This window comes from Maylandia zebra, linkage group LG10, assembly GCF_041146795.1.
Source record: "Maylandia zebra isolate NMK-2024a linkage group LG10, Mzebra_GT3a, whole genome shotgun sequence".
In the NCBI taxonomy this organism is placed as follows: domain Eukaryota; kingdom Metazoa; phylum Chordata; class Actinopteri; order Cichliformes; family Cichlidae; genus Maylandia; species Maylandia zebra.
The window spans coordinates 24,219,773-24,484,785 of NC_135176.1; the positions used below are offsets into that span (position 1 = coordinate 24,219,773).

The window sequence follows — 265,013 nt, forward strand, 5'->3', positions numbered from 1 at the left end:
GTAAAATATTGTTAAGCAATAGCTAGCTATCAGCAAAACTATATAACATTATTAAAAATATTAGCCTAGCTTTAGCGTTTAGCAATTCAATTAGCATTACGTCCCATTACTGATCTTCTACACAAATGATTGTTTGTTTGATTGCTTTTTATTCTTGCGTTTTTGTTACTGGTTGTTTATTTTTGCATGTATTTATTTTTATACCTTTCCTTTTGTTAATTGTTGATAACTCTGAACAATTTCTCTAGTTGGTAAAGCAAATTTTTAAGAAATCTTCTGTCATGAACGGGCTGCGTTCAGGCAGGAATTGGACTCAAATGCAAACTCACTAAAGCAAAATGTGAACTCAAAATACAGTTTTGTTGCTGGGAACACAGGGAGCAATACAAAACTAAACTGGGAAAATCTACGAATATGAACTCCTGGGGAAACACAGGGAGAGACACGCAGCCATGAGGGAGGACGCAACAGAGAACTGAGGGAGACGCTGACCTAAATTCACAGAGGAATAACAAGGAAGTGAGAACACACTAGGAACACAGCTGACACTAATAACCATAACGTGACAGGGGAGACTGGACTGAACAGAATGAACACGAAAACGTGGGACCTTCACAATAAAACAGGAAACATGATGTGGGAGTGGAGGAGAGGCAGACGAGGGAGCGAGGGAACACGCTGGGGAAACATGGAAAAAATAGAAAAAAACATGAAGGGAACCACGGCACAAGAACTCACACCACAATATAAACACAGACACATAGAGAGACACAGAGGGCAGAGACACAAGGGCGAATCCAATAAACTAAACTGAACAACCTAGGAACCGCAGAATAAATAATGAACTAACAAAATACAAAAACACAAGAAAACTAAGAACGCTGGGTAAAAATGACCAGGACCATGACATCTTCTTCTGTTTTTTCATATATACACTTAATGGCCACTTCATTAGACACACCTAGTCTATTGCTTGTTAATGCAAAAATCTAGTGAGCCAATCACATGGCAGCAACTCAGTCTGCAGAAGTTCAAAATGAGCATCAAAATGCAAAGAAAGGTGATTTAAGTGACTTGGTAAAAAGTCCCATGGTTGCTGATGGTACGCAGGTCTAAGTAATTCAATACCTGCACAGTCATTTTTAGGGCTTACTTAAAATGGGATGGCCAGACTGCTTCAGGCTGAATAGGAAAGCAACAGTAACTGAAATGACTGCTTGTTACAACCAACATATGCAGAAGAGCATATCTAGAAGTGCAACACATAAAACCTTGAAGCAGATGTGCTCCATACAGCAGACCACACCTGGCACCACTCCTGTCAAGAACAGGAAACTGAAGCTACAGTTTTCACAGGTTCACCAATACAGGACTTCTTGGTCTGATGAGTCTCGATTTCTGCTGCAACATTCAGATAGCAGAGTCAGAATTTATTGTAAACAAAATGAAAGAAAAATCTTCTGGTGTAAGGGTGTGGGAAATATTTTCTTGGTACATTTTGGCATCATTGAAACCCCACAGCTTACCCGAATATTGTTGTTGACCTGGCGACAGTGTACACATCTTCTGATTGTTGCTTCAGCATGATAAGGTACCAACAAAGTTCAAATAATCTCAAACTGGTTTCTTCAATATGACAGTGAGCACTGATTTGTACTCAAATGACCTCCAGAGTCACATGATCTGAATCCAATATAGCACTTTTGAGATTTGGTAGAATGGGAGATTCATATCATGGATGTATAGCTGACAAATCTGCAGCAGCTGTGTGATGCTGTCATGTCAGTGTGGTCCAAAATAACTGAGAAATTCTTCCAACTTGTTGTTGAATCTGTGCCACATAGAATTTTAGCAGCTCTGAAGGCAAAAGTGAGTCGAATGCAGTATTAGCAAGATGTAATATAGTGGCTAGTGAATGTATATAATGTGCGTAGTTGAGGTTTTGTGGTACCTTCGCTGTACTTAAATGTTATATAATATAGTATGAGATACTTGGAGTCAACTACATTTCCAAATGTAATCTACCTTTTTATCCACCTGCTTGCATTTGACAGCGATAACATTTCCTTTTTCAGCTTTTTATTCTGCTATTGCTGCTCTTACTTAAGCAAAATAAGCACTTAAATTATCAATAACTTAATAAAGCTTCACATAAGCAGTCCAAGGATAGGTTTAATATTGCTCTTATGCTTGACTTCTACATCACCTGTCTCTCTCTCCTGGAAATGTTTAATTAATTCACAGTTTAATTCATCGCACCGAAACTCCAGTGCAGAAAAAACAAGACAAATAGGACGTCTGAGTTATCCCCTTACAAAAAAACACTTTTTATGTCTCAGGTATGTAGATACGATATAAAGCACTGTGCAAATGTTATGGATCTTATAAGGATGCCATGTATGATTGATCATTCTACAGACAGAAGAAAACAATAAAACGCATAAGCTGTATTCGAATTCTTTACATCTAAAAGCGTTCCCCACCCAGCCAGCAGGCAGGTTCTTTCAAATGCTTGAGGAACTTTGCACAATTGTGTGAATTTAAGCTGTCTCAAGTGCTTCTGTCACTTTTGTAATCCCACACTGATTCCATCTCGGTCTGTGGGGGCCATACCATCTGGTGTAGGACGCCTTGTTCTTTTTGTAGCTGAAGATAAATCTTAATTGACTCTGGCTGTATGTTTGAGGTCATTGTTGTGTGCTACGGACTGCATTTGAGCCCGATCAGATGCCGCTACGATGGTGTTGCTTGATGGGCAAAAGTTTCAACATCATTTGTAATAGTTTAAAAAAAGGAATACATTTTGTAATTTGATGTAATCAAAATTGTGTTAGCCTGATGATTCCTAATAGCTACCTCTTAAAAACTAAAAACCCCATCCAAAAAGTGCAGCCGGCAGATTAAATAAAAAAACTACAACTACCATTTGACCTAGATCTGCTTCCTAAATAAACAACGTGTGCATCTCATCGGCCAGGAAATTGCATTAGTGCACATTAAAGCGACCGTGGAGGGGGGTCACAAGCTGTTTCCTCGGGAGACGCTACCTGCCTGTATTATGTGCAGGAGAGTGAGAGAGGGGAGGAAGGAAAAAAAAAACCTGGGATGCTGCTGTTGCATTTGAATGTGTGCCAGAGAGATCCCTCCTCTGTGTCCTTCACTGCCTCATTTCACTTTGTGCAAAACAGCATCACACCCTCTATTCCTCTGCCCCTTTCTCTCTCCCCGCTGTCTGAGTGACACCTGATATAGCTAGGATGAGCACTGTGCATGTTTTTGTGTGTGTTTGTGTGAGTGTGTACTGCCGGTTGTAGGTCTGCATGTTTCATAAAAGTCAAATTGTCCCATTTGTTCATCCGAATGACCTTAATTTCAGCATGCCTCCTGGCTCTGCGTCTGTGTGTATTGACCAGACATTTTAGATTCGGAGCCAAGATGAGTTACAGCAGTGGAGATGATGCACTGTCACTGCAGAGGTGCAGAGTTAAAAGCTACAAATACTGAATGAAAAGGAGACCTTTTCTTTCACTGGGAAATGAAGACAGATTAGCTTGTGAGCACCTCAAATGACTTTGAAAAAGACTGTAAGAGAGGGGCAAAAATAAATAAATAATCCTGCTTGATAACAGCTGAGGAGGACAGTGATTTAGAGACAGTAGATGGGAGTAGACTGCATATTGATCAAACACCCTCTTCCCCTTTAAATATAGATTTTAGAGAAAATGTGAAGGAAAGTAATTTACTTGCCAGCTATTTCCTATGGATCACTGTGTGCAAATCAATCACTTGTGGAGAGATATTATCACTTAGAGTTAAAGAGTTTCTCACTTTGAAGTAAAACGCCAGATGTCAGTAACTTTGAAAGCAGTTAATGGTGATGGCAAGAATTCGGTATTACCTCTTCTTTGGACGTTAGCTGTTGGCTAATCCCAAACTGTTTTAACAATGTTGAGGTCTGGGCTGTGGGGAGGCCAATCCATGACCGATAGTGTTCAAGTTATGCTTTTGTATCCATGAATGCTTTTACTGCATTGACCGTGGGTTTGGGATCATTGTCATATTGACAAATGAAACCGTTAGCAGAGGGTTTAGAACTTGGATCAAAGTCTGATGGTACATTTCAGATTTCATAATTACATCAATTTTGACAAGATCCCCAGCACCACTACCTGACATCCAGCTCTAAAACCATCACAGAGCCTTCATTGTGTTTTACAGTAATCACTCACTAATGATTCAAATCAAAAGTTTCCCATCTGGATTCACCACTCCATCAGACCTGTTGCCACTGATTTTCAGACCAGGGCTTGTGTGGAGATACTTTAGTGTTTTCTCTCTGTTTCCTTTCCTTAAGAAAGACTTCTTGACTGCCACCTTTTTAACTGACATCATCTCTGAGGAGGCTTCAGTGATCAGCTAAAAATGCAGGATCTACCAGTGTACCACTGTGTCAGATCTCTGAATAAAATAAAATAAAATAAAATAAAATAAAAGGAACTGCTATAAGTAGTTTTCAGGCCTGCCATTAATTGACACTGCACACCGTGCTTGGATATGTTTTCAGCTAAAACCTCTTTAAGAATCACCTTGTTGCTGCCTAAATGCTATTTTATGCCTTTATAACCACATTAGCGTTGGAATTTTACAAGTATTAGATAAAAGAAATGGGAAAAAATATATGCTTTGTCACAGTTAGTAAAAAAGTGCCTAAAGATAAAATGTAAAATTGGTTCTTTGCTGAGTTCTCTGTTCTGTGTAGACACAACACTGGTTCATCCCATTAGTTAGGAGCCTTTTTATGATTTTAATGATTCATATGTCAGTGTTAAGTAGCTTCTGAAAATCGTAAGGAACAAGGACTGGACTGGAAATGAGTAAAAAAGCAGCCAGTGTCCAAGGAAAACCATCCAGAGAACTATTGATCAAGCGCACTTTATTCAGGCTCTAAACTCTCTTCTAAACCCAGTTATTGCAGTCACATGTCAGCCATTGTTGTTGTTGATGTTTGGTTATCTTTTCATATACAGAGAAGGTTTCAGTCGGCAGCACTTTGTCAGATATTTTTTTAACAGTTTTATTTTTCTTCCTATGAATGAAGAAGCTACTTTTTTTTTAGGGATATGATAATAACTTAGACACAGCTCAAAAAACTATTCATCTCTCTGAGCTCATATAGCCAAATGTGCATTGATGGATGAGTGATCTATTAATTCTTAAGGATAATATTCATAATTTAAAATAGCTGAGATGTGTTTTGTGTGTGTGTGTGTGTGTGTGTGTGTGCGCGCGCGCGCGTGTATGTGATTGCATTACATAACTTTCTTCCATACAGTAATGCTGTATCACTGTGACAGAACTGGCAGGTGAAGGAAGGTTCAATCCCCACGATCTCCTCTCCGAGGCGCAGTAATCTAGCGTTTGTCAGAGTAGGAAGTGCAGTTTGCGGTAACAGTGAATTGAAAGTACGCCATAAATATGGCGCCAAAAGAGTTTTCAAGCTGATGATAAGAGCTGATTTTTCTCTCATTCTGTGTTGTCTTTTTTATTTTTTTCTTTCCCGGGGGGTGGGAGGGAGAGGGCTAGCAAGAGAAGACCCGCCTGTGCATTTGTGCAGAGCGGTGTGCACGTACACAGCACCGGGCAGAGGAGTGGAAGCGAGGCAAGGCACCGGAGCAAGTGAAGAAGACGAGGAGGAGAGAGCGCTGTGTTTTATTTTTGAAGGAAGGGGACGTTGCGAAACTGGCTTGCAATATTTACTGACTCATCGCTTGGAAATAAAGCAGACCCTTTTTTCTTTTTCTTTATTTCGTTTTCTTTTTAAATCCTCGCTTCTCCTCCTGCTCCTCCTCCCGTGCGGCTGGCACCGGAGAGGAAAACAGTCGGATTTTGACACCACGTTTGGGGTTGCTTTTTGCAAAATGCGACACGCTTTCCTGTGAGCGCTATGTTGTGCGCACCTCGCAGCCCGTTACGCCGTGAACGGTAGCAGGACCGGCCGCTGCACCCGCTCCGTTTGTTATTGACTTGTGGAGGCTGTATCTCATCCTGGCTGCCACTTTTTTTGGCTGGGGGGGGATTTTTATTTCGGATTTGGACTCGGTCGTAGGTCTTTGCAGAGCTGACGCGCTGTCAACACACCGAGAGGTGAGGTGAGGTGAGGGGAGGGGAAGGGACAGTCCTGTCACCTAGCGTGGACCAGGAGCCAGCTTTTTTAGCTGCACTGCTAACAGCCTGCCAGGGCACCGAGTGGGCACGCTGAATTAGTCCTAAACCGCCTCCGCTGTTGAACTACATGTGCCTGGCTCCCAATGATCTCCTAATCTCTGGGAATCGCCCGCCGTCCAGGACTGAGGACGTCTCTGTACCCGAAGCAGACAGCGATCAAGGTAAAATAAGAAATAACGCTGATTTAGTAAAAAAATAAATAAATAAAAGTAGAAGAAAATAAACATCCGAAGTCCACTTTGCTGCTGCTGCTAGTGCTATATCAGAGCTAGGCTAGCAGCTGTGTACGGACTTTCTCGCAGCGGACTTGTGAGTTACAGTCGCGGCTGTGGCGCTCCGCCAGTGAGCGGGGCAAACGGGTCCAGGAGAGGTGGCGATGTTGTGGGTGAGGCGTGGGGATATGCGCTTTACGTGTTGCAGTGAAGAAAAGACAAACAGCGCCTTTGAAAGCAGAGCCGGTGCACTCACTGCAGGGACATGAAATTAACCGGGGAAACTCGGGCCATGTTGTTGTGCTTGAAAAATGTGACGTAAACGAGCCAGCTCCCCCCGTGGGAATCAAAAGAGTGCGAGCTGGTTAGTTGGAGCGTATCCAAGAGTGTGGTTATTGTTGTTATTATGCATTTATATTTTTTCGGGGCGTAATTGTTCGCGGCAGTGGGGTGAGTCGTGTGGGATATTTTAAATATAAACAATGAAAAAAAGAAAACTTGCGGGGGTGTTGAGGGTCGCACACATGGAGAGGCGCATGAGGTGAAGTTGTGAAGAGAGGAGGAGGTCTGGGATGGGGTGGGGTTGGGGTGTTGGTGGCACCAAACAATTTGCAGGCCCTGGGGATTTGCAGGTTTCTTCACTGCTCGGTAAATGGAGGGAGGGGGGTTCGGGCAAAAGGGACCAGCGGAAGCTGTACTGCTTTTAGGAAGGCTGGGCACGCAAGCATACACACATCAAGGAATTAGAGCAACTTCTCTCTGCCCCCTTCACCCCATCCCCCTTCCTCCTGCTTCGTGCTGTGCTGATCTAGCTGGCGTCAGAAAAGGGGGGGGCTGTTGTTTACCTCTAAGTCAGAGCTCTCTCTGAGTGTGGCAGATGCATTCATACCTGGAGGGGGGGGGGAAACAACAACACCACCAGGACATGACACGTGGATGCAGATGGTGATGCTGCAAGTCAGATGTCTGCAGGATTAATGTGTTATAACTGGGGCATTTGCCTCCTGTGTGATTTTTTTTTTTTTGTGGCCACCTACTCTTCAACATTTGCCTGGAGCACCTCCAAAGAACACAAGTATATCTGCCTATTAGTGCTAATTATTAATGGATGGAGCAATTTATCAATTTTTTTTTTTTAGTTCAGAAAGGCTGAAGTGGCTCTAGCGTTGAATCAATTGAATTGTCTGGAGATTTGTTAGATGTTCCCAGTAGTGACAGCCTTCCCTCCCACCTACCCTTCCTCACACACGCATACACATGTGCATCATTATCATCATCATCACGATCGCCACTTGCAAGCAAGACCTGTGCACATATGCCAACAACTCCACGTGCTTCATGCCTACTCTGATCCTCAAGTATGGATGCAGGTAGCGATTACACAGATGCGCACAAATACATACCTTCACCTCAGATTGTCTTCCTCACACAAACACAAACACAGACACACAACCGTCCTCCTCCCGCTGGGTATGAAACCGGAGATGAGTCACGGTGTGTGGGGGTATAACAGCTCTCTCTCTATCCCTCTAGCCCCTTCTTAATTTTTTTTTCATATCTTTTTCTGATGCAGTGCTATCTTGTTCTCACTCATGCTCATTTCTCTCCCGCTCCCCACCTTCCCTCCCTCGGGTCTCTCTTCGCTCGCCTAGAGACAGTGGTTGTTTACAAAATCAGCGAATGGGGATGAGTGCTGTTGTTATTTTGCTTCCACATTTTTGATGACAGCCCTCCAGCCAGTCGTCTGTATTTCAGTTGCTTCTTCATCTTCCATTGCTCCATCTCATTCAACTCTCCCTCTCTTTCTGTACTCCATCCACTCTTTTGTGCTTTTCTCCACCAACTTCTCCATCATCCATCCATCGATCCATCCATCGTACCGCCACTCCCTTCACACCATGTCATTTGCAGACCTTTTAAGCCTCACATGTGCCCGTACTCACACGTGTGTCTAGGCGTGGGTGTAGTGTTGCGTGTGTGTCTGTGAGTATTAGTGTCTGCTGCGTTAAGCGCTCAGCTCTGATTGGCTGGAAAAGGGGGTAAGGTCCCCCACGTGGTGTGTTGTATCGCATTAGCTGTCTACGTAGGTGATGATGAGGAGGAGGAGGAGAGATGCTGTTCATGAATGGACGGCTGACGTCACTTAAACCGTACCCTCAATCCGTCACACACACACACAAATGGATGTTTTTACGCACATCGCTGATGAAGGCTGCGAAAGCGTGTATAGTTTTTGTTGTTGTTGTTGTTGTTGTTGTTGTTGTTTTGTTTTTTAAGAGTTAGATTTGGAGATTTGTCGTATAGGAAGGATGGGAACCAGCTGAGCGTGTGTGTGTGTATGGCCGCCTTCAGGCGTGTTGGCTAGCTGTCATGTTCATAGCTCTCTGCTCTGATCTGCTTAGTAACCAACTAACTAACCCAGCAGCATGTGGGCTACTAGCTGAGGAGGATTTGTGTATCTGTGTCACAATACTGTAACTGTTCAGCTGAAATTTCTTGTAGTTTGAGACGATTAAACATTCTTAATTTTTTTCATTATTATTGTTACTTTGTGTTTCCTACATGCTTTTTCACAGCACTATTTATATATTTGCCCCCTCCCTGATTTCTTCGATTTTGCATACTTGTCACATTCAAACGTTTATCATTAGACAAAGATCAGAGTAAATGCAAAATGCAGTTTTTCAATGGTGATTTAATTTATTAAGGGATAAAAAAGATCATTCAAAACCTACCCTCTGTAAAAATTGCCCCCTAAACCTAATAACTGGTTGTGCCACCGCCACCCTTGGCAGCATAAATTGCAATCATGCGTTTGAGATACTCACCAATGATAGTCTTTTACATCACTGCGGAGGAATTTTGGCACACTCTTCTTTCCAGAGTTATTCGAGGCTATTTCGGCATGAACAGCCTGTCTAGGGTCGTGCCGAAGCATCTCAATTAGATTTAAGTCCAGACTTTGACTGGGCCACTCCAAAACATTCATTTTGTTTCTTTTGTTTTTTGAGATATTCAGAGGTGAACTTGCTGGTGTGATCATCAGTTACAGCAAAGTGTCCAGGTCCTGAAACAGCAAAGCAGCCCCACATCATCTCACTACCGCCACCATGTTTGACTGTTGATATGACCTGACCTTAACTGAGGCAAATAAGACCAGCAGTCCTTTAGATGTTGTTTGGGTTCTTTTATGACAACCTGGATGAGTCGTTGATGAGCTCATTTGGTAGGTGGACCATTACTGGGAAGGTAATACCACTGTTGACTGTCGCTGTGGTTTATTGAAGTAATAAAGTCTTAGAAATGCTCAACAGGTCTGGCACTAAGACTGGCAGCTGCTTGTAAAGTTGAACTCAGCTTTCCAAAAAAATATGGTTAATCAGTTTTTTTCATGATTTAATATGAGGAGTGGCACAATTAATTTTGGATAACTCAGGTTTGGATAACTCTTAATAAATGAAATCAGCATTTAAAAGCTGTATTTTGTATTTAACTGGAATATTAAAATGTGTCTGATGATGACAAATTTAAGACAAATATGCTAAAAAAAATCAGGAAAGTAGAAAATACTTTTAACAACAAAAACTTTAATGTTTTATTCAGAATAAATTCATATGTGGAGTTGCCATTAGTTCACTTACAGTTTAGCTTAGTTCAGATTGTGTTAATTAGTTTGTCCTGCACAGATTTTTGTCGTGTCTTAGAGGTTTTGCAGCACGAAACAAACCATGTGTTGGCTTAAATGCCGCAGGCATGTTTTTATGCATTACCCTGATGTGTTCTGTCAGTGTTTGCTCGAAGCAGATGACCCCGCTGTGGCCTAGAACCTCATTAGCGGCTTCTTGTGCGTGTGCATGCGTGCACATGCTAACCTGCTGTTCTGTGAGCAGGAGATGACGTCAGACTTCAAGGGGAGAGGGGGTGTTTTCATTTTTATATATTTTTTTCTCGTGTCACTGTGAGTCAGCCTTGTTATTAAGGGATAATTGCAAAATCTGCACACCTGCACAGAACACTGGCGAGGAGGAAAATGTGGAACATATTTCAAGAGAAGACTTTTGCAGGAGTAATTGGAATGTGCTTCCTAACTGTTTGGTCTGCAAAACCTGTCCCTTGTTGACTGAATGAGAGCAGTGGATGCTGCGGTGCACCAGATGTTTTTTCAGAAAAATTAATGATGCTTTTTTTTTGTTTTGTTTGTTTTTTTGTTACATTTTACAGGAAAGCCTTTTTGAACAAAAACTGTGTCGGGAAAAAAAACTTGTTATTATAATTTTTTCATATCAGTGTAATGACTATTTCTGTCAAACTTAAATGTAGAGCATTATAAAATTATATTTTAAATAAAAAAAACATAGGTATATATAGAACCTGCTATTGTTTTTTGTTTTTTGTTGTTTTTTTTTACCCTGGATGTCCTTTCCGATGCAGCTCCAAAAGGATTTGTGACAGACTGAACGTGGGGTCTTTGCTTGTTTGGAAATTTTGTGTGAAACCACAGATGTAGGTCTGACCGGTCGAAAGCTTCAAGTCTTACGGGAGAACACAAACAAAATGGAAAAATAAATTATGTGATTAGTTTAAAATAAGCAAAGTGGGTAAATTCAAGAAAAATTCACATGTAAACAAAGGAGAAAATAAGCAAAAATGAGCTATTCATTCAGCTCTGGTCCTCTTATGGCAGGACTGTCTCAACGAAGTGGGCAGTCAGGATTATATATGGACTAGATGTGTGACCGGATCACAGATCTGATGTTGGAGTGTCGCTCGCACTCCTGACATACTTGTATACTGTGTACAGCTGCAGTGGCTGCTGGATGCATTAGTCTAACCTGTTATGGCTCTAACTCTATACCCATCACATCAATGGTTCAGCACTGTGCTGCTCTCGTTGTCATTGGCCTTTCGTGTTGTCTGTCAAAACATGGTTTGAATGACTTCTGTCGACTTTATATTGGCCGTCTCATGTTGTAATTGAGTAAAGCTAGTTCACTATTAGAGCAGGGCGATATGACCAAAAATATTTATCACGATATAGATTTGAAAATTGGCGATAACGATATAACTGACGATATAATTGACACTAGACAAAATACTTTACAACTCCACAACTTTATTAGTGAAAAAAACCCCCATCAATGTATTTTCACTTAAACAAGCAGCTGTTTTTTACATTAAAGTTGTATAAAAACGTAACAGTGCAAATGCAAATTCCTTGCTGACAGTTTAACCAAAAGGCATTTCCAGTGGAAACTGGCCGACATATCCTCAGCATAACCATGTATAATATCCACAAAACTTAAAAAGAGGTTATACACACACAATACGGTAATATTATGTTGAAGCACAGTACGTATCACTCCGCGAGGTGCCTGCCTACGATAGCCGTAATGCTCCGACAATCCATCAAGCGCTGCGGGTTCGTAGCTTAGCAAAGTCGTACTAAAACATTTGACAGATTTTCGAGTGCCGTGTACCACATAAAATCGTTTCGAGGTCAGTAAACACAACCAGAATTCATACATAAAGCACACGGGATTATAATCTGTCGACTTTCAGAAAAATCAAAGGATTGATTTTAAGTGTGCCGTATTTTCCAAAAAACACGGTAATAACGACGGCCCGCTAGCATGCTCTACCAAAAATAGTGCTTTGTTGTGTGTCTGACGGACGAAAGCCAAACCAGTTCCACACCACTGAAGTTGCAGCATTTTTACAAACCTAGTTCATCCGTTTCATTCAACGATCCGCTTTCGCCCTTGTCATTCTGCGTCGCCGCCATGTGCGTATGTAAACAAAGGCACTGCGCATGCGCGTTTTACCCATATTCTATCGTGATATTTCATTTTCTTGTCGTTGCCCAACATTATACCGGTATTACCGTGAACGGTATGATATGGCCCAGCCCTATTCACTAGAATTATTTTTATAGTGGTATTGCACAGGAATTAGCACATATTGCTTTATCCTTTTTTTCTGATACTGTAAACCAGCCCAAAGTTTCAAATAATGAGGGATTATGCTTGTGTTGCCCACAGAACTGCTGCAGTAGCAAAGCAGGGCATGCACGCTTGTGTATGCACACGAAAGAAAGCTCACCCACCCTTTATTAACTGAAGTAATATGTAATCCCATATATGCTTTTTCAGAATAAATAGCAGAGAACAAAAAGAATCTGTTGCAATAAGTTCCTCATCCTACAGACAGACTTCAGTGCTATCGTCTTGGACTGCAGCTGGTGGAGGTAGTCCTTGTTCTACTCTGTAGCCTCAGAGGACTACAGAGTAGCAGCACTAGCTGTCAGCCTGCTGCAGGCTCTGGTTAGGGTGACCCTCCTGCTCACAGTGGATCTCCAGAGGAGTATATCATGACCAGCTGTGGTCCAAGAAGGTAGAATTAGAGTTTGTCTGAGGGGCCACTGCTGTATGCAGCGACTGAACTGTCAAAATAAGAGCAAGGGTATTTGGCAAAACCTATTCGAGTGGCCCTGAATTTACACAGGCAGCAGATATCCGTAAGATATCTTCAGGCACAAAACTTTGACTATGAGAAGCCTCATCTATTTAATGTTCAGACTTTTTGTTTAGATGGGGCAGCCAATTAGCTTAAAGGGAGGGTTACATGCTGCACCAAGGCCTAATTTAATGAGGATTATTTTGATCTGTAAATTATGCAAACTAACTCGAGGCAAGTGAAAATGGGGATAATAGGACCCTTTTAACTACATCAGCCGTACTAAGAGATGCATATTATATGTACATGTGTTTAAGTAATATAGTATATCTGTGAAAATCTGTGAAATATTTAAGTTAGTTTTAAGCACACAAGATGTAGGGTCATTTCTGAAAATAGAGGTGAAGCCCACAGTTGTAGAGTCTCAGGTGACTCGTGCACAAAGTTAAAAAGCAGAAACATTTAAAATGTGTTATTATGCTCAGACACATTTTCCCCTTTCTTCCTGGTTTGCTGGGTTATTCTCTTCTCTCTCTCTACCTCCTACTCTTATTTCCAGGGGAAGAAAATAAAAATAAAAGTCTAGTTGTAAGCACATTGATGGACAGGCTGACAGATGCCGCCTGAGCTCCTGATGGGAAGAGTTTCAGGAGTAGGTATGTGTATGTTTTTGTGCTGAGCGAGGGGAGTAAACAACAGATAGAAACAGTATGTCCGGCCTTCCTTTGCTGTAGGAACGCACGGTGATTCGAGAGGAAAATAAGCCTTTACTGCGCTTATTTGTATTTAATGTACATGTGTCGAGATGCTACATGTGTGTTTTGAACTGCCAGAAATTAGGATAAACTTAAAAGAGAGGCAGAACAAAGGCGATGAGTTGTTGAGGAGGTAGTCGAAGACAGCGACAGAGGGAGGTGAAAGGTAGTAATAGAAGATGAAAGACAAGATGTAGGGTAAAGGATGGGAGGTGCAGGTAGTCGGGGTTACTAGAGGGTGAAGGGCAGAGTGCTCATCCTCAATCTCTGTCCTTGTCGTCCTTCCTTCCAAAGGCTAATGAACTCCCGATGGCAGTGGAGACGGGAGCTCTGGATCAGCCTTCCATCTCTCTGTGTTTCTCCCTCCCTCCCACCTTCCCTCCTCCCACCTGTCGTCCCCTTTTGCTCTTTCTCCTCCCGGGTTTTTGGCAGAGCCCGAGGCTCCCTGGCTCCGATTCACCTTCTTTATTGTTTGTCAGCAGATTTTAGGAGATGGAGCGGGAGGCTTAGTTAGAAAATGATTTGGACCTCAGCCTTGTTCCCGCTTTTTTTTTTTTTTTTTTTTTTTTAATTCCCTTTCATTCTCTCTCCTATCTTTCTGTTTTTCGCTCACTCATCCCTGCTCCCATAATGCAGCGGCAGCAGCAGGAGCAGTGGCAGCATCAATAAATATTGTGTTAATGTTCTGGTGGCTGGAGCCAGCAAGGTGCTAAAGGAAATCTATTTGATTTCTGTGGCTCTTTTGTTTGGCCTCTCAGGTTTGTGTGCATATATGTGCGTGCACATTTGGTGTAGCAGCATTAAGTGTGTGTAAAGGTTTTTGTCTTTTGCTCCATTTATTCCCTCTTCATAACGCAAGCGCACTTCCTCTCTTCTGCTGCCGTCCTCAGAGTTTCCTTATTTTCTTCCCGAGTTTAACACTGTTTTACTGAGACGGAGTCCCTTAAGGATTTAACTGCTTCTTTATAGCTAGCATGAGCATTGTACTTAGAAACAGACACTGTCGAGGGAAGCTGCTTGAGGTATTGATATGCATAAAGTAAACTAGTTTGTATGTGCGTAATGCTACAAGGTATATGTGAGATCAAAGGGTTCAGGTATGGTCTATCTGTCAGGCAGCTATTTTTAGACTGAGCTATTGTGTAAGGTATTCCTAGAAAGCATTTTATAACCCTACCTACTTTGTCTACACTGCAATGCTGGGCAATTATTGAATTACGTGGGTGTGATTGTCTGATTTTGATTCTGATATGTTCATTTGTACAAGCCCATTTTGCTATTTTTGGTTGTAATCCTAAGGATGTAAACAAAGCAGTTTGTAACTCATTTACACATCTCCCTCCATGAGCCCTGTCCCATCTGGGAATGCCTGTACTTCCACATATGTGTCTTATAATTGCTTCTACGGCCGAATTTGATCGCACAGTCTTTCCTCGAGCTTGTCCATTTTGAAAATAGCTGTGATGGCAATGGCAAATGCACAAGGTTATCAATAATGAGAGTTGTACAAGCTGCCAAAAGAGCAGCAAAGCACAGCTTGCGTGGATGTGATGTCATTTTTGGGAGAGATTGCTTTCCCTTTGGTGTGTTTTAAGTGATGTGTATTTTTATATTTGATTAGGCAAGCACTGCTCTTCTTGGTTACCCTGCTTTCCCCGATGTAGTGCCACTGCACCCACCACAGTTTTCTTGTCATGAAGGTCAGCGGTCCCCAACCCCCAGGCCACGGCCCGGTACCGGTCCGTCAGTTGTTTGGTATCGGGCCACAAGAGTTGAAATTTATGGTTTTCAGGGTTTTTATCAATAACTCGGTTTCACTGGGTCTTTTCCCGTGTTGTAGTTTCGTATCTTATTTTGAAAGAAACATTTAAGCGTTACCATAGAGACCAGAGAGCATTAAGGAGCAGAGAGGAGGATGTTAATTTTAATGTTACTGGCTCATTTCCGGAGGACGCTGCTAATAAAGTTACACAATTACACAGTGCATTCGCGTTTTTTTTATTATATTTACAAACTACCGCAGCTTTTGTCTTGGTCGTATCGTTTATTTAGTTGTATTTATCTGCGTCAGCTTATATTGTCTGACATCTATTCAGCGTGCAATAGACATCAATTGTCAAAAGCTGATATATTGATCAAGTCGCCTGAGTCTATAAAATACTGAAGCTGCTTTTCTTATGGTTGCCAAAGTACATTCAACCAGTGGATTGGTACGTGTCAGTGGAGGAAAAAGGGAAAGGAAAAAATCCTAATAACAAAAAATAAAGTTACTAATAAAGCACCTAAATCGTAATCGTGAAATGGAAACAATATTCCTTTAGAAGCCTTTACAAACTGTCGTTTCTAGCATCGTTAACGTTCTTCATTTAAACCATGCTACTGCTGGCAGGGGGTCTTTGTCTTTTGCTTCTCTCTTATGTTACGCTTCACTTAGGGAAGCTTTGCTCCCCTGAGAGCAATACCAGAAAACTAATTCACTTTACGGAGACAACAGTCTTCTGTATTTGACATGAGTAGCAAGTTTCCGTCCATTCGGCGGATCCCCACGGAGCGTTCAGCGGGAGGGGGGGACCACAGGGGAGAGGGCTGATGGGAATGGTGATGGTGATATCAGCATCAGAGAGTGACTCATGACTGCTCTTAAGTGGCTCTGAGCCTAACAGTCAGTTAGATGTGAAGGGGTGGAGGTGTGTATTACCGAGTGAGGTCGTGAGCGCATGGAGTTTCCGGCTGAGATGTTGAGTACTGCTGTGTGCTGCGGTTTGTTTTCTTTTTCACTTTAGGTTTATTGGTGGTTTCTACCTTTGTGATGGAGCTCTCACTGTATCAGTGGGTTGCACTATACAGCAGCCTGTGTTTAAAAAATGTATTGAATAGCTGATCCACAACTTATTCCTTTTTTTGTTGAAATGCTGAAGGCTAGTTTCTTAGATATCCTAAACCCAGAATATACGTCTATCTCCAAGAGCTGAAAGTTAGCAGCACCATTTTAGCAGAGTTAAACCATAATATTGAAGCAGCTTTTAGATGTTGCCTTCACATGACCTTCTCACCACCATAAAACCCTGGAAAGGGTACAGACTGCACAAACACAAGGAGTCCAACTCAACTCCTAGAGCAGCAGTCCCCAACCTTTTTTGCGCCACGGACCGGTTTATGCCCGACAATATTTTCACGGACCGGCCTTTAAGGTGTCGCGGATAAATACAACAAAATAAAACTAGTACCGGTACCGAAAAAAAGGAAATTTATTCATAACACACGTGAAAAGACCCAGGAAAACCGAGTAAACGATAAAAACAATAACAAAATAACGCTGAAAACCGATAAAAACCCTGAAAACCATACATTTCACACCTGAGCCTCAACTCTCACGGCCCGGTACCAAACGACTCACGGACCGGTACCGGTCCGAGGCCCGGGGGTTGGGGACCGCTGTCCTAGAGGATGGAGGAGGAAATTCTAGTTCCCTGTCACTGTCTATGCAGGATGCTTTTGGTCACATTATTGAGTTTGAGCCACCAAAGAAAGTGAAGCACGAGCCTGTGCACAGTCTGCGCGGACAGCTGTATTGATTACAGCAGAAGTTGTACGTATCTGTTCCTTCTGACGTGTGAGGATGGACAAATGAAAAACTTGCTTTAAATACCTCATGTGTTGCCATGATGGTCTGCAGCCATGATAGCAGCTATTTGAGGCTTTGCTTACACATACACGCACAAGGCAGTACTTTAAGTTTAATGCTTGCCATTTGTAATATCCCAAAGTACTGGATGTTTTGAACTGACAGTGATACTAGTTAAAAAGTTAGTGCGTAAATGGCCTGTATTTGTATAGCGCTTTACTTAGTCCCTATGGCGCTTAGTCCCCTTAGTCCCCAAAGCGCTTTACACTACATTCAGTCATCCACCCATTCACACACGCATTCACACACTGGTGATGGCAACCTACATTGTAGCCACAGCTGCCCTGGGGCGCACTGACAGAGGCGAGGCTGCCGGACACTGGCGCCACCGGGCCCTCTGACCACCACCAGTAGGCAATAGGTGAGGTGTCTTGCCCAAGGACACAACGACCGAGACTGTCGGAGCCGGGGCTCGAACCGGCAACCTTCCAATTACAAGACGAACTGCCAACTCTTGAGCCACGATCACCCTAGACAAAGGGCTTGCATGAAGATTTGTTGAAATATTACTGAGATACACTCAATTGGCAAATTTCTAATTAGCCAATCACATGCTAGCAACAAAAATGACTTAAGCGATGGCATGGTTGTTGGTGCCAGAATTTGCTGGTCTTGGCATTTCAGAAACCGCTCATCTACTGTTACTTTCCCCATAACCGTCCCTAGGGTTTCCAGAGAATGGTCTGAAAAATAGAAAAAGTCCAGTGAGTCGCACCTCTCTGGGCGATGTTGATGCCAGAAGTCAGAGGGGAATAGCTAGATTGTTTGAAGGTGATAAGAAGGCAACGGTAACTCAGTAACTGCTCGTTACAACCAAGGCACACAGAAGAGATCGAACTTTGAAGCAGATGTGCCACAGCAGCAGGAGACCACACCAGGTGCCACTCCTGTAAGCTCAAAAGAGGAAAAGGAGGCTATAATTTACATTGGCTTACCAAAAGTAGACAAGAGAAGTCTGGAAAAAGGTTGCCTGGTCTGATGAGTGTTAATTTCTGCTGCAGCATTCAGATAGTAGGGCTAGAATTTAGTGTAACCACAGTGTAACCATGTTTTGATGGCTGCTTCCAGCTGGATACACACCATGTCACAAAGCTTAAATCATCTCAAACTTGAAAAGGACAAAGAGTTCACTGTACTCATACGGCCCCCACAGTCATGAGCTCTCAATCCAGTGGAGCACTTTTAGGATGTGGAGGAACAGGACCAGAATTTCTGAGGAATGTTTCCAGCACCTTGTTGAATCGGTGCCACGCAGAATAAACTACTACCAAAAACCGTAGGCGCACCATCCTTCCAGAATCATGAGTGCCTACACCAAATTTCGTGGCAGCTTTTCTCAGGACCAAAATTGAAATGTTCCCTCTGAATGTTTACTTGATAAATTAAATTTTTGATCAATCATCAATCATTTGCGACAAATTTACCGTATGCGCCAGAACAAAATCGCTGCATTACACATCCTTGATAGTCTAAACTAGAATAGCTTCCAGTTATATTTTTTCACACAGTGATGCCATCGAGTCCCCATGTTTGCCAAGATTATTAACATCTTAATGCCAGATAAATCACAGATGGGAGTGACACGTCCAAATAAACGAACTACACACAAAACTTGTTCTAACCCGTCGCACTTCATCTAAACAGAACACCAAAAAAAACTTCTTCCTCTTGAAGTGTCAGTGTTGAAAGCTGGATCGCAGCCTAATACACTTAGCACCTTTCATGTTGCGATGTGTGAGTTAGTCGCCGCCTCCTTTCTTGCACACCTGTTAGCATGAACCTGATGAAGATGTTTGATGTGTGTGTGTGTGTTTTCTCTTCTCCCCCTTTTTTTTCATCGAGCACATACGTCTCTGTGTGCATGCACATACGTTTGATGTTGAGGTAAATACTTGATACCCAACATCACACACAAGTAGACACCCACTCTGACATTTCGATTCTTTCAGCTCATTCACAACAGTTGCCCTATTTCTCCATCTCTGTCTCTCTCCCTGGTCTCCCCGCCTCACTTTATGAATCTTTGTGATTCCTTTCTTTGGTGCTCTTTCTCTCTGTACCTGTCAAACTCTCTTTTTCCTACCTTGTCTCCAGTGACTGTCCAAAAATAGCTGTGTGTGTGTGTGTGTGTGTGTGTGTGTGTGTGTGTGTGTGTGTGTGTGTGTGTGTGTGTGTGTGTGTGTGTGTGTGGGTGGATGAGAGACGGGTTGGGGAGAGTGAAAATAGACTTGGATGTGTGCGAGTGTAAGCGTCGCAGTCTTCCCTGCGTGCCCTCTAGCAGTTGTTGTCTTGCTTGTGCACGCAGCATTAGGTCTGCACAGGAACACACACTTCATTAATTGATTCCTGTCCATCGCATCTCATTTTTTCACCCCCCCCCACACACACACACACACACCGCCATGAAGGAAAGGAAAGAGTCAGTATTGATGAGGTGATCAGTAAACTGGGTTTGAACAGAGGATTGAAAGTGAGAAAACGTCAGGCAAAGAGTGACTGAGCGAGAGGTGGAATTTACCAAAAAAATAAATAAAATTCAAGGACTTGAGGATACAGAGAGCAGTAGCGAAGGAGATTGGATACTGTGATGGAAAGAAATGATAAGGTTAGAGGTGGAAAAGTGAGTGATGGAAAGGAAGCGAGTAAAAGAAAAAAGAAGGAAGAGAAGAAAGTCGTAAGTGGGCGGGGGGGCGCAGCTCGGCGTCCTCCAGGTTTGGATGTTGCCAAAGGCTTTTAAGATTTTTTTTTATTTTTTTTTTAGGCTCTTTATTCCCCAGGCAGGCAGGTCTTTACTCTGTTCAATCAAGCTACACACAACATTAGGATCATAGCGAAAGAGACACACAAATAAACACACACATTAAATGCACAAATACACAAATCTTCTCCCGCACGCACACGGAGCACTGCCTCAGAGAGATGGCTTGTTATGAAGCAATTTATATGCAAGGATTCTTTATCAAACCGACTGACCTCTGGCAAGTCGAGGAGTGCTGAGCACTGGCCAACTGTTTGTGTTTGTGTGTCTGTGTGTTCGTGTGCGCTGAATGACAGGAAGCTTTACTTCCCGGGTTTTGTTGTTGTTGGTGCTTGCGTCATTTCGGCGCGTGTACGTGCGTGCAGCTGCAGAGCACCTTTGCTCATTTGCACTGTTTAACTATTCATTTTTATATGCTTGTTTCTCTTTATGAATAATAAACCAGCATGTATCCCAGCCTCTCTTAGGTCGTGCATACGTGCCCAGATGTTCCAGCAGTCACTTAATGTGTTTTTATTGTTGATGGATCTGTTTTCTTCTGACAGCCAGACTGCATGCTCATCTCAAGAGAGGGCTGCACGTGTGTGTGTGTGTGTGTGCGCTCACTGGGCTTCTACAGCTACAGTCTCTTAATAATAGATCGCCATCATGGTAACCGTTGTTGTGCTGACCTTAAGTGCTGCACAGTGCTAAAACAGACACCGGCCACAGACTAGTGTTTTCCTGCTGAAGTAAGTGCACCGTCATCCACAGTCTGTCTCTCTCTGACTGGGGACAGACAGACAGCCAAGCAGAGGAGCGACATACTTGCAGACAGTTAAACAGATGGCAGGCAAATGGGTAGACGGGCAGAGAAGCAAAGAGTCAAGCAGTCAGACAGACAGAAAGACAGATGGCAAGCTTATAGGCAGACAGACGGATGGACAGGATGACAAATGGGATGCAGCCAATCATAGATCTGGAAGCTGGGGGACGGAGAAGAAAGACTCTTTTTTTTTTTTTAAGTCAGACTAGGCCAAATAAAAACTCGAAATAATCTTTTACGATGCAAATGTGCGTTGAGCTGCACACGATCACACGTGGGTTAACTAGCCGTGATTAATCTCAGACCCTCAATCAATCGCTCAGTTGAGAGGAAGTGAAATGCTGTGGACTTAGAGTATTGATAAGGTATTTAAAGCAAAGCGAGCACATTTTTTATTTCAACGCTCCTTAATGTATTTTCTGCTTTTCCCTGGTTTATTTCCTTGTTTTTAGAATTGTATTTTTTTAGTTTTAGTTTTATAGATGAAAGAATTCATTCAGTTATCAGAAAGAAATCACCCGTCAGCTGCTCTACAGGAAAAATCTTTGTTGTTATAGCATCCCTTGTTATTTTAAATGATGTGAAAGTTTTAGTCTTGCTTTTGTTTAGAGGAAACTTACTTCCAAAGGAAGTGACAAAACTGACGGAAAATTTGAAGCGTGGAAAGGTGGCACAGTCCCACTCACGGTGTGATTGACAGATCGGATTTGACTATCTGAGTGCAATACCTTTACTCTTGCCCGAGGTGGGCCGTATGCTGCTGTCAAGATGTTCTAAAGCAAACAGTGCTTTTTTTATGACACCTTATTTCCCGTTTTCAGCTGTAGTAGCATCTGCTCACTTAATAACGGTGCTGATGAAGTTTTACTGGCTGCAGCGACACACAGTGATCCCTATAAAATGATCACAAGAGTGGACTGTGAAACTCTGCAGGATGCCATACATGCTGTCAGTATTAGCTTTACTTTTGGGAACTTCTTTAAGTGTTAACATGGTTTTAGAATTAAGGTACTAAATAAAACTTGCAGCTTTGGGGCTTTGAATTTTCTCCTAAACGTTCTTAGGGATAAAGAGTTTAAAGCCTGTGCTAGCATACACAGAATTAGGTCTGATTACTTTTAAATGTATCCTATTACTTTAGGATTTTATTCATGTGACTTTATGAGGTCTGCTGTGCTATTACTGGGTTCAACCCTCTTTTTTCTTGAGAACTGTGTTAATTGTTTGTGACTGGAAACATTTCTCAGAGATTTTGGTCCATATTAATATGACAGTAAACTTTTTTCATGCTTCTTCTATTGCCCAATTTTGGTGATCGTCTGAAAACTACAGCCTCAATTTCCTGTTCTTATCTGACACCAGTCCCATCTGGTGAGGTCTTCTGCTGCGTTCAGAGATGGTCTTCTGCATAACTTGGTTGTAACGAACAGTTATTTGAATTACTGTTGCCTGTATCAGCTCAAAGCAGTCTCGCCGCGCTCTTTCCGTGAGTTATGGTCAGAGGGCCCGGTGGCGCCAGTGTCCGGCAGCCTCGCCTCTGCCAGTGCGCCCCAGGGTGGCTGTGGCTACAATGTAGCTCGCCATCACCAGTGTGTGAATGTGTGTGGATGGGTGGATGACTGGATGTGTAAAGCGCTTTGGGGTCCTTAGGGACTAGTAAAGCGCTGTACAAATACAGACCATTTATCAGCTTTGGAGATCATAAGAGTTTCATGACTTCAAAAATCGGTGTTTCTTATAGTATTATTTGGAATGACGACTGTATTCACTGCCCAAACGTTGTAGCATATGTTTTAGGAAGGCATCAGACCTCCTTGCCTTAACGGGTTACCAATTTACATCATATATTTATCTGTGCCTTATTTTGTCTGGTGACTAAACCCTGGTCTTTTAATTCAAGAAATTTTAATTTGGTGTGTGAAAATTCCCAAGCTTTGTTTACTTTAGTTTTGCCATTTTAGATTCTCAGCGGCTTCTTGTGAGAAACGTCACAAACAAATTTAAACAAGTGAAGCGAACTCCCAAAAACACCTAAGGGACATTCGCTTTTTATGACTAACTGTGGTAATTTCACCAAGGAGTACTTTCTCCTTCATTTTGATGTGAGCTGACAGGCTGCACCTCCTTTGCTTGCTGCTTTCACAGTGCAGTTAGATTGGTGAGTGCATGCACTGGAGCATTTTTAATAAATGTGATTTAATTGTACAGACTCGATGGTACACCTTTCAAAGTGAATAAAGTTTCTGAAATCTTGCTTCTAACATGCACGAATGTGAATTCATCCTTCGTCTTTGAGGAGCATGCGTACTTGGTGTCTGTGCTGTAGCTCACTCTACTCTATATGAACTGCTAAAACCAGCTGAGTCATGAATTTCTTTCCCACCTGCTGTTCGCTGCCCGCGTACGGCCTTTTTCTCAAGCCTTATATGTTGCACATTTCAGAGGACAGTCCCCTTTAAACATTCAGTCAGACACAGTGCTCTCAGCAGTGTCATAGTCAGCCAATTAATTAGCTCCCCAGGCAACTTGGCTTTTCCCAGCATGCATTAGTCAACCTTCTCACTGTAAATGGTTTGGGCTGACAGAAAAACCATGAACAGAAAATGTGGCTTATACCAGCTAATACCTAAGGTGTCTTTCTAAGCCCGGTAAAACTCACCGACACGTGCGCGTGCACACATACGCGCAACATACGTGTGTGTGCGTATACATATTTGTATCCAGAGCATTACGCAGCAAAGCTCCACCTAGTTTTAATCTCAGCAGAAGTGTAATCAGCCAGAGTAACTGGGGAAAAAATAAGTCACACCAGTGGATTCTGCTAGAGTAATATGGACTAGATTGCACATGACAGCTAATCTGAATTAATCTGAGCTGAAGGAGACCGGACTGGTTTTTGAAGGCAGACTTTAAAGGCTGATAGTAACATCTTAACGTTAAGCAAAGGGATGATTACCACTGGATCAATCACACCATTCCTGCATATTAATTGGGACACGCGGTTTGATGTGGAAAAATTTTGGATGTTTTTTGTAGTTTTCCTGCGTATGGAACAATCAAGATGCAATTAAGGTGCAGACGCTCAGCCTTAATTCATTGAAGCTAAGTTAATTAACCACTGAGAAATAACATCCATTTTTATACACACTACCCTATTTTCAGGGGCTTAAATATAATTGGAAAAATTAAACTGATTATTTTTAACACTTTGTTAAGACTGCCTGATGTCTGGAAACCACAGACATCACAATTTGTAATGCATTGCTAGGCCTTTATTGTAGCTGTCTTCATTTGTAGTTTGCTTTTCTGCCTTCAGTTTTGTTCTCTGGTTGTAAAATACATAGTTAATAAGGTTGAGATCATGTGATCAGCTCAGCCACTGAAGAAGATTCTGCTTCCTTACCTTTAAAAACTTCTGGGTTTACATTAACAGTATGTTTTGGGTAATTTTCCATCACTACTGTCACATGCCTGAAAGAATAGCTCTATATACCGCAGAGAGCTTCTGTCTGCTTCTGCTTTCTGTCACGCCATCAATAATTATAGTAACCCAATGTGACTGGAAGCCACACATCCATGCATCCCCGTGACACCGGTATGTTTTGCAGATACTGCGTTATGCATAGGCTTGTAGCCCATTCCAAGTTCCCACCATTCGGGTACAGGTTGATCTTAGTTTCTTCTGTCCACTCTGGTGATCATCAGTATGAGCCTTGTGTGCCTTATGATGGGCTTGGAGAATAATATACCTCCTTCCTGGAGCAAAACTGCTCATTTACGTCTGTAGTCCCGGGCAGATCACATAAAAATGTAAATCATTGAAAGGATCCTGCGCTCATCTACCTTTGTGGGAGTCTGTGGACATCTATGGTTGGTCATGATGTCGAGCTCAGCGGCCACTGATTTGGTCATTCCTAATAATCCTGCATTTTGTCTGAGTTATTATTATTATTATTGTTGTTAATTAAGTTAATTATTTGCCTGTTTCACATGCATTTGGTCCTCCTGTGACTGGATGTTGTGGTTCCCAGAAACAGCTTCCAATAGCAAATACCACATTTGGAATTAACTCCAGACTTTTAACAAGCTTTATTTATGGGAAAAAATGAAGAAAAAAAAATCACATCTGGCTCATGAAACAGGGAATTGTCCAATTTCATTCAAGCCTTAAGTCCTCACTGTGTAATACAATAATTTTGGGCAACCCTTTGAATTACAGCCGAGAGTCTGCACCTCAGTTGCGCTCTGATTGTTTCCTCTGATATCTGTTGTGGTGTAAAGAGGCAAAATGGTGAAAATTAGAGAAAAAGAGAAACCATAACTCTTTTGGCTCTTTTTTTGTTACATACTTGGGCCACAGGGCAGCGGATAGCATGTCAACACCTACAGTGTGTATGAGTGAGTATTTGAATGTGGTCTCCGTCTCTTTACCTGTACGCTTGGTTTTTTTTTTGGTTACTGAATTTAACTAATTCTGAATTAGATGAAATGGAGACCAGGTTGTGATGCATTTTTTTTAAATGAACCAGATCAATAGGAATTGTGGTTTTGTTTAATGTACTTTAAAGTTCTTTTATGGTTTAAGTGTTTGTTCATACTTCTAATTTGTTGTCATTACACTCAGATTTCTGTTGTGCGAGGCTAACAGACTGCTGTTTGCCTCTGCAGCTCCTCTGTCTTCCTCTGAATTTTTTTTTAATAGTCTCCCGGTCGGTTTAACCTCCGAGCTCTGTGAACTCTCTGCTGTATTGATCTGGAATTCCCGATACCTCAGTCCTTCTCTCTGCTCTTTCCTAAACTTAATTCCTTCCTTTTCTTTAGACCTGTTTAGCCACACCAAATCACATCAGTTCGTGACATAGTTAAATATTTCATTCTGTTTGATGGTCTTCTCCTCTTTGTACAACAGGGTTTCATTGATTCTGACAGCTGGCTGCCTCCAGCTATTGTCCTGCTTCAACTCTGACGGAGTGCAGAGCTATTATAGTACGGGAACATAATGCAACACAAACCAACAGCATTGTGATGGAGTGAAATACATGAATGCAACAATGTGCTCTGATAGAGCACTATTTAAGTCATCTATAATTTTTGGGCTACAGAGTAATAGAAAGTACTTCCCAGTATTTTTCCCAGTGCTTCAGATTGTTTGGATTTTGGATTTTTGACTGTTGCTTTTTAATAAAGAATCTTAAATCCAAACATATCATAAAAGACTGTCTCACATTTATTTCTTAAAAATATAATATGTTTTTTAACAGATATGGAAAGTTGTTGGGTAATTGACTACTTGGCTCTATATTATCATGTATTACATTATATCTAAAATGATGCATTGATGCAGTATAATTCGGTACAATACATCCAAATGTGCTGCAGCTGTCGACTGATACGCATAGCACTGCATCATAAAACATGGGGCTGTTTGATGCACTCAAATAAAACAGTCTCATAGGACTGATAATAAATGACATCAGGAAACAAAGTCCTGTAATCTGCTTTTTGAAGGTTCCTGCAACATAATGCCTCGGCCTTTGCCGTTGTAAATATGATATGAGGATGTTTCTCTTTGCTGGGATTTCCCTCAGTGGCTGGCAGCCAAATATCACACATTGTATGTCATCCCCATCCCTGCCAATGCTGTGCCAATCTGCAGGCCACTCTCCTGCTCCTCTGCTCTCTTATTCCTGAACCTAACCCTGAGATAATGTTCTCCAATTGGGGCAGCAGCTCATCCAGGAGTGGGCAATCCAACCTTTTCCAGCTGGGAACCATAATCTCAGACTTGGAGGCGCTAATTCTCAATCCTGCTTGGCTGTAGATCGTCCCAGTGTGATCAGGAGGTCAGTGTCTGATGAAACCAAAAGAACCACATCATCTGCAAAAAACAGAGGGTTGGTCTTGAAATTCTGTCCATTAATAGTTTGGTAAGTCCAGGTGGAGTCCTTCCACTGGGAACAGGCCCGACTGATATCAGATGTTTTACACTGATATATTGGCAAATAGCTAATGTTGAGCTCTACTTTCAGTGTGTTTGTACAGGGTCCTCATGTGTCAGGCAAAATAGATACAGATGAATACATTACGTTTATGTACGGTGAAAAAAATACATCTTAATTCGGAGAAAAGACTTGTGAGTATAAACGTTTCAACCATTAGTTATAGGTGACCATGATGCGTAAGCATTAAATGTAGGATGCTTGTTTTTTCTGCTCCTAGAAATGTGAAAGTCACAGTGTCCTTTACAATCAAGTACTTCATTCAGAGGAGCTCACCAAAAAATAATATAAAAGATTTCATAAACTGCTTTCGTGGTTAGCTGCCGTTTTAGTCAGCACTATGGGTAAGCAGCAAAAGGAAAGTCAAAAGTCAAATTAAAAATAGATTCAATTATATAAAAAAGTGATTTAAACCATTCTGGCTCCAGAGATAAAAGCATGCCGTACCATCTGTTGTAGCCTTTTGGCAAGAAGGCAGACCATCACATACTCCCTCTTGTTTCTCTCCTTTTGTCTCTTTCTTTTTGGTTTTCGATTCAGGACGTAACCCAGTGCAGACCTGGTGTTTGCTTCGCTGCACTGATAGATATAAAGTTGTACATTTGCGAGTCGTTTCCCTCTCCTTTTCTCCCTCACCCACCCCGTCTCTCTGTAGAACACAAAATATCTCAATCTGCAGGCTAAGCTGGGATTCACCGAACTGATTGAAGACACGGTTGTGCATACTGCATGAGAGGAAGGAGGACGGAGAGACATACAGTAGAAAATAGGAAGTAAGGTCGGGCGACTGAGTGAAAGGAAAGGAAGGGTATCAGGTGCAGATATAGAAAAAGTGAGCCAGAGCTGGAGAGAAAAATTGAGAAAATGAACTTAGTGGCTGTTCTTGGCAGTTGTTGAGCCGTTGGTCTGCTTTCTGCCTTAGGTGATTCTGCTCCCCCCCAAAAAAACAGGAGGGGAGGGGGATTTTTAAGGCGATACAGTGACATTTCCAATTACTGTCAAGTCTTTCACTTAAACAGGCCAGCAATTCCCCCTTTACGCATGCATTGAGAAATGCTGGGTTACCACAGGACAGGAGGTTAAAGAGACTGTCCGCTAAGCTTACAATCACAGCTTCAGCCCTCATGATAGCTTTATGTCTGGTTAACTAAAGATACCAGCAGCATCTTAAATAACAGGTGAGATTTTAATGGGCAAAATAGAACAATTAATCCTTTATTTTTTGTATTTTGAAAATGGTTGGTAGGTTAAATAACTTGAGCGGCCAAAATTTGCCAGATTGGCTGACAACGCTTTGTCGTTCTGGTCAGTTCAGTGAAAAAAATTGAAAAAGAAAGGGAAATGGTGCAGCCTTAAGAGGAAAACTCTTTATAATTCAGTCCAAAACATATGAGCGCCTGGCTACTGCTTAAATGTACTGCTTGCCTACCAGTTGCAGGACTAAAAAAACACCACAATTGGAACCAAAAGTGGGCTGTGATTAAGTAAAATGAACCCAGCTCTCCAACTGCTACTCTAACATTATACAGAAATCGCTTTGGACTGTCTTCACACAACGGGGAATAAGTTTCGGGATTTTGTACTTCACTAAGTAACAGCTTGTTAGCATTAACAGCAAACCAAATGAAATCCAAGTGTCAGAAGCTAGCTCACAGTGCCAGGGTGCAAACATTCCCTTCCTCTGTAAAGACAAGAGTCTGGTTGAATGGCTCTGTAATCAACCATCTGTTAAATGCAAAACCTCCTGTGCAATAATTGTCGCATTATTTACGCCTATGCTGTTTTGCAACCAGCAGCCGCTACCTCGAGGCCTTGGTCAACACAAAAGACAAGCTGAAAGAGTCGCTTTAGGTAATAGTTTTTTTCCCTACATCTTTATTTATTTTAAAACTAAACAAGCCGTTGACCTTTGCCATTCAAAATTTTAAAGTAAACTATATTAACGACTCTACAGCGTTCCGACTGTGTTGCATGCAGGTTTTTTTTCCTGGAAATATCTTTTTAACCTGTTATAGAAATATTAGAAGGTTTGCCATGACAAGATTTTGAGTTGTGACGGTACCAAAAGCACACTTTCTATGCATTACATCAAACACGGGTCGCGACTGTGAGCCAGGATAAGCAATCCCAGAATCCCTAATTTTAATATTTCCGGCTTTCTCTACAACCCCAATTCCAAAAAAAGGATACCGGTTAAATATGAATAAAAACAGAATGCAGTTATTTGCAAATCTCATAAACCCTTATTTTATTTACAGCGGAACAGAAGAAAAATGGCATGGCAACACATCTGAAAAAAGTTGGGACAAAGCCATGTTTACCACTGTGTAACATCGCCTGTTCTTTTAACAACAGCCTGTAGATGTGTGGGAGCTGAGGAGAGCAGCTGCTGGACTTTAGAGAGGAATGTCGTCCCATTCTAGTCTGATAGAGGATTCTAGCTGCTCAACAGTCCTCTGTCTTCTTTGTCTTTTTTTCTTTTCATATTATGATGTGTCAAATATTTTCAATTGGTGAGTCCAAGTCCAGCATTTGGACTCTTCTGCTGTGAAGCCATGCTGTTCTAATAGATGTGTCATGCGGTGTGGTAGGACTCAGGCGCAGAGCAGAGTTCAGGGGAAAACAACGTTTATTTACACAGTCACCAGGTGCAGATATATACAGTGAGGGGAGCGGGGGTCCTGGGTCCGAAAGGGAAGTCCGGGATAGGAGTCACATACATGCTAGCTCTTCTTCTTTACAACGGTTCAAACAACAGGTTGGTCATGGGTCCGGGGAAACTGTGCACAGGAGAAAAGAGGGTTACACAGAGATCACAGCAGGTCCACAACGCTTAAGGATACCAGGCTAAGGTTTACTGACGTGTCCAGCACAATCATCCAGCGGTGAGGCTGTCTGCGTCCCGGCCTCAAGAGTCCAACCCATAATTAGAGCCTGACGAGATGCAGGTGTGTGTGCCAAAGGCGGGAGCTTTCAGTGAGCTCCGCCCTGGCGGGGAGGAGAGAGGAGAATGTACACAAAACACATGTGGCCTTGTGGAGCCGGCCGGGCAGACACGGGGACCATGACAAGATGAAGGATGCTGTTGATCGTATTGCTGAAATATGCAAAAAAGACATTATGGGAGCATATGTTGCTCTAACACCTGTATATATGTTTTAGTATTGATGGTGCATTTCCAAATGTGCCAGTTCAGTAGGCACTGTTGCACACCGATACCATCAGAGGTTAAAGTTTTTGAGCTGAGTGCTAACAAAAGCCTGATAGTCCCGCTCCTCTTTAGCTGGGAAGATGCTGCGTCTGTGTTTTACAGAAAGAACTTCACTGTTCGTCTTCTTTAAACAACATTTTTCCACTTTTCCACAGTCCATTTTAAATGAGCCCGAGAGAAGACGGCGGTGTTTCCAGACCGTGTTCACATGTTGGCTCTTCTTTGCATGATAGCGAAGTGAACTGTTTTTAGTGATTTCTGGCAGTTTTTCTGAGCTCATGTTGTGATTTCCACGACAGAATCACGTCTGTTTTTGATGCAGTGCCACCCGAGGACACAGACATTATTATTATCAGCCTTTTCTCCATATTTCCTGAATCTGTGCACGGCAGATGATGAGATATTCAAAGTCAGTTCTACTTCAGGGAACATTATTCGGAAATTGTTCCAGAACTGCAGGTTTTTTCTTTCTTTCTTTTTTTTTTCAGAGTGAGGGACTGCTGCTCATCTTTACTTCAGAGAAGCTCTCCCTCTCTAAGATGCTCTTTTTATACCCAATCATGCTGTAAATTAATCCAGTTAGTTTCTTTTCAGTGCACTGGTAGAGCTGTAGTATGAGATGTCCTTGTAGACATTTTAAAATGCCAGGACATTTTGCATACCTTGATTGATGCTCTTTAAACTCTCGTGGGATCCAGTGAATAATCCTTTTGTGTCTCTCGACTTTTTTTTTTTTTTTGTGATCGAGCACCTGCAAAAGGTTTCCTGACGTACGCTCTGCACCTTCTTCTTGGTGTGTTTTCATTCAGTTTGGGTTTACCACCTCGTTCTTGTCATCACCAGCTCCTGCTGTTGATCTTTGGTCAGGCTGTTGAGCGACATCACTGTGTGTGTTATTAGGCAGCTGGAAAAGGAGATGCTAATGCGCACACGCTGTGGTTTGCTCAACTCGCACAGAAAAATAAATAAATCGAATAAAAATCAGCGTTTTACAAGAGAGACACCTGGTTGTTTTTAGTGCTCAAACCGCAAACCAGGTCGTCTGAAGCTCAAGCTCTGAATCTTTGTGCTTATTCGAGCCCGTGCCTCAAAATGTCTCTGTTGCAGTTGCTTTAAAACACTCCCAAAATGACTCATTTAGCAGGTTGGTGTAAAACATAGACCCTCAAACTTATTTTATGTCTTATTTTCTCAGCGTTGACATTTTCCTGTAAGCGGTCAGGAGAGAAATGACTGAGCTGCACATGGAAAGAAAGAAAAAAACCAAAACGCATTGGTAGCCCGAGCGTGGTTTAAGTGGGTCGTCTGCGAGTTTAATAGGCGAGGGGAAACCCTGAGATGGATCCAAGCGTGCAGACTCGAAGTCAGACAGTCGTAGCCGGAGGAAGTCGGTGATGTACTTAACAACTCCCCTCAAAGGCAGGAAGACGAGGTAAAGCTAGACAGATGGGAAGAGGTGGAAAGACGGCGAGAGAGAGAAAGGCAACAGAGGTTGAGGAAGTCAATAATGTACTTAACCTTACTCCACAGACTCCGTGTCCCTGTTATTGTAAGGCAAGTAAAGACGGGAAGGGGGGAGGAAGAGGGGAAGAGTGAAATGGCAGGACTCTGGAGTGGAAATGGTCACAGGCAGCAAAGAAGCGCGGCGTTTTTTTGTTTTTTTTGTTTTCGTCAGCATAAATGTCAGAGTACTTAAGTGTGTGCAGGACAGGCGGGGAGGCCAGGCTACAGGAAGAGCCCCATTTAAGAGGGAATAGCCCAGTTTTACTGGCACATAAATCTCTCCTCCCCACTCTGAAGGTTGTAAGACAGCTCCTCTTTTAGGCTTCCTCCTTCAGTTTGGAAATACGCTAAAACCCCTTTTTTCTGGACTTTATCTTTTCCTTTTTCTTTAGCTCAGTCTCTGTCTCCTTCAGACTCTCTTGACCTATACCCTCTTTTTTCCCCTTTGACCCTCAAGCTAACAGCAGGCAATAGATTAACAACATTTTATTGGGCTGTTTGTCCCCACCCCCTTTTTCTCTTCACTATTCTTTCTATTCGATTCTAGCCAGAGATGGATTTTAAATTAAACTCAGTTTGTGAAAGTAAGCTTTATTTTTAGTCTCTCATTATAGTATACCATCGTTAACATTTATGTGTCTGACTTTGCATTTATTTGTGTGCTGATCTGACAGCATTTTGACTTTCATGCCTGTGGGTTCCTTCTGATCTTTGCCCACATTTTACAATTAAGAAATGCTCAAATTCAGGGTGGCAAAAGATGCCGAAGCTTAAGTGATTTTTGACACGACACAGACTGTCAATCTCTTTGCTTGAGTGAAGAATGCAATTTCCTCTAGAGCGTTCACAAATATTATAAACACATAGTTTATTTCATTACGAAAAGAGGGTCTCCAGATATTTTTAAATGGAGTGTTTATTGAACCTTTTGACTAAAATAAAAAAAGTAATTTGTTGAATATGTTATTTTTTAATTTGTTTTCAATCTTTTTTTTGCATAAAATGTGCCATTTATTTAGCTCCTTTTACATCTCATGGTGTAGAAGTCGCAAAACCTCATGTATCAAATATACATTTGGCTTCAAAGGGATACGTTTATTTACAAAGTTGCTTAACAGCTTTTGGGGAAACTTTTGTTGGCAAATCAAAACCAATTTTTGGCTAAATATTTGAAATCGACAAAAAAGTTATTTAACAGTATTTTGAATTTGAATTGAAATAAATATTTCAATTTCAATATTAGAATCATTAATAAAGCCTGAGGGGGCTTTATTATGTATGTATATTACAGCAAGGCAGATGCTTGCTGTAATATACATAAGAAGCTAAATTACATAATTGGAAGGCTACTGTGGATATGGGTACCCGGTGGCTTTTAAATTTGCACTGCATGTATCTGTTCTAATTAAAAAATAAAACCAGCTTGAAATGGTTACATCTGAAATTAACGGTTGTTAGATAATAAAGTTGAGTATCTCCCTGATACACTAAATGCATCTGCTGTGTTATGTACAGTAAGCTGATCTCTTGGCAGGGGCCTATTCATGTTGAGCGATATCCTTTATGACTCAAGTGTTTTGCAGTCTTTTTGCGGAGGAGGCAAACTTTCTGTATTCTTGGTTCTCATAAGATGAAGGAGTCCTTTGGAGTTTTCTCGCTTATATCGAGTGTTTGCAGTCTTTTACGTCATATAAGCACATCGAAGGCGTTTCCGATCTTCAAAAAACAACACAAAGCGGAGAATTTCTATAGAAATATGCTTTTACTTCCAGTCTGTTTACGTTACCTTGCTCCCTTTAGTTTCTGTTTGTTGGTCTTTTAGACCTAAAGACCACCGCATGATTTTTTTGTTAACCTCCCGCCGCTACTTGTTGAGCGGTAGTGAAGCTGTGAAAATTAGAAACACTTTCATTGTACAAGTTGTTCCTTAGTATTGCAAACATGTTTCGAAAGCTTTACTTTGAAGGCAGATGTTTCTGTCGCACTTTTCACATTTTGATTACTGTTGATGACTGTTTGCAGGCAAATCACTGCCTCATATACAAACATCTGCAAAGCAGTAGCGAGGAGGTTTCGGTAGAGCACCGTATACCTCTTTGTCAACTCTTCTTCTTTTTCCTTCAACTTCATCTTCTTCTGATTCCCCCCTGGCATCCTCTTCTGTCTCAACCACCCTCTGCACATCCTTCTTCACTATATCCGTGAACCTCTGCTGTGAACTTCCTTTTTTCCTCCCGCCTGACAACTCAAAATTTAATATCCTTTGTTGAATATATCCACTACACCTCCTCTGTGCACATCCAAGCCATCTCAGCCTTGCCTCACCAGCGTTGTCTCCAAATGGTTCAACCTGAGCTGTCCCTCTCACGTACTCTGATGCTCATCCTGGTCTTTTAAACTCGTAAGCATTTTGTAGACCTTCCCTTTAACTCTTGCTGTCAAACATCCCCCCCCCCTCCCCCACTACACTCGTGTCCACCCTCACCAACCTGCCTGCGCTCTCTTCTTTACCTCTCTTGTTGCTTTGGATGGTTGACCCCAGGTAATCTTCATCATTACACCTCCCTCTATTTCGCACACATGTATTCTGTCTTGTTTCTACTGACTTTCACTCCTTTCACTCTCAGTCATCCAGGTCATCGTAGTCAAAGGAGCTTGGAAAGAAAAGCGTCTGGACTTCTTTAAGTTACTTGAAGACGTTTCACCTCTCATCCGAGAAGCTTCTTCAGTTCTAAGGTCAAATGGTGGAGAGTCCCAGATATAAACCTAGTGGGAGTATCCCCCCACAGAGGGACAAAAGGACCCCCTGATGATCCTCTAATCGCCTGAGCCAAGGTGTGAAACTGGGCGTGGGTCCCAATCAGCCAGAGTTTCGGGTGTGTTCATTGTGAAACCTGGCCCCACCTTATCATGCGACTCTCCACCATTTGACCTTAGAACTGAAGAAGCTTCTCGGATGAGAGGTGAAACGTCTTCAAGCAACTTAAAGAAGTCCAGACGCTTTTCTTTCCAAGCTCCTTTAACCCCACAATCAGTAAAACTGAAAATGTGCAGGAATCGGCACTGAGTTGCTTTGCTCTTGTGCGCCTTTGCGTCTCTTAGTACAGAAGGCTCCCAGTGGATTTGAAGGAAATTGAAAAATGTTGCAGGACAAAGCGAAAGGTGGTCAAAAATCTCATAATCTTCTATGCCTTTACAGCTTGCTTCCCCACTTCTTTAAAAAAACATCACTGAGTGAAAGCAGGTTTTAATCCCATCACTAAAACACTGCTGTGACTTTGCAGTAGAACAAATTCCTTCTGGATCAAACTGAATAGCGGCCCAAAGCTCAATTTTAGTTTTCAGTGCTTATCTTAGAATTAGAAAGATAAGGTGACAAATGAACATAATGCTGTTATTAGAAAGAGATGTCCAGATGATAGAGGTTGCTTTTTAGTGCGCTTTATCACAAAGAAACACAGCTGCTTAGAGCTTTAGAAAGCGTCCTAGATTTTATCTGGATGAGAGAAGCCTGTGTTTTTTTTTTTTTTTTTTTGCTCTCACTTGATTTGGTTTCACTCCATTATAATGAAGAAAGGAGTACCTTCAGTATTGAAACAGATGCATAAGAAAGGGTCTTGTGCCAAAGCTGGCAGTGAATACAAGGCTAATAAAAGGATGGATTCATTGTCGACTAGTACAAGGATTCCCTCTGTATGTGTGGTGGTGGTGGTTGTGGGGTGGTGGGAGGAAAAATGGAACAACTGTATCCCAGGGAGTCCAAAGTGCTAATGTGTAACGGTGATCAAGTCAGTTTATTCTGGCAGGCTGCCTGCTGGAGGCTCTGACAGATTGGTGCCATCAGCACATTATTTCATTAACACTTGTGTTTTCATGGTGAACATCTTCTCACTCGTCATTTTTCTCTCTCTCTCTTGCCCCCCTCCCTCCCTCCCTCCCTGCCCGCCTGCCTGCCTGCCTGCCTGCCACCCCCCTAACAGATGGAGAGCGAAAAGAAGAGGAGAAAATACTCCACGAGCAGCAACGACTCTGACACCACTGACAGTAAGTTGGGATTCAGGGAAAGGGTGTGTGTGTGTGTGTGTGTGTGTGTGTGTGTGTGTGTGTGTGTGTGTGTGACGATGGAATCCTGAAAGTGTGAGAAAAGCGAGTTCCTCTGCTGCTTTTATACGGTGAGCTGCCTGGTCTTCGTCAATTCCCAATTCTCGTATTCACTCTCCATATAGACTTTCCTCCTGTCTCATGGTTGTCCTCCCTCTGCTCATTAAGACTTGCCATTTTAAAACCGAGCTACACTGGAAACATGAGCGCGATTTAACCAGTTAGCATAACAGAAATCACCGGTGGGAATAAGAACTTAAGGTTTGAAGAATAAAGTCTTTATTTTTAGAATAAGTGCGAATTTGTCGGAAAATGTCGTTCTTTGAGAGAGATGTTGCTACGAAAACAGATTGTGGTGCATCATTACTGGACGAGCAGATTGCAAAATTTGAGGCATTTTGAAACGGAGCCTGCAAATACAGGTGGTTTACTTGGGCAATACCACAAGGAAAGCCATCTTTTTCAGTTTATGCAACACAAAACAGCCATCTGTGTAGTAAGTACGACTTGGGGGTCTCGGAGGCTCGTCTTGTCCCTTTTAACAGAAAAACCTTCTTGTAGGTGTTTTGTATAATTGCATGTTGATCCAGTGGTTATCACCGTTCCCTCACACTGGTTTAAATCCTTCAGTCGGCTAGGACCCCTCTGCGTGGGGCATGTTGTCCGTGTGCTTGCGTGGATTCTCTCTGGGTATTCTCCCAAAGTCCAAAGCCTTGTGTTTTAGCTTAACTGGAGATTGCTTTGACCGTATGACTTGTTATCTGTCTCTCTGGCTGGGCCATAAAGGGGCACTGGATTACCCCTCCAGGGTGTATCTGACCTTTCGCCTCATGACAGCTAGGATAGTCTCCAGCCCCCACGACCTTGAATCGGATAAGAAGTTAGGAAGATAGATGGATGTCCCCCTGCGTGTGACATTTTAACCATTCTTCCCATGCAAAGTTCCATTATTTGCAAAACCTTGAGGGTTTTCTTGCACGTATCATCAGTTTCAGGTCCACCCACAACATTTCAGTGGAGCTAAGATCTGTACTTGACTGTATATTGTACAGTCCCTTGTGTCTTTTCCAATTTCTGTGTATTTAAGTCTTGTAATACTTTGTTAAAGTAAAGAGAAGATGTGCAGATCCAGATAAACCCTGATCTCTCCGGGGAAATCAAGTTGATGCTGTTTATTACGATACGAATTATTAAAAACAAAGTTGGAAGTTGCGTTTGAGTGCAGTTGAACTTGATGAACTATGTCAGTAAACACACCACAAACTGCAACCACGCTCTTTTTTTTTTCTTTTCAGAAGCTGCATTATCGCGTCAATTCTCACGCCTTCGCCAACCTCTGCTGAGGTTGGCATCTCTTTATCACCACCGAAAAAGTAGATTCAGCTCACAATGTTTTGGCGTGCATCAGGTTTGGTTCTTTATTAATATCTGGACTTAGATATCTCAGACAAAGCCGTCTTTTGCTTGCAGGGCATGTCTGGATGTCAGTTCTGGATGTGTTTGAGCTCCCCACTTTACTAAATAAGGTGCTTAATACACGCAGACTCAAAGTCAATAAAGCGGACATGTCACATTTGCATTTTGCAGTTATGTCTGGCCTTGTGTGCTTTACATTTAATGTTGAGCACATAGTTAATTAGCTGAGTGACAAATTGATATTATAGGGTGGGATGCATGGTTTGACGGAGTGGCAGATATGTTTTCCTCCCAGAGTTAATGACACAAACTCAAACAACTTCTAAGACGAGCAGACAGGCAATCCTCTAAGACGAGAGGATAGGAACATCTGGCCAGACTACCGCATGTCTGACACTGGCAGCTTCTGTAGAGAAATTAATCTTTTAACAGTCTTCGAATGAAATACGTTGTTATACAAGCACAAATGGCCACAACAGCTGATGACTGTCTTTAAAATACGAGGGTTTATTCACTGAAGACAGCCAGCGATTTCAATTTCATTTTAAATGTCATTCTTCTCGGCTTTTGTCAGTTCAGTGTGACTAATTCTTGGCATTTTCGCGGCACGCATTTTTGCAGTAAGCAAATATATTTGTTTGGCTATTCCCTTGGCAATATTAGAGAACAGATCAAAATTAGACACATCAGAAAGCGAGCTGTACAATTAAAAAAAAACAACAGAACCTGGCATTTGTTTTGGTGTCGCTAAACCCGGCTGCGCTAATGAGGTTTTCAGATATTATTTTAATGCTTGTCTAAATGAGTATAAATAAAAGAGTTATCCTTTCACAGCGTGGTGCCTTGAAAACTATAATGATAAAAGTATTCTCACCCATCTTGTGGTACATTTGTGTGTACGCCAGAGCAAAATATTTTCATTTGTGACAATCTTTTTCTGGAATTAAATCCAGTTTGGTATTTCAGCTTAATATAAATGGAACTGTAGTGATAGAAGAGATTAGATAAAGAGAAGCACTGACATTACTCTAGAAGCTTAAACAGGGATCTGATCAGGAAGAATTGTCAGTACTTTTAATACCTTCTCATTGAGCTCCAGTGTGCTGAGAAATCTTGGACTGTGGAATTCATGCAAATGTTCTTTCACACATACCGCCAATTTAAATACTGCCGCTGACCAAACATTGCAGTGGAACTCCTCGATGACAGGGGCCTTCGCCACAGCAAGACAGCGGGCGTCAGGAATGTCTTGAGGAACACAACAAAGAGCCTGGTTGCAGCCTTTAAATTCCAAATTCTGAACATCTGCCAGATGCACCGGAACAGGCCCGATCCCTGGATGCCCCACCCACAACCCACAGGACCCAAAGAAACTGCTGCCAACTTCACAGCGGTAGACGCCACAGGACACCCAAGATGTGTTATGCCCATGCATCGAGGCGTCCAGGATGTTTTGGCAGCACGAGGCGTAGCCGTACACAATATTAGACAGGTAGTATAGTCGTGGCTGATCAGTGGGGATCTGCAGCCGGATTAAATCTGGGAAATGTAGTCATTCAAACTGTTTACACTACAGGCTAAAATGACCTCTGAAGGGCTTAACTGTTGTGTGGTCACAGCCCCGCGTGTATAATGCATTTTACAACAGGTTTAACAGGCTGTTTTGCAGACGTGACCGAGCCACCCCGCGTTGGAGGCCATGCACTTTGCTTTATAATCAGCCTTTAGCTGTTAGCTTCCCCTGCTCACTGCAGTGTGGGCTCCAGCTGCATCTGCTCACTGGAGGTTATCAGGTTTCTAATTGAAGGATGCCCATGATAATTTTGGCTGCTGTGCATCCAGCGTGGCTTTTAATTAACACGCGGCCACGATGGTAACTTCCAACTGCGCCGCGGCCTGTTTTGGTTATCTGGCCACAGTGATTGAGCTCTGCAGCTGCACTATGTTGGGCACGTGTAGATGTAACCTGCCTGGACACACACATTCTTGAGGAGTGCAGATTCATGAGTAAATGTAAAAAATCCTTAACAGATTAGTGTGCAGTCTGTTTTTATACCCTCGACGCTTACACACATGGAACACAGTACTAAACAGAGAATGGTGGACAAGAAAATCAGCGGTGTCTGAGTGAGGTGTCATTCATCATCGGACTTCTGGAAGCTGTTTGGCTTTTTTGATGCTTGCGGTGGAGGCTGCTGCTGTGTAGGTGTCAAACGATGTTGCGACTGAGATGTATGATTAAAAAACTAATAACAGATTCTTGGCCGTTCTAGGATCTAACTGCCCAGTTTAACTTTGAAGAATGAAGGCTGGTTCTGTCTGACACAGATACTGTATATACATACAGCACCACACACTGTGTCCTATATCAGCCTGTAAGGTAAGCACACTGTGAATCTACGCCAGCGGTCCCCAACCCCTGCCGTTTGGTACCGGGCCGTGAGAGTTGAGGCTCGGGTGTAAAATTTATGGTTTTCAGGGTTTTTATTGTAATTTTTTAAATTGTTTTTATTGTTAACTCAGTTTCCCCAGGTATTTTCCCTTGTGTTATGAATAAATCTCCTCTTTTTTTGGTATCGGTACTGGTGTTATTTTGTTGTATTTATCCGCAACACCTTAAAGGCCAGTCCGTGGAAATATTGTCGGACATAAACCGGTCCGTGGTGCAAAAAAGGTTGGGGACTGCTGGCCTACACCTTAGAAAAGAAACAGAAGGATTCATATTTGAAGGTGCAGTCAAGAAGTTCTGGCAGTCACTCTAGCTCGTTTGACCAGCAAGCACCCAAATACCTTATTGCTGAAATCCAAAGGGCCCGACTGTCCCTTTACTACCTACCCTGGTCTTTCCCCCTCTTTCTTGTCTATTCCTTAAGCAAAACAAATAAAGCCGGAAAGGCCAAAAATAAAGACGTTCTGGGACTGCGTTATGTCTAAATCAAGTTTGTATGAGCTGATTTTGAATATTGTGTTGACATTCCCTTGAAGCGCTCTGTATCTTGCATCTCTGGACCACTTTCAGTGCAACTTCTGTTTGCACTTTTTCCTCTGAGATGCCCTCACTCCAACCGGTCACGGCCGATGCCCCTCCCTGCCTGAGGTTGGTTCTGCTGAAGGTTTCTTCCTGTTAAAAAAGGGTTTTTTCCTTCCCACTGTCGCCAAAGTGCTTGTTTGGGGGAGGTCATATAATTATTGGGGTTTTCTCTGTTTTCTTTGTATTATTGTAGTGTGTCAATCTGTAAGTAGAGCGGACCGTTAAAGAGGAAAAGATCACACACAAATATGTCTGTGTGTGTGCTGTAATGACTGACAATGTAGGCAAACTGTGTATGGTGAAAAAATGTAGGAACATTGATGTGTTAGTGGCTTCCAATACAGTATGTCTTTTTGTGTGTGTGTGTGTGTGTGTGTGTGTGTGTGTGTGTGTGTGTGTGTGTGTGTGTGTGTGTGTGTGTGTGTGTGTGTGTGTGTGGTGTTGGTGATTTTTGAAGAGAGGCTCTCAGCGCAGTTTGCTCCTCAGACGTCATGAGCAACATTAGCGGGGTGGCAGCACTGCTGTTGTGGAAAGGGAAATATGTTGAGTGGGAGGCAGCGCACGCATGCACACTCGCATAAAGTCACGGTCGCAGATGTTAAATCGCAGAATGTTGTGTCGATTTTATGTTTTATCCATTATGCGTGTGATATAATTTAATTGCAGATTCGATCCAATTTTTAGTGAGTTTCTTATGGTCACACGAGAAAAGTGTCGCAGGAGGATTTGGGGTTTATTTATTTTAAATTTAGGAAACAGCATAAGGGGCATCTTTTCCTCAATCGGTTTGGCCTCCATTCACAAACATGTACAGGCACACTTGGAAAGAGGTGTGCGCACACACACACAGCTGTTGATTGAAGCGGTGGGTGGGATATTGGCTCCGGTGTCTGGTTAATTGCAATTAGGTTGTGTATTAATAAGGTTGTAAAGGACCACAGTGGACTAACCGCTTAACAAGATGCTATTTATGCGGCCATTACTTATTAAAGCTTTTAATAGATCATCATCAGTCTGCTTCAATTAAAGGTCTGACTCATAGTGGTAGTGCTGCCACGGGCGTTCAAAGTCACAAAGAAGGTTTTTGTTTGGCTGCTTTCTTTAAATGCTTCTCTGCTGCGTTTGAATCACCTCCACTGGTGTGAATTACAAAAGTATTGAACCCCATCGCATGCTCATTTTAAGAACCTTTGATGAGCAGCTTCTTGCTCTCTAATAAGTAACCGATTCCCCGCCGGTTGGTGCTGGCTAACAGTGTTTAAAGAAACAACAAAAAAGTATTATCGTTTTATTGTAAACCCTCTCTGCAAAACAAATTTCTCCATAAAATTTCTTTGGCGTGAATTTCAGCACACGCTGTGCGCTCGAAGTCCAATCTACAGCCAGAGACCTGTTCCTCATTTTCCCCACTTTAAATCAACATTCACACTCATTAAACATTCTTGACAAATCAAACGCAGATTAAGTTGGCTTTGTGTTCTGATCCAGATGAATGAAGACTTGAAACACTCCCTTCTTTCCAGCTGTGAGTCAGAAAAGGAAGGTCAGAAAAGGCTAATTTGTCTGCCAGAAAAAAAAAATATTGATGTTTTCTCCTCTGGTCCTCAGCAGAAAACTTCACTGAGTAGCGAAAAAGATGTTTGCAGCTCTTCGGTAGGTTGTCTCCTTTGTGGCATCCAGGAGGGCAGATTTCAAAGATACATTTACGAATGTCATTCTCTCTGTTTTGAATAGATTAACACTTGTTAGAATGTTTTTATTGCAATAAATGCAATTAATAGCAAACAACTTTCTGTGCAGTCCTTTCAAGACATCTTTTGAATCCTTAATTGAAATCTACTGGTGAATTCTGCTACAGCAAGAATGGTTGTAGGAGTTTAAAAGGTTTTTAAAAAGTTAAAACCTTATTTGGGTGCAAAGATAAATGAAGAAAATCAGAGAGAGAGCAAAAGAGAGGAGGAAAGATGGAGGAACGTTAATAAATGGGCAAGTGCAGTAAAGAAGAAGTGAGTGCACCTATGAAGAGGACAAAGAGTGGATAGACGGTCCTAGTGACGTAACTGATGACATACATGGAGGTCTAGGTGAGAGGTTGGTACTAGTACCGATTGTAAAGGACAAGAGTGATGTGCAGAGCTGTGACTGCAGTGGGATAAAGCTGATGAATCATAGCATGAAGATATGGGAAAGAGCTGTTGAAGGTAGGTTAAGGAGAGAGGTGATCAGTGAACAGTATGACTTCGTGCTGAGAAAGAGAATTACAGATATGATGTTTGGTCAAAGAATGTTGATTGAGAAGATCAGAAGGAGCTGCACTGTTTTTGTGGATCTAGAAAAGGCATATGATGGAGTGCCAAGAGATACTGTGGTACTGCATGAGGAAGTCAGGAGTAGCAGAGAAGTATGTGAGGGTGGTCCAGGACATGTATGAGGACAGTGAGACAGTGTGCTGTTGGAATGATTAGGTGGGTATGGGATTACATCAGGGATTGGCTCTGAGCACTCTGTTGTTTCTAGTGGTGATGGACGGGTTAACACATCTCCATGGACTGTGATGTTTGTACATGACATTGTGATCTGTAGTGAGAGTAGAGAGCAGAATACACGTGTGAAAAAGAGGTAGACAGGTGTGTCAGTGAAGAAGGAGTAGATGCAGTGGATGAGGGTTGAGCTGGGGTAAACCATCCAAAGCAATGGACAGTGCACGAGAAAGATGAAGAAGAGAGTACAGGCAGCAGTGAGTTGGTGGATGTGAGAGTCAGGAGGGATTTGTGACAGAAGGAGGAAGAAGAGCAAGAGTGAAAGGGAGGGTTTACAAGATGGTAGTGAGACCTGCTATGATGTGTGGTTCAGAGACGGTGACACAAAAAGACAGGCGGTGGAGCCGAAGACCGTTAAAGTGAGCCGTCGAAAGAAGAAGACAGTGATTTTAGAGAAAGATTAGATAAGATTCAGTATTGATACATTTTGCACTAAAGGATAAAGAAACTTGATGAAATATCAAATGATGCAGTGGCTCGAAATATCACTGTGCTACACCTGTTGTATCCTGTTCGATGGTGACGATTATGGTTTTATTGATCATATTCATGGAGGAAGTACTTCTGTTGATTGACAATAACATTGAGAAGGTGTGATTGGGGCTTTCGAAGAAAACGTCTTTCTGTGCATCACACATTACAACAACCTGGGAATTATGATGGGTTGTGAGCTGGATGAGCTCACGCTCTCGTTTTGATGACATTTCACTGCTGATTATATAGATGCAAGTGGAAACTAAAGTCTGTTTAGATAATGCTTCAAGATAAACGCCCAAAAAGGTGCCCAAATGTGTTTCAAGAGTGTTTGCCAAGTGTGCTATTTTTTCATTCCTTTGAAAGGGACTTAAACTCCTCCATTATAACCAGTTCTGGTAATTTCAGGTTCTAAAATAGTATGGCAACTTTGTTTTTTGTTTGTTTTTTTCCCAAATTAACTTCGTTCGGCTCTGGAGTAGAGCACATGGTGAGATAAGGTGTTAAACTGAGAGCAGAGGAGAAGAGCAAAACTAGAAACTCTAAAAAGAATTCACATACTTACACTGACTGTGGTATCATTGCTGTCTTTGTTATTCCTGCAGGTCAAGTGACGTCGTGGTCCAGGTCATCCAAGAATACGGGCACCAGCAGCACATGGGTCCGCCACCAGCACAAGAAACCATCAGAGGTAAGTTAGTTTGGCAGCTGGGTTTAGTGACTCAGACCCATAGAGTACACCAGCATGTGTTTAATGAAACCCAGTCTCTGTTTGACCGTGACAAGCTCACAATTTTGCTCCACTTCAATGAAAGAAATTTGTTTTTGGTTTGCAAAATTGGCAGAAATGGTCACATTCAAACATTTTTGGTCAGCTTGTCCATGTTTTTGAACAGTAGAATGATATTCAAATACCCAGTCACATCCTTTGTTTGCTTGGTTGCATGTAATGTGGGCATTGTTGCTACCGTCTCATGTTTCAGAGCTAGTTGCCACTGCAGATCTGTAAGAGACCACAGAGTATTTGATAAAAACATATGTCAAAACATGCTTATTCCACTGTCCAAGCGTACACAATCAGTGGAAATCAAATAAATTCACACAAAAGGCATTTGAGAGTCAGTGAATCAGTGAAACGGTCGCTTCTGTCCAATGTAAATACAGCCATCTCCGTCACCGCAGCAAAATCAACCAGGCGCACTGATGGCATAAATTGGTTGGCTAAAATACCAGGTTGTAACATCCATATGGTCATGATGAATGAGCCACGGGCTCTCAAATGACCACCCTGAGCAAGAAACTGGCATAATCCAGTTGGAAAATGGTGCACTCTACCAGTTGTGGCAATGTGTTGCCTGCCACAATCACACATTGCTCCCACTCTCAGTGAAGTGGGCTCTGATCTGTTTAAGGAGAACTCGTCTCTTGCTTTTTGAAGAGTTTCACTTCAAAAATAAATCTGCCATTTGGAAGAAATTGCATTTACTCTTAAAAAATTAGCAGGGGGGGAATTTTTAAATAACGCAGAGGAGGTAACTGCCTCTGACGGCAGATCTGGGCTTCTAAGGATGTTCAATGACAAAGTTCTTTAACAAAATGAATTCATATACTTTAAGTTAATTTGCTCCCACCTTATCTGTATCTCTGCATCGTGGCTCAAAAGAAATGTCAAAAACTAGCAAAAGTGAAGAAGCTCAAATATTCTGTTTTTCAGTGACTTTTAAAAGAAGAATGAATAAAGCAAAATGGCATGCATGCCCCGAACCACCCTGAAGTACGAGTCATCAGCAGAGCATCTGTCAGGCCTGTGCATTTGATGCTTCCTCCCCCTCAGCTCCATCCAGTTAACCACAGGCTGTTGGAAGGTCCTGTCAGCAATCAGTCTCTCAGTAATTACTACTTTAGCTCTCTGCTCTGACCCGGGCCTCAGCTGAAGAGCCAGGGGCCATGTTCCCTTTCATAATGCTGCCTCCTCGCTCCGGGGCACGCTGCTCTTTCATAAAGGATGGTGTTTTGAAGTAATGTTTCTGCTTTTTCCGAAGCAGTGAGTGACAAGAAAGGTTGAACAAACAAAAAAAAAGCGGGTGGCAGCTGACAAAGGTTCAGTGCAAAGTTTTCAAAAAGAGTTGTGAGTGCATTTGAACTGGTGTCAAGACAGCTTAACTCATTTAATGTAAAAAATCTGGTGCTTTTTGCTCTCTTGGTGCTGATAGAAATATCACGGCTGTTTTTCCACTTTAGTTTGTTTGGGTCTTTGAGCCTTTCTGTTTCCACTTTGGCGTAGTGTCCATCGCATTGACAAGGTAATGTTACAATTTTGTGATATCATTTCGCAAACATGCGAAAGGAAGGGATTTGTGGGATTGGTTACTTACTGTAACCCTAGGTTCTATGATTACAGGTGCAAAAGCTGGTTGCTAGATCTCTGTTTGTTTTACTTAAACGGTGAATCTTTACATTATTTGTAACGTTTTGAGTTTACCTGTTAATATTGCAAACATTCAAAGTGATGTTGCTTTGCTAACTGACAATGTCCACCTACTGCAACCATCAGAAGGCTAGGTTCTTTAAGCTTTTGATTGTTAACCCTCTAGAAATATCCATAATTGAGTTTAGTGTAGATAAGTAGAGACCATTTAAATCAGCCATGCGATTTAAACAGTGAAGAAAATGGATGGATGGTTTCAATCAGGAATTGTATAATTCAACAACATTATTGCTGGTATAAAAGTGCTCACTTGTAAATCACTTATAACTCACTTATATCTGTTACAGTCATTTTTTAAAATTCTCTTCCGGAAAGGCTGGAGGACAACTTCAGATTCGTTATTTCACGTTTAAATCAAGAGGTTGATTATCAGTGTCTGACCTACTTTTTCAACTTTAGAGGACTTTGTTTGTATCTGATTGTTTTCTGACAGCCAATCCAAAAATCAGGATCTCTTTGCACGGTAATTTACCAGGTGTAAAAGTTGGATCTAATTCTCAAAGTCTCTTTAATTTTTGACCTAGTTTTTTTTATTATAAGCAATTACCCTGCAAAATCAAGGGAAGACTGTTCTTCTGAAATTGCTCAGTGTCATCTTCAGAATTCATACAAAGCTAATGAGGAGGCAGTGGGTTGCAATGAAAAATGGCATTGATGAATACGGAAAACCCACACATGACTCAAAAAACTCCTTGATTACATGTGTAGTTATTCCTTCTAGCCTGTTAATTGGGCTCATGACTAAATGTTTCAAAGGGAAGTCATCCTTTGACAGCATTTTGAGGAGCTAACAAAGACACTGTCCTTAAGCCAGAATACAGGACTAACCCATCTTTGAGTACTAACTGGTTGCCTGTCAGCACTTCAACCAGAGGTGGCTGCAACTGCTGTCAGAGTGTGAATCGTCCTGAGGCGATAGCAACACCTTGCTGTGTGTTTTATAGTTCAAACGTCACATGCCTAAGAAAAAAGGCCTTCCTCCCTTGCTGATAATGCTAACATTAGTTCCTTGTTTTTACTTGATAGGCAGTTAACTACTCTCCAGGGTCAGGAGTGAGGTTTCCTTTGCTTGCCAAGTGTGGTGAGCACCAGCCTGGACACAAACCGAAAACAGACGCTCTGCAAAGCTGTAGACTCAGCAGCTTTTAAATGAGAGTTTGTAGTTTCCTTCTGGATTGTTGTTACGAGTGAGCATGACTATTTCACTTTTTTCACCTAGCTAATGACAAAGGATGAAAGGAAGTATGTAAGTGGTAGATAAATGTGGCTAATATAGACGAGCGAAACAACAAATGTCACATTTCCATGTGGTTTTTGTTCTCGAAATGGTTCACTGGGTGAAATAGACTTCTAGGCTATGATGCTTAAGTGTGCTCTATCAAAGATTTCTTCTAGTTTTTAACCTCCCTCCCCTTCATCCTTCCATGAAAAGCCTGGTTCTGTCAACTACTGTACATGGCGTGTTTTGTAGTTAGTCCAGTGGTTGGAACTACATGCTTTTTTTAAAAACATGTCAACAAAAACATTATTTTTAGGTAGTGAAGAATCCTCACGATTTGCATCCCCACTGGTGAGAAAATTGAACAGTAGCTCCAAATGTGGGTTTCTGGGTTTAAAAGTTTATGGGTTGATGCATACTCTTGGTCGGAGGGAGGTGTGGCAAATGTTAAACACTATGGACTTTGTAATGACAACGTAGTGCTTTTCTAAAAATGAGCCATCTTTATTTGCGCCTTTGCGAGTCGTACTCCAGCTTTGCCTTTTCTTAGAAGTGGTTTAGATGTTTTTTTCTCGGCGGAAGGAGGACACAGTCAAATGCTTCCTTTTTTTCCCTATATTTTTTTTTTTTATCTTGTTTTAGATGAGGGTGGAGATGGAGAATTTCAATGGTTGCTAGATGCATAAACATAGAAAACATGAGATTGGCATTGTTGGGAATAGTTCAAGGCTGCAGGTGTGAAGAGATGAAAACTGTCTGCTACTGCTTACATGCAGCTTACACAGAAAAAGAAGCTTAGTTTACAAAAATCTTTTTTGAGGGAAAAATCAATCCATTCGTCATGGTCTCTATTGGGAGATGCGAGCAGACACAGCAAGGGTTTATGTTTATGATGTCTGTTGGTGTTTTTTCCTTTATGCATAGTGTATGCATAGGGAGAGCAAAGCTGCAGAATATTAAATATGCATAGTTAACATTAGAGAATAAAATGAATAGCAACTGGTCTCTGTGACCTTGATATTTTGATAACTTACTCTGTGAGTTGCACACAATTTAACGAGGATGATCTGTTATTGAGCAGATTGCTGCCTTTGAAATGAGGACTTTTGTACCGCATTTAATTAGGCATGTAAAATTCATCAAAAGTATATTTAATGCTGTAATACAAAAAAATAAAGCTATTTGGGACAGGAGTGACCCAGATGGTATTTTAGGGTTTAACAAATCTCAACAAACAAAATGAGGTTTATATTGTATAAACAGAACAGAAATAAGCTGTATACAGTCTGCAGCTGGGCATTTAGCAAAAGCTGTGACCTGCAATCAGTGATGCAGTTAATCAGCTATTTACAACTGGGAAGGGGAACAGTTAAATATTGTGTACCCACCAAAGGCATGAAGTTAAAAGCGATTAATTTAAAATTTTTTTTAATGCTATATCATGTGGGTAGTCTTGATTAAAACAAATAGAATACCTACACTCAGTCAAAGTACTGTAATCTGCTTATTAATCCAGATTAATGCATCTTAAGCCGTCATCATCATCAAAACAATATGGCAATATATAATATGTAGTCGCAAATTATGATTGCTTTATTTTCTGGGCCTACCAAAGCGGGATGGCATGATCGGAAGCACTAGTTTCACACCTTTCAACTTGTCACAGTATTTTCAATAACAAATATCCAGCAGCCCCGTGGAGGCGAGAAGGGTAAGATAAATGTTACCTGAGTAGGCTTTACAGGCAATTTACAGCAAGAAGGCTTTGAACTAGAAATGATAATATCAGCCACTTCTGGTGCAACATGGGAGGAAGGAAGTGGTATCAGCGGGGGGATTGCCGAAAAAGATGATGAGCAGGTGTGAAGCACTTTCGATAGCATTGTTGTTTAACTGTGTGTGTGTGTGTGTGTGTGTGTGTGTGTGTGTGTGTGTGTGTGTGTGTGTGTGTGTGTGTGTGGAGACAGAAGTCAGCTGTAGATGCTGTATATGGATTTTACATCAGCAGGGGTGGTATACAATATATCAGCACTTGTTCAGTGAAAGTAAACCAAAGTAAAATGAGATTAATATAGATTGTTTTATTGTTTAAGGTGTTTGATATGTAATACTTCCAAGATTTTAATTAATACTGCCTCGATTTTCCTTTTAGTGAGCATGATTTAATGTTAGTAACCTAAAGACAGCTTTATAGGATGAGAAGTTTATTTTGCTTATATGTAATTTATTCATTTTTTGAAATCATATATTGAGTGATGATATGATTACAAAGCAAAAATGAGTGGGTTTTGCAGTGGAAAGTGTTTGGGGTTTGACTAACATGTCTATTCATGTTAGTCATAGACTGTGTGTATGAAACATAGACATAACCACTTTGACATTACCCATTAGTCTGTGAAGCCATTTTTTATAGTCTCAAGTTAGCATTTTGACCACAGTCATGTTGCTGTGAGGTCTACAGGTGTCTGTATTTGGAGGAGAATGTGGAGTGCTAAGTTATCGGCTAATGCTAATGCTAGCATGTTAGCAAGCTTTATCTATACGTTAGACACAGGCACATGCTAATTAGTGCTAAGTAATAGATAAATGGATAAGAGTTTTATTTACAAAAATGTAAGGGAAATTAGGACAGTTAACTGCACAGAAAACTTGTAGTATTAATTAGATAATTGCATTTCTACCACAAATACACTTGACATGGCAGCGATTGGAATTAGCGCAGACAGTGAATGGCTAACGGTGCTTTGACCAATACGCACCTTTAATTGTAAGCCTTAACAAAACAAAAATGCAAACATAGGTAAGTTGTTATCTATAAAAGGTAACAAAAAGGTAAAAAAAAATAAAGCATTGTCCGTACAGTTAATATGAAGTGGAAATTTGGTAGCAGCGAATTGTATGGGATTCTACAGATAGATGAGCGTTTTCATTGTCACCATCTTGCGCTTTTGAAAAATGAGAGATGTGATGAAATGTGAAACTGCACACACACTAGCTAAAATGTGTAATATTCCCTATAGACAATAGGTGGCCTCAGTTTTTGGTATTTTTGCATGAGCTTTAATTTTTTAGTCTGCTTGGTTTCTTAAATTTTTAATATCTGATTTCCCCCCCTTTTCTAGTGAAAAACTTAAAAACTTAAAGTTTACCTTTGTCAGTTTGATGTAGTCCTTTTAATGTCTTCAAAGTGTTTTGACGTTATAGTTTTTGGCTCTTTGTTATTTATAGTTATCACGGCTACAGGTGTCTTTCTCATCTATAGCATTGATAAGAAAGTAGGAGCTGTTTCCGGTGTCCTTTTAATTTGCAGTAAAATAACAGAGAGATACTCCTTACTTACTAAATCCACATCCAAGCCCTGTCTGAGTAGAACAGCTGGGTCCACCTTTTCCAATATTTAGGTCATGCTCGTTGGCTTTAGCATTAACATTAGGAGTACCACAGCTACCTGTTCTGTCCGCTGAAGAACTTCAGATGCTGGATTTAATAATCTTCATACTGTTATCTGTTTGAGAGCAGAAGCTGTAATGCTTGATGAAATTAATACAATAAGATTTTTTACAGTGAACTGTAGATCCATTTTTCCTGAGGTGGAGGTATATGATCATCTGCCCATTTATAAGTAAGACTGTGCAAAAACTCATTTTTAAACAGAGGAGGAATCTGTTTTGTTTACATTACATTTACATTTTTTTTTAAATTGTGAAATAAGCTATTTGTTCCATCCTTTAATCTAATGCACTATGTTATAGTGTGCTTTTCACACATATCAAGCCTTATACTTTAATACTTGTTAAAGTCATGTTCCAGTAGAAGAGAATAAAAGGGAAATTGAAATCTGTCCTCGGGGTATTGACAGACTGTGTGAACCAAAGCATTTTTAACAGCTTGTGTGTCAAGATTAGGGTTATTGTTCCAAGGCAGATGTTATAGATGGATCCCTGTCAAGAGTCGTGATTGTGATATATTGTTATTTAGATCAGCCTTACTGCTGGCTCAGATGCTCTGCAATCTTGTATATGTGAACAATAAGGCAAGTAAACAATCACAGGTAACGATACAAACTAACTAATGTGTACTGTATGTATACATGTTAGTGTATTTTTACGTGTGTGTGTCCTCTAAGCTAACAGCTGCTGAAGCTCATTAGGGTCTGGTGGAAACAGCTGTGAAACTCCATGGCAACCAGATGCAAACAGCTCGAAGTTGATGTTACAGTTTGTCTCTTTCTCTCTCTCACACACACACACACACACACACACACACACACACACACACACACACACACACACACACACACACACACGTGCCAAGCCTAGTGAATGGATGAGCAGGCTGGATGGATGGCGGAGAGTTTTGCATGTCGACACATACCAGCCGGGAGATGAGTGCAAATAAACGAATGCGGACACGCTCACACATTCACACGCCGCGAGCCAACATAGCGCCGAACCATCGTATTAAACTGTCAGCATTGCTCCCCCCTCGCTCACCTGCCAGGTGTTGAAAAGTTAAATAGAAACACATTGTTTGCACTTATTGGTAAGAGAAAAGAAAACGTGTCCGATTAGCAACAGGACTAGTTCTCCAGGGTTCTTGTAGGACATTTGAAGCTCTTCTTTGGATGTTGGCTGCCTTCTGTTCTGCTCTCAAGATGATCCCACATTGCTCTGGAGTGTGGGGAGAAGCCCATAGTGTTCCACTGTGTGTTTTTCTATCTAGTTATGTTTTTACTGCATTGGCAATATGTTTGGTATCATTGTCATGGTGAAAATTGAAGCTGTTTCTAATTTAAGTTAATCGCTCCATCAGACCTGTTACCACTGTTGTTAAGGCAGGTTCTTGTATAATTCAGCATACTTCCGCCTTTTCTCCCTGTTTCCTAATAGCCACCCTCCCACTGAGACCATTTCTTCAGTGAACATCAACTGAAGGACCAGATTTTTTTCCCCCCCATTTCTTAATCAGGTACACGGTCCAGACTGAAAATGACTGAAATGCACCTTGAAAGACCTTCAGCAAGCCTGCAAACATTTTTACTCAAGATCACTTTAAAAACAAAAAAATACCAAAAAGTCAGGCCCATCAGAAGGAAAACATAAAGAAATGAGGGGTGGCTCGGTAGTTTTGCACAGTACAGTGCTCAGTTCAAAATGAGTTGTCCTGAGGTGTAGACAGTACTAGGTGTAGCCTGCGCCGACCTCAGTGAGGGCTGAAAAACTGTTATTTTGGACATTGCTTTTGTAGATATTTTCACTTGTTGTGCTTCCATCTCAGAGCTCTAAAGTTTGTTGTTGACACATAAACTTAGCAGCGTTGGCCAGAGAACTTCTTTGGGGAAATATAAACAATAATCAGCGGGTGTGTATTTTGTCTGGTGCGGAAAGTTAATATTTGTGCACTCATGTGCATTTGTTTTATTTCTAGTTAGCCATCAGCAGTCGGTGTGTGTCTGCGCTTGCCTTTCATGGCCCATATTTGTACTTTCGGTCATGTCTGATGGTTTCATGGCAGAACATCAAAGGGCTGGACACTAACTGCACCTGATGGGGTGGAAAAGTCTACAGAGAGAGAGAGAGAGATGAGTTTGGAAAGAAAGTACTGAATGGGAGGCATAAATTTATGTAGAGCTTTCCTGGTCTAGTCTGAGCACTCAAACCGCATTAAGCATTTACACATTTGCACACTTGCACACTTGCACACCCAGTTGTGGCTTAGGACCTGCTTTACCTCCCAAGTCACAGCTGTCCGCTTCTTCTTTCAGATTCCTTCTGATAACTGATGGTTTTATTGTCAGTTGCTAAACGTCAGGTTTTGCTTCCAGTCGCTCAGAAACAGTGAAAATGCCTTCCTGGAAAGCTCGCGCTGCGCTGACATTCAACAGTGAAACCGAGAAAATAAAAACTTGACAAACTCAGCAGGCGGTCCATCCACAACACACCATCCGTCTCTCACTTTTCTCAACTAGCAGAAAATCTCTCATTAAATGCAAAATGATCATGCTCATTTTCTGCCTCCTATGCATTGTGTGAACCAGAAGCAGATAAAGCAGACTGAAGGACAAAATGGTATGAAAGTTGAAAATAAGGAGATTCCTGCATCTCGTTGAACGCCTCATATCGACGACACAAGGCAAACGTGTCTGTCAGCGGATCTCTCCTGCTTTAAAAATAGATCTAGCATCAGAGTGGGCGTTAATATGAAGCCACTTGAGAAGTTGATGTACTGTTCTAGGACCCTGCGGGCCCACTCTCGTCGCATTTACTTTGGCCGGCACACAACACCAGACGGGTGGACTTTAATGCATCAGATGTTAAAAGGAGAACTCAAAGCCAATGGCAGAGACTGAGACAGGAGAGGCGTGAAAATGAAGCTTACCAAGCGAGTGCTGAAATAAGAAAGGCTTACAGTGAGCACAAAAAGGTGATCCAAACCAGCAAACAGAACCAAGGGGGCAAGAAGGGGTGTCAAAAAAGATGGCTTGGATTGGTTAACAGGACAGGCAGAGATGGGACCGGGATGGCAAGAGTTCAGTGACAAGCTGGCATCGGTGACTGTGTGAGTTGGGACCAGACTCAGTGGGAAAGTTTTAGCGGATCTGGTGGATAATGGCAGGTCTTCAAAGTTGTAGTGTAGGGGAAGCGAGGAGCGGCGCTGAGGGAGCTGATGTAGCCGCCATGACAGAGGGAAATTGTTCTTTGGGTCAAATACCACCCCTGATGTGCTATTTTAAAAAATGGGGGAAAAAAGCTTGACTTTTTATGTCTTTTTAAAAAATATTTGTTTTAGAAAGCTGCATTTAAGGTAAATCTCCTGGAGCTCTTGGCGAGCAGACACAGATTGGCTTTCATTTGATCCACTGTGTTGTTCCCTGTTAGTAAATTTTGCTTCTAAAAAGCACAACAACCGACTCAAGTTGCAGTCGATGCAGACATGCAAAGCAGCATTAATCATGCAGTTGTTTGGTTGTTTCAGCCACACATCTCCTCCAAAACTAGGTCACATCTCTCTCCCCAGCCTTTGCTTGCCATTTCACCAGATCGCCTGCCGTAGCTGCCGTACCAAGAATGATGTTTTACATTGGACTCTGCAGGGGGAAATTGGCTTATCGCTTCTGCCTCTTAAGTCGCCTTCACTCTTTCTTGTCAGTGACCCAGTTTTTTAAAAAACTTTATTTATTGGAGGAAGTGTTTCGATGCCTGTTCGCCCTCTTTCTTTTGCTCTCTCTAAAAAATCTTGCTTCATATTCATGACTGTACACATGTTCACACCTGGGAGCTGCAGAGTACAAGCACAGCCTCCACTGATCTGATCCACTGGAGTGGGTTTGGGGGCTGCATGCCTTGGTTTAGTCAGTTATTGTGCGGAAATCTCTGTTTTTAAACAGGAAGTTAGTTTTTTGGATTTTTTTAAATTATAACTTAAAAAAACTTAGCAGATATTACATTTATTATAACAATTCTGCTCTAATTTGTTCACTTATTTTTTTCTGTCATATTTAGGCATCCAAGCTGCCCCAATACAATTCACAGTGCTGTCCAAAAATGTTGAGCCACCATTAGGGGCTCAGAGATTTTGACTATACCGCTCTACCGCGATAGCGCATGTTGATGATGTCATCAAGCTGCGCCTGTTTTGATCAAAAGCATCGCAGCGGCTACAACCATTATCATCTGCAAATTATGCCGACAGTCATAGCAAAGAGATGAAGCACTTTTGAAATATGGGGAAATCCAAAAACTGCGCTTCCTCCACTTCCGTAACATTGATTCATTAATGTTGAATTCCCTCGCAGCTGTTCTATTCCCATGTTGTTGCAGTATATTAATAACTAACCTCGTATTGTGGATGAATAATCTTAGTTGTTCTCCTGACTGAAGTTTGGCCCGTGTATAGCATCCAGCTATGCGATTGCATTTGTCCCTGACCACCAGAATCCCTCACGTTAACTTTTATCGAGTGGAAAAAAAGTTGGCATTCATCCTCCAGCTTCACTGTGCTAATGTTATGCTAACATAGCTGTGTCGCTAGCAATCACGTAGCACAACATTATACACCAGGTAGTCCAACTTCAGTAACCCTGCAAACGTCACTGCTGTTTAGTTTTCTGTCTTCATTTATGTTGGAAGTGGTAGCAGAGCTGTACGTTTTAATTAGTTTCAAAAATCTCTCAGTCAGAACATGGTATGTCATGTTTAGGTGGAAACTAGCGAGCTAACTTCCTGTTAACTTCTAACTCTGGATGTTAAACTTAACTGTTACACCTGGTAAAGCAGCAACGCTGATGATTTTATTAAAGATGAAAGAATTTAGACCGTTTTTAACTCTCAGTGTTCGTTTGACTTTGGGATCTGAAGCGGACGGAGTTTTGGACCCAGATTACTCCGCGAAGCTCCTCACTACAGCAGCCGTAATGCTCTGACAATCCATCAAGCAGTGCGGCTTACCAAAGTTGTACTAAAACACTTTTTAACAGATTTCTGCACGTCAAAATTGGTTCGAGGTCATTAAGCACAACCAGAATTCATACATAAGGCACACTCTCGATTTTTGAGAAAATTAAAGGATTTTAAGTGTGCCTTATAGTGTGGAAAATACGTTATACAGAAGAAAAGAATATATCGCGATATATATCGTTACCGCACGTGCTTCAAATTATACCACGATGTGGATTTTATCGCCCAGCCCTAGCCACCATTAATTTCTTTAAATCTTGCTCCCAAGAAGCCAAACTAGTCTTTTAAAATGGTCTTGAGCAATAGTTTTCCAGACTTTCTGAAGGACTGCTTTTTCACTTATTTTCAGTCCCGACCTCATATCTGACCATTTTCAAAGAAGTCTTTTTATCTTAAGTCACTTAATTCCAATCTTTTACTAATTCAAGCACAAAGAATACTTCAAGGAAAACCAGTGCTGTGTCTATACATAGTAGACAACTTGGCAAGAACCAAAAAACAGTTTCAAATTGTATCTTTATGCGCTTTATGCTAGCAGTCTGTCACAAAAACAGAACATTTGTGTCCATTTCTTTATTTGAATGTGTGAAAATTGCTAAAGGGAAGACAGTTTGACAAGGATAAAATGATACTTTTGTACCAACAGTTAGTTGGCAGTTAGTTGCAACAGGACTAATTTTTTGTTTAAATTGTTGTCATTATTTATTGAGGTGTGAGTGTCTACAACCATCTGTAAAACATGGTGCAGGCTCTGTCATGTGGCTGCACTTCAGTCAGCAGTGTTGGAGGTCGCGATAGAAAAACACACAATGGAACACCGTCAGTCGTGGACTGGCCTCCCCAGAGCCCGGACCTCAGCGTTGAAGCAGTTTGGGAGAGAACAGAACAAAAAGCAGCCAGCCAGCGTCCAACGAAGAGCTTTGAATGTCCTTTAAGAAGCCTGGACAGCTATTCGTGTCTAAGTCAGTGGTCCCCAACCTTTTTTGCGCCACGGACCGGTTTATGTCCAACAATATTTTCACGGACCGGCCTTTAAGGTGTCGCGGATAAATACAACAAAATAAACCAGTAACAGTACCAAAAATAGAAGATTTATTCATAACACACAGGAGAAGACCCAGGGATACTGAGATAACGATACAAACAATAAAAAAATAACAATAAAAACCCTGAAAACCATAAATTTCACATCAGGCCTCAACTCTCACGACCCAGTACCAAACGACTTACATGGCCCGGGGGTTGGGGACCACTGGTCTAAGACATACCAGGTCTAATCACTGCTGACATTCAGGCTTGTTAGAATTGTAAAAACATTTTGTACCTTATTTACTGTATTTCCATGTATGTTTTTGTGTATTTCAATAATATAAAGAATAAGAGGTGCACAGCAAAATCTCCAGTGTTAATTCAACTCCTATAGTGTTAAAGTTAACACTTTTCCAGTGTTTATATAATTCTCACTGGTTTAGAGTTAAAGTAACACTTTGCAAAGTGTTATTATTTTAACTCCATTGTAGTGTTAAAAATATAACACCCATAGTGTTAGAATTTCACTCTGTATGGTGTGAAGTGTCTTCACTCAGAGTGTAACTACCTAACATTTATAGTGTTGTTTTAGGACACTGATAAGTGTTCACTTTTACACTGGCTTGGGTTAACTCTTTTCACTGAGGGTGTTACTACACAACAACTATGGTGTTATTTATGACACTTTTAAGTGTTTATTTTCACACTGGATTGTGTTGACTGTTTTCACTTAGAGTGTTATTCTGTAACTTTTACAGTGTTATTTTGGCACTTTAAAGTGACATATATGAGCTTTTAAATACTAGTCTGTATTAATTGTCTGAATACAAAAATGCATTAAAGTGCAATTACTGTATGACTACTGTGTTACATTCAGTGAAAATCCTTGTTAAGTCCCTTTACAGGATAAAAGGAGAAAACATAAAATTGGTCACATAAGCATTTTAATAAATATTAAATTCCAAGCACCATACAGCATACGTTCACAACAAAAATAATGGCACAATCAGAATCAGAATCAGAATCAGAATACTTTATTGATCCCTGGGGGAAATTATTTTTTGTTACAGTGCTCCATTTTAAACCAACATTAAGACAAGACAGACAATACACTAACTAAGAATAGTACAATATACATACATACATACATAAGTCACTTATAAATAAATAGTTGGAAAAGAAACATGTGTAGCTGTAGCAGCAAACAGTGTGTTAAGTGGATGCGTTGTAATGTAAAGACCATCATCATCACCATAAGCACTTTGCTAATCAAAGGGCTTGTATATTTCAATACAGTCTGCTTTAACAACATTTTTTTCATCCGTTTCAAACACTTTATAAGCATGGCAATGTTCACTGAAATTTTCAACCACAAGCTTCTGAACTATGAAGTAGGTGTGACTATTGACCAAAACTATTGTTTTTATTCTGCAAAACACCGGCATCTCATGTTCAGAACCACAACAAATGACCAATCCTGTTCTGTACTCAGTCCCATTAATGTTAACCCAATTAGCAGAGAAAGCCTCTTCTGCAACAGCAGGCAAGCCTAGGGAGATCATTTCACTATTTTCCTCACTATCAACATCAAATGATTTCAAGGGCCCATACTCAACATGGCTTAAAGGACATGTCTCCCACTTGTATGCTATGGATGTTTGATGTTTTTTGGCAAGTGACACTGTGATGTTCTTAAAGTTCTTAAGGGTGTCTTTGAACACCCTATGTTTAGCCTCACCTCTCATGCTCCATACATGCAATAATGGCCCAATTTTTCTGATGCAAGTTGGGTAGTGCAACATAAAGTGGTGTTTGGGAATCATGTTCCTACCTGGATACAACAATTTGAACAAGTCATGATGTTCCATTGTTAAATGAAGCACAGTTAAATAGAAGCACAGTCATGCCATGTGTAACAGATGGAGAGAATATGATGTTAATTATTTGCAACAATAGCAATAGCATAGTCCAGTTCTGATTTCCTTCTGGCACAATATCATCAAAAATTAAAGGAATGTTTCTTATCAGACAAAGAGTCTGAATGGAGTTAAGACCTATACTATTACCACTACTGTCTAAGTTCACCCTTGTTGGACGATTTTTGCTCTCCAAGTAGCCATAGTCAAAAGCATAGATCCGTGACAAAAGAGCAGGTTTCGGCAGAAAATTGTCTGACAGATATTCCAACAGTAACTTTATCTCATATTGTGCTACCCCTTCGAGAATATCATGCATAATGTCCAAGGAAAAGTTCTGGCAAACATGAAAGAATTGAAGAGTGTTCAGTGTAGAATTCTTTCTTAAGCCAAACACATGTAGCTTTTGAGGATCAGATTGCAACTCACTGCAGTGCATTTCAAAAAGTTCTTTCCCTCGTAAGATGATCTTTGGATCATCCTCAGTATACACACTCTGTGCATCCTGTTTTGCAATTAAACACAAACGACAAAAGTAACGTCCACTGAAAGACTCAACAAAACCCGAAATTGAGTGCATCCCCAAGTTGTCCCCAGTTATCTGACATATAGTGCCATGGACCTTTTCAGATGAGAAGGGTAAATCAATGCCATGGCTCTCCAAAAACTTTATGTCATCAATCAGAGGCTGTAAAATAGGATCAAAGCCGTATTTTTTCACATCTTCTGCATGAAACAATGCAACCAAATGAATGTTCATCAATGCAGAATTTAACTTTGGAGGCAGATTTCTGAGGACAAAATAGATTGCACCAACTTTGTGAACACCACGTTTGGAACCAAGTGGATTAGCAGTCTCAAAGTCATCATAATAAAGCTGAATTTGCAAAGAAGTCTGTGGTTTTGAAAACAATGGATGAGACTTATAGTAACTCTCATCACAAAAGTCTTCATATCTGTCTTCTTTTGATACACATAGTTTAGCAAGCAGCTCGCAAATCTAAGAATTGCGACATATAAATTTGATTGTTTCCAAAATTGGAATGTACACAAAAGTGTCTTTTACTGGTACCTGGTCATAAGTGCCTGATTTTTTATTTAACCTTGTATCATAGCGTATTCCTAAAGTCTTTTCCACTGGATCCACAATTCCCCATTTTTCACGGAAATATGACTTTCTTTTAGCTTCAGTGTCGAACTTCTCAACTGGATTGTCAAAAGTCTCGAGACATTTTTCCACTGGAGATCTAACAGGATTTTCTGTTGGCACAACGTTCAGTACTTTATGTTTAAACTCACAGTGCAGTCCATCTGCAAAATCTTCCAAATCACAAACAAGTGATGACACAAAACTATTTGCCAAACCACTACCATTGAGTTTACCAATAATTTTAGTGCAAATTGCTTCACAATTTTTTTTAATTCTTTGACCTGACCCATTGTTTTCAGAACACCCAACCTCTAGGCTCTGAGTAACACTTGTTCCTGCAACTGCTATGTCTGTATCTTGTAATCTGTCAAAATCAGCTTGAAATGACTCTGAGGGTTCTGCATCACCACTTTGACAACAATCTTCATCATGAACACTATTTAAATGTTTTTTTAAACCAGAATATGTAGTGAACTGACGGCTGCAACCATCTTGTGAACAAGCCAACTTAAATTTGGTGCTTGGATAAAAACTGTGACCTAGTCGCAAATGACTTATCAAAGCCTGACTGGTGCTATGCAGAGTTTGACAGATAAAACATTTAAACATGGTTCTCATTCAACATTTTGGCACGCAACTCACGAACACGTGGTGACTCATCTGTTGAGGTGGCATCAATGTTGAATATGGTGGTCTGCACAAAACTGTAGAGATGAACCAGTGACTCGTCGTAAGATAAGTTGAACACGTAGTGGGATTTGAAAAGTTCATCAAAAGCACTGAGTGAGCTGGTGGCTTGGCAGGGGATGAGCTGTTTGTCCACTGCGATGTAGAAGGTGTCAATGCTGTTCTGGGTTCGACCAACAGCGAGGATGTATGGTTGTTTACCATCTCTTGCTTGCAAGTGTTCATCAATGCTGCAGCATGACTAAAAACAAATGAGATATTGACATATAGGCCTAGCTTATACTTGCTGAGTATGAACCATTCATTCAGTTTGACATTATGTGCCTTGCTAACTTATTACAAAATACTAAGACACATACTTCATGGAGAGGAAAACTAAAAAGTGCAAAAACTGAAAAAGTGTTTTGTAGGATTTTAAAAAGTGAGACAACATATTTACCTTGTGAAAGTGCACCATTTTGTGTGCTGCATCAGTTTGACTTATTTTCGTTCTCCTCTTTCGTCCAGCTGTGGGTGGCAAAAGTTGAAGGAGTAGCAGCAGAGAGGCCATGTCACTGTCCCAGTCTGTGTATGGTTGAATTTATAAAACAATTTCAAAATGACAGGTAAAAATAAATATTATTAAAATCAAACAAGCATGGTGCGACGCCTACCATTTGCATCACTCTCTGTTGGTTTCTCAGCAGCTTTTATCAAACGACACAGGTCAGTTGACTGAGTCAGCTGTTTGGCTTCTTTAATAACCTTTGGCTTGAATGACATGTCCCACTTCTCAAGCAACTTGGTGGCTGTTTCAGCACCAAACAGCAGCAGGAAGTCTTGATTGACCTGTTCATCATACACACAGGACATAAAGACAGTGCTCAACATTGTTTACATTGCAATGTGATTTTGACCAATATGGGATATAGCCTGACTGGGATGACCAATGATCACATCTTTTACTGTTGCCATCCACATCAGCAAAACAAAAAAAAAAGGATTAACAGTTGAAAATATCAAGTGATTTGACTTACTAGTCCTTTGACATCCAAAAAGCGTGGAAATGTTTTGAAGACATCTGCAGTTCTTTGTGGATCATGCACCAGATCCTGGCGATGTTGGAACGTCATTTTCATCTTCTGAAATACACTTGCTTCATCAGGAGAGTGAACAAGAAATGAGATGGCCTCCTTGCAGGCATCTCCATCAAGTTGCTGAGGCAATGTGGTTGCTAATCTTCTGCGCTTAGGCCCTTGTTCTTGATGCACTGGGACTTCCTTCACTGGCCGTTTGGTTGTAGACCTGGACATGGTTTTGAGGCGCCACGCTACATATCCAGTGCCTTTCACTCCGTCGTAGAAATGCTCCTGTCACATTTAAACATAGATGAAAAATAAACATCAAATGCGATCTTACAGACTTTGCAGATTCAGCAAAAAGAAACCCAAGGACTATTATCATGTAACAGGTGCAATACATGTTAAACAACATCCACAATTTCAATACAGTTTTATGACAATAGTTATTACGAAAGAGGAATTAAGATTTTTCTTTTAAATCATTTAGCTGATGTAATTATTCCATGATGAAAACTAAATAATGTGCTGTTTTACAATCACTGCATGACTTACATAGCCGTTTGGAGAAAATGGATCCTTCAATGAGGGAAAGAGTGTAATTATTCCAAGGGCATATTTCTCCTTTTGCTTACGGGAGGGAATTCTGCTATAGAGGAAATACAATTGACAATGTTAAATCAGAAGTATGTGTCTTTACTGCAGTATACATTACAAGAATATTCCATATGGCCCATCTTTACTTTTTTATTAGGTACTATTACTCTTACCCATGTCTCTCAGTCATATCACTTGCCAATATGTTAACAAGCTGCCGCCGGGTGCGGTGGCTCAGTGAATTTTCGGCATTGTATTCTTCAAGAATTTCCTCTCCACCAGGTTTCCTAGTCAAGGCATTTTTAACCATCTGCTCATATAAAAGGGAAAATAATAACAATAAAAACTTGTTTGTCAGTAAAGGTGAAAGTTTAGAGGAATGTCAACAAACCTGTGAAAGACATATCTAGCAAGAAGCACTAACTTCTACTAACATTTTTTCATACAGGGCAAGTTGGGAACCACCATGTTTTGAATTTCAATTTGTATAACAATCTACAGTATAAATGGTGTCAACTCAAAAATACAAAAGACATTTTCTGTTCTCAATTACCTCTTTTGCAGCCTCTGACACAGAAACATTTGGTGCAGAACTGTCTTTGCTGGATCTACTGCGGCCTGCAGGAATGCCCTTTTCCCTGAGGTCACTGTCACTTGATGAAAGTGATATAGTGTCCGTGAGGGAAGATAATGTATCCGAGGAGGATGGTGTGGAATGAGCTAAAGGACAAAAATCTTTGGGAGAGATGATTTGGTTAACTTTCTTTAGGCTACTCCACTATGCCATTAATAACACAATTTCAATGTTCATGTTCAGACAACATTCTATACAAATATGACCCAGCCCTGTCCACTGTCATGTCTATTGCATGAAGACAGGTCAATGTCATCTGCATCAAGAGCAAAAGAACTTGGCTCTACATTGAGTGGGCTATACTATGAAAATTTAAGTTATGATAACATTTACCTTCATCTGAAATCTTTTCACATATTGTCAGGCATAGGTCTGGTTGGGCCTCCAGTAACTCCAGAAAAATGTCTTCTTCGACAGCTGTGTCAGTTTCATCGAAAATATCAAGGTCAGCAGCATCCGGAAGTCCAAACTTGGTTTTGGCTTTACAAAAAGATAAGCATAATGTCACCTAAAACGCCTGAAAAACTTTTTTAAAAACTAATTTTGACTTTTTTATTTAGCTAATATTTATTAACAGCTGTTTTACCTGTATTTAAAATGGTTAAATTAGACAAGTCTGCAGCAACAATATAGGCCTAGGCCTACTGCTCTGTACTGTTTTTAATGTCACACATTAAAATAAAATGTGTTAACATTTAATTCGTTTTTTAAATAGATGAGATGCAAACATGATGAACTGATACATGTGCAACAAATTTTGTTCTGCCAGGTTATCTTACCTTCACTGATGAATTCTAGATAAGTGAATCCTGCGTGCAATTTAATGTACTTCTTTACATTGAGGTATTTCACTTTCAGCAACATGTCTTACAACAGCACCTGGTGGAGAGAAGGGGGCACAGAATATTTTTTACCATATATTTAAACCATAGCTTAAGTGGCAACAAATCCGGACAACTTTAAGAAAATATTAGGCTATACATTGTGTGATGATCTGTGAAGGGGTGACAGACCACTTCAACCTCAGGAACATAATTTGGCTTCCCCCTGCGCACTAAAATAGCTGAACTTGGGTACACAGAAATAGCATCCAATGAATTATCCACCCATCCACATGTTTATAAGACGACAACGGCGATCTTCTCGTCTGCACGCAGGCTAGATACTTAGTTCTGCTATGTTGCGAGTAAATCGCTGTAGCCTACTTGGGGAAAAGCATCTCTGTTTAAACCATGTCAGGATGATAATCCACATAAAATTTCCTGTTGAACGCACACCTGCCTTCATCACGCTTTCACTTATGACAACAAATATCCCTTATACTGTAAATTAATGAGTGCAAGTCTTACATTTATATCGGGAGTTTCTGACACATGCACAGCCGTCTGGCTAGTTGCTACTTTGTGGTGGTTGTTTTGTGACACGACATGCTAGGATTATCAGTGGAGGCGACGTCAACGACCCTCAGTCGTTATACCGCTTTGTCTTAAACACTGGATGGTAGCCTATTTCACTAAAACTGTAGAAAAGGGGAAAATGTTCCCTTAGATTAGGCCTACTACAACATGTATGATATATCCTAACCGTTAGCAAGCAATCCATGCACAAACGCAGCGCGCCTTGCTTGGTCACTAACATCTAACAGAATTCCATAACCCCCTGCCACTTCAAAGATTTGTAGGCTAGGCTACTGCTAAACTCGCTGGTAGCACGTGTAATTAGCCTATCTTGACGCTTTCCAAAACTTGACTTGAACGTCTCCATGTGATTGTTTAGTTCACTTTTAAATAGGATATTTCTGAGGCGAATGTTCGCTTCCCTTAAAAGCAGTGGGCTAAACGCATTTGTCTTAGCTGCCAGCTAGGCTACCACAAATTCAAATTTTAACATTACATTTAACATATCCAGAGGATAGCTAACTCCTCCCTCGTTTCATTTAATAAGCATTGAACACTGGAAAGCATTTCTCTTATGACATTAGAACTAACTAGAATTGAGAATTATATTGAGCACGCATTTATTTTCGCTGCAATATTAACTGGTTATAGAGGATAGTTTAGCTACCTAAGCTAACGAATCCCATCTCTTACCGCAGATGAATACACTCCACATTAGGAAAATATTGCATGCTTCTGATAAATAATGTTATAGGCTAGTTAGTTACAATATTTAATAATGATAAAATAACATAGGTCTTGTTGTATAGTTCTTACCTGAACAACCTCCTCGATCTTGACAGCAAACCTCTGGCGGACTCCTCATGCCCATGAGCGCAAAAAACCCGGATGTGGAAATCAACTCCAAATGAGTGTTATAGTATTGACTCTTTGAAATAACTCCGGCTACAGAGCTTTTTCAGCACCGTTAGTGTTACTGTAACTCTCAAACCAACACTTTTCAACTCGAAATTTTTAACACCAGTAATTTTAACTCACATCAACACTTCGGATTTTGCTGTGTGGCTCAAGACTTTTCCACAACACTGAAAGGCTGTTTAGTAGCTCCTTTGAAGCACTTTAGAGGTTAAATGCCTTGCCCAAGGACATTTGGGGAGAAGAGCTTATCGCTGATAAGACTCTCATTCAAGCAGTTCCTGGCTCCAAATCCAACTTACTTAACCTCTACCACACTGCCTCCTCATCCCTGAATATCAATATTAGAATTTAAATTTGTGGACAAGCTACACATATGTTAATTTTTTTGTGATGATTCTTCTATATCTGACTCGTTTCTTTGAATACGTGATTGTGGACATGAATGGAGGGCAGAATTTTAGCTCGCTTGAGGCCAAAAATCACATCTGTTCAGACGGAGGAGCACAGTAAGTCAGTCAAAGCCTTATTGAAGCGGGAACAAAGCTTAATTGCATGACCTTTGAGTGAAGCCTTGGCAATCAGCCTGCCCTTGGCGTGGAGGGGAGCGCCGTCGCTCCACGCATCATTCAGGCCAGGGGCTTGTGATGAGGAGCTGGCGCTCAGAGAAATCTCAAAAGGACTTGTTCACTGTCTTGTCTCACGCTAATGAGGGGCATAAATTGTAGACTGAGTGTCTTTTCAGAGTTCAGCACTACGGAGCTAGGCTAATAGCTACGGATGTGACATTTCAGATCTAAGAAGGGAGAGGGGACTATAGAAAGAGCAGGAGGAAATCCTTTTCACATTCCTATCATGTCCTTTATGTGTCTTTTGAAAAGTGTCAAGCCGGTAAAGGCTGTTGATGCGAGTGATTTATGTTAGTGAGAAATGTTTCTGCATAATAGCGGCGACTCCCTTCCCTGTTGCTTTTTACGCCTTTTTCCTCCTTGCCATCCATCCTGAGTTGAAGCAGTGTGTAGCGAGCGCACTGAAAGGTTTCTTCAGGCCTGTGCTCTCTGTGCCCTGCATGGTGCCTCACACAAAGAACAAGCTGCCATCCGAACCGTGTCTGATGCCATATACTGAGAAGAAGTGAAAAAAATATGTTTTGAACGGCACCTCAGGACTCAGTAGTAAAAAATCACAGGTGGGATATCAAAGAGTTTGTGTGTATGTATATGTGTGTGTGTATATATATATATATATATATATATATATATATTAGGGGTGCAACGATACACAAAATTCACGGTTCGGTTCGATACTTTGGTGTCACGGTTCGATATTTTTTCGATACAAAAAAAATGTTCATGCCTTTTTAATTTGTCATTTATTAAAATTATAAATATATATTTTAACTCAAAAGTACAGTTTTTAAATTTAACCCTAACCCTTGTGCGCGTTTTTTATTTTGACAGCGAATGCGCACCTGCGGACCACTTATGTGCAGCCCTGGCTATTTAGCTCGTCATATTGCAGCCACAGAAATTCTTTTGTCCATGAAACCATAAAGCTGCACTTTCTTTTTGCCTTATAGTCTGATTTGTCATAACTTCTCCGTTTTGTGGTAAGCTTTTCTTTGGCTGTCACTTCTTCACCCTGACCTGTCTTATTTGGCTCAGCAGAACTAAAATATATATCTGTCTGTGAAGGTTCTCAGTCATCCAGGTCATCGTAGTCAAATATAAATCCTGCTGCTTTTACACACCGACTCGCATAACGCTCAGCGATTCTCTGCGCGATCAACCTCTCACATGTTTAAGCTTGCTGCGGGAGATTTCACTTGTCATGTTTGCATAGTAAGCTAACGATTAATAAGACGATGTCAGAGGAATTGGTGCACAAATTATCATCACTCACAGATCAGTACTGTCGCTCTCTATACACAGTTCACGCGATTGCAAAGTGAAAGCAAAAAAACAAGCGCAAATTCAAACGCGATTTCAATATGTCACATATTGACAGTGGCTCACCGATGCCAATGACATAATAACCCAGCTACATTTCTGAAAGAATGCAAAAGCATTGACATATATTTTTCCTTCCTACAATAGCCCGACGGGCAGGGCAGAGATAGATTTTGGTACCCCGACTGAAAAAAATCGCTAGCCCCGGGACGTCGGGCTAGCGATATTGCGAGCCCTGTATCTGATTGAGGAATCACTCATCTTTGGAAAAGAGAGTTTATTACAGAGAAATGTCTCTTTCCAAAATAAAAGCTATACTATCCGCTTCTTCTGGGCTATATTCTCAGCAGCATAAGGAGAATCATGTGCTAACAGCTGTCTAAATGACTCGGCTAAAGTTAGTAGCATGCTTGCTTGTTTTTTTTCTGCTTCCACTTGTCTTTGCACTAGGATGATGTCGGCGTAAATGTGCAGTCATATTCGTCGTGTTCCCACTAGTGCTTTCAGGTTAATCTCGTTGAAATGACCTTAACGCCACAACACGGCAAATCTCCGTTAACGAGCTACCGCCGATCGCCCTGTGCATGGGGCTAGACGGCCAACACGTTAACGAGCTAACTGCGCTAACACACTAGCTCCCACCCATGTAATTGAGCAATTGTCATACGTGACATGAAAACCAAAATAATTCCAACGCCAGATCTGAATGAGAGTGGGGGAGGTCCATGTTGTAAGGAGACCTTAACTTCTGTCTCGCTAGCTTGCCCTGCGCTCTTCCTTCTGACGATGCTGTCTGTGTTGAGCACTCAGTGAATCTGCGTTTGGACTACTCCGCCTAGGCTGCACTGTCGACCCTAGGCAGAGTAGTCGAACGCAGATTCACTGAGCGCTCAACACAGACAGCATCGTCAGAAGGAAAGTTGATCAAATAAATTACAAATTTTGTATTGTTCGATACATATGCGTACCGAACCGAAAGCACTGTATCGAACGGTTCAATATCGACACGAATATCGTTGCACCCCTAATATATATATATATATATATATATATATATATATATATATATATATATATATATATATATATATATATATATATATATACCCAACTGACCGAGTGCTCAGTGAATACCTCAGGCAGCAGAAACCCAAGAAAGAGGAGGGAGACGAGGAACCATCATGGAAGGACAGGCCCCTGCACGGTATGTACCACCGGCAGATAGACGAGGTGGCTGATATCCAGAAATCCTACCAGTGGCTGGACTGAAAGACAGCACAGAGGCACTAATCATGGCAGCACAAGAACAAGCCGAGTATAACCTGGAAGTCCCGAGGTCAAAATGGGAGATGCCCCCAAGGGTGGTGGAGAATGACCGAGCTAAGATCCTGTGGGACTTCCAGATACAGACGGACAAAATGGTGGTGGCTAACCAACCGGACATAGTGGTGGTAGACAAACAGAAGAAGACGGCCGTAGTGATCGATGTAGCGGTTCCGAATGACAGCAATATCAGGAAGAAGGAACACGAGAAGCTGGAGAAATACCAAGGGCTCAGAGAAGAGCTCGAGAGGATGTGGAGGGTGAAGGTAACGGTGGTCCCCGTGGTAATCGGAGCACTAGGTGCGGTGACTCCCAAGCTAGGCGAGTGGCTCCAGCAGATCCCAGGAACAACATCGGAGATCTCTGTCCAGAAGAGCGCAGTCCTGGGAACAGCTAAGATACTGCGCAGGACCCTCAAGCTCCCAGGCCTCTGGTAGAGGACCCGAGCTTGAAGGATAAACCGCCCGCAGGGGCGTGCTGGGTGTTTTTTATATATATATATATGTGTATATATATATATATCCATTTGTGACTTGAAAAGGTGCTGTAGATATATTTTTCATGTAGCCTCTGCATACTCTTTATTTTTGACGTAACACTTCTTGTTTTATATTCTGATCACTTAAGCAACGTGATGCACACAATAACATTATAAAATTGTAGAGATTAAACATTCACCTGCTGCCTGAAATACTAACTGTACTGAAAAATGTTTAGATTAATCAATAATAGATATTATGGGCAGCAAATATAGATGCTTAAAAGTCTAAAGTAGTCTTCTAATCCAGCCATGATGATACTTCTGTGTAGTTTATTGGCTGATTTGGGATTGTTTTTCACTCCATATCGCCTGCTTGATAGCCTGTCTCACTACTTAATCTCTTTAATTGTTGATTTGTTTTTCCTCCAACCTTTTTGTCCACTGTTAGTTTGCTTCTTGTTGCACGTGGAAAACCAGAAAACCTAAAATTTAAAAATCGAAGATGCAAAGTGAAAGCCTATTTGAAGAGGAACATCAGGAAAAGATGCACTTTGGTTCTTTTCTTTTGTTTGTCCCCTGGTTCTTTCACTTTTATTCTCTGGCTGTCCTGTAGAGGTGTCAGGTGTAGAGGTGTAATGTAGCACAACGTGGATGTGAAAGCAGAGTTAGGTTCACATCAAGTGTAGTAACAAAATACCAGTCAATACCTGCAAATCTGTGGTTTCTGCAGCCCTTTGAATATGCTCCATATTAACGTAAGACAAAGAGCAAAGAAATGTGTTTGGTCAGTTGTTTCTTTGTTGCAACAATCCTTCTTGCCAATAAATCTTACACTGTTGGAAAGCATGTTTACTTCCCGTTAAATAGTGCCACATTTGTAAGGAAAAGGCATTTGTGGGTTGAGTAGCAGAGATGAGTTGGGTTGCATCCATGAAAAACTTGCTAAATCATCTCTGACATCCCCCATTTGGTGCTTTATTGTTTGTTTTGTAGCCTGTTGGTTGGTCTTCGTGCTCACTGTCCCTTGTATGTGTTTGCTTTAAGGCAAGCTTTTGTTCTTTTTTGTGTTATTTTTCATGTTTCACATGCACCCTAATAATATTTGGTGGATGGTAAAAATCTTACGTCCTCCCAAATCCCCTAATACTTCGAAAATATTCAAAAGTAGAATGGGAGGCAGAGTCTTCAGCTTTCAGGCCCCTCTTCTCTGGAACCAGCTTCCAGTTTGAATCCGGGAGAGTATCTCTACTTTTAAGACTACGCTTCAAACTTTCCTTTTTGATAAAGCATATAATTAAGGTTGGATCAGGTGAACCCTCCCTTAGAAACGCTGCAATAGGTCAAGGGCTCTGGGGGATTCCCATGATGCATTGAGTCCTTCTTCACTCACTATGTGTTTATACAGCTCTCTTCATTTAATTATTAGTTCTTATTATCTCTGGCTGTCTTCCACAGCGTATCTTTGTCCTGTTTCCCTCCCCACATCCCAACCAGTCGTGGCAGACGGCTGCCGCTCCCTGAGCCTGTTTCTGCTGGAGGTTTCTTCCTGGTGAAAGGAAGTTTTTCCTTCTCACCGTCGCCAAAGTGACTGCTCATATGTGGTCATATGATTTTTGGGGGTTTTCTCTGTTTTCTTTGTATTATTATTATAGGGTCTTTACCTTATAATATAAAAACACAGTATGGCAACTGTTGTTGTGATTTGGCACTGCATAAATAAACTTGAATATCTCTGATTTCTGGAATTTCACTGGTTGGCTGATGACATTAGTATCTGAATCTAAGCATCTTAACTTCTCATAGTAGGGAAACTACACGTGTGTTTAATTATAACTCTGTTCCACTAGGAGAAGTCCTGTTTTCTGCGCTCTGGTTTACTGTCATGGATTACTGGGAGTCTTAATGGAACACAGTTGTAAATTATTGCCACCTGTTCTCTCCCTGCTGTTGAAGTTCAAATTTATTCCATCCATCCATTTCTTCAGCTTCTTATCCAACAACTACCCGACAACCCCAGAATTGGGGTACATGTACTTCACAGTGATGTGCGGTATTCTTTGGCAAGAGTTTGAGCCTTCTTTCAGTGCACGGGATACAGATTCTGCAACAAGGTGATCTCTTATAAACGGCCTGGCTTTTCCCTGGGGTCTTCTCCTGGTTTGACATGCAAGTTATCAAGTAAATATCTTCAGAGGTGGGACCAAGTCATTGTTTTGCAAGTCTCAAGTAAGTCTCAAGTCTTTATCCTCAAGTCTCAAGTCAAGTCTCAAGTAATGTCAGGCAAGTCAGAGTCGAGTCTCAAGTCACTGGTGTAAAAGTCCGAGTCAAGTCACAAGTCTGAAACTTTGAATTTCAAGTCCTTTCGAGTCTTTAAAAAAAAAGAAAAAAAAGAAAAAAGAATGTTGCAGTTATGCTAAATGTAAATATTAGACCATGTAATTTTAAAATCTGTGTTTTTCTCAACACATGACAAAATAGTGAACTTAGAAAATATACACAAATTGTGAAATTGCACCTCTTTAAAATGCAGCTCAATTAAACCTAGCTCCAAGAATAATTTTCACCAACAGTTCTGAGATAAGCTGCATGTTATTCTTGGATGCGGTTGTAGGACTGGCTTTAAAATCGCATGACAAAAATATCATACACATTAAAAAAAACTGTATCACCAACGTAGCCTGGACAACATTTGCTAGTTAGATGAAGTCAGCTATCTCATCTTAGCATATTTATATGCATATTTATAATCATACGGTTCTTGGAGTGAGTGCATACACTCATGAAGTTTAGTAACTTCAGGTCACTGCAACAAGCCCAGGTACAGTTTACCGACGGATGGGTGCAGGACCTTGAAATGCACCGTGTAGAAAGTAAAGACCATCGTAAGTATCATAAGTTTACCAGTCTCACAAATCGTCTTCATAAATACACATTCGTTAACCGTTTATTAATATAACCTTTGAGCTCAACGGTAATTAATTAGTAGTGGAAATAATTTCTGGTAGCATCACAGAAATGTAGCAGTGACAATAATATTGTATGCTGTAATCGTACTGGACAATTAGTGATACAAAAAACCTGTTTTATCCTGTGAATAAAAGTATATGTTTTTGTCAATGTACCATAATAACAGAAGCGAAACGCAATATTGTGTCAGGACAATTCACTATTTATGCACAATAAACAAAGGAGCATAGCGCGACAATTTCTGTTCAGCGCCAGACTTGCTTGTAACCTATATCACTAATTATGTCATGAAAATGACGTATTAACTACTAAAAAACACTGACCTTCGTGTAAATGCTTGGAGCAGACTAACCTGTGAGCTGGAGTGTTCTGGGACGTTATATTTGGTCTTTGAATGGCTGCAATCCAGGCCATCCGTCGCGTCTTTGTTACTTCGGAAACATGGCTCGAACAATTTCTCTTCAACGACTAATCCGATAACAACCGATCTCTTTACCCGTCAGCTTCCCGTGGCTGTCATGCGTCATTGCAGTTAATAATACAACAGCTTCTTGACATTTTTGTGTTTCTTTTTATCGCTGTATAACTGATTTTAATTGAAAGCCTGCGTGCGCTAGTACCACTTGCCACGAGTTCCCAGAATCCTTTGCGGTTCTACCCGTGAATGACGTCACATTTTCAATCTCTATATAATATGCATGTTAAATTTTATATTTGGGGTAAAATATCAAGTCTTTTCAAGTAAACCGGTTCAAGTCCAATTCAAGTCCCAGGTCATTGGTGTAAAAGTCCAAGTCAAGTCACAAGTCTTAGAACATTTTTTCAAGTCAAGTCTAAAGTCATAAAATTAATGACTCGAGTCTGACTCGAGTCCAAGTCATGTGACTCGAGTCCACACCTCTGAATATCTCTGTGTCTTTGTTACAAGTACTAGTACTGGTTCTGTTATGGGGCCTCTACTTGGTTTAACGTGCCTCATTCAGGAGGCATCTATAACCCATCTGCAACCCAACTCCAACCCACTCGTCTTCTTTTGGTTTGGACGAGCAGCAGCTCTACTTTGAGCTGCTTCCAAATAACTGAGCTCCAGTGGAGCCCAGACACTCCACTTCCTGTCGCTCGTGGCCACAGGTGAGGGCAAGGACATAGATTGGCCAGAAAATCGACCACTTTGCCTGTGGGATTAGTGCTCTCTTTACCACTGCAGACCAGTACATCGTTCCTCATCATTGCAGACCCCCAATGTGTGCTTCTCCACTTGAGGATGCAATTCATCCCCAACACAGAGCAGGAAATACAAACTTTTCTAGCTGAGAACTGACTGAGAGCCCAGAGTTGGAGGTGTTAAATGTCATCCCTGCCACTTCACACTCTAGCCGCCCCATTGCAAGCTGGAGGTCACATCGTCTTAAAGATATAGGCTCTAATTTGCTGAATTCAATACACATTGCTGGCACTGAGATGCAGTCCTATCTTGATGCATCCTAGAGACTGTGTTTGAGTGTGTGGATCAGCCTGAAATCACTGAGTCACTCCACTAATGCACTGATCTCTTTCTCTGTCACACACACACACACACACACATACGCACACATGCACACGCTCTCTCCTCTCCTTCGTTCTGCTACTCTCTCATCAACCCCTTTCTCTCCTTCTCTGTCGTTTTCTCACTCTTAATCACCCACTCAGCACACACACGCATGCACACACTTCTTGAGTCCTGTGGACCTTCCAGGCAGCCAATCATTAGAGCCCTCGCTGTGATGTGGCTGCTAAAATTATCCTTCTCTCTCTGTTAGTCGACATCTGCTGTGACGCACTGTGGAGAACCAGGTAGCCATGATGCCCAGAGGAGAAAAACAACTTTTTTTCCCTTTTCTTTATTTGAAAAGAAACTCTTATTTTATTCTCTTGTCTTCAGTTCTATGTAGATGTGCACCTTCTCACTCCAGAGAGTGACATGGCACAAATTTGAGCTGTACGGTCTGATAAAGTCAAGACTTTCACGGTTATCATTTTTTTAGTGTTGCACTTTAAAGATGGTCTTTGCACACTCGTGTTACAACCAGCCGCACATAGAGACCATCATGGCGGAGGACGGAGAGCAAGTTGTTTTGGTGAAAACGATCTTATAGTTGCCTGACTGCCTTAATATTTTATATTTAAATGAGGTGTTATTGGTCTTCTAATAACAGGTTTTGATTCCAGGAGTTCAAATAACCTCAAAAGTGAAACAGTATTGCTTCTTTACTAAACCAAAAAAACCCCAAACTCCTTTTCAGAGTTTCTCGTGTGCAAATTTGCAAATTCTTTCTTCTAAATTTCCCACTGTTTTCACATAAAGCTCAAATCTTTCTTAGATTTGCCACCTTTTTTCATACATTTGCATTTTTTCTCATATCTGTTCAGTTTTTTTCTTATAAATTTATGACTTCAAAGTTTTGCAGATTTTTGTCTCCTAATTTTGAAAGTTTTTCACATAAATCAATTTTCCCCCAATAAATTTGCATTTTTCTTCTCAATTTGCCATTTTTCCTCATAAATTTATTAATTTAATCCAAAAAGTTGCATTTTTTGTACTTCTCTCCACTCTCATCCCCCTATTATCATCAGTATTATTATATTTTTCTTTTATTAAGTCATAATTTAGTGATTTATTATTTAATTCAGTGGCTTTATCACACAGTCACACATTTGATTGACTTGTTCTCAAGGAGAAAAGATAAGAATGGATGAGTGCAAACTTGGTGAGTGCTTTAAGTCTCTTGGCTTCAACAGCGAGCGTACTTCAACAACACGTGGCCAAGGTTTACTCTTGACCCAGCAATGCTCTTTTTAAAATTCTAGATTCAGTTTGGAATCACTTTGGAGACATTAAATGATATTGTTGCTGTTGTTGTAGCAGCTGCTTCAGAGAGTCTAATCAGGTATCGATAAAAACACCAGTTTCTTCCTGTTAAAAGGGCGTTTTTCCTTCCCAGTGTCACCAAGAGCTTCCTCAAAGCAGTTGATTGCTGGGATTGTTTCTGTATTACATTTACCTTACAATCTAGATCACTTTAATCTTCACTGTCTTTGTAACAAGCGCATACTCGCACAGGGAAAGAGTGATCCATCGCCTCCTCTGTACTCTGTGCTGTTATCATCAGGCAGATAGGTTCACCAATGAAAATCCAATCATTTTAGGAACTTTTTTGTACCTATTTCAGCCAGAATTTTTAAACTGTGGCCTAAAATGAGCAGAGCTAGCAGGTGCTGTGCTGCACAATCGCAGACTGGCTCGTCTATTAAGACAAAAACATACTTTGTTGTTAATGCCTGCTTGCATTGTGTTTTTATTGAAGGGTCTAGCATTGGAGAATTCTCACTTTGATGTGTGCGTCATCCAAAGCGTCATCTGAGCCTGTGATAATACACAAATACTTAGTTTAAATGCCCTTTCTTAGAATAAACAGTCTCATCCGTATTCACAGGCTTATCACTATTAGATAAATCCATCTGTATTTTCACTGTAAGAAGGCCATGCCAGACTTGAGCAGTCTAATAATAACATGAGGGATGAAGGGCATACCATCCTCTTTCTCTATCTGTCAGTGCTCTCATCCCTTTCAAAGTCACACATGAACAAGGATGATTGTTTTTCAAGATAACCAGCGAGTCAAATGATGCTGTGTTATGTCAGCTGGCCTTTAACAGCACTTAAAGCACTTTGTCGCTGTGCTTCAAGGAAACTGGCTCCGGAGCAACATAATAACGAGGTGTACTGTGTGTGTGTGTGTGTGTCACTGCAGTGCCTAAATGCATTTTTCTATGACCCATATGCTCGCCTGTGTTTACGCCTGGGTTTCCTCATCTGCGAGGGGGTGTGTTCAGCTATGTTCGGCTGCTGCGAATTGGTGTGTGTTGGTCCTTTATTTACAGGAGTTTTGGTGTTAACCAGAAAATTTTTTGTGTGTATCCCTATCTGCCTCTCCGAGCGCACGTTTCCTGGAGTGAAATGTCCGCTTTCAACGGCCACACTATGTGGTTTCTGTTCTGTTGCGCTCAGAAGGAAGCAGGCAGCGTTAATCTATCACTTCTCCGCAGATGGTCAGAAATTTAAGCCCGGCCGCGAAATGAGACTGACAGGTAGACTTACGACACATAGACGAGCTGAATCAGAGCTGCCTTAAGCTCATAGTTGACACTGTTCCTGAAAAACACATTTCTTTTTAAAAAATTAGTATTATCCCCAGTTTCATTATCAAATAATTTGGTTAACGATTTCTCTCAATCTTTCTCAACTCAAGAAAATCTCATCAAATAGCCAAACACTGGAAAAAAGAAGTTGTAAATTCTCATCGAAGCGTAAAGTAAGGTTTGGATTACTTTCTTTTTTAGCTTAAAACCTGACTTAATCATTTGATTATTGATTCGGTAGTTGTTACCGCTCGAGGTAGTGGTGGCTCACATAAGTTTGGTTCTATTCGCAGCAGCTGAAGCAACAAGTGTAGTAGCAGCGCTCACGGTGATCGTCATATTTTGGACTGGAGAGTAGAATTAGACGCATCAACCGTAATAGTCTTGGCTAAAGTGGAACGAGGTAATGGTGATAATAGCTGTAAACGCAGCATCATAGTGTTAGCAGCAGCTGTCATAAACCTTTTCTGTTCTGAACATGAGTATAATACACTATTACAGCTTCAGGTGACTAAAGTGGCACGGTCACTTGTAGGTTAAAACATGCCCGTGACAGTGATTGAGAAAGGCACATTTTTTTTCTGTGCTGCACAAGGCTTGTTGTAATTGTTGTAGTAACAGGCAGTGGCAGCTTTGCCTTGTGAAGGATAGTCCGACTTTAGGACATTTAGCTCTTTCCAAACTTATTACTAAAAGCACGATCTCGCTCTTTGGGTGCTGCAGAGAGAGAGCAAGACCTCTCTTATGATTCACGACAAGCAAAAGTGCTTTATAGGCTAATAATGTTAGAAAAGGTGAGCTACCAATGTTGCTGTTTACATGTCACTGTTGCTAAGGGTGCTTCGTAAACAGTCGCTTCACAAAAGCCTGTAAAATAATGTATGCATAATGTGACGCGATGCAAATGAAAAATGTTAAATGTCAGTATGGTTTAGTCTCTATTAATATAGCAGTTACAGTGTTGGTAGCGGTGTGGCTCGATAAACAGGAATTCTTTAATAGGGAAAAAATTCTGAGGCTGTCAGACTTTTTACCGTCGTGTACACACACACACACACACACACACACACACACACACACACACACACACACACACACACACACACACACACACACACACACTTCACATCCCCTGGTAATGTCATCAGTTCAGACCTAGATTGGACTTAATGAGACCCCTGCATGCTAACAGCCCATAACTCATCACAGCACACTGACCTACTGACTGATTGGACAGAGGAATGTGTGTGAGTGTGTGTGTGTGTGTGTGTGTTACTACTCACCTCACAGTAATGCTGAACTTGAGGTTTTGTGGAGCCTTAACCGAGCAGCTGAATCTAATCAGTTTTATGGAGAGACCATCGATCATGCCGCACTGTCTGATTAGATTGTGATGCAAACTTAACCGATAATAGAAGAGTTTAAATCAACAGTTTTGCTTTAAATTATCGTTATTGTGCAAACAGTATTAGCGCAATGCAATGGCTTTTATTGTTTTAAATTTAAAAGTTTAAATGTTCTGCCTTTTAACATGTGCAGAATATGGGAGTAAATGAAGGCTGATCGTGTAAACAAAAAGAAAGAGGCTTTAAAAACAGACAGTGGTGCAAAGGGGTAACTGTGGAAACCTTGCAGAAGAGAAATCTTGTTATTCAAGATGGAGACAGCGTGTGTTGTAACAGATTGGTGGTATTACCTTCAACCAGTCACGGCACATGGCTGCTCCTCCCTGAGCCTGGTTCTGTTGGAGGTTTCTTCCTGTTAAAAGAGCGTTTTTCCTTCCCACTGTCACCAAGTGCATCCTGAAAGCTGTTTGTTTCTGTATTACCTTTACCTTACAATATAAAACCCCTCGATGCAACTTGTCATTGTCGTGATAGCACTAAATAAATTCAATTCAATTGAAAAAATTCAATTGCTGAAACAATTTTTCGCAACGTTTTCTTCTTTTTGCTTGACGTCTGTTTGCTGAAGCCAAAAATGTTCAAATAACGGATACGGCATTTCTATTTGGCACAAGCTGCTCAACTTACGAAGTTTGAGTTTTCCTCCGTGACGTTGCCATGTTGCAGATTCACAAGTCTACACACATTTTGTGTGTTTTCAAAGACACAGTTCATACCAGGGGAGTATTACTGGAACATGAAAACAAAACAAAAAAAAGGAGATAAATGACATGGGCAATTAGAGGTTTTGAATGTCAGTTTTGTTTTTGATTAACTGCCCAGTCCTAATGTGATTACACTTAAGTCTGGCAACAAAAAGGAATCAAATAAAATGTAAAGGTAGGAGTATCCTACAATACTCTGAACACACTTCTAAACTCCTTCCCTGATGTCTTCTTCAATCATTATGTTTCACTGTAGCCATTACTATTTGGTATTTTGGCAGACTTTGCCGAACTCCGGTGTGGTCTTTGCAACATGACCGCCTTTTATATTTGGGGAAAATCTAGAGAAAAGGACACTACAGACAGAAATAATATAACCGGATGGTTTAAATGAATGACATAACTTTTCAGATGCACTGCAGCTGTACAAAAATGAGTGTTGCGTATAGAAAAGTGTAAAAAGGCTGAATTAAGCTCATACTTTGTTGCAGCAGAAACATCGAGGAAAATGTCAACAAATTTGATGAGCAACTGACTGAAATGACCACTAACAGCGGGATTACTATGAAGACGTATATTAATTACCTTCTAAAGGGGATTTTCTTCCTATTGGAAATCTACTTTAGCATTCCTCCTTTTGTAGAAGTTGGGCTTGCACTCAGTATTTTCATTTGCGAATTGTGATTTATCAAATTTGGAAAGCTGAGTGGAAATGGCAAAATTCAATCACATGCTCTCCTCAGAACAAAGTTATTATGGTTGATGGATGTGGAAAATCTCTCCAGCAATAAATAAATCATGTGATAAATGGAAAAAGAAATGCACTTTTTGAGTAATTACTGACAGAGTTTCCATTGCTGCTTCAGGCTCATTGCACAACAGGCTCTCTCTTCCAAAAGCAGCCAGAGATTTGACATTGGTACTGTCACTCCTGTACATAACTCTTCATTAGTTGCTCAGTTACAATGCAGCCAAATGGATTTCTTTGTTTTGGTCTTTGCATGAAATACAGCCGGCACTAACTGACTCTGTAAAGGATAAACTAGTTACTCAAATCTAATCAGTGCTCGAAGGTCTCTGTTTTTCCATTTTTCTGCTGGATTTGTTTTGTTGCTCTGTGAAAGCTAAAGGGAGGAGAACACCCCCCCCACCCCCCCCCCCCCCCCCACCCCCAACTCATATGTTATATTTTGTGTAAAAAAATAAAAAAAAATTGGCAGACAGTTTGGAAGCAGGGACTGCTTTCCTGCCCCTCTACCTGCTTGACTTTTACAGCCCGTCTCCTGGGACCTCTCATCTTCTTATCGCTCTCCTCTTCCATCTATCTGACTGTCATCCGTCACTGAGTACGGGCGACTCCCAACTGTCTGTCAGAGAAAGCGTAAAAAGATGAAGAGGGTGGGCAGTGGAATAGAGGAAGAGCAGGATGGTGTTGAGCTGGAGAGGCAGAGAGAGAGAGAGAGACGCGAGGTAGAACATAAAACTGCGGGAGCTTGTAATAGTGTTTCCTAGACATTAATTAGCCGAAGTCATTCCTGTGCAAACACACAGTAATAAAACTGATCCTCTCCTCTCCTCTTTTCCCCTCCTGTCTCCTCTCCTTACCTCTGGCTTCTTCTCTTTTCATCCCTAACTTCCCCTCTTTTCTTGGTTATCCTCTCTTCCCTTTGTATCTCAGTCCTTTTATTTGGCTCTCTATTATTTCCCCCTTTTTTTTCCCCAATCATGCATTTTTATTACCCCCCCAACCCCCCGCTCTTTTTTCATCTTTTTGTCATCCTCTTTCTTTTCCACTACCATGTTTTTCGGCTGATGAGGAGCATGAAAACAGAGCAAAAGAAATGATGGAAGAAGTAAAAAGAGAAAGATTAAGGAGGAGTGGATTGCCCTTAGTCTCTATCTTTCCTCCTCTGGTATTGCTGAAGGGGAAGACAAGATTCATGATGGCCTTGACTCACTGTCAACACACACTTACCCACACACAGACGAACACACAGTTACAGTACAGGTTGAACTTGCACGCACACACGCGCACAGGCGCAAACATCCTTGCTCCATTGCATTATTTATTTGTGCTGGCTGGCAGACAGCAGAAGCAGCCAAGCAGTAGAAGCAAGGATGCCGCTTTTTACATATGGCCTTTTAATATACTGCACTTTCTCTCTCTCTCTCTCACACACTCACACACACGCACGCACGCACGCACGCACGCACACACACACACACACACACACACACACAGACACACACACACACACACACACAGACCTCATCCCTGTCTTTCGTCTCTCTTTCCACTGACTGAAATTAATTTCACTTCCTTTTCTCTGTTTCTCTCCCTCTCACTGCTTGGCCCTGTCCTCTCTTCACATAACATAATTTTTGCTCTTCCTCTTCTCCCTCTGTCCTCTTCCTACACGCTGTCCTCTATTACTGATATATGTCACAAAATGTTGTGGAGAAAGTCAGGATTTGGTGATGCTAAACCCTAATAGCGTGATCCCTGACAAACTCCAGAAATTGCTAGCTTGTGAGTGAAAATACCTCGACGACTATGGATGTGTGTGCATTGAAATGAAAATAAACAAATTTGCGCTCTCCTAGGGATGAATTTGAGTAATCTTGCATTTTCCATCATTAAGTGAAAACTGAAATTCATAATAACTCTGGAAATTGACCGAATTGCTGAAGAACTAATGGGAATCCAGTCACCCTTAGCTGCACTTCATTTAGTGAACTGTAGTTACTGCTACTTAACAAATGTTAGCACTCTGAGATGAAAACCTAAGGTGGTAAACATGTCACAGTGATCACTCACTTAGCTCCAAGCACTACCGTGCCTGAGTACAGCCTCAAAGTAGATCTGTAGTCTTCTTATTTACTTATCCTTTGATCGGATTTTGATAAGATAACTCCTGATTAAATTGGGAGACTCTGGCGGGTTTAGATTGTTTTATTGTTTTTTTCAGGGATTTTGATGTGTTGCACCTCAGAGATAGTAAAGAGAGGCTTCCCCACACAGTTATACTGCCAGTCCAGGGACAGAGTGAGCTACTTTAAGGTTACAGTTTTTATTGCTGTTCACTGAAACTGAGCCTTGATAATAATGCTGCACACTGAACAGCTGGCACAAGTGTTTTTAATATCAGTGTACGGGTTATGACTGGCTGTTAATACAGCCATGCCTCATACAGGCAGCACCGGCATTAATGTAGGTGTTAAAAAAGCTTGTGTGTCTGTGCACACTGGGGGATGTGTGTCGTCAGATTATGTGTCTCTTTGTTCCGTCCCACATGTGCTGGGCCAGAGAGGAAGAGGATGCCTGGGGAGTTTTGACTTTGTCTTGTGATGCTTAAGCTAATTGAATGTATGAAAGTATGATCATAGGGAATAATGGTGTTAGGTTAATAAGGAAGATCATTAGTTGGCATGCAAGCTGTCTTTTCTGTGTACAGGATAACTAGAATCAAACCATTACAGTGATCACGTTTGAATGGATGAACAGAAATGAAATGTTCATCTACCTGTCGCACCAGATGGTGACCACTCCACAAAGAGTCCCTTTGACTGTTTGAGTCATCTGAAATCCTGGATGGCAAAAAAAAAAGTGCTTTCACTGAATGACCCTTTCAAGCTCTACAAACATTCTCACCGAGGCATCGATATTGGTCTTTTATCCAGCCGCGTCCAATTTACTGTTAAAAATCTTGGTGTTTTTTATGGGTAGCTCCTTGACTTTTAACAATCAAACCAGGAATGTTGTGAAGGTCAGCTCATTATTATTTGGCCTTACACAAAAATCTATCAACAAGCTCCAACGTGTCCAGAACTCTGCTGCCCGTATTATTACTAGGACTTCTTCTACCCACCACATCTCCCCAATCCTGAAGCAACTTCACTGGCTCCCGGTTAAACTTCGCATCCATTTTAAAATAATTCTGTATACATTCAAGGCTATTCATTCTCTCTCTCCACCGTACCTCTCTGACTTATTACAGATGAAGCTCCCATCCCGCTGCCTCAGATCTTCATCTTCTCTTTCTCTCTCTGTTCCCTCTGCTCGCCTGATTACAATGGGAGGGAGGGCTTTTAGCTGCTCTGCCCCTCGACTTTGGAATTCCCTACCCCCGGACCTCAGAAATATTAGTTCATTCTCTCTTTTTAAGTCCACCCTCAAAACTCATCTGTTTAAAATTGCCTATCCTTAAATTTCTGTATGCTTTAACTTTTATCTTCTATTTTTATTATTGTGTATATTTCCAGTTTTTATCTGTTGTACAGTGTCCTTGGGTGCTTTGAAAGGCGCTATTTAAATAAAATGTATTATTATTATTATTATTTTATCAGCGGAGAATCATCACTAAGTCAAAGCCAGTGATGTAGAAACAGTTATCGACGACTTGGCACCTCTTGGCTTGACTGCTGCAGCTCCCTGTGTGTAGGATTGACAGTTTCCACCTTGATTGGAGATGGTTCAAACTGCAGCTGCTCAACGCTTAACCGGTGCAAAGAAAAGAGAGCACATCACTCTGGTTTTCACCCAGCTGCACTGGCTACCAGTGAAGTTTAGAATAGACTTTAAAGTTGTATTATTATTTTTTTTATAGAGTCCTCCATGGATTATCTCCACAGTGCATTGCAGATCTTAAACTCAGTATTTTGCCTCCAGGTCAATGAGTCCATCATCCCAACAACTTCTCTCAGTGCCCTCCCCTCGCCCAGGCAGCTGGGCCTTTGCTGTTATTGGCCCCAGGCTCTGGAAAACTCTTCCTTCTGACAAAAGAACCTGCTCAACAATTGAGAATTTTAAATAAACTCTAAAGACCTACCAGTTTTTGCTTTTTTTATTTTCTTTCGACATCTGTTGTTTCAAAATGCGCTATATAAAAAAAAAACAACATTTTATATTAAGTGTCCATATTGTTAACCATGTGCTATGGGAAGCTATGCTGTGCCTCGGTGGTTTGTTACCAGACTTTTTGGATGTTGCTAGAGGAGGTTATTGTAGATCAGATCCAAGCTAAAAAAGCCTTGAAGTCCAGTTTAGCTGTCCCTTTTCAGGTCCAGGTCCAAAGAAGAGTGGCTTCTATTGTTATCTTTGTCAGCAGAGTCAGCACTTTGCGCTGCCGTTGTTGCTTTTGTAAAGTAAACTGCTGGTCAGTAGTGGTTATGGCAAACCGGCAATCTTCTGCAGGCTCTTGCATGGCTGCAGTTGGAAGGTTGCTGAGCGTGGCCGCTTGCAGAGCACGCAGAGGAGATCTTGGGCAGGTGAAGTCGTAGTGGGCCTCACTGTCCTCAAAACAGAGCAGTGGATGAGCAGAAGTGGGCACCCTTGGTTTTGTTAGACTGGCATTTAGAGGATGGTCAACATTGGATAGCCACATTGCAGATGCAGGAGGTGACTGCTACGTCTTAAAGTAAAAATTCCATTCACATTGTACAAGCGAATGAATTCATCTGCGGGCTTTCTCGTGGTCCACTGGGAGACTTAAACTCCATCTCCATCCGTCGCTTTTTTGCTCATTTTTATCTCCACCCAGTTTTGCTTCTGTTATCTCTCTTTTAACTCCATTTTTCGTCTTACAAGTCTGTTTTTCTTCATCGTGTCTCTTAGGTCAAAATAGAGAAGATAAAAACACACATTGGGGATGGAGAGATGGAGAGGAAGGAGGGATGGAGGGAGGGGAGGGAGATGGGGAGGTTAATAGAGAGACAGATGGAGAAGAGGAGCTAATATAGCAGGGATAAGGAGGCTTAGAAAGTAATGATAAAATGCAGAGTGAAGTCATACGGTTGATTTGGCACCACTGCGAGGGAGTGTTGCTTGTTTTTTGTTTTTTTTAATGTGTGTGTGTGGCTTTGTGTGTTTATGCCTGTGTGTTCTTGACTGATGTCCTTGACTATATGACTGATAATATCGCTGCTTCAGGTCCCTGGTAAAGCAGACGGAGAATTTATGTGTGTGCGTTCGCATTATGTGCAAGAACGATCGTGTCTGCTTGAATGCATCCACTCCCTCGTGTCCTCAAATGCCGCATCACACTCAGGCACACCTAGTTTGTTTTTGTAAAATCCTCCCAAGAATCGTACTTTTAATGATTTCATATTGGTTAATATCAATAATTTACCACCACTTGAGTTTATCAGTGTTCCACTTGCTTCTTCCTCCTTACCTTTTACTTCTTCTTTCATCTGTCTGTGTGTTTCAAAATGTTTTATTCCCCTTGCTTGCAACCATTCCTTACATCTCAGTCTGTCCCATTCAAGATGTGAGAAAGAGGCTGAATGAAAAGATGAGAGAAACCAGGAGACGCTTAAAATACACGAAACCCGCTGAGTGAGAGATGCTAGGATGCACGGTTGTAGTGAAATGACACGTCCCTTCCCTCTCTGTGTCATCTGAAGTAACATCAGTTGATGGTGTCACATATGGTTCACCTTCAAGTTTGTATTTGCACTAAAACGTAATGCACTGCAATTATTTTTAATTGCAGAGGGAAGAAGCACCGACTGTGTGGTGTGCTGCTGGAATACTGGAGCAGCAAATCCCGTCCCTGTCATCCAGTAAAACTTTAAAAGGACTCCAGAGTCTATGACCGAGTACCCAAGAGAGCCAAAGACATTAAGTGCAACAAAATCTGGGATTTATACTTTACTAGACAAATGCATCTCAGTGCCGTTGCACATCTGTTCTCAGTGTTGTGTTGCCTGATCAAATGTTACACCAGTGTTTAGTGTCAGGCAGCCGTCAGCAAAAGAAATGCAAAAGATGCATAATTTTGAGGCCGCAAGAGATTTATGGTAAATCTGAGCTGGGAAGTCAAACACAAGCCTGACATTTTGTTGTTGTAAGTAACGGCTTTATCATGAGCAGTCTGAGCCTACAGGCTGTGAGGATCATTGAGGATCACTTAGGCCCTGAGACGGGGCTTGACTGACTGGAGGCTACTGAGGGAAAATAGATTGCATAACATGGCATCAGTCATTGTGAAAACGGTCTGCCTTTGGAACCGCACCAGGCTTCCATGTTTTTGGGGGTTTTTTTGTGTCACAGGTTATCTCTGGCCACGAGCATTGTTTTCCTGTGCATTAGTTGCAGTTTTGGAGTTACATGCTGGCTTTCTGTTTAAGTAAAACCCAAGAGCTGTTGAAGATATTATTCGTAGGACCAGCTTTCAGATGAACTGGGTAGTTTAAAAATGTGTTGTTATTGTGGGGTTTTCTGTGGGCCTAATGGTTGCACATGCTGTGACCAAACTGGTCTACAGTTTCATTCCCAGCTGGGGCTTTTGCTCTGTGTTCTAACCTTTTTTCTACCCTGACTTTGTCTCTCTCAACACTGTGCTAAAAATGATATATTCAAGAATTGTGCAAGAGAGTCAATAGTAAGTGTTAAATACAGTCTACTTTGAGGTGCTGTATAATATTTAGATTTGTAAACTCATATCAATATAAAGATTTATAAGATTTGTTTTTGCTGAAAGACACAGGCAGAAATTAGAAGATTGAAGAAAATAACAAAGCAGGGCGAGACTGTGTTAAAATCACAAACCATGCATAATATGGGTCACTGGTTCAGAAAGATATCTGACTCTGGATGCTTCCCAGTTTTTCTTATTGATGTTCTGTTGTGTACATGTAAACATGTGCCATTTTGCAGTAACTCACAATATTAAAGAATGATTCTGGATCCAAAAATCCCTTTTCAATTGGGCCAAGTCCCACCTTGGTAAAACCTAGCCAATCACACGACCTTCTTGCATTTTTTTTCTCTTCTTCTGTAAAGGTATTTCGTACTGACTTCATCACTGCCATGAAGCTGCCGGACTCAGCCCAGCTCGGCCCAGACGACTTCTACGTGCTTTCAGACCCTTGGAGACAAGAGTGGGAGAAGGGAGTGCAGGTCCCAGCCAACCTAGAGGCCATACCGGAGCCTGTGGTCAGGTAGGAAATACACAGAGAACACACCGATAAACACCCAAACCCATGCAGTAGTTTGGTATTTAGTACCAAAGGTATTTTTTCTTTTGTTCTCCATTTCATTAAAGCCTGAAAGGCAGATTTAATCTGCATTGCTCTTGTAAGCACTAACAGCTGCCAATGGGGACATGAAGTTGCTGCCTTTAAAGAGATCTTGGAAAAGTTTTGCATTTGAACTTTTGTTTGGCATGACTAATTGTTTTTCTTTTTTCTTTTTGGAATATTGTTAGATTGTAGATTTTGTTGCAAAGTTCATACAACTGTGAAAATTAAATTTGCTAAGGTAATTTTGATAAGCTCTTGTAAATGTGGCTAAACGAGCAGACGAGATGCCTGAAGTTCCAAAGAGCTTTTGCTGGAATGATTAAAAATAACAAACAAAGGGCAATTTTTTTTTTTTTTTTTTTTTGGGGGGGGGGGCAATTAAAGTGTAATAACAGGTGTGGGAAGCCTTTACATAATTACATTTCCTGCAATTACACTAATTAGCAATACATTTGAAATGGAAAATATGCACACTCACTCCTGCACACGGAAATCTACAAAGGTATAAAGTGAGACGCTTTAGCTTTCTGTGCTTCAGTTCATTCATCCGTAAACACACACACACACACACACACACAACATCAAGCTGGTAGGCAGATGTGTACAGGCATGCACTTTGACCCACTTACATTCACTCCCATACTGTAAATTAGTCGCCTTTTTCTCTTTCTCCCTCTGTGTGTCTCTCTTATGGCGGTAGTCTCTCCAACTCTCTAGTACTACTGCAGCTGCTTCACGTGCCCGTGTGGTTTGTTTGGTGTTCTAGGAACTAATAAAAATGCTCAGACTGCCTGGTAATGCCTGTTGCACAGACATGCCATACTGTGAGGCCACACACGCACTGGCAAGCACACACAAGTGTTCAGTCTTTTTGAGAGACGGAGAAATAAACGAGTTATCGAGTCATGACTTATCCTCTTCAAACCTTCTGCATCCATGAATGCTTCCCCCCCAATTTACATGGCTCAAGAACCCCAGTCGCAGAAAATTATTAAACAAAAATATAGAGGCAGTGGGGGTTTTTTTGTTTTTGTTTTTTTACAGGAACATGGAGTAGGTGAAGAGGTGACACACATGTTGGTTAGAGGAAAGCAAAAAATTCCCACCATGGTAGATGTTTCTCATCTTTTTTTGTTTTTTTCCACTCTTGACTCAAGTTAAAAATATTTGTCCACTATTTAAAGCTGTTGGAGGCATTTTGTTTGTTCTAAATTGTTTTTAATTATTCAAGGGCTAAACTGGAAGAAAAATCACCATCTTGCCCCAAGTTTATCAGCGAGAGGTCCTAGGTCTGAATCACGGACAAGCCCCCAATTAATGAAATGGAATATCTATGGGGGACTAATGCAGTACATGAAAAACTCCTGTCTACTTTAAATCCCAAGTAGCCACAAGAAAAACTTGAGTAAATCAACAGGTGTTGTATTTATTAAGTAATAGTTTCAGAGGAATGGTTTAGGTTGAGCCTTTTGGAGACCAAAGATAGAGAGGCAAGGCTGAGATAATTTAGACATAGTGAAAATATTGGCCAAAGGATGTTGAAAATGGAGCTGCTAAGCAGAACGAAAAGAGGAGGATGTCAGAGAAGATTCATGAATGAATGTAGTGAAGAGGGACATGCCGAGGGTTGGTGTGACAGAACAGGATGCTGGGATGGGGTGAGATGGAAGCGTATGATCTGCTATTACGACCCATAAAGGGACCAGCCAAAAGACGAAGACATAGTAGTTTCACAAATTCAGGAGTACAAATCAATGTCAGAATGAGCCAAGGCCAAAATAACAAACAAGGAAAAACTGTCTACACTCCAAACTCCAAACTACTCATAAGAAACAAACCAGAAAGCAACAGCAGTGGCTCACTACCTATCATAAACAAGAGAAAACTATTCAAAAACGTGGCAGCTCAGCCTTATCCACTCCTTTAAATGCAAATCTTAAAATAGAAGTTGGAAATAGACCCAAGTGTTTCTGGGGGGAAGTTGGAAAAGTGAATAATCCTCTACCCAGATGCCATCTTGGCTCCTTATGTGTATGATAATCATGTTGGTGCCAGTCGCCTTTGAGCTGTACATGGGCCATACCATATCGAGGTACCTACACATTCAAATTAGCTTATTCTTTTTCACACTATTGAGATGTTCTCCCATGTACTTTAAATGGATTACTTGTAAGTCTATGAAGGTGCATCAGCATGTTAGAGGACTTATTTGCACACTAATCATTATGTTATGAGTAAATTGATTTATTTTAAATTAAATAACCTCAATAATTACTTGCTGTACCGATTGTTTAGCTATTTGAGGCAATAACCTTTTTCCTTAGCTGTTTAAGGACTAGACTGGAAAGAAATCACTGCGATGCTCGAAGTTCAGAAGTGGCTGCAGGTCAGGAGGCAGCAGGGATGTTCACAAGGCTGGGGGTTGATTACAAGCTCAATCTCTTACCTGTATCACAGTGTTGTTTGGCAACACTCTGAACACCCATTATATTATTTTGCACATTCATGGTCGCCATGAATAGAATTGAAGTAATTATTTTTCATTAACCATTCAGCCACTCCCTTATAAATAAAACAGAAATCTTTAGGATCTTGACAGCAGAAAAGGGAGTTGGAATGGTCTAATGCCATGTCTAATAGCGATATCTCTCAGTACACAGTTTTGATAACAAACAGTTTGTCTTTCAGTTTTACTTTCTTTTCAATTTGAAATCAGACAAAAGAATGAATGAGTCTGACTGCAGGCAGAAGACAAATGTTATAAATAATAGAACAGGAAACGGGAAAAAATCTGGTCATCTATGAGGTTTGACAGGATTGCTGTGCCACCCTTACTGTTTGCATTGCTTACCAGGTTAATATCATTTGTGACATATACACACACGCTCATGCTTATAAGCAATATGGCGCTAACAGATTGAACAGGGTCTGGAGGCAGAGAGATAGATGAGCATATTGGGAGAGAAAGAGAAACGCATAAAAGAGATAGTTGAGGATAGATGGATGCATGCGGGCATATCTATTATCTTGTATGTGATAGGACGAAGAAGGGATTTACTGTGACGCTGAAATGGAGTGATGATGGATGAATGGTGGGATAGTGTTAAAGAAGAGTAAGTGTGAGTGAGCTGATGGTCTCTGTCAGAGCCCCCGACGTTCATCCTTTTTTTTCCCCTCTCGTGTGTCACTTTGACGCCCCTCGTTTTTTCCTCTTCCTCTTTCCTATCCTTTCCTCTCCACACTTCGTTCTGCGATATGCTTGGTCTGAAACTGATCCCTGTGATTTCCTAGGTTTTACCCATATACGAGCCCCTGCGGTCAGGCAGAATCGGTGGTAGGAGAGCTTATTTTCACAGAGTAAGTGATGATGATGCTGAGACATTTTTTAGGTAAAAGGTCACAAGTAAATGCAATTACCAGACTGTAAGGATACCTCTTTAAGCTGTCAGTTTATGCAGCTTATCAACATAAATCACTGCTATTAGAACATTTTTAGTTAGAAATGACTTGTAAGATTGTGGGAAAATAGTTGGTTTTTTTTGTCTGCTATTTGCTTTAGTGCTTTTATGGGCAGCTGTTGCTTTGTTCGTTGTCGCTTGAAAGGTCACCAGTAAACAATGAGCTTCTTCTGTCTTTTAAATTCATTACAAATAAGTTAATAGCAGAGGTTGTCGCCCACGTAGAACAAGACATATGGCCAATAAGGCTGTTATGGCTTGTCAGCTGAAGAAAGATTAAACATAAATTCCATAGTAGGTTTTTTTTTTCATTCTCATTTGATAAATTTGATAACAAGTATACATTGTATAGCACACAAATATTTTTAAGGAACTCATTCATCAAAAAAAGTACTTACAGCAATAACTACTGCAGGGTTACCATTAAAAATTAAGAGTGATGCTTGGGTGTTTCTATGTCAAATTGTAAACAACACAAATTCAGTTAGAGGAGCACTCTTAAGTCTGTGTTGTTAAATATAAACAGCAGCCTTTTAGTTTAGCTTAGCAGATCACTAGCACTTGGAAGGAAAACTGGCTAACAGATAGTAGGAAGATATTCCTATAAGCACCAGTGTTTAAGAAAAATTAGAATTTCACCGTATGAGCAGATATAGCCCACAGACAACTATTTCCCAGAGGGCTGGGATATAAGCAGACCTTATAAATATAACCTGTAAGGTTCTGAAGGGAAAACAACCCTAAAAGGGATTTTTAAGGCTGACATGGAAATTAAAAATCAGATACAGATTTGGATACTGCTCCCGCACTAAAACGCAGTTCACCTTTTGTGGCCTCGCTGTTTCACTGATTTTTTTGGTGCAATTTTGCATGATTTTTTTTTTCCACAGCTCGTTGTTTTCTGCATCCTGATTGGCTGTAGACCATTGTCAATCCATCTCGTGCCGTGTCTCCAGTACAGTACAGAATGCGTTTAGCTTGCAAAATTTATACAAATCTTCGATCGCTAGCAGTGTGACTCTAAAGTGCCGTACTGTATGTTTGTACGTTTTCTCCCCAACAAACACAACAATACCGTAAATTCCGTATTGTTTTTTTAAATGCTTTTAAAATCCTAAAATCCTACCCTTGTATACTTTTAAAATTTGAAATAACCTGGTGCCCAGTTACTTAACAGACCTTCTCGACGTGTATTGCCCCAAGACAGCGCTCAGATCCTCTAATCAACTGCTCTTAGTGCAACAAAGGCAAATCAAGTTGGCTACTTCGCAGATTTCACCTATCACGGGTTATTTTTAGAACGTAACTACCGCGATAAACGAGGGACCACTGTATATTGGTCGATCTTTTCGTCACTTTCAGACAAATAAACAGATTTCACTAACATTTGCTATTTGTAAGCATTAATGAGCCCTTACAAAAAATAAAGTCTGTGGCTTAAAAAAATTCTTTGTTATTGTCAGAAATCTTAGATTGCTCATTTATGGTTTGCCCAACTCTGCTCAAATTAACTATGCAGCAACAACACTCATAACGTGGTTAAAAGGCATTTCTCTTATGTCTTCATTCTTACATTTTTATTGATTTGTTATTATAAATGCAGACACAAGTATATCGGTAGATATTTATATTCATATATAAGATGAGTGAATAATATTTTTAGTCAAAGGAGCTTGCAAAGAAAAGCGTCTGGACTTCTTTAAGTTGCTTGAAGACGTTTCACCTCTCATCCGAGAAGCTTCTTTAGTTCTAAGGTCAAATGGTGGAGAGTCCCAGATATAAACCTAGTGGGAGTGACCCCCCACAGAGGGACAAAAGGACCCCCTGATGATCCTCTAATCGCCTGAGCCAAGGTGTGAAACTGGGTGTGGGACCCAATCAGCCAGAGTTTCGGGTGTGTTCATTGTGAAACCTGGCCCCACCTTATCATGCGAATTCCTGAGGTCAGATGGCCCAGGATGTGAGTGGGCGTTAAGGCGTCTGGGAAGGGATCTCAAAACTGGATTATAGATGGCAGAGAGTTGGTGTCGTAAAGGGCCATCTGACCTCAGGAATTTGCATGATAAGGTGGGGCCAGGTTTCACAATGAACACACCCGAAACTCTGGCTGATTGGGACCCACACCCAGTTTCCCACCTTGGCTCAGGCGATTAGAGGATCATCAAGGGGTCCTTTTGTCCCTCTGTGGGGGGTCACTCCCACTAGGTTTATATCTGGGACTCTCCACCATTTGACCTTAGAACTGAAGAAGCTTCTTGGATGAGAGGTGAAACGTCTTCAAGCAACTTAAAGAAGTCCAGACGCTTTTCTTTGCAAGCTCCTTTGACTACGATGACCTGGATGACTGAGAACCTTCACAGACAATAATATTTTTAGTTTGTAACTTTTGGTTGTGTTTAGTTATATGTAGCCCTATATGTAGGAGTGGGTGTGTTGTGTATTTGTGTTGCATTTTAAAGTGTGACTCTATAAGTGGCCACCAGAGGAAATGCATTTTTCAGCCTCAGGTGTGAGCTGCAGGTATGTGATGACACTATTAATAAATTACCCCAAATATCTTTTTAAATTAAGTATTTTATGTTGGTGCATATCAACATATATACTAACTAAACCAATATATTGAATTGGTAAATGTTTTATCTGGTGACTTCTTTATTCTCATTTTCTCATGTTAAAGTGGTTTGGTTAACTCCATAATCAGAATAAATCAGAGGTAGAAATTACCTTGTTTCTTGCTTTTCCTTGCATCTCGACATCCCTCCCTCCCACAGCCTTCCAACCTTCCTCTCTACCTTTCGACCTAGTCGAGCCGAAGGCGCAGACACATTTTTCTTTTTTCTGTTTTTTATGAATAATGACATCATCTCCAAAAATTGTTGGAGAGGAAAAGAGCTGCAGGCCCCGTCTGGCTTTGACAACAATCCTCTTCTACATTTCCCTCTCTCCTTGGACCATATTTGGCTGCTGTGGCATGATTTTCAGTAAAACAGCTGTGGCATTTGGTGAAGAGGTCATTATGGTTTGATGCTCTTTTTCTGCACCTATCTTTACCAAAACACAGCAGGAAGGAAAATAGATAGCAATTCTCAAGCCCTCCTTGCTTCTCTGTGTCTGTCCTTCACCGCTGCCTTCTTCTATCTCTTCTTTTTTTCTCCTCATTTTTCTTTTTTCGCCGTCTCGTCTCCTTTCTCTTCATTTTTATTTTATTTTATCACACACTCCCCCTCCCTTTCTCTTCTCTCCCTCTTTCCTCTCTCCTTCTCCATGGTTTTGTCGGGACTGAGTGGAAGTAATTAACCGTTGCGTAATACTGGCTATGTGCAGATAGTGAACCAAGCTTTGCCAATGTCTGGACAGTCTTGGGTCCCCAGTGGCAATGCTAAACCAGAGAGGGAAATAATTACACATGCACATGAGAAGATCTTTTCCTTTTCACAAAATTTAAGAATTGGGATAGTGGTTATGTTATTTATTACTTCATTTTTCCCCCTTGGACCGGTGGCCAGGGTGGTGAATGTGAACCCGTTGTTTGCGGTTTGGCGAAACATGTTGGCTTTTGGTGCGCCGTGTAAAGCTGCGGTCACTGAGAGCATCACATGGAGAGAATCCTTACCAGAGTGGTTTATATGCTGCAAGACTACAGCAAAGATTGATTATGCAGATTTGTGTGGGGTTTTTTTTTAAGTTGCTTTTGTTGGAGGGAATCGCTCCTCACTTGGCACATCGACGTGCTACAGATTTAATTTATTGACGCGATTGCTTAACTTCAAGAGTTCATGGAAGTCCTGAGATAAATGTGTAGCTTTAACTGTCAAAACATAATGAGATACATCATGTGGAGTGCATTGGTGGAATATCAGTAGGTCAGGTTTCGGGCAGCTTTGATCATATGCAAAACTTGGCTCTAATATGTAAAACCTGCAACAAGCTTGCAGCCTTATTCAAAGGGGATGGAGGGTTTGAACCCAGAAAGGCTGTAAAAGCTGTTGTCAGATAAAGCAGGAAGGCAGTGGTGAGAATAGATACCAACGATATCTGTGAAATTCCTGCTCAGACAGACAAGCTTGTTTTTTTTAATTGGCTTAAAGTTTCCTCATTCAGAGCAATCCTGAAATATTTTCCACAGAATGAAAAAACCTTCAAAACTACTCACCTGTTGATGCTTTACATTCCAGAGATTCTTGAAGATGCTACCTGCATCTGAAGATCTGCTTATTTTTTTTGTGCTGCAACCATTCTTGCATAGAAAACATAGTAAGGCTGTGTTACACAACAGAAAAACAGCTGCAGACTGAAACCGAGTCCACTTAGACTATTAGCCTGCGTGTGTTATGACAGTCTGACAGCTGCCAAACACCCAACGCATTATTACTTTACATAGATGTCAGTTCGTTAGTGCAGCAGAGGAAACATTTGGTAATTTGTTCCAGAGTATTTTTGTACTCTCTGGATGGCCAAGCACTATGGACTTGGCAGGTTGGGACTGGATAAAAGTATAATTGCCCTGGACCTCCACCAGTACCACTGATTGAGTTGGAATGGGACATTAGAGAGGGGAAGCTCATATGTCAAGCTTTGCATTCAGGTATGGGTAGGGAAGGAAATGCCAACTAACATCATTTGAATAGATGCAATCAAATGGAACATCATGCAGCATAAACATGGGTTGTTACTGATTAAAACAGGCTGTTTCTGTTTCTACATAAAGAAAAAAGTCAGTCTGTTTGACTCACGCAAACACACCCTTCCAGCGGGCAAGTCAGACAGCGGGTCAGGAGGCTAATCGGCTACTAATAACTCAGTGACTGTCTCACACACACACACACACACACACTCACACACAGATAATGGATTGAAGGCAGCCTGAGGGCAGTGAGATGGATGGAGAGATGGTGAGAAGGACAAATTGCAGGATGGTGGAGATGGAGGACAGTCTAAATGTCATGTATCTCAAAGCTTCAGCTATATTTAAAGCATAAAAAGTATATGTTGACATTTGCAGATATTGCTGATTTTCTTACTCCACCAACGCTCTTGTCATACAAGGAGTTGATAAAGGTTAATAAATTTGGCTTTTTAAATAACATTTCTTTTGTTTCCACTTTTCATTTAAAACATAGGACCCAGCAAGTCTCTTAAGTTAGTATAAGAGATTGCAGATTCATCGGCTACCCGACCTGACCACCTTTTTTGAAGATTCTGCTTCTTCTTTGGAGACATTTTCCAGTTCGGTATCCTTTCCCGTCTTGGAATAAATGTGACATTTGTTGTTCCTCTTCTGTGTAACTAATGAAGAGACATTGCCAGTGAAAGGTCGGAACAGAAGCACTCATTCAAGAACATTAATAACAGGCGTAAAAAAAAAAACTATGGAGAAAAGCGGTGGGTAGATGGCTGTGAAGTCCCTTGTGGTTTTAAACTGCCAGGCCCAGCTGCAGCTCACTATGAAAAGGTTCACGTTCCTGAGTGTTGATTGTATGTGCACACGTTTCATCCAAGTATGTGTTTGTATGTGTAACAGGTGTTCACAATAACATCTGGAGCCTTGGCTCTCTGAAAAGGCTCTTTATCAGATGATAAGATGAGTAAGAGCAGCATCACCAGCACCGTCATTCACTGGGTCATCGGGTGCATGTGAAACTAATATGTTCCACACACAGCGCTGATGTTTGTTAGTAGTCTGTTGTACTCTGATACTCTCGATGCCTCTTTAACTTGGTTAGATGGATGAATGCACATCTAATGGGCTGATGTATATGTACGTGTAACATGGTGCTTGTCGTTCTGGGAAAAGCTGCCTACATAAATGACCTTCAGAATTAATATGTGACAGAACAGGTGGATAATCGAGGCACTTTACACTGTATAAATGTGTAATTTGTAATTTACTGCCTACTATGTCTTCATGCAGTGTCATTAAGATTAAAAACACTTAGCTAAAAACATTTGCAGTCTGCCCCTTCAAGACAGTTAGGAGAAATTATACATTTTACTCAACAATACTTGAATACATTTCCTTCCTGGTGTGTGTTTCTAGTGCTGTTCATTGTGCATGCATCTGTCCGTTTGGCAGCCGAGACGAAAGAGTAACAGGTTGGACCAACTTGTGATGTGTAGTACACAATATCATCAAAACGTGGAGATCCTTTCAAACAAGCCATACTTGTTCAGTCTTTTTCTAATTGTGCTGTCCTGAACTTGAACATTTAACCTGCTCTTTGAGGCGTGTAGAGTCTGAGATGTAGTTCTTGGGTTTTATGTAGATTCTCGGACGGTCCAACCTTGGCGTAAATTTGCTGAGACATCCACTCCTGCACATCTGAATGCTCCAAACTGCCAAATCTTCTGCTTTAATTCCTATGGAAGCAGTGAGGATGTACTTAGTGTTTAGCTGTATATGACAGACATATGTAATTCCACAAAGAATATAAAGTTGTGCTATATATCAAAGAGGAAAAATCTGTAAATATGGGGATATTTTATATGTGACTTTCTAAGTACAAACTAGATCATTTCCTGATGTAAATGGCATGCAGGAATGAAGAGATAAACATCCAGTGACTTCGATGGATCACTTATTGACCCATTGATGGACTGTTAGGGTTATACCAAAAACCACAGTATCTCATCACTACATTGCTATGAGGGGTTAAGTAGCATATCTCTCGACCGCAGGCTGATCTGGTTGCTTTTGGCTCGGTGAGTGAGCGAATATGAGAACTGTATTTCTTTAAGTATAGGCTGAGGAGCCAAACAGGGCCATTGCTGTCTGTATCTGGTAGGTCCTCATGACAAAGCTAATAGCATGTTACAGTGAGAAATAGCTTTTGATGTCTTTCCTCGGGAAGGGGTTTAATAAACTTCCCACTGAGGCTGGAGGGGAACCATAATGGCAAATAAAGAAACATAATAATACATGCTCATTTCTGAATGAGTTCACCGAGTCACTGGGTACATCTTTTACCACAATGGAGACTATTCTCAATAAACCATGCCTGGTTGTTTGAGTCATTGGCTGCCTGAGTGATTGGCCAGGTTGCTGGCTGACAGGTTTATTGACTGACTGATTGGCTGGTAGATTTCACTCTGCTTGCCACTTGCCTGATTGGTGTCTCCCTGGCTTTTTTGGTTGAAAAAAAAAAATGGAAGTATGATCACCGTGTTGTTTTTTGCAAAAAACCCCAACACTGCCTACTCACTACTTGACTGGGTCAGTGGTGCTGTTGCTCACCACATTTCAGGCTCTTTTCCTGAATGGCTGACCAGCCCCGTGACTGCTTGCCTGGGTGGTTTGTTTGTCAGATGCCTGGGAGAACAGCCACTTCCTTGACTGATTGAATGGACGAGTAAAGGGTCAATGAGTGGTTGCATGAAAATAAGAACAAAACCCTCTGCTCTCGCATTACCACAGCGTGCGGCTGGGTCTCTGGGTGCTTTATTAATCACATATAAGACAAGCAGCCTTGTTTGCTCACTGATTGCAGTGACTGAAATCTGGCAGTCTGGATGAATTTTCTTTTTGTACTTCTGGCCAGTATACAAGCAAGCAGCACAATGGCGGTCTGAGTGTCCCATCTTTGACCACTAATTTTAGTACTGTATTGACTGACTGGCTGGCCGACCTCTGTGGAATGACAGAGCTGAAAAGCGGACTAAATGACTGGTTGCCTGAACGGCTGGCAGGCTGACTCTCACACTGACTGATCATCGGCCAGAGCTGAGTTAGCGGGTGAGTCACTCTCCAGTTAAACCCATTCACCTCAAGCGGCTTGTGGGCAAAAACTGGCTTAAGTCTGGGGACTGAAAATTTAAACATTTCACTTCTAAACAACAGGTTTAACTTGCTAAGGTGTGTGCATGTGTGTGTGTGTTTTGGAATTGGTAAAGCAGATTGCCAAACTCTAAATATGCTGGCAGATGCCTCTACATTTCCTACCCAGAGATTCAGTTGGCAGTTTTTGATTTATTTAACCTTTTTTTTTAACCAGGCTACTGTTATTAAGTGCCATTGACAAAAAACTAATTTGAAGGCTCGACTGAAAAACGCAATGACTAGCCGGATAAAGTGTGAAGTAGAATCAGTCTGAGTTGATAAATGAATGCAGCTTTTCTTAAATTACAACGGGGTAAAAGCATTTCTGTGTGTGTGTGTGTGTGTGTGTGTTTGCTCTTGTGTGTATGAAAGCAATTTCCCTGTTCACAACACAGCATGTGTGGCATGTGTGGCTGGTGGTGTTTACTCCAGGTTACCCTTAGGCTGAGTGGGTAGATTTTGTGTGTAGATTTTTGTGTGTGCATCATTGTTGTTCCCCACATGGGTGTCATGTGTCATGTGAGTAAACCCAAGAGCCATGAGTGGGAGTCTGGACTGTGTGTGTTTAGGCGCCCGCATTTGTGGATGCACAGGATGTGTGTGTGTGTTTGTGTGTTTGTGTGTTTGTGTGTATCTGTTTGTGATACATCTGAGCTGTCCCTTGGGTAATTTTTTCAGTAAACACTGCTACATCTTGCATCCCTTGCTGTGCTACACCAAGTGTCTCTTACACACACACACACACACACACACACACACACACACACACACACACACACAGATGCAGACACACATGCAAAAGGCGCTACTGCATGTATTTCCTAAGTTACTTATTATTAAATAATAACTTTTTATAAGGAGCTCTGCTAGTGTTTTATCTACCAAGTACTTTCTGGCAAATGAATAAAGGAGCAGTATATTCACATTCAGCTGGCTTTTTAGTGAGGCTCTTATCCTGTGGTCGTTTAAACAGCTCAGTGTAGTGGACTGTGAGCCATTTACCTTTAGTGTGACGAGGATTCATCTCCACTTGCTGAAGTTAGGCTATACGGCCGTGGGATTAGACTGCATGGAGAGGCAATAAACTATTGGCGATTGAGACATCCGATGGGGCTAGCCGGTTAGCAGCTGAACTTTCAAAATAAAAGTGAGGGGGCTGTCGACTGGCGAATCAATCCCGGATGATGTTGGCAGCTAAAAAATAGTTTTTCTGAATATACTTTTGCACCTGTAAATATAGCCTTTTAAGTCTATATGCTGGAAACACCTTTCTTTCTTTGAAGGAAGGACTTCAACTCTGTTGAGATCCAGCAGTTCTTCTCTGCTATGGAAGATCAAAGCCCTTTGCCTTCTGCACTGTGGGTTCAACAACATCTGGACCACGCTGTCTTCCTTTTACCAATCTACCATCTGCCAGCTTCACTTGACTGTGTGTGTGTGTTGTGTCTGTATGTTTGTCTATATTAAAAAAAAAGATGGAAAGAGAGCGAGACACATGAGACGATAGATGGATAATTAAGCTTGCCTTCCATCTTTCTTTTACTGATCCATTATGTGTGTGTGTGCGTGTGTGTGTGTGTGTGTGTGTGTGTGTGCGCGCGTGTGTGTGTGTGTGTGTGTGTGTGTGTGTGCACGCTCACTTTGACTAATACTGTCACAGTAAATGTCCTTTCCTTTCTATTTGTGCGCAGTCTTCCTTTCCTCTCAGGCTGTTGCTCAAACATGTTTCAGATCAGTTTTGCAAATGCAGGTTTATTGTATTTCTTTTGTCTCTCTCTTTAACTCCTCTCTTTCTGTTTGTGTCCCCCGCCAGTATCCTCAGCCTGTTGTCAAGGTGAAGCCATTGACTTTAATGGTCACATTAGGGAACCCGGTCCACCCACTCTGGCCACTAAAACCTAACTGCCTCCAGGAGAGTAAACATTGTTTACTGCTTTTTTTTCTCCCAGTGGAGTCCTCAAGCCCAAGCCTCAAATAAAATAATATCCATTGATTTGGATGGATGCCTGGACGGACGGATAAAAGAAAGGGAAGATAAACCAAATGGAGAGCAATAGATGTAGACATTTTCATCCTCTGTTTTGAGCAGTAGCACAAAATTATTTCCAATAATATGACTTCATGTTTTTATCTGAAAAACAAAGACTCTGGGTGAGTGAGGAAAGTCGATCAGCACGGCATAAAAGCAGCTTTGGAAGCGTTTATCTCGTAAAATGGTGCTCGCATGCTTTTGCGGTGTTTTCTTGTGGCAGCATTACTTAATGAACAGCCGGTCTTTTGGTATCGCACGAGTCACTGAGGGAGGATCACTGACTCCAGTAACAGAATGTCATACAGTTGTGCTTCTTCATAAAACCACTCCATGCATCTGCATGCAGGTTTTATTGTATAATAGACCATCATATCCTCTTACAAGTCACAAACATCAACCTATTCATTGTTTAGTAGATCTCCTCCCATGGGCTAAGTCCTACCTCTTCAATGGTTTTACCTGGTGGAGCGATGGTGATGAAACACAGACTTTTCTGGAAAGCTTAGAGAATTCAGAGCACCCCTTGCATGCATAGGTAATACTTTAGAGTTTAGAGTTTTTGATTTCCTTTTGTCAAACTTGAGTGCAAATGTTTGTAGCTGCCCTGAAGCATAAAAAAACCCCATGACACATTACACCAGTAATGAACTGACTGCCTTTCCTCCCCTTTTGCCTCATTTATCAGCACGCATTGTAGAGGATGACCTTCTCAATAGCCTCTCACTGGGTATTTTCTCCTGCACCAAGGGTAAGCCACAAAAAAGAGCTGAAGTAAAAGGGAGTGAGCATTGGTGAGGGTTGTCTGCCAAATAGAAGAATGGGGACAAAAGAAAGGCAAAATGAAGGGACAGAGGCAGGGATTCAGGGTGGAGCGAATCATCCAGAGAATGAGGGATAGAGAAACTGTGGGGAGGAAGGATGTTGATGGTGGAGGAACTGAGGGAATAAGTAAACAAACAGGTAGATGAGGCGGTTGAGTGGAGCGGTACAACAACTAGATCTGCTGGGAATGACAAAAAGCAGGAAAGAGAGAGATGGACACACAGCAGAGCTTTGCTTATGCTTTAGCAAATAACAGCAAAACCCTCGTCCTTCTCCTCTCTCCTTTCCCTTGTGTTGCCTGTTCGCCTGTTTCTCTGTATGTGGGTTTAATCGAAGCTTTCAGGCACAGAATTAAAGCATGTGGGAATGTATCTCAGAGGAGCAGACTTGACGCTTTATGCCCTGCTAATGCAAAGAAGAAATTGAAACAAAGCTCATAAGAAAGGCAGCAGGCACAGATAGTTTTTAAGGCTTCCTAGTAATCTGAGAAGGGAGTTAGTTGAAAATTCCTAATTTTCTGTACAATGAGGTAGTGACACCTCATCCCTGTTGCTGTTTTATTAGGTTTGCTTAGACTGATCAATACTAAAATTGGAAAATACTAAAACGTGATAACAACACTTTCCTAGACTCAACGCATTGACTATAAATATGGATGTAGCGAAGGTGGTTTGTAAAGCCTTGATTTTATGATTTTAGCTGTTTTTGTCTTCGTGATCTATTGTCAGATATTTGTTGTAACGTATTCCAGAAAGCAGAAACACCACCAGCATAGTCTACAGCTCCAGCATAGTGATCCTCAACAGACATTTGTGAGTCAAAGCAGGCTTGCCTTTAATAATGCCTAACTTACTACCTTAAAGCAGTTGAAATAGATCTGTTATTCAAAAACAGTGACCCCAGGACAGTTTTTCATGAAGGGTCAATTTATCCTAAGGTCTGGATGTGTGATGGCCATGCAATCACAATGTCCCAGAGATTTGTCACTGACCACATGGTCCCTAGTAACTCAGAAAAAATGTGACTGGTTGGTGAGCAACCTCATTACAATTCCTTTGGTTGGTCTGTAAACACAGGGGAGCAGTAGTGAAACTGTAAAAAATGCACAACCCAGAAACTTAAAGTTCTTTTGAAACATGTTGATTACAGACTTTTACTTTGAAGGCGAACGCTCTCTGGTTCTGGTTTGTGTCACACTTTTTCAAGTTTTCCTACTGCTCGGCTAGTAATTGGGGAGTATTTGCTAACAAAATTGACATCTTAAGCTAAAATTCATGTAGCCAGTCTGTGGGCTATTCCCACGGACTGTTTGCCGGCTGCAGAAAAGAGAATTATAACATACAAAGAGTTGAAGTGAAACTGTGTTATAACAATGAAAAATGTCCACTGCAGTCATCACTACCTGTACTTTTCCCAATGCTCCACTGTCGCTTCTGTCTTTGTTGTGGTTCAGTTGACGACCAATTGGTATTTAATGACAGACACCGTCATCCACTTGCAGCATCATGCGGTTGGGATTTTGAAGAACTGCACGGGTGCAAGTTTGCAGTGGATCATTGCAGTGGATTACATCGCCTGTATGGAGAGCTTGCAGCTCTCAGAGTGCAGGCTTACTTATAGTGTTTACTTATGCAAAGAGACAGAATCGTGGGATCATTAATTACACATTACAGGCGACCACGGCAAACTGCTCGCAACCAAATGATTCACGAGGGCTGCCAGCAACCTCCAGAAACCACTCGCTACACATTTCCCCCCCCAGTGGTTGTATCATGGCCAATATGACGGACAACTCTCGAGGAGAACAAAGATCTATAAAAACTGAAAGTGTTATATGCACATGGAAACAGGTTTATTTTTGCTGTGACATAGGATTGTAACTAAATGCGAAACTGTCACAATTCGATGAAGGATTTGGCTGCACCTGTGGCTTGTTTTTACTGTTTTTGTTTTTTCCAAGAAGAAGATGGTGTTTGTTTTTGTGTGACTCTGCTGTGCATGTTTTTAGCAGGCACTGTTGTCTGAGGGGCTGGTGCTGGTGGTGGAGGGCTGTTTTTGAAGTGTTGGTGGGCTTACTGGAAGTGTGTCAGACAGGGGAAGAATGCAGGAAGAGGGTGGGAGTCTGCGTGCACGTGTGTGAGATGCATGGAGACGGCGCTAAGTGTAGGCTCGCACCGTTAAAGTGAAGTATGTGTATTTGGACATGTCTAAATGTGTGCATGTGTGGATGCATCCTCAAGGCTGCATTGCTTTGACCTATTATTCCACCCCCTTGTCTCAATTTCAAAGCCCACAGGGGTTCCCCGCAGTGTCTCTGGTAATAAAGCTTGGCTAAATTTATGTGTTTGATGCCTAGACACTGTGTGTTCAGTGTATAAAAATGAACACAACTATAAATTTTTGCATCCCCTGAGCGAATAGAAAAACAAATGCCATAAAGTGTGTCTTAGGTTTCCATTTTTTAATGGACATAAAAAAACAAACAAACAAAAAACAGTTAAATTAAGAATCATATTTACCGTCCCTTCAGAGTAAATTAGTTTCCCAAGCACAGGAAGAAAAGTAAGCCATACAATAACAAACACACCACAAAAACTGATATCATCCTTGGTATGTAAACATCCTGGACCTCCCTTGGGCCTGTTTAAATAGAGAATAAAGGAATAAATATTGAGTGACGTGTTAATATTCATACTTTTAAAAGCTAGTGTGCTACAGCGTTCTGTCGAAGCCCCTGGTGGTTCAGATTCATCGAGATTGCGACATCAGAGTGTTACGGCCGAGAAGGCCCGGCTGTGGGTGTGGACTCAAATGCAGACACAGAGGGAGGCAAACGGGCGTGAACACAGTGCTTTATTTACAAGTGTCTAGTGAAATTACACAACAGGAGACTATGAATGCTATGAATTATGAAATGCTATGAACTGTGAACTGTGAGGCCAAACTGTGAACATGAAACTGAGTGCTATGGCTAGGTGCTGGATTTCACGGATGGAAAAAAGGGGCAGCGGCTTGGATGGAGGTACGCAGTCACTATAATGAGAAGAGACAAGTAGTCAGTGGCAGTCCAGTGAATCACAGCTGCAGGGTTAGGCTATGGAGGTTAGGGCTTACGCGTTGCAGGTTTAAAGTGTCATGCGAGGAAGGGGTGTCCAGGGGGTTCCGGGTGAGGAGTGTCCAGAGAGGATCCAGAATATGCGTGGAGTGAGGGACTTGGCAGGGAGGCAGGCAGGTGTAGTCCGATGGTGGAGAGGAAGAAACCAGATGACAGAACCAGCGTCCAGGCGGAGATGAGAGTAGTTCGGGAAACGTGACTGCCAGGTGGGTCCTATGACAAAGAAAAACACGGTGAGGGAAAAGCAGTAGTTGAGGGTTCTCACAAGGGGTTCGCAGCCTAGCACTGACATGGGTTAGCAGAAGATCTGGCAGAGGTCTGTTGTGAATGCTGGTCTTATATGCAGGTGACTTGATTGGAACCAGGTGTGGAAGCTGATTGGAGTCTCTGCCTGAAGGTAGAACCCAGCGGAGTGGAAAAACCCCGTGCTCACCCGGACCATGACATCAGAGGACAAGAATCACAACAGTTACGGCATGAAAAGAATCAAAGCTTCTGCGGATTATTAGCAGATTGTTCCGCATCTTTCTTCAGTGTGGTCAGGTTGACATGTTTTTTCCCTTGGGTGATCTGACTTTTTCTCAGAATCCAAGCCAATTACTGGACTGTTCTGCAGAGCAATTCATAATAACAAATTCCTTTCCCATAAGCTGTTGCATACTCTCTACAAACCCTCACTGAATTGAAGTTACCTACCAAATGCTTGGTAGGTAACTGGAAAAACCTTTTTTCTCCTGTAAAATAAGCCAATGACTACAGTGTTTCTGGCTGGTAGTTCTTCATAGGATGCCAGTTACTGACTTCAAGCTAGTTACGTCGGACTCTATCAAGGTTGTTATCTTGTGAATTTTACAAGGACCCAAATACAGGTGTTCAATTGTTTGTGTTCACATGCACACAGTAAACACAAACAATTGCAACCCACCAGATTTTAATCATTAATCAGTTGTTTGTTAATGCAGTGTGAAAGGCCCATATATAGGAAATGTGATATAGGAGCATTTCCAGTCTAGGATTTAAAGCTAGGTTTTTGAGAAGGACCTAGTTTGAGTTGAAATGGACTATTTTACATCAAACCCATGTCAGCTTGATTACATCAAAATGCTTCTTGTAAGCACCCATCCTCACAGCTGCTAGATGCTGCTTTAATACAATACTCGAAATTGTAATAACACCTTGCACAAATTACTTTTGACTTCTGGGAAAGAAATCTGATCTAAATTTATTCAAATAACTGAAAAAGTCTGAGACATGGCCACTGGGTGAGGCTCATACTTAATAACATTATTATACCGTCATTCAATATTTCAGAATGATATACTGGATCTGCACTGGTTCATATCTTAATAATTTCATGGCATCAGATTATCCTAATAGTGCACTTACAGGCTTGTGGTTTGCAGAGTTTCTGAAAAGTAGAAAAGGCAATAGAGCCTTCATTTGTCAGGCTCTGTGTCTACCATGAAGACCAAGCTTCAAACTTTGCATTTTGATAAAAGCTTATAGTTTTGGTGGAATCACATGATCCCGAACCACCCATTAGTCTCTTCCTGTCACTAGGGAGTTCTTCCTTCCCACTATTGCCAAGCGCTTCCTCAGGATGGTCGAATTGTTGGGGTTTTCTCTCTCATAGTGTAGTGTTTTTTTTAATTCACAGTGTAATAAAGGCAGCCGTACATCTTGGCAGACACCCTGTTTGCTTATGGTAGAGCAATTTCTCAAAATAATTATGCCAATAAATTACGGATGTTAAAATTGCTACATTTAGTGCTTAGACCCTACCAGATTGCAAGGAAGTGCTGCATTTGCTTGAGAAATGTTGATTTAGCAAAAGGAAGAAAAGAAATGGAGGGGGAAAAAACCCCTGCGTTGGCAAAAACACAAATTGCCGGCAGTGTTGCTGGAGGCTCTGCAGTGAAGCAGCTCTCAGTGGCGGGTTGCTGAAGGAGCAGAGGCAGAAAGCTGGCCTATTAACTTTTGTCTCAGAGTGACACAGAAGAGCACACATGGAGAGAGGTGGGATTAAGTGCTCTCACTTTCAGTCTGTTTTAATCATCCCTCCCTCCTTCTCTTTTCATTTCACACTCTCTCCGTGTTTCTTTCAACGTTCCTGCTCCTCGACCCATCTGCTTTCGCCAGCTCTTTGGGTTTTATCTCTCCTAGGGTTATTGGCTAAGTGGCGACGCTGGTTCAAGTTGGGTTCAGTGAGCTCAAGTCAGCTTGTGAGAGTGACTTTAGCAGTGACCTTGTCACCGTCACGCTGTGACAATGTTTGCGCCCCGCTGTTTTGAAGCGCTACGGCCGCGTCTTGAGCCAGACCTATCTGTATCCAATGTGCTTGATGCTGCCAAGTGTGTCACTCGGGCCACTGAAGTTTCAGCAGTGTCTGTCACCAGTTGTCTGCCTGACTTCAATGATTTTGTGTTTGCTGTTTAGCTTTGCTGCCTACTGTCTTTTGCCCTCTTTCTCTGTCACGATGGCTTTTTTTTCCCCCCAGACAGTATTCCCATGCTTTGTTTCGCAAACAAAAGCACAAACACTGCTTTGTTTGTCAGGAGAGGGTAAGACGGACCAAGAGAGATTTCTCCTCAGCCAAACACACATGATATTTGAACTAGCCAAATGTATCTGGACACACGGGCTCTGCACACATGCAATAATTGGACATTTCATTCCAAAAATCACAGGAATTAGCGTGCTGCTGTAACAGCCTTCGCACTCCTGGGAAAGCTTTCCTCGTGGTTTTGGAAATTGGCTGGAGAGATTTGCTTCCATTCAGCCACAAGAACATTAATGAGGTTGCCCACTGATGTTGGGCGATAAGTGGCTGGCTCACAGTCAGCCCTTCGATTCATCCCACAAGTTTTCTGTGAGATTGAGGTCAGGGCTCTGTGCAGGCCAGACCATACTGCGTGAACCATTTTCTTTGTGGACCTTGCTTTGTCCGTGGGGGCATTGTCCTGCTGAAACAGGAACAGGACATTCCCTAAAATGTGGCCACAAAGTTGGAAGCACGCTATTGTCTAAAATGTCATCGTGCGGCACACAGCAAAGACACAGACCAAAAGCACACAATTGCGTATGAACATCTGTGTCCATATACATACAAGCTGCACGAGTTTCTTTGGGAAATGTGCATGTTCACATTCTTTAACTCACTTTGCACCGAAGTGAGTGTTTGTAAGCTGTGTTTGGATCGTTGTGCACAGTGACCACTTCTGTCTGTGCTAGGTTTTTCATTTGCTGAATAGTAATGTGCGTGTTAGAATTTCAGAGCTCATGACTCTTTCACCCTGATGCTTGTTAAGAGTGATGACAACGAACTGATTCTGGACAGTTTATCGGAGCTAATTGGTTGTATACTCCTTCCCAGAAACGCTCCTCCTTGCTATCTCTCTCACTCACACTCGCACACACGGACACACTTTCGCTTCATGCTTGACAACATGACAGCAAAACCACATTTCTCTCTCCCTCCCTCAGCCACCAACTGGTTTGTGTTAATATTCATGACCTGTATATGTTTCACAGAACTGAAAACACTTGACTGTCTGCTCCCATCATTTTCTCTTGCTGTGTGTTTGCTTGTGTGTGTGTGGTGTTTAAAGTGCCAAGGGAAGGACGGTTCTTCATTTTGTATTTATAGTCCCCCCCCCCCCACATCTCACACACACACACACACACACACACACACACACACACACACACACACACACACTTTTCCTTATCTGCTTGTCTGTATTCAGGGCAGCACACTGGGCTTTGATAGGGAGAAGGAGTGAGTTAGGACAGTCTTCTGAAATAGAAGATAGCGCTATTATAAATCAGAGATTAAATTCGATTAGATTTGATTAGATTAAATCATCCCTGTGGGGAAATCAGGTCATCGCTTGCGCAGATAGCAGCCTGCAGCAGAAATAAAAACAACCACAGAAAAACATGCAAATGAAATGAGTGAAAAATGGAAAATTGTAGCCATAAGATGACCCACAGCCAGCGTTTCCTACACTTAAACTGAACCCTGGTCCAGCCTCCCAAGTATATTAATGGCTACTGAAGTATTTTACTGTCTTCTAAAAATCTGCTTGACATTGCAGTCCGTGATTAATTAACTAGTTGACAGTGTTTCCACACCCTTCCCCTCTTATATTGTTCGAAGACACTAATCGCCAGTGTTGCATGCTTTCTGAAGAAAAAAATACACAGAAGATATTTTCAGACATTTTGGAAAAATTCTTGTTGTATTTTGTTTTCTTGAAACTTTTAAATCCATTTTCCCTCCACCACTCAAAATTTAAAATCATTTTCTCAATTTTATGTTGTTTTCTCAGAAGTTTCAGTTACTGCGTTGTAAAGTTTAAGACACCTAGCCCAAAACCGTGACTTATGGATGGCAAAAAATGTTTACCGTTAACCATCTCCCAAGTAAAGTTAGTCTGTGATTGGTTCTAGTGACTGGGCATCATGTGTGGTGTACTGTCGTGTGTGTAATGTCAAGGTTTTACTCTTCGGCTCACCTGTGCTCATAGTAAGTGGTGAGAATGCACTCTCTACTAACCACTCTATGGCTGTTTTTATTTCTGCTGCAGGCTGCTCTCTGCACAAGCAATGAGCCGATTTCCACACAGGGATGACTTTTTGGAAAACAACCCAACAACTTTTAAATAAATGTGAAATCTCAGCACTGTTTTCTTTAACCTGTTATGGTGATTCAGTCAGATGACACTGTGGTTTTAAAACTAAGATTTTACCTTTGCAGAGAAGAATACCTGAAATATTCTAATGACCGAAGTAGCTGACTATCACTACTACAGCTATAAATGAGAGTCACTGAATTTCATTACAAGACTGGGTTCTGATGGTTCAACATTAGAGTCAAAGTTCTTAAAGAGCTGTGATGTCTTACTTTTTTCCTGTTGGTCAGCTCTTTTTTTGTTTCTTAAGGTTTTTGCTTTTATTTGCTGGTCACATTAGAAGGCCAATAACATGAGGAGAGAGCACAGCATTACACTTGGAACATTGTGGCCAAATGGCATGCATCTTAACTACTAAGCCACCAGGATGCTTCAGGCTTCTCATTTTAGCCAGTACTGACAGTCACTGTTGCCAGGAGTGATAAAAATTGCCCCCAGCAGATTGTATCAGACGTAGCCGACTAATGTTAGTGCCTCAAGTAATTTGATGGCCAAAAATCTTTTTGAGGGGTGTTGTTTGGTTAATGTGCTTGCAGATACCCAGACACTGGCTTGTGTAAGTACCTCTTTCATATACTGCACTGATGAGTTGACAGTGTTAGGCTACGTTCACACTGCAGGTCTTAATGCTCAATTCCGATTTTTTGATCAAATCCAATTTTTTTGTCTGCTTGTTCACACTACAAATAAAATGCGACAGCGAACGCGCTCTAGTGTGAACGCTCAAAGCGGCCCGCATGCGCAAAAGAAGACGTCACACACAACGCGCTCTGTTTAGACCAAGAGCAAACAATATTGTTTGACTGATGGCCGCTAATATAAAGACTTCGGACTTTACGTTTCCCAATTTTTGCTTTAAGTTATTTTGTTATTTACATAATAATGTAGATAACCTAATAATTATCTTTATTGCTGTTTTAGTGGAGCGGTGCTTCAAAGGATAGTTGCAGATTTTTGTCAGAATCTGCAGATTATGCAGTACAAATAAAATGGTCACGTTTCTCCAACGTTGTCTTTCCAACAGTTTCCCTGACATCTACACTGGATGGCCAGGAAGCGTTCGCGATGTCTTCTCGGGCGCTTCTCCGGAGCTGATAATTGGCGTCTGTCTTGTGTCAGTGACGTAAAAGACGGATTTAATGCGACGTGACCGTTCAAACTGCAGTCGCTTTCTAAAACATCGGATATGTATCGGATTCAGTACCACATACGAAAGTGACCCAGATCGGGTTTGAAAATATCGGATTTGTGCCGTTCACACTGTCATACCATGATCGGATATGGGTCGCATTGTCACGGTCCGGGTCAGCGGCCGTGTGAAGAGTGGAAGGAGGACTCAAACGCAGCACTATTTCAGACGTGAAGGGTAATTTATTGACAATACCAAACATAAAGTGGAGATGGCAAAACTGAACTAAGGACGAACTAAACTGGGAGAAACTACACAAAGGAGTGGCAAACCTGAACATGAAGGGAGAACAGCAGGGAGAGCACGCAGAGGATTTCACAGGGTATGAACACAGACGACGCGACGAGGAGCAGAGGAAAACACACACTATAAGTACACAGAGAGACACTGGGAAATCACACACAGGTGGGAGACACAGCTGGACCTGGTTAACCTGACGAGACAGGGGAACACTGACACCAGGGACCAATAGAGGGAGCACAAGCTCAGAACCCAGTACCTAAAATCCCAAAACACAAACCATCCCAAAACAGCCCATGAATAATAAAGAGAATAATAACAATAAAGAACACTGAGTCATGGTCGCAGGACCATGACACGCATAGGGTCAAGAAAATCGGATTTGATGCGCTTTCGCCTGCAGTGTGAACGTAGCCTTAGTAATAGTGTAGGTTGTGTAGGAATCACACTTTCAGCGATTGTATGTAAAGACCTGAGAGATATATGTGGCTGTGGTTTCAGTGGAAGAATGGCTCTGAAGAAGCCAGATTTGGTCACAAGAGAAGTCCAAAAGTGAGTGTTTAAACCTAAAACACGGTGGAGGCTCTGTCTTTGTTTGGGGCTGCATTTCAGACAGTGGATGTTAGGATTCTTGTCAAAATTGAAGGAATCGTGAACTCAGGACAGTACCATCAGATTTTGATCCACCATTGAATGCTATCTGGAAATTATCTGATTGGCAATGGCTTCATCTTTCAGCGTGACAATGATCCCTAATCTCACTGCCAGTGCAATAAAATCATACCTGGACAGAACACACAGAAGACGCTGGAACAGCATCAGTCATGGGTCGGCCTGCCCATCTTGTTGTCTCGCCTGTTGTCGGTTGAATGTCTTTTGCTAGTACATCTCTACTAGCCTCTGCCTGTGTGGACACCATTTAAGATGGACCAGGTCTCTACTGAATCCCTTTCAGTATCTGTGTACAGTTCTCCCTTAATGTCACACAAAAGAACGTGAAACCACCAAGTTAGTTTTTGACAAAGCAGATGTACGGGGAGCTACAATACTGTAATAAAACCTCAAAAATCAAGTTCCAGAAGTGGAAAAATGAGGGAATGAAGAAATATTCACCTAGTCGTAATAAAGACCTAATCTGTACTTAATCATTTCTGGTTATTCATCTAACAATATTCTGTTTACAAGTCTTATTTTAATCTCCGAGGCTTTTACTTTCAGTATTTGCATATGCTGAAAGACGAACAAAGGTGAATTCAATTTGTGGAACTGATGATGGATTCAAATTAGATAAAATGCTATTTAACCCCGGCCATATTACTGAGAAGGTCGCAGGTGTGAAAGTGTAACTGATGGGCTGTGAGGCAAAGAGGTGATGAAAACACAGCTTCACCCACGCGTGTGTGTGTGTGTGTGTGTGTGTGTGTACTGAAACCTCATATAGAAATGTAATTCTTTCCATCAAGTCAGTGTAGAAAGGGCTTAGTGCATGTATATATATACACGCACGCACACACCACTGTATAAACACCATAACACACTGCATTTGTTCCTGGAGAAAGGTGAGTCATCCTCATCCCGCAGCCGATGAAAAGCAATTTACACACACACACACACACACACACACACACACACACACACACACACACACACACACACACACACACACACACACACACACAAAGCATGTCCAGTAAGTTTAATGACATCATCCAAAGCAGGATAGCAGGTGAGGGCTGAGATTACCACCTTCCCTCATTTTTCTGTCCCTTTATTGTCTTCCTTTTGCTCTTTCCTCCTCCACCTGATCTTACTTCTTTTTCTTCCTTTTTTTTTTCTCTCTGGCTCAGTAGCCCTCTATCTTTTTTTCTCTTACTCTCTGGTCTCTTATCTTGTAAAGGAGCTTTTTTTAAAACCACTCCCACACACCTACTCTGATCTGTCTTACAGAAGCACACCAGAAAACACATGTATGCACATACACCCACGGACACATACTGTTTGCAAATTGCATCATGCATGTAATGAGGGCCGAGCCCTCAAACACAACTGGGCATTCGCAGACACGCACATACTGGTGCACACAGTGACCCACACCGCAGCTGCAACTTGCACAAGCGCTCACACCATCTCATATTCATAAATGCTGAGATAACAAACACACACAGTGAAGAGCAGAGGGTAGGCAGTGCTATCGGACTGAAAACCTGTCAAGATGTTTTTCCACAAGACTCTTTATTTGTTCCACCATCTATTTTTCTGCAGTGCTTTATTGGATCTGAATGAGGAGGCACACTTTTAAAACTCCAGGCTGTAGTGTCGAGTGAACCAAAGGGCACACTAAAGCTGTCAAAATGTTTGAAAATGATCTTGGGACTTAAACGCTGCCTCAGATAGCACATGGCAGTCAAACGTGGGTTTTTTTGTTTGTTTTTAATGTGGTGTCCTGCTAGAAATATGAGCTGATATAAAACAGACATAGTTTCAGTTGTGGGGAATGATGGCAGACTCTATCAAGCTATATTTCAGTCTTCAACGCAAAACATTTCAGTAGGTTTGAGAGGTGGAGTGGTGTCACCCCTCATTGTGAGCAGAACAGGCAGATTTATGTCTTCTTAAACAACCCATAATATTTTGTCACATTAACACAAAACATGGCAAATTTAAGATGTTACTTACACACACAAACCTGTTGTGCAAAAATTTGGAATGATGTGTAAAAATGTTGAAAAGGCAAAAAACCTGACGTTCCCCTAGGCTGACTCCAATCTCAATAGAGTCCCTTATTAAAATGCCTTTCTTTATAGCATTAGAAAATACTTTTATAGCCTTGTACAAAACACCATTGCTTCTATTAGTAGTTTCCCTGCTCATAGAAATTTTGATTGGGTAAATGTTTTATTTTAAATTTCTGTTATACTTCTTTGAAGTCTTAGACAAATCCGTTGCTTTGGGCGCAGCTGGTAGATTGTAACGTTGATTCACGTTGTCATGGTCCTGGGTCGGTGACCCAGCGCTTTTAGTTATCATTTTCTAGTTTATGATGATGATTATTATTATTGTTTGAGCTCTGTGTGTTATATTTGGTCTGCCTTTGAGTCTGTCTCTGTCTATGGTGTCACCCCATCTGTTTGTGAATCTGTCTGTTTAGTTCAATGTCTTGCCTGGTTCCATGTGTCTGAGTTTCCTGTTTTATTGTGAAGGTTTGTGTCATATGTGAGTGTGCTCAGTTACGTTTCCCCTGTCTCGTCAGCTGTGATTTCTCCCAGGTGTGTTCCCCTTCTGTCTCTCATCCCTTGATTACTGCCGTCTGTGTATTTAAGCCCTGTGTTTCTCTGTGTCAGTGTCGCGTCGTACCCTCAACTAGCTGTGTGTTCTGCTTCTATGTTCCTAGTGTTTGGTCTCCTGCTCCAGTTTAGTGTTTCTTTCCAGTGTTTCAGTCCTTGGTTCCTCTGTTCTGACTTTTGGTTTTCTTTTGGTGAGTTTAGTTTGTACGAGGTTTTTCCCAGCAATAAAGCTGCGCCTTAAGTTTCACTTCCGTGTCTGAGTTCTGCATTTTGGGTCCACCACTCCTGCTTGCCTGCCACACAGCGATTCATGACACACGTGGCTACAAAAAAACACAGATACACAGAATTCTGCAGAAACTTGCGCTCACTGTCTCAGTGGACTTGCAGACACAGATAGTATAAGCCTAGCCTAACCCAGAAAATTCTCAGCAGTTTTTAAAATTAAACTAAATATCTAACTAAATTTGCATACAGGAGTTCTAATTTGTGTTATTTTTGCTGTATCTGGCATTTTCGTGCAATTGATTTAAAAAAATTGTGTAATTTATTCAGGTTTTTCAGGGGAAAAACATTCCAGTGATGATGTAGACGTCTCAAGAAACCTATAAAAACCCAGGTTTGAAATATGATACACTTTACATTACTGGGCTAATTTGCTAGTCGTTAAAACAAGCCCCGGCTAGTTTCGCACATCCTTAGCACTAATTAGCTTACACATAGCTTTATAACCAGTTCGTTTCAATACAAGTTTAATATGAATAAATACATTACTGTAAATATGTAACTGTACATACTGAAATGACGTCATTTCAAACTGAATTTCTTTTGTTACTGCTCCCCACCTGCAGTACCTTTCTATTCCACTAGGGGGCCCGACTCGCACTCTGGGAATCACTGGTCTACGATATTACTGGCGCCCTCACAGACATGTGACTTATCCATTTCATGAGCACTAACGCTATCGTACCCCCATACTACATGAATTCCTTGAATCAGACTTTCACACTATGATGCTACATCCTGGTCCAGTTCATTTCTCCATCGATCCTTTTTCGCTTGTCCAAAGGCAGGGTCATGGTTTGGCTGGAGATATCCCGAGCTGTCACAGAGCGAGAGGCAGGGTACACCCTGGACAGGTAGCCGTCTGTCACACGGCTAACACAGAGAGACACATTCACTCCAGTTCATTCCTGTGGTTAAGAAATACAGATTTACTCTTTCATTCATGTCCAATTACCATAAAACAACTCACATCGGCATCAGTGAAAAGGTACTAAAGTGGCTTGTTGGTTGCTGTGGAGTCTTCCCAAGGTTGTGTTCAAATTGGCACTGAATTAAATAAACAACACTGCCTTCAGTCACATCAGTAGGATGCAACTGAAAGTGTGCTTGCTTAAAAAAATATAAAAAAACAGACCAAAAAAAGGTAGACTGTCTAGCAATAGTCAACACGTTTTCCAGATTGGGGGGTATCATTTACTATTTATAATAATGTTACTAAAAATGAATAATAAATTCTTAATTGTGCAGCGTTTTCGACTCAAAAAGCCTTTGACATGACAGAATCATATGCAGATCAGTGTTTATTTTTTATGCAGCTCCATATTTTTTTTTTGCCTGTTTGCAAAGTAAGTCCAGCCAACACTCTGCAGTTGCACAGATAAAACTCACTATTGTAGCAATATTAGCCTGAACAATAATATTTTTAGATTATAATTTCAAATGAGCCCATGTGTGTGTGTGTGTGTGTGTGTGTGTGTGTGTGTGTGTGTGTGTGTGTGTGTGTGTGTGTGTGTGCGTGTGTGTGTGTGTGTGTGTTCAGCCGAGAGATGAATGAGGGAGGAGTTAATGTTGACAGAGCTGCACAATGAAGGCGTTTCCCACCAGTGTGGCTGTCCCATTCATTGTGTCAGTGTGTATGAATGTGTGTATACAGACTCTTGCTAGCAGTTTGTGTTTACTTGCGTCTGTATTTTCTCTCTGTCTGTCTGTTTCGGTGCATGGTTGTCTGTGTTTGTTTTTCAGCCTTTTCATCTGTTTTTCCTCAATGTGTGTGTGTATTTTTTTTCTGGTTGTGTGTGCGCTTTAACCAGCTACTCCCCCCACTTTCCCAGCATGGACTCACACACACACACATGCACGCACACACGCGTGCGCGGTGCCTCTCTTGTGAACTGGCCGAGCGTTGTGTAATCATTTATATAAAGATGTATTAGTGTTTCCTCTTAAAAGGAACATAGGGAACATTGTGGCTCAGCTGGGTGACACTCCTCCCCTGCTTTGAGGATCAACTGTGGAAAACTTGTCAACATCAAAGTTGTTAACATCATTCTTCACAAAACAAAGATCAGAGCTTGTTTTTGTAAGGCGTGGGGGCATGTAAAGTGAGAAATAATTTGTACGTAATGGTGAAGTAATGTTTTACTGATTTTTCCTGAAAGTGATTGCTACCCTCTTAAAGGGGCAGTACACCAATCCGGTTGTTCAGTCTGACGTCACTAGCCGTGTCTGGGTCTAAACTCCGCTGCAAGTCCATATATCAAACGATCACTGTGGCATTACTGAGAGTTGAAAAACTGTCTAAAGTCTTTCATCTTTAATAAAATGATCAGCGTTCTGCTCTACCAGGTGTAACAATTGAGTTTAACATCCAGGCATCCATGAAAACGGAATTTATGACATTTAACGGAGTTAGAAGTTAGCAGGGAGTTAGCTCGCTAGCTTCTATCTAAATACAATATAGCATGTCCTGACTGCGGGGTTTTGGAAACAAATTCAAACGTACAGCTCTGTTATCACTTCCAGCATAAATGAAGACAGAAAACTAAACAGCAGTGACGTTTGTAGGGTTACTGAAGTTGGGCTAGCTGGTATATAATGATGTGCTACGTGACCGCTAGCGACACAGCTATGCTAGCATAATATAAACAAGCTAACTTTTTTTCCACTCGATAAAAGTTAACGTGAGTGTTCTCGGTGGTCAGGAACAAATGTAATCGCATGGCAGGATGCTGTAAAAGGACCAAACTTCAGCCAGGAGAACAACTGAGATAATCCATCCATAATACCAAGTTAGTCATTCATATACTGCTGCATGGGCTGGGCTGTAGTTACATCCTACGGTTTTAAAAACTGAGCTTAAATAAACGATTAGTGGTAATAAAAGCCGAGGGAGGTCAACAGGGATCACTGACTGTTTTAGGAGCTTTTTGAGATCAAATAGAAGAAAATACATAACATTAAACATGTTAACAACACAAAAGCCATATTAAACGCAGACTACTTTAGACCCGGAAGTAGGATTCGTCGCGTCATCACTGAACAACCGGATTGCATTGTCATACCTTCCATACAAAGTGAGTTTGTGGAGTTTTTTTGTTTTGCTGCTTTCTATGAGAGTTTAACTAGAAATCGCACCATAGAAAGTGATGATCTGCAAACACAGGTCGTTTTATTAGCCACACCGTGCTCGCATTGACTTCAGAACTACCTTAATTCCTGTTTCTAGCTTACGGAATTGGGCCCTTGTGATATCGTCTGCTTCTTCAAGGTATACAGATGTGCTCCTTGGTGCATACCTTGGTTGTAATAAGGGCTTAATACTCAAGTTACTGTTGGCTTCGTATCAGCTTGAAGCATCTTCTCTAAACCTTAGTTATGGTTGTGCTAACAAATCCTGCAAGTAGGGCATGCATGACTCACTAAAATCACTGCTGCCATGTATTTGGTTGATTAGATATTTGCATTAACAAGAGGTTGAACAGGTACACCTAAAAACAAAAGTTACCAGCAGCTGTCATTCTCTTTCAAAGCTATTCATTTGGCCGACAGTTGTAGCAGCGTTCAACCAAAGACTTCCGGCTGATGTAAATAATGTAGGTTTCAAATACCCGGGTCTGCAGATGTCTGCAAACATATTGTGCTTTGGTTCGAAACTCCTAACAGATGCTTATTCTGCTTTTTTTTTTGTCCTCGTCTCTGGGTTTAATAGAATTCAAACTCATTCATCGAGAAACTGTAAGAGTAATTATCAGATTGCATGATCTAATGGTCAGCACCGGCCTTCACTTTGGCTGGAAAATAATAAACAACATTATCTGCAGGCTGTCAGCTGTAGTTATTTAAATTGTGCGTACAGCTTGACAGGTGAAATTAAGCTGTGTGATATGGTCAGCGCAAGCTTTTCACGTGCTTTCGTGTATCCTGCCAAACATGGTTTGTTAGTGGAAGAAATTCCAGCGTGCACTAACGATCAAAAGTGGACTGGTAAACTTTTAATAAAATCAGAATTTTTTTCTGTGTTACCTCCAATCAGAATTTGATATTTTAAGCGTCAGACTCACTTTTAGTGCGCATATGATAGCTGCATTTGTGTTATTTCCTTAATGAATTATTGAGAGCCAATCAAATCTCTGGCATTTCGGTAGTAATGGGAGACTGTGTGCTATAATTACCTGGCGGAGTTTAGGCTAAACCTCATTTTCTTTTATTTTGCCCCACACAGAAGTTTGTGACGGCTGATTGTCTTTTGCTTTGGATGTTATCCTTGTTTATTTAATAGCATCTAATCCCACATGATATTTTGAGCCCCCAGGTAGAAAAAAAGTGCCACAAAACATGAGAAACATCCTCAGCGTCTCCTATCTGCTCTCACTCGCGCTTTCTTTCCCACTTTTTTTCAGTGTCTCGCCCCTCTAACTGTCTCTCTCTCTCTTTCTCGTCTGTGCCTCTCGACTAACTGGGTGGAAAATATGAATGAAAACATTCCCCCGCCTTGTTTGCCCAGACCCTGCTCCGGGCGCAAATACACAACCCATCCCTCTCTCTCTTTGCGTTTTTCTTTCTCATATCCCCCTCGCTGCATACATTTCTTTTCTTCTTGTTATTGTACGCTTTGCCTCTTTTGTTAAACATTATTTGCACATATCTGAGGACCGGGGCAGAAAGAAAAAATTTTGATGTTTCTTTTTTTTATATTACTGTTTATGTTGGATCTGTGGGAGTTTGGAGAGGGGAGAGGGAAGGCAAACAGGATGGCATACTGAGAGTGGTGTGTCTGTGTGTGTGTGTTTGCGCTTGTGTGTATTTATTAGTGTGTGGTTAGTGTGTGATTTTTGTATGTACTCTGAGGAAGTTTTGACTGTGTGCATGTGCTTTTGAGTCTATGTTTATGTACTCTGCATTATCTGTGTGTAAGTTATGCATTGTTTGTTTGTGTGTGTGTGTATGTGTGTGTTTCCGTGCAGACGCCTGCAGTGCTTTAGAGAAACACTGTTAAGAAGTCTGAGTAATATCCATGACAACGGGCAGACCGCACTGGCATCTGAACCACTGAACAAAGTGGCAGCTCACTATAAATGCACTCTGACATTGGTTTCCTGTGTACACAGTGCCTGAAATTCAATCCCCTTGTTCTCATGGGTTAAGGGATAAACCAAAAGGGCAAAATTATGCACTCATATTCTTGCATTGTAAATCCTTTTAAAAAAAAATAGTTTTTCAAGAATATCTAAAAACTGAGCCCATAGTATAAATTACAGTTTACCTCTTTACTCTTAAAACCACTGATATTTGCTATTATTAGGATTTTGCATTTGTTTTGAAGTACATTACTTTGAGTGGAGCTTCTTGCAGCAAATAGTTTAGATTTCCCTCGAGAGTTTCTAGCAGTCATAGACTGTATATAAAGATGGGATACAGCTTGTCTTCTTTGTAATGGCCAGCAGGGCGAATGGAAGGAAGTCTGTGAGGAATTCACTCCGTTCTCACTCGATTTATTACGCCGGTAAACATTTTTCTTAGGGTTTTATCATCTTAATTGCTTTTTTTAAAGTCAGGTTTAACACAATATCATAGTACTTTGTTACTGACAAATTTGACCTGAGTTTCAGGCCTAGCGATTGCTTAGCAACCATCTAGCAACCACTGGTCGCAAAAAGTGTGTGGCAGCTGAGGTTACTGGATACTGTTGTGAAATCGGCCTAGACATTGGTCAGTGCTCTAGGGAAAAGTGTGTACAGTGCTCCCTCGCTATATTGCGGTTCACCTTTCGCGGCCTCACTTATTCGCAGATTTTTTGGGGGGTGCAATTTTGCATACTCTTTTTTTTTTTTTTAACAGCACATTGTGTTCTGCATCCTGAACACAATGTGCTGATTGACAATGGCTGTAGACCAGTGTTGGTCAAGTTACTTGAAAAAAGTAATCAGTAACTAATTACTGATTACTTCCCCAAAAGAGTAATCCCGTTACTTTACTGATTACTTATTTTCAAAAGTAATTAATTACTTAGTTACTTAGTTACTTTTAAAAACACGATTTACAACCTGAATAGGTAATAAAGCAATAGCTCTGTCAACCCAATTCTACTTTTTCTGCATAATCCATCATACAAAATGTAATCAAATGGAAAAGTCTCTTTTTTTAAAACTTGTTTTATCCATTTTAATCTTTTAACTTTATGCATCAAGCAAAAATTAAATTATATGCAACATTCTCTGACTTGAATAAATTAGTTTAACATTTAAACCTATTTTCTGCACATTCCAGTACATAAAATAAAATATTTTTTGTGTTTACACTCAGTCTTTCAAATAGATGCAAGTAAAACACAGCAGAAAGTAAATAAAATCAAAGACTAGCGGTCCTGTTGCTCTATTTTCACCTGTAAAGCAGGAGTGAGGCAGGCGGAGGTGTGCTCTGGTGCAGGTGTGGCACAGCGGTCAGTGGAAGAATCTGCGAGTTTCTCTGTGAATTTCCCATTACGTCGTTGCGCACTCGGAGCTTGTTTAGGGTTTTTTTCGGAGTAAAAAGAAGTTTTCTTCCCACGCACAACGGACGCTAATGTTTTTGTCACTTTTTATGGAATCAAACTCAAAGTAAGGTCAGTACTTCCACACTTTAAACGCTGCACGCTCATACTCTCCCCTGCACTGATATATGATCCATTGTTGATCTGCAGACAGCTGTTGTCACGAACGTCGCACTCGCTTACGTCACTGTCATGAGACATTCTTGCAAACAAATCACGGTTTTAGTAACGCAGTAATGCAGCGTTCCTACGGGAAAGTAACGGTAATCTAATTACCGTTTTTGCAATAGTAATCCCTTACTTTACTCGTTACTTGAAAAAAGTAATCCGATTACAGTAACGCGTTACTGCCCATCTCTGCTGTAGACCATTGTCAATCAATCTCGTGCCGTGTCTCCTGTGTGGTGCAGAATGCGGTCAGCTTGTCGAATTTACATAAATCTTCGATCGCTAGCAGTGTGAGTCTAAAGTGCTGTACGGCATGTTTGTAAGTTTTCTCCCCAACAAACACAACAATGTCGATGAAACGACGTCACCTGCGGTGGCTTTGGTTTCATTCTGTAATACTGCACTTATTTTTCTTCAAGGTACGAACTTTGAGTGTTTAAACAAGAGAGAAAAGTGTGAAAATGTTTATGCCTGTCTGAGAAAAGTGTCTGAAGTATGTAGTGAGGGGTTTTACAGCCTTAAAACATCTATAAAAATTGTAAAAAAATTTAAAAAAAAATCAAGTTGGCTACTTCGCAGATTTCACTTATCCTGTATTCCACGAGTGGTTTCTAGAGGTTTCTGCCAGTCACCAGCATAAAATTGGTCATAAACAGGTGGCTGCAATAAAAAACTTCTTTGCTTTGATTGCTAGCAGGTTGCCTCTCCTATAATTTGCATGGCAGTGCATTTTAGAATGTGTTGGCAACTTTTATGCCGAAGGCAAATGTTCTCTGTTTCCGGTTTGTAATTCAGTTTGTAATGAAGTTTTACTAGAGCTCTGAGAGTAAAATGAGTTATCGCAGACAAGTAGGTGTTTGTCATTGTCGTGCAAACTGTGGTCGTCTGCAGCAATCAGTCGACTTAGCAACCAGAGCAATCATGATGACTGACCCATTCCACCCAGCGTCAGCCAGCAACATCTAGCAATCGCTTGCAACCAGTTGGGGTAATACACATTTTTGTCTGTTTTCCATTCTCTTCTTGGTTTTTAGAATTTTCCATTAAGTGTTAGTACCTGGGACCAGGTACTTTTTTAATAGCTACTCGACCGGGGTTGTAAGTGAGTTAAGTCGAGCCGAAAATGTGACGGCACCTCGCTATAACGACCCTATAAGCCCTAGTGTTTGTAGGCTTCTAATTGGCCAACGCTTCTAAATGGTTAGAGTTAACAAGCTCCTGTTGCTTTGTCATCCTCTTGGCAGCACTTAATTTTTTTGGGCATTTTCACGTCAATCGAGATGGAGGTATACATTTTAAAAAACCCCACCTGTGTGGATGTACTCTCAATGATGATCATGGTTGCTGTTCACAACTTAATCAGTTAGATCTTCTTATGTCTTTCCTTTAGCTTATCCAGAGTTCTTTATATTGAATAGTATAAAGATAACTTATGGCTTCCTACCTAGAAAACATTTTATTGGCTTATTTCTGTATGATCCAAACATTAACTCTTCCTCGCATTGATTCTAGGAATCTCTTTTTTATACTGTCTTATATGTAATTTTTTGCAGCCCTAACAGATAAACTTTGCATTAAAAGCAGGTATAATGTTTTGGTTGTGACAAACAGATATATTACACCATGTAGGAGGTGGAGAGCGAGTAGCTATGACATAAAGAGAGAGAGAGGGGTGAAAAGAGACTATAATGAAGCCACATTTTGCATTCATGAGCTCCTACTTAAAATGGTAATTTTCAGTCTCCTCATTTTTAAAAATGTTCTCTCCATCTTTGGTGCTCAGCGCTCATTATGGTGGCGTTTCTACACTGCACCTCTCAAAGATCAGCTGTCAGTCACGCAGTGTGGGCAGCTCTGTAACATCATCTTCTTGGTGTTTCTATTGAAAAAAGTTGGAATAGTTCTTCATACTGTTTTTCCTCTCTTTTAATCCCTCAAGTAAACTTTTTTTTGGGGGGAAGAAAAGTTGGTTTCAGTACATTTATGTATTTTGGCTATTAATATTTATGGCCTATTCTGTCTTCTCCTGCGATTCGCTGCTACTTGATTTTTATATACCACAGGGGTGATTAATGTTTCATTTAATGGGGTCATCTGATGTGATTTGATAACAGTTTTATGAAGCATCTGCGTTTAAAAGAGGAAAGGCGTTTGAAGCCTATGCAAGAGCACTGAGACAATCAGGCTCTTAAAATAAGGGTATTTTTTAAAAGAGTGAAGATCGCGTTACATGATTTGTGCTTGTGTTTTAATGAGTGTGTGTATGTGTATGCGGTACACTAGCTGATTGCTATGAAACCCTCACAGGAGTGAGTCATCTCTTAAAGGTCAATGTGCAAATGATGTTTGTGTATTTGAGGCGATGATTGATTTCATTGACATGAATATGACATGAAGGTGACTCACTGTTCCCAAGGATCACAGTTTCTGTGTATATACATATATATTTGTGTGTGTGTGTGTGTGTGTGTGTGTGTGTGTGTGTGTGTGTGTGTGTGTGTGTGTGGGAGATGAGGTTACATTATTTATTTCACATAAATATAACAAAGATGGGATCACTCTGTGTGTGTTTTTCTGTTTAATATGACTCACTTTCCCAAAACAACACTGTCAGAAATCAGGAAGGTGTGTGTGCTTATATCACTGATTTATTTATTGGTATTTATTTAAGGTAGACCTTACAGTAACGCATACAGAGAGAAATCCAACAATCAAATTACCCCCCCTGAGCAAACACTGGCGACAGTGGGAAAGAAAAACTCCCCTTTAACAGGAAGAAACCTCAGTTTAAACAACAATCCCATATTGAGTAACTGACACCAGGGCTGTTCGATATAACGATATATATCGGATGACGATATGAAAACGTCTATCGTTTCATTTTACGCTATGGTTTGTTTCATGGTGTTGCAAAATAAACTGTTTACGGCAATATTTTTTCATCGTTTTGTTGGCCACTGTAGAATTTCTTAAAGTTATCTCTTTCTCTTATATTTAATATAACCGCACTACACAAGCGACTGTCGCATGGCTCCGCCGTCCGCTTGTTTATTTTCCATATAAACCTTTCACAATAAAGCTGAAGACCCTGTTGAGATTTTTCAAAATAAACCGAATCATGTGAAATGGTATGCAAAGTGTTTACGTACAAGAAGCTAAAAAGAGCCGTCAGGTGCTACAAAATAAACCTCACAACTCAACACTCGACTCTAGGTACACACTTCACGCTAGTCGAGTCGCCAGAGATTCACAGAATTTACAGAAAATGTAACATTTTTGTGATATATATCGTTGTCGTTGTCTTATATCGGGGACAAGAGATTTTGGTCATATCGCAGAGCCCTAACTGACACAATAAACTCAGCAGGACAGTCTTTAGAAAGGTCAGACCATCGATCATTTTAACATAGACTTCTGTAGAACATAAAGGCTTTTTACAACCACGGGTAATGACCCCTGGTGGTCATTAAAAGCAGTGCAGGTTTACCTTGACTTGACTTTTCAGACCTGTAAGTTGCGTCTTTCTTTTATACTGTGTACAGTCTGATGCCTGATTGTTATTGTTGTGTTCTTTGTCTGCTGTTGTTTAATGGTCGCTTGCAAATAGTTTGCATGATGCCACCTTCCTTAAATATTTTTATGCAACTATTTGAGTTGCATAAAAATATTTGCTTATATATTTTTTTTAAAATATCTTCATGACTATTAAAATAATCAAACCTAATTACCGTCCTTAGTAGTATTCACATTAGTATTTTGGCTTACTCACTGCTTCGAAGTCGCTGTTCCGACTACATAAGGTTGCTTTTTTCAGATAAAGGAAGTTATCAAACATTGCGCACATATTGGCCAATTTAGCATCTAAAACGCTTTAAAACGACAACTGCTCGGTGTGACACTGTTTGTGTATTAACGGACTGCATGACACTTATTTCTGCTGCCCCCGAGTGGTCAGAAAGTCGATTATTGCAGACGCTACCACAGATATAAATATTGCAACAGCGCTGTTGAAAACTTTGCAAAGATGCACAGGCATTTTTGTCGCTGAGTTAACCCTTTCTTGCACGCACACACACACATCCTCCAGCACCACATGATGGGGTTTGCCCCTGGATCCTTGAGTCGGTAACCCTGTGGAAGTTGGATGCTGACCTGATTGTCCTGCTCCAGTTTGCATGCAGATATGAGACTGTGTTTTAGAGTTGGGGATTTGTAGGGGTTGGCCAAGGACAAGGGGGTGTTGGCACAACACACCATCTCTCTCTGTTTCTCTTCCACTCTGTCTCTCTCTCCCTCTCTCTCTCTCTCTCTCTCACAGCCACACAGAGTCTGGTGTGAAAATAAGGGAAGAAAGAGAGGGATTACAGGGAAGAAAAGGGAATAGCCAGTTTTCTCAGCCGTACTGTGACAGTGAGGTATTTCAAGAATGAGAGATTATTTCAAACGCACACAGACCCAGTGTGTACACACTGGGAAGTGATTGTTTGCATCTGACAAGAATGCTATGTCTGGATAAGTGGTTTAATCTTGTATTCAGACCCTTATCAAGTTTTTGTACATATACAGAATGGCTGCAGGTGTTTGGGGATTTTTATTTTTTGTTCCCAAACTTTAAAACGTTGTCGTCTGTGATGCGATACTGTATCTATACTGTCTGGATATTCTCTGCTGTGATATACTTTCATGTAACATGCTAACATTCATGTAACACATTCAAACTAGAACTTTAAGTCTTGACTTTAAGTGAACTGAACTCAGTCGATTCCTTCTCATTTTCCTTTGCTTTGACCTGTATTTTATTACTGCCTCTTTTTCCAGCTATAGTGAACATTTCTCCCCTTTTTTCTTGCCACTCCTGATTAGCACCATTATGCTTTTACCCTGCCCTGATCACTTTCTTGAGTATTGATTAATATAATATTGTCACTCTCTTTTCTTTTCATGCCCCCCACTCTCAAAGTTGATTAATGAATTGTTCCGACAATAACAGAGTGTGGCTTTCGTTTCTAAAACTCTCAGTCTAGAAGGTCTCACTCGGTTGCTAAGGTTTGATGAATGGATTTGAAACTTATTGGTTTATCTGTAAACATCTTTTTTTTTTAAAGATGCATTGTTATTGTATAGGGTGTTATGTTTTGTTTTTTTTTAAAACACACACAGTCTTTTCCTATATAAGCAAGTATTTTGAGTGCCTAAACCTAACCAGCAAGTTTAAAGCAAAAGTGAAAAAGCAGTGAAACCAGTTCAAAATACACAGCTCCCAAACCAGTGCCTCCTAAATAAAGATGTCTCTTCAACATCAGTGTTTGACTCCATGGGATGAAAATAGTAAAACATGTCTAGTTAATAACAATCAGCCTGTTGAATGTCCATTTTCTCTCACACCTTCCAGTTCGTGACTGTTTGCCTCCATCATTTCACTCTCTGCAAATTACCTGGCCCTCAAACGATCCCACGAAGTTCCAATAAGTTCCTGCAAAGCCAGCATAGGCTTTGATTTATCGACTTGCTGACACATCACAGATTAGGACCCATTTCATTTTGCCATCAGTGTAGTTAATTGTTTTTCTGCAGTATGATTTAGTGCCAGAGCTCATTTTCCTTGAAGCTCAGTAAGCATAAATAGTGTCAAATAGCGTTGAATTCCTTCTCGTCGCAAAAAATGCACCCATGAGGGCTGGAATTTTAATTATGGCTCTCATTTTTAAGCAGGGTGTCTTGTTTTGAAGAGGTGAAGGTTTTGGTCACTCCTGCCAGCAGAAGTGACAGGTGTCGCTGGCAAATTTAATCATCTGGAGCTAATTAGCAGAATTTTCTTTTCAGAGTTTGCTAAAATACATGAATTTCTCTCTGACAGGTAGTGTGGTGTAAAACTAAAGTGGCAGATGGAGAACGTTAAGGCGAAGCTTAGTTAAATCTTATTATATAACAGCAGACTTTCTTTCTTTCTTTCAGCTCATTTTTAGCATACGGATCCATGCCCTCCCCCCTTCCCTTTTCCCCTGTTTAGTCTTCTATGTTTCCATCCTCATTTAGAATGGCTTCCTGCTCTTCCTGAGTGATCTATCAGGAGTTGAGGTCTGTTTAAACTAGACATGTCCTGTGTGGGGCAGAGAGTCAGACAGAGAATTAAGCCCAGCCACTGTCACTTTACTCACACTGGAAATATTTTCTGTAAACACCATCCACTTCATCCCTCCTTGAGAAGAGATTATTATTGGCATTTCGTGTAAAGGAGGAAAGTGAGATTTACACAGCGGTGAGAAACATGGGAGTTGGGAGATAGAAGAAGGCTCGGCTGACTTTTTACAACCCAGTGTATCAGTGAAACTGTACAGCTCTTTCTGCACCTGTTGCATGACAGTTTCACTCGCTTACTGATTAGGAACACCTTTCTTTACAGGTAAGCTTTTAATATAAAATACTGGCTTTGGTACAAGAGGATTCCCCTAAGCTTCCTGCTATTTCTATGTGTATGATAAAGATCAAAAGGCCACCAGGAAGACGCATTATTCTCCCTTTAGACACAATTCAAGTGACCTGCCAAACATTTAGCATGAGAAAGTGAAATGAGATCTAGCATAGACATAACATGATTTTTTCCAGTAAGGCTGCCAAAATCTTGGTATATTTCACTGACCCAGTTCACTTTTTCTTTTCACTTTTGCACAACCAATCATGTAAAACTCCCGTCCTCGCTGTCCAAGCTCGCATAACATCCTATTCAGCGGTGTTACGCCGCAAAATATACTTTTACAGTTCCCACTCCTCGGGTCCCCAGAGGCACATCCCGTGTAGCAGAGGAACGGCAGTCCCGCTCAGGGGCTTCAAGCTGAAGAGAGGGATTTAAGGGGAGGTGGAGGGTGTTTGATTTGCATTGTTTTAGGATTCAGAGCCCCCAACGCGTGGAGTTCCTTCTGAATATTTCATTGCACACACGATTAAGATCAAAGCCAAGTCATGTGTTGTGTTGTTATGACTCCGAGGAGGAAAGGTTTAAATTCTCTCCCTCCGTTGCTTTTCTCAGTAGAGCTTCTCAAACGCAAACAGAAGTGTTTCCAAAGAAAACAGAAGAAAAAGGGTTAAGAAATTAAAACAACTGCATCTTATAGAATAAAGATTTTATTGGCTTTGGCTTAAAATGTATTTACTGATTGTCTTCTTTTATCTTTCTAAAATTTTCCTAATAGTTCTCAGGTCAGATGTGTATGCTTCTTTAATTCCTTCTAATGGGGAAGAAAATAAATATGTAAAGTACTTTGTCATGATCTCAATATTGTCAGAAAAACAGCGTCAAAAGTGGAAAATAGACTCTCCGATCACTTTAGATGCACCTGCAGCTGATTTTAAGCACAAATATTAAATCATTCAGTCACACGACAGCAACTCAATGCATTCAGGCATGTAGACGTGGGCAAGGTGACCTGCTGAAGTTCGATCCGAACATAAGAATAAGGAAGAAGGGCGATTTAACTGACTTGCATGGTGTTTGGTGCCAAATTGTCTGGTTTCAGTATTTCAGAAATTGCTGATCTACTGGGATTCTCCCACACAACCATCTCTTGGGTTTACAGAGAATGGTCATTAAAAGAGAAAATGTCAAGTGAGCAGCGGTTTTCTCTGTGAAAATGTCCTGTTAAGGGCAGAGGTGATAGGACAGCAACAGTAACTCAAATAACCACTCACTACAATGACGGTATGAAGGAGAGCATCTCTGCTGTATAAAGAACAGCACAATGAACCTTGAAGGAGATAGACTATAGCAGCAGGAGACCACACAGTAAACTCAGGCTCCAATTCACCCAGGGCTCACCAAAATCTGAACAGTAGAAAAAGCATGGCTCCATCCTGCCTTTTATCAGTGGTTGAGGACACAACAGCCTGGTATTGAGCATCCCGTTATGATCAGTGTACTATGGCTGATTTCAACAGGATATGTCGCAAAGCTCAGGTAGTCTCAAGCATTCTGGTTTCTTGAACCATGACATTGACTTCGCTGTAGTCAAATGATCTGCACAGTCATCAGATCCCAATACAGTTGAGTACCTTTGGAGGACGATCTGATATCCTCGTGTTGGTGTTGTTCCCACATCATCATAATAAATGTTGTTCCAGGTTCAACATTGCAAGTGACCAATCACATTGTTGTGACATCCCCCTTTTGTGCCTTTGAAAATACCGCCTTAAAAAATTCTACTTCACTTGCGAGAAGAGAAACCGCTTCTGTCCGCCGATCCAGGAACTTGAAGTCTTTGAATTTCAGGATACTTTTCTTTAATAAACGGTAAGCATTATACATATTGTCCTTACAGAGGCGGTTTCTCTTCTCGCAAGTGAAGTAGATTTTTTGAAGGCGTTTGTTTTTTTCAAGGTCGCGGATGACATCAGGAGAAGGTGATTGGTCACTTGCAATGTTGAACCTGGAACAACATTATTTATGATGACGAGGGAACAACACCAACACGAGGAAATCAGATCATCCACCTTTGAATGTGGTGGAATGGGAGATTCACCTCATGGACGCGCAGCTCAAAAATCTGCAGAGACTGTGATGCTGTCATGTCAACACGGACCAAAGTCTCCAAAGCCTTGTTGAATCTATGCTGTTAAGGCAAACGGGGATGGTGGGTGTATTTTAGTGCAGAAATCAACCTGAATAGCGACACACTTTTTACACATGAGAAATGCTCGCCTCACTTCATGTTAACAAAGCTATAAAAAGGTAGTACCGTTGTTGAAATTTGATGAGCCAGCCTTTGTGACTTTGAAATAAATCTAATATTTAAAAAAATAATTTCTCCAGTTTGCACTTAACCATAAAAGGGCAGAAAATCTATTTACAGCTTTCCTGGAAACTATAATTGTCTTCAGTATTGACGGATGACTGTGCATTTTATCTCCACCTCCTCTGATTTGATAAAACCTGGACAAAGGGAGAAGTTGTGCACCTACTTTTGTTTACCTACGTTGTGTAACTGAGTGAGTGTGCATGAATGATGTCCATGTGATTGTAGGATACACGATACTTATCAAAGGAGGAACACATTTACTCCTGATAAGCATCACGTGGTATGACTGGATGTTATTGTGAGGTAATCTTTTCCCTTCGTGTTGTTTCTTTCCATCTCATTTAACTTACATCTAAGCCAGAGTATATCGCTAAGAGAGTAAAATGAATTGGGAAATGGTTCCTAACTACTTTACAAGATGAATCAGTATGTCTCTTGTATGTTTGTTCTAGCTCTTTCTGGACTGATTAATGCGAAAAACTCAATCTATTTTCACAGATTGATGTTGGTACCGGCCGGGCGATTGACATCTAACTTTTCAGCTATTTTACGGATATAACTGGTGTGAAAATTTTGAATTTTCATCTCTGTTTTTGTTCTTTTATCATTTTCATGTTTCACTAGAAGCCAAACAAGCACCATTCCAGTCATAAAACAAAATGTAATAAAGTCCATATTAAAATAAACAACATGAAGAGTATCATAAAATCCAATAGCACTGGGCTGATAACATCCCAGCATATTACACCGCTGATGGGTTATTACATTATGGACTGGGTATTCAGTTTTTGCTGGATTATACTGAAAAATGTTTCTTAGTACTGTTCATCCTATTAACCAGAATCACCTGTGCTATCTGCAGAGAAATACTTCCCATCAAAGGAAGGATTTTCTCCTGCTTAAAATAAAAATTACCCATGTGCTATATGTAGGAATCATTTTAAAGGATTTATGTTTTCAATAAGATCCAGTGGGATACGGGGAGGAGTAAGGAGTAGTGAACTAACACAATTTTGGTTCTGGGCCTTTTCTTACAGCATTTGCTGTTAAAGCCAAGTGTCTATAGAATGACACCCGCCTTATCCTTTAATAATGAAACAACACCAGCCTCCATTGTAATAAGACACTTGTTGCTTTTAAAGTTACATAACGGAAACAGCCAGCCCAGAGTCCCCATTATGGAACCTATTCTCCCTCTGTGTGTGTTTGTGCATCTCTTTTCTCCCCTTTGCCACTTAACTGGCCAGGCCTGTTTGTCCAGTGTCAGATATCAGCCTGAAAGCAGGCCAAAACAGGGTCTGATTTCCTGCTGTTTTGTCTTCGTATATAAATATATTCGAATTCAGCTTTGCTTTCTACCTGATACTTGGATGATGGAGGAAGATCAGTGAACCACAGCTGCAAGAATGTTACTGACTTTCAGTGGAAAGTATATAACTCCTTTCCACTGAATGTAATTCCATTACTTTTTTCAAGTAACGAGTAAAGCAAGGGGATTAATTAGATTACCATCACTTTCCACTAAGCATGCAGCGGTACTGCGTTACTAAACCGTGATTTTGTTTGTGAGAGTGTCTCATGACAATGACGACAATGACGTACGAGCGTGTGGCGTCCGTGTAGATCAACAATGGATAATATGGAGTGTGGGACAGCGTGCAACCATGTAGCGTTTAAAGCTTGTAATTACTGACATCACTTTGAGTTTGATTCTGTAAAAAGTGACAAAACCATTAGTGTCTGCTGTTCACTCTGCGTGGGAAGCAACACGCATAAAGTTAAAAGATTAAAACTAATAAAACAAGTTTCAAAATGAGACTTTTTTATTTGATTAAATTTTATATGATGGATTATGCAGAAAAAGTAGAACTGGTCTGAAAAGATAATAAATAAAGTAAAGAATGACTTTTTTAATAAAGTCAAATTCCAAATAACGATGGATCTCGTTCTGCTGTTCTGATCTAAACATGCCAAACAGAAATTAAAGACAACATGTTAACCAGCAGCTGTTTCAATGCTGCTTCTCTGTACTGCTAAAATTCTGGTTTTGAAATACTAATAATAATAATCAGAGTACACACAAGTAGGGATGGGTATCGTTTAGGTTTTATCTGATACCGGTGCCAAATCGGTACTTTTGAAACGGTGCCGGTGCTTAAACGGTGCTCGAACCGGTGCTTAAAGAATGGAGAACACAAACTTTGTCCAAAAACCTCTCATGTTCAGCTGTTTTTTTTTGTAAAAAGATAACAATGTGTGCCTTTTCTGCAGCTATGTGGCATATATGGCATCACTCTTGGCTGGAAGCAGTGCTTAAACAATGGAAAAAACACAAACTTTGTCCAAAAACCTCTCATGTTTAACTGTTTCCCACTTTTTCTTTGGTCATTTTAGCCTTTTTGGCCAGGGTGAAGGGAGTATCTGCCATCAAACAAGAAGACAGCTGCATGTAGCTATGATGATGTTTGCTAGTTCACCTTACATGCATTAATGTAATAACGTGGTTAGCCTACTCAACGTAAATTACACACGAACAACATGAAGCTACTCACGCAGAGAAGAACGGCTGCTGCTGCATCATCATCCTCATCATTTCTGCTACACTGGCAGGGCTAGGGGCCAGGACTCTATTCTTCGGGTTTTTGGGGGATGTTGCTCCGGGTCCGATAACAGGCAACCCACCCGACGTGCACGGTGTGAGGTCTCGCAGCAAGCTATCAAATACGGCGCATTTCTCGGCTTTTAAAAAAACCGCTATGCGTCGCCAGCTGTTTAATCGGATTCTTGGTGTTACCTCCTTTGACAGTATCACAGTATCAGCTTAAAGCACTTGTTGCAGGCTGCTGAGTTTGCATATTTTGCTGTGAAGTACAGCCAGACTTTTGACCGCTTCGCCTTGGACATTTTTAATCTGTAGCTCTGCTCTAACTGAACGTACGTACCTGGCCCCGCCTACTATCCTCGGAAACGTAAAATGATTGGCTAGAAGTGTATCACAGCTCAGGAAAAAAAAGCACCGAAATAAAGCACCGAAATGTGCGCTGCTTTTCGGTCTGGTTACTACCGTTTATGTCCACCGGACACCGGTACCCATCCCTACACACAAGTTAACAATGACTGTGCTGTGTTCTGGGCTACTTTGACTTGGATGACTCAAAAACAGATTAGACCTGTGTTACAAGAAAGTTGGGGTAAATGTTGTGTAGACAGTATATATTGAGACTAGGGAAAACAAAATTATTGCAGTCTTGTTGCTTTTGAAATAGTTGCCTTGAAGATGGGGACCAGGACGGCGCTCCCCATCCTGCAGTCAGTTGGAGTCTTCTAATGATCAAGACTGTGATAAAACGGCAATAAGACAGTGATAACTCAGATTAAGTGTCAGAAATTGCTAATCTGTTACTTTCTACATACACAGCTATAGAAATGTAACAGAAACGCACATAAACTGCTTATGTTCAGAGTGAGAACATCACAGTTTTGAACACTAATCCAGAAATTCCTCCACAAATAGTGACATAGTTGCTGCAGGATGCCGACTTAACTGGAAAATGACATAGTTGCTCAGCAACCTTGCTTCTGTATAATAATACAACCAGAAAGCAACCAGTTGAGTCGAGCCTTTTATTGCAGAAAGCTCATTGGATGAGATGACTGTATACACCAGATTAAAAACTTATTCTGGTCTGTTCATAACATTTATCTTAAAAGCTTTTTTGCTTTTACATCGTCGGTTTGTGTTATTTTCACGTTTAACTGAGCTGGCAACTCCCGTGAAACGTGATTCTGGTGAAGACAGCGGATTTAAATTGTGGCAGCTGTTTTGTGATCACGACGGCACCAGTGGTGGCGGTGATAATGAGGAGGATAATGATGATGACGAAGATGAGGAAGATGATCTCAGCGCTGTTTGATGTGACAGTAGTAATGGAGGAGGCTGGTAATAAGTAAGCGGTGCGATAATGAGCCGTTGAAGGCCGGGAGCAACACCGAGAGCTAAAGGTTGTTTGTTGTTTGTTGCTGTGATCGTGACGCACTTCACCTTTTCACGCAAAGGTCTCGACTTCAGTGGCAAGCGAGTGAATAAAAGGGTGTGTGTTTGTTACTATGCTAAACACAGAGATGTTTTGGAGAAATCGTGGTGTGCGTGTGTGTGATCTACTGTAAATGCTGTCTTGTTTTTTTTCGCCTATTATTCGGGTGTGGTCACTGCCTTCGTGATGGCGGGTATGCGATTTATTTTGTGTCTTTTCACGTGTTTGTTAGTTCTTGCAGCGTCCCAATGCTTTATGTGGGCCTGCGTGTGTTTATTAGTCTTTATTGGTTCCCAGTGGGTTGAGCAGAGTTCCTGACCCCATTTCCTGCTGTTGTTGACAGACAGACATTTGGTCCCCAGGCTCCAGAGACTAGACAGTGCCTGGAGGAGCGTTGTGTCACTGCTGGCCACAACTGCTTGATTTGTCATTGGGTCTTTTGGGTCTTTGTTTTTTTTTAATCCGTCATACTGTGATTCAGTACTTGTGGACAATGAGGTCAGGACCTGTCTGTAAGGACTTCCTCGTAATTCATGTTGGTATAATGAGCCACTTTCCTCACAGAGCACATGGAGTTTTAAAAAAAATTCACAGATCTGTGAATTTCACAAGGACTTCAAAGTCACCGAATACAGTGTAACACTAAAAGAGAGTAGAGGATAGCGCATGGATAACAAACCAAACTTGAATTTTGGCAGTTATCCGATTCTGTGTGACAACCAGTGACATCGACACAACATGTGACATTTGCTTCAGAGGATATTCTTGGATACTAGAGTTATTGTTGCTTCCAGGCCGCACAAATAAAACTCTCTGCATGCATCTTCGTTTTGGTTGCAGGTCGCTGCCGGAGTCGACAGGTGGTCTGTCCAACAACGGGCAGGAGAGGGAAGGTGATACTCGGCCTCCTCCCACCCAGCTCTACAGCTGCTATGACCTGGATGACCTGGATGTTGCCTGGCTACAGATAGTCAACCAAGAGTTCAGACAGATGGGTAAGCACTGCATTATTGATAATAATAGCCTGAAAACACTGAGGAAAATCTCACTTAACCTGTGTAAATGTAGGGCCGTTCCACTCCGCTTGCGTAGCGTCAGAAGACTTTCCAAAGGCTGTAAACACGGTTGTAAAGGATGAAGCGCTGGAAATGATGTGTTTTGACTTGTTTTTCGTCTGAGTGTTGACCTCTATGAAGTGACTCACCCCGATGTGTCATAAATGATGTGTTTTCACTTCATGGGAGTTGTTAGCTGGGTAGTGTGTGAATTTCATTCCCCCTGTAGGGCTGAAGCTAAATATCAGAGATTCTGCCCAGGGTTTTATAAGCTTGACAGGAAAGCATGGGAGCGACTCTTTAGTTTGTTTTAAAGAGATATTATTACTTAATTATTTTTGTTGATTTATTACTACATTCAGTTCATTTGGAAAGCTCTCCTGAGGAATGAGACTGGCAGCTGGTGTTTTTAAGTGAAGAATTAATCAGCTAAAGAGGTGCCTTAGCATTTTCTTTTCATTTCACAGGTAGGTCTGTGTTTTTTCTTTTCCATTACCACCCATTTATAGTCTCAGAACCTTTATCTTATAGGTTCCAGCAAACACCAGCCTTTCCTTTCATTTCTTTTTTAAATTGAAAAATTACTCTATTAAAAAAAAATACAGAAAAAGCCTTAAAATGAGGTTTTCTGAAACTTGCAGATGCTGTGAATATGTTGTAGTGTTGCTGTGTGGCCTCTTTTCTTTCTTTTTTCTCCATTCTCATTATTCCTTCCCTTTCGCTTCCTTTTTTCCTGACACTCTCCTCTCTGCTTTTCTACATCCCCCATTTTGCCATGGTGACAACTGCTGACCCCGAGCATCTCTCTCATCTCCGCCACTTTACTCAATATCTGATTGGCTCTTTTCAGATAAAGCATAGTAATTGTGTCTATAAATCCCCGCTGGGGTTTCAGGCTTTATTTCTGCTGCACATTCACTTTAAATCAAACTCGGACGTGCATGCGCATACACACGCGTACTGGCAGAAGCTTCTCATAACCTTCAACGCTAAACAAAACAAACAGACGGCTGATTGGTTCTGCTGGGTGAGGCTGCCGAATCATGATGGGATTATTCAGCGTTTTCTATCTCAGTGCTGCACATCCTATTTAGATTTATCTGTGTATTTTTGTTTGTGTTCACAATATGCTCTTGGAGACCAAATGTTGATCCTGGACATGCTGCAATCGCTGATTATTTCAGGACTTTTGTTCGATGGTGTTGCATTATTCAGCTTTAGGGTTGTCAAAATTGGCAAAAAGTCTCAAATATACATTTAAAGACCTGGACGGGTACGGCCAATTCAGACACCGCACACTGTTACTGAATTATTCAAGGCCCAAATTGAACTCCTGCAGGCTCAGGTTGCACAATGTACCACTGCATAACTTCCCACTAAGCACACAAACTACTAAAAACTACTAAAGAAGAGTAACAAAGCAAAGAAACTTGGTAAATGTTAAGCCCTAACACTGTTTGCTTTCAGCTGGTAGCTGATTCTACAATATTAGCTTCTCTTCTTTGGCTCCATGTTAAATCAAGAATTGAATATAAAATCCTTCCCTCTACATACAAAGACTTGTATAATCAGACTCCGTCACATGGTACCTCTTGGTACCAGATTATACCAGTAGAGCACTTTCTTAATCATTCAATCATTCATGGCAAGGCAAGTTTATTTGTATAGCACAATTCAACAACAAGGTGATTCAAAGTGCTTCATGTAGCACACCCTTCAGTTTCCAGCACCAGTTTGGGTTCAGAACACAAACACGATCTCTAATTTCAAATTAGGCTTAAAACTTTACTTTTTTTCTTAAACTTATAATCACTGCTGGATGAGGTGACCCTGAATCAGGCGCATCATATTGCGCCATCGGCCCTTCTGGCCAACACCAGTAGGCGGTAGGTGAAGTGTCTTGCCCAAGGACACAACGACCGAGACTGTCCAAGCCGGAGCTCGAACCGGAAACCTTCCGATTACAAGGCGAACTCCCAACTCTTGAGCCACGATTGCCCCTTGATGTAAATCCAGGATCAACAGTCCAAGTGACCAGTCACATTGTTGTGATGCCACAGTTTTGCTACCTGGAAACACAATTACTCCTTAACCCCGGACACTTTTTAATTATTATTTCCAGAATAAACAAGGGTGGGTTTTAACCACATCGTAAAAAATATGGCATCACAGCAATGCGATTAATCAGATGCACCAACCTGTCATGGAATGTGGCCCCGCCCCTCCCTGGGCTCGGTTCTGCCGAAAGGTTCTTCCTGTTAAAAGGGAGTTCTTCTTCCCCACTGTTGCCAAGTGCTTGCTCATAGGGGCTTATCTGATGGGTGGGGTTTTCTTTCTTGTATGGTCGTTACCTTACAATCTAACGATCCTTGAAGCAACTGTGAATTGGCACCATATAAATAAAATTGAATTGAATTGATAGTTTTCAGTTATGTTTCCTAATCACACTAGGCTAAATCGTTCATTTTGTTCTCCTTCTCTGTCTCTTGTTCCCTATCCTTTGCTCGGTTTGCACAAACAGCAGCGTATCTTAAGTATGAAGCTGCACGAGATGCACCAGCCTGTGGTGACTTTGCCACACAGTACATGTGGTATTACAAGCGGATAACTTGGAGCCTAACAACTTTTCTTGTGAAAATCCAGCTTTGTGCCGCTGGGACACAGCCAGCTTGTGGCTTGTGCTTTTTGTTTTTTTCCCCCACAAAATCAAATATAATTTTTTTTTAACATTCAATGATATCATACGTGTTTACAATATTTGTTGGCAGCTGTGTTTTGCTGTAGGAAAATGTGTCTTCTTGGAGAAAACTGGGTCAATACAGCAGCTAAATACACATGAATTCTGATTATAAGGATGAGTAACTCTGGGTTACTGTAAGATCAGAGTGTTTAGCATTATGCTGCATTGAGTAGATTAATAGAAATACAATTAGAGAAGTGCATTAAGGCACAGTGTACATGAAAGTTTGAAAGCCAAAGCAGTCAGGCAGACTAGAAGAATCAAAGCATGAAGAAAAGGAAGTTGTTTTTTTTGTGTGTGTTTGTGTTAATTTCCGTTTTACTTTTAAGCACACACACAAATACTGCACATACACAAAAATGAAAGAATCCCTGCATGTGCTCACAGCTGCCACATGCAAACACGGAGACAACAGATAATGCGGTCTTAGGTATGTGTGCTTAGTTCATGATGTAAATGTCACGGCAGGTTAATATCTAACTCCGCTTCCCCTTTTCAGCGGCTTTAGAAGCAGCTTCTGAATCCACGACAACGATCACGTGTGTTCTTCTTCTTGTTCTTTCTTTGTTCATGTCGACGTTCCAGCTCGAGGCCCAATTCACGTGTTTTCTGCCTCAGCAGCAGATGTTGGCTATCATAATAAAGTCGATGTTATTTTCAGTACATTGCAGGGGTATGGTAGGTTAAACAGCAGCTCACCCTGTTGGCAAAAAGAACCTGAGCAGTAAATCATGCTGCTGCTTAGTTAATATTATTATTTGATTGGAAGAGAATGAATGACATAAATAAGATCCACAAATTGACCCACTCCAGTTATAAAAACCTCCCAACTGAGTGCAAAATCCTACAAATGAGTCAAAAAATAATGCAGAGCTACAGACTTGATAAAGTTTTATTTTGATTGCTGCATGCAGGACTCTAATGACACTGGCCTCTGATTAGCTGTATTAATCAGGAATCATCTGAAGGGCGTACCGCGTACTTTAGATGGACAAATTTGTGGCATTTGTTTTTTTGGAACAAGCTCGAATTTTACATCTCTCCTACAGGAGCTCAAACTGCCCCACTGACATCCTGAAATACGTACGAAAGCTGTCGTGATACAGCTTCAACCTAAGGCTCAAACCATGAAATTCTCGCTGCTACAGCTTTCTCGTTAGAATTGGATGAAACCAGAATCCCCGATTCTTCCTTTTCTTGCTTAGAAACATGAGCATCAGATCATCATCGCTCGATGTTGATTTCCACGACAAGTTTGCATCTGAACAACTCAAAAGTTTCTCTCGTTTTTTCACAACTCTCTCCGTGCGTATCAGTCTTTACTCTAAAGCAGCGATGCCAGACTCATTTTACATTGTGGGCCACACACAACCCACTTTGATCTTAAGTGAGAATCTCAATATTTAAGAAAAAGGTGGTAGAGAAATTCTGCTGTAGTTATTGAAAGACATCAGTCAGCACAACTCATTAAATGGAAAGAAATAAATCTGTAAAATTAGGGGAAAAGTTGCAGAGATGTATTTCATTATTTCCAATCCAATTTTTGAATTCATTTATTTATGTATTTTACTGTGGATACATTATAAAAAACATTTCTATAACAAATAGTGAAAAAATAGGAACTTTTCTTTCATTTAATGTTTTTAACTATTACTTTACTCTGCTCTCATTTGAATGGCTGTGGTGGAGGACTAACTGTGAAGTTTATTTAACACTGTTGAAAGTCCAAAATTCATGCATCCCATCTATTTTCCAAAGATGTCAAATGGGGCGCATTGGGGTGTCTGTTGGGCCGATCCCGGTCCCTGGATCTTAGGTTTGCAAAGGTTTCACATAACTTTAAAATGATGACCAGAGATTGTGCAGTCTGTGATTTAATCTGTGTGAACATCATGTACGGCCAGCATTCACACTGGTGTGTCGTTTAGAATATTTTTGTACGGTTTTTAAACTGTTATCGAAATAATCATTTGCATTTCAGGGGAAAAAAAAAAAACAAAACCAAAAAAATTTTCACACTAGATTTAATGCCTTCCTGTTACCCATTTTGTATAATCACTGTAATCTTATCGCAGGTAATGAGATAATAATATTCTGCATCTGTTCGCCACGATCCTGGAAACCAGACTGTTTGCTTTCCTGGTATCTTAAACGTTTTATTTTTCATGAGGAAGAAGGCTTGCGTTTGCCAGTTAGATCAGTCTTCATCAACAATTAACCAGCCTTAGAGCAAGGCATTACTTTGAGATGCAAATGGAGCAGGGATACTGATGCTAATGTCGACACATTTTGGCACAGTGAGCTAAGCTGAGGGCAACAAAGGCTTAATGGCACTTTTTAATTTATTTTTTGGTTGCTTTTCTTCAAATTTTGGCTTTGGTAGCTAATGGGCCTGCAGAGCACATGTGATATTTCTCTTCTTACTCTGGTTAGCAGTCGACTCCAGCTGACACTCTCTCGGCTAATTTTCAGCACGCTTCGCCCTGAGCCGCCCTGAAGAAACAGAAAGTGACCTTGTGAGATAAACACGCAAATGAAGGCTGTGTGTGTTTCAAATTAGTGTTATGCAAAGCATTTAGGCCCAAAATAACTTGAAATCTGTAAATTGGCTTGCTTGTTTTGAACTTCATATGAGCAGCTTCTCGTTTCTGTTATCCTTGTCGATAAAAGGAACTCAAAGAAACCAGTGAGTGTTGACCTTGGAACTCTACTCTTAGCTTTAATTGTTTTGTACAGGCTTAGTATTTTCTTAAATACTCATCCATTCTCCCAGAGGCCGTGCTTGAGTCTTCAAGCTTTCAAAGAAAACAATATGTGTAAAACAAAAAACAACTTAGCACCAGACAAAATATAATCCTCTAATCACCAAGAATTCCCTGCCTCACAAGAGATGGATGATTAGTTTCTGTCTGGTTCAGTTTTCGTCTGTACGACAAATGCAAACTAATCTTTTTTGTTTTTTACTTTGTTTTCTCACCGCCAGGCTTACCGGAGCTCGATGAGCTCACCATGGAGTGCGTTCTGGTGGAGCTGGAGAGTGTGTGCCAGGAGAAGATGCAGCAGGCCATCGAGACAGAGGAAGGCCTGGGCATCGAGTACGATGAGGACGTGGTCTGCGACGTCTGCCGCTCACCGGAGGGAGAGGACGGCAACGAGATGGTTTTCTGTGACAAGTGCAATGTCTGTGTTCATCAGGTCAGCAATTATGGGCTCAAGTTCTTCACATTTTTTGTTTGTGCACACTTGTGGAGTTGTATGCACTGTATGCTCCTTGCGTTTGGAGTTTTTGTAGGTTTCTGCAGAATAAGAAGGCGACTGAGTACATGAACTGCACAAAGGTGCACATAGAGCAGTTCTTTCACAAATACTTCCCGTGACAGCCTGAAGCTGGAGGGGCTCTGCTGTGTTTGTCACACGGTGACAGAATATTAATTATTGTGTCGGCTCAGTTGGCACTAACACACTATCACTCCCTTCAGACTGCCCCTGCTTACCTGCTGTTATGACACAGAATGGAAGAAGTTTCCCACCACTGCAGAACTGATCTCATTTTAATCTGTCACCTCCAGTTCCTCTAATAAACGAGTCCTGGGCGACTAATTCAGTGTTATTTTCAGTTATGGTTTGTGGCCTCCGATGGTAATGAAAACAAGATAATCGTGTTAAAACAGTTACTGTGTTGCACTAACTGCCTTTCTTTTTTTCTTGCGTTACAAATTCAACTCTCACCTTTTATTTGACAGCTGTGTGTCGTGACCCCCAACTTAAAGCTCTGCAAACTTCAGTCTGAGCCAAGATAATTCAAAGATTTGAAATTCCTGACAAAGTTTCCGTAGGTAAACCTCAGAAACCCACCTTAGCCTCTCGTTTGCAACAGCAGACCGCCTGTGGTGGAGGCTGCGGCCGCCCGGGACTGGCAGTTGACCTTGCGAGCCGCGCTCCAATGTCGAAAACAGCCTCAAGTCTGGGCTTTACTCCCAACCAGACGACCTTGTGTCCACCTCCGCCTCCACCTCAGCTGAATTTTATTTAAAATCGAAAGAAAAATCCAAGTTAAAAAAAATGTTTCCTTTAAGTTGCATGAGGATTTTATAATGAGTATTCAAGTTTAGGAAAAACATCCTGAGCTCAGTGCTTTTGATATTTCAAACAAAACCCACTATCAGACAAAAATTAGCAATCAGAATCTGGAGGTTAAGTCTCCTCTCATTTTTCAGAACTATAAAGAATTTTTTTCTGCATATGAAATCAAAAGCCAGACTGTGAAACAGGAGGAAATATGAATCATCTTAAATATAACGCATTTTTACTCCATTTCATAACAGCTTTGCGTGGCTGCTCTTACTGTTCATAAAGAAGCACAGCAATATATAAAATATCTCGGTTTTTCTCACCTTAGCATGTTTGAAAGCACGCTATTTCCATTCAAGTCCAATTCTTTTCTTTTTTTTTTTCAATTCCATTTTCTTTATATTGCACCAAATAACAGCAGTCGGCTCAAGGTGCTTAGACTGAAAGGTAAGGACGCTAGGAAGGAAAAACTTAACAGGAAGAAACCTCCAGCACAACCAGGCTCAGGGAGTTGCTGCCATCTTCTGCAACCGGTTGGGGGTGAGGGGAGGGGGGCAGGTTTTTGGCATAAGCGTATATTTCATCACCTCTTCCTTGCATGTGTGCCCTCATGCACATATTTCAAGAACGCGGGGCATAAATAACTTTTGGATCAAGTCATCAAAACATTACTCTTAGGAGCCTCTGGTGTTTTCCTAGTAGTATTTGTTGAGTAAAAATAGGTACGAGCCAAAAGTTGAGGTGTCATGGAAACAAATTGTAGCAGGCGGTGAAAGAAAAGGTTGCTCCCAGCAGTATTAAGTAATATTGCTTTTAGTGTGTAACCACACTAAAATATCACATCGTCTGTTCCTTCCCTGGTAAAGTGGTCTCCCCAACGCTCGGTAGGTGAAACACGGGCCATGCTTGCTGAGGTTCTTTGTTTGATCAATAAAATCATTTCATCAATAGAGTCCCTTAATTGCTTTTAACAAAGACTGAGACTTTCGTGTTTCATTTCCTTGAAGGTTGTTTGTTTTTTCTCTCTGTCTCTGTTGTTTTATCATCCTCTAAGTCTAATATGAATGTGTGTTCTGCCTTTTCAGTTATATGAAATATGATGTGTCCTTCCCTCGTGATGGTCTGGGATTTGGGGCGTCTAAATTTCATTTGAGGCTCAACTAAAGGAGTAATGCTTTGATATGATAGATCTGAGGTGATAGGGATAATGGTAGAAAAAGAGGCATTACGTATGCTTCGCTTGCCACAGTAGACCCTTTCTAACAATGAAGGAGTAAATAATGTCTGACAATAAAATAACACTTTGTTTCTAACCCTGGGGACTGGATCTTATCAGAAACATATAAGCATGCTGTTATGCTGGCATGAAAGACTTCCATGGCACCCCTCTGTGATAGCGGAAGGGGAATTGGGTGGAGCTCTGATCATACAAAACCCAGCTGTGCTTTAAAAAACAAAATAAAGTCTATGTGGCATTTCAGATGTGTTGGAAGCTCATGCTGTTTTTACTAAAATAAAGAAATATTAAATGGAGATTTGTAATTGGAGCAGCAGTGGATAAAACCTTTCAGTTAATAAAACCTATATGAGAATACAGAAGTTGTTGCATTGAAACCAAATGTATGTTGGGGATTTTGACTTAAAAGCAAGACGACTCGCAGGCTTCAGGGTGTAGCTGGTGAAAGTTATGCCAAGATTCCTGTTGGGAATCGCCCAATGTCTTCTACGGTTACTGTTGCAAGCAAGTACGTCATTAACACAGGAAGGCCATTCCCCATTTAAAGCAAGTTATTTAGGTTTTTAGTCTTTCCTAATGATTTTATTGTTGCTACTTCGCACACTGATGACCTTATTGGTCTCCACCCAAACTGTGCTCAAACTAAAAGCCCTCTGATTTGTCCGTTGGTGTGTGATGTTAGATTAAAAGGGCTTAGGCATAGGAACAGGCACTTGTGTGAATGAGTGAATGAAGCTTGTAGTAAAAAGGAATAGAAAAGTGCTCTATAAGTACCAGTCCATTAACCATTATGCTGACATCAGTAATATGGTCAGTGCTGTGACATCCTGATGCGTTTACACATTTTCATGCTTTTTATGGCCGAGTGATTGTATTGCAGCAGTCATGTCGAGATGAATGTGTCCACCATATAACTGCTTGAGAGCGTTCTTAACTTTTCAGCGGCTTGTAATTCTCATTAGTTTGTGCAACCGACAACAAGAAAACTTAATGGATTGTGAACCGGATCAGCTGCGGCACCACTTATGTGCTCAATCACAACAAAAACAAAACAAAATTCACTGTTTTTAGGTTGGCTTGAAAAGCTGACTGTCAGTCATCTTTTTGCCAACACAGAGTATATGGAATACAACTTTTAATATACACCTAATGGTTTACATGGGGTGTATGTTAATGTGCTTCAGTGTACTAATAGGTCTTTAATGAACTTTTTATTTATGGTGATTTGACGTAGTTTTCCATTCTCTTATTAGCAAGGCTAGCAATCTGTCCACTGCATAAAAAGTTACAGCTATTTGCTGGTTAGCTTGGCACAAAGACTTTGTAGGTAGAATTGGTTAGCCAGAATAAATTGGCTTGCATGTTACGTCATGGTTGGTAACCTATGTAAATTCAGAACCATCGTTATGCAGCTTTCGCATTAAGACCTGTCATAACTTTCCTTTTTTATTTCTTTCCCTGTTGCAGGCGTGTTACGGCATCCTGAAGGTACCCCAGGGGAACTGGCTGTGTCGGACCTGCGCTCTCGGGGTCCAGCCAAAATGTCTGCTCTGCCCCAAGAGAGGGGGGGCACTCAAGCCCACCCGCAGTGGAACCAAGTGGGTCCACGTCAGCTGTGCCTTATGGATCCCTGAGGTGAGACACTGAGAGAAAGACACAGAGGTGGTCACATACAGTCAGATACTGATTGGTTTCTTTGTGCAATCTTAAAATTGCAGCCAGCATGTTAATGAATTTTTAATACATCCCTGGAAGTGTAACCTTTTCTACATTCGCTTTTAGGCATTGTTGGCTTCACAGAATTGTTCCCACAATGTTGGGAGGATGAAATTGTTCAAAATGTCGTGGTATGGTAAAGCATTAAGAAGGCAAGCCGAACTCCTGAAAAACAGCCCCACACTGTGATACTTCCTCCACCAAACTTTGTACTTTGCACATTGCAGTCAGACAACTGCCAAACCCAGACTCTTCCATTGGATTACCAGATGAAGAAGCGTGATGTCCATCCAGAGAACGTCTCCACTGCTCTATAGTCCAGTGGCGGTGTGGTTTACACCACTGCATCTGATGCTTTGCATTGCGCTTGGTTCTGTAAGGCTTGGATTACACTCCACTCCATGAAGCTCTCTCTGCGCTGGTCTTCAGCAAATCTGAAGGTCACATGAGTTTTGTAGATCAGTAGCAACTGACTGTGCAGAAAGTCGGCGACCTTTGCGCACTATTTGCCTCAGCATTTGCTGACACTGAGCTGTAACTTTACATAGCCTACCACTTCATGGCTTCAAGTCACTTCCACTTCCACTAACAGTTGACTGTGGAATATTTAGTAGCAAGGAAACTGCATGACTGGACTTGTTGGACAGGTAAGTCCTGAGAGCAACCCATTCGTTCAGTAATATTTGTAAAAGTAGTCTGCACGTCCAGGTGCTGCATGTTATACACCTGTGGCCGTGGAAATGACCGGAGTTGAATTCAATGATTCGGATGCCTGAGTGAATACTTTTGGCAATGTAGCGCATCGCTGTGGTTTTACGGTGAGGCCTTTGCTTTGCAATTAGACTCAAAAAAGTCTTTGGTGGAAGATTTTGAGAAGCATTTGCACCTGTTACTTGTTTCCACCACTTGTTTAGAGTAAATGTTTAAAATACCAGTCAACACCTTCCTCTTTACAATCTGAAGAATGCATAATGATTCCCGAGGAACCTGGCTGTCAAGCGTGCTTCTCCCAGCAGCCGCTCATTTCGTCTTGACGTTTCTTGATGACATCTTTTGTCACCGTCGCTCATCTGAAAGCCCCAAACGGAGCCCCCTCATTTCAGAAGGTTCGTGGATGCGCTTCGAGCCTTGCACACCTTTAAGACAGCCAGTCATATTTCTTGCGACTATTCAGCGGCACACTTCACCAGCACATTTCTCTCAATAATAGAGTGGCTTTTGGCACCTCAAACCTTTTCCTCCTAATTGCCTTCTGTCACCCTTGATTGGGCTAATTGTTTTCGTTGCTCCATTCGCTTTTGTTTTCTCTTCCTACCATGGCGGAGGGGGTTAATTTGCATGTCTGTGCTGTGTGTGTGTGTTTTGTACTCTTGTCCTTGTGTGGGCTCAGATGTATGTGCTTCATGCTACTAGTTGGTAGATTTGTTCTGAATATGTGGTGGAAAAAACTGTGTGTAAGTGTGTTTTACATTTATAGTGTATGTGTGTTTGTTTTTGTATGGGTGTGTGTGCCTTCAAATGATACAGCCTCTCCAGAGCTGTGCATAGCTGCCTTATCCCTGCCTTCAGCTCCTAGAGAAAGGTCTCTCTTTAAACAGCTTTTCACCCCTCATAGTTACACATAGACACACAAACACACACACTCAATCTCAAAGAGGAAGAGCCCCTCTTTTAAGAAGGCTTTTTATTTAACACAGTGATTTCCTCTAAAGCGATTTTAGATTTTGTCCCTTTTTTCATCTGTCTGCTTTGAAATGTGAAGTGCAACTTCTGCGTATGTGTGTGTGTGTGTGTGCGCGTGGGAATCACGGTTGTGAACAATTCAATCAATTAACTGTACCATTCAAAAAGTGGAAATCCTTTTCTTATCTACCGGCTCTTATATCAGCTGCATAAAAGAAGTGCGCGTTGACAGTGATGGCTGTGGCATCATAGTCAGAATTGCACTTTCTATTGACATTCTCAATGGAGTGAAAATTGACCCCCGCATCAACTGTGTGAGTGTGTTGTACAAAAGACATCGATAATAACAGAAAGAGCAGAGGCCATTGGTTTGTTCTGTGGTTGAGCAGATGAGAGGAGGAAAGAAAATCAGATAGAAGGACGAGTGGATGATGGGGGGGAGGCGTGACCTGCGGAAATCAGTTGTCAGCTTGTTAATACAAGCGTGAAGGACAAGGAGAGAAGGCCGTGCCTCAAATATGACAAGAAGTGGATGTGAAAGAAGTGGAATGTTGTTTTTTTTCCTTTTTTGTAAAGAAATAGGCAGCAGAGGAAGGAAGGAAGGAAGGAAGGAAGAAACAGCGCTTTGGTGATGAGTGCTCTTCACTTCTTTTCTGCATGGCTGGTTGGCACAAGTCAATGACTTCTTGGTTGTATTTGGTGCAGGGAGGTCTGGGGCCAAAGCTGTTCTGAATGAACTGCTCAAAGAGGAAGTCACACAGAGCTTTACAGTAACCTTTTTCCAAGAAGCACATGTGTCTCTGCTCTGGGTCCGAGGACAGTTTTGGAAATTGGAAAACAGGTGAAGTTATTCAAGCTAAATTAGGGTGTAAACTGTCATTCATAGGATGCGTTTAGGGAGGTTACTTTAATCAGAAACTGAAGAAGTTGCGTAGCTGAGGTGTTAAATATATTTAAGAAGATGATAATTATGTTGTAACTTCAAATGTTGTATTTTATTAATACTTTATATGGCGCCAAATCACAGTTGCTTCAAGAAGCTTTTGCTTTTTTTTTTTTTAAGGTAAAGATCCTGCAATAGTACATAAAAAAATCTGAACAATCAGACGACCCCATATGAGCAAGCGCTTGGCGACAGACGGAAAGAAAAACTCCCTCCTAAGAGGAAGAAACCACCAGCAAAGCAAGGCTCAGAGAGGGGCAGCCGTCTGCCGCGACTAGTTGGGGTTGAGGGGAGAAAAGAGAAGTGAAAGACAGCCAGAGATTAATAATAGCCAATGATGAAATGCAAAGTGGTGTATAAAAATAGAGGGAGTGAAAAGGAACACATCATGGGAAGCCCCCAGATGCACCAAGAGTCTTTCAGCCTCAGTTGCCTGTATGACCATCGCAGATGAATATTAACTTATCCCAAAAAAAGCTGCATATTCCAACATTTGAGAAGCTGCAACCAAAATATGTTTGGCACTTTGCCTAATTATTAAGTGAGATTTTTTTAAAAAGAATTTAGAGTAAGATGAGTCTCATCAGTGTTGTTGTGCTTTCTATGTTTGTTTCTTACTAACTGTTTTGTTTTCCTCCTTAGGTGAGTATAGGCTGTCCAGAGAAGATGGAGCCCATTACCAAGGTGTCCCATATCCCCGCCAGCCGCTGGGCTCTGTCCTGCAGCCTGTGTCGAGAGCACACAGGGACCTGCATTCAGGTATATTATCAGTGCTTTGCCCGTCTATCTCATTGTCTTCAAATGTTAAAAGAAAAACCCCAAAAACAAAAGAAACACAGCATTCAAAACATCCACAGGTTCTACAGTGCTCCAGATTATGGGTTTCAGTTTTTGCTTCTTTTCCTTCTCTGGTTGCTAAATCTCAACTACCAGTTTGCAAACAAGTTAAACCAAGATAAGTGAGGGTGTGATTTCAACAGCAACAAGTTTCCTCTTTTTAAATTATCATGCAGCCTGCATGCATGCTGTACATCAGCCAGAGGTGGTTTGTGGATATGTGAAGGTTTCCACTATGTGTAATATTTATTACAAAGGGTGAAACACTGATCCATGAATTTATTAATGAAGCCTTGCAGGTAAAAAGACACAAAATGAGCACAGCATGCTCCAAACACAGCATTTCTCTCATCAAATTATTGTAGTTTTTAGTTTCCTGATAGGCAATGTGGATGTGTTTGAAGCGACTGCTTAGTATGCAAACACAGCCCCTGCTGACACACTTACACTAACCCACTTCACAGACATTAGCCTGTGCATGATTTAGCTTCAAAAGTGCCCTTAAGGTGAACCGCAATCCTAAAGCATTGCAATGCTTTTGCATTTGCTTGCAGCATATGCACATCCCAGATGTATGTACTGGATACGAACGCGTGTGTGCGTTTGCGCATCGGCGAGGGTGTTTCCTGACAGTGTATCCCTGCTGTAGACTATCAGCGAACCCCCTGAGTTGGAGTCGTCCGTAGGGAGAGTCTCACTCTCCTATTTCCATAGCTGAAAGCAGACTGCTGTACAAACATACTTGCTAATCAGTTGAGATGCTTTTCTGCACAGCAGCTCGAGCAGCAGGAGTTCTTTGTAAACCACGTTGTGGAGAAAAGTCGGAAATAAGAAATATTTTTCCGCCTCGAAAAGTTTCAGTCCAGGAGAGAAAATTTCTTTTAATCTATTTTTCCGATTTAAGTGTTTGCTGTGATTTGTGATACAATCATTGTAGATCAATTGCAGGACAATGTATTCACACTATAGCAGACATTAAAGCACAAAGCATGTGTTACCACTGATATCTGTGTGTTTTTAATGTTGAGTAGGTCAGACAGCTTCAGCCTTGAGTGTTCTTCACTTCGGCACCACTTCCAACAGTGAAATCCACTTTTTGAAGCCTTCGTCTAATGACACCTTGTCCTGTCTCTTTTCATGCTGAGCTACTAACAAGCATCTCAAGCGCTCATAACAAAGTATACATATCTAACAACCATTAGCCAGGACGTTCTGAGTTAAGAGTCTCTTAATTAGTATTCTACTGAAGATCTGTGCACTAGAAGGTCAACCAGTGCCACCTGTACTGTATATGTAAAAGAGATTCTGTGTACAGCTTTTAATAATGAGATTGTTGTAGCTCTAAGTGTGCTAGATGGATTAAGTGAATAGAAAAAGGTCTTGAAAATATGTCGTAAGAATTTAATTTGCTTTATTATGACTCTGGTTATTCCCATATCAAGCGGTGGACATCCAGCAGCTCAGATGTTGGAATATCATAGGATTGGAGCTGAATTCTGTTTAAACATACAGAACTTTGTTTTAAAGTCTAGTCCTGTGCAGTGCTGCACATTTTGTTATTGAAGGGATACCAAGTAAATACAGGGCTAGTATTGCGAAGAACAATACTTATACTTTCAACTTATAAAAGCAACTTATGTAGTAGAGATTTAAGAGATGTGACCCTTAAATCACAGTTTTTTTTACTTTCCACGGTTACAAAGCACACCAATCAACCTTTTATGTATTTTGAAACTGGGCTTTTTGGAGGAAATTTGCCTGCTCTAAAGCACTTTGGATCAACTTCTGTTGTTTAAATTTGCTTTAGGTCAAAAATAAAATAGATGTATTGGGAAACACAAAAGGGTTATGACAGTTTTCATAGTGCATGTTTGAGGTATATTTTTTCATTTTCAAAAAAGAAAACAATTTAACACGATTCAGCGGGCTACTTTCTGAACTTGGAGGATAGGAACAAACTATTGATCCTATCGCGCTACAATACTAGTATTGTTATTGATACAATTGACTATATTGACGATTGATTGACATATAAGGAAGATGCTTGAGATCTCTCAAGTGATCACACTGATTAGTTACTGTAGGTCCAAGCTTCTCTCTAATCTCTGCCCCTTTCTGGTTTTTGGGTGGGAAAATGGTGCAGTGGTTAGCACTGCCGCCTCACAGCCTTTCTCTGTGGAGTTTGCCTGTTTATGCTCCCTCTGGGTACTCCTGCTTCCTTCCACGATGCAAAGGATTGCATGTTAGGTTAATTGGTGACTCTAAATTTGCTAAGGGTCCAATGTAAGTCTATAAGCTCCAGTGCCTGCATGACCCCGAATTGAATTTGTGGTAATATAACGAATGGATAGATTTGTTTAAAATTAATTATGGAGAGTGATAGAAAATCGGCTAAACCTAAAGATGAAAAAGATGGAAAGTTGCTTCATTGATTTTTCTGGTTGGTTTGTACCAAATACATGTGCAACAAAAAAAGAGAGGAAACAAATCCAGAATTTTTCAGGTCAAGGAAATGTTGATAAATCGCAAGTTGATACACAAGTTAAAAAATGTTCCAGAGTAAAGTATGAACAAACCTCAGTCTGAATAATGTCGGGGGGGTTTTCTCAGTTAAGTCTTGCAAAGATTATTTTAGAGAAACATGTTTTCTTCACAAACAGAAGTAGTCGGCAGCAGTGTGGGCACTGATAAAAACATTATTAATGAATCCCTGCCAGAACAGAGCAGGTGCAGTCGAAAAGGCCAGATGAGTATTTTTTTCTTTTTCTTTTTTTTTTTTCCTCCGATGACTTGGCTCATACCAAACAACACATTTAGCCAACTCCACGCTGTGTTCAACCTTTTGCCACCGAAAAAGTGAGAGCAGCTGCAGTGGTCTCAATCTGACATTTGGTTGGTAATAAAAAAAATGGGTTTACAGTGGAGACCTTTGACCGTAACTCCACGTTTTATCAGGATGTTGTATTTATTGGGGTGTCTTACACAGGCTAAGCATGTGATTATTGGATCACACCTTCTGTTTCTTCATCACTGGCTTTATTTTCTTGGTGATTTATCTGTGCATCAGGTGAAACTGTCAAGCTTTAGTAAACAGTGAGTGTAGGACTCAAGTGCGGGACCCGGGCAAGACGGAGAGAAGTAGAGTGCATTTTGAGATTCTTTATTCGCTTAGAGACATTGCACATGAACTAACTTAAATGAGCTCTTACTCACTTTAAAGAAACGTAAACATAGAAACAAACTTTATTTAAATACAAGGCTGAGCTCAGCTGAACATATGAATGCAATTAACAGGAGAGAGAGGCAGGCATGAGGAGCGAAGGCAGGTAGCGAGGGTAAGATCTGTGAGACAAGAGGACAAGTTAGACAGTGCAGAGAAGGAGGAGGAGGAGGTGAGTTAGGCAATGTTGTCCAGAGGATTATTGTGAGAAAACCTTACTTGAAATCCGAGGTAGTCGGGCCAGGGGAGGGTGCCAAAAGGGAGAGGTTTTGAGCCCGCAAGGAAGGTGGTGAAGGGTGGAGCGTGGGAAGGCTCCGAAGAGTGGCAGCGGTGATCCAGCAGGTGAGTAATGATCTCAAGTAGCAGCAGAAGAAGTGGCATTCGTGAGAGGTGAGTGGTTGCACATGGATGTGAGATCCGGGGCTGGCTGGCTTAGTGGAGACGAGGAGAAAAGGCACGGAATTACATGAGAAACAGATCATAAGAAAAAGCAAATAAAAACAAGATTAGCCTCTTCACCACGTCGGGTGAGCTCATAATCTGGCGGAGTGTGGATTGCTGCGCTGGTCTTTTTGTTCAGCAGTTGATTGCTCTGATGATCAGCAGGTGACCTGAAGGGGAGGAGAAAACGTGGTTGCAGCTCCACTCCGATGGGGTGGAGGAAAACAGCTGCCTTCTAAACCCACATCTGGCAGCTAACTCATTGGTCAAAGCTTCTTATGACAGAGAAAAGCCATTTAGTTTTACCTTAAAAAACAATAAAGGACAAATTAAACTCTTTAAACACGAGAATGTACACTGAAAAGCCAACCAAACTGTCATAATGATTTGAGGGCTGTGCAAAATCCATTAGAGCCAAGGTTTCTTTGCATTAGCTAGCTTGAAAAACACCTAAAACCCCAGTTAAAAATAATGGATAGTTATCCACTGTCTTTGTTAACCCAGGCTGTGTTTGTTGATCGCATACAATGATGTGCCACTTCACTCTTCTTTGACACAAAATGGATGGATTGAGTTAAGCCTGATGAGTCAAGATAATCAGGTCATGGAAAGAAAATATGGATATTAAAAATATATATATATGGTCAAATCTAGCAGGTGTTGCCAAGAAGACAAAATGGTAATACTGCAGAATGTTCACATGCTTATGCTTGTGCATATGCAGTCATTTCAGACTGCTGCACATCAAAAACAGATTTCATAAACGTGATCGCTATATCAGACCTGATACAGTCCCATAGTGGAAAAAAATATGGAAATCATTTGTTTTTCGTCAATAAAGGTAAAATTCATATAAAATATATGCACAATATGAAGTGGGACTTAAACAAGTGCTGTGAAATAAACTTTATGGGTAGAATGTTGTTATCTATTGGACACAATATCTTGGATACATTGTCAAAGTTTTAGGAGAAAATTTGCCACTCAACAACCATCTTGGTAACAAAGTGGCAGCTGTGGTAAACGCTTACTCCATTTGTAACTAAGATGGGCAATTATCAGTTATCATAAAGCCCCGAGTCAAATAAACGGGGAGAGATATAACGTGAATTCCAGTGGTTACCAGAATATAAAACTGTCTAATCTGATAAACAATGAAATAGTTTGGTGATTTTACCCTAAAATAAGGTTTCTTTTTTTTGTCATCTACAAAAGGCGTGTATGCTATGCACAAAGTTACGCAATATATGCTATATCAGTGTTTCCAACTGTTTAGGTGTTTATGGACTTTCTTCACCATAGCACAAGTGTTCTGCTGTGCCACATCATACATAAGCCGAGAAACAACACTAGGCACGCTTGCATCTTTACCACGATAATGAGTAGATATACAGTGGGGGAAATAATTGGTATACTAAGTGTTTTGACTTGGGGAGGGACGTTCTCGTCCAACATTTAGTAGGACATGACCGCATCCATTGGCCCTTTAATGTGGTGAAGTCATCCTGTACCCTTAGCAGAAAAACACCTGTGAGGATAGTGTTCTTTTTGTCATACTTCGAATTTCTCTTTTTCCAAACATGGCAGGTTGAGTTGATGCCAGAAAGCTCGATTTTACTTTCATCTGACCACAACACTTTCTCCTGCACTTTCTCTGAATCATTTAGATTTTCAGTGGCAAACTTAGGCAGGCATGTACATTACCAATGCTGTTAACAGTGGTGTTTCTTGGCAAACTTAAAAATTTTAGCAGGGGATCAGATACTTACAGTGGTTTGAAAAAGTGTTTGTCCCCTGATTTATTTTTAGTTTTTGTATACGTGTCACACTTAAATGTTTCAGATCATCAGACAAATATAATATTAGAGAAAACACAAGTAAACACAAAATGCATTTTCTAAATGAAGGCGTTTATCATTGTAATAATAATAATTCATTTATAAACTGTAATTAACTTGTGTTTTAAGAAATCGGGAAGGGGGCAAACACTTTTTCACTTCACTGTATTTCCCCCAGTGTACAGGCTGCCACACCTTTTGAACTTCTAGGGTTCATCTGCATTAGCACAATAACACAGTAGGTTTATGTTTTCTCATTTTGCTGTTGATTGACTGTTTGCAATCAGTAGTGTTCATATTTGCTGTTATAGCACTTCCCTATAGATTTCTAACGGGGTTTGTTTGAGTGGTAAATCTCCCTCATAATCTCTCTGATAATGTATCTGGTAACGTTAGGGAAAGAACTGGTGAAAATGTGGTATTTGCAGGCAGTTTTCAATAAAAACCAAGCTTGTCGTGCTCAAAAGACTAAAATATATAACAGTGACTGTACAACTTGACATATTGAGCCAATTAAAGCAAGGAGTCTATCATCATTATCCACATTGGGGAATAACACACATAGGAGGTCTCCATTAGTCAGTTTGCGGTTTCACATGGATTCACATGCTGTTTCACAAATCATGTAAGTTTAATGCAGGATATCTCTGTTAATCCTCCCACACACAAATAGGCTCTAATATTAAGTCCATAAAAGATGAAATGAGAGTGGGTTCATCTGGATCTCTCAGCATACCTGAGATTACAGTCGCACACTTTTCCATGTGCTGCTGAAGGTTGTAGTGATAGATTGGTGTTCGGGCTGATGATGACCTACTTTAGTGTGACAGTAGAGAAGACCGCAGCACAGTCCAAAGCCAACCCGAAGTTCAAGCAAAAAAGAATATGCTAGCTAGTTATGTCTCCTTTTTTGCCTCATCGTACAAACCACATTTGGAAATGCCGAAAAGCCCAACGCCAGTTAGGACTGGACTGTTTCTTTGGTAGGAAGTAGTTCCAATTAAAACTTTTTAAAGCTTTTTAGAAAGTTTTTATGAAGCATAAAAGCCAAATAAGGATAAGAGAAATAAAGGGAGAGAGACATTTGTAGAAAAGTTGTTTTCCAGATGGTTGAGTCGGTCGGATCAGTGAGGGTTTTTTTTTATCATGCACTGCAGTGCAGAGAGTCACCAACGAGCCTCCTGCCGAATCCTGAACTACTTTGATAAGTGCAGATCTACACACACACTCACACATACTAAAAAAATGTGCATGCAGCAGTGACACCAGTACAGTCACAAGGGTTCTCGCTTTCTCACACACACACACACACAAAATCGTAGCATGCCTGGAGGGACTCAGTGGGAGGTCAGCTCTTAGTATGACCTGTAATGGATAGCACTGAGAAACATGCACTCACACACATATTGAAACATATCCCAAGTTACCAGAATGTCAGCAGAAATGGGAAAGCTGTGTTTGTTGTGACTTGGTCTGTCTTTCTGCTTTGCTGCACTTGTTCTGGAACCTTGATAACGCAATAAATGAACCGAAAATGACAGCTTAAAACAAACAGGTTTGACAAAATGTCTGAGAACATGAAGACATTTTTTTTTATTTCTGTGTCCCTTAACTCAATTCCCTCTCTGTCCCTGCTCCCAGTGCTCCATGCCCTCCTGTATTGTGGCCTTCCATGTGACCTGCGCCTTCGATCACGGCCTGGAGATGAAGACCATCTTGGCCGAGAACGACGAGGTGCGCTTCAAGTCCTTCTGCCTGGAGCACAGCAACACCAGTACAAACACCAACAGCACCTTCAGCTCAAGCGGAATGAGCAACGGCAATCACGTCACCGCTTCCACCGCCAACGGAGCACACGGTGGAGCCAGACCCGAGTGGGCCGCCCCCGGTCTCACCTCCGAGCTTTGGCAGGACCAGCAAAACGAGACAAATGGCAGCAGCGATCCGGCGCAGAGGTCGGTATCGCACCTGGTTTCAGTGTCGGCGTCGGAGCGGGCTGAGCGCGACCAACTGGAGAGAGAAAAAGTGAGCCAGAGGAAGCAGAAGCTTCAGGAGCTGGAGGATGAGTTTTACCGACTCGTGGAACCCAGGGAGGTTGCCGAAAACCTGGGGCTACCCGTCTCCCAGGTGTGTTAAGCTAGGACCCTACAGCTTCTCATTAAGTTATAAGAAATGAGGTTAAACACTCGTTGCGATAGGATAGGTACGCCTGTATGTGTATCAAAAAATACCTGCTCTTCTAGGTAGTGACTCAGGTATAGGCACGAAGTGCACAGACATGGTCAACAAGATGAGTGGCTGAAAAAACTCACTGATGAGAGAGCTCATAATAGCAGCACTTGTTCCTGCTAAGAGGGAGCAAGTATGCAGATACTGTGACTGCTCAGTACAGCAGCGACGTGCAGCAGAGCATTTCAGAACGCCCGATTCACCGAAGCATGAAGCTGTTAGGAAGTGCCGTTTCTGTCCAAAGAACAAAAAGCTGAAGGCTCCTATTGATTGATGAAATCTGGGAGAACATTGCCTAGTCGGAAAAATGTGTTTGTGTTAAGAGTATAAAATTATAGAAATATGAGAAGACTAATCATGTACTTGCCTCGATTTAGCACACTGGCTCAAGTGTTCCCCATTCATAGGTATTCGTAGACCGCATGATGAGTTACAGGTATTTGTTTAGACCATGCTCTGTTCTGCTTTCCAAACATGGACGCTGCTGCTGGAAAGTGTTTTATTTTTAATTTTTTTTTACTAGGAAAGCTAAACCATGGATTTGAAAGAGTTCTTTTTTATAAAAAGAATTTTTGATACTGAGTCAACACTTCAGGGCCATTTTGGGTTTTAAAAATATAATAGAGCTGAGAGAGAGAGGAAAAAACTCAGGTATTGTCTGGTTAAGGTCACAAATCTATGAGAAAATATTGTTGTGTTGTCAAAGAACCGCTTCACTTTTCTTGGCAAGGTTGGGGCAACCACATTACACCACAGTGCCTCAGTGTGCTTTGTGTCTTGTCTGCAGTGTATGATCTAATAGAGGTATTCATTGTAGTTGGATACACTAATGAAATACTTGCGATTGTAGCCATGTTGTCAAATACCCAGACTTTGAAGAGTCATTGCTTACTCAGATCACGAGTGAAACGTTTTTCGTAGTGCTGCACTTCTTTAATGTGTGCAGTCCTGTTTTATTTTCATTGGTGTAAAAGGTTGATCCTTCAAATGTGAATATGAATGGGGATTTTTAACAAAAGAAAAATGTCACGTCTACAATCATGGGAAAAATGAAGTTGTCACAGGACTCTATACAGCCCTGTGAAAAACTCGGTGAGGTCGAACAACTTTTAGCGTCAGTAACTTCAAGTAATTATTTTCTGTATGACTTTATCAGCCTCTCAAACTGTTGTGGAGGAATTTTGGCCCACATTTCTTTAAAAACAGTTCACACTCCATGTGTGCACACCTCTCTTAAGGTCCCACCACAGCATTTCAATCAGGTTAGGGTCATTGCAACACGGTGATTCTTCTTATTTTCAGACAGTTGTAGGTTTGCTGCTGTGCTTAAGTTCATTTACTTGTTACATGACAGAATTTCAGCAATGCTTTAGCTGTCAGACAGATGGACTCACACTTTACTCTAAAGTACTTTGGTGTAGAGCTGTTCGATATAACGATATATATCGGATGACGATATAAAAACATCTGTCGTTTCATTTTACGCTATCGTTTGTTTCGTGGTGTCGCAAAATAAACTGTTTACGGCAATATTTTTTCATCGTCCGCTTGTTTATGTTCCACATAAACCTTTCACAATAAAGCTCAAGATCCTGTTGAGACTTTTCAAAATAAACTGAATCACATGAAAGAGCAGATTTTTTACGGATGAGAAGAAAAAAGAGCCGCCAGGTGCTAAGAAATAAACCTTAGACTCAAACGTTAGAACAGGCTTTTCCCCGCAGCACGCCGTGTAATAAATACAAAGAAACTCCATGAAATTTCTCGGCCGTTACAACTTAAGTCTAAAAATGTATAGTTTCATGCATCGGTTAAAACACTCGACTCCGGGTAAAGGACGCGCAGTTGGAAACACTTCACGCAAGTCGAGCTGCCCGAGATTCACAGAATTTACAGAAAATGTTAAATTTTTGTGATTTATATCGTTATCGGGACGATAGAATTCTTATATCGGGATATGAGATTTTGGTCATATCGCACAGCCCTACTTTGGTGTACAGAGGAGTTTCTGGTCAACTGAATGGCTGCAGAACAAGCCCGAATCATCACCCCACCACCACCATGCCTGACAGTTGGTGTTTGTGTTTGCGTTATACATCATGGACAAACATCTCTACTTTGGTCTCATCTGTCCTAAGGACATTGTTCCAGACGTCTTCTGGTGTTTTTCAGATGCAATTTTGCAAACTTAAGATATGCTTTGGGCTGATTTTGTGAGGATCCCCATTCCTGACCAGCAAACTACCAAAACTTCAGTGTTTATAGCATTGCTCACACTTGGTGATGATCAGTTTATCAGGTGTATTTGATTAGCAGCACCTGGTGGCTATTTAATTAAAAAAATTCCTACAGTATTGAGGCTGTAATGGTGCACCTAGTTTTTCACAGGACAGTAGAGAGTCCTTTCTTCTCTATGTGACTATATGTGTATTTTGTAATTTTGTGAGACCTTTGTAAAGTTTTTCTTTGACTTTAAAATAACAAAGAATATCCAAGTATTTGATCCTTAATTTGAGAAAATTATTGAAGTTTAATATGACTATAAAGTTTCCAAAGCTGGATGACTTTTTGAAATAAATCTCCTGCAAAAATGTGCTCTAGAATTTCACATTATAATGCTTCAGTGCCTCTAATTCACAATTAAAAACAACAAAAAAAGGAAATAGTCTGAAAGCACAGTACAGTGGCCTTCCATGTGACCTGCGCACACAGCACCTTCATTGACCAGATGCTCGCACTGATTTTTAACTCCATGAAATTTCTCGCTGCCATCTTTGACTTGAATTGAAATCAAACATGGCAGCGATGCGAACATTATGATAGCGTAACAGGTAAATGTGTGTCTACGTTTTAAGGTGGACTACTTATATCAGTTCTGGAAGCTGAAGAGGAAGGCCAACTTTAATCGACCTCTGGTGACCTTAAAGAGAGACGAGGTGGACAACCTGGCCCAACAGGAGCAGGACGTCCTCTACAGACGCCTCAAACTCTTCACACACCTCCGACAAGACCTGGAAAGAGTGAGTTGGACAATCAGATGCAGACGTTGTTTCGATGTTTGTTTGGTATGAAGCCAAAGAAAACTTGTTTCTTTGCAGAGTGCTTTATTCTGGGATCATTTCTTTCTGTTCGTGTGTGTTCGGTGTGTGTGTGTGTGTTTCGAACATGTGCGAATATTCGTGCTCGGTGCTTGATCCATCCCTGTATCGCTGATATAATTTCCGAGTTAATTTACATTTTTCCGAATGTTAATTAAAAAGATCATTGACAGTATCATATGAAGTTGATTTTTGCTCTCATGAATATTGATGTTAAATGAATGAATGGCTCAAAGGATGACGGGGTAATGAAATGACTCAGGGATATAATGAGTGACTGACTGATAGCCAAGTGTTGGAAATGTAAGTGAAAATTCACCAACTGTGGAGAATTCATTTGTTTTTTCTATGATCTGTGATCATTGTGACAGATTAGTTACTTCATGTAAAAAGTCAGCGAGGCACTCTCGGAATTTCCTCAGATTTGTTTGTTTGTTTATTTGTTTGCCGTGTCTCTCCCACTCTTCTGACTTGGAGAAAAAAAACTTCACAGAAAATTCAGTCTCAAGTGACCCGGAGCACAGGAATAGCATACAGTACATACTGTAAAGTCCCTCGGGAAGTGGAAAGTCAGCTCTATAGTGGAAATTGGTTCAGACGTTTTTCGTTTTCATTTCTCTGAGAGCCTGTGGGTTCGTTTTGTGATGCTCCTGAGCCCCCTGCTTGGAAACAGTTTGTTATTCCCCAGAGAAAGAGATGGTAATGCTTGTGCAGCTGCCGTGCCATGGAGAGAAAGGCTTTGATCTGGAGTTTGTTGGTGGATACCAGAAAAGGTGCTCCGCAGCGACTCCCTACTTTTACTGAGGCACCTCAGATGGTTTCTAGCTTGGCCCAAATGACATCAGTAATCAAATATGGTAAATTTCATGATACTGTCAATTTTTAGAACTGAACGCATGGTGTGATTTTTGGGAGTGTGCTACATCTACACCTTGATTGTTGATGAGTTCAGGTAGACCAAGTGTCCTAATGTAAGAGCGAGCTAATGGGCATTAATTGTACTGGAGGCTTTAAACCCGGCGAAGAATACTTTTCCGGCTTCTGTGGTTGTGGAAGCAGAAGTTTAGGGAGGCTTTTGAAGCTTTAACTGCTAACTCTAATTAAAGGTGTCTGTGGATGAGAAAATTGAAAGATCTAATGGAAGCCTGGCCCATCTCTCAGGTGAAGAAATTTCAAAGGGTAGTTGAGATTCGTGCTGCATGTTGTGTTGCATTCGTAGTAGCTGTTGTAACTGGATTGATCACATTTTGGAGGGTTAGCAGTATCTTGGTGCAATGAGAAACTTGTTGATCTATTTATGGAGAAAGGAAGTTATGGAAGTTTTTTTTTTTTGCCCTGCCCGACACAATGTTCCTTAACATTTAAATAAAACACAAAACTTATCATTATCTACATGAAATCTTTGCAGCTTGTAGTTTGTAACTGTAGCTGCTAAGAGTTGAGGTTATTTCTGAATGCTGAAATATTCCCCTGCTGATTTCAGTATCAGAGCTTGCATTTGGCTGCAGAATACGCACTAATATTTTCATTCTTTTGCCTGGTTTCTTGAATTAGTTGTGCCCATCTTCAAAACCTCACTCCAGAGCTCTGTTAGTACATTGGCATTCTCTGCTGCGGCTGCAGTGCTCTCAAAACCTCTTTCTGACCCTGCAAACTATACAGGATCTAAATTACAGCGAGCAGCCAAACATCTACTGCGGCCAAAATTTAGGGGGATACACGTAAATGCGGTTCGCTAAGGACATGCGGCAGGAGTCCTCTGTTTTTTTTTTTTACATTTAGACAACTGTTTATATCATTCCCACAATGAAAAAAAATCTTATTATATCTGCTTACCTTCACGTAATAAATTACCAAAAATGTTCACTGCAGAGAGATTCTTAACCCCTGGATATTTCTGTCAGCAGAGTCTAAGGTGCCTTGGTTTTGTTCAGCTTGGTTGATTTAATTTCGTTCATAGTAAGAAAACCTTTTGGTAATTAGGTGGCTCCATATTAACCAAATGACCTTTCTGTACAAAACTAAAAGAGTTCAAATACAAACACAAGAGATAATTGGAGATTTTTTTTTTTGTTAATTGCTCCTTAGTTTTTCTCATTTAGCCTCAGCTGGTAAGACCAGTGGACTTAAGTTCAGTGCTGATTAGACCACGGGATCAGCGTGCTTTGTCCAGCGTCCCACGGTGTTAATTTGGCTTTTAGATGATAATTCCTCCACCTCTTAACTTAAAATAATGGAATCACAAATCACTTCCCACAGAGCCAGGTTGTCATTTCTAAACAGTGGGCTGAACTTTTTTATGTAGGTCACTTTTTATTTGGGTGAGCCAAATAACCGAAAGCCCTTGCTATACTTAGATATTCTGTAGCTGTGCAAATCACTGTCGATGTACACTATTTTCTGTGATTGGAAGACCACTCTACAGATGTGTAGAGAATTGTGTAACTGTAGCCACACCGCAGTGGTCTCTGGTGGTCAGGGTTTATTGATTGTTGCAGTTTTCTAACCTCTCAACCAGTCAGTGTGTCCATGGACTCCATAACTCTTCTCCCTCCTGACCACCCATTATTGATGTGTGTGTGTGTGTGTGTTGTAGAAGTGAACCATACCACTTCAGCTTTCAAAAGTTAACTCTCTTCATTCTGTCACAAAACAGCGAAGCAGTCAGTAGGAAATAACAGTTGAAACAGCTTATTTACTCAGAGTATGTAAAGATGGTGCCTACGTGTACCTCAGTGTTCGAGGCAACTGCGTCCTATTTGTGAAAAATGCAAACACGTGGTGGATTTAAAGCAATCCATGAACACATGTTGGATTTAGCTTGAATATTACATCCAAATATTGCAGATTTATGGGGAACATCATTTGGCTTTCACTTAATACAGAAATGTAAATAAAAAGGTCGTCAAAGGAGCTTGCAAAGAAAAGCGTTTGGACTTCTTTAAGTTGCTTGAAGATGTTTCACCTCTCATCCGAGAAGCTTCTTCAGTTCTAAGGTCAACTGGTGGAAAGTCCCAGATATAAACCTAGTGGGAGTATCACCCCGCAGAGGGACGCCCCCCATACGCCTTAACACCCACTCACATCCTGGGCCATCTGACCTCAGGAATTCGCATGATAGGGTGGGGCCAGGTTTCACAATGAGCTCACCTGAACCCCTGGCTGATTGGGACCCAGACCCAGTTTCACACCTTGGCTCAGGCGATTAGAGGATCATCAAGGGGTCCTTTTGTCCCTCTGTGGGGGGTCACTCCCACTAGGTTTATATCTGGGACTCTCCACCATTTGACCTTAGAACTAAAGAAGCTTCTCGGATGAGAAGTGAAACGTCTTCAAGTAACTTAAAGAAGTCCAGACGCTTTTCTTTGCAAGCTCCTTTGACTACGATGACCTGGATGACTGAGAACCTTCACAGACAAATAAAAAGGTCATTTTTCTGTGATTTTTAATGTTCCATATGCCTTCTTTTATCAAACAAAAAACATTAGGAATAATAGAGAGACTGATTTTATTTATAAGGCAAGGCAAGGCAAGGCAAGTTTATTTGTATAGCACAATTCAACAACAAGGTGATTCAAAGTGCTTTACAGAGACATTAGAAACAAGAACAAATAAAAAGCATGATTTAAAATTGATTAAAACAAGCAAATAAACTAACTAACTAATTAACAAACAAACAAACAAACAACAGTATATAAAATCAAAACAGATAAAATCAGAACAGTAGATAAAATCAGTAGTTAAATGTAATATAAAGCGCCAAGTCACCACAGCAGATGCCTCAGCGCTCTTTATATTACGAAGGAAAGACCCTGTGATAATACAGGTAAAAACCCAGATGAACCCTATGAGCAAGAACTTGGTGACAGTGGGAAGGACAAACTCCAGGTAGAAACCTCCAGGAGTCCAAAGTCAGCTCTTAGTAAAAATAAAATGCTGTACATACTGTAGACCGTGAGAGGTTTTGGTATCACTCTGCTCGGCACCGTTCAGCGTTCTGTTGAGACGCTGCTGCTACGGCAACACTGGGAAAGTGACAGTTGTATTTGATCCCTATTTTTTTCAGTTCGTGCGCCTGAAAGACTGATGGCTCATGTGCTGGCAAGGCTGTCCGTACTCCTCTTACAGTACTGGTCAGAATTTAATTAAGCTGACACACAGTGATCATCTGATGGGTCTTCAACCACATTGTTCTCAAGGTTAAAGTCCCATTTGTCACTGTCAATTAATTTGAATTCTCATTCGTTTGTGCAGTACAGCGAATAAATGACAAGGAAACTTTGTAGTAACCTATGAGTGGTGACAGATGAGCTTCTAGATCCCTGACATTTTGGTTTTGGGGATTTTGTGATTTATTTTCCTGATTTATTATGTAAAATAACTTTGCTGTTTTTAAGCTCTTCTTAAGCTCTTAGAGACAAATATCTGACACTATTTGCTTCATCTTATTCACTATTATGATTCAACTAGGCTCACACTGAGTGATGCTGATATGCAACTACAGTAATGTGTCACCATCACCTCACCTCCATTTAGCACCATTAATAATCAGGTGTATTGGAGCTGTTCAACACTTGTAGTAGTTGAACTCTTAAATTCATGTAGCCTTGGTTGAATTGTTGGAACTCCTGGTAGCTATTGACCATACTTCACCATAAGTACTCTGTTTTATATATTAGGACAGACACCCTGAGTATAGCGACTTTAACTCAATGTTATTGTGTTTTTAAGAAGCTTCCGTGGAGTTGTTGGGGCACAAAGTCTGAATTTTCAAATTGTTTTTGTGCAAATGAGGCAGAATAATGTGTCTGATCATTTTGTTGAGGCATGTTCAAAACAGCATTTAATAGCCTGAAAGCTGCGCTGCGATTGCAGATCAAGACGTGAGGTTGATCTGAAGGTGTTTAATCTGGCAAGCTCCAAATCTAGCAGTGTTCTGCTTGACCACTGCCCAAGTGTGTAACGGAGAAAGTCGGATTGATTAGAATTGCTGCTGGCAAGTCACCCATGAGGAGGATTGATCTCCAATTGGTCACGTTTTGGCCAAGTGAGTGTTGACAGCTCACTGCTGTGATGCCACTGGCTGTCGATACACAAGCTCTCTTTCACTTCATCCGTCTTCTTCACTTTTCTTCCTCCTTTTACTTTTCCATCTCTCACGCCGACACCACCTGTAAGTATCTGCTCTGTCATCCATTGCTGACCTGTTTTTCAAGTGGTCCACCTGCTTTGCTTTGTTTTTTCGTTGCATATGGTATTTTTCTGTGGAGGTGTTGTGTGCATGACATTGTGTTTCTAAGTGCATGTATGTGTCTGTGTGGAAGATAGTGTTGCAATCATCTCTGATTTGCGGGCAAATTGAAAAATCCTCTCCATCCTTCCATCCCGTCATCCCCAGACCCCAACCCAATCAGACCCCACGACCAAAGCCTCCAGCCTGCTGCTTTTGTGAACAAGTGTGTATGTGTGTCTGTGTGTGAGTGTGCGGGTGTGCATGTTGGTGGTGGAAGATTCCAAGGGCTAATGTTGGGGTGGATTATCCCCCTCCTCTTCCTCTTTGAAGTGCTGCCAATGGAACGAATTGCACCGTGCTGTCCCTAATGCACTGTGAGCTTTCTCCATTTCTGTACTCCTCTCCTGAGTGCTGCCCCAACACCCTCCCTTCACCCACAACTCGCATCCAATCAGCGTGCAACATGTTGAAGCAATGTGTGACACAGTGATTGGATAGTGTAAGTTAGGTAAGTGTTCGACCTTTAAAAAAAAAGAGAAGAAGAAATCTGGGCATAGGTGCAGTAGAGGATGACGTAGAAGTAGATTTTGTGCAATTCTTCTTCTTTTTAAATTATACTTTATTTTTGGCCTTTTTGAATAGAGAAGTGAAGAATGACAGGAAAGCGGAGGAAGAGAGAAAAGGAAAGACATGCAGCAAAGGGCCGCAGGTCGGACTCGAGACTGGGCCTGCCACTCTCTGCCACACAGCATGTGGTTGCCCGCTCATCCCAGTGAGCTAAACTGGTGCCTAGATTTTTGGCAAGTCTAATGATCTTGACTCCATATTTGGGATGACCACCTTTATTTTTCAGCACAGCCTGAATTCAACTCTCTTTGCCAGGCTTTCTTCTCATTTCTTTAAGTAGTGTGAAGGAATAAGTCTCCAGGCTTGTAGAAAGATATTCAAAGCTGGTCTTTGGCTGCCTTTTGTTCTGTTTTCTGTCATGATGATCCCACACTCCTTAAATAATGTTGAGGTTTGGGCTCTGGGGAGGCCAATACATGACTAATACTGTTGTAGTGTCTGTTTCTCTATCAGGTATGTTTTTACTGCAGTGCGTTTGGGATCATTATACTGAAAAATGAAGCTGTTACCAATCACTCCATTAGATCTGTTTTCAGAGCAGTTCTTGTGTAATTTGGCATCTATCAGCCTTTTCTCCCTGTTTCCCTACCTTAAGAAAGACTTCTGGACTGCCATTCTTCCACCGAGACCATTTCTGATGAGCTTTAATTGAAAAGTAGATGGATCAACTGAAGGGTCAGATATTTAGGTGTCTTTTTTGTTTTAATTCATCATAGATCTGTGTTAAGTGATTCAGCAAACACACAAACAAAAGAAAACTGGACTGAAAATGTCCAAAGAAAAAACATTTTAAAAAATTATAAGAACATCTGGGCTGCTTGGAAGCACAATATAAAATATAAAAAGATCGAGCATCTACCAAAACTGGTTTGGTAGATGCTTTGAGCAACATATTTAAATAGGTGATGTTTCCATCTAATGAAAATCACAGAAAAAAGATATAAATTGTTAATTAGAGAGTATCAGAGGTGTTGACATGTATTTTTCCTTTGGATAGAACCGGGCTTTCCCCCTGTGACCTAGCCCAATACTACAAGCTGAACACCCCCTGGGTCCAGATCCATACTTTAACCAACAGACACGAGAGTAATATCGATCTTCTTTATCCAGTTCTGAGCAACTGAGAGTGAACCATAATTCCCAAACCATTATACCGGGGGTCCCCAATCCCAGTCCACGAGGGCCGGTGTCCCTGCAGGTTTTAGATCTTACACTGGGTCAACACACCTGAATCACATGATTAGTTCATTACCAGGCCTCTGGAGAACTTCAAGAATGCTGAGAAGGTAATTTATCCATTTAAATCAGCTGTGATGGATCAAGGACACATCTAAAACCTGCAGGGACACTGGCCCTCGTGGACCGGGATTGGGGACCCATGCATTATACCATTCCTCTCAGATAACAATGGTGTTGGGTTATATCAGTAGTATGAAATAGAAGGCAATGATAGCTGCAGTATCAAAATGTGCCAGAAACCGTTATCAGAAGTTTAGACTGAAGAGTTCTGGAAAAGTTCGGTTTGTGGCGTTCATACCTGGTTTGATCACAGTTCTGGAATAATTTCCCAACCAAACTGAGACCGATGATTGTATTTTGTTTTGTAAAACTGCAAAATATACACAGTTATACATTTATGATGATACTGGAACTGAGAAATTATAGATTTTACTCAGCATGGCTTCTCAGAAGAGCTCACTGAGATTAAATAAAACTGGCAAAAGAAGGGAGAGCTTCATGAATATTGAAGGGGAGGTGAAGGTTCAGGCTCTGGAAGCAAAAAGAAAAGAGTAGGACTGGAAATTAAAAGTTAAAACTTTAGTGAGGTGACCTGTAAGGATTCCCAGAGAGGGGAAATGACTGGGACGTGATTCACTGGGGAAATGGGGATGATGGAGAGAAAGCAGGTGTGAAAGAATATATTTTCCTTTCTCGGTTCTTCCTGCATGTTTTCAATTCTAAAACCACTCGAGTCAAACAATGGCAGTTAGTCTTTTCCCACCGGTCAGTCAGTGCATCGGTACTATAGCCAAGGCTGGCAGGGTGTCTGATGGCATGCCGCCGTTCTGTGTCCTGCCCTCTGCTCTCCCTCGCTCTCTCACGGTAACGACTTGGCAGTACATTTGGTTCAGCAGGTCAGCAGTCCCACACCCAGGAGGCCCTCAGAGCAGAACACAGCAGTACACTTATGAAACAGTCCATTTAAAGAAGGGGAAAATTTTCATTATGAGTAGCTAACATATGTTTTATATCATATTTTTCTCTCTTTTTTTTAAACTACAGAATGCTGACAAGGAGGGAGTGTAGAGAGAGGTTATATGAAGAGAAATTAATGAGAAGAAGGGATATTGTATGTATTTAGTACAGATTTAGGCAGAGGTGTTTGGACAGTGCTGCAGAGATTGAAACCTGGACAGAAAGCAGCCGTGACAGCACCATCAGCCTTCAGCTGCAGGTATCTGCCAGGTAAACTGTATCGCTACACTGTGTGCCGAGGCACTAGGGAGGAAAGCCCATCAGCTAGTTTTCCTTGGCTACAGGTTACAGTTTCACAGTTTGTTTTCTTTCCGCAAACCCCCCTCGGCGCTTCGTTCTGTTTGAGGAGAGAGAGGAAGTTCGGAAGCAAAATAAAGAATGAGAGGAAAATGTATGTGTACACAAGCCCGCAACCCCTAATCTGCTGACTTGGATTTGCACTGCTGTGAGTGAAACTATTGGCAGGAAGAGGTTAAAGGGAGGAACTTCACACATCAAACCAAGCCTAAAGACTAAAAAAAGTGTCTGGGCAGAAAAGGCTTGCTGCTTGTGTCTTTGTTTTTTTTTTCTCAGGCAATCGACATGTATGGATTTACTGGATTTTCTTCATCTTGGGTTGACGCACGTTTACAATCCACACACGGCAAAATCCACACGAGCCACCAGAGAAATCTTCCTATTGCTCGATTTTCTTTTAATCTTTTTTCTTCCCCACAGTTAAAAGGAACCACAGAAACACAGAAGCATCTTTCTTCTTTATAGTTTCAATATTCTTAATATTCTCAAGTTGCCTCAAGTTATCCAAGAATTCCTTATTTATGGAGTAATTTTTCTTTATTTATTTTTACAGTTGTGACCCCTCGGATTACCTGTGGCTTCCTTTTTAATTAAGTGATTTTTTTACTCCTTGATGCTTGTGAAGCATAATCTCTGCTTGTTCTTCAGACTTTTTACGCCCTTAAGGTGGGTGTTAAAAATGTATCAAACTGAACAAAAAGGAGTCTTTTTAGTGTTATGTATTGCTCAAGCTCCAAAACTCCTGGATCCTACTTTTCCCCATAAAGAAACAGGTTAATTTCCTTTATGATTTTGAAGTGATGGTGGGGCATCTGATAACGATAGTTTGACGTTTGATGTGCTTTTTAGGTCATTTAGATTGCTTGGTAGATAACTGTCATGACTGTGACACATGTAAGACAAAGCTAACTGGGATATCTGTGCATGTTCAGAGTTTAAGCGTAGTGGATGATGAATAGCAACTTCGTCCAGTAAAAACAAAGGCATTTTACTTCCTTTCCCGCAAAGGCCAACTTTCTTCTGATTGGCTGCCCCTCATAAGCTGAGCATCTGAACAGCAGGTGAGTGTGGCTGTCCATAATAGACGTGCATAATAGGGATTTCCCCTCTAAATAAGCAGTGAAGGAGGATTTTATACATAACCTGAGCTCAGTGGGTTTTTCGTTTTGTATTTTTATTATGGTAGGGGGTCCATTTTACCCTACTGTAAGTCCTTAATGTTTGTGCTACAGCAGGGGTGTTAAACATGAGGCCCCAGGGGCCTGAATCAGCCCACTGAAGACTCAAATCTGGCCCACTGGACAGCTTGAGAAAAGGTGAAGGACACAAGTTTTACAGCTTTTCCTATTGAGAAAGACTGCCTATGCCAATTGCCATTCATACTACACCAAAGCAATTAACTATCAAACAATTAAATGACAGGAAAGTTCCTGTTTTTCCATTATCAGTGAGTCCATAGAGAATTTACAGAACATTTATGTTTTATAATTACAAGACAATCTGTGCAATGAACTATCAGAATGTTTTATGTGATTTTTCACATTTATCCTGTAGCTTCAATGGTCCAGCCAACTAAAGATTAAAGTGGGCTGTATGAAGCTTATGATTTAGAAGGAGTTTGTTATCCTTCTACAAAATTTAAAGAGGAGAAGATGAGCTCTAAGGCGATATTTGGTGTATGACGGTAGCACAAAGCGTTCACAAAGTAATACTGTCTGAACACAGAGAGAAAAATCATCTCAGTGTCACATTACTGCAACACCTCAACCATTGTGGGCTATTTTGTAATGCATTATTTTGTTATTTTACAGCCAAAGTTACAAAATAAGTCCAGACAGCCTGTATGATACTTGGGTGATAAAGGTCTAATGTGTATCCAGCTTTTTAACAGTATTTAAAAGGCAGGAAATGAGCACATAAAGCCTCATTTACTCAGTTACCCTGGTTTGTACAACAGTTGCTCTTCTGTAGGCTCAGACCACACTGGCCGGCCTTCACAAGCACACCCATAAGCCTTTAACCATTGTTGAAACACACCTAAGACGTGCCGTTCTGACCAAGTCCTAATCTGCTTTCAACACAACAGTTTCAAGATCTGACTGTTCACTTGCTGCTTTATTTAGCACACTTCTTGACAGCCTCTCTTGTAATGAAATATCAACTGTTATTAACTTTTTCTGCCGGTAGTTTTGTTGTTTTGGCTGATCCGTTTAAGTGCTTTATGACTTTATGACCTTCTACCTGTAGCTTCCCTTCAAAATGGATTTTCTTCTTTTTAGCCAATCCTGAAAATGGCATTTGACTTTAGTTTGTTGCATTCATGTGGTTGATGTAACCGACTTGTAACCTCTCACACCCTCCCATAATCATCCCCCAGCCACTTCAACATCATACATCCAGCCACTCATTTGGCATGAAAAAGTCCCTGGTGTTATGCAATGTTAGGTAGGGTCAGGGCGAGGACAGAGAAATGGAAAGAGCGACACAGACTACTTGGCTATGTGAGCCCTCTTCCTCTTCTCTTGCAATCACACAGTTCACACCAGTGCATATGCACTCAACTTCTTACGCTGACTGACATGCCTCACAGTAGCGCGTGCACAAATCTATGCATGCTTGGCACCCATACAGTGCAACGTCACTCATTGGCCTGCGCGCTTGCCTGCAGAGATGTGCACACATGCATCGACACCCTACGCACATTTTTTACAGCTCTGCATGTCTGTAGGGGGGGTTGGGTGGGGGAGATTTCTCGCTCCAGGCCAGACGGGCCGAGTCAGACAGACCCACCCTGTTGGATCAGCATCAGCCTGGCTCCTCACACACAGCTCTGCTCCAAACCTAATACTGGCTCTCTGCACAAAATCCCTTCTTCTTAGGCTGCTGTCTGTTTCCAAGATGCTTCAAGTTACCAGGAGAGGAGAAGACAAGGGCCTTTTCTATCCACCAGCAACGGTTACTGTTAAGTTCAACATTCAGCAGACACTGTAAGTGTTTTACCAGCCAACCAGGTCTCCTTTGTACATTTAGTACAGACCTGGAAGTCAATGTTGGCTTACTCCCAATGTGCGAGGCAAAGTAACGTAGACTCCTGAGGGAAGCAGTCTGGTCCTTTCAGTGGTTTACAGCCTTTCTGCTGCAGGATTTTTGGCCCATGTTCTTGCTTGCTGATGGATTCTCCAGAGAAAAAAAAAAATCTTGAATAATGTGAGTAGGATGTATAGTTTTGAGGGATGTTTAAACACCGCGCGCCACTTGCTGAGTCTGGGCTGATTCGAATTAGATGAGCTGTGACCTAACTGTACACCTCACGCGGATTCATCAGCACATTTAAAACTTCAAGGTTCATTTGTCATTTTAAATCAAACATTATGTTTTGCTTGTTATGCTTTGTGTATTTGAAAGCTATGATTTAAGGTAGGACATGTTTTCACAATTGTGGCATTGCCTGCTTATTAAGTAGTGCATGAGGTGCAATCTTCCTAAAGGGTGAAGATGCGCTGTACAAACCTGTCGCTCTGTTTAGATTTGAATAGATGCCTCGTTGGCTGCAGTGAAGATGAACATGGTTTTTTTTTTCCTTTGATCTATTCTGAATGTGTTTTGTTCAGTGGTGTGTGAGTTTCACTGAACACAATTCGACAATAACAACTGTTTTCAAATTCTTCTTTTCAATTTGGAAAAAAGTCAAATCTCAGCTTAAGGTACAACTATTGAAGAATTTAGTTTTTTTTTAATACTTGTATAATCACCGGCCACTTCTTTAGGTACACCACCTTTTGCCTTATTTGTGGCACAGATTCAAAAAGGTGCTGAAAACGTCCCTCAGCTATTTTGGTCCATATTGCAATGACAGCATCACAGTTGGTGCAGATTTGCCGGCTACACGTCCATGATGTGGATCTCCTTTTCCACCTCATTCCAGGGATGCTCTATTGGTTTGAAATCTGGTGATTTGATTGAGGCCATTAGATTAGAGTGACCTCTTTGTCATGTTCAGTGAAATCAGTCTGAGATGATCTGAGGTTTGTGACATTGTGCGTTATCCTGCAAGAAACAGCCATCAGAAGATGGTACACTGCAGTCATAGAGGGTCATAAAGGGTCATGGTCAGCAGCAATGGCTAGGCAGGCTGTGGTGTTTAAATGAATCTCAGTTGGTATGCCGACAAAATATTGCCCACACCATCTGTGGATTCATGCTTTCTCGTGCTGTTATGGCAAATTCTAACCCAATCATCTAAATTAAACTGAGACAAATCCAAAGAGGCTTTTCAGTCTTCTGTTGTCCAATTTTTGTAAAAGAAATTGTGTTCTTAGCTGACAGGAGTGTTCCCCTCTGCTTCAAGGTTTAACATGTTGTGTGCTCAGACATGCTCTTCTCCAATCATTGATTATTTGAGGTACTGTTGCTATCAGCTCAAAGCATGCTGGCCTCTGTCTTCATTTTCCTGTAACACCTAAACGTGTGGAACAAACACCCTGCCACGTTTAAAGTCACTTATATCACCTTTCTTCCTTATTCTGATGCTCAGTCTACATGCCTAAATGCGTATGTAGCTGACATGTGATTGGCTGATTAAACATTTGCATTAACAAGCAGTTGAATAGCTGTACCCAAAGTGACAGGTGAGTGTATGTTCATACAGTAGAATCTGACTTTTTCCAATAATGGTGGACTTGTAGCTGTTATTCAAAAGAAATTCTACCAAGGTAAGCTCTGTCCAACTGATTTATGTATTCTTAGTAGTGGAAGAAAAACTCTGCTCTAAACTCTGTGTTACTGATTGGAAAATGAGTCTCTGAGTCACATATAATTGCTAATAAGGTGTTTTGTTTTTGGAAATCATTTCACATGTACATTGAAGGTGCTTTAATTGCTGGTGGGAGTGAGTAATCCTTTCATCTTGAAACATTCCCACTAAATTTGCAAGTAATTACAAGTGTATTCAAGAAGAAAAAAAAATTTAATCCAGTCCTTTCTTTGTTTTTAGGCAGGCTTTTCATGAATGTCTTTGCTATGATCATAACAAACTTAAGTTTAGGAGAAACTATGATAATGACTATATATGACTGACTGTAATTAAGAGTAGGCTCATGAAATCTATTAGAAAAATAAAAGAGAGTATAGATAATTATATGGGGCAGCACGGTGGCACGGTGGTTAGCACTGTTGCCTCACAGCAAGAAGGTCCTGAGTTCAATTCCAACATCAGGCCGGGGTCTTTCTGTGTGGAGTTTGCATGTTCTCCCCGTGTTTGCGTGGGTTCTCTCCGGGTACTCCGGCTTCCTCCCACCGTCCAAAGACAAGCAGCTTGTGGGGATAGGTTAATTGGATAATCCAAATTGCCACTAGGTGTGAATGTGCGAGTGAATGTGAGTGTGAATGGTTGTCTGTCCCTGTGTGTTAGCCCTGCGACAGACTGGCGACCTGTCCAGGGTGTACCCCGCCTTTCGCCCTATGACAGCTGGGATAGGCTCCAGCGCCCCCCGCGACCCTGAAAAGGATAAGCGGAAGCGAATGGATGGATGGATAGATAATTATGATAAAATGCTTCCAGCAAACACACCCAAACCTTATACCTGTTGGCAGGGGTCAGTCTGCGATATTAAAATGTTCAAAATAAACTCCAGATCATTTCTAAAACTCAGTGTAATCTTGAAAATATTCCTTTTCTTCTTCAATCTCCTTAAGAGTCTGGGCTGCATCGTTCTGCCTTCAGCTCAACATTCTGCATGAGCTGACAGCAAGAACAGGCTTTCCACCTTCAGGTAGCCTCAAGCTCCATTCACTTTGCTAGGAACCGCCTGTTGAGATCCACCGCTGTTTAAAATGCTGCATGCTAAGCTTGACTGTGTAACACAGCCCCAAGGCTTCAAAGCTTACAGAGAACTGCTCCTTTGGCTCTAGCCTTTGATAATTCTGTGCCAAAAGGTCACTGAGTTGCCTTCCAGAGCACAAGGAGAGATCAGAAGCACCTAATTATGCCACCTACACGTACTTTGGACATACAAAACCTAGATCTAGAACTTCTTGCGCTGAAGGGACAGTCAAGGCTTCACCAAAAGATAAAGATTCAGGCAGGTTCGTCGTGATACAAATATGAAGTTCGTGAGGGAAACCCAATGCAAAGACGCAAGCAGATTTATTATTATCAAATGTGTAATATTTGTATATCGTCATTAGATTTTGAAAAATGTCGTTTTCTCACTGTTATCTGGCAACATGTTGTACTGCAGTGTTTCTTACATAATAATAATAATAATAATAATAATGTAGCTTGCCACCACCAGTGTGTGAATGTGTGCGTGAATGGGTGGATGACTGGATGTGTAAAGCGCTTTGGGGTCCTTAGGGACTAGTAAAGCGCTATACAAATACTGGCCTTTTTTTTAAAGAGTTGAGCAGATGACCCCATATGACCCCCCCATATGAAAGGGGGAGGGGCTTACAGCACTGGTGTATACATATACAGGGAGGTGCACTGACTTTTTCTTAAAAGAATGAATTAATACCATATAAAAGTAGTCCTCAGTCAGCTTTAATTGCTAACGCCATTGTCTTGGAGCACAGTTTGTGACAGCAGCCATTCTTCCACCTTATCTCAGTGAGCTCGGTGTATCAACACATGGACCATTTCTCTTCTTGATCCAGGTCCCGGTTAAAGTGTCTCTCAGTCTCACTGCAGATCCTGAAAGCAGAAAAAGCACTATAGCTGCCAGTGCGCAACCATAGTGCGGCTTTGAAGTTTGTCCAACAGCAAAATGAGAGGTGGCTGAATGATGTTGGGGACTGTTCAACCTGGGGTTGGCAACAAAATAAGAGTGAGGGAGGGCATCGCCCATTAATAAATCAATGGTAGATTGTGTTTTGTCATGGATGAAGAAAAAGAAAAAACGCTCTTGCCAGATATTCTTGGGTTTCCATTAATATACCTGGGCTAGCTGCCCAAGTAATCTCCAATCTGTTTCAAGGCTTTGGGATTACAACTGCATACATGAAAGGTGAAGTCTTAAGATATTGCCTGAAGCGACAGTTCATAGTGAGGAGTGTATGTCTGAAAATGGGAGGAAAAAAATCCCAGTAGCCCTCACCTCATCTCTTCTTAAGACTAGAAGCTTGAGTGTACATAAACTGGTACTAAGATAATCTGAATCCAATCCAAACTGCCAGCCATCAAGATGGTTTAAACTAAAATGCACATAACGAATACAAAACTCATTTTTTACTTTGCGCATTAATAGCTGCAGAGATCCACTGTTTGGTTTCATTTAAAATATACCGTCTCTGATGCACTGATGGAAGGCACATAAGTACGTGTTGCTGGAATATGCACCGTGTAATCAAGTGGGACTCTTAGAGAGCAACATGAAACTTTTTCTGCAGCTCTTGGGGAAACAAAGCATCTGCTTGCTGCCTGACTCAAAGTGCTTTCTGACTTTTAAGAGTCACTGTGATATTTTCCCTGACATTTCCTCTCTGGCAGCTACAACCTAGCGGCCGGTATTTTTTCCAGGCACTGCAGAAGGCTGGCCAGCACAGGCTTTCTATCCAAGCTAAGTGGCATGGCCAGCTTCAGTTTTGCAACTGAGAAATAGCAATTCTAACTGACTTTAACTTAACACTTGGCTAGTTTCAGTCAGTGTAACTGTTTCTTTTTATTGTTCTCTTCATTAATTCACTCTTCCAACTTTTTCCATATATTCATCCATACAGAACTTATGTCCCCCCCTTTTCGTTTCACCAAACTTCTTATTTGTAAAGGAATTTCACTATTCAACATCCTGTCTAACTTTCTGTCTCTTCCTCCTTCATCACTCCACTTCTCACCTCCTCCTCTCCCCTCTTCTCCTCTTCTCTCTCTTCTCTCTGTCTCTGGATATCCTCACCATCCCGCTGCCCCTCTGATATGAGCTCTGCTGGATGAAATAAATATGAGGCGGGAGAGGTATAAATATTTATAGCTGCTCCGGCTGTATAATTCTGCACGGCAGTGTGATGTTGCACTTTGTGTGTGCATGCATACATGAAGGTCTGTGTGTGTGTGTTTGGGGGGTGTATACGTTTTCAAACCCTTGGCCAGTGAAGGTGCCAAGCTGCTGCAGGGATAAATAATTCACTGCAAGTTAAACCTTCAATTCACATCACTTTGATAAGACAATAGGAGTAACAGAACATAACACACACACACACAATGTAGCACTAACAGTCAGTTTGTGCCCTCACACATGTGTGAATAAATGCATCCTTGCATATGTGTTTGATACCGATTTTGTGTCTTTCAGTGACCATGCATGAAAACACACTTGTGCAAACTTGAACATGCGTTAAATTCGATGCACACTGTGGTAATGCAGAAAAAACACACACGCACTTCCATGAGCTTAACTTGGAGCATTGTTGCGGACGTTTTAACCGACTGTAAAATGTATATTACACATTCTTCCTCGTGTCTTCGAGATTTTGTTCACTCTTTTTGTGGTGAATGTTTGCGCACGTCAACCATGTTCGTTTTTCGCAACACACTCCTACAGGCTCACTGGCTGTGTTACACTCAGGGCACGTCAATAAGTAATGAGGGAGATGTAAGGGGGGCCCCCAGTTGACCCGGACCTTAAATATTTTACAGTATGGTCTCTCAGACGGTACCAGCCAATGCACTGCTGCAGCTCAACTATAAAATCTCTCTTTGCAGGACTTGATGGGAAACACCGCCCTCCAAGGTCCAATTTAGTAGCATCCTCTGAGAGCCTCTCCGTGTAGTCAACACTAATACTGACTTTCAGTAGGCATTTCTCTCAGCTGTATCTGGTATAGATGTTTTGATTTTTAAGCTGCTTCTTGGTTTTTGGGTTAATCAGAATCTTACTAAGTGCCAGCAAAAAACATGACAAATATACTACTACTACTTCATTAGCAATGTCATGTAAATCACCTTTCATGTCTAAGTTTTTGCCTTTTGTCCATATCCCTAGAACCCTGAGTCACTGCCATGGCATAGGCAAATTAGGCATAATGGCCAGTGAATGTATATTTCATAATAAGTCTGTTTCTTTCCAACTTCAGACCTGTATTTTGTAGGGAAAAAACAGGAATAGTTATTCATTAATTGCATACATTGTAAGATATAAAGTCAGGTTACCCTTCTGGTAAACCCTTCTCATTTTGAAGCACAAACCTTAACCTTTAAAACATATTTTGTTTTGAATCACAGATGTTAGAAAGACAGAAGAGAAACTTTGAAGTGTGAATGCTTCCTTTTAGTATAGATTAGCTCAGGAGGTGGCCAATCAGGTTCAGTTTTGGAGAGTATTGACCTGCAATAAAACAATGCAAGGTTTCTGCAGCATTTAGGAGGAATCCAATAGTTTTTTGTTTGATAAAGGCAGAAATATCAATTCATGTAAATGTTAGGGTGTATTTTAGCTCACACAAAGCAACCACTGCTTCTAAAGTCTTAAGCCTGATTTCCAGAAAACAAATGCACTGGGATGACAAATCAGTTTTAATGTGGCTATTTTTTATTTGGCTTTTAAGGGAAATGCCTAATTGCAGTCTAATACTTCATTTGATTCATCGTCAGCTCATAATCAAAGGCAGACTGCTTTACACATCAAACACAAGATGCTATTCAACTTTCTTTTTCTAATAACAGGCACATTTATTGTTTCCCATCATAGCTAACTGCTTTCTCTATCCAGATGAAATATTCAAGGACTAAATTGCATAGCCAACATAATTCAGGAACATTATCGTGGAAGCTTCAGGAATATTTTGGCAGTTTTCTGAACAGTTTTATTAATACAAACCCTCTTTGGCCAGACGTTTCTTGGAAATTGATGTTTATGGCTGGAATATGAGGTGCTTTAAGGTTACTAAAGCAGGCGTTTATGGTTTAATGCATTTGCAATAAGAACATTTTCTTTTCATTGTGTCGTGTCTCTTCACAAGAATTTTTCAATCAGTGCTGAACCAATAATATATGTGGTTTCAGTGGCCTAGTTTTTGTATCTTTGCATATTTTCCAGAGCTTTTGTGTAGTCGTACGTGTTTTTTGCTGTAGATAAAGCGGTGAGACGACTGACCTTTCCATGTTCGAGGCAGTTTTACTGAAGCATTTATTGGCTCAGCAAAAACAGAAATGAAACCAAGTACTGAAACAAACAACTGAATCGAGCTGAGGTCTGTGTTTTCCATTTTCAGCTCCGTGGTATGTATGTGGGACAAATTTACCTCTTTGGTTTACACCTAAACGGTTGCTGCATTAGTACTACTCAGCATGCACCCAGCTTGCTGCACGCTAACACAAGTCTTTGACATTTAAGTCAGTGTCACAATATTTTCACAGACTACTTCGCATTAAATCATTGAGGACTCCAAGTCCTCAATGATTTAATGTGTTTATGTGTGACACATATAAAGTGGGTGCAGACCCAACAAATACTCAAATTGTAATGGGTCTATTACAGTTTTCTTTTCTGTCATAAGGAATTATTAGACATGCACCAGGGACCACATTTGAAAAATTTTCAGTGTGATCATTGGCTGGTCAGTCAACAGTCCAGACCAGCCCGGTCACGTGTCCGAATACAAGTCTCTCTGTTTTATGCATGCACAACACACAGTCACACAGTGGTGCAGGCAAATAAGCATGTGGCTGTGGTTGTTAGCAAATTCTTTGCCATATTTTAAGAAGACAAAGTTAATCAAAGTAAGCTGTAGGGCAACCACAATAAAAATGTATGTACAAACAAACCTAATCAGACACTTAAATAACCCTCACACAATTAAACATGGTCATGTCAAACAAGCTAACTAAAGCAAAATAGCTAAACCTAAAGTATCTAAAGCTCAGAGGCAGCCACAAGCCAAGAGCCTCGGTATGAGCAAAGGATCAAAGCAGCTATTAGAATGTACAGCAACTCATTCTCAGTTATCTGACCTTTTTTTCAGTAACTGAGCACTTTATTTTCACAGTTGTTTATACCAATAATATTTTAGATCTAAGAAAAGAAATTGCCATTATGTGGCCTGCTGATTCCAATCTTTTCATCGATTAAGTAAGACAGTATCCTTAATGTGTTCATCTGTGATTAGCTCAGCAGAACAACGCAGCTACTGTTTAAACTTTGTGTTTACGAGGGGCAGCCAATCAGAAGAAAGTTCACTTAAAGTGTTTAAAACTGTTTCAGACAGAGGATGAACTAAGGGTCTGCGCAAACCCCCAATATACAAAAAAGAACAATTACTGTGAATTGTGAATCACGCGCAGCCAGTCTCGTAGAGTCCACGATTAAAAATAGAAAGCTGGAAGTGAGAAAAAAATACGTTAACCGATGTTTATAATTCACCCGCATCCTGGTTTAACTTTCTTTCTCTCAGTTATAAACAAATTCAGCCGTTATCTGATCATCAACCATGTAGGTACAATAACAAGCACCACCCAGCCCCCACTATCACAGCTCCATACCCAGGCAGTTAGATATAACTCACGCTGATCTTTAGCACCTTCAAGATTTCAGCTCCACCCATCTGGTTGCCATCATAACAATCCTTTTGGCAAGACAAATAAACTCAAAACATCGTAAATTCCAGCTGTCAGAAACATGATAAAAGAGCAGCAAAGGGTTTGGTCCTGTGACGCATGAACAGATTTGCAGATTAAAGTCTGGTATGTTTTTTAGTCCTGAATGTATATCTGATTCTGCATGCACTGAATAATAGACGAGGATGTTTTACTTGTCTGTGCATGATAGTTAAATCACCCCCAACAAAAGCAAGTTACAGCAACAAAAAGGGGCAGATGTATATTTGTGTATCTCATATTTACTAAGAGAATCCTAACGATGTCTTTGAAACTAAGAGCAGAGATAAGATGCAAGAAAAGTATGTGGGGGGGGGGTTAACTGCCTGTTTAAGAGCAGTTTTAATATCATCACCTGATTATTATGCTTTTATGGTCAGCACAGCTACTGGCTCTCTTTCAGCAGGGGAGCCTGTCCTCAGTCTGTAAATCCAGAGTACAATAAAGTGGAGCTAATTGGGAGGTTACAAAGATTACCGTCAGCTCAGCCCACCCCGTTGGCACCAAAAATCCATCACTTCCCAAACAGCGTTTCACCCTAAAGCTCTGAAAACAATTTCGATGACGTTCCCTCATGCTATAATTGTATCACAGCCGGCCTCTCAAGCCATTATAGAATAAGGCTTCCCTGTTGAGCACCCTGTAGCATCTGCAAACACATTCCTCAGGCCTCTACTTACCCCTGGCTGGCTGGGTAATAAAACATAGCCAATTAGGCTTTACTCCTTGCTGTGTGAAGCCCTTCTCCTGCTGCTAAGTGTGATTTGAGTCTGAATAACTTCCTCTCTGACTTCCCCTCCTGAGATGAGGTGGGTGTAGAGTAACCTCTCTACTCAACCTGACAAATAGTGTGAAACTTCTCGGGAGGTAATTCCATATCAGAGTGGGCTTGAGCGGTGTCTATTTTTTCACGTCTTCATACTTTCCTGGCATACTGTGGCTTCACTGGTCTGTACTTAGACATCCACCATACCTGCTGAATCACGCGTACGTTGAGAGCAAAGAAATAGCCGGCCCCAGGTCCTTGTATGTGTTCAGATTAATAGAGTTGATTCTGACTCTGATTGGTCCATAAGAAGACTGGGTTGGGTTTGAACCTTTGTAGGGCCTATCTGCAGGAAGTTTGCATGCTCTGCCTTGCCTATTGCATAACCACATTTCACAAAGACTTTGTTAGCTACTCTTTCTCATCTTCTTTTACACCTCAATGAACTCAGCTTACTGTTAACTAGTACATACATACTGCCTTCTGGTCTCTCTCTTCTTCTTCTTTTTTTTTTTTTGCAGTGCATGGCCAACACACAGCCTAACCATTTTGGTTTAAAAAAAAAAACATGCCATGACAGTATTGAAAATCTTACTGCCACTTTCTAAATAACCAGGAGCTGTAATAATGTAATATCACCAAACTGATATCAGAGCCTTTGGATGTCTGTCCTGCAACAAACAGGAATCCAAAAACCAGAAAACATAGTACATCACAAACGTCCAAGTGGGCGAGGACCAAATAATAATACATTTCGCTTGTTTATTGGATCACATCATGGCAAAAATGCATTTACGTTTCGGCACAGAGCCTACAAATTCCACTTAAATCCCTGGGTTTGTACATAGCTGAAAGTCAAGTTATTTGAAAATCAACTTTTCTCATCCCGTGATACTATTCATAAGGACTAATCACATGTGTATAATTGTATCTAATCTAGGTCTCATCACACAAAACAAAACTTAATGCACCACCAAGCTCACGCACTCGATGAACACAAAGGGATGTTTGATATTTACTGCAGGACAGTCACACAAAACAGCAGAAGACAAATCCAGCATGTTTTTGGGCTTTAAAAGCTACAAACTGTACTAAAAAAAACAAAATACAATTTTTATAACAAGAGACCAGGCATGTTGAGAGGGAAATGCAACACAGGTTCCTCAGTAAGATTGACACTGGTAAACAACTGGCTGTGACTCAGGAGGTAGAGCAGTTTGTCACCTAATCAGGGTCGGCAGTGATGACTCAGCCTTCATTCAGTTCTTATGATATAACACATTGTAAAATGTTGTATGAAACACAGGAGAAAAAGAAAAACTCTACAAAAACTGAAAAAAGTAAAAAATAAAATAAAATAAAATCACCAAACAAAATGGAAGTGTATTTGGGAGGATAGTAAAGTGAACAGCTGTGGAAGGGACGAGCTAACAGTAAACGGCTAATAGCAAACGTATAGCTTCAGGATTATATGAATCATGTTTGTTACAGCACCGATGAACCTTCAGCCTCTTTTAAGCGCGTCTCAGTGAAGTCCTTTGCATGTTTTGGTTTCTGTAACTTTCAATTTCTTTAGAATTTGTGCGTTTTTTCCTACTTCTGTTGCGTTCAACTTGCGTTGTGTCTTTTGTAGCGTTTTTCTATTTGCTGCCCCTCATACATCTTTCAGGAAAAGGAAAAGGGCATTTTTGATTGAATTAACAAAGAAAAGGAAGAAAAAAACAGTGTAAATGTAGTTGATTTATATGAAGGACTTGCTGATGCTTTACTCCGTAAAACTATCTATTATATCTTTTCGTATTCCATCCATTTTTGTCCACTTATCCAGTTCAGGGTTGCGGTAGGGCCGTGGCATATCACAGCAGTCAATGGATGAGACCATGGACGGGTCACCAGTTTATCAAAGGGCTAGTATTTTTGTCCAAGTCCACCTTTTTTTTTTTCTATTAAATTTGGTTTAATTTAAATATTTAACGTTTAATTAATGCCAGTGTATTTGCGTACTGTAGTATTTGTGATTATGGTTTTAATCACACAGCTCTAGTATTAGATTCAAAAATAGTTAACACAGAACCATGTGACCTGAACTGTTTATGGCAATTTCAGACAAACATCGACTCCAGCACTTAGTAATTGTGAACAAAGTGCTGCTGGCTGGAAATGAAAGACTGTATTTATGATGCGCACAACAGGGGATTCCTTAAGGAACTGTGGCAAGGACTAAAATTTCCGAAAGCTCACACCAGCCTCTTCTTTAATCCTGTCAGGGCTTATGCATGCTGCATGCAAGACAGCCAATCCATGGTGTCTGGATACATTGTCAAGTGAGATTTTGGAGACAATTTAATCCCTCCCCAAATCCTGTTTTGTTTGCTGACATGAAACAGTTTGTCCAATAAAACCTCAATCCAATGGAGACGAGGGGCTTTAGAGTAATAAGGTTTTCATAACCGGGATTTGATCTTTAAATATTTGCTATTAGACATGGTGTGGTGTGTACACACTTTCCTCTAGTTTTAATTAAACTCTGTGTGTGAAGGCCTGTTTGTTGCTCTCTCTCGCTCTCTCTACCTCGCTCTTTTCTTCCCTCGTTTTCTCTTTTTTCCTCTCTTTATCTCTGCACGGACAGTGCATGAGGACTCTGCAGAAACGGGGGGTGGGGGTGGGGGGGGTGTTAGATAAAAGACACGAGGAAGGTAAAAGAGTTCTTGGGGAGAGAGAGAAACTGACAGAGGGGGCTGGGGAAAAGGAGGAAAAAGAGAAAAGGAGTGCAAGAGGAGACGGGAGAGCAATGGATGCAGATTTGAGAAAGACGCAAGAAGAGGAGGCAGAAAAGGGAGAGGATTAGCGCACATGGAAAAAGAAAAGGGGAGTGTGTGATTGTAGAGGAATGAAAGGAGAGAGAGGAGCAGAGCGTTTGTGTCACAAGGTTTATTTAGAGTTTATTGTTTTGGCAGCGCTCCAGACTCCCTCCCTATATTCCTCCAGCAGTCTGTGTGGGTAAATACAATATGTGTGCACTTTGTGATGCATACCTGTAAGTGTTTGAGGACGAGTGTGAAACTGTGAAAAGTGACAGAAAGTTTTCACACCTGCGGAAAGCAAATAGTTTAAGGCTCATGCACGCGTTTAGATGCATGTTGGGAACACACACACACACACATAGAGCCAAAAAGCCGAATATCTGAACTCTGATTGGAGAATGATGTTGCTATGGATCCCAGATGGGTGTGGCTTCAGTGTCAGTGAGTGATATGCAGGAGCTAATAAATCATGTAGTTTGTGTGTAAGTGTTTGGGGGCGATAGACTTGGGGGGTGTGCTTGATTATAGTGTGTGTGTATCTGACGGCTGTGTGCACTGCACATCAGGGAGGGCTTCACAAAGCTTCAGTCTGCTGAATCCAGCCTCCACTGTCTGTCTGCTTGTCTGACCCACTTTCTCCTCTTTCCTTCCTTCTTTTCATCCTTTGTTCCCTTTATTGTGCTCCTTCCTTCCCTCCTCTGTCCATGCTTTATGCTATCCCTTCTGTTCCTGCTACCCTCATCCCTTTTTTTAAATGCCCTCAATTCTTTTTTCCATCATCCCTCTATTTGTCTTTGAATAGAGGTTTCTCTTTAATGACTGGATGAACAAGTTCCTGCACATCATTCATTTTCCTTTATTTTCTTATTAAATTTTTTTCTGCCTGTGTTCTTTATCACCCTTCTTGCACACCCTCTCTGTTCTTGGTTTGTTCTTCTTTTGTTGCCCGTCAGCCTTTATGAATGTCTACCTGTCCTTTGCCTTCAAGACTCTCATGTGCTATTCAGCAGCTATCCATCTTCTGCTTTTAAAATTTTACCAACCTAAGTACCAGATTTATTCTCTCGTTTAGCTTCAGGTCTCAGGAAAAAGAAATGGTGCCACTGGAGCTGAGGATCTTGGTTAGGAGGTCCACAAAATCTTTTGGTGTCCATCCTGTCTTTGCTGGATTTCTTTTTATTTCTTAAGGACGGGACTTTAAGATAATGTGCACAGTTTGTTAGCCCCTCCACAAATTCTTTTAGATCGCACCATGCCAACATATACTTTGACTTTTTTGTAGATTTAACTAAAGAAATGGGAACAAATTATGTGCTTGTCTAACAGGCTGCTGGTAACAAAGTGCTTAAAGATGAAATTTAAAATTGGTTCTTTATTGTTTTTTTATGCTTCAATGATTCATAGGTCAGCCTTAAGTAGCACAAACAAAAGCATTCCTTTGAAAATGGTCAGGTATAAGGACTGCAAACTGAGAGAAAAAGCAGTCAATGTCCAAAGAGAAACTTTTAAAGACCTTCAGAAAGCTTGGAGAACTATTACCAAAGACATTACAAAGGAGTCTGCCTTCTTAGAACCAAAATATAAAGAAATAAGTGGTGGCTCAAGCCTTCTGCACAACCCTGTACTATTCTACTTGTAGTAAAGTGCAGCTGTTGGTTCAAAAGAGAATCTGTCCAAGTCCACTCCCAAACTGACATGCTGTTTCTGCACAGATGCCAAACAAAACCTCAGAGGAAGCACCCATTTCTGAATCAGGACGGGATATACAAAAAGAGAAGAAGCTACAGATGTTTTTTCTTACTCAGGTTAAATGCACTGGTGCATAAGAAGTTATTAGTTTTATATTTCCAGCAGCACGAATCACGTAAACAGAGGCATAAGTTTGCAATAACGGCATTTCCTTTGGGACGATGCAGAGCAAAAACACAAACACTGTCGACGTTCAGCAGCATGAAAAAAGTAGCAGAAGAACTGGAGATGGAAATTTAATATCGAGCTCGCATTCAGGCTTATATTGCTACTCTTATCTTGTGGGCGCCCACTCGCCTCACATGTTCATGATCTATTTTAGGTCGTGACCAGTAGTTAAAGAGTCAAGATAATGCTCACTGGCTAGAGTGCCCCTGCTGTGAAGATTGTGATTACTCCGTGTTCTGATAGTTTCAGTGGGTGGCATTAAGCCCCTAACTGTTTTAGGACCCTCTAAATGGCACCACAGAGGGAAGGTACCAATCACACTGAGCTACTTTATTCTCCAGGTAGCTGATATTATCTGAAGGTCTTTAATGATTTGCAAGGATATTTGTGTTCCTGCTGCCAAGATCTGCCTTTATGGCAGCGATTCAGTCCACAGTGTTTAATGCAGTCTGTAGTCAGGCAAAGCAAGTCAAAGCAAGTCCAGGTTTATTATTTTTGTAGCACAAGTTAAACACAGCGATGTTCCATATGGCATGAGATGTTACCGAAAGCATAAGCTGGGGGAAAAATATAATAAATACATTTTAGAGACCAAATGCTAGAAAAGTCTTTAGCCCTGTTTGATCCAGATGCATTTTTAAAGCTAAACTCTGCACTCCTGAGTTCTGGGTTAACTTTCAGAATAGCCCTGGAGGATCTGAGTCTATCTATTTAGCCCGAAATCGCTGTTTGCTTTATAAACAGTAATAATATTTTAATATTATGTGAAAAGCCAAGGCTGAAGAGGTGGAATAATGCACTGTACTGCTGGGCTGTGCTGTCAGTGAGCTGTAGCTGTTTGAAGGTGGTCTGATTTAATCCAGTCTCGTTAGATATAATGCTCCAGTGTTTGTTCTATTATAAAGGAAAGCTTCAACAATTTGCATGAAAGCAGTAAGCAACGCAACCCTGCATTAAATCACACATCAGGTTAGGTTTGACATTCTGCTTCCTGCTGAAGCAAAACAATATTCCTGATTAATAATTAGTTCTTCACCACAGGTCTATATATGAAGTGTGGAATCAGTGCATGACTACAATCTTCTGTGGATCTGTTGTGCTTGTTCAGATGCTCACAATTCGAATAATTTACCCAGCGTGCTTCGACGTGTGATTGATGGTCGAGATATTACCGCGAGCTAAACTTTGTCTTTGTGTCTGAGGCAGCAGAGGTAGAGTTAGTATAGTTTGCATCTCTCAGGCAGGTTTTTATTTTCACTCATAAATTTGTAATGTTTCGAGAGATGAGAATGTAAGATGTGGGAGTTACTCAGCCTTCCCTCTAGGATCATGAAAAGGATTCATGGCATAGTGCTCAGGTGTTTTGCTCTGACTGTGCAGCTCACTGGTGTGTAATATTCCTGAGTGAGGACTGCACGAGGAAGAACATTTAACGGTGCACTTTTTTCAAGATCCGAGTTAGTGAAGTCACTTTGTTATTGCTATTTCCTTCAGACTTTTTCTTGCATAACTTTTTTGTAGATAAAACAGTCAGATTTAATTTTGCTTAGGGATTTTTTGGCGTGACGTGCAGCACAGTGCTGTTTTCTTTGGCTACAAGTGGAAATAAAAGCACCAAAATGTTTGGTATCAGTTATTAGATTATTGTAAGAATGTATGTTATTCGCCAGATCTGTCTGTTTCAAAAGCTTTAAAATTACTATTTCCCTGTAGGAAGCAGATTCTACAATCTATTAATCAGTCCACCTTCCGGCCAGTTGGCCAGTGAAAGTCAAATGTTCTCTCTCTCATTTTTGTTCTGCTTCTGTATCTACTCAGGAAGCATTAGGCTTACTGTAACACACACGTTACAACAACTGTGATTAGTCTGTTAGTTACAGTATAGCACAAGGATAATTCCTTCATTAAAAGAAGAAAAAAAAGAGTTTTAGCAGCAGTATAAACCATGATTCAGCGTCTCGCATCTTTAGCAGCAATCACTTTTTGTGGGACTTTTTTGTTTACAACATTGCTTTGGTTCAGTGAAGTTTGTGGGGTTTTTGTGCACAGCTCTCTTAAGGTCCCGCAACAGGATTTCAGTCGTGTTGAGGTCTGGACTTGAGCTGGGCCATTGCAACACCTTTTTCTTTTTCAGCCACTTGGTTGTAGATTTGCTGCTGTGCTTGAAGTCAATTGTCCTGTTGTGTAACCCAGTTTCGGCCAGACTTCAGCTGTCAGACAGATGTCCTCGCGTTTGACTCTAGAAGTCTGCAAAATTCAGGTTGTGCGGCTGCAAAATGTATGCAAATCTCCTCTCCACCACTGCGCCTGACAGTTTTTATGAGTTGTTTGTGCTGATATGCTGTGCTTGGTTTATTATGGCCACTTTATGTTGTTTGTCCATAGGACTTTGTGTCAGAAGTCTTGTAGTATTTTCAGACGCGACTTTGCAAACCTAAGCCATGTTCTTTTTAGAGAGCAGAGGCGTTCTGGTGGGGACCTGTCCAAACAGCATCTACTTGTCCACTCATTTTCTAATTGTGCTGTCTTGAGTGTTAACATTTAACATGCTAACTGAGGTCTGTAGAGATGAAGATGTAACTCTATGAACATTGCTCCACTCCTGAGAAGACTATGGTATTGTTTTATCACACAGCTTAACAAACTGCTCAAACATTTGCTTTAATAGAGCGTGCTCACACAATTATAGCATCCTGTACAGCATTAGTATACACCGTCTTTTCTCTTGCCTTGAGCAACAGTAGCTGTCATTCAATATTTATCAGCTCCAAGTCCAACATGATCAGCTCAGTTTGACTCACGATGGCACGGCAATGCTGACACAACAGCACACACACGTACAAGTGCAAACGACAGCATCGTCCAGTGCTCCACAGGCTCTACAGGGATTCAGAGAAGGACTTAATCTAGCTTTAGGGCTCTATTTGAGAGCCTCTCTGGTTTCAGAAACAAGTCTGTGAGAGACATGAGTCAAACACAGTGGTGAAGTCGAAGGCTTGAGCTGAAACTGGGTAAGCTTGGTAAATCCAAGGGGAACTGCAGTTTCAGGTGATAATTATGTTCCAAGATTCATCACTAAAGTGACCCCTGCCTGGATTTTCACATTAACAAAGACCTGCCAGTCACCAAGTCAGCGTTTTTGCTGGTTGTTGCACAAGTGCATGCAGCTTGCTTTAAGCCAGTGATTTGATCTGTTTTTAAATAATCGTCTTCATCATTAAGTGTTCAAATAGATATGAACAGGAACTCTGTCCAATGTAAATCACCTCACACACACACACACGCACACACACACAATCCCAGCACTCTATCCTACACACTTGAGCAACATGTGACAAATTGATTACGTGTTTACACTTGCGATCACAGCAGAGCTCCGTCTGAAACAAGCCGTCTACATTTAAATACATGCTCCACTTTAATCATTCCAGTTGGGATTGTCTTGTTAGTAATTAACCCAGGCTCTACATATTGGGGTTGGGGTGATATTGGGCCAATTAAAGATCAATAATCCTGATCTTTAGCTGGCTGCTTCCTCACAGTGGTGTCTGTGTATTTCAGGGTGAGTGAGCAGTCGATGGCGCTCATTAGTAAGCAGCACAGGTTTTTAGTCAATATGGTGAGAGCTGAGAGGGTCAAATCAATATGGATCTGAGCTGGAAGTTAGTTGGAGAAGTAAAGAAAGAAAGTGTTATCTTCTTTGTTTCTTGGCTCATTTCTGCTTTTCTTCTAAGACTTTTTTGTTTCACTCAAATTTTGTTTTATCAGTTGTTGGCTGAGCTGTGAAACTCGAAAAAAACAAAACAAGCTTTGTTGTTATCCTTGGATCAGTTCTTTACTTTTTTTGTCTTTTTGATTGTACTGGATTCCCGCCTCCCTGTCTGTCTTTGTAAGTATCTAGTCACAGTAATTTGCCACATGTGCGTCACATATTACTTAAGTCGTTACCATGAAATCCATTTTTAGTCACAGACCCTTAGAGACGCGCACACACGCACGCATCCCCACATACAGACGGATGTTCCTGTTTTCACACACACGCACATTCATTCAATCTCTGGTCCCCCCCCTGGGTTTTTATCTCTATCTCAGAGATCACTTTGGGAATTAGTTCAGACTTAAATAGGTCCTGCCTTTTTCCCGGGGGCAGCACACACATGGATACACACTGTCTTCCTCAGACCTAAACACAGCAGCTGACTGAGGGAAACGGAGGCACTCATTTCCTGTTTGTTTTTTTTCTTCCACCCACCTTGATATTCTGTATCAGACAACCTGATTTGAAATGTCAAAACTAAAAAGCCCTAAATATCGTAGTTTTAATTGGTGGTTGAGGTGTACAGGTTGGAGGAGGAGATCATTACCGATGCTGCTGGAACTGTTTCCTAATAAAACATTTTCAGGTTTTGTTTTCGTTAGTGTAAACTTAGCATTGCATATAGTTAAGAGAAGGCAGACACATTAATAAACTTTACTTTTTAAAACCTGTTTTATACATATTTCATTATAGATCAATGGACAAAACTTTGACATTTTTATAAAATAATGTTTTAAAATACAGAAAACTGTTCAAAATATATTTTGTTTGTATTTGAGCCCCAGCAAAAAAAAGTAATCTGTTACTTAAGTATTGAACAGTTATTAAAAACTGTGCCAATGCCTCCTGCAGGTAGGCTGCAACTTAACATTTTATACCAAATAGATAAATACATAATAGTAATTAAGTTTTGATAATTAAGTGCTGCCCTTCATTTATTTTATCTGGAACATCTTGTATCTCGTCCCTGTCGTGGAATGTACTGCTCTACGTCCACAGCATCGCCGTCCACGTGCAAATCCAAATCCAAAAAACAACATGTCAAGAGCATGCCAGAGCAACGGGGTAGAGATAACTGTCTAAACTATATACTGTAACTGTAAACTGCATAACAATGTTGGCCAACCACAAACCTAAAAACAATAAGACGGTTGCACAAAAAGGGAGATAAAGGTTTGCACTTTTGATGTTACAAGACAAAATTTCCAGTTTTTTCAAAATTTTCACTTTGGAGGGAGTTTTAAACGAGCTCCCTTTTCTGTAAACAAAATTCCAAAGTCTTATTTACCAAAATACAGAGAAGTATCACGGCCTTGGAAACTGCAGCTTTCCCCGGCTACTCGTAAAGGACATGAACTAAAGCTTGTTTTGGCTGCTTTTTTATTCACAAGAGGTCGCCACAGCAGATGGATCTGTATGGTTGATGTCGCACAGATGACACAACCCTCACAGGGATTTGTGTCTCCTCCTGTTCTCGAACTACTGATCTTTCGCGTTAGGCGAATGTGTCAACCACTGTACTCCCGAATCACTACTTGCAGGACCATGAGTACAAATTGAAAAATAGATAATGAAGTTGGGTTTTTTGTATTTGTACTGTATGCTTTTGTGTTTCACTAAGTATTTAATAGTAGAAATGGTGAACTTTAGGTTGCTTAAACTTACACCATTGACCAGAAATGTCTGTGAAGGATCTCAGTCCATTGACCAAAGTATCACAGACATGACAATACAAACTTGACAACCTGAAATACATGAGACTAACCAGAAGACGTAAGTGAAACATAACTAGATTAAACTCGAGGCAACTAAATAATGACCCTAGAACTTAACATTATTTTCAAAATACAGCAAAAGAGATCAAAAACCAAATGAAAGCGCTGGGTCACAGAGTGCGGCCACTAAACTTGCAAACAGGCAGGCAGCCTCACCAAAACTTGGCAAAACCTAGCAGATCGCCAAAATCAACAGGCTGCTGGTAAGAGAGGGGGCTAATGTTTTTTAATATAGGATGTATGGATATACATTAGTGTGAATCCCAAAGCACAAGCACACTTAGCCTTAAGTAAGACCGATTTCACATGCTCTGGCACCGTACGGTCAGTCTAAATGCACATTAGCCCGTTCCCAACTCTTAGCTGATGTTCTCGCTTTGCCTGTAAATCTAATCGGGGGTCGATTCTCGCATCGTGTAGATTCCTTGTACATCTGGCTTTCATAAGACCCGGTGCATAGCTGCTCTTGTGTAATGTTTGTTATGCTTGTTATCGGAACGTTGTTGACGCCCACACTTCCATTCTAAATAAGAGCGTAGGCGTGCATTATTCTAAAGAGTCCTTGTAGGTGAGTTGTTGTCTTTGTTTGTTGACTTTGATAAGTAGTATACAGCGTCGATGGTGTCAGCGTAATCCGGCTTTACTGTAAAACAGTCATTTTACGTGTGTGTAGCTTTGCCTTCTATATTTTGTAGATGGCAAATTATATTTTTAACCCATTCATTTTGAAGTGCAAGCATGCATTTTACATTTACATTACATTTTACAGCATATTTATTTATTTTTTGTTAAGAGATTCAATCTCAACGAGCACAAAATAAATAAATATTTAGAAGTATTGTTTGCCGATCGCAGTTGTGCTTTGAGTTTTGAGAAGGCTACAGAAGATTTCCATATTTCAAACTGTTCTGCAGCGTTTTCTCAACCCGTGGAAGTGTGTTTAAAAATGGGCAGTATTTGGATGAGCGAGCATGGCGCTCTCCTGCCAGATGACTCATGATGAATTTAATAGTTGATAACAGACCGTCTGTGTGTTTGAGGAGGGAACATAAACAGGCAGCAAGTGATACAGTGGGGCAAAAAAGTATTTAGTCAGCCACCGATTGTGCAAGTTCCCCCACTTAAAATGATGACAGAGGTCAGTAATTTGCACCAGAGGTACACTTCAACTGTGAGAGACAGAATGTGAAAAAAAAATCCATGAATTCACATGGTAGGATTTGTAAAGAATTTATTCGTAAATCAGGGTGGAAAATAAGTATTTGGTCACCTCAAACAAGGAAAATCTCTGGCTCTCACAGACCTGTAACGTCTTCTGTAAGAAGCTTTTCTGTCCCCCACTCATTACCTGTATGAATGGCACCTGTTTGAACTCATCATCTGTATAAAAGACACCTGTCCACAGCCTCAAACAGTCAGACTCCAAACTCCGCCATGGCCAAGACCAAAGAGCTTTCGAAGGACACCAGGAAAAGTATTGTAGACCTGCACCAGACTGGGAAGAGTGAATCTACAATAGGCAAGCAGCTTGGTGTGAAAAAATCAACTGTGGGAGCAATCATCAGAAAATGGAAGACATACAAGACCACTGATAATCTCCCTCGATCTGGGGCTCCACGCAAGATCTCATCCCGTGGGGTCAAAATGATCATGAGAACGGTGAGCAAAGATCCCAGAACCACACGGGGGGACCTGGTGAATGACCTGCAGAGAGCTGGGACCAAAGTAACAAAGGTCACCATCAGTAACACACTACAACGGCAGGGAATCAAATCCCGCAGTGCCAGACGTGTTCCGCTGCTGAAGCCAGTGCATGTCCAGGCCCGTCTGAAGTTTGCCAGAGAGCACATGGATGATACAGCAGAGGATTGGGAGAATGTCATGTGGTCAGATGAAACCAAAGTAGAACTTTTTGGTATAAACTCAACTCGTCGTGTTTGGAGGAAGAAGAATACTGAGTTGCATCCCAAGAACACCATACCTACTGTGAAGCATGGGGGTGGAAACATCATGCTATGGGGCTGTTTTTCTGCCAAGGGGACAGGACGACTGATCCGTGTTAAGGACAGAATGAATGGGGCCATGTATCGTGAGATTTTGAGCCAAAACCTCCTTCCATCAGTGAGAACTTTGAAGATGAAACGAGGCTGGGTCTTCCAACATGACAATGATCCAAAACACACCGCCCGGGCAACAAAGGAGTGGCTCCGTAAGAAGCATTTGAAAGTCCTGGAGTGGCCTAGCCAGTCTCCAGACCTCAACCCCATAGAAAATCTGTGGCGGGAGTTGAAAGTCCGTGTTGCTCGGCGACAGCCCCAAAACATCACTGCTCTCGAGAAGATCTGCATGGAGGAATGGGCCAAAATACCAGCTACTGTGTGTGCAAACCTGCTAAAGACCTATAGTAAACGTTTGACCTCTGTTATTGCCAACAAAGGTTATGTTACAAAGTATTGAGTTGTATTTTTGTTATTGACCAAATACTTATTTTCCACCCTGATTTATGAATAAATTCTTTACAAATCCTACCATGTGGATTCATGGATTTTTTTTTCACATTCTGTCTCTCACAGTTGAAGTGTACCTCTGGTGCAAATTACTGACCTCTGTCATCATTTTAGGTGGGGGAACTTGCACAATCGGTGGCTGACTAAATACTTTTTTGCCCCACTGTATATGTGCATATAGTTTGTGTACAATCATTTGTGTGGGTGTGCATTTGTTGTCAGGACAGTAGCGGTGTGGCGAGTGCAGGAAAAGGTGATGATACACACAGAGGGGGGGGACAGGGCCTTGCAGTGTGAAGGTTAAAGAGCGAGGGAGTGATATGGAGAGGCGGTGGCTTTGCTCAGCAGAGTTAATACACTTGTAATGCTGATTATCTCCAGCCTGTCGTGTCATGGATGGATGACAAAGGAGGGAGGTAGCTTTAGCTGTCGAGGGATTAAGGGACGGAGGATGGATGAACCAGCACGAGGAGTTGTAGATGGATGCTTTCAGCCGAAAGGTCCATTTTGTCTGTCATTTATCGAACGTTATTGTAAATCAAGTGTTAGGCGTTGCATTGATAAGCAAATGTACCACTTTTATTTTATTATTCATATCGCGGCCCATGTACCTGCCAGAAAGCTAATTGTCTGTCAAGTTTAATTTTCAGTGGACAAATTAACGAACGACCGGTCTCCAAAAATGTGTCATATTGACTCTGTCATGACAAATGGTGATGAATCAGAACGTCTCTCCTGACTGGGGAAGAAAAAAGGCTTTTAAAACCGCCCAAAAGAGGACGTGAGTGATTTTTTTTAAAAATTCTTTTCCTGGATATCATTGTGGAAATTGTCTTTGTAGTCATTTCCCGATGTGTCGGGTAGATAAACACGTTCACAAGCCATCTGCATTTTCAAATGAAACCCTCGCGGCATTTAAAAGGTCATGTTGTTTTATTGCTTCACACTGGCGAGATTATCCAAAGACAAACAGTCGTCCCTGATAACTGATGTTTTTATAAACTGCAACAGCCGCACGTCTCTCTTTATCAGGAGAGGAAAAACAGTGAAATCATCAGCTTCTCAATCCTGACAAGAGAGCTGTTCTGCTTTCCTTTCATTGTCTCCGTCTCATGCGACTGAGGTTTTCAAGTGTCCTTGTCCAGCGGTTAGCTAGTCCAAAGACAAATTTCATAACCGTTTGTGCTGACAAACAAAATTAACTCTACACGTCTTGTCAGATTTGTGTCTGTGGATCAACACGTCTGAATGAGACGGACACATTTGTACTTAAGGAGGAGGAAAAACTGACTTGAGGTTGAGGGCAGTATTTAAAAAAGGGGCAGGGAGAGTTGGTAAAGGGCAGGAGGTTCCAGCAGGCAGTGGAGTAAGGGAAGCAAGAACATTTCCTAAGATACTAAAAAAAACATGGTAAAATAAAAAGAATATAAAAAGTAATTACAAAATACAAAACTATAATAACTCAGCTCCTAGCGTGCTGGACAGACCTTAGTGAAATAAATGAATTTAGTCCTGGATGTGACTGTTTGCCAGCCTCCTTCACTTCTCAGTAGATTTCATTTCTCATCAGTCTGTGCAACAGAGCCGACCAATAACAAGGAAACTTATAGCTCTCTTTCTGCGCTTCACACATAACAATAACCTGGAGTTGTGATGGATTGTGTGATCTTCTGGTTATTATTGAAAACGCTTCCGTTTGGTTCAGTATGACTTTGCTTAAACAAGAAAGCTGAAAAACTGCTCAGTGCTTTGGACGGGTAGCTTTAATATAAAGGTTTGAAGAAGAGGGCTAGAGGAAATCGCTAACACGCGGAGGTAAAGCAAAGCACAAAACAAGCAAGCAAACAAACACCAAGATGCAGCTTATTTGTTATTTTACTCCAAAATCCCCTCATCTGTCAATGCTCTCCCCTTTCCTTACCCACCCCGCCTCCCCACCCCTCATCCTGCTCTCCACTCCCCTGTCATGTTTGCAGGCAGAGGTGGTTGTTTTTGAAAACAGACACACAGTGTCCTAATCAAAGCCAGGCTCTGCACATTGTGTCCCAGTTGAGCAGCTATTTTTATCCGCACTGCTCTAACACAGGGATGGAATGGGTCAGATAGGCCAGGCTGACGAATCCGTCAAGACCAACGGAGACTGTAAACAGTCAGCCGGCAGGACTGCCAGCGCACACGAACACACACCTACACACAGCTGCCCCCGTTTAAGTAAACAAGTAAACTGATAATGGCAATCAAAGATCGTTCTCTGTCCTGCATCTTTGTCTTGTGCTGACCCACGTGAGTGCAGGTAGCTCCAGTCCAGGATGTGGATTCGTGTTCCTACCAGTACAAAACGTTGCTGCGTGTGGTTACATGTTGGCTGTATTGGTAGTGCTGCCTCTTAAATACCTGCATTTGTGACTTTCTTTCTCTCATGAACAAACACACACGCGCACGCACACATAGGATGCTGACACACACACATAAATGTACTTAGAGACCCATGATTACTGATGCACCGTTGTGAGAGAAAGCCAATTGGCAGAGATCCAGTTTCTGGCTTGTTAGTTTGAGACTCAAGTAGTCTGGCTTGGACCCAATTAGTTTTTCTCCCTTTCTATGCACACATGACAATTGTGCTGTATACCGCAACAAAACTGGAAACCAACACAACACTGGTACATTTTATATAACATAAGGGATGTCGGCGCCTATAATAGTTCTTACTGGAGATTCCTGCTGTCAGAGCAACAGGGAATAGCATCTATAAGCGCATTAAACGGCTCTAAACAGTATGCACGGCACATGGTGTTTGGTTTACAGAGCAGCAGCCGTGTTAGTCTCGTGGTAAATGCATGCAACCACAATGTATATGGTTCAAATACATTTATTATGGCCTAACTTATTGTTTCCTGTTACTCTCTGTTCTGAAATCGTGGTTTAAATTACCATCATTGCTGTGGTTTACAAACTATGGGGCGCTTATAACGAGGGAAAAACTATAACTTGAATTTAAATTGAATAGATGTGATTTTTCTTTGATATTCAGTCAGCTGATCTTTGATTACTTAAAATTCAACTTGGATCCTCAGAAGAAGGGGCTCTTGTGGAAAATCATGATTTAAACTATGAGCTGCTGATAATAACCGGCTGTTGTGGTTTGTTTGTTTTATAGTGTAAAAATTGAATTAGCTGAAAACAAATTGCTGCAGCAAAACCAATTGGGACGTTATTAATATTAGATTATCTGAGGGATAAAGTGTAAGTATAACCAGGGCTGCACACAAGCAGGTGTGCATGCGCTGTCAAAATAAAAGACGCACCAGATAAGAAGTTACAACGCGCGTTTGCGTGCATAAGATTTTCTGGAGGAGGACAGACATTTGTTTAGAACTTTTAAAGATGTTGAAGAAGCAAGCTCCTTTAAGCAATTACTTTGGTGTTCCTCCACCTCCAAAGAAATCTCAGAACCGCAAAAAAAGCGTGTATTCTCTGAAAAGTGGTTGCAGGAGGTGAGCTGGCTTCAAACAAATGATGAACGCACAGAGATGTGGTGCAGAATATGCTGTGAAAATCCCACTCTACAGGACAAAAACAGTGCCTTTTATATGTACGCAAACGCGCGTTGCAACTTCTTATCTGGTGCGTGTCTTTTATTTTGACAGCGAATGCGCACCTGCGGACCACTTAGGTTATACTCAGGGGTGCACATATCTTTCTAATGTCAAACCCGGGAGTGGGTCTCATGTGCAGAGTTAAGAAGTACTGCAACGAGTCATGAGAAAAACTAAGGACATCCCATCACTCAGTAGCTTGTAAAACCACCTCTTTAAGTAATTGTTTTATGACCTTATTAGTCTCTCCTGTGGCTGAAAAATAAGCCCAAATCATCACCCCTCCACCATTGTGCTTGACAGCTGGTATGAGGTGTTTGTGCTGATATGCTGTGTTTAGTTTTATCCAAACGTGGTGCTGTGCATTATGGCCAGACATCTGTGCTTTGGTCTTGTCTATCCCAAGGAATTGTTCCACAATTTCATTGTACATGCATAATGTCAATAAAATGCTATATTCTATTCAGAGTCTTACAGTTTTCCAGATGCAACTCTGCGAACGTAACCCATGATGCCATGTTCTTCTTAGACAGAAGAGGCTTTCTCCTGGATAATTGGAAGCTGTCTTGAATTTTTTCCGCTTGCAAATAAGCATTCTCATTGCAGGATAAACCTCCTCCAAGGAGGCAGCTCACTCTCTGGGCAGTGTTTACTTTTCAGAGTGCAGGATTGTATTTTGTATATATTCATTTTGTTTCCTCAAATTGTGGTTGTGTTGTATTTAAACAGCTTTAACCTGGTACTCGAATGTACATTTAAAGTCAATAAAATCATCATATATAATTCCCTATATAGTTATATGTTGTCAGTACCAACAATGGCAGTAACTCTAGCATAATAGCATTATTATCACTTTGGCCTTGAAGGAGAGGTCATAGGTCAGATGTGATATTTTAAATCTTTATATAGTTTTTTCTGTATGTTGACAATATGTAGCACATAGTTTCTAAGTTTTTTTTTAAATCAGTTTTCATCCAATAAATCATTAAGTTGACCTTAAAGACCTCTGTGGAAATGAGTCGAATTTGAATGGATTGTGAACATGACCCCACTCCACACCCCTGCAAAGTTTGATCAGAATTCCAAACTTTTCGAGTTATCGTGTTTACAGACATAATAATGACACAGACACGCTCACAAATGCTAACAAAACCATAACCTCCATGGCAGAGGTAATGATGGACCGTGAATTGTTTGAAAATGACCTTGTAACCCTTCCCTGGAGAGCAACAATGGCTGCTCTAATCACTGCTGACGTTTTTCCTCCTTGGCATTGTGTTAACCCACACAGGCTTTACTTTTCAGTCGTGCTAGTTTTGGTACTAATGTGCATCAAGATAAGAATGAAGATCAATAGAAAATGAATTTAAGAAAAGATAAGCCAACTTAAAATTTAAACACTTGTTTCTGTTTTATGTTTGGCGGATTTTTAAATCAAAAGCCTCAGAAGGAAAAGTAAGAACACGGGTCCAGTGATCTATAATGAGATGTAAAGTACTTTGTAGCTGGATAACTCGGTTCATAACTAGAAATTTGCCTTTGCTCTCTCACTGAAATGACTGTGGAGCAAATGTTTGTTCAGATGCGCTGGACATTTTCTCTTCTCATCATCTTACTCCTTTTCCCCTTTGAAACATACTGCTGGAGCATACACAGGCTCTGTCATCATTTTATCTGCAGATAGATTTATTGGTTAGCATTTAATAACTAAAGCTTTTTATGTATGTCTATATCTTTGAATCATATTTATGTACCTGTCTTTCTCAATGTATCCATCTCTTTCTGCCCGTTAGTCTAATTCTCAGCTATTTCATTTGCTTTCTTCTTCATCTTTTTTTTTAATGTCTTGCCAATACGAAACAGTAACACATGCATTTACAACCACAGATTTTCTTTGAACATCCATATGCGCATGACATAAACATGCATGCTCGCACATCCATCTTCCAGCTCAGCGCAGACACTAATGCGGTCATATACCGCTTGCAGGGCCATATGATAGTAATTTGGCAGAATGAAGGAGCACGAGGGCTCAGCTGGAGTTTGGGTTCGAGTGGAAGAAGATCGAGTTTGTTGGCAGGAAACAGGATGCCGCCTTTTGACTCTGTGACCGTGTCAGAAGCGGAGGGATGCACTATAAACCTCTGATATTATGACATGTATCATTTAAACCTCATGATTCTTTTGAAATGTGAATCTCTTTAGTTTCACGAAACACTAACAGACAGTTATTGATACTCACAGAGCAACTTTAATGTTTGCTGGAGGCCATTTTCGGTCCATCTGATGGCTGTAATTCTAATGTGTACATTTGACTTTCCTCTAGTTTGGTGGTTTTGTCTGCATTGTGTTGCGTTTGCTGGCTTTAATTTTTGCTTCTCGAAGTGTTGCTTGACCAAACAGCACAGGTAGAATCACAATAACATTCATCTGACGCATGTTTGCTTTGCTTTGTCTCATATTCGCAACTACTGTAACTAACATAGCAGTTCTTTTGACGTGGTCTCGACCCAGTTGTGTCAAAATCAGTTCAGAGTTTACTTTGGGTAATGTAGAGAAGCAAACACTGGTGAGTTTGGAAATGGAGATCTTATAACTTAGCTGTATATCATCGCTTTTGCAGAGTCTCAGTGGTCTGTGATCACTCTGATTAGTTAACATTTGTTGCTTGTAAGAATAACGCAATATTGGAAAAAGAGAAGGGTCTGTATAAATGATGAAAGTAGCTTATGCTTGTTTTATATATATATAAGTGGCAATGTTCTAATAGCAAGCATAAACATAAAGTATACAAAGGTTATATAATACCAGCTACCTGTATGAACCAACTGTTGCACAAAAGCCAGATGAGAGCACTGCTAACATGGTTACATTGACACATAAAACAAGAGCCTGAAATCATTAACTAATACTTAATACACGCTTTTTATAACCTCTGTGTTTCTTATTAGGATTAGCCCGGCTTCCATAGCTCGCCTACAGCTGGTGCAAAAAGCACCAATCGATTTTTAACTAGCACAAGCAAGCGAGGGCACATTACTTCAATTCTGACTTCCCTTTACTGGCTTGCAGTTTGTTTGCAAATCCATTTAACTTTTTTTTTTTTTTTTGCTTGTTTGTTTGTTTTGTTTTTATGGTTTTATGTATTGCAAATAGGAACAATTTGCGGCTGCAGCTCCAAAACAGTGGAAAGTTTTGCCATTGCACATGAGACGAGCTCCTTCATCTTTAAATCTTTTTTAAAAACGCTCTTTTATTTCCTGACTTTCGATTTAGTGTCATTTGTTTACTATGAATTTTATGTTCCTCTTTTATGTGCATTCATTATTACCTTCTACAGCTTGTATGCGTCCCTAGAACTTTTACTCTCTGGGCTGTTTTTGTCTTATAGGTTTGGTTTTGTTGTTTGGTCAGACCTGTTTTTCTTTAAATGCTTTATAAAGAAAGTGATATAATAATGGAAATGGGGGGCTAGCGCCTGTACCAGCTGTCGTGGGGTATTTCAAGCAATAATTTGAAACATCTCACAGGTTTTCTGGTCTGATGCGTCCTAGTTAGTGGCTCATTCTTCCTTCATTTTGTGGTTTAATGGTGGGCCCCAAACCATTAAAAAGAAGAAGAAATTTGTATTTTTGACAAAAATAAAAAATTCACCTTAGCTATTTGACTTTTTTAATAACCTAATGACTGTTCAGATATTCAAAATCATGCCTATGTCTAGGATGTCGACATGCTTGGGCTGTCATGTGTTCTGCAGGTGCTGTTGTCATATGAATACACTTATAGCTTATTAGTGCTTAATAGCATGCCATTATTATAAAGTGTTGCCTATTTTAAATTTCATTGGCATTTCCTTGTACTGTTCACAAGTCAGTTCACTATTAAACAATTTACTTAACACAAATATTATATAAAATAATGTGCAAATAATAATTAATTTGTAGCACCAATCATGCAGGTCTGCTGCCATTAGCCAGGTTGTGCTCGAGCACTCGTACTTCCTTGTCATCCAAGTCATCTTGTTTTTGGTTTTTTTGGCTGATCTTTTCACTGCATCATGATAAATTATGTTGCCCGTGCACAAGCCTCTAGTTATAGCTACTGCTCCTCTTCCTGTGTTTCAGGTGCGCAACCTGTGCTACATGGTGACACGGAGGGAGAAAATGAAACACACCCTCTGTGACCTCCAGGAGAAGATCTTCCACCTTCAGATACAACTGCTGGAAGAGGACATGGCTGGAGGTAAGGGTGAGACAAAATGTGAGCATGCGTCTCCACTCATCTAATTGCAGCCATCTAAACTTACCAATATAAAAAGCCTGTTACCTTTCACCCACTCGAGCTCTGCAGCCAATGCCGCCAACACGTACTCTATCCTTCCACCACCCCCCCTTTCCCCCCAAAAAAAGTACAATTTGGAAAGCTCAAGTGTATAACAGTTACATCCAAGCCCTTGCTGCCTGAGTGTGGTGGGTGGATAGTTTTGGAAATGGCATGTCATCATTTTTGCACAGTAGGCCACACTTGACACATGCACAGCAAAGAACACTGGAATAATAGTTCAGCCAGATATTGTGACACCGACCATCCACATAAATGGAGCTCGATTTTCTATCCACTCTACACAGATGACTGACCTTGGTGCATTTTGTGCAGATGCTTTGTGATGGAGAGCAGGAAGGATGAAGAAGGCTGCTTGAGTTGTTCCTGCTGTGGTGGTCAGATAACTGCTCACAGTGAGATTTACTGTCCTAGTGAAACATCCAGGTTAAATGGAGTCTATTTCTTTATATATTTGTATTCTCCTCACAGTTCCCCACTTGCTATCTTCATCTAGAATTGTGGGTTTTTGTCTCTGTGGGTTGTGGAAATATTAGAATTTCACCTGGAAATGAGTCCTTGGTAGAAGCATCACAGATTATTATACGCTGATTGATCCTTAGTGTAACTATTCCAGACCCAGACTGAGGCCTTCACAGCTTGTGACGCCATTGGTAGAAATTGTGCAGTATGAATATTCGTATTTATAAAGTACCATTTCTCTTGGGTAGACCTGTACAGTTTTTGATGGTATAAAACAGGGAGGTTGAATTGTTGATGCATTTTGGTCTGTTTCAGATGTTTGTGTCTTATAATCCAGTGGTTCTAAAACTGCAGGGGGATAGAGCCACTGAAGGTGGCGCTTGGACAACCAGGAAAAAATCTGGATTAAAACAAAGTCCGTGTAGATTCAAGTCCCACAACCAGCCAGCCATCTTGGAATGAATTTGGACAGTTATTTTGAAGCCCATGTCTAAATAAATGGAGAGAGACTCATAACTTCAATTTCATGGGTCACGGAGAAATAAAATCTGCTTCTGAAATTTTATTTTATTTATGTTTAAAAGGCACACAACCACAGTGGCATTTAAATCAAACAAGACTTAAGTGTAGACTTTCAGCTTTATTTCAAGGAGTCAATAGAAATATTACAATAACTGTTGAGGAATTACAGCAACTTGTAAACATACCCCCAATTTCCAGCAGGTCAAAGGTGATTGAACGCTTGACAATTAAGTAGTTTCATGGGGATGGCTGCTCTGTACTCACCCAAAGGCTGCAAAACCAATCAGACAGCACTTCACAGTACAAATGGATACTGGCTCAAAGCATACTGCAAAAGCAACCCGAGAGTTTCTCAAGGCAAAGAAACTGGATTTTCTTCAATGGCCAAGTCAGCCACCTGATCTCAGCCCAACAGAGCAGCTTTTCACTTACTAAAGGCAAAACTGAAGGCAGAGAACAAGCAAAGCAACTGAAGGCAGTTGCAGTAAAAGCCTGGCAGAGCATCTCAGGCAGGGAGGAAACAGCATTTGGTGATGTCCACGTGCTCTAGACTTCAGGCAGTCATTGACAACAATTTCATCCAAGTATTTAAAATTAGATTTAAAATTACTGAGCATCTGTAAAATGGGAGGCCGTGTATAAAAAGGACTCCAATTCCTAAACCGTAAATGCAATACTTTTGCTAAACTGCTGATCCTTTTTCATTATTAATGATAAAAACGGAGTGATGTAGGGCTGGAACACTTTTCTGAAGTGGGGCATGACTTCAAACATTTGATGACCTCTGATGTAATCCTTCAAGACATGTTGAGATCAGCGCTGTCTGGATGTGCTACCATTTGTTGCAGGAAACCCTGTTCTTGTTGTTACTGCACATCACTCTAGTTTTGAGGTTGTTCTCGTGCTGAAGCCTCCTCGATAGCACTTGATATGATGTATAAGACAGAACCTTAGTGACAGTTATCACTACAAACAGAGATTTGTAGTGGGTTAAATAGTTATAGAACAAAAACAGTCATTTAAATTGGTCATATTTGTTGCTATATTGCCATCCTGCTGGAAATTCTGATCTTGTTTTGTTTAGGTTTTTTTATATTGATGATGTTTTAAGAATAGTTGTTAAGAAATTACAGCGATCCGCATCTTTGTTGCTAAAAGGAAGCTTTTCAGTTCGAGGAGTCGTGACCTGCAGCTGTCATGGCGATGACAGTGAAAGCTTGTTGTCATGGTAATACCACTAACGTCTTGCTGGCATGGTAATGATAGTGAACTTCTGTCAGCCTGCTCCTGTGGCTGTGTGTGTGTGTATGTGTGTAGTTGGAGTGTTGAGTTTGCAGTGCTCTTCGTTCCCGAAGAAGACTACACACACATTTACGCACTCAAGTAAATCAAATGCGAACACTTTCACTCTCTCTGTTTCTCCGTAACACACTCCCAAAGGCACACACGCACACACACACCTACACACACAGACACACACACACGCAGTGCAGAGCTCCTGACTCAGCAGATTGCTGCCATCAGGTACCAGGAGCTGTGCTGCTGGCACTAAACAGCCATATCTATTCACACTGCCACAGGAGTTAGATTAGAGAGAATAGTTGGGGTGTGTGTGTGTGTGTGTGTGTGTGTGTGTGTGTGTGTGTGTGTGTGTGTGTGTGTGTGTGTGTGTGTGTGTGTGTGTGTGTGTGTGTGTGTGTGTGTCAGGGAAAAAGAGAGAGCACCAGAGAATGAAGGATGAGGTTGTCTGCTGTAATGATTTGTCGTGTCTCTCAGCATCTTTTCCTTTTAGTATTTTCCACTCTCCATTTCTCTTTATCCTCTTCTTTAATTATTTTTTCTCCTCCATCTGTTTCCCTCGCTCCTTCTCTCATTTGCAGTCTCCTCTAAGGCTCGTATCTTCCTCGTCTGTCTCTTTCAGTTATGTTATTTTGGTTGTCTCATCTGACATCCTGTTTTAGTCAGTCCATCAGTTGTATCGGTCTGGCTTTCTTCCATTTAGACTGATTTCATGGCATTAAAGGTAGGGCTGCTAGATTATGACAGAAATTATCATTATGATGACTTTGGTCAATAACTGTAAGACTGGTTATTTAATATTGTCATTTATGTAGTCACACAGGAAATCTTTTTGAATTGTAAAAATAAAAAATAAAAATACAGATGACTAAGTAGAGAACAAGTGTCAGTTTCTTACCGTGGAGTAGAAACTGACTTTGTTGGCATAAGGAGAGAGGAGACTGTGAGGCGGTGGTAGCCATGCAGAGAGTAATAAAGAAGCCTTCAGGTGAGCAAGCGCAACCATTAGTGATCCTTCAGCAGGTTCACCTGTTGAAACCTTTTACAATGTCTGGACAGACTGGGCAGACCGTAGGCCACCTCCTTCTGGCACCTTGGTTCCATCTGCACTTAAAGACTAATCAACAACATTTAAGGCTTCAGGTGCCAAGGTAACCCTTATTTAGCACCATTTCATATGACAGCTGTATCCTTAGTTCTCATTGGTAGCTGCTTCATTCACTACTCTGCGAATTAAGAAAAATCTAGTTTCACCATTGACTCTGTGTTGCTGGAAATTGCTTCCACTGTAACCGTCAGTGAACTTAGGCTGCAAGAGAAATTTAAAAGACTTATGTTAAGTCGTTATTGATCATGTTCAGTGGGCTCGTATCTTCGGCCAAATCACATGTGATTGCTTGTGTGTCTTTGTAAAATGGGTGAATACGCTGAATACACAAAAACGATGTACAGGCTCGTTTTTTGTGAACATCTTGAGTTGATGTTGGACGATTCACGTTGGGAACCATAGCACTGTTTTTCTTGGCCTTCATGCATTCCTTATACTGGAGTTTGTAGTTTTCAGGCACTATCTGACTGCCATGGTTACAGTCATATTCAGTTGGAGCAATTTGGGGTTCAGTATTTTGCCCAAGGAAGTTCAGGAATGTGGACTGTCCAACACTCATTCTAGGCTGCGCACAAAGCGTTTACAACTATAAGAATCAGGTTTTTCAGATACCCTTAGTTTCCCTTCCATAAACTGCACCACTCTTACTCCCTTTATGGGCTTGTTTCCAGCTTCTTTAACTCACCTAAAACAGATCCACTACCCTCTGTCCGCCTGTCTGTCTCTCATAGTACTTCATCTGTCATCCATGCTCTGTCTGCCATTCTGCATGCCTGTCTGTCATGTCGGGGGCTGCCCGCGTCATGCTTTGTGAGTGCTAGCATGGTTTCAGCAAGGCGGAAAGGCATGCGGGTGATATCCCAAGTGGTCTCCCATCGAGACAGAGAAGCTACACAATGCTGAATGCATAAAGCAGAAAACTGCATTTTGTAGCAAGAAGCACAGAAAGTAAATAAAAACTAATTGAGACGAACTGTGTGCAGAATATGAAATGGGGAGATTCCCCAAGCCTTTACATGTTTACAAAACGGATGGTCAAGAGTTTTTGTCATTGCTAAATTTTAAAGTATACGCACAAAATAATTCAAATTTTAACTTGTTCCGCGTGAGGGATGTGAATTAGCTCTCTCCTTCTGTGGCCTCACTTTAATGATTGGTTTCTGGGCTCAACTGCTTGCTTCATTTGTATTTTCATTATATTCTGGATAGGTCCAAAATACAATGGGTACCTACAGTTACACTTTTAGATATTTTAAATGGGGGTAAAAGACTTTCTTGTAAGAATTAATGACATTAGATACTTTGATGTCATTTTAATTTTACACCAGTGATTAGAAGCAGAGAATTTCTAACAGCAGCTGTCTGACAGCAGTCAGTCAGCTACCACAATCAGCACAAATGTACAGTTTCTGATAAGCTTTTGTTTTGATTTTAACTTTGCTCCCAGTCTCTTGTAGTAATCAGTTGAAGACTGATGCCATCAAGCGTGTATGTCCTCTTGCAAATTAGGAAAACTAATACATGGCCATGCTGAAGTGTTGTCAAGCCTGTTCTTGCTGTTAGCTGTGAAATTAAACGACAGGTTTCGTTGAAGGTAGGTGCAGAAAGGAAAACGCAGTCCATTTTCCATTTTGCATGAATGCTAAAAGGTCATTTGAACTCATTTTTGGGTTGCTGGTAGACAACATGATGGCATCGTAACATCTAATATAGATAAAAACCTTCAGGGGCACACGTTGTAACCGTGTGCCACGTTTGCCTCTTCAAGTCCTAATTGTGTAGGAGGTGTTGGCAGCCAAAGAAACAAACACACACTCACAAACAGGGATTTTGCATATTGTAGTAAGAAGCTGTCAATTTATGGTCAAAACTAGGATATGGGAATTGTTTTATTTCAATTCTGACACAATTAATATTATATGTGGGCTTTTTGTCAAGAAGCGGGTGAAAATTATTTTAGCAGTTAAGCTCCTTTCCTTTTCATTGAGGACTATCTGTAGGTGTGCTGTAGGGACAGTGGCTGTAGTGCAGTGTAGTAAGTGAACACGCTCTGGTTAAGCCAAGGTAACATGTTCTTTTTAGGTTTTGAAAAAGCTTGACTACTTTAAAGAAAGCCGTAAAAGAAACTCATATCACACTTAAACCTCCTCTTCTCTTGTCAGGCCTTTAGAATAACAGTATTTCTTCCTTGTAACTACTAAAGCTGGAGCTGGAGTCAGGTTTCCTTATTAATTTTGTGCTGGTTTAAGTTTTATCTATCGCTTACCAGCCTGCATTGCTCATTCTTATGCGTTTTTTTGTAATTTGTCAATGTAACAAATTGTTGTACAGCACTATGCGGGTAATATTTTTTGCCTTTAGTGGACACACCTGCAAAAACAGCTCCAGTTATAATCCCCATTGTAGGTAGGACTTCTTGAAAAGTGCATACACATGCTCTCACGCAGCATTATTATTATGCAGATAGTGCACTGCATTTATATTCTGGCTCAAACCCAACCGTGACAAGCTGACAGCGGTTAGTATTGGCCTCTCTGATCTGCTTTCAGCAAGTGTGTGTGTGTTTATGTGTGTAGGAGTGCGAGGAAGACAGAGAAAATAAGGACAGAGGAAGACGAGGATGGGAAGGGACAAGAAGGTAATGGGATGAAAGAAGTAGTGGAAGAAGAGAGGGAAGCTGAAGTAGCTACAATGAGAGAGAAATAGCAAAAGGATGGAACAAAAGGTGGCGAGAGGGAGGAAAAGACAGTAGGGGAGGGGAGGAAGTGGGAAAAAACTTTCTCACATTGCACTAATGAGCTCAGGTAAGAAATGGGACACAGTGGCTACACACATACATAGACGCTGCAGTTCAGTGCGCCTAGAAAGAGGGAAAATTAATCATACACTTCAAAAAGACAAATCCCCCGGTGCTGTTGCACCTTCTAAACAAGAAAGGGAAGGAGGTTTTCAGGGAGGGAGTAATACTGTGGAGATTGAGAAAAAGCAAACAGCAGAACGTATAAAAAAAAAAAGTTTAAAAAAGAAAGCCCAGATCTGACAAAAACATGTTTAAAAAAAAAGGTCTCTTGTGCTGATGGTTGGATTTGTGGAGAGATTACAACCTGCAGGGAGGAAGTTTCCACACATTCAAGCAGAGCCTGCAGGCGTCCTTTAAAACCCACAGACTAGTTTTTTCTCCTATTGCATGCTGTAGAACATATAAAAGAACAAGATAAGATTAGGAAAGGGGGGGGTGTTGGAAACGGTCGCTGGGAGATCAGAGGATAAGATGGTGCTTCTGTCAAAACAAAGAAAGAAATTATAATTTAGAAGCTGTGTGAAGAAGCGTTCCCTCTGGGAGCTCCCTCAAAGATCCCCCGGCGTTAATGGCCTCTGCAGTTTCAGCAACAGCCATAAAATAAATTGGAAAAACGGGGGAGAGTGTCGAGGAGATGTACCTGCGCTGTTTTACAGAAATGGGGGGAAAAAAAGTTTCACGCAGTCATACATAACTCCTACAACCTTCACACCAGCGTCAAGTGGTTTTACAGACCCACCGTCCTTGGAATTCACATGGATAAAGATTTAGACAAATTTCCTAAATGTATCTTTAAGAGGGAAAAGTGGAAGACGAAGATGCATGCACTCACCAAGTGTACATTACTGTTTATTAGGGCATACAAAGACTAGCTATCAGGTCACATGTATTGCTCCAAACATGGCTTTTCCCCAGCCTCCTTTGTCTTCATGGTCTTGATTTTTACCACAGTGCTGACTGGAAAAAAATTTTTTAAAATGGGCAGACTTTCCAGGAAATTTCCAGGAATTAAATGATACCAATAACAGGTCGTCTCTGTTTAAACAACAGAGGTTTATAACACCAGCTGGCTCCCCCAGTGATTTAAGTCTGTCCTGTTTAAAGACCAAATTATTTGAATGCGTGTTTCAGTTTCTGAGTTGCTTTAGATTCGGGTAATAGATGTTTGCCAGCAATCCAAGTTCTATTTAAACATTTCTTTGCTTTCTGACAAGTCGTAGTGCACCTTACAGGGCACCGAGAACTGCAGCGGTAAAGAGGTACTGTGTAAATTTGCCCTGCCAGCAGTGTAATCTCAATAAATTTACTTCCCTCTGTAGGTAAGTCAGGTTTAAATAGCTGATATTTGAGGCTCCAAGGTAAGCTTTTGATTTACTCATTTCTGTTGTGGAGCAGCGAATTCAAGAAAATCTTTTTTTACTCATCTGGCACATTTAATGCAAAACCTGATGTTGAGACAGGAAGGATGCCAGCTTTGTTTTTGGTGCAGATACAGGCGAAGTAAGGAAGCACATAGTCGTAGATGCTATCTTCTCGAAAGGAGTCTAGCACCGATAAGAACCGCGTATCACAGCAGACGTCTGAATGAAAAGAGCCTCTGTGTTTCCTTTGAGGAACAATAAAACAGTGAAAAGTGGAGGAGTGGAAACATTATGGCAGAGAGAAGTGTAAAAAATTTCATAATTTAACAAAAAAGCTAACCACTTTCCCTCTTTATTTCAAAATTTTTCGTTGGTTGGTTCAGTTCGTCTAAAATTTTAATTCTGCCATAAAGACGACTTTTAATGACCTCCCCTGTTTCTTTAATTACAAGTTTTGATACATCAGAATATATCAGTAAAGATGAGATTTGACAACCAATTGAATAGGTTCACTAACTTCACTAGAAACCCCTCTGTTCATAAAAGAGAAACAAGAGTTACCTGTAGTAGGCATCCAAATGGGAAAGAGTTAAGGCTCTAAAAGGTTTTCCACACCATTAACCTCCAATAACTTTAACAGTTTTCACTTTATATAACTTTTCAAATCGAATATTTCCAAGTATCCTCCTGTCTTTGAGGATGTCCAACACACGCCTGCGTGTAAGACCTTTTTGTGTTTATTGCTGACTGTTTTTATAGCATCACCATCCCTTTGAAAATGTGAATATTCCTAAATAAAAATGGAAAGATTTTTAGTCCACATAAACACACAGTACAACCAAATACTCTGCCTTTTTTCTTAACATTTGGCGTTGTGCTCTTACTGAACTAAGCTTTCACACTCGTCTCTCTGGACACACACAGAGGTCGTCTCAGTGTGAAATCGCTCTCTGGTCTCTCTCAGCTCCATTCATGCATGTCCTGCTCCTCCATGCTAAAGTAACCATGAGGACAGCCTGCTGGTGGCAATGACAACCACACACACAAGTAACACACACGCCTTTAAAAAGGTCTATTCTGGATGTTACAGAGCATCTATGATATAATACTGTGTGTATTTTTTGATATAAGATCAAATTTGATATAAGATCAAATTGAGCGCTCAGCTACATTGAATCATTCAGCCCATCATTTGGCCTGACCCCTTTGGTCCTTACTAAATAAATATCTCAGCAGCTTCTGGATGATAAAAGACTCTGTAGAGACGTGCCCTGAGCTTTCCTCTAACTCCTCCATGAATTTGACATTTGTGGTTCTGAGTGAAATACCTGAACAACTATTGAACAGGGCGCAAAAGACATTCAATCCAGATGAAAAGTCTCACTCAGGGTAAAATGTAACAAACCTGATATCAATTATGTTTCATGTAGACCCAAAAAATGTTTAAAAAACACCTTATTAAGTTTACTTTATGACCAAGTTTCTAATAAATGACTCCATAGTGTGTTTATATGTGTATTGCTTATGAACTCCTACAGCATTCTCATACAGATGTATGGGATAAATAGCATTATTATGATTAATAAATAAGTATTTCTTATCTTAACACAAAGCTCGGTGCACTGTCATGTTTACCAACCAGCTTTAATGGTTGTTTCTTCCTTTATTTAAAAAAAAAAAATCAGTCTTTTGTTTTGTTTTGCTTTGTTTTTTGCAGATTTTCACAGAAAATGTATTTTTTTAATAAAAACGAGGAGACTGGTTTTAAACTGGTTTTAACGAGGAATTAAACTTTGTTCCATTTCCTGCTGCGAACTGCACAACAAGGGTCATCTGGTGGTAAAAAATAAAAAAAACAACAGCTGCTGCTAATAAAAAGTCAAAAGAAGAAAAGAGAAATGTGCTCGCAAAAGAGCTGCTGCTCATTATGCGGCACATAAAAATAATTAAAAGCGATAAATTGGGCTTTTCTGTGTTTTTAATTTTCACATTACAATTTTTTTTTAAATCCAGTAAATTATTTGCTGTACTGTTTAGACACTCGCTGTAGTTTTCAGATAATCTATTTCGACCGTTTCACCCTTTTTAAAACCTCGCTATGATCTCGCAGCTGCCACCTGCTGTACTGGTGCATGCATGCGCACACAAGCATGTATATATAAACATGATGCACAGCAGCAGGAGAGTCAGTGAGCCGTGCAGTCAGGACTCTGTTTGTGTAAACAGCGAGAGCCTGTTACAACAAGACATTCCAACATTAAGGGCTCCCCATGTTATACAATGGGAGGGAGAGATGGAGATCATCGCTGTGCTGTATATGCGAGGCTCACTGAAGTATGACTGCATGGGTCTGCGCCGTTTCCTGGCCTGCTGTGTGTGCAGACATGTGTGTGGAGTGTGCATGTGTTTGTCATTATCTGGTAAACGTAGAACTCGGCAATCCTCTTTCTGTTCAGTTATGGCATCACAAATAATGGGCCTGAAATGATTAGCCAGTTATGAAAACATTTTGATAATCCATTAATCATTAGGGTTGGTTTTTTGTACCGAGCAAAAACACTATCCATTATCTAACTCCAGCTCTGATTGTTACACACAGAATATCTTGAAGGTTTGGGTGGACAAAACAACCAATAATAATATCTCACATTTGGGCAAATTTGCAACAGTTTTTCTTAGGTAATATTCTGACTACCAATTAAAAGAGACAATGATAAACCAATAATTAGTTTCAGCCCTAATTGAATTACTCTCAGTATAAGAAAACATATTTTATTGTAATGTATTATTACACCATATTTTTTATGTAAAATCACCGGAAAAACCAACAAGCACCTACACAGCTTTTCACTTGTTACATTTTTAGTTATTGTTGAATGAGCCCCTGAACCCTTATTTATCTATTTATGGACCTTGGTGCAACTCCTGCATTCGTCCACAGTCTGAAACGAGCCGTTTTAGATCCGTTTAAGACAGCCTTGTCCTTATTGGCTGTCCCCCACAAGCACAAGGTTTGAATAACAAGTGGGTGGAGCTTCTGTGGTCACAGCTAGGGATGTGCAACCATATTGGGGAAATCCCTTCTCTATGTCATCATACAGACCCAAGAGTAGAGGAAAACTATTGGACATTCTGCTCATGTTTAATATAAACATCCATCATAGTGACAGTATACAGTATCTAGGCAAGTAAAGAAAAACATGTTAGGTGAACCAAGTGCCCCTCTGACCCTTTTTAGGAAGCAGTTACCTTAAAACAGAAGACTGACCCTTCAGTGTCTTATTTATTAAACACAGAGCTTCTCACTAAATAATACTTGAATGTTTTTGTTATTATGCACCCGTGACATTATCTTCTTAATTCTCTGAGGTCTAAGTCATTACCAGTGATAATCCAGCCCTGACCCTAACTGTGGGCAATTAGCACAAAAGCATTTTTGTTTTTTATTTCACTGTTCTTACAGGTTTGGGCAATAAAGGACCAAAGAAAAGAATCACCTGCCTTACTTGCATTAAAATCTACTTCTTTTTTTCCATATGATCCATTTTGGCTCTTAAATTTAAGGTAGAGTTACCACCCAAGGTAAATAACAAAGGATTTTTACATATGTGTTAAATGTTGTAAATGCCCCATCTTTTTATTTGTCTCTATCATGGCTGGCACCGCATATGAAACACTGGATTGCATTGTGTCTGTGAAGGTTCTCAGTCATCCAGGTCATCGTAGTCAAAGGAACTTGCAAAGAAAAGCGTCTGGACTTCTTTAAGTTGCTTGAAGACGTTTCACCTCTCATCTGAGAAGCTTCTTCAGTTCTAAGGTCAAATGGTGGGGAGTCCCAGATATAACCTAGTGGGAGTGACCCCCCACAGAGGGACAAAAGGACCCCCTGATGATCCTCTAATCGCCTGAGCCAAGGTGTGAAACTGGGTGTGGGTCCCAATCAGCCAGAGTTTCGGGTGAGCTCATTGTGAAACCTGGCCCCACCTTATCATGCGAATTCCTGAGGTCAGATGGCCCAGGATGTGAGTGGGCGTTAAGGCGTCTGGGAAGGGATCTCAAAACTGGATTATAGATGGCAGAGAGTTGGTGTCGTAAACCCCCGCCTCTGTTCAAAGATGGTCGCTCACAGGGGACATAGATGGCTTCTTTCACTCCTCTTTCAAACCATCTGTCCTCTCTGTCCAAAATGTGAACATTGGCATCCTCGAAAGAATGTCCTTTGTTCTTAAGATGCAGATGGACTGCTGAGTCTTGTCAGACAAAAACTGGTTCACCCGAAAGACAAAACGCCAAAACACAGACTTAACAATGTGGTGTATGCTGTACAGTGCAGCGAGGAATGCCCAGACCTCTACATTGGAGAGACCAAACAGCCACTTCACAAGCGCATGGCACAACACAGAAGAGCCACCTCCACAGGACAAGACTCAGCAGTCCATCTGCATCTTAAGGTCAAAGGTCACTCTTTCGAGGATGCCAATGTTCACATTTTGGACAGAGAGGACAGATGGTTTGAAAGAGGAGTGAAAGAAGCCATCTATGTCCACTGTGAGCGACCATCTTTGAACAGAGGCGGGGGTTTACGACACCAACTCTGCCATCTATAATCCAGTTTTGAGATCCCTTCCCAGACGCCTTAACGCCCACTCACATCCTGGGCCATCTGACCTCAGGAATTCGCATGATAAGGTGGGGCCAGGTTTCACAATGAACACACCCGAAACTCTGGCTGATTGGGACCCACGCCCAGTTTCACACCTTGGCTCAGGCGATTAGAGGATCATCAGGGGGTCCTTTTGTCCCTCTGTGGGGGGTCACTCCCACTAGGTTTACATCTGGGACTCTCCACCATTTGACCTTAGAACTGAAGAAGCTTCTCGGATGAGAGGTGAAACGTCTTCAAGCAACTTAAAGAAGTCCAGACGCTTTTCTTTGCAAGCTCCTTTGACTGGATTGGCCACCTACGGGTTACACTGTAGGCTCTGCAAAGATTCACTAAAGAAGTCTAAATCAGACATTACACCTGAAAGGGTTAATAAATTGCATTAATAGTTTAGTAGGAATCGTGATATTGTGCCTCACTGAGGATCTTTTTTTTTTTGTTTTGTGCATTGTCATTACAAAGAACTAGGCTTCACTTCTTTCTGTAAGAAACATCTATGTCTTCCACACTTTTCAACCAAGAATCAATTTTACCTGATGTTTGCCTGAGTAAATGCGACTGGGCTTGTTGCCTCTGCCTTCTGTGAGGATTTATGGCAGTTGGCAGTTTGCAGCAGCTGACTGAAACTACACTGGAAATGAGAATATTGAATATAAAACTTGATTTATCTTTTATTTAGCTCACTTTTTTATTTATCTTCCAGGATTCGTGTTTGACTGATATTTTTGTTAACGTTAAACTTACCCCATGCGGGACTTCACAGAACCCCTGGCAGTACCACCATTTGACAAGCACTGCATTAGACAGTATTACAGTATCTTTCACGGTGTGTACTTATCAGTGTTTCTTGTGTTTCCTGCCACGCTCCCTGCTGAAGGGAGTGAGCGAGGTCTCCTAGAGCGAGAGGACAGCTCCCAGCAGGGAGGCGCTCTGCAGGGCTCTGTTACATGCCATAAAGTGTGTGTGTCAGCATGCTCGCAGGCCTTGAAGACTGATACACAACTGATGCATGTGCTTTTTGCACACATAAAATGTGTCTAAATGGTGGGCTAGGCTGTTAGGGAGACTGAAGAACACACACTGCAATTCTGAACAATCCTAAATAAAATGATAGTTGACAGAGACCCCCCTGCTGTCCACATCAACCCAGAGGCATTTTGCTTATCGGCAATATCTTGACAATATAAGAATACAAAACGGCTTTTTAACCTGAATCCACTCACGTAGATAACCCCATGACTAGACTTTGTTTTAACTTTTAGGTTAACTGAGGTAACATCCATCAAGGCCACATGGGTCCACATGGACAGCCTTACCCTGAAACTTCAACTGGAATACTAAACAACCTTTACAACAAGCATTAACATGCGCCACAGTCAGCTGCGGTTTATCAGAGTAGAGCAGAAGTGAAAATGAGCTGCTGAAGATGAACTGTGGCTCCAAACCACTAAACCTCATTAGAAGGGGAGTCACATTTGGCCAAGCTGATAAAAAGGTGTAAACCTGTCACCAGGTCTCATAATAACGCTGTCAAATACAGCAATAAAAACGTGTTACTATAGCTGCATGGCAGTAAAACCGATTAGCAGTGAAGGTTTCTGTTTGGGCTGTTTTGTGCACTCACTAACCACCTAGGTACATCTGTTCAACTGCTCGTTAACACTAACATGTAATCAGCCATTCACACGGCAGCGCCGCAGTGCATTTACACATCTAAACATGGTAAAGAACCGCTGAAATTGACACCACGCATAAAAATAGGAAAGAAAGGTCATTTAAGTGGCTTTAAACATGCCATGACTGTTGGAGCTGGTCTGAGTATTTCAGACGAGCAACAACTGCATATCAGTAACTGCTGATACGCTGGGATTTTTCCATACAGTCATCTTTAGGATTTACAAATCTTAAAAAAAAGATATCCAGCAAACAGGAGTTCTGTGGGGTAAAAAGCTAGGGGAGACTACTTCGAGCTGATAAGAAATTACCTTTTACCAAGGTATGCAGATGACCATCTCTCAACACAAAGATGTGGTCTTCTGCTGCTGTAGCCCATCGGCGGCAGAAGACCACACTGGGAGGCTACAGTTGACAAAGGCTCGTTAAAATTAGACAATAGAAGAAAATATTGCCAAGTCTGATGGCATTAAGATGGTAGCGTTAGAAGTTAGTTTAATTAGCATGAAATCCTGCCTTGCGTCACACAGTTAACCACGATTACACACGGTTTTGGGCATCCTAGTACCAACTTGTTAAAATTCCACAACCCACCTGAGTGTTGGGTTGACCTCATGGCTGCTTTCGATCAAAACGTGCGCCATTCACAAAGTTCAGATCATCTAAAACTAGTTTCTTAAAGATGACATTGAGTTAACCGTACTCAAATGGCCTCCACAGTTATCAGTCAAATAGAGCACCTTATGAATGCGGGGTAACGAGAGATTTGCATCGATGTGCAATGACAAATCTGCAGCAACTGTGTGATGGGATGTTGGAATGTTTCCAGCAGAAATGATTAATTAAGGTAGTTCTGAAGGCTAAAGTTGGCCCAATGCGTTAGTAACAAGATATACCTAATAAAGTGTCCAGTGAGTTTAGTTAGGGAGCTACTGTGTCTGAGGAAGGGCATGCCTGTCTAAACTATCAGTAAATCACTGGTCCCTGAATGGTTGTAGGGAGTTTCCGCTTGTTTTAGTTGTCCTTTCAGGATCAAACTTCTATCATTTTTTGTTCAGTCTCAAAAAACAGAATTTTTGGTGTGCAGGCGGCTGTTTTCTCTCGAAAAGCTCTGCTTTCTTAGCACCAAACAGCAGAAAGACGCTATCAGCAGCTACCTCAAACACAGTGGAGCTTTATGGAGCTTAAGAGCTTCGTATTTCCCAGAAGAGTCAGTAGAGACCAAAAACAGCAAAAAGAGAGAGAATATTTGAGTTATGTCTGACATTACTGAATGATAATATTGCTCTTTGAAGGCTACTTTTCTTAAACGGTGAGGGCAAAATGTACTTCTCAAAGGCCTGTTTTACACTCTGCCAAACTTTTCCCAATATAACATTTTCTGGTGTTTTTTTTTTCTTCCTTCAGAAATTATTCGTCTCATAAACTACAAGGAGCTCCCTCTGTAAAACTAATTTTCCTTGAGATTGAAATAATATTGGTGTCATGCAGTAATTTTTAAATTATATAAAACAAAGAAATACAGCTTTCTTTTTTTATTCTTATCAATTGTTCAAATAAGGACAAACATGCTCTTAATTATGTATCTTTTTGCACTATTTTCTCCAACTTGAAACTTCGCTTTCTTACTCAAACTGCACCTGAAAAGAAGACATTCCCCAAGCTCAGTGACACTTTTTGGTTAAATCAAGATTAAATTGAATAAATCAACTAAATCCCTAAAATGGGCCTGTCTTCTGTGTCTCCTTGCAGAGAAAACCCAGAAGGGAGAAAAGAGGAAGCAGAATGGAGTGAAGGATAAAGGGAAGGAGAGAAGGAAGAATAGTCCTGAGAAGAAAAAGGAGAGATGGAAGTCAGAGAACGGCTCCATGCTTAAAGAGCTAGGTACATTGTGTGTGCGTGGGTGGGTGGCTGCGTTTCCTGCAGTGTTTGCAGTTTTTCCAAACTACACGTCATAGGCTGAACCTGTGTGTGTCTGTGTGTGTGTTTGTGCATTTGTATAAGAAGGTGCCCACAGTTTTGTAGCCTTGATGCTTGATATACAATCCCTTAGTGCAAAACACCAAGACCTTACAAAAACTGAAAATCTAAGGATTTTACAGTTACACTTTGCCCTATAAACACACTATTAGATGATTTTGTCTTGAATAAATTATTTATCCGCTAATAATCAGTTTTTATACTGCCACTTTAGCATCCTCTCCACACTCTGTGTGTGTGCTATTTTGCCTTTTTTAAAATTTTCTTTTACAATCTTCATGCCTCCATCACGCCTTTTCCGTGATAGCTGCTGATCAGCTGGCAGGTCCGATGGCAAAATCTTTAATAGAAGCTGACAGCAGGTCTAATATGATCTATCAATCTCTGGGCAGCGTTACGTCACTCACAGAGAGAGAGGGAGAGATTAAGAAGCACAGTGTGGTGTAGGGATACACGACGACTGTTTTTTAAAATCATGTCAAGTAGAGTTTTAGTTATAGAAAAACTAGAAGGACTAGTTATGGTCAGACTGGGAAATGTGGAAATCTGTATGTATAAGCTTACAGACCCTAACAAATCAGATATTTATCATTTATTTGAGAAGTAAGTTTTGGTTGTTGTTGTTTTTTACTGAAACTTCGGAATTTCAGGATGTCCCAAAGAACATTGTCTTAATTTTTTAACAATTTAAACACTTGAAACATGTAAACGTTGCCACCTCACAGTAAAAGGCTTCTGGTTTTGAATCCACCGGCCAGTACAACCTAAACAGCCCTTCCTTAGTGTGTGTAAATATGCAGGTTGGTGTATGTAGGTTGGTACATAATGAGTCCACTTAATTTTTTAGTCTCTTACAATGGGGATCTGTATATACAAATGGTGGCTTAGGAATTACTAAGCAATTAATGCAAAATTGCTACAAATGTCAGGATATTTGGTGATTCTAAGTGATTCATAGGTGTAAATGTAATCGTGCATGATTGTCAGTGTCTATGTTGGCTCTGTGACAAACTGGTGACCCTTCCAATGATGTACCACACCTGTCACCAAGGGACAGCTGGGATAGACTGCAGCTTCACCGTGAGCTTGATTTAGACAAACAGTTAAAAAAATGGATGGATGGATGGCAAAAGACAGAAAACAATTCCACAGATAGAATTAAAAAAAGGCCAATCATCAAGACTTTAAGTGGTGCTGTAAAAAGAAGGTTTAAAACTGTTGACATCTACGGTGGGAGTCTTTAACTCTTTGCATCAGCTGTAAATTCAGGTTACGTACATTTTTCAAAGCCATTAAAGAGCAACTTGCATCACTTGGCAAAATGTAAAAAAACTAAATAAAGTAGGAAAAAATAGACCCAGAAATGATGGTAAAACTAAAAAGAGTAAACAGCTTCAGTGTGACAGGAGGCCTTTCATCGTTGGGATAAAGATGGAAGATAACGGCTGGCTGCCGTGTCAGATGATCCATCCCTCATATGTGGCTGATTTTTGCAGCCACCTATGATGCTCAGAAGATGGATATTATATGGAAATTGAGCAAGCGGCTTATACAGATTTTTTTTCTCCTAACATTGACAATTTATAGAGATATTTCGAGCGCACAGCGAGTCGAAGCGAGTGAGAAGATAAAAGCTCAGTGACTCACTCGAGGACAGTTGAGAGACGTTTGATGGACACGCTGGCGGCTCTGGTGATTGAATCTGGAGCTTTTAAGTTGTCAACACAAGACAAGCCACCTGCCTGACTATTGAGGTGCAAATTAACATTTCAATGCGCTGACATGCATATAAAAGTCAAAAAAGATACTCTACTCTAAAACAGTTTGTCCATCACTAAGCAGCAAGAGAAGGTTTTATTTCTTCTGAGTAGGAGAGACAGGCTTAGCTTCGAGGAGGCTATGAGTCAGTGTATAACTGTCGTGTGTGTGTGTGTGTGTGTGTGTGTGTGTGTGTGTGTGTGTGTGTGTGTGTGTGTGTGTGTGTGTGTATTTCTTAGGAAATAATCCAGGTTCTTGTTAGCCCCAGTAGAAATATGTTGATTGATGTGTTAAATCAGGGGTGCAGACACCAAAGCCTCTCTGTTCAGAAACATGGGAGCTTCATATTTTAAGCTGAGTATTTACCCATCTGTTCACGTCCATCTATTATCATGGCTCGCTTTTAAAAGTTGGCACAAACGACTGCAGCATTTCTGCTGCGCTGCTAAAGTCACATTTCCTGACATTTTGAAAACATCATCAGGTTACTTTTCTCAATGCTGCGTCTTCATGGGACAGTAGCACTGTGACAGTTTGATGAGAGCTGGTGCTGTCAGAGCACGCCGTCCGAATCAAACGCAGAGTTTCCTCCTGTTTCAGGTTTTGTCTTTCAAATTATCGCTTTTATCTCGGAAACGTTTTGCTCCAGAATTCCATAACTCTCAGAAGCCATTTGAAAAAGGTGACAACCATGCATGTTGAATGGTCTTAACATGACAAAATCAAATAAGAGGAAAAGCCTCTTGGCTTAAAATATATATGTGGAATCCTTTGTGTCGATAGTGATTATTATTGAATGGACTGGGGGGGGGGTTTGTATGCCAACACCTTTAACCACTCCTATGAGCAAATTACTTGTTTTTCACACATGCACTGCAGCTCTGAAGTTTTCTAGAGTAGACATTACCTGATGGAGATGCATGTCAGAACATATACTTTAGACTTCAGAGGGAGACAAAGTTACAGATGATTTGGAAATGTGCAGAGGAGGGATAGTGAATATAGTAGATAAAGGATGCTGGACATGGAGATACCAGGCAGGAAGAAAAGAGGAAGACTGCAGAGAAGATTCATGGATGTGGTGAAGCAGGACTTGCAGAGGGTTGGCGTGACAGAGAAGATGCTGAGGATAGGGTGAGATGGAGGTAGATGAACTTCTCACAGTGAGTGAGTGGATTACACATCCTTCCTTCTGCAGACTCTTCTCAGGCAGAAGCCTCACTTACACCCAACTGTTTCCAGCAGTAATACAGCTGACACAAACCTTCTTCTGATGTGTGCTACATTTGAAAAGAGGGGAACATCAGACGGCGACTTGATTCTGCCAAGATCGCCTGGAGTTCATGTGTGAAAATGGCTTAGTTTTATTATTTAAACTGCACCATATTGTCATTCTTTCCACTCACCAGTGCCCGGAAAGTGGATTTGCAGTTGTTGACAAATACACTTGTAAACACAAATGTCAACTACCTTGAAGGGTGCTATAAACCATTCTGCAAATATTTATATAGTGCTTATAAATAGGAAGACTTGAGTAAAGTGTTTCCAGAGAAACGAAAAGACCTCAATTTCAGGGGAAAAAAGACACATCAATAAAGTCTTTTTTTTTTTTTAAATTGTGTAAGAAAAGAAAAAAAATTAACACGCAAAAAGTGAACACACGAGTTCTGACATCCTATATGTTTGCGTGGGTGTCTAGAAACAAAAACAAAGTCTTCTGTATCTTCAGGCCACCCCTAAAAACAAGCTGCTGTGCTCTAAATAGCTTCTATATGTAGGACATCAAGTAGGTGGTTTCGTAGCCTTATGTAACCCTTGTTTTTGTGTACCCATATCTAAAGATTTGTGAATATTGCTGCATTCCATAAAAAGCTGTAGGCTGCTCAGACAGTCACTGTACCTGATTAATATCTGAGAGCCTAAATGAAAATGAGTTCTAATTAGACGACTAATTGTGCGCTCTAATTTGTCGTCCTTTCATCTGAGTTTTTACGTGCCCGAAAGCAACTCGCGTAGGGGACGGATAGGCACGGGTCTGTGTACGACGGCCAAGACACGCGAAACGCATTAAAAAAATACATAAACGGGAGATCTCAGCACGCTGGCAGCGGCACTAAAGCAACACGTAAAACGCAGAGAGCTCGCTTCCTTCCTCTGATCTCAGAAAACGAACATGACAGAAAGTTGCTGAAAGCTATGAAAACCAGCCGACAAAGATTTCACGCTGTCATCAAAGGATGAAACCTGAAGCTGCTCTGTTGATAACAAAATGGGCTCTGGCTCTGAGGGATTAAAGCTTTTTTTTTTGGTAGGAATTATATACAGCCAAGCTTAACCTCACTCTACTGTTATAACATTTCTGTATCATAAAATTCATATATACGCCCACAAAGATTCAGGTTCCACTGTGAGCCTCCTGTGTGACAGCTGCAGGCTTGACTTCTGAGAAGCGCATTGCAGTAAAGAGTGTTTTGTGTCTTAGTATCAGTAGATTTAACTCAGAATCTTCAGAAAACTCAAAATAGGCCATCTTTCCTAACCTTCCCTCCAAAGTCAGTTTCACATTTTAGCAACACGAGTTTCTTTCAGTAGTTTTGCCAGCGTTACTTTTGCTAATTCTAACCGATTCTTGATTCAGTAAACGGAAAAGGCGGGGCTGCTTTTGATAGCCCTCGTACGCTGAAGTCCCTCGGTATTGAACTAGTCACTTTGGTTTTAATTCAACCAAATTGCTTATGTTACAGACAAAACAGATTTTTTATTCAGTAAAATTGGAGTAATGACGAAAACTGCAACCTTAAAATTTCACATTTGCATGCTTTGTCGTGCCGTTTTTTACTACACTCTCTCAACAGCAGAGAACTAATTCATATCCAAGCAAATTCAGGCCTTTGAAAGATGAGTTGACTGATCCTAGTAGTTACCACCTGATCAGAGCGAACACTGTGTGCTATTGCTGCAGTTTAGCCTTCACTCTGGGTGACGACATACAGCTTTCTACTGTAGATTTATTTAATTATTAAAACCTTTACACACCCTAGGATTAAACCTGCTATCCGAGTGCTGCACTGCACCCTGTGCCACTGCCAAGGGAGGTCATGTGATCGGTTCAGTTTGTGTCTGTTAGCAACATTACTGGAAAAACTTAGCGATAGATATTAGACACGTGGCTTGGCCCAACTAAGAAGTCATTAACTTGTGAAGTTGATGCACAAATTTCTGTCTTGATGCACGCTCAGAAATACTGGAAAGTTGTTTCTGTTATCTGGAGGTGGCGTTTTCAGTGGGAGAAACATTTCATCACTCATCCAAGTAACTTCCTCAGACTCAGCTGAATAATTCTGAATCGTTGGAGACTGCAGAAGTCGCTTGGATGAGTGACGAAATGTTTCTACCGCCAAAAAAGTTAGTCAGGATTCTTTTCCGATGCAAGTTTGGGCAATTTTTAATCCTTTGCATGCTATCCTCCCAAATACATACAGTACAAAACAATAGGAATACACTGCTCTCAAGAGAATATCACAAACTGATCTACCTTCAGATACACTTTTGATACTAAGTTTATGGATGGCGTGTAGCAGAGATATGCAGTCTTGAAGTGCTCTTGTTAACATTGTTGGGGAGATTTTTTAATTTAGTTACATTTGAGTTTTATAAATTCTTCATAACGGTGATATGATTTTTCTTCACCCTCATGAAGATTTAGTTTTGTCCTTTAGGTTTTGTGCTTTATGCCCCAGTGGAGCACAAAACCAAAGGTTTGGGAAGATTTTGATCCATTGCCTACCGACTGCAAAACGCTGTACTGTGTTGACCAGTGAGGTGCCAGCTGTGTCTGTCTGCCATTTGGTGCTGAGCGGGTAGTGCACTGTGGGTTTTAAGAGCTTTTTCAAAGAAGAGAGGTACCTGCTGCAGCTGAAAACACCACTGTAAGAGCAACAAGAGTGAAATGATCCGATGCAGTCATCACTCAGTAAAAGGCTCCATAAAGCTGAGGGAAGCAGAGCCACAGACCCTCTCCCGTTGTCTTCATATTGGTATCTGATTGATTGGTAGTATCGATTTCCACTGGTAGAGCTGTTTGCATATTTTGAACTGCACTGTTAAAAGTTTATGGCAGACTGACTTCAACTTACAGTAGGATGTCGGTTGGTTTGAAGGTATATTTGGTCATTACTGATTTAAATCTGAGAAGCCTTTTGTGATTTTAAAATCACCAAAATGATTTTTACTATATTACGATTCATGTGCGTCATATCATACATAGCTTGTTTTTTGAGGGTTTTTACCGATCCCAAAGCCCAATTTTAAAAATGGCATTGTCATTGAGGACTGTCATTGGCTCACTAAGGCTTAGGGGCGGAGTCCAGCCATCCAAGGCCATTACGAGGCTACATATATACTCAGAAAACTGGAGTCAGTTTCTCCACAGATACTTTAAAACAGCACAACCATCATTTTATATTAGAAATATAAAATTTGATCTTTCTTGAGCTTTATCAGCAATTAAAAAAGAATAACTAAGAGGAACCATTAAAGCATTTTTTAATTAAATGTTATTAGTGTAAATTACATGGAGCTGCTCCATACTTTCACAAGGCATACCACTGCTTAGAGGTATTTTACTCAGCAGTAATTTAATCACGAGAAAATACAGAGTCGTGTTGAGTTTTTGGTTATATTTGACTGATTATTAATTGTTTAATTAAATTTTTGACTTCAGGGATACAAATATAAAATATGACAAAACTACATACCTGTGGTTTGTGTAGTCCAACGTAGGATGGTGCCCGGCTTAGTTTTCACATCACATTTTAATCCTTTTTTTGCTCAGCTGATTACTTTTCAGTTTTTTAGTCCAACTGGTGAGTGAAGACACATTTTTCCCTCATGAATGGGTGGTTGTCAGGCGGTTGCTAAATGCCTTGTATCTCTGTTCATTTACAACCTGACCAACTAACTGCAGGTGGCTAAAATAAATACAGGGAGTGCAGAATTATTAGGCAAGTTGTATTTTTGAGGAATAATTTTATTATTGAACAACAACCATGTTCTCAATGAACCCAAAAAACTCATTAATATCAAAGCTGAATGTTTTTGGAAGTAGTTTTTAGTTTGTTTTTAGTTTTAGCTATTTTAGGGGGATATCTGTGTGTGCAGGTGACTATTACTGTGCATAATTATTAGGCAACTTAACAAAAAACAAATATATACCCATTTCAATTATTTATTTTTACCAGTGAAACCAATATAACATCTCCACATTCACAAATATACATTTCTGACATTCAAAAACAAAACAAAAACAAATCAGCGACCAATATAGCCACCTTTCTTTGCAAGGACACTCAAAAGCCTGCCATCCATGGATTCTGTCAGTGTTTTGATCTGTTCACCATCAACATTGCGTGCAGCAGCAACCACAGCCTCCCAGACACTGTTCAGAGAGGTGTACTGTTTTCCCTCCTTGTAAATCTCACATTTGATGATGGACCACAGGTTCTCAATGGGGTTCAGATCAGGTGAACAAGGAGGCCATGTCATTAGTTTTTCTTCTTTTATACCCTTTCTTGCCAGCCACGCTGTGGAGTACTTGGACGCGTGTGATGGAGCATTGTCCTGCATGAAAATCATGTTTTTCTTGAAGGATGCAGACTTCTTCCTGTACCACTGCTTGAAGAAGGTGTCTTCCAGAAACTGGCAGTAGGACTGGGAGTTGAGCTTGACTCCATCCTCAACCCGAAAAGGCCCCACAAGCTCATCTTTGATGATACCAGCCCAAACCAGTACTCCACCTCCACCTTGCTGGCGTCTGAGTCGGACTGGAGCTCTCTGCCCTTTACCAATCCAGCCACGGGCCCATCCATCTGGCCCATCAAGACTCACTCTCATTTCATCAGTCCATAAAACCTTAGAAAAACCAGTCTTGAGATATTTCTTGGCCCAGTCTTGACGTTTCAGCTTGTGTGTCTTGTTCAGTGGTGGTCGTCTTTCAGCCTTTCTTACCTTGGCCATGTCTCTGAGTATTGCACACCTTGTGCTCTTGGGCACTCCAGTGATGTTGCAGCTCTGAAATATGGCCAAACTGGTGGCAAGTGGCATCTTGGCAGCTGCACGCTTGACTTTTCTCAGTTCATGGGCAGTTATTTTGCGCCTTGGTTTTTCTACACGCTTCTTGCGACCCTGTTGACTATTTTGAATGAAACGCTTGATTGTTCGATGATCACGCTTCAGAAGCTTTGCAATTTTGAGACTGCTGCATCCCTCTGCAAGATATCTCACTATTTTTGACTTTTCTGAGCCTGTCAAGTCCTTCTTTTGACCCATTTTGCCAAAGGAAAGGAAGTTGCCTAATAATTATGCACACCTGATATAGGGTGTTGATGTCATTAGACCACACCCCTTCTCATTACAGAGATGCACATCACCTAATATGCTTAATTGGTAGTAGGCTTTCGAGCCTATACAGCTTGGAGTAAGACAACATGCATGAAGAGGAGGATGTGGACAAAATACTCATTTGCCTAATAATTCTGCACTCCCTGTATGTTGTGGATTAGTTACTGAATTCTTCGATTTTTTTCATGTGAAACGCGAGGTGAACTTTGCACGTATGGGGTAATTTTATCGTCATGAGCATCAGTTATTAATCTGATCACACAATTTTTAGCCATATGCAGTGTAAAAACTACAGTGGGTCCAGCATGTCCATCATCATGTGTATTTGCACCTCACAGTCCAGTATCTAATCTGGCAGAGATGTTTTTCACCCACACACACAGTGACTATCAGCAGTGACGCAGGACTGTCTCTCATTTCCTTATTTAACCAGAGCTGAGCATCGCAGAGCCGGCAGTCGAAGTGAATGTGATCAATAAACAGGCAGATAATAACACGGGGCACAAGAGCAGTTTGGCTGTGCATACTTGCTTCCTTTTCTGAGATTATCTCCATCCTTTTTTGTTTATCTCTCCTTTTCCCCCACTCATCTGTTACAGTTATTTTTTATACTGAATCTCCCCTCTCTCTCTCTCCCTGGCTCTGTTGTTATGAAACTCCCTCTTTCTGTTTATCTTCTCTCCTGCCTTTCTCGGTTTTTCCACCCGACTGCTGAGGGATAAGGACTGCAACTTGATGTTGAATACTTGCTGGGAAATCATAGCTCGAATCGTCTTTCCACGATAAACAAGTCCTTCTGTATATATGGTGTGCTTCTGTTGTTTGCAACTGTAACATTTGTCTGCATTTGTGTGTCTATGTGCGCCTTCTTCTGTCAACCTGCTCTATATATCATTCTCAGTGTGTCGTCTCTGTGTTTGTCTATGCGTGTCGTATGTGTTCATATCTCACTGTCTCTGTGTGTGCGTATGTGTGTGTGTTTGTGTGTCCGGCCATCTGTTCTCTGTCGGGTCTGGTCCTGACTCTCAGGGCTTTGTCTTCCTCTCTCTCTGTTCTGGGATCAAGATGACAGACGTGTATCATAACTCCTTCTCAGATGTGCTGTCCCCTATCCGCACTGTTTATTAGTCAGGCCCAGAGGCTAGTGATGATTAGAAAAAGGAAAATTGCTTTGAGTTGTTTCTAATGTTCCCCACGGGTGCTGAGGAATTTCATCTTAAAAGGGGACGTTCATTCTCAGCTTCCTTTTTTTTAAATCATGGGCTCCATTAGAGTAGCTATGAAGTTCCCAATCAACCATATTTATCCTGTATTGTGCTCAGTTCATTCTCCGTCTTGAGCCAGCTCTGTTCCCCCACCCTGTAAGCCAACTTTCTTCTGATAGGCTGCCCCTCGTCAACAAAAGCTTCGAACGGCAGGTGGGATGGACTTCAGAGCTACGCGTCTGAATTGATCGCATTAAGGATGTCCACACTCGCTGACATCATACAGAGCCAAGAGTGGGGAAAAAAATCCGAATTCAAGCGCTAAGTAGTTTTTCACGTTTAATGTGAACATCCAACATTGTTTATAATTCAAAGTTACATGTTTGATTCCAGTTAGATTTTATGATTTATAAAATAGTACACAAATAGTAGAGCCAAACTAATATCTGATTTTTTAAGACCGATATCAATATTTGGTGATTGAAAAATCCAATACTGGGACAGTTTAAGTTTTTCTTTCAGACACTGAAAATAAAATTTAAATAAATGTCCTCGTTACGTGTGGGAATTTATTTAGTTGTTTACTTGATTCTGCTCAGATTATCTGATCGTGGCTTCGAAAACCATGTGTTACTTACAGGGAAGTTTCATAGCGCCCTCTGGTGGACAAGCTGCAAAACATGAACACTCACAAAATCATTGAAGGGTGTTTCTCCCGTCTCTTCTTTACTTTTTTAAATGTCATTTTTTCAGATGTGAATAAAGTCGATGCCTTTAGATATCAAATACCTGTAATAAGACCAGATGAGAACATTGGTCTGCACTGCCTTAGTTACAGCGACTTTAAAAGAGCTTTAAAAGGCTTTTAGATTTAATAAAACCTTGAATAAAAATAAACTAAACCACATTGCTAAAAATATTAAAAACGTGCTCTCTGTTTATTAAATAACAGTTTATTAAATAGTGGATCATAAAAGCAAGGTTAACATTTCTGAGAATCTCTTGTTTTTCTCTTGACTTTGAAATTTGAGAGCGAAGATTTTACAGCAGAGAGAGAAACAAATCGGTTATCTTAAAACTATCCAGTAATTGGTTTGTGCCTTCTGACGACAGCTCTAACGAAACAAGATGCCTTTTGGTCACAAAGATAATGAGGCCAACAGTAATGTGTGAGATGAATTTGCTTTTGGACAAATTGGTAGCACAGAGTGAAAAAAGAAGAAATGGTAGGCAACAACAAAAGATTTTATTCTAGTTCCCATTATTGTGTCCCTTTATTTGACTTCATTCCTTAATTAGGAAAATGTATTTCTGATTTTTAAAGTCTGAAAGAAAGACATCAGTACGGTCAACACAGTTGCATAAACTAGAATACACAAAATACAAAGACAACCAAAATGTATAAACATCAGTGGCAACAGAGCCTGAAACATCAATAAAAACCCTGTCTTATGCCAGAAGCAAGCTATTTCAGGCAGCCTGAACTAACTGGAATGTAACCTAGCAACTGAAGCCATTTGTAATCACATTTTGTACCAAGTTGTGGACATTTGCACGGAAAAACTACTCCTAGCATTGCTAAGTTTAGCAAACTAACCCAACACTATGTGTTTGCAACGTTATACATGACACAAAGTGCTGCACATAAATGACGAGCATATTAGTTACAGGAGCATCTTTTCGCTCTCTTTCTTATGTACTGGCTCTGGTCTTCGCCCTATCCTGCTGCTGGTGTGTCCCTTACCCTGCATTGCATTAGCTAGCACTAGCTGGCAATTCTTGTTGTTCTGTGTGCCATAAGACAGCCTAGTGTTTACTAACTCCAACACCATTTTTTCCTTAGCATTAGCTTGCAAAAGTACCAGGAAAAGAAATATTTCCTTGTCATTAGCTTTACTGCAGCATCAGCTAATTACTTGACTGTACCAAAAAAAAGAAGAAGGTAGAAACAGTGTTGCAATTTGGTTTAAATGACAAAGTGTTGCCATTAGTAGGTTTCTCATGGAAATCTGTTTGAGGACTTTATCTTCCCTGTCTCCTTAAACAGAAAATAAAACAATACTTTATGTTTATTTATACTCGTGTTTATATCTAAAGGTTCCCTTTCCTGATGTTAGCATGATGATCCAAAACATATGAATGCATAGGAAACGAAAGGAATATCTCTAGCATCGGCAAACATTTTTAACTGGGGGTTTGATTCGCAGACATTTATTAACATTTTTTCTTTATCACATGCAAAGCAACAACAGGAAAATACTAAATAAAATAAGGTAATAAACTGTGGCTGTTATTGTACCTGGGCAGATTGTGCTTAAATGAGAGATGCTGAGGAAAAACCTGGATAAATGTGGAAAACATGTCCTGAAAAAACAAAGACATTGCATAATCAGTTTTTTTTTATACATGCCACAACTGCCACCGTAAGATGATACACAGAAATACTACAGACAGAACTCAGACCCAACAACAGGCTATAAGTTAGACATGAAAAATTGTTCCCAGATAAGTCTGTAAGATGTCATAAGGCATATAAAATACACCACATTTCTGTCTATTATGCAATAGAATGGATTTGTGTTAAATAATCACATCTAAACAAATCATGTTGTACATGGATGTTGTACCTGACCAAACTGGACATAGTAACAGGGTGGCATGTTTATGTTGGTCTCCTGATTTCCTCTCTCTGAACTCTGCTCATTTCCCTTCTGCTCCATCACCCCTCCCTGTCTTCTTCACACTTCTTCACTGTCTTTTTCCCCCTCCTTCCGTCACCTATTCCCTCCCTCTGAGCTCTCTCAATTCCTGCAGAGACATGCTGCGTCATGGAAACTACCAGCTCAGTGTGTGCGTGTCTGTGTGTGTGTGTGTGTGTGTGTGTGTGTGTGTGTGTGTGTGTGTGTGTGTGTGTGTGTGTGTTAGATAGCTTGTGTTAAAGGCACCCTAACAGCACCTCCTGCTGTCCTGCTTGCCAGATCATTATAAGCAGTGATGATTTACAAGGAGGTTGCAAAAATAAAAGAGAGAAAGATGCTCAGATCACAAAAATATCCACATTTATGAGTACATTTCAGTTTCTGCAAAGTTTTGTCTTCATTCTCTGCATTCCTGATGATGTGCATATGGCTGCTATCGATTATTTAGATGCATTTGGTCCCAGAAGACAGTATGACTATCTCCCAGTGCTCTTGGTTGGACTAAATTAGATCAATAAACTTGATTATTTTTATTCACTTGATGCCTACAGAGTCCCTGAGAGGTCATACTTAGATTTTTTTTGCAATAACATTTGCACTTCATTCAACTCACAGTAGAAGTGAGCTCTATTATGATACTGTATATACACCCAAACCTGTACCTGATTAAGACAACTACAGACTGTATCATAGGTTATGATTGCAGTCATATTGGTGTCACTGAATGCCTCATGCAATATATGAGTTTTTAAACATTCACTACTAGATAATATCAGAGGTTGGTCATTTAAAAAGGAGAACAGGTGGACTCCGGTGGTCCCCGTGGACTCCCACGTTCAGTTATACAGTAATCGTGTTTACAGCTAAAGAATAAAATGTTTTGACCTCCATGGATAGTTTTCCCCCTTGTAAGAGCTCACCAGGGGGTGGGTTTTTAATTCTGCTCATCCATCTGGGTGGTGGTAAGTGTCCTGACATAGGCACCTTTAGCAAGTCTGTGTACTAGGTTTCACCTAAACTAATTTGAATTGCTGAATTGGACCTCTCTGCTTTGATTGTGCCGTCTGTGCCTGTTGATGAATTTCAATGGAATTATGTGGCAAATAATAAATATTATTGCTGTGAGGTACAGCCTCTCCAAGATGTTTGCGCTTGGTTTTAGTGATTGAATTTCTAGTATTTTATTAGTTTGTTAATAAATCCTGATTTGCGTATCGGTGTCTGTGTGTTGTCCCCAAACGGTTTATGACTGCAGATGAAAAATCCACTCACGTCTGGATTCTCACTGATATTGAAGTCTAGTCAAAAGGCGATGTCTATCCTTTATGTGAAATCCATGGTTGCGATGAGTTGCCTTGTTTCCTCGTGTTTGTCTGCCTGTTTTCTTTTGGGCCACTTCGTGATGCAGTGTTTGAGCAATTACCGTCACTTGAACACTACTTTACACTTAGTGGACTAAATACCACATAATTATAATCACTGTATATTTTGACACAACTATAAAATGTTAGATTCTTTCTGTTTTCCAAAATATAATGAGTGAGGATTTTTGACACTTGCTTGTTCTATGTGTTGGGTTTGTTTTTATCATCTTTTTAACTGTTAACATTGCGCCATGTCCACCATCCATCTTTCTCCACTTAAATTAAATATTTGACAAGTGAAAGTGTGGGTACATTGTTAAAACGAGTTTGTCTGTGCTTTTATATTAGAGGAAGAAATCCTAAAATGCTGCAGACAGACATGCGGCGCTTTGGCAGCACTTCTCACAGCCCACAATGATAGAAAAGGAGCCATGAAAATCTCCTAATTATACAGACACACATGCAAACACTTAAAAGGAGGGAGCATTGTCTGCAGACTCACACAAACACAGATACTGAACACACTCACACTGCACATAATCCAGGCTGAGATAGTCCTGTAAACACACCAGTGTTGGAGAAGTCATTAAACGCATCCTTTTTCTTTTTTCTTTTTTTTTGGCGAGGAGACATCAACTCTATTTTTACTTGGACGTTGTCATCTAATTTAAGTGCTTTGTCTTTGATATTCCCGAATTTTGGATGCAAACTTTAAAACACAAAGCAAAAGCCTTCATTGGTAATTTTTCACCGAATCCAGACCATTGTTGTGTTTGCTCTACTTACACATATACAGTGCTGAGAAAAATTATTTGCCTCCTTCCTGATTCCTTAGTTTGAATATTAGACAAATACAAAATGCAGGCTTGAAATTATTATTTGATTTTGTTTAGAGAAACGAAAACCCACCAGTCTAACCTACCTGGCCCTGTGTGAGGAAGTCGTTAATGCCCCTCCTTGATGATTTAACTGTGATTAACTACATTGTTAAATACATTTTGTCTGAGTTTAATTTCACTAGCCACACCCAGGCTTCATTACTGCCAGACCTGTTGAATCAACGTGCCTGACAGACTGATGATTCAACAGTAAGGAGGAGACTAAGCTCGTTTCACATTTACCAGAAAAACATTTTCATGATCCCCAAAGCTTTAGGGAAAATATTCTGTGGACTGACAAGACAAAAGTTGAACTTTTCCGAAGATTTGTGTCCAACATCATACCAGCAGTCAAACATGGTGGTGCTGTGGTAGTGTGATTTGCTGCTTCAGGAGCATCACAGTTGCTGTAATCGATGGAGCCATGAATTCTCCTCTGTACCAGAAAATCCTGAAGAAAAATGTCCATCCATCCATTCCTGCCCTGAAGCTCGTGCTCCCTTTGGATATATATGTAACATTACAGTAATCTAAAACACATCAGATCGAAAGGAGGCTTTCGATCTTTTACCTTTATTTTCTTATTCATGAAAAATATGCAACACTCCTCACCTGTCTGCTTTGTTTTCTCCCTCCTCTTCCCTTCTGCCTCTTCCCTTCTATTCACTTCTACCAATTTCATCCAATTTTTTCTCCCATTTTTCTTGCTTCCTCTTACTCTCCCTTCCTGCACCTCCCCTCTCCCTGCTTGTGCCCTCTTCCCCTTTCCTTAGGTTTGTCAAAGTCATTCCCGTTGGACAACTCTTTGTTCGACAGCTGGCTCGCCCAGTCGGTTCAGATCACCGCTGACGACATGCTGAGCCAGTGGGCTCTGGGTGCCCAACATCGGGACAAGAGCGGCAGCCTGCTTTCTGACCAGGTAGGGCTTCAGGAGCAGAGGGCACAGAAGACGATGTGTTAGCAGAGAGAGACAGAAAGAATGAAACGCAGCAATGGGTCTGCTGTAGTAAGGACTTAAGCCTTCAGTACAATGGGGTGCCTGCTTTACCAGGTGAACTGCAGCTGTTACATGTTATGATAAGAGATGAATACAACACAAACGTCTTGCTCAATACTTGGAAAAGAAAGAGTGGTTTGCTAATGCAACATTGTGAGTAGACCGTTACATCTTGACCTGAATTCCTGTCCACTTCACCGGTGAACGAAACGAGTGCCAAGGACTTTCCTGTGAAGAGGCCACGCCGACACAAACAGCTACATAAGTAAAAAAGTGAAGCGTTCTTCTTAGTCGAGGAAGGGAAAACGGCTAAAGTGTACAAGAAAATGAAACATACACAGAGAATTTCACTTTTATGCATTAATTCAGTCTAAAACACTCCACAAGGACGACCAGCGTTTCTTTTCCACATATATTAGAAATCATTTGATCAGTTTAATTACTTTTTGTTAGTTTCAACTAGAATTGAGCACTGGTACTATTCCTGAATGGTGCTTGTATTAATGGAAAAGTATTTTTTTAAAAAGCTGTCATAAATTCATCTGTGTATATTTTGATCACCATCCGAACACATGAGAGAGGCCACAGTGTTTCCCACAGAACTTTGTTGCGTTTGTGTCCACAACTGTGGACATAGGCGAAGCTAATCTGTGCTTTTTAAATAATGAACAGATGTGTACATGCATATTTGTGACTACATACATTTTTTTTAAAAACTGAGCAGTAGGCAGCTGCCTCGCCAATAAATTCCTCATCCAGCGGACACATTCCAGCAGCATCGTCTTGGATGTGGCTGGAGTCCCCGCTCAGTAGCCTCTGTGAGCTCAGCAAAGAGGCGCCAGCTCTCCACCTATCCAGTCTAACCAGACCCCACCTATCCTGGGTCTGGTTAGACTGGTCCCTCGAACTGACAGGGGTCACAATGACTCAACTTATCACCTTTTTGATGTTGAAACATAAATTCAGATTTAGAAATTAGATTCTAAATTAGTTTTAGACATTAATGTGTACATAAACACCTCTATGAAGCCATTTATAAAGATTTGTTACTTAAGTGGGAACCAGTAGTTTTAGGGCTGAGAGCCACAAACAAGTTGGGGAATTCAGAAAGTATTAAACAAGGAACTAATGTGTTTTTCTGATCGGAATATAGAATATCATCAGCATCATACCAACATGAAACAGCTGCTACAGCTGTTTGTGATGGTCCAAAAGTTTGCATGATGGTGCTTTTCACTCAAGTTTCAGTCATTTCATCGAGTCTGCGGTGAGCCAGTCAGCCAGCACAGCGTCAGTTTGTAGTTTTGACACTTGAAAAAGTTCATCTGACTTTGAACAAAGACCTGATCATCGATTCTTTAGATTGGCTGTGGTTTTATATAGTTTAGCTTGTTAGTTTTTTATTGTAAATTGATCGATCTGCTAATCAGAGCAAAGATGTTCTCCCCCCAGGAACGTGCTGTTTGTGTGCTGGCTGGCAGAGCGCTCTCACCAGATTGCGCTGCTGTTTTTGGATGTGCTTAAAGAACAATAAACACAACCGCAGTCATTTTTTCCAATTAAACAGGAACCTGATATCTTTCAGAAACAAAGATCTGCATAAATAAACAATGATGTAATTTAAACAAAGCCCACATGTCGCAAGTTAATATTAGGGGTGTAGTTTAAAATCAATAAACACCAGCCTTGTTTATTAAAAACAAAAAGTGTTAGAGATTCAACAGAATCACACCCTGAAGAAATAAAAGATCACGATGTAGAGTGCCGTCAGAACAGATCAGCTTTGTCATTTAGTCGGGCTTTTTTGCTCAGGAACAAATTGTGACATCGGCAGCTCACAGTCTAAACTGCTGAGCTGTTGGACGTGTGGGTAGGTGGGAGTGGGTGGGGAGTTTTTGTTCCAAAATATTCCAAACCACAAAATCAAAAATGAGCAGATTAACTGTTGTATCAGTCAACTTTTCGCTTATATCATTTATATATTTTGTGTTATTTCACTTTTAAACATGAAAAGATTTGTTTGTTCCTCATCCGTTTTCCTCTTTCATCACCAATTTTTGCCCTTTCTTACCTTTCTCCTCTTTTCATCCAGCTCCTGCAGGGCGAAGAGAGCCTGCTCAACCTAATGATGGAGAACTCCATGCAGTCCACCTGGAAAACACCCCAGTTGGGGCGCAAACCGAGAGGGAGCAACAAGCCCCGTGTTCGTGCACAACCATCCGCTCCAGCCCAGCCTCAGACGCTCCTGTCTGCAGCTGCTGCGTCCGCAGGCGGCAGCCCCTCCACCGCAAAGAGGCTCTGGGCGAGCATGGCGGAGGAAAAGTCTGGCCACGTGAGTCGGAAAGGGGAAAAGAACAAAGGCTCCTCCAAGACCGTGCACTACCCCCTCCATCACCACCAGACCAGGAGCTCTGACCTTCACAGGGACCCACCGCCACAGCCGCCCATCTCCAAAATGGATTCCTGTCACATCTCGGAGGATAACAGTCCTTGGGATGGCATCCATGCAGGGAATGGTGTAGTATCAGGGGCTGGATCTGGTTTCACAGTGGGCTCAAACCCACCGGTCTCTGGTCTTGGGTTCACAATTCCCGACGGTGGGACAATCTTTCGTGGCGGGACCCCGCGGCACCGTCTGTCCCGCCAGGGTAAATCAAGAGGGAGGGGCGTCACCGGAGGTGTAGCGGGGTTCGAGTCCATGAACCTGCCACTCGCAGGGAAAGACGTATCCCTGTTAGACGCTGCTGAGACTGATGGCTACTTCTCTGACGGCGAGCAGAGCGATTCGGACACGCGCACTGGTGGGCGCAAGCTCCGCCTGCCGCAGTTGCACTCCGGGAACGAGGACCTGCTGAGAAGAAGCGTGCTGGCTTCCTAAAGAACTGAGTTTCCAATAGACAAATACACACAAGCAGTTATCCAAGCAGAATCCCGCTGGCTAATTGTTTTTTGTTTTTGTTTTTTCCCACCTGTGCCCAGCATACAGTCTATAAAAACACGGCTGGATCGCTTTGTTCAACCAAAATCCCGATCGCATCCATCAGTGGGAAATCCCCAGCTCCTAACCTGCTCTGTTTTTTAGGACGGAGGGGATTTGAATGTAGCCGTTTGCCTATCATACAGAAAAGCTTCTCCACTGGACTGCAGTTTGTTGTTAGCTTATCATAAGATGTGATGCATTCAGCAGATTGAAAACAAACATTACCTTCAGTCTCTTTCTCTTGTTTTTTTTTTTTTTGTGTTGTATATTTCAGAATCATTTCATTTCTGGGCGTCGAACGAAGCACCCAGTTCTGGCCTCATGTCTGTGGTATCTGCCAGACTTGGGAACAAACACTTTGGGGCATTATTATTATAATTATTATTATTATTCAAGCTGGTTTCAGGGTATGCTTCATTCTCGGCCTTTGTGGCCCGAGTTGCATCCAGTGAGTGCTTGTTTTCTTGAATATGTTCAGTGGAAAAGACAATTTCACACCAGAGTTGGTCTGAATATGTACAGCGGGTGACAACTTGTATTCAGCCTTGAAAAGCACAACATAGCTAGTCATAAGAGCTGTAATGTAAGCACTTGTGTGTATAATAGATGCTCATTCAGGGTTGGGGTCAATTTTCCTCCCTCGTTGACTCGGTTTGAAAAATGTACACTGAATCCTTCATTCTCAAATTCATTTTCACGTTTTAGTTCATAAAAGAAAAAACAACAACAACAAAAAAAATCTACAAATCTCCAGCTTTGCCAGTTTCTGAATAGCGAACACATTGACCCCAACCCTGGTGCTCATTCAGATTTTCACACAGACACACACAAACATACTCACACACAAACTACCATAAGCGGATCCCTTTTGCTCACAGCCGCCGTTGAAATATTTGGTCTGACTTTTTGTCAGCTGCTTTCAAATTCTTCCTAATTCCGCGTTCTTTTAACTCCCGGGTCTTTGGAGAAAAATCGTCGTACAAACTCTGTGCCTTTCTTTCACTTGCCCTGTGGCCCTGCGTCCCCCTCAATCGCCGCCAACTTTCCAAATCAACCAAACAATCGCTGAGTAGATCAATCAGTCGTTTGTCAATCGGATTTGTAACAATCAAGCCAAAAGGAAATCCCATTGGAGTGGCTACTGAGCGTAGCTGGCATTGGGCTCCTTGTCACCTTAACAATTGTGTAGTGCCTGAAAGGATGGAAATGCATCACTTGCCATTTATCAACAGAGCATATGCAGCAGCTTGCAACGCAGAGCAACATCGTGCTTTCAGTGCAAAGAGCTGCCTGCTGCTCTGTGCCCCCTTATGTTACATCACTGCAGCCCAGAGCCATCAATAACCAGAGTTTGGCCAGTTACACTGCGGGCACAATGTTGCTGCCATTGAAAATTAGACCTCTTATTTAAAATTTCATGCACATTACTGCAAATAGTATTCATTTTGGGGTTTGGTTAATCAGCAGTACAGTTTTGCTTTTTCATATGGAGTGGGTAGCTGTGTTCATGTAAGCCAAGCCTGAGAGACGTGTTTTATAAACAGTTTCAGAGTGGTTAGGGTGGCCATGCATTGTGTAGTTCATGGGTAAATTCTTGCTACAGCAGCTGACATCATGTGACACAAATTCAACCTCAAAAGCAGCTGAAATTCTGCTTTGGTTCATAAGAGGAGGAATCCTCAGTTTTGGCATTCTGATGTTGCTATTTATGTGTCCAGTGGAAGCGGGATCACTTGGAATGCATTCAGTGCATGTGGATATACATAAAACTATATGTAAAATTAGAGGAAATTAGTCATTTTTATTAGTCAGATCACCCACGTGTACCTATGCAGCTTATTATTTTGTTCTATGAAGACGTAAACACTGTCAGGCACCAAGGTGGCAGCCGCTTTTGTTTGACGTGGCCAAGCTTTCACAACTGATGGCTCTGAGGCACGTCTTGTTCCTACTAGATGGACGTAGACAGTGTAATAATCAGCTTCAGAGGCCTGCGCTCTTAAGTCCCTGAATTGATTTGATTGTAAATTTGTTTTTGTTTTTTAAAAACGAAACACATGAGCCGTTCTTGTTTTTCTCAGAGAGTTGTATTTTGTACTTAAAGCAGTCCGTGGTATTCTCAGGGGTTAAAAAAAAACTTATAAAAAAGAACAATAAAAGGTTAAGAATTTATGGAAAAGCAACGAAAGACGTAGATATATATATATATATATATATATATCTACACACACACACATTTTATATCATATACAGTATATATATATATAAATATATGAAGTGATGTGTGTTTGTCTAGAAACTTCCTTATTTGGAAAGCTTCACTGTTTGAACTCCAACACGACTACTACTGAGCATGCTCCTTCTCTCAGTACAGCATACGACCATCAGCCCTGGGTTCAACAGTCCCACTTTAACCCATCTGATCTGAGGTCAGATAGTATCGGCTAACAGATGGAACTGTCTTTTGGGTCTCACCAAACTGGGATGACTTAAAGATTTGATTTTAAGGGCTGCTTGACCCAGGCCTGATGAACACACATTTAAACAGAGGCCCAAGTCCATTCTACTTTCTCCGTTTTCCTGTATGAACAGCTTCTCCCCGGTTTTCTGGAGTAACCATGCCAAAGAACAGATCTGTGTTACAAGGCAGCATATTTCAGTCTTATCTACGCAAACATATTAAGCTGTCAGACCGCTCGAACAGTGATGTCCAGGTCAGCAGATGTGATTCGACCTCCTCTAACCCAGGGGGCGCTTTTAATTCCCAACCTGGATAGATCTGCATTCACGGGGGGATTCCCACAGGAAATGCCCGGTGATGGTTGTTAAACACACTCGCATGTATTAACCCCCTCCAAAAAAGGGAAAAAAAAAGAAAAAAGCCAGTGCTGCTGAACTGATCACACAACATACAGCTCTCTCTCTCACACTTACACACATGCACACACACACACACACACACACACACACACATAGACGCTTACACAAACCCCAGAGCTGGTATAACAGGGTTACAATGTAAAAGTTTGTGTTATGTATATGTGGTCCTGACTGCATCAGGAAGCATGAGTTTACTCAGAGCGAAACGCCACCCCCTCCCCAACAGCAGGAGAGTATTATCACAGGTCAGGTGACAGCGCTGCGTCTCTGTCCCCTCTTCGTCCCTTCAGGTGTAGCCATGGTAGAAGCACTCGCATTGTTGCGTCACAGTCTTGCGAGGACAGGCGGAGAACTTGGGACTTCTACGATGGCTATTACAGCTGACACATTACAGTAACGACAAAAAAAGAGCAACAAAGCTCGTGTTCCGATGCGAGGACGCGGTGACGTGTCGCCTCCGAATCCTCAGCCAGGTGTTCGTTACCATTCATGTGTTGCTAAGACAGAAAAATGTAATCTTGGTTTCAATATTCAATGTTCAGAGTAGCCTGACGTTGTAGACAGTGGTTTTAGACAAGGCCTCACATGTATGGCCTTAACATGTAGTAGCAAAGGCTGAGGCTGCACAGTGCCTGAAGGACAAAAAAAGGACTGAAAAATACTCATTTGGGGCTAAATTAGTGGAGCTGGTTAGCAGTATATAAGATTTCCTGCTGGGTGATGGTGAGATTCCACACAAAAACAAAGCAAATTGTACTTCTGATCTTCTTTTTTTTTTTTTTTTTGCCTTGATACTGTGCAGCCTTAGCAAACATAACTGGTTATTATTCTATATTTACAGTGTGGCTTCAATGCCCTCTCCTTCTGCTTCGTAGATAATGTAGACTGGAGTCTCTTGCAGGTTCTTTTTATCAATATCTGCTAGAATGCAACTTCAAAGCATTGCTATCCTCTGTGTGGTACGCCGGTGTGGGTGTTGGCTCGCAGCCCGAATGTGCTCTGATGATCTTTGAATTTTGCAACTCTGTCAGGTCGAATATCCACACTGAAAGGAGATCTAGTGCAGGGGGTTTCTCGCGCTCTCTGTCTATCTATTTGGGTTGTGTCCCATAAAATTAGACACAGTGTGAAAGTTTTTATCTTCATACTCGGAGCATCCGTGTCGGTAGGTCACATTCCTCTATGATAAGTCACCACTTAGAGAGGCAATAAAATGTGCAACGGAAAAGCTGTACAGTCCTCAGCTTGCTGTATGTTGAGAGCAGAACTCTTCCCTCAGGTGTTGGCACTGACGCTGCACCACGGGAATAAACTGACGGGCATCAAGCACATAATGGCAGGTCAGAAACACACCTACACACAGTGATGCTTTCCACTAGACCGATTGCTTGCAGGTAATTGGAACCTCGCCTGCGCACAGCTGCTGTTTACTGTACTGACTCTGTTGTAAAACATCAGTGCACCAGCAGGGCTGGGCTCCTCAGAACCCCCTCAGCTGGGTGAAGGGTCACATTTACAGCTTTCCATTAGCAAGAAAAGCAGTTTAGGGTGATCCAGAAATGACAGCAATGTTCAGTTCTGGTGAACGACGACATTAAAAACGGGGCTTTGAATTCCATGATTGCTCCTAGTGGGTGGTAAAAAGTTGGATTTCTACAATTTAAAGTCATTTATTGCACTGAGGTGGTTCTGGGGAACCACGAGGGCATTGGGATGCAGTTCATAAGATGTCGTTTCTTCTTCTGTGGTTGCTCCTTCATCCAGAAAGTGGTCTGAGGCTGTAGTGGGATCAGTGAAAGCAGGACTGGGTATTGCTTAGGAAATAAATACCTGCAAGCGACAAGGGACAGCAGTCCAGTAATAAAAGCAGGATTAGATCAGAAGTCTTGAAATGTCTGTAAAGCAGAAAATTGCAGGTCTGTCTAAAAATGTATCCACATGACAATAGAGATTGCTTAGTGCTTCCTGTTTCTGGTATCAATGCCTAGTCCTTGTTTCGCTGCCCTACACCAGCTGTACAAAGCCGCCCACCTACCTACCGCTGGAGTTTATACTCATCTACAATAATGTATATTACTGTTCAACTACTACTACTAGACATTTTCATTTTCTGTGTTTTAAAGAGGCTTTTGCAAGCTGTTTGTTTTGTTTTTTTTCCTTTTATAATGCTTATCTAGCCGCTGTGGCACGTATCAGACTAGAAAGCTGACTCATTATCTGCTTCTACTGTTTTTACTGGCGCTTTGCTCTCCTCTCCGTTACAGCAAAGTTATGGCTTAAAGGTCTCAGCATCCAGAACCCAGACACACACTCCACAGATCGGAGGTTTAGTCGCACAACCGGAGCTGCTGCCGAGGAAGAAACTGATCTCAAGTAAAACTCAACCTTCAGAGCTCGAGACTCAATCAGTCGCATCTTAAAAATTTATTTGGTTAATTTATCAGAAATGGCAGATATTCATTCCCCAGGTTCAGCTTCACAGCAGTGAAGATTTGCTGCCTTTTTTTAATGTAATGGTAAATGCAGCAGCAATCTGATAGCACTGCGTTGCTTTTTTGGATCAAAGCCTGCAACAAACCTCAAGAAGCACTCATCCGAAAAGCATTGCTTCTATTTTTGTGCCTTTTTTTAGGTGTGTGTGGGGGGGGGGGGGGGGACACTGTTTGTGTCCAGCATCTCTTGGTGACTGAAGGTGGAACCAAAGAGCGATTGATGCTCTACCTGTGTGATCGCGTCATCCTCCACAGCAGCTCGGAGAAATCTTTTCAGACTAAATCTCCCGTCTGTACCCACTGCGTACCTTACTCTGCATCCACCATCCAGCAACTTCCTCGTCCTCCTCCTCCTCCCACCACCAGCAAACTCCCCTCTTCTTCTCCATCCTGAATCCCCTAAAAACAATCACCCTGTTGTCTCCCTCCTGCCCACAACTCTTCCTCTCCCTGTCCGGTGATCAGCCTCCTTGGCCCTTGGCACATGGTTTTTTAAAGGTGATCAAAAAAGAAGAAGGACACCTATAGCTTTAAGGACAAATAATGACAGACGCACGAGGAGCTGAAAACATTGCACTCAGCTTTGCTTAACTCTGGCTTGAAAAGAGGGAAAGTGCGGGAAAGGGGAGAGTTGTTTAGAAAGAAGGAGAGGAGGGAGACTGTTCGCTGAACTGGAGCCAAAGAAAGACAAAAGAGTACAACTTGTTCTTTCCTCTGCATTCTGTTTGGAGCCTGTCCGTACAGTCAGGTTAACAAGCAGCTAATATAAACAGTACCAGGCCCTCCCTTTCCCCTCCTTGTGCCTCCTCTCGCTCTCTCGCCTCACACAGCTGGGTCCCCGTCCAAGATTTGTCTTTGAAAAATGTAAAAACTCAAATCGGGAGCGCCGAGCAGAGATGCTTCCATTTTAAACGGCTTACAAAACGATTCAGTTTTACGTCAGAATATATTATTAATCACCAGAACTTCGTGATATGAAGCTAATTAGAGCATAAATTAAAGGCCATTACCAAACAATTCTTTAAACAGAGTTTAAAACTCTTAAAACTAACCATTCTCTATCTTACTAGGCCGAGGTTCATCCCAACTCTGAAACAGTTATTAGCTCCTTTCAAGTTAAAGCTTCTGTGTTCACAGCCAGAGCTGCCATATTAGGCATGGCCCCTCTTTTTGACATCACACAGATCCAACAGTGGAAAAAACTCTCTGAAAGTGGGAGCTTAAGGCATTGTAACAACAGTAAAATGAATGTGAAAGAGGCTCTTTTTGTAGCTGTGATGCTAACAGACCCCATCATGTCTAAGATGTCTGAAAATCTTTGTAATAAACCGCTGATGGCTTTGGTATTTTTCTAGGATTTGTTCAAATAAGGAAAAAAAATATATCATAACACCAACTTTGTCCTTTAAAAATCACAATGAAGACCAGATTTTCATTTATCCACTTTCAGTTTTACACTCTGGTTGTTTATGTTCATAGAAAAAGATACTTTTAGCCAACAGCTCATACCAGTAAAAAGATCCAGGTTTGGAATCCAGTCTGTTTTAATGTTTACTTTTGGAAATCTCACTTGAAACCTGGAAAACCTGGAAAGTCCCGCTTTTTCACACTGCCTCACCCACCAAATGAACAGTTTATTCAACTGTCTTTACATCTGGTTTTTCCATCGCGCTCCTGTGAGGTTCAGACATCCACATAACAGCATACAAATTGAAGTGTAAATCCAAAAAAACACTCCCAAGATCCATTTAGACAAACCAGCCGTCTCCCAGCGTCTGTTCTGAGTTCAGCCAGGAAGCTCGCCCAAAGTGCAACAGGAAAGAAAGCGATTTCAACACTGTTTTTGCAGGTGTAAATGTAATCTGGCTACATCGCGCCGAGGCAGAATGGATTTCAGATGCAGGTTAAAATAATTTGTTAAGAGGCCGTCTGCACTGTGTCTCTGCTTCTCCCGCTTGTAATTTCCACCACGCAGTCCATCTGTCTCGCTTTAATCCTCCTCCTTGATTCCTTCCATTTTTATCCATTTCCCCACTTTTTTGTTCTTCTTCTCTCGTTTCATGAGCTGACTCATTCACGCAAATGTTTATCTCCTGCCTCTGAGTCACTTCTTGTGTTTATCCCAGATTCGATACTTGCAGGGAACCAACAGGTGTTGTGATTGCCTAAATTGGATCCCTCTGTATGCTTAAGGGTGTTCTGTTAGTTTTATCGGGTCACAGGATGCAAAATAGAGAGAGTCCACTGGCATAATTCTAGTTAAAACTAAACATAGGGAGCCATCCCTCCTACGTGGCGGCTGATCTTTTGCACCTCCGTCCCTTTGTTCTTCTGAACTCCTTCTCCGCTCTTAAAGGTGTGTCCAAACAAATGTGAAAGGAACAGAGAGAAGCAATTTTCTATAATTAGATGCTACAAACTCTTTGCGAGAAATGAAAAAAGTTTCTGCTTGAATAATACGCTCGTACGAACACACAGACGAGGAGAGAAAGGGAGACAGACGGATGGAAAACACAAATAAATTCAGTTTCTTGTGAGTCCTCACATCCGTCAGGGGCTTCAGCTGTCACGCTTGATTAATGCATACCTTGCAATCAAGCTCACAGCTCATGTTTTTCCATTGGGAACATCAATTGAGAGGTGCAGCCTCAACCTTCACACCCCCACAGAAATAAGAATTTATGACTCTTCGTTTTGTCGCACACACCTTTAGAAAACATTCGCACAAAATTGTGGTACATCTCGGTACATCTACAGCCACATTAAAAGCCTGAACGATGGGATGAGCGCTAATCACGTCTTCATCCTGCAACAAAGCTGCATCACAGCCAATATCTGGTCACCAGGAGGACGGGTGGACCGGTTCCTCTGCTGAGTGTCAGCCGAGGTTATTATAGCCTAGGGGACATTATATGATGGTGTTCTGTATTATTGTGATGCTAAGAAGGAGCTGCTCTTTAACTCCCTTTCTGGGTAGCTCCACATATTGGATTTTTATGCTGGATGGCCCATCCCCCAAAGGGGACCTGTGTTTATACCTGGTCTCAAACCAGCGTCCTTTTGCACGATAGGTGAAAATCCAAAAGGGGAAAAATGCTGGTCGCAGCAGGTCAAACCTTTTAAAATTTATAAGGTCTCTACACAATATAAGCAAACTTAAAAACAGTGTGCCGGTTATATGATTAAATGCAGTGACGTTTAAAATGATTAATCACAGACAGGTGAAAGGCCATCTTCTTAAGTGCTTTGACATGTCTCCTGACCAGGCGTGTTGTCTTCCAAAAGGCTCAGCTGCAGGAAACCAAAAGCCAACGTTCATCTGTTCTAGTTACTGCTGAACGTTAAAAATTGATGGCTCAATGTGGATGAAGTGCCAGAACAGATGTGGGGTACCTCGCTCTGTACTGTACTCTGCATGTATTGCATTTTGCCACTCTGATCTCTCTTCATTCCCCAGTCAGTCCGTCTCTCTTGCTCTCCTTAATTTTGTGTAACTTTCTATCTGATTGATGTATTTCTTTGGCTTTTGTTTTCACCATTCTCCCTCAGCACGTTTCTTCTGTGCAGAGCAGACAGTTCCTGACTCATTAAATACAACAACAACAAAAAAAGGTTTCACCCTCAGGTTTAAATAAGTAGAAATTTAAATTAGCTTTTTTTTGGCAACCTCCAAAGAGCAACTTTTAAACATCACCCTTGAATCTCCATTTTTGTGACAAGATAGGAGTCTCCCTCTCTCCCTCATTTCTACTTTCTCATGACATACTTAAGTACGATTGGACATCCTTATCCTGAATCTTATTGGTTGTATTTGAACGACATAAAGCCAATCGGCGCTGTTTATTCAAAGCAGAGCTCGGACACATTTTTCCTCCTCCTGCTGTCTTTATTTGTCCTTATAAAACGGTTAAAATCTCTGCTGTCATGTCCAGTTTGTCCTCCACTCTGCATCGGTTCTTCAATATAATAATATGAATGTTGCAGGAGTTTATCCTTCTGTATTCTTTGTTTCAAAGAATGTTGTGCCATTTGTTAATAGCAAAGAGAACTATTGAACATATATGAAAAAGAAGAGCTATTTTAAATTATTTTTTGGCTTTTTTTGCTATATTTATTTTCTTGTATTAGAATCTTCTTTGTAGGAGGGAAAAAAATCAAAAAATGTATTTTTCATTAGTGCGAAAAACCTATTTTCTTCCTTTTTGTACAATTTCGATGTTTTAAGCGAGACTTTGAAAAGCAATATGATGATGATGATGATGATGATGTTTCCTGTGACTGTATCTGCATGCTGTTTGTGTTGCCTTAATGATGGCTGCATCCCACTATGCCCCTGCCCACCCCGTGCCTCCCCAACCTGACCCAACCCACTCTGCTCCCTTCCTCCTCTCAACTTCATCTGATGGAGTCCCAGTCCCATCCAACCCAGTCCAGACCAGTCCAGTCCAGTGCAGTCAATAAAGCAGTGCTTTCTGTGTACATTAAACTCTCTGCCTCTCTGTTCATTACACAAACACAGCTGATTTAACAAAGATCTTTATTTTACTCTGGCTTTAGCCGAAGTAGATTAGATTTTTAATACCAGCTTTCAGCTGAAACAAAAATAAAATATCTCTTTGACAAAAACTAGGCTAAGCTTTTCTACCATAATCATCAGCATTTAGTTACTTTATCATTACCAAAGAAATCTAGAATCACCAAAACTCTTGTGTAGACTCTAGAGGGGTAGAGAAATGTCAAAGGTCACCACCGTCATTGGGCTCATCTCTGACGGGGATGAGTCTGCCTACAGGAGGGAGGTTGAACGTCTGGTGTCTTGGTGCAGCCACAACAACCTGGTGCTGAATGCCCAGAAGACAGTGGAGATTATTGTGGACTTCAGGAAGCACACAGCCCCACTCCCCCCCCATCATCCTGACTGACACCCCCATCACCTCTGTGGACTCATTCCGCTTCCTGGGTACCACCATCACCCAGGACCTGAAGTGGGAGCCCACCATCACCTCCGTCATCAAGAAAGCCCAGCAGAGGATGTACTTCCTGAGGCAGCTGAAGAAATTCAACCTGCCAACACGGACGATGATGCAATTCTACACTGCAATCATCGAGTCCATCCTCACCTCCTCCATCACCGTGTGGTACGCTGGAGCCACTATCAGGGACAAACAGAGACTGCAGCGTGTTGTGCGCTCTGCTGAGAAGGTGATTGGCTGCAGACTCCCATCTCTGCAGGACCTGTACACCTCCAGGACACTGCGGCGTGCAGCCCGGATCTCAGCTGACCCTTCTCACCCTGGACACAGTCTGTTTGACCTGCTCCCCTCAGGCAGGAGGCTCCGGTCCATTCGCACCAGAACCTCTCGCCACAAGAACAGTTTCTTCCCTTCTGCTGTTGGACACATGAACAATAACCACATGACTGTCCCCGCCACTAACACATGACCCTACGCTGTGTCACTGCATCATTTCATGTCTGGCACTGATCACCACCTGCACTCATGTATATATCTTTCTACGTAGCACTCATAATTCTTATTCTCATGTATATATCTCATGTATATCTCATGCACATATCTTTCTTTCTACATAGCACTTTAATTCTTATTGTCTGCACTGAAGCACCGCAGCAATTTCCTAATGTTGTAAACCTCAACATCTGGCAATAAACCCATTCTGATTCTGATTCTGATTCTGATAAAAATCTTTCTGCAGTGTCACAGTAAAGTGAGTTGAATTTGATAGTTTGATTTATGAGGTGTTTGCTGCTCTACCAATAAACCGAGGGAGAATAAAGTACAGGGGAGAGGAGAGTAAAATTTCCTTTCTGCTGCTGAATAAATAAAAAGGTAGGACCATGCAAGCGGCTTTGTGATGCTACATGAGCCTGATAACATTTGCTAATTAGTGCGAGTCTAGAGTCTCCTGCGAATTTTTTTTGTTGCAGGTATCAAAAGGAGGAAAAGTTGAGGCTCTCCAGTCAAACTTATAATCGTTCATGGGCCACACACATACAGTGTGATCTCAATTTGGCCGGGACAGTAAAACTATTGTATGGAAAAAATGTACAAATATATTCTGAAAACATTCCCATTTAATGAGACATCCACATATAAAATAGATGCGGTACAGGAGGGTAAGTCTTAGAAAATATGTGTAATTTCAGCAATGTCTCGTGTTTTTCTGCATACGGTGATTTCACTGTCGTCACATTACCAATAAAGTACACCGATCACAGTGGCTATAAAAAGGCAAAAACTTTCACGTGTACGGTATTTGTGACCCTTTGATGCCAAATGTATATTTGATACGTTTTTGATCCCTATACTTCAAAATCACATCTCAGTGTAATTTTGTGCTTTTTCCATTAAAACCTGATGTATACAATGTCAGATGTAGCAAAAGTAATCTAAAAAGAAACTCATGTAACTTATGCAAACTGGAATTTCTTTTTTTTAATCATTTTTATTATTATTTCTCATAAATTTCAATAAACACTCCAGGCTCAAAAAATTTAAATTTACTGGCAATTATTTATCATGGATGTGCAGCCAAGAACGCTGCAGTAAGGTGTTTGGTTTCATCCTGTTTCTAACTGAACCATCTGACTATGGCAAGTTTGACTTATGACTTATGGCAAAATTGAGACTCGTTGGACCAGACAAGATAATTTGATTGATTGACTGATGTCTAAATTTCATATTGTAAATAGTATAAAGAATCTGTAATATGGGGAATAAAATTAAACTATAAAAAGGGTTTGAGGATCAACAGTAACTCAAACCAAGAAAACATGAAAAAAGCAAAAAATTTAATTATCAGATGTATTCTGGACAGGTTAAACTGTCATTCCTTCTTTTTGTTGATCTAATCAAGCAACCTGCCAAGGAGAGACCTCGAACCTCAAGATAGCCAACAACCTGCCGACGATCCGGCCAGACTTGGACGTTCTTCATTCAGGCTGGAATTTCTTGTCAGGCCAGAAACTAATACTGTGGCAACCGCCTTTAAGAAAATCAGGCTCACCTGAAAAGCACCACATGGCAGCAGCCTGGAGTTTGTCAAAGCATAGACTGAGCAAAGAAGAAAAAAGATCTGATGAAATACAAATCAAAACGCTTCTGCTGCAATGCAGAGTGCTGTGTCTGCTGGAACTGGGGAGGCTGATCAAACCTCTAAGACCATCTATACCTCGCAGCATGATGATGCCGCTTCAGACTTGGCCAGAGACGATGGAGAGACTTGGCCAGAGGTCCAAAGGAACAATGCAGGAATCCAAATGCAGGCAAATCTCAAGAAGAGCATGTTTCTGACTGCCAGGGGCCTAAGAGCGGGGCCAATAAATTTCTCCTCCAACAGGACTCAAACAGGCTGCCAAATCAACGCTGGAGTGGCTTCACAACAGGAATGTGAAAGTCCTTCAGTGGCCTCAAAGCCCAGACTTGAATCCCAGAGAAAATCTGTGGAATGACTTTAAGATCGAGCCATATCCAAATGTGCCAAGCTGTTAATGTTTCCAGGAAGAGTTGAAAGGGAGCTGCTGTGACAAAGAATCCTCTCACAGTTGAATAAGCTGAATTATTTAGAACCTGCATATTAATAATGGCTCGAACAAATATCTGTCATTATGGACCAAAGAGAAAAGCGAGCAGCTAGCTGATGAACATGGAGCGTTTAGCAGCTAATCTTTGCTCAGGACTTTCCAGAGCAAAACTAAAACAGAAGGTCACTGGGTGGTGGCCAGAAACACCAGGAACTGTGTGGTTTCAATTAAGCTATTGTCAACTTAACAGGTTACAATATGTCAGACTACAGCGTAGATTCAACAAGATGCTGAAAACATTCAGCAGAGATTTTGCTCCATATTGAGATGTTAGCATCACACCGTTGCTACAGATCTGTCAGCTGCACAGCCTTCATGAGAACCTCCCACAATGAAGGTGCTCTCTTGGATTAGCTCTGGTGAAGGTGGAGATCATTTGAGTACAAGAAACCAGTTTGAGATAATACTCTTTTTGTCATCATTCTTTGTAAGAAATGGTGACAAGGTACTATCCATCTATTAAAATATATCAGCTAGGGCTGTTCATATAACGATATATATCGGATGACGTTATAAAACAACTATCGTTTGGTGTTGCAAAATAAACAGTTTACGGCAATATTTTTTCATCGTTTTGATGTTCACTGTAGTGGCTATATTAATTTCTTAAAGTTCTCTCTTATATTTAATATAACCACACTACTGAAGGACAAGTGCCTGTTTTTATGCTTTGTCCTTGGCAACAATGATGGTAAAACCATCGCGTGTCCGCTTGTTTATTTTCCACATAAACCTTTCACAATAAAGCTCAAGATCCTGTTGAGACTTTTCAAAATAAACTGAATCACGTGAAAGAGTACGTAGTATGTTTACGGATGAGAAGCAAAAAAAAGAGCCGCTAGGTGCTAACAAAATAAACCTTAGATTCAAACGTTAGAACAGGCTTTTCCCCGCAGCACCCCGTGTAATAAATACTCACAAAGAAAACGGAGGCCGTTACAACTTATGTCTAAAAATGTGTCGTTTCATGCATCGGTTAAAACACTCCACTCCACATGACGCCCAGCTGCAAACACTTCAGGCAAGTCGAGCTGCCCGAGATTCACAGAATTTACAGAAAATGTTAATTTTTTGTGATTTATATCGTTATCGGGACGATAGAATTCTTATATCGGGATATTTTGGTCATATTTCACAGCCCTAATATCAGCTGATATGTATTGAAAACGGCCCAAACAGAGAATGTTTCCACGGGATCATAGTCATTCTTCATTACCAAGCACTTCCTATGAAACTGGAAGCACAGAGTGGAAGCTGTCAACTATTCCAGATTTGGTAAAATTATATTAGATCCAAGCAAGCCATAATCCACAAAAAAGCTGCGCTAATGGCATGAAGACAATAAATTACACAAAATCAAAACCACATATGAAGAAGGCTTTTATATAACATGATATTTAAATCTGATACACTGTAATTTGTTTTCAACTCAGGCAGCAGCACCATTAAGATGCAGCTGCCAAACAGCTTTCTCCCCTCTATTGATTTTTCATCAAAGTGTCAGATTAACTGGCTGCCAGCACAAAAGGCTCTTAAATGGATCCCCTGATATTTTGAATTTTGGTCTGTCGTATATCTTAGCCAGATGCTTGTCACGTTGCGGAGGAAACTATTTGCTGCCCGATGTCTTTCTGGAGTAGGACACAGCTTATTATCATTCCTTACTGACCATGTGATTTAAATAGGAAGCTAATGAGTCAGCTGATGACCTAAAATACTTTGCATTCACTGACACATGGGAGAGCAGCTGAAGGACCTGTACATAAATTAAATCAATCCTCCTCCTCAGGGTCAAAGAAAAGCATCAAAGGACAAATAAAAACTCTGATAAATGTATGGCGCAGAAAATATCTCTCACTAAAAATGTCATCAGTCATCTCAGCCAAGTGGCATGTTTTTAATAACTAAATTCACCATTCCTGCTATCCTTCTCATTGTTGTTATTAGCCTTTCTTATACTTACACATCATCCAAAAATGACACTCTCTGGGTTTTGGCAGGGAGTAAATAATGAACAAAAATTCATTTATTAAGTCTCAAATTTAAGCGTTCATCATTTCCAGAGCTTCTTTAACCAACTCAGTCTTCAGTGATCAGCCAGCGATCCCAGTGGATTTTTGCACTTTCAGTCAATCAGGCTTAGATTACTGCACAGTGGGGATAACAGATCAGTCAGCACACTGCACGACGCTGCCCTTGACTAATTTAATAAACCTGCAATATAATTTACATTTCCATAATTTTCTACTTCAAATAAGAGAAGAAAATATACCCCCAAAAATGGAAAAGCAGCTACAACTGAATGAGAATTCTTCCTCAGCTTATTCCTAGCTAGCATCTAAAAGTGTCACCTCAGCCTTCTGATGTTCTCCTGACCAATCCTGTGTACATCATAACTAATTGATAGTTATGAACAGTTAATGAAGCTAGTCAAGTCAAGTGGCTTTATTGTCTTTCCAACCGTGTGCAATGGTACAGTACACAGTGAAACGAGACAAGACCATGGTGCTGCATATGACATATAACAGACAATCAACACAGGACTACATAAAGTGCAATGTGCAAAAATTGCAAAAAAAAAATAAAAAATCCCAAAACAAAGACAGTGCAACACCAGACAGATCAGAACAATACAGACACAAGACCGTGCAGACACAACAGTGCAATAGAAATGTGCAAAAGACTGAGTATTGTGCAAAAAGTCATTTGGTGTATGAAGGTGTGCATGTGTCAGTCCAATCACTGAGTGTTCAGGAGTTTGACGTCTTGGGGCAAGAAACTGTTTTGCCGTCTGGTAGTGAGGGCCCGAATGCTCCGGTACCTCTTTCCGGAAGGCAACTGGATGAAGAGTGCGTGTGAGGGGTGTGTGGGAGTGCTCCACAATGCTGGTGGCTTTGCGGATGGAGCGGATGCTATAAGTGTCCGTGATGAAGGGAAGAGAGGCTCCATTGATCTTCTTTGCTGTTTTCACTATCAGTTGTAGGGTATTGCCATCTGATATGGTGCAGTTACCATGCCGGACAGTGATGCAGCTGCTTAGGACGCTCTTGATAGTCCCTCTGTAGAAGGTGGTGAGAATGGATGGTGGGAGATGGGCTTTCCTCTGCTTCTGCAGGAAGTAGAGACGCTGTTGGGCCTTCTTAGTTATGGAGCTGGTGTTGAAGGACCAGGAGAGGTAGAGGTTCTCTGCCAGGTGGACACAAAGGAATTTGGTGCTCTTGACAAACTCTACAGAGGATCCATTGATGTTAAGTGGACAGTGATCTCTCTGTGCTCTCCTAAGGTCAACAATCATCTAGTTTGTTTTGTCCACGTTTAGAGACAGGTTGTTGACTCTACACCAGTCCGTTAGCTGTTGCACCTCCTCTCTGCATGCTGATGAGACCCACCACAGTCGTGTCATCAGCAAATTTTATGATGTGGTTCGAACTGTGCATTGCTGCACAGTTGTGAGTCAGCAGAGTGAACAGCAGTGGGCTGAGCACACAGCCCTGAGGGGCTCCAGTGCTCAGTGTTGGTGGTGTTGGAGATGGTGTCACTGATCTGGACTGTCTGAAGCCTCTTTGTCAGAAAGTCCAGGATCCAGTTGCAGAGGGAGGTGTTCAGGCTCAGTTTTCCAATCAGGTGCTGAGGAATGATTGTGTTGAATGCGGAACTGTCTATGAACAGAATTCGTACATGTGTGTCTTTATTGTGCAGGTGGGTGAGGGCAAGATGTAGGAATCAAATACCCCCCCCCCCCACTGTGGTGCACTGTCCCTGCTACACCGTCTGTCCAAATCCATAGATGCTTAGTGAGCACATCCTCCCTTTGAGTATCATTTACGTGTGCTCGTAATGCCATATCGCCATGAAAAACATTTAAAAACTACCCAGAAGTGTATTAAATTTATAAAGAGGTTTATAAGGAGGACATATAGATCCTGATCTCCTCTTCCAGACTACCCCATCTTTTCCTGCCAGCAGGTGATATTGTCGAGGCATTGAGAAATTCAATAAAAAAGTACAAAGTATTTTATAAACAATACTGACATTTTGTAATGGTTTGTTTTATCCAATTGCTCTTTATATTTTATCTCAGCCTATTCCGTCTCTGTGGACCAGCCTCCTCTGCTGATAAAAATCAGCTTAAATAAGCACTCGTTGTAAAAAATAAATAAATAAAACTAAATAAAACCAGCACTGCGGCAGGTGCATAAAAAAGTTTGGCCGGATCCCCTGTGGTATGCTCAGCTCTGAAACTTCATCCTGCTGTTACCTGCTGGAGATATGAAGCTATGTGGTAAAATATAAAAATTCACACAAAACGAGGGCTCTCAAAAGCTTCTTTCAAGCTCCCTGAAATTGTTGTGGGATAGTGTGTCAGTAGTATAACTATACAGCAGCTTGAGCTAGTTAAACCTTCATAATAGCCCAGAAGAATAACATTTAAATTGCGAAAAAGGGAAAAAAAAAGATTTTCAAAAGCTTCCCACAGGAATGAAAATGAGTGCTTTGTAAAGAAAGCCAGGTGCATGAAATCTCTCCAGGTGCTTTTGCTTTGTGCATCTAAATTGATTTCCATTATTATGAATATGTCTGTTTGTTTGGCTCATTTCCAAGCTGTGCTTGTGTGACGCGCTGAGAGAGTCGAGGTCCATCTGAATCCAAAGGAGCCTTTTAGATTGTAATGCAGATAGAAGAGAGAAGGAAAACAGCTGGAGGAGATGGTCAGTTTATGATCAGGCGGGGCATGATGCAGAGCTGATTCACCAACCATTTTTTCTTGTTACGAGGATCTAAAACAGGGGTGTCAAGCAAACAAGTTAAAGGCTCCAACTGGAATAAGGAGCAGTAGCAGTTAACGATTTCAGCGCCACAAATCTGTAGACCTGTTGTGACGTGTAGTTTTTATGCACATTTGCACGTTTTCTAACTGTACTTCAAAGTAAAAGTTGTTTTTTTTCCCCAAAATATTTAAAAGAAAATGGCACCAGGAAACTCCAACAAATGGTTTGACTCACTTTAGATCAAATGACACCTGTGTGTTTGACACAAGGGTCTAAAATAAACCCACACAAATAATCTTCTGTTGTTACTGGGTGCCATCCACCATCAATGGATGTGTGCCATCGGATTCATGACATCCTGCAACGACAGAGGAAGGAAGTGGGCGTTTTTGCTGGCAGGATCTGAACAATTGTATCTGTTACAATCTGATATACTGTCCTCCACACACAGACGCACACAAACACACGCATGCACTGTGACAACACACAGAACATCATCTTAGTCCCGACACAGGCGCTTGAACTCGCACTTTTCTCTCTTTTCCATTCCCAGATCGTTATCAACAGCAGAATCGCATCCAACCAAGACAAGGATTTTCACATGTCAGGTGTTGAAATCACTGAGTACAACAGCGGGCTGAAATGTCGAGAGGCCACTAGGGTTTAGTGTGTTCCACTGATGAATTATAAGCCATCTCCTCTTAAAGCAACAAACAATGGTTTCACCAGAGGGGTGGGCTTAAAAAGAAGGAAAAAAGATACCAGAGCCTGCTGACATGAAAGATAGTTTGTGTTTGTTGCTCTTGGTCGAGGTCCAGGGTGCTTTGCAGTAAGTAATGCAGCGCAAGAGCACTTGTAAATACTTAGTATAGCCAAACAAGGGTGGAGGTGAGGAGAAAAAGACGAAGGGTTATTAAAGGTATTAGCAAGTTGAAAGAGCGAGTTATAGCTACTAAATTGTAAACCAATAAGATTACTGATAAGAGGCTTCATATGTGGCTGGCCAAGAGTGACCAAGATACAACATAGGGCTTTGCAGTTAAATTTTATTTTATACATATCTACGTACAATTTTTCTATACATATTTCTGTATAGTGTTACCTGTATATACGAAGTTGGTTATGTATATATGACCACTTTGTGTCTTCCTTTTATATTTTATATTCCACTTGCTATAAGAGCTGTGTAACACCCAAATTTCTCATCCATGGGATAATAAAGGTTTATTCTATTCTAAAATGCACAGACTGTGTGATTAAATGGTCTCGTTCTTATATAGCGCTTTTCTACTCCTCTGAGCACTCAAATCGCTTTACACAACTTGTGCATTCACCCATTCACACAAGCACATTTTTCTAAGTAACATTCACACACACATACATACTCAGATGGATGCATCGAAGAGCAATTTGGGGTTAGTATCTTGCCCAAGCATATTTGGCATGCAGACCAGGGGAAGCCAGGAATCGAACCACCAACCTTCCGATTAGCAGATGACCTCTAACGCCTGAGCTACAGCCTGAGCTAACAAGCTTATGCACTTTTTTGTCTTGTCAATGGAAGCAGTTGTAGCACACTACAGAGTGAGCCCTGACCCTTGTCACTGGACTTTCTCACACACAGCAAATCAAAGCTGAGCTAAGTTACCTGGATAATCCCGCTACACAGAGGGATTATCCAGGTAACTTCAGGGTTAAACTGGGGTTTCCATTGTTAAAGACTTCTCACTGGGGTACTTTTGCCATGGCAACCTGTGCTAGAAACTCTAGTTCACTGGTTATATTTGAGATGAGAGATCAACAAATGTGAAATCACCTCCGACTGACTCGTCAGTTCAATAGCACCACTATTCTTGGAAGATCCCACTGACCTGTGTTTGCAGGTGTGCAGAGAGTAAGACAGTGTAAAGTCTTTGAATTTCCCCAATGAGCATCTCAAGAAATAAAGACTCAAAAATAATTTCACCACAACTTTACTGTTTGACAAGCACTATAATTAAAACTGTTTCATGCACATCTAAACATTAGTTTAATAGAATGTCTTCTTTGTCTTAACGATAGAGCACTGATACTCTGTTACCTCGATTTTATTGATTTTGATTTTATTGCACATCTTTTACAGTCTGACTAATCAAAGTGCTAAAGGCACACAGGTACTCATACAGCACTTTTAAAAGTACCTCAGTGCTTTTAGCAGCTCTGATGCTCACAGATTATCCATGTCTGTGATTGTTCACATGCAGCCAACTGCACTCCTTTCATGTAAATGTACTTGTAGCTAGGATGCTACATTTTGGATTAACTTATTCCAGTTTCTGATGTTAGGGTAAGTGAGGTCAGAAAATGCAAAAAGATACCCCTCAGTATGTTGCTTCATGATCCTGCCCATAGATAATTTTTTAGCAACACAGTGGCTTGAATGAAGCGCCAACCAGTTATAAGCAGAGATTGGGCAGTAACGATGGATAATATGGAGTGCGGGAGAGAGTATGACCGTGGAGTGTTTAAAGTGTGGAAGTACTGACATTACTTTGAGTTTGATTCCGTAAAAAGTGACAAAAACTGTGCACTCTGCATGGGGAAAAAAACAGAAAATAGATTTAAGAATGGCAGGACTTAGTGGTGCTGAGTCTTTGATTTTATTTATTTTTTGCTGCGTTTTACTTGCATTTATTTGAAAGAGTGAGTGTAAACACAATTTTTTTTTTATTTTATATGTTGGAATATGCAGAAAATAGATTTGAATGTTAAATAAATTTCTTCAAGTCAAAGACTGTTGCATATAATTAAATTTTTGCTTGATGCATAAAGTTAAAAGATTAAAACTAATAAAACAAGTTTTTAAGAGAGACTTTTTCATTTAATTCAATTTTATATGACGGATTATGCAGAAAAAATAGAATTGGGCTGAAAGGTCTATTGCTTTATTAGGGATTCAGGTTGTACATGTTTTTAAAACGTAACTAAGTAATAAAGTAACTAATTACTTTTGAAAATAAGTTATGAGTAAAATAATGGGATTACTTTCTTGGAGAAGTAATCAGTAATTAGTAACTAATTACTAACTAACTTGACCAACACTGGTCATATGAACCCATTTTTTGCAGACATATACAATTAAATAAAAGGCACTGACAACAATGTTGTTGGCACGCTCGACTGGGTTGCATTGCTCATAGTGTATTAGACGAACATCTTTAATTTTGTTCTGGCAGATGTTAATTAGCTTAGCTTAACAGAGTCAGAATTGCCAGGGCTTACATAGTTTAATATTATATTCAGATCAAATTTTTGACCATTTTGATATTTCTCAGATCTTTGAAGCAGCTCGATATCCACTTTTACTTGGACTGGTTCTTATATAGCACTTTACATGAACAACATGCACTTTACAATATGTCTCATTTACTCATTCTTACATGCACTTTTTTCTACATCTACAGTGGGGCAAAAAAGTATTTAGTCAGCCACCGATTGTGCAAGTTCCCCCACCTAAAATGATGACAGAGGTCAGTAATTTGCACCAGAGGTACACTTCAACTGTGAGAGACAGAATGTGAAAAAATAGATTTGTAAAGAATTTATTAGTAAATCAGGGTGGAAAATAAGTATTTGGTCAATAACAAAAATACAACTCAATACTTTGTAACATAACCTTTGTTGGCAATAACAGAGGTCAAACGTTTACTATAGGTCTTTACCAGGTTTGCACACACAGTAGCTGGTATTTTGGCCCATTCCTCCATGCAGATCTTCTCGAGAGCAGTGATGTTTTGGGGCTGTCGCCGAGCAACACGGACTTTCAACTCCCGCCACAGATTTTCTATGGGGTTGAGGTCTGGAGACTGGCTAGGCCACTCCGGGACTTTCAAATGCTTCTTACGGAGCCACTCCTTTGTTGCCCGGGCGGTGTGTTTTGGATCATTGTCATGTTGGAAGACCCAGCCTCGTTTCATCTTCAAAGTTCTCACTGATGGAAGGAGGTTTTGGCTCAAAATCTCACGATACATGGCCCCATTCATTCTGTCCTTAACACGGATCAGTCGTCCTGTCCCCTTGGCAGAAAAACAGCCCCATAGCATGATGTTTCCACCCCCATGCTTCACAGTAGGTATGGTGTTCTTGGGATGCAACTCAGTATTCTTCTTCCTCCAAACACGACGAGTTGAGTTTATACCAAAAAGTTCTACTTTGGTTTCATCTGACCACATGACATTCTCCCAATCCTCTGCTGTATCATCCATGTGCTCTCTGGCAAACTTCAGACGGGCCTGGACATGCACTGGCTTCAGCAGTGGAACACGTCTGGCACTGCGGGATTTGATTCCCTGCCGTTGTAGTGTGTTACTGATGGTGACCTTTGTTACTTTGGTCCCAGCTCTCTGCAGGTCATTCACCAGGTCCCCCCGTGTGGTTCTGGGATCTTTGCTCACCGTTCTCATGATCATTTTGACCCCACGGGATGAGATCTTGCGTGGAGCCCCAGATCGAGGGAGATTATCAGTGGTCTTGTATGTCTTCCATTTTCTGATGATTGCTCCCACAGTTGATTTTTTCACACCAAGCTGCTTGCCTATTGTAGATTCACTCTTCCCAGTCTGGTGCAGGTCTACAATACTTTTCCTGGTGTCCTTCCAAAGCTCTTTGGTCTTGGCCATGGCGGAGTTTGGAGTCTGACTGTTTGAGGCTGTGGACAGGTGTCTTTTATACAGATGATGAGTTCAAACAGGTGCCATTCATACAGGTAACGAGTGGGGGACAGAAAAGCTTCTTACAGAAGACGTTACAGGTCTGTGAGAGCCAGAGATTTTCCTTGTTTGAGGTGACCAAATACTTATTTTCCACCCTAATTTACGAATAAATTCTTTACAAATCCTACCATGTGGATTCATGGATTTTTTTTTCACATTCTGTCTCTCACAGTTGAAGTGTACCTCTGGTGCAAATTACTGACCTCTGTCATCATTTTAAGTGGGGGAACTTGCACAATCGGTGGCTGACTATCGCTGACTATCGCTGGCAACAGCACCGCCTACAACTGCAAAGCTCTCCAGCGAGTAGTGCGGTGCTCTGAACGAATAATTGGAGGTGAGCTTCCCTCCCTCCAAGACATCTACAGGAAGCGGTGCCTGAGGAAAGCGGGGAGGATCATCAAGGACTCCAGTCACCCCAGCCATAAACTGTTCAGACTGCTTCCATCAGGAAGGAGGTTCTGCAGCATCCGGTCCCGTACCAGCAGACTGAGAGACAGCTTCTTCCATCAGGCCATCAGACTGCTGAACACTTCATAGACACCTCAGCTTCACTACTGGAACTTTAACATTATGCACTCCATACTGTACAGTAACGCCACTGTTTTGCACATGTCTCACTCTGTATATTTTATTTTATATATTTTATTTATTGTTTACTCTATTTAATTTGTAAAATATGTGTACACACACACACACACACACACACACACACACACGTAAAAAAATATTTAGTATACACATCCAGAAATGCATATACTATTATATATTGTACATATATTTATTAGTTTCAGATGTAGCCATTCTTGTATTTTCCTTGTTTACATTATTGTATTTTGCACAACTCTGTTGCTTGTGAAGCTCGCACACAAGAATTTCACTCACATGTGCTGTACCAATGTACCTGCACATGTGATGTGACAATAAAAGTGATTTGATTTGATTTGACTAAATACTTTTTTGCCCCACTGTATATGTTTTCTATCTTACATTTACACACACATTCATAAGCCGATGAATGGGTCAGTATCTTGCCCAAGGATACTTGGGGAAAGTTGGTGAACTGAACCAGCAACTTTTCGAATGGCAGATAATCTGCTCCTTCCAGAAGCTTAATGTTAGCCTGCTACATCCAGTCCAAAACCAGTTATAATGTGTGTTTGGGATAATCATCCTGCATGAACACCCAAGTGTGTCCAAGTTTCATACATCTAGTTGTTGATTTGAAGTGGCTTTCACTATTTCATCTATTATGTGCAATGTGCAAGTAACACTGGCAGTAAAACAGCCCCTGAGCATGACACTACCACCACCATGCTTAATAGCTGGTACAGTGTTTTCAGGTATGAACATTTACTCCTACAAACATACCTCTTGTCACTGTGGCCAAATAGCTCTTTATCTCATCTGCTTATAAAACCTTTCTCCAGAAGGCCTTTGGCTTCTCCATGTGGACTATCATCATGTTTATGCTTGGCAAAGAAAAACTACTAATTGTAGTCAAGCAAGATCACTAATAAGAAGTTCACAGTCCTTTGCGTCGTCAAGTTAAAGATTTAACTGTGTATGTATATAGATATATATTTGTATATTTGTATATTTGAGTCTGTAGGCATTAGAGAAAATCCAAAATAAATTCAGGCTTGTACATCCATCTTTAATGACTCACTAAAGTCATTAAAGATGGATGCTGAATTACCATGACATTCATGCCCATGAGAGTACGTAAACCTCTAAACAACTGTGTTTTAATGGTTAAAATGACCAAATGTTTGGCTAAAATGTGATTCATGTATTACATAAAGTGTCACTTTAACATCAAAATATAAATGTACTGATTACTCTGTACTACTCTGATGAATTCACAGTGAATTCCTAACAGTCAGGGTTTGTTTTTTTATTTATTTTACAGTCATTCTTATTTCTTTGTCACTTCCGTGCTTTTAAAAAAAAATCTAAAATATGTGGTTTCTAGGTGTGTAATATTTTAAATAGTTATGCAGAAAAACACACATATGACCCTACACAACATTTCATTATCCTTGCCACGCCTATGGGCCAAGTCCTTTATACCTCACTCAAAGGTTAGGTACAGTAGTTCTGCAGCTACTGCTCCACTATTGTAGACATGATAAGAGTATAAAATGCTTTATCAGCTTTCTTTCTGTGTGCCTTACCCATACAGAGAACTTTTTAGAACAAGAATAATATGCATGTTCTGCTCAAATACAGTATAAAAGACAGGAGCTGGCCTAAAAGTGCTTTCTGCAGCGTAATATCATAATTAAGGAGGAGCAGGACAGAATCGTATGCACCTGAACCTCATTTGTCATCTAGCAGATGGTTCTTTTTTCTTCCGAGCTAAATAACTGAAGTCAAATCTAGTTTTAAAGATGCAGATGTATGTGAAATAGCTACTTCTCCTATAGGCACACATGTGCACAGATCACTTTAATAGACCGAAAAAGCAAAAGACTATGATCACCTCAGTTAATGATGCAGCAGCACATCGGCACAGGGTGGTGAAATCTGACAGACTTGCAGGCAGTTTGTTTGCCTCACACCCATGTGACTTAGAAACACAGCTGAGCAATGTTTGATTACTGATGCCAGATAATATTATCACTGCATTATGGGCTTTGTTAGTGCACTCAATCTCCATAAATGTACAGGGCACAGGAACAGAAGAAAATATTAAACTACAACTAATCAAAACAGCCGATCAAGTCTGTGAATAATTAAGTTAAACTACAGTGTACTGTATATAAAAGATCGCTTCCAGAACCACAGAACTATGATAAAATAACTCATAGCAGGTCATCTGATTGACTTTTTCCTTGAGGCTGCACTTGTTGTAATTTGACACCATATGCATGAACTTGAATTTAGTTTAATTTAATTTAAATCCACAAAGGAAAAACCAATTCCTGGACCTGGACCTGGACTTCCAGGTCAGTACAACCTCCACTGCTCACCCTCTGGTTTCCTCTTGGCCTGTTTGCCAAGAAGACAGAATCAAGTAAGAACTTACGTCAAACAATTTTAAAGAATTATTAATCACTTTGTTTGTCCAGATATTAGCCTTGCTCTGACTAGCCTCTCCTCTCTGGCAGAATCCCAGCTCCAAAAATTTCTGACCTGTTGCATTTCTTGGTTCCCAAGCTTTGGGTGTGATAACCTGTTTATTTGCAACAAAATCTGTTAACTGGTCTTCTTTTGGCTCCAGTGTTTTGTTGGCAGTATGACAGAATATTTACAGATAGAATAAAAGTTGTAAACAAATATTAAAGTAGTGTTTTTAACTCCTTCAGTCAACCAAATGGATTTTCCAGATGTGCTAATTTGCTTTATCAAGCCCATAATAGTTGTAGTCCAGTCTTCTGAAATCTTCTACATCATACAGGTCGGCCAAAGCAGTGTTTTAGAGAAATAATGGAAACAGACAACCTTTACAGGATAGAATACTATTCCAAGAGCAAGAATAGAGATCAGTTTACTTTGTGATTTTTTAAAACTGATGACTATTTTTCCACAACCAGGAAGAAAACCGCATTGTTCCTCTTGAATCTGAGGTTACCCTGGCATTTCCTAAGGAGTGTGATCTCCCTGTAGCTGGAACACATCCTCCACAGGGGAACTGTCACCCGTTTGCCAATCCATAGGCACTGCCCCAGACTCCCCACGACATTGCAGACACGTGTTAGCCAGGATAGCCCAATAACATTCAGAAACTTGAGGAATTCAGGGTGACTCTTGTGAAACACTGGACCAACTCTTCATCCTCTCAAGTATAATTGAGAGTGAGTGGGAGTTTGGTGGACTTGGAGAAGAGGGGGTCCTTTGGGAGTATGGGATGTCTGGCCCAATGCTACACCCCATTATGTCCATGTAGAGCTTGGTTTGTATTGGTTTGCAGAAAGTCTGATCTTTTTTTTCTGGTGGGTTTTGGACTCCTTCAGGGGTTCCCTGTCATTGATTCTGTTCATACTTTTTATGGACAGAATATTGACTTACTACCCAAAGTGGAAGAGTTTAAGTATCTCAGGTTCTTGTTCACAAGTGTGGGGAGAGTGGAGTGTGAGACTGTCGGATGGATTGGGGTGGCTGTATGATCTGTTGTGGTGAAGAGAAAGGTGAGCATAAAAGTGAAACTGTTGATGTATCTGTCAGTCTACGTTGTCCACCCTCACCTGTGTTCATGAGCTCTAGGTGACCAAAAGAACAAAATCACGAATAGAAGCGGTAGAGTTTCCTTTGTAGGGTGGGTGAGTTCTCCCTTAGAGACAGGGTCATGAGCTCGGCCATTTGAGAGGGATTTGGAGAGCCGCTGCTCCTCCACATCGAAAGGAGCCTTTTACGGTAGTTTGACAAGGATGACAAGGATGCCTCGTGGACTCAATCGGTATTCCAGGGATGTCCTACTGCGAGGAGGCCCCAGGGCAGACCCAGGACTCACTCCAGGGATTATATCTCTGTTTCCCCTTGGATAAGCTGGGAGGTGGCCAGGGTGAGAGAGAGGCTGAACCTGGATATGTGGCAGAAGATGGATGGATGGATGCGTGGGTTACTATTTTCACTTGCTTGTACTGACATCATGAACATGACAGTAAAACCAAATAAATACATAAATTACATAAACCTTTTTTGTTTATTTTTTTAAATTAACTTAATGATCGCCAAACATGGTGGCGTGAAGAGGAGTGTTTTTTCGAGCTCTCGGCACTAGAAAGATATAAAGCATTTTTACAACACCTATTTGACGTCTTTCTAACTTTCGAGACTTTTTTGAAGATCAGCGCACTAAACCTGTGGTGGCTCGTCATTTGCGACCTCTCGAAAACTCATAAGTTGATGTTTTTGAACCGTAGCGGTGAGTGAGAGGAAGGACGCTAGCATCAACTAGCTAGCCGGTCGTCACGGCAAAGCTACAAGAGCGTCTCTCAGCATGGGCCCGAAAAAAGTTCTGTCAGCCGAGGAAGGAGACGATATTAAGAAGTCGCTGGAGTTTATGACAGAGGAGATTTCTACTGTCAAACTGCAGCAGAAAGCCATCCTGGACCTGGTCGAGGAAGTTAAGGCTCTCCGCATCCAGAACGCCGAGAAGGATCGGCGGCTGGCGTACCTGGAGAACAGAGTGGCGGATTTGGAGCAGTACACCCGGATGAACGATGTTATCATCACGGGGCTTCGCATCAAACCCCGGTCATACGCCCGGGCGGTCGCCACTGACAATGTAGGAGGGCCAGGAGAGGAAGATGTCAACTCCACGGAGCATCAAGTGGTTACCTTTCTACGGTCCAAAGGTGTGGAAGTGGAATATAACAACATTGAGGCTTGCCACCCTCTCCCCCGAAAAAATGACAGTGACAAACCAGCCATCATTGTGAGATTTGCAAACAGAAAACAGCACTGTTAAAACAAGGAAAGAAACTGAAAGGATCCGATGTCTTCATGAACGAACATCTGATAAAAAGAAATGCGGACATTGCCAGGAAAGCACGTTACTTGAAGAAACAGGGAAAAATTCAAAATACATGGACCACCAACTGCAAAGTATTCATTAAACTCAATGGAACACCGGAACAAGCCAAAGTGTTGGTCATCAGAAATATGGAAGAGCTGGACAAATACTGAGGTCAACTTACTCTGGAGGTATGAATACACATGTGACGTGACACACAACACAACACATGGCACAGTCCAAAAGAACTTCATCTGCATCCGGCAACAATATCAACATAACTCATTGGAATTCTCTTTATGATAATCTGGAACTGAGAACATTTCGATACACAGACCATAATGTTCTAGACTTAGAAAAGGATATAGACCCGGAAAATAATTTCTTCTACAACATCAGCTGTAACTGCTGCTACTTCACTGATGAACAGTTTAAGCACACCATCAACACGGAAAATAAATTATCAATAATCCATTTTAATAGCAGAAGTCTGTATGCCAACTTCAACAATATAAAGGAATATCTAAATGAGTTGACAAATCCATTTGGAATTATTGCCATTTCTGAAACATGGATCAATGCGGAGAAAGGAATGGACTTTGGACAGGAGGGATATGAAGTGAATTTTGTAAATAGAAGGAACAAGAGTGGAGGGGGAGTAGCTGTGTATGTGGATAAAAACCTAAACTACAAGGTGGTAGAAAGTATGACAACTGTAATTGATAATTTACTAGAATGTATAACAATTGAAATTTATAAGGAAAAAGAAAAAAATGTAATAATTAGCTGTATATATAGAACACCTGGCTCTAGTATTCAAGTATTTAATGACTTCATAGAGGAAATATTCTCTAAAACAAATCAAAAAGTTATGTTTATCTGTGGTGATTTTAATATTGACCTGTTGAATCCAAAAAAGCATAAAATGAGCGACGAATTCCTAAACACTATGTACAGTTTGAGTTTACATCCTAAAATAACCAGGCCTAGCAGAATTACACCACATTGTGCCACCTTACTTGACAATATTTTCACTAACAATATGGAAAACAACATTGTGAGCGGAATATTAATTAATGACATCAGTGATCACCAGTTTTTGCAGTTTATGACACTAATTATAAGAAAAATCATCATGAAGAACAACTGAGATACAGACGTGTAAGGACGGAAGAAACTATGACTGCATTTAAGAACGATCTATTAAATCAGGACTGGGACAATGTGTACAAAGAAGCTGATATTGATATTGCATATGGCATATTTTTAAGAATATTCATGGAGTTGTACGATAAAAACTGTCCAACAATAAAATACAACAGAAAGCACAAATATTCAGATAGACCATGGCTCACTAAGGGTTTACAAAATGCATGTAAAAAGAAAAATACACTCTATAGGGAATACCTAAAACAAAGAACAAAAGATGCTGAAAATAAATATAAAAAATACAAAAATAAGTTGACCAATATTATACGTGTATGTAGAAAGGAGTATTATAGTAAAATATTGAACAACAATAAACATAATATGAAAGGAATATGGGATGTTTTAAACGGTATCATTAAAAATAATTCTGGACAACAAAGTTATCCACAATACTTTATCGATAATGGCAATATTATGGAAAACACTGCTGATAAGGTCAACAGCTTTAATCATTATTTTGTAAATATTGGACCAAAACTGGCAGAACAAATTCCTGAGTCACTGCCATCAGTAGAATGTAGTGAAAACCTGATTGATAGGAACCCTAACTCAATGTTCCTCACATCAGTGGAGGAAAAAGAAATAATTGACATTGTACACATGTGTAAATATAAAACATCATAAAACGTCGTTGCCCACCTCTCAATTTTAAATACACTTAGTCATTGAGGGCTAGCAGGAGGGACTATGCGCTTACCTGCTGCTCCTTGGCAGGTAGCTCCATGCCCTCCTGGGTTTTAATTGCACCTTAGAACACATATGCATCAACACTACAATGAGCGGGTGGAGGGAGGTTTGGAGTCTTCTCCCACCCCCATTCTCTGCGGCCTGCTGGAGCGGGAGGGCTAGTAGGAGGAGTTGGCCGTCCGACTGCAGTCTGGGGTGTGGGGCCTCCCTGCTGCTGCGGAGTCGGGGTGGTCTGCCTCTCCCCACCGCAGGGAAAAGGGTAACACCACCTGGGTCTGGGTGCAATTCCCCCCTCCAGGGGCAAGGGTACCTAGACCCGGTTTGTAGAGTACGCTTGGGGAGTGTGATTGTGTGTACAGCGTCTCTTTATGTCTGTCTCCACGTTGGTTGAGTGTGGAGTGAGTGCATATGAGAGCATGAGGGTGGGAATGGATGTTTGTGTCTGTGTGTGCCTGTATGTCTGTGTCTATATGTCAGGTCGGGTATCAGACGCCACCTCTCTGGGGACACCTCAGGCCCTCCAAGGTTTGGAGGCCTATCTCCACCCACCACCACTTCCCCTGCCGGTGGCGGACTCCCTCAGGTGTCGGTGTGTTGGTGGTTCTTTGTGTCTGGGGGTGGGCGTCCGGGTACACACCGGCTCACTCCTTGGCGGCCGCTTGTCGGGGCCTGGGGCCTGGGGCTCGCTCGGGCCCCTTTGGAGGTGGGGTGCCCCCGGCCTCTCGGCCTGGGGCTCGGTCACTCAGGCGCAGCTGGGGGCCGGCGGAGCTCACGGGCGCGTCACTGCAACTCCCCCTGACTTCTGCTCCGCGGCTGCTGGGCGAGCCCTCATCTGGGACTCTCCTCGGCTCTTACTGGAACAGTGGCGCGGCTGCCCCTCTGTTGGTCTTCCATGGTCTCTTGTGTTCTGGGGGCCTCTGGATGTCTGGAGTTTTGATCTCCTCCATACCCGCTTCACACCCTGGAGGACGGGGCTGTGGCCCCCCCACACTCCCTAGCAGATCATTACATGGAGAAACCTTTGGAATGCAAGCATGCTGATCCACACAGGTATGCACACATGTGTATTCACAGACGCGGACTAAAGCTTTCTTGGCTGCTGCCTCAAAGCACACTGTGCGCTGTCTATCTTGCGTGCTGCACAATATCGTTTATTATTTAGTAAATATTGATATCTATGACTAGCTAGTTTATTGTGATGGTGCTTTGTTTTCTCTATTATTATGTTACTCTTTGTTGTTTGCTGTCTCCTCTGTTTGTTTTTTTTGTTTGTTTGTTTTTTTTTTCTCCATACAGGTGACCCAGGAGTTCTTTTTTTTTTTCTCTCTCTTCCCCCCCCTTCTCACCGTCTCTTCTCCCCTTTGGTTTTCTTTCTTTCTCTCCCCCTCTTTCTCTCATTCATTCCCCCTGTCCTATTTATTAAAAAAAAAAAAAAAAAAAAAATGACAAAGGATGAACTGAAGCTCTGCCATCACGTAATGTCGCATACTGCTGTTTCTGATGTCATTTAAAAGAAAAAAAAAATATATATATATATATATATATAAAACATCTACTAATTGTAATGATATTGACATGAAAATCGTCAAGAAGGTCATTGAAGGAATTGTAGGACCTCTAACATATATTTGCAACTTATCATTTCAGACGGGAAGAGTGCCAAACAAAATGAAAATAGCTAAATTTGTGCCGCTGTATAAAACCGGGGATAGACGCCACTTCACAAATTACAGGCCTGTTTCTTTACTACCACAATTCTCCAAAATCCTAGAAAACCTGTTTAATAAACGATTAGACAAATTCTTAGATAAATATAAATTACTCTCTGACAGTCAATATGGATTCAGATCAAAAAGATCAACATCTCTGGCATTAATCGAATCAATTGAGGAGATTACGAATGCTATAGATCAGAAACAGTATGCAGCTGGAGTATTTCTGGATCTCAAGAAAGCATTCGACACAATCAATCATGACATATTAATTAATAAACTGGAACGGTATGGGATTAGGGGGGTTGTACTGCAATGGGTGAAAAATTATTTAAGTGACCGGAAACAATTTGTGAAGCTGGGTGTCCATTCCTCATCATGCTTGGACATTGCTTGTGGTGTTCCACAAGGCTCTGTACTGGGTCCAAAATTATTTATTATTTATATAAATGATATTTGTAAGGCATCTGAT

At 41.1% G+C, this 265,013-nt stretch overlaps 2 protein-coding genes across 5 annotated transcripts; one reads left to right on the plus strand and one right to left on the minus strand.

Annotated features, from left to right (window-relative positions):
- The first annotated feature begins 5,442 nt into the window (after positions 1 to 5,442).
- jade2 (jade family PHD finger 2) lies at positions 5,443 to 242,838 on the plus strand. 2 transcript variants are annotated; one of them, XM_012922018.3, is made up of 14 exons: positions 5,444 to 6,386; positions 35,587 to 35,650; positions 43,774 to 43,859; positions 85,510 to 85,667; positions 133,041 to 133,195; positions 138,979 to 139,190; positions 142,771 to 142,938; positions 146,288 to 146,404; positions 153,623 to 154,108; positions 157,066 to 157,230; positions 198,615 to 198,732; positions 214,473 to 214,604; positions 229,777 to 229,922; positions 232,093 to 242,838. In XM_012922018.3, the coding sequence occupies exons 2-14, from the start codon at positions 35,587 to 35,589 to the stop codon at positions 232,876 to 232,878; spliced, it is 2,793 nt and encodes a 930-aa protein (XP_012777472.1). In that variant the 5' UTR covers positions 5,444 to 6,386; the 3' UTR covers positions 232,879 to 242,838. The 2 variants fall into 2 exon arrangements, with proteins under 2 accessions (XP_004561820.1, XP_012777472.1); XM_004561763.3 differs by lacking the exon at positions 214,473 to 214,604 and having other exon boundaries at positions 5,443 to 6,386.
- LOC106675180 (uncharacterized) lies at positions 59,713 to 64,673 on the minus strand. 3 transcript variants are annotated; one of them, XM_076889364.1, is made up of 10 exons: positions 64,616 to 64,673; positions 63,182 to 63,281; positions 62,736 to 62,882; positions 62,322 to 62,503; positions 61,942 to 62,078; positions 61,727 to 61,820; positions 61,130 to 61,462; positions 60,767 to 60,941; positions 60,553 to 60,677; positions 59,713 to 60,354 (listed from the first exon to the last, which is right to left on the minus strand). In XM_076889364.1, the coding sequence occupies exons 2-10, from the start codon at positions 63,264 to 63,266 to the stop codon at positions 60,028 to 60,030; spliced, it is 1,605 nt and encodes a 534-aa protein (XP_076745479.1). In that variant the 5' UTR covers positions 63,267 to 63,281; positions 64,616 to 64,673; the 3' UTR covers positions 59,713 to 60,027. The 3 variants fall into 3 exon arrangements, with proteins under 3 accessions (XP_076745479.1, XP_076745480.1, XP_076745478.1); XM_076889365.1 differs by lacking the exon at positions 64,616 to 64,673 and having other exon boundaries at positions 61,727 to 61,817; positions 63,182 to 63,960; XM_076889363.1 differs by lacking the exon at positions 64,616 to 64,673 and having other exon boundaries at positions 63,182 to 63,960.
- Positions 242,839 to 265,013: the final 22,175 nt, after the last annotated feature.

What these genes read in the sequence shown, in the direction of transcription:
- LOC106675180 (XM_076889364.1), bottom strand. Translation starts at nt 63,266, where the DNA reads ATGTTGCTGAAAGTGAAATACCTCAATGTAAAGAAGTACATTAAATTG. An exon ending in TTTTGGATGTCAAAGGACTA is followed by an intron (nt 60,942 to 61,129) that starts GTAAGTCAAATC and finishes TATGATGAACAG; the next exon opens with GTCAATCAAGACTTCCTGCT. An exon ending in AACAGAGAGTGATGCAAATG is followed by an intron (nt 60,678 to 60,766) that starts GTAGGCGTCGCA and finishes AACCATACACAG; the next exon opens with ACTGGGACAGTGACATGGCC.
- jade2 (XM_012922018.3), top strand. Translation starts at nt 35,587, where the DNA reads ATGGAGAGCGAAAAGAAGAGGAGAAAATACTCCACGAGCAGCAACGAC. An exon ending in GCAATGTCTGTGTTCATCAG is followed by an intron (nt 139,191 to 142,770) that starts GTCAGCAATTAT and finishes TCCCTGTTGCAG; the next exon opens with GCGTGTTACGGCATCCTGAA. An exon ending in CTCCATGCTTAAAGAGCTAG is followed by an intron (nt 214,605 to 229,776) that starts GTACATTGTGTG and finishes CCCTTTCCTTAG; the next exon opens with GTTTGTCAAAGTCATTCCCG.